General features: G+C 42.9%; 7 protein-coding genes across 31 annotated transcripts; 4 read left to right on the forward strand and 3 right to left on the reverse strand.

Annotated features, from left to right (window-relative positions):
• The first annotated feature begins 7,039 nt into the window (after window positions 1-7,039).
• SDAD1 (SDA1 domain containing 1) lies at window positions 7,040-23,945 on the forward strand. Its single transcript, XM_037392417.1, has 22 exons — window positions 7,040-7,253; window positions 7,431-7,535; window positions 7,652-7,750; window positions 7,873-7,983; window positions 8,747-8,818; window positions 8,910-9,010; window positions 10,679-10,736; window positions 11,606-11,680; window positions 12,464-12,565; window positions 13,049-13,118; window positions 13,878-13,981; window positions 14,716-14,773; window positions 15,343-15,401; window positions 15,785-15,861; window positions 16,914-17,011; window positions 17,415-17,491; window positions 17,887-18,019; window positions 19,436-19,533; window positions 19,997-20,187; window positions 20,712-20,796; window positions 21,232-21,393; window positions 23,623-23,945. Exons 1-22 carry the CDS (start codon window positions 7,164-7,166, stop codon window positions 23,671-23,673), a joined length of 2,076 nt encoding a protein of 691 aa, XP_037248314.1. The 5' UTR covers window positions 7,040-7,163; the 3' UTR covers window positions 23,674-23,945.
• Window positions 23,946-25,576: 1,631 nt separating this feature from the next.
• On the forward strand, window positions 25,577-38,198 carry NAAA (N-acylethanolamine acid amidase). Of its 2 annotated transcripts, XM_037392539.1 has the most exons (11): window positions 25,594-25,877; window positions 26,436-26,600; window positions 28,497-28,623; window positions 29,388-29,478; window positions 32,115-32,191; window positions 33,594-33,766; window positions 34,640-34,702; window positions 35,300-35,366; window positions 35,919-35,947; window positions 36,911-36,992; window positions 37,810-38,198. In XM_037392539.1, exons 1-10 carry the CDS (start codon window positions 25,672-25,674, stop codon window positions 36,984-36,986), a joined length of 1,074 nt encoding a protein of 357 aa, XP_037248436.1. In that variant the 5' UTR covers window positions 25,594-25,671; the 3' UTR covers window positions 36,987-36,992; window positions 37,810-38,198. The 2 variants fall into 2 exon arrangements, with proteins under 2 accessions (XP_037248447.1, XP_037248436.1); XM_037392550.1 differs by lacking the exons at window positions 35,919-35,947; window positions 37,810-38,198 and having other exon boundaries at window positions 25,577-25,877.
• Window positions 38,199-40,284: 2,086 nt separating this feature from the next.
• On the forward strand, window positions 40,285-62,019 carry PPEF2 (protein phosphatase with EF-hand domain 2). 7 transcript variants are annotated; one of them, XM_037392439.1, is made up of 18 exons: window positions 40,288-40,590; window positions 44,997-45,183; window positions 46,896-46,925; window positions 49,222-49,349; window positions 49,905-49,962; window positions 51,121-51,296; window positions 52,324-52,438; window positions 53,727-53,773; window positions 54,200-54,366; window positions 54,451-54,487; window positions 54,569-54,718; window positions 55,502-55,837; window positions 57,267-57,452; window positions 58,130-58,272; window positions 58,788-58,894; window positions 59,975-60,138; window positions 60,707-60,794; window positions 61,403-62,019. In XM_037392439.1, exons 2-18 carry the CDS (start codon window positions 45,123-45,125, stop codon window positions 61,579-61,581), a joined length of 2,172 nt encoding a protein of 723 aa, XP_037248336.1. In that variant the 5' UTR covers window positions 40,288-40,590; window positions 44,997-45,122; the 3' UTR covers window positions 61,582-62,019. The 7 variants fall into 7 exon arrangements, with proteins under 7 accessions (XP_037248329.1, XP_037248336.1, XP_037248346.1 ...); XM_037392449.1 differs by lacking the exon at window positions 46,896-46,925 and having other exon boundaries at window positions 40,290-40,590; XM_037392476.1 differs by lacking the exon at window positions 51,121-51,296 and having other exon boundaries at window positions 40,295-40,590.
• Window positions 62,020-63,225: 1,206 nt separating this feature from the next.
• Window positions 63,226-78,591, reverse strand: NUP54 (nucleoporin 54). Of its 5 annotated transcripts, none has more exons than XR_005104963.1 (13): window positions 78,456-78,591; window positions 75,972-76,133; window positions 73,553-73,636; window positions 73,289-73,423; window positions 72,471-72,700; window positions 69,527-69,714; window positions 68,450-68,646; window positions 66,647-66,701; window positions 65,963-66,056; window positions 65,361-65,468; window positions 64,854-64,986; window positions 64,399-64,509; window positions 63,226-64,063 (listed from the first exon to the last, which is right to left on the reverse strand). XR_005104963.1 is itself a non-coding variant. In XM_037392508.1 (13 exons), the coding sequence occupies exons 1-13, from the start codon at window positions 78,505-78,507 to the stop codon at window positions 63,935-63,937; spliced, it is 1,656 nt and encodes a 551-aa protein (XP_037248405.1). In that variant the 5' UTR covers window positions 78,508-78,590; the 3' UTR covers window positions 63,226-63,934. The 5 variants fall into 5 exon arrangements, 4 of the variants coding, with proteins under 4 accessions (XP_037248405.1, XP_037248396.1, XP_037248422.1 ...); XM_037392508.1 differs by having other exon boundaries at window positions 64,854-64,973; window positions 73,562-73,636; window positions 78,456-78,590; XM_037392499.1 differs by having other exon boundaries at window positions 64,854-64,973; window positions 78,456-78,590.
• A 1,221-nt stretch (window positions 78,592-79,812) lies between these two features.
• On the reverse strand, window positions 79,813-103,212 carry SCARB2 (scavenger receptor class B member 2). 2 transcript variants are annotated; one of them, XM_037392656.1, is made up of 13 exons: window positions 103,015-103,212; window positions 96,379-96,536; window positions 92,411-92,558; window positions 90,756-90,944; window positions 89,898-89,989; window positions 89,028-89,147; window positions 87,918-88,096; window positions 87,245-87,363; window positions 85,295-85,368; window positions 83,798-83,849; window positions 82,989-83,147; window positions 82,782-82,852; window positions 79,813-81,419 (listed from the first exon to the last, which is right to left on the reverse strand). In XM_037392656.1, exons 1-12 carry the CDS (start codon window positions 103,129-103,131, stop codon window positions 82,823-82,825), a joined length of 1,437 nt encoding a protein of 478 aa, XP_037248553.1. In that variant the 5' UTR covers window positions 103,132-103,212; the 3' UTR covers window positions 79,813-81,419; window positions 82,782-82,822. The 2 variants fall into 2 exon arrangements, with proteins under 2 accessions (XP_037248553.1, XP_037248543.1); XM_037392646.1 differs by lacking the exon at window positions 82,782-82,852 and having other exon boundaries at window positions 103,015-103,211.
• A 99-nt stretch (window positions 103,213-103,311) lies between these two features.
• CCDC158 (coiled-coil domain containing 158) lies at window positions 103,312-163,473 on the reverse strand. 13 transcript variants are annotated; one of them, XR_005104978.1, is made up of 30 exons: window positions 163,265-163,473; window positions 160,318-160,354; window positions 158,076-158,206; window positions 157,469-157,692; window positions 156,975-157,084; window positions 156,393-156,720; window positions 155,975-156,051; window positions 153,968-154,082; window positions 150,621-150,740; window positions 148,952-149,149; window positions 147,222-147,704; window positions 146,312-146,501; window positions 144,823-144,975; window positions 144,251-144,363; window positions 143,304-143,462; window positions 141,487-141,579; window positions 140,019-140,144; window positions 137,795-137,958; window positions 136,663-136,722; window positions 134,683-134,750; window positions 132,944-133,162; window positions 129,124-129,231; window positions 126,636-126,769; window positions 118,658-118,828; window positions 116,793-116,931; window positions 112,349-112,449; window positions 106,897-107,004; window positions 105,797-105,882; window positions 105,155-105,320; window positions 103,312-103,977 (listed from the first exon to the last, which is right to left on the reverse strand). XR_005104978.1 is itself a non-coding variant. In XM_037392584.1 (23 exons), the coding sequence occupies exons 1-22, from the start codon at window positions 163,407-163,409 to the stop codon at window positions 130,472-130,474; spliced, it is 3,369 nt and encodes a 1,122-aa protein (XP_037248481.1). In that variant the 5' UTR covers window positions 163,410-163,473; the 3' UTR covers window positions 129,054-129,231; window positions 130,427-130,471. The 13 variants fall into 13 exon arrangements, 7 of the variants coding, with proteins under 7 accessions (XP_037248481.1, XP_037248502.1, XP_037248471.1 ...); XR_005104979.1 differs by lacking the exon at window positions 112,349-112,449; XR_005104980.1 differs by lacking the exons at window positions 112,349-112,449; window positions 116,793-116,931; window positions 118,658-118,828.
• Window positions 121,835-123,497, forward strand: STBD1 (starch binding domain 1). Its single transcript, XM_037392669.1, has 2 exons — window positions 121,835-122,120; window positions 122,229-123,497. The coding sequence occupies exons 1-2, from the start codon at window positions 121,871-121,873 to the stop codon at window positions 123,026-123,028; spliced, it is 1,050 nt and encodes a 349-aa protein (XP_037248566.1). The 5' UTR covers window positions 121,835-121,870; the 3' UTR covers window positions 123,029-123,497.
• Window positions 163,474-259,431: the final 95,958 nt, after the last annotated feature.

A 259,431-nucleotide genomic window follows, 5' to 3' on the forward strand; every position in this document is an offset into this window, starting at 1 on the left:
CTGCTAGATTAAGTCAAAAGGAATTACTTGGGACAACCAGAGTACACCAGAGTAGCTCTCCCTCAAAGTTTGTGGAATACATTATGCTAATGCTTCATCTGGTTCTCATTGCACTGCTGAAGCATATCGGATAATTATGCGCACACTGGAAGCTCAAATGAAAAAGTTTACACAGGTGGTATCTGTCATGAATGAGTGGTTTAGGTCATGTAAAGAATCACCGTCAAAGGTATTAGCAAAACAGTTTTAACAGGAATTTGTAGGAGTGCGACTTCAAAGTTCAGTAGCAAGGTTCACTCTATTACTTATTACATAGCTAAACCACACAAAGAAGAATCAAAATTAAAATTAAGCTGGAAAGATTTATACAGCAACTAAACCCATGAAAGGATAAGGGAGAGCCTCCCGCTGAGTCACAAGGTTCAGAATGGACCTCCTTGCTTTCTAAACACTTAACAGAGCTTAGGTGCAACGAGATCCAATCTTAGTTTCATACTTGGTCAACAGTTTAAATCTAAAGGGTGTCTAAGGTTTGCTCACAGATTAAGGCTGATCATAGGATTTTAGCAGCACTTCATCATTGACTAATTTATGATTTACAAAGTGAATCAAATAGGATTTTCTACTATTACACCACTAACTCAACTATGGATCTGAAATGGTAATACTTACACTATACTTACTATAAGCTACCTAAATCTATTCACATACACGCACACAGGCACAAAGGAATCGAAGGAGAGAAAGAAAAAAAAAAGTACAAAGGTATACCTGTTAAAAGTTCCCCTCGAGTTCAGCGAAATACTTGTGTCAAATGCCTTTGCATTTCTCAGGAGGTGAAGGGTTGAGCCTTGAGGAGCAGGAAAATCAGCCCAGGCCTGGTCATCAGCTTTTGGCAACGGTCCCCCTAGTACGGCAAACTTGGGAGCTCGGGAGCTCCGAGAGCATCCCGCTCAGAGGGAGATGCTGTTTGCAGCTCACTGCGGTCCCAGAGAGCTGAAAGGGCCTCACTTAGGACCAGTGTTTATAGGATCAGAGATGATTTGCTTTAGTCAATGGTAATTTTCCATCCTGGCCGCAACTCAAGTTGCTAATTACTGGAATTTTTCAAAATTCCAGTGACAGCAGTACCGTACCACTCGGATCCAGGCGAAAAATATTCCCAGGCTTGCTAAGGGACGTTATGGTTCGGATGAGGAATGCTCCAAGGCTGGCAGGTGCTGTTATGGTTCAGAAAAGGGAAGTTTCTGGTACAGTCAGTGCAGTTTCTCACCTCAGCTGTGCAAGGGCTGTTGGTATGGTCAAGGGACGCTTAACTGCCCAACTCATTACACAGAGACTAAAGCCTAATGGGCATTCCTGAGGGCGCAGGGTGGCCCAGGGGAGGGGGCGAGATGCACCACCATAGTATCCCAATACCTGTAGGGGCTGATACTCTTTCTGGCATCAAAATGCGTTTGTGCAGTGTGTCATGAAAGCCCTGCCTCAGTTTTACTTTCTTCCATGCTGTCCTGGACAATAAGAAAACTGTTCAAATCAAACTCAGCAGCACTTCGAAGTAGCTCAACTCAGCCTTAGGGCGTTACTTCTTCAGTCATACGGGAAAGAATGAGCAGCCACTGAAGGAAAAGGAATGATTTTGAGGCAATCTGCTTTAAGGTGAGCCCCAACCTCAAATACTGAAGCACTAGCACACCGGAGCTGACTATATTGCTAGTCTGACAGCATGTCAGGCACTAAGGTGTCTCTGTCTTGGGGTGAAAACCAGTGAAGGCAAAGCCAAAGTGTAACCCAAATGACTTTCCCCCCAAAGCTGCAAGGGTGGAGCAATTACAAACAAGTCTAAAAAGCAAGTCTGTGAGAAAGTGTAAATGGTTAACCCTTAGATAACCAAATGATTAGTTTGGCCTCAAGAGACTAGATAAAGCAGAGTGTGTTTGTCATATTATGTATATATACACACGTGCAGGGAGTTAATGTATGTATTTACTGAGTAGGTGAGAGAAGCAATAACTCAATTCTCAGTAGTGAAATCCCAGCACGCCAGGTCCCAGTTAAATTCATATACTTACACATAGCTATATACATCTAGTTAGATATACTTGAATATTTCTCTTGCCTACTCAGTTAATACAAGATTACTTCATGCAGAGCAGGACAGTTACCCTGGATGAGACAGGAGAGTTACCTTCAAATACAGCAGAACCCCATGGCTTAGAGACTCGGGTCCCACTTTCTTTGCCTAAGCATGGCAATCTAATGCTTGCAAAGATGCTTCACAGGGCCAGCAGACACACAACAGGGACCAGGAGAGCTCTGTGCCACCCTGCCCTGGCTGCTGCGCACCAGATGGGACACCCTGAGATAGTCTGGCTGAATTAAGCTCTTGTCCTACCACTCCTTTCTTGATTTCAGACAGGAAATTCTTGCTTTATGGGATGTTTACAGAGGTATTGTGCAAATCTGTAATAAAGAAATAACTTGACTCTGTGTGTCAACTGGTTCTTGCACACCAGGTGAACAATTCCACTTTTTTGGACAGCAAAACCAGACAGGATTTACAATTCCCTGCAACAGCTGAAGGCCAGGAATTTACACAGAGTTTACATGTGATGTTAGCCACCAAATACACTATATAAATGTATATTCATATATACATGAATATATAGACATTCTGAAAACTCAAACCTCCACAACTCTTGATGGGATAGAAGAAGACTGACTGCAGCAAGGTAAGCTATATTTTTCTTCTTTTCTAGTTGTTGCAGTTCAGTAGACATGCTTTTCTCAAATCCATCTATGGGCTCACAGGCCCTGCTCCTTGCAAAAGGAGCCATGCAGCTTAAGAGCTTCTTTGAAGCAAAAACCCCAGAACAAACATTCCTTTTGTAAAATGAAATAAATGAAGAGATAACCCCTGACCTAGATAACATGGTAAATTAAGAGAGAAATCTAGGTCTGGGCAAAACAGAACCAATAACTGCTCATCCCCGAATTCCTAACTTGTAATCACATGACATTTTACTCCATCCATGAACACTGCAACCCCAAATGCTGCATAATTCATTAAAGAAGGGAGTAAGAAGTAATTTGCAGAGAAACAACTCAGTGCCCTGATAGCAAGCCAGGCAACATCTTTCCTTCTTTGCTTTGGTTTCTAATGGAATATAACTTCCTGATTTACCACAAGAGAAAACGCTGTTTGAAGTTGAAGTATTTTGGGATTTTTTTTGGGGGGAGACACTTACCCCCTACAACAACTATGCACAGTAAGAAAAACCATTCAAAATGTTATCACTGAAATTATTTTTGTAACTTTTTATATTTTAAGGAAAATATTTTAAAATAAAGATGAAAAAAACCCAAAGTTGTTCTCATGATCCCAGTAACAGCTACATTCATGTTTAGGAGCTTTACATAAAAATAAAGTATTTTTTTTTAAAAAAAACAGTTCACCTTGTATTAAATACAAGCCACAAAAGCACTTTAGCTCATAATCCTCAGAAAGAAAAGCTAAAGCTTAATAAATAAATGTACAATTCAGAAAATAAAACAAGCTGAACTTTTCACACTCTAGCATAACCATTAGTGGTTCTTTCAGCATAATTCCCTATCACATGAATTAAAAAATCTATATCACAGCAAATATATATTAAACTCCATAAATTCCTCACAAAAAAACCACAGAATGTAAAACTAATACTTCTTTCCTTATGAGAAACAATTTTACTAGAAAAAAAAAAACGAAAAAACACCAACAAGCAAGAGGAAATAGGTTTTCACCACTGAATTTAAGCATTCCTAGCTTGATTAGCTCATGCAAATCAAACCAATGAGTATGCAGGATGGAAAAGGCTTAGGTGATAAATGCTCATTGAGGGCACATTGCTAGAGAAGTGCTTTTTTAGTATTATTTTAAAGTAATCAAAATAATAGATTTTTTTTCTATTTCATAAAAATGAACAGTTTTCTTAAATTATGCTTTATTTTATACTGACTGAAAATTAATGTAAGTACATAGAATGGATTTTTGGATGCTTTCTATTATTGTGAAATGAATGAAAAAATAAAATTTTATAACAATTTAACCTCTCTATTTACTTAATAAAAATTCTTATAGAAGGCATGTAAAGCTATTTCTCATTGAAGACACTAATAAAAATTTTGTTAGGTGCTTGAGAATAGATATTTATTAAAATCAAAAGCAATTGAATTATAAAAAAAAGTTTTTCAAGCAAGATGCTTTTTAGTAACGGTAAGTCTATGTATTGGTTTCCAACTACAAAACTTACAGGTTTCTTTTTTGAGTTTCCGTAATCCTATAGAGAGCTATTGCCTCTGTAGAAACACAAGTTACAATACTGTTTCTACAGAGATATTGGGGGGGAAAACTTTATCCTGTGAATGTTTTAAGATGATCTGGGTGAAGATGGCTTCTTGCATTGCTGTTTCTAACAATGTGATAGCTTATTCAAAGAACTATATTTCAGTCAGTCAGAGACTTATTCCTGTGTTAGGGAAGCTTAGCCTTAAGTTCACCTGTTCTTCTGACTGTTAATTTAAAGAACCACCTGTGCAGTTCTACTTTGCTTTTGCAAAAATTTAATCCATGATATATGAGTTAAGAGTGCTGAGATGGGGATTCACCAGTGGAAGTGGAGGATCAAGTGAGTTATTTTATTCCAGTGCTCTGCTGAAGCTCTCAATAGAGCAAAGGTGCCTGAAAGAAGCTAAACACATGCAGATGCTAATGAAGAAACTAATTAATAAACAGTAAGGTCAATATATAAAGTACTAAAGCATTTTTTTGTGGTAGCAGAAAGCTTGCTTTTGTTCTAGTGAGGTCATAACAGCCCAGGTACAGGTCTGCTCTTATCTGTGCAGTCATTTCAGGCTCAAACTGAAGTAAAAAAAAAATCTTGGCAGCTGTGCAAGCATGTGAGGGACAATGTATTCTTTATCCTCTAATTAGCATTATTCAGGTATGGCATAACCTGCTGTCCTGGCTTAGATTGTCCCTTTTGAAATCAGCTCTATCAAAGTGTTTGGGAAGAAGAACAGGTGGCAGAAAACAGATTATTTTTCCTTACCTCTAGAGGATTAAGCTCCTAGATCCTCAGGTTCTAGACGTTGCCAGACAGGGACATCTGCATGCAGCAGCAGCAGGCAGCCATGAAAAGGAAGGTATTCATGGAGGGTTTGCTGGCACCTTGCTGGTTAAGCTGCTATCCACTGCTACCAGTGCCATTCATCCAGGCCCTCAGGCTGTGCTCTAGCAAGTGTCTCTGTACTTGATATAAGCGATAACATGTGAATTCCTCTATAAATGGGCACGGAAAAGATAGGATTCGATTTCTGTTATGTATTGTTTGTTTGCTAGAACTTGGTGGGTGAGTGAGCGAACAGAACTGTTGGACTACCATTGCAGGTTTACAGCGTTCCTGCCAGCAACAATCGAGCGTGGCTTTCCCCATCAGCTCTGTGTACCTTCTGCCTGAACGCCGAAGCTGTGCTCCATTCGCAGCACCAGGGCTCTGCTGGTGCCTGCAATGTCAGCCGTGCCTAACAGGCAGAGCACGCCTTGGCAGGCACTGTGCGTGGATATGCTTCCTATGCAGAAGCCAAACTGTTTAGGAAAGCCAGACCTGACCTGAAAGAGTAGCTTCAGGTTGCTGCTGGCAACAGGTTAGCAAATATGTGCTTAGGTGGTTACAGCTGCTGTGACGTTCTTGCTATCATAATGAAAAGCTTTTTAGTGAGGAAAGTCTTGGCTCACTTGAGAAGTAATATTAATAATTTTGGACCCCTAACAATGCTTTGTTTAATCCTTAGTTGTATTTTGATACTCATTATCTGGCTGTATGTAAGACTAATTATTGGACAGAAGTTATTTAGTAGTAATTTATGCTATAGAAAATAATAATGTAAGTCTTCTTTCTACAGTGTAAATAAGCTGTTACCTAAAGGAAAGATAATAAGCTATTCAATTGAAGAGCTAAGCCTTCTATTGCCTCATTTTAAAGGTAAACTAATAAAAGACACTGAACTAGAAAATCATTTAGTCCTTGAGGCTTCACACTTAATGCCAACCATTTCTATACACTCATCATTTGAGATATATTGTGAAATTGTTTCCCTGAAAACAGGAGGGGGAGGGAGTATGGCTTCTAGAGAGCTTTAAACCCTGTCCTCCTTTCCCCTGTGCCAAGGGCCCGAGGAAAATAACCGGCAGCTGTCAATTAGGTGGTGAACAGCGGCGAAGGAGAAGGAGTGCAAGTGTAAACTAGTAGTATTCAACTGCTCTCTTTCTTAGAGCAAGGGTGGCTGAGTGTTTTTGCCTGTGTGTTACGGGTCAGGCAGATGAAGGGTGAAAGGCAGGGTCTGTGGGGGATCAGCAGCACTTGGTAACACAACTGAATTTTTAGCTGTTTCTCATGTTGCTCTGTGATTGATTAAACTCAGCAGGGTGTGTAGCTCTCATCAGCTGTCCTTGATGTCATGTCATGGTCCTCGTGCATGCTGCTTAGGCTGCATCAGGTGAAACACTGCAGTGCTGTAAAGCACTGGGGTGGGGAACTGGGGGCGATGGGGTTCTTTGCTTTGCACACTTGGGTCTCGGCAGCTTGTCAATGGTGTGTGTTTGTGGTATGTGTCATGTGTTAAGGGCCAGATCCAATTCCTCAGCACTGCTGCAGAGCTGATGGCAGCACTTAAGTGTTTAAAAGCAGACTTTTCCCCACCACATTAGGATATGCGATCCAGCCAGGGCGACGGCAGGGTCAACTGCGCTGCAGTGACGCGATACAAGTGATCGGAAATCCATCAGAGAACTGCCGAGGAGGAAGCTACGTGCGATAAATTGGACTCGTATCGTATGTAACTTTGACGCGGTTGCCCGAAGCTTCTGTCGGGAGGAAGAGATAGTAGCAAGAACCTGTTGTTCTGGCTCCTTTCCCGTTCTGGCGGCAGGGAAAAAACAACGGCGAGCGCCCCGTAGGGGTACTGGGGGGGAGGACGTGGCGCTCGCAGGAGTTTGTCCCTTGGCGGCGCCTGTCGGTGGGGGGCGGGCCAAGATGGCGGCGGCCAGCTGGTAGCTCGCGTGTTCCGGGCAGGGGAGGCGGCGGTTTGCGGGGCCGGGGGACCGGGACTGGCTTGGTGCTGCCATGTCGGGCCGTCAGGGAAACAAGCTGCCCAGCAACCTGCCCCAGCTGCAAAACCTCATCAAGAGAGACCCAACCTCCTACACCGAAGAGGTGCGGAGCCGAGCGGCCCGAGCAGGGAGGCCCGGCCGGGAAGCAGCCGGCGGAACGGGGGGTTGGAGCGGCGGGCGGGAGGGGAGGTGTCCTGGGGGTGCTAAGGGAAGCCGAGGTGGCTTGGGCGGCACGTATTGCTCGTGCCGCTGAGCAGCCGTCACCCTGGTGTGTGTTCAGTTCCTCCAGCAGTACCACCACTACCAGTCCCATGTGGAGATCTTCACCTTCCAGCCGGACAAGCCCAGTAAGGAGCTGGCCGAGCTGGTGATGTTCCTGGCACAGGTGAGCCGCAGCCCTTCCAAAGGATGACTTTGGCTCTGGCCTCGACACTGTCATCAGCCACAAAGGCCTCACCAGGCCGTGTTTCATCTCGTTGGGCTGGGTCTGTCTCCCCCCAGGTTGCCCACTGCTACCCGGAGCACGTGGCCAGCTTCCCTCAGCAGCTGAAGGAGCTGCTCTCCTACCACCACACCGTGCTGGACGCAGACCTGCGCATGGTAAGACCCACAGCAAAAGGTGTTTGGGGCAGACCGCATCCTGTCATTAAAATAAGCCCTTTATGTGTGAGATTGGAACTTATGGTTTGCTTTGGTTCCGATTCCCTGTTTCTCTCTTACAGACCTTCTGTAAGGCTTTGATCTTGTTAAGAAACAAGAATCTAATAAGTCCAACCAGTTTGCTGGAGCTCTTCTTTCAACTGCTGCGGTGTCACGATAAGCTTCTGCGAAAAGTAAGGCGTGCTTACAAAAACCAGTCTTGATTTCTGGTTGGTTTTGACTGACTTGCCGCAAGTAATACAGCACTGGTGGGCAGCTGTTCCCCTTTCCTGGGTTACAAGTGAAGAACGCTTAAATTATCCCTGATTTTTCAGCAGCTGACAGTGCCAGAGGCAATACCCAATGTGTACGTGACTGGCAGTGAAGCACGCTGCTGTAAGCATCTTGACCACGCTTTTGCAAGCTGTAGACCTGTCCTACATTTGAAATTGAGCAGCTTGGGTGTGTCTGCAGGTGAAAACTATAAAGAGGTTGCTGTTGGAGCAGGTTTTACTGAAGTATTTGTGAGAACTTCTCAGTAAAACAATTAAACCCAAGCCAGCTGCTAGTTAAAGCTCTGTTTCAGGTTTTCTGCCCTAAAAGTGGAAATACTTGCTTTCTGCCCCCAGAATTACTAAACTGGCTGCCAGAAAGTGGCTGAAGGAAGGAGGGGTGGGGTTTTTTTAAGCAATACCTCATGCTGTTCATTCTCCTGCCTTACTGTACTATAAATTAAGTACACTTTTCAAATACATAAAAATAAAGCATGCATGAGACTTTACAGAATAATCTCTTGGGTTTCTTTTCACAACTATAACTTAAACTGAGAGTAATCTCGGGGGTGATCAGTTTGGTCTCTCATTTGAGTATGTAGAGACTTTGTGGGAATAGTAGCATATCTGCATTGTTTTCTGCCTGACTTGCATACGTTACCCCCTATTATCTGTCCATTTACAGACTTTGTATACTCACATTGTGTCGGACATCAAGAATGTCAATGCTAAACACAAAAACAATAAAGTAAACACAGTAAGTATTTTCGCCTCAGACATACTTCAATTTAACCTTTTGACGCCATGAAATAGCTCGAATAATAAATGTTTCCAAATTTTCTTCTTAGACACTGCAGAACTTCATGTATACTATGTTGAGAGACAGCAATCCCACTGCTGCCAAGATATCTCTAGACGTGATGATTGAACTTTACAGAAGGAATATTTGGTAGGTCTGGCAGGCTCTTACTGACTCCCCATTTGTCGTGGGGCAGCCATCCTGACATCACTCAAGGCATGTAGTGCAAAATGTAATGCAGGGGGCAGCGACTTTAATGTATTTAACTTATTTGTGTTCCAGTGGGGTTGTATTTTGTGGTACAGAATTTATCTGGGAAGAAATAGTCTTGTGTGATGCTTCAGAGTTATTGAGGTTGAATATTTGATGTTTTAGTTGAAAATGGTACATAAATTCTAGTGCATTTGAAACCGAAGCTGTGTGCAGCTTTTTTTTTTTTGAGCTTTTGCACATAAAAGCCACTAATATTAGCGTACAGCTTGTGCTCTACAGCGAAAAGAGGAATTTTGGTTTTTTTCTTGTTAAGTCTGTAAGTTCATTCTAGATGACTGATCTAGTGGGTTTGAGTTCTGGGGTTATTTTGTGAAGCTATAATATAGCAGATGGCAGCTTGAAAAATTGTTTAGATAAGTATTGAAAGGAGTAGAAGCACACCGAGTACTGTCAATTGCTGTCTTGTACCTAATATGTTGTTGAATCTTTATGTTGTATTACAAAATGCCAGAGCAGATATTACCTAGTGTTAAACTGCATGAGAAGATGGCAGTCTCTTCACTACCACTTTTTTTTTTGACTGTAAAAACATGTGAAAGACTTTCAATCCTTTCAGCCTGGGATTAAGAGCAACTGTTTTGCTCTTCCTGCTTCTTGAACAGAAACAAACTGTTTAAATGCAGCCCGTGATACTGCTGGCGAGCAGCGTGCCTACTGCTTCTTACATATCTGTAAAATAGAGCAGTGGCAGAGCAGTTGCAGTGCAGTTCTTGCATTTCTGACTCGGGAGAGGGTCTCTGCAATACCTGTGTGAGTTAAGCTGGGGTGTGAATGGCAACATTGCTCTTTCAATGTATTGCAGAGAAACCACCACTGGCAGAGAGGACGTGGTGCTGGTGTGTATTTGGGCATAAGAATTTTCATGTGTAGCGTTCAAAGAAATACTGCCTATTCTGTGGCACGAATTAAAAAAAATCACAGCAGCTTTGTGAAGATTTGGGTTTTTCTGGTGTAGTGAAGTGGCTTGAGAACTATTTTCCCTAAAAACCAGGGACTGCTGAAAAAAAAGTCAGTGTTGCTGTAAGGAAAAGACTTCTGCAGTTTTAAACAGTAAGTTTCTAAGTATATGAGACTTGGTATAAAATAGATTTAATTTCTGTGGCTTTATTTCATATAAATCCTTGGGTTTAGAGGATACTTTATCTCAAAACTATCTAGCTGCTTTTCTAATAGTAATTAGGATTCTGCTTGCTTGTTTGTTTTTCCAAGCAGGGTATTTATTATTTTTTTTATACCAGTGGAAAAGTGGTAATCTGTCTTCCATTACAGGAGCTTATTCTTTCTATCCTTTCAGTCACAGTGTGAACTAGATGGAACTCAAGTGTGTCTGTTCATTTAGATAAAGCTACTGCTACATTGGAAAAATAAAAGAAAATGACAGAAGCTTAGCTTTTTGGTTTGCAAATCTACTTGGAGCATTGAGAGACATGATTCTAATGAAGTTGCCTACTTCTTAGAAGTCACGTTTCATAAGACTTAATTTTCAGAGAATAACTTGAAATTGCTAAACTTGAAGTAAGAGGTAATGTGGTTTTTTTGTTCCAGGAATGATGCCAAAACAGTAAACGTCATCACAACTGCCTGCTTTTCAAAAGTGACAAAGGTGAGAACAGAAATCATTTGATAAAACTGGATGTTATTGGAGCTACCTTTTTTCTGTGGATGCAACTTTCTGTTTTGTAATTGCTAACAAGCTTCACTGATAATTTTTCTCCTGCTTGTTTTATTTTCCAAGTACCACTTGTGTTGTGGGAGGAGGCGGCATTTGGCTCTGAAGTACAAAGCAGCAGAATTGGAAGCTTAGCTTATAACAAGTGCAGGCTGGTGTGGGGAGGGTAGGTGTACTTTCTACTCAGAACAGTCAGAATATTGCCTCGTTATCATCAGCGTTGTAAGGCTTTTATTTGTTAAATGGGAAGAGAAGGGGCTTGAGTGAATCTTAGGCTTTCTGTCATCTGTGTCAGTTCTGCAGTGCTGGAGGCTTTAAAAACTTGTGTTATGGTTTGAGAGAAGTTCTTACGCTATGAAGGTCCAAAAGCTGTTCCATTCAATAAAAAGCCAACCAAACCTAACAAAAAAACTTCACCAACAAACTCATATAAACTCTTGGAGTTCTGAGCACTGGCTCAGGTATCAGCTGCCAGGAATTCCTGATAATGTGGCATAGAGCAATGACATTGAAATTGCTTTGCAGAAAGGCAGGAAGAGCATTTGCATCTTTAAACTTGCTCCAGGCATTGTGGAAGGCCAGCTGCTTTTTGACTCCTTGTGTGTCTCTGACTGTTGAGGGTGGGCAACAAAAATTGACTATGCAAAAACACCTGTGGGTTTCAGTCTGATTTCTTTTGCTTTTTGTTCATATCCATGCCTATTAAAAAAAAAAGAGTCTTGGCATAGCCTAAGATGTGGATGTAGAGCCGTTTTAAATACGCTGGTTGTTTTTTCCTGACATAAACTGACTTTGCTTTTCAGGTACTGGTTGCTAGTTTGAAGTTCTTTCTTGGAAGAGATGAAGATGAGAAACAAGACAGTGACTCAGAATCTGAGGTGACTGTTGTGATTAACTTTCTCCTCTCCATTCTTCAAACTCTTTAATAGGTCTGTCATCCTAGTGACCTGGGCTCTGCCAGTCTGTCTGCTTCTGTTACTTTGTTTTCCATCTTGTTTCCTGCAGATTTTCTCACACTTTACAAAAAAGTTCAATGTTTTTGACAGCTGGCCCCAACTGACAGCAGGATGCCTTTGCTGTCTGTCCAAAGACTAATGCTAAGAGCTCATTTGCTTTTCTTGTCTTGTAAAGGAGCAGGGACTGGTCAGTCTAGATCGTGAAGGCTTGCATTGCTAATGTGTAACATTAGAGTTGTGGGAAGAGGCTTTCACCTTGTGTATTGGAAGCTGGTGTAATTTTTTGGCTGGTTGTTTTATCTTCAGTTTTTCCTTTTGAGCTCCACTTCCCTTTTACGTACAAATAAATATAATTCAGTTACCTTGAGAAGGCTGATGACCTAACAAATTTAAATCTAGAACATCCTAATACAGGTTATCATTGTTTGTCTGTGACTGAACAATACTCTCAAATTAATCAGCTGTAAAAACCACTCTGTTCGCGTGCTGTTAACTGTTCCATGATTTCTTGTATGCAGGTGTGTGAGTGATTTTATGGAATCGGGATCTTAAATGCTAGTATTTCTGTATGAGGAAGTTTAGGAAGAGGGAGAGTTTTCTGTTGTAGTACATGATCCTGAAAAATACTGATACTTTTTGTTTCTCTAATTCCCATTTGAAGCCTAATGTCACCTGAGTCTTGTTGTCCTTGCATTCTTTCTCAAGGACGATGTTCCCACAGCCAGAGATCTGATGATGCGGTATGCAACTAACAAGAAAACCACCAAGCGCAAGAAGAAACTGGAAAAAGCAATGAAGGTTCTCAAGGTGAGGAGAGTGGTGTTGGACTTGCCAGCATTTTAGCTTAATCCTTCCAGTGCAGAAACCTTGCTGTTGCCCTTGTTGACTTAGCTACTGGTTGTCATCCCTTCTAGGTAAAGTTCCTCAAGTGTTTTAGCATCCATTGGCCAGATGTAAGCCATGTTTACCTGGAAAAGAGCTGTTTTGAAACAACTTAGACCCTAAGTTATGAATTAGTTGTCCTCTGGGTACCCTTTGTGTGGTCCCCTACTTTAAAGTATGTCTTGTCTTGATAAGTTACTACTTAATGCAGCTCCTGTGGCCTCTTAGGTCAGGTGGCAGAAAACCCTATGCAGCTGAAAAGAGTGATTGTTTACTTGTCAAAATCAAAGTGCCTCTGCTTGAAGAGAGGAATGGTAAATAGCAGCTTTTAACAGCAGCCTGAAACTGAAGCACTTACAGCTTTTTCTTGGAAAGAAAAAAATGTCTCTTACTCTTTTTGCCATGCAGAAACAGAAGAAGAAGAGCAAGCCAGAGGTGTTCAACTTCTCTGCTATTCACTTGGTTCATGATCCCCAAGGTAAGCATGCATTGTGTTTTGTCTTTTTTCAAGTTATGTGTTAACCCCAGACACTTAGACACAACTCTGCAAGGAGAATGACAGTGAATAGTAGATAGGAATGTGACAATGTGATACTTGTAGCGTGCTTTATCCTAGAGTTTCATAGCACTTCAGAAAAAGTGAGATTGATCCTGTTGTGCTTGTTGTAGTGCAACACTTGTAGATAGTCAGAAAAGGAAGGAGCAATGTTATATCATCTTCAGGTTGGTACAGATCAGGACATGGCGCTCTATCCATTTCTTGTATGTGTGAAGACCATAATTTGGTGAACGGGGAGTAGTTCACTAGTTTCTTTGGCTTATCCCCTTCAAAAATGTATTTCTATTACTAGTCTGCTCTTTGACTAATATCACTTGACTTGTTCTTAGTCCGATCTAGTGTATCTCTGGGGTTTTTGTTTGGGTTTTTTTTCAGATGAACCCAAAATGTATCTGAAAAAAATAATTAGCTTTAATACTGACCCTGTGCTATGATGTGAAACTTCTGCTTGTTTTCCTCTCTGCTAAACTTGTGCACAGCTTTAGACCTTCTAGGCATGTGAGAAGAAGAATAACCCATTGAGAGAAGTGCTCTGGCCGCCTTTTAATTTCTTCTGTGCAAGGGCACTGGGTCTTAAAAAAACCCAAACCAAACTGACTGCCTTTTTTAACCTAATCCCAGCTGAGTGCTGCATTGTGTTTTTCAAGTGTACTGCAAATCTTTTACTGTTTCTTCTAGACTTTGCAGAGAAACTGCTGAAGCAGCTGGAAAACTGTAAGGAACGATTTGAAGTGAAGATGATGCTCATGGACCTAATATCTAGGCTAGTTGGAATACATGAGGTACGTACTCTGATGATTTTATAATGGTCTGATGGTAGCTAGCCTCGTTTGGGTGATGGCATGCTGTGGCCTTGTGCCTCTGGAAAATGAAGTTTAATTTTTGTAGAAGTTGAAAAGTGCAGATGCGTGGTCAGGTAGTTCCCAGTAGTCCTTGTGGAATGGTGCAGTGGCATAGATTTGTGTGGTACTAAGTGAGCTCTCTAGAGAAAGCTCTTGGCTTGGAATAGCTGAGCTGTCTCTAACAAATAGGAGGAGAACATGTCTTTTTCGAGACCTGCATGCTCGTAGGAGGTTCATCAAAGGAGAAAGGCTTTTCAAAGGAGTCCAGCAATTGCTTATGAAGAGCGCACTCTGCAGTGCAGCCAAAATGTTATCAAAATTACTGGACTGTCTTTCTGTTTTGAGAGAGAAGATTGTGTTGCCAAGGCAAAGGGAAGTGGCACGTTGTAGGATTGTGCAGCAGTGTCCTAATTTGAATTCTGTGCAGTCTTAATAGGAACCACTCTGGATTTCATGGAGCTTGGGACTGAGCCTTACATTTCCTTTGTACAAGTCATATCCTTATCTCCATGTATTCTCCTGTCTTGAGTTTGATATGTGTCATGCAACAAAATCTAAGGCATTTGGAGAGCACACTGTATAGAAACATTGATTGTTTTACAGTGTATCAGCCTGTGAAGGTGATACCAAGTTAAAAGACAAGCAGCTAATCTGTTACAACTCCTTTCTTGCAGCTTTTTCTTTTTAATTTCTACCCCTTTGTTCAGAGATTCCTACAGCCCCATCAGAGAGGTGAGTAGCTACTAGTAGGTAACACTGCTGGTCCATCGTGTCATATATACAGCCAGTTCTTAGAACTGGTGCTGCAAATGAGTATTGGTAGCAGTAGCTTAGTAGCAAATAGGAGTAGTCCAGAGAGTGTGGCTGAAGGAAGTAAAAGGCCCTGACGGCCAGAAGTGCAAAGCGATTTGGATTATATGGAAGTTGTGTCCACTCAGTGCTCCTTACCTGAGCATTTGAGAAACTCCAGCGATTGAATAAAATGAAGCTACTGAGTCCCTAGTTCCTTTCAATCCTGGCTAGCTGAGCAAAGCATGACTGCCTTCTGCTGCTTGTTTTACTGGTGTTGCATTCTAGCTCTAGAGTGTTTCTTATTGTCTTACCTGGCTATTAAAGGCCTGCACTGCTGCTGGGGTGGAGGTCAGATGAGTTCCTAATGCTTGGTGGGAGAGGAGAAATAGTTATCCCAAATAGCTTTAGACTGAAATAGCTTTGAGACTTTGAGCAGCTTGTTGAGTTAACTGTTTCGGTAGGTAAGTTTATCACTCCAGCTTTGGATCTTTTTCCCGCTTTTCTTCCAGAAGTGACAAAGATTCTTCTGTTTGCTGCACAGGCTTCGCATCAGCTAGTACCACCTGAGGTCAGTACTATACCTATACTTGATGATGTTAAAAATGGACAGCAGGCCAGCAGGGAAATATAACTGAATGCGTTTTGGGGGAGGAATGAGAGGGAATCTGGTCAGACCCTTTGTCTTTAAAAGCTCATGGTAATTTTGGCTACTTCTGCAAATTCCAAGAGATTGTTTGGTATAAAGGGGAACTCCCCCCTACAAACTCATGGCTGATGTTTTAATTTCTGTGAGAGAATTTGTGTCTAGAAAGTATTTGCAGGCTATAAAGTGACAAGTCCTGAACTCTGTTTTTCTGTGGAAAGGGCTCTGTTGTCTGTTAATAATGTGTACTAATTTTCATTGTTTGATTAAATAGTCATTGTCTATTGAATCTTCTTTCTTATTTTCAGATTATCCAGTCAGTGTTAATGACGATTGCCAACAACTTTGTCACTGACAAGAATTCTGGGGAGGTCATGACCGTGGGGTGGGTACAGAATCTTAACAAAACTGTAAAACTCTCTGAACATGGAAAAGTACTTTTCTTTTTTAAACCATCTGAACTCAATCCTGTTGTTCATACTACGCTTTCAAGAACCTGCTTGAATAAAAAGAACTTAGGACAGTATCGCAGCATAAACTAAATTCCCCAGATGATGGGTTTCTGTGCTTAGTGCTATGACTAACTTTTCTGGATTTCATGATGGTGTGGGTTTTTTTGCTTTTTTGTTGGTCTTGCTATTGCTACTTTGAGGGCTGACCTCTTGTCTGTGAAGTAATACGTTTGTATATACTCAGTGAGAGGCTAGCATCACCATTCAGGACCCTTAACTTCGGTGTTTTATGGATGAAATTTCACTACTGTCAACAAATTTAAATGTTGTTGGTAAAGAAACTGTAATGTTACTTTCTTTGACTAGTCAGGAGAGGTATTTGTGAAAGCTCACATGTAATTGGAGAATGATCACTAAATGTAGAAGAGAGCTGAAATGTCCTTTTAGACAAAGCACTCAACAGAGGCAGACTATTGTGTGTAGACATGTTGTGAATGTTTTGTGAGATATTCCTTTTCCTCTTGGCATGGTGTTAATCCAGGTATGTAGCATACTGAGTGTCTCCATGAAGATGGTTTAAAAGGGAAATCATGTCAGCCCACAGACTTCTGTTAGACTGTCCTTAGCCTGCTCATAGTTGACTCCAGAACTGTTTCTTGATTTATTATTTTTCTAATTGTTTTTTCCCCTTGGCCTAGCAATTGTTTGACTGCTTTTCCTGTCTGCCTGGACCCAGACTTCAGTTGCAGAATCCTGAGGCCTAGGATCAGACAGAATAATAGCTGTAGAGCATGGGGCAAAGATGGAGGGTTTGGGAGACCCATGGCACAGAGAGCTCCTTGTGATGCTCTCCTCTGGCACACTAAATATTGTATAAATGCTGTATAAGGTTCTTCAAGTTCCAAATAATTCAGTCTGTTACTGGGCTAGTGGGAGTCTCTCCAACTGTGGTGTTCAGAAAATAATTCACTTCCAATATTTTTAGAATCAATGCAATAAAAGAAATCACTGCGAGATGTCCATTAGCCATGACTGAAGATCTGCTCCAAGACCTTGTTCAGTACAAGACTCATAAAAACAAAAGTAAGTGTATTACATGGATAGGACTTCTAAATCTTTTTTTTCTTCTGTATCATCTGGTCCTCCATTGTTACAGTGATGTCTTAATTGTTTGTGTGCTGAGAGGTATAATTTTCAATATGTCTGCTGCATTTCTCTGTATTTTGTGTGTGTATACACAGAGTAGTTATGGCAGGGGAACTTAATTGACAAAACTGAAGAAGGGAATCTGCTTGCTAAGATTTAGCCCTAGGGAGGAGCCGGATCCTGCACTGGAGAAATCAGAGGGAGCTATAATTTCAGAAAAGGCACAAGCAGGCTGTAAATACTGTTTATCTGAGTGGAGTTTCAGTTTGCTCATATTTCTGCTTTTTTTTTGTCATTATCCTGACTCTCCCCCCCCCCCTTTTTTTTTTTTCCTGGGTAGATGTGATGATGTCTGCAAGGACTCTGATACACCTTTTCCGTTCTCTGAATCCAGAGATGCTGCAGAAGAAATTCAGGGTAAGTGTTGTTTTATGTGCATTGCATTCACCATAAACACAGGCTCGTGGGCTCAAAAAGGACTATGAGAACTAGTCTCACAGCCCCTTGAGAATGAGGTGGAATCATGCCTGCATTCTTTCCCTGCCTGCTCCCTTGCTGCCTTCTGACATGGCGTGCTATTATTTCAAGATTTCCCTAGTTCAGATTTATCAAACTCATTAACAGAAGAATCACACTATAGAAGCATGACTGTCTTCCTAGAGTTTGTTCAGCTTAGTAATTTAAGAACTTGTCTTATTTCATCAGGCAGAATTTATCTTTTGCACCTGCAACCTCCTCTCCCCCAGATTTTTTCATGGATTTGTGGGCATTAAAATAGCAGCCTGCTTAATGTGTTTTTTGTGAACTTACAGGGTAAGCCTACTGAAGCCTCGGTGGAAGCCAGGATTCATGAATATGGAGAACTGGATGCCAAAGATTATATTCCAGGAGCAGAAGTATTGGATGTTGAGAGTGAAAAAGGAAAGGGAGGAACCCAAGAGGAAGGTTGGCCTTTTTTAATTTACCACTTCTATTCTGAGCATCATTGTTATGAAGATTTTCTTTGGACATAAAACTTAGTGTTCACATATTTAATTTGCTGCTGTTGCATGCTGCATGGCTTGCATGTGTTTGTATTTGTCCATTAAGTACTGATACTGTCCTTGAGTAAGTGCAACTTATCCAGTGAAGTCTGTTACTGTGTGTTGCTTTGCATGGTAGACACTGAGGGATGGAAAAGTAGAGGGACAAACATTGTACAGCTGTGAAATTTGATGTGTACAGCTCTTCCTAAAGCAAAGGTTTTGTTGCGTATTATAAAACACTGAAATAGTAATTTGAAATAGTATTTGGCCGCTTTAATTCACTTCTTGTGTAAATGCTCCACGCAACGTGAAACTCCTGCCTAAATCAGGAAAAAGCCAGAATAGTCTGGCAGATCAAGTTTGAGTGCATTCAAGATTGTGCAGTGGAAGTGTACTGAAGGAATAAACACCCTGATATATCGTGTTTCTTATGCATGTGAATACAACAATTAGTGTAACAGTTGTCTTTGCTTCAGTTTCTGAAGCTGGTAACTTCAGCACATCAGTCAGTTTGAACAACAGTGAAGAGCAGCAATGCATATACTGTAGAAAGTAACTTAGCTATAAATTGCTTTGCTTCCCTCCTTGGTTTAGATAGCAGGGAATACCATGACTGAACAGTGTAATAAGGATTAGTACCTGTAAACTACTCTGTTTCTTCAGAGGTTGTTCCACATGCACTTTGTTTTGAGGATCTCTAGCTTCAGGTGAGAGTTAAGCTTTGCAAAGCCTAGCATTATGGTACAGCTTGCTGCTATGCTGACTTGTTGCAGGCTGCTTTGAGTATTTTCTGTGGCTGGCTTGGTTTTGAGTGAATGAGGTGTACGTAAATGCATTTCCTCTAAAGGCTTTTATCACCACTTTTCCAGCTTTGTTGAAAGCTCGTAATAAATGCATGCATTGAGGCAACAGCAGCTCACAGTAATGACAAAATACACAAGGTCTTTTAAGCAGTCTGTTGTAGGAGGTGCCATATGCAGTTATTGCTATAAAAATTGGTGTCCATAGCTGAATGTGCATGTGATGTGGGTGTGCCAAGAAATCAAAGCTGGGGTTTTTTTTGCTCAGCTCTGAATTGGTTGCATGCCAGATGGAATTTGGTAGCTGAACTCGCCGGTGGGCAAGCATGGGAGCTGCTGGTCTGTTCAACTGTGGATGTCTTCTAAAAAATCATTAACTAAAAGGGATCAGATGTATGAAGTATCTTATGCCTTTGTAATGTCTATGTAGCTCTAAGACTGGGACGCTGAGACCCTACAGCTTGCCTGTTATTTCAAACTCAAGCAGTTAAGCCAAATCTGGTTTAGCAGCTCTGTGCCCTTCTTCCCTTGAGCAGATGGATGGGAAAGTGCTAGTCTGAGTGAGGAAGAAGATAATGAAGATGGAGAATGGATTGATGTGCATCACTCCTCCGATGAGGAGCAGCAAGAAGTAGTGAGTGTCTCTTACCCCAAAAACAAATGAGTATTGTTAATAGCAGACCAGATTCTCTTGCTCTGTACCTTGATGTGGCTGCTTATAAATAACTCTACAGGGCTGTGGAGTAGCTTGACCAGAATCAGTGAGGTTGAAGTACTATTGAGCACCTGTGCTGAAGTATGCGTCTTGTTAGAGGGAAAGGGAGAGACTGGGGAATTCCATCCCAGGGTTCAATTCCTTCAAAGCTATGATACTTACATGAGTGCTTTTATTCACTCTGAAATATGGAGTGGATGTACTACTTTATTCTAATACTACATGTTGGATATAAAACTAGGAAGAATCCTAACAGCTGGTTGTAGCATTTCCCAACAATATTGCCTCTACGTAGGTATTTGGGAGGCAAGGATCACGGATCACAACACAGGAATTGTTTGCAAAGCTATGCGTGATTCTTCTTTTGTACTTTTCTCAAAAGGCAGAGAAGGTGAAAAACATGCCCATAGAGGAACGAAAAGCCAAAGCTGCAGCAGTCAGTACAAGCAGGCTGCTCACTCAAGAAGACTTCCAGAAAATACGTCTTGCCCAGCTTTCCAAAGAACTTAATTCTGCACCTGGCAAAGCTGCAAAGAGGAAAAATATTGAAATAGATGATGAAGAGGAGTGCAGGTAGGATATGGACTATTGTGACAAGTGCTTTCTCTTCCCTGTAGTATCTGGTGATACAGCTTTTAATTGCAGCAGGGCACAGGGTGCTCTGCTGCTGCTCCGTGTTCCCTGGTGACGGCTAACAGCCGCACAGCCCAGAAAGGATCCTGGGCCCCCAGGGGATTTGTTTATATTTGGGAGAAAAGACAAGAGGAGCTGATGGAAACTGTGAGACTGTTCTGCTTGTTCAGACCAATAGGCATGTGGGGTGTTTTTTGTAGCAGTAGTTGCATGGTTATACTTCCAGAGTTTCTTAAACTTTGTGGACAAAGCAGGACTTGGGAAAACAGTAAGGAGAGACTTTTATAAAGGTTGTCCCAAGCATGAGGATTAGCCTGAGAGAGAACAAGAAGTGCTTGTGTGAAAGTTTCTAGGAAGACAGTGGTGTAAGAGATGGGTGAGGGGCAAAGGGTTGAGATGGAGCCTTGTTTTTCTTGCTAGATGAAGCTTTGTGTGTGATGGCCTTTTCTTGGATTTTTGTGTAGGGGAGAGTTGCTTTCACTCAGAGATATTGAACATCTGCATAAGAAGCCTAAATCGGACAAGGAGACCAGACTGGCAACTGCAATGGTGAGGAACTACGCTATTTCATATCCTCTGTCTTTCTCAATATGGGTTTGTGGGTGGGATTGGTTTGGATTGCTGTCTTCTGCAGGAGGGAGGAGGTGGTGGGGTTGCATCTGTAAGAGGGTGCCCAGCTGCCGTCTGTGTTGTGAGAAATGTTTTGTATTTGTTTTGCTTTATGTTTTATCTTGCTGTTGCATCTTGGCTGTAAAAAATAAGTAGCCTCTTGCTGGTCACAGGTGACAGTGAAAATATAGACACACCCAGTCTTCACTGTGACTCAAGAAATACATCCACGGTGGAAGAATGCATATAATATACACAAAGTCATACTGAACCTGGGTTTATTGTTACTGCCATAGAACCTGTCACCTTAGCAGCTGATGTTAACTGTAGGGAAAGGGACATGACCCTGTTCTTATATTACATTGTCTATTCTAGGCTGGAAAAACAGACAGAAGAGAATTTGTGAAAAAGAAAACAAGAATTAACCCATTTGCCAGCTCTTCCAACAAAGAAAAGAAAAAGCACAAGAACTTCATGATGATGAGATACAGCCATAGTGTCCGGACGAAAAATAAGCGTTCTTTCAGGGAAAAACAGGTAATATTTAATGTTGAAAATAGATGGGGCTGTTTGAGCGAGTTACCTTACAATGCAGGTGAAGTGCTCTCTGTCCTGTGCCCTAAGTCATTGCTGTTTGCTTTGATGGATTAATTGCTGGAAAGGCCTGTGGGCTGGGTGGCTTCTCTTGAATCTTACCCCTGAGGAGGGATATCGGAGACTGTGGTGGTAAAGAATGCTTTTGTCAATCTTGTATATTTTTACTATGCATCGAGGACCAAGCCCTGTTGCAAAGTCATGCGTAGGTTAGGAAGGCAACTATAATGTGGTTTGTTTTCCTTTATGTAAATTAAAGAAGGTCATATTAGAACCCTGACTGTAATCCTGTGAGAGAAAAAATGTTTGCCTGATACAGAGGACTTGTTTTTCAGGACAAGCTTTTAATGCCCTTCTTCACTCTCCATATTTGTTCTTTGACCTTTCTCCCGTTACTGTCATGTTACGGACTCCTCTGTCCTGGCGTTGAGGTCATCTAATAGCTTGTCACAAATGTACTTAAAGCACAGACATAAATGTATGCTTCCTGAGCTAAAGCTTGGCCACAGCCCTTGTGAAAGGGTGTACAAGCTACAAATATAGATTTGGCAGTCCAGTTACTGTGTTCCTGCAGGCAAGCTGTGCCAAGGGTAGCTGAAGCGATATCTAAAAGGCGAGGCAGGAACTTCAGGGGATGACTTTGCTCCTGGAGGTGCTGGGCAAGGAGCCCACAGAGCTCTACCAGGTGACTGGGGTTAGGTGAGCTGGCAGGAATGGAGTGTGGATGGGGAAGCTCCCCTGCTCCTGTGATCCACCTCAGCTGGGTGGCAGCAGGCATTATTGCCTGAGCTGTGTGTGACAGCTGTTGCCAGAGCATTGCGGTAGGCATACTGCCTTGCCCTGTTTCACCTTGCTGTGTTTCACCTTGTACCAACAACAAAAATCTGTTTAAAATCCTTTTATCTAGCCTGGCAGGTGGCCAGGGTTTTACAGGGTGTTATAAAATTAAAATCCTTTGAACAGGTTCCAAGAAAAACTTCTAGAGTAATCAGTTATGCAGGGGTCTTGTTTCTGCACAGTGTTAATTTTTGTGTTTTCTTGCTAGCTTCTGTCTTGTGCTAGAGTGCATTCAGATGCTTCTTTTACAAACCCTCCTTTGTGAGTTGTTTCCAGGATTGTATCATTTGGTTAATGTGTATTTGTCTGCAATTTGTTGCCTTAAGAGCAGCAAGACTGAAAGTGTTTATAGACCAAACAGAGAGAACGTCTTAAGTGTTCCTGTTAAACAGGAAGACTTGGAGTAATACCCTCTGTAGTCTTTTTATTTGCTGTCATTCTGCCTCACCTTAAGTAAGGCTGACCACGCTAACTCAGCTCTCAAAACACACAAAAAATGTCACAAATTAACAGTCGAGGCACTTTAAGGAAACTGCTCTTTACCATGATTCTTATACTTTGCTCACTTCTTCTAAAAAGCCATCTTAAATGGTTTCAGTTTTGACTCCTGGTTACTGTTTTGAGTTTAAATGTTATAGCTAAACAATGAAAGAATTGTTTTTTCATACTTTTTTCACTGCAGTTAGCCCACAGCATCAGTTCTGTTGACCATGATTTGAAAATAATTGTTAAAAGTGGGTTGGAGTACCATAATTGCAGGATACTCTTGATCTGCTGCTCTCTTTGGTGGTTGAATTTTAAGAGACTGTTGTCTATAGTCCAGAGCTTACCAACTAAAACATGTCTGAAATACACAACAAAATCTCTTTAGGGTGATACAGCACTTGTAAAAATTCTAGCATCCCTCCTTTCCCCTTTGAAAAGCTTTGTAATACTCTTTCAGAAAATGCCATTTAATCCTACTTACCTCTCACCTGGACTGAAGTCTTTCTCTTGATGTCTTCTAATTGAATATTAGTGAGGCAAGATCAGTTTGTTACTCTACAATCTTTTTCATTATATAGGTTTTCCTAATGAGGTACTGAAACATGTTGATTTTTTTGAAATCCAGCTCTTTCTTTAGCTCAACTTGGTAATACAATTAAATAATCGCTGCATTTCTGTCACAGTAGTCATTAGCATTTGCCAGTTACTGCTCCCAGTTTTATCTGATAAACTATTAGTGTGTTTCTCTGAGGCTGAAGAAATTGAAGAGGGTTGTTGATGTGACAGTGTTGTTGTCTCATTACTTAATATTCTCCTTACCTGAATATTCCACTCTTGTTTCATATTTAGCTGGCTCTTCGGGATGCACTTCTGAAAAAGAGAAGACGGCTGTTGAAATAACAGGAACAGAAAGGAGTACTTAATCACCCTTGAAGAAGTAGCCTTAGAAATGCGTATTTCCACCCACCACCACCCCAAAAGAAAAAAGGGACTGAAATGCCTTATGGATTTCTCGATTCTTCAGAATTATAAACTGAACACTTTGAAGCTGTTGGATATTGTATGTATAGGACAAATGGAAGAGGCCTTAGTCCTTGCAGGATTATTTTTTTTAAAGCATTCTAGGGAAGAAGGCAATTATCTTTTATTAAATATAATTTACTTACACCTGATTTTATATGTGTAATTATTAGAACATACAACCTTATGTAAAAATATTTTACATGAAGCAATTAATGAATAGGTAATTGGAAGGAAAAAATATTCTGGCTCGGTCTACAAAGTATGTGTATATGATGTCTGTGCCTGTCTTAAGGATGTGATTTTACAGACTAAGCCATTTTCCAAGTGGCTGTTTTTTACCTGTTTAATGAAACCGAATTGTTGTAATACAGATAAATTACAACAGTGTAACAGCGTACAGTTAGTACAAGTGAGCAGTTAGGAGGAAGAACAGTCTCATTATGGTTTGTGAAGAAAACAAGAATAACATTGGTATATGGGAGATGGTTTTCATGTTGCCATTTAAATAGGAAGGTAGCATCATATGCAGGAGAACTAAGGAATCTTTATGTTCCTGTATCAATGCATCTCATGGTGGGACTTGCTGGTGTTTGATTTTTGAAGTACACATGGATATACTGCCACGTGTACAGATCCACATATAAGTAACATGGATCTGTGGATTCTTTACGCCAGAGGTGGAACTCTTGCTTCAGCCTTGACTTCCGCTAGGACCATTGATGGGTTCTTACCCAGCCACCTGCTTTAATGGAATCTTGAGGGAGTTACAACACCTCTTGCCTCATTGTGTTTGAAATGGGTTTTCTTGTGTGGCCAAAACAGGTGCCACATGCACAATATAATGGAAAAGCATTTGGGAGGGTGGCTTTTTTCTTTCCTTCTTAGGAAACAGTATTAATGTTTGTATTCCACATGGGAATGCACTCAGCCTAGGTAGGTTTGTTATGTTGAATACACAATTGTATTCACTTTAATTCTGATTATTTTTGTTGGGGCTTTTTTGTTCTGTTGTCACATCTTGCTTCCTAAAGCAAAAAAAACCAACCACCTTAGAGCCTTCAGCGAGAGAGAAGAAAAAAGTAGAAACTTTATGCATCTTCAAATGCTATATTTAAATGCAGTGCTCCTGCTGAGGGAAGGGCAGGGATTGCTACTTGGGAATGACAGCCAGGAGCTGGCCCTGTGGAGGATGTGCAGGTGGGAGCTGGCGAGGTGAATGGATGCAGAGGAGCTGTGGCAGTGTGGGGGACTGAGTGTGGAGCAGGGGCTGAAGAGGCCACAGCAAGTGGAGGACATGCACTTTTACATCTAAAACCTGTTTTACTGTTTCTTTTTTGTCCTTGAACAACTGAGCCCAGTTTCCCTTGGTGTGCGTGTGTCCAAAACTGAATGACAGCTGAGGCAAAAAGGGAAATTTTTTTGTCCTCTTTGACTTTTAACACAGGTGTCTAGTCTCCTCTCCTCCCTTTTTCCCTCCTGTGAGCTACCCCCACTTGCTGCCAAGCGTCTGCCTGTCTCTCAAAAGCGAGAGTATTGGGCTGCCTTTTATAAACGATTTCACAAATGAACCGCCGATGTCAACCGCAAGTTTAAACCTGTTTTTACCGTGTTTTCATCGCTCTTGTCCCTGCCTCCAGGCGGGCGGGGCGGGCTCGGCGGCGGGGACCGGGGCCCCTGAGGGGATGGCAGCGCCTCGGCGCCCCGCGGGCCCGCTCCTTCTCTGTGCGGAGGTCGGGCCGTTCCCCCGAGGCAGGGTCGAGGGCGGCTGTCAGGCCTCGGGGCGGGCGGGCGGCCGAGGAGGGCGGCGCCCGCCATATCCCGGCCCTCCCCTCAGGCAGTCCCTGCCCGGTGCGGGGCTGCTGCCGGGCTGGCGCCATGGGGCGGGCAGCGGCGCGGTGGCCCCGGCAATGGGGGCTGCTGGTGCTGCTGTGCGGGGCGGTAGCGGCGGCCCCGGCTCCCCGCGCGGCGGCCCCGCTGCTGTGTAACGTGAGCCTGGACAGCCCCGCTGAGGAGCGCTGGCTGCCGGTGCTGAGGCGCTTCGATCCCGCCTTCCTGCGCGCCGCCGTCGCACGGGTCATCGAGTGAGTGTGAGGCGGCGGGGCGGGAGCGGGCAGCCCGGCGGGGTGCGAAATGGCCGCCGGGCCCGCCGCCCTGTGCCACTGGCAGAGCGGCGTGAGGGGTAGCCGCAGTCCCCGCCGCTCCCTCGTCAGGGCCCGTCGTGCCCTTCTCCCGTGCGCCGCCTGACCCGCCGCTGCGGGCCTGGGCGGGAGGGAGGGAGGGGGAAGCCGTGCCGCAGGGCTGCTGAACTCCCAGCTCAAAAATTCGGGGTGGTGTTGGGTTTGTGTTTGTTTTTTTAGCGTTAACTCAGTACTACCCCAGTTCTCATACGCTTAGGAACCTTGCCAGGGGATAGACCGGGGAGATCTCTGGTAAAAATAAGAAGAAATTGCACAGTAGGAACCCTGAGGGGCTTCTGTGGGGATGTGGAGAAGGCGGTGAAGGGCTGGGATGCTCAGGGGTGGCCGGCTGGGACAGCCCGATCAGAGAAACGGCAGGCTCTGTGGGTGTCTCGCTGCCAGCTGTATGTTGCAAATCTCTTGTGTCTCTTTCTTGGCTAACGCCTTGAGCATATTTTGCAGTGAAAGTGTACCAAAATGGGTCCACGAAGTCATTCGGCCGATAGCAGCAGAGTTGGAGTTCTTTATGCCGCAGCCCTTTGCAGGGGAAATTCGGGGGATGTGCAAAGCCCTGGGAATAAGTCTTGGAGATGGAGTCCTGCTAAACTTCGCCTACGAGTCTACTGCGTAAGTGGCCGGCGCTTAGAGAATCTGGTAGAAATGGGTAGAGGTTCATTTTGGTTCAGCATGGGAGAATGCACAAAGGCAGGTGAAGACATCATAGATGATTTGCACTGTTCATCTCACCCTGTTCTGTGCATTCAGCTGTAAGGTTTCATTCTCATTAGGAAGTTTATGTCCTGAATTGAACCAGAAATGCAGAGCAGTGTTTTTATTAATAAGGTAACAACGTAGCAAAGCAGTGTGTTTATTTGTTAATAAAGGTAACACATAGCTGTAATATTTTTGTGTACATATATCTGTGTAAATGTATAAAAGTACAAAAATAATTTCTGCTAATAAGGAAGGGCCACCCATTCAAAAGTAGTTGCGTTCATTTATCATCAAAGTGCATCATGTAACGCACTCTTGTCATTTAAATTGTCCTATTTCCCCAAAAAGGAAACTAGAAGAATTAGTTGCAATTTAAGTATTTCAACCATTCATCTGAGATATGGTTGCTTCCAGACCATTTTCTGAATGAATGTTCACTGTATAATGTGAATTTTATAAATGACTGTATAATGTCATTTTTTGATTTGCACAGTGTAAAATGGATGTAGTATCTTTATGACAGCAGACAACCTCGGTGGAAAAAACACTCCATTTCTTTGTCTTTTTTTGCTCTGGAAGCATGTGCAGGATAATAATAAACAATTGGCATTGCCTGTGACGATTCTAGAATTATTTTTCAGTATAATTTTAATAAAAAAACAGTTGCATACAGCCACTTGTATGCATTTTGATTATTATTTTTCTTAATGTGTGGTATTTGGTGGTTTTTTTTCTTAATAAGGATTAATATCAGATAAGATAGTAATTTAAATGCTAGCTTTCTTAGTATTTCATAGAGGGCACTTGTCAGCCCTGGTAAGGCCCATGCAATTTTAAGTTTCTCAGCAATATTAAAGAAAAATCAACTGGGAACAAACTACTTGTCTGCAGAATTTTTTTACTCTTGCAGTTTTGAAAGACAGTTCTATGCATCACTGGAATGACAAACTCATAACTTCACAGAAAATAATTTTTTAATTCCCTGCTAATTCAATATACTTCATAGAAAAGCCTGTTTCAATGAAACTGAAATTGTTAGTAAAAAAGGAACTCCATCACACTTCCTGTTCTAGAGAAGAGGTTAGCGTATTACTGAAATGGCTGATACTTTAACAACAACCGGTGTTTTCAGTTTGAAAGGACTTTGAAATTTTTATCTAGTTGTGATTAAAAATATAAACAGGGTCCAAATCGAAATAATCTATAACTGTTAAAATGAAATCCACAAAGTTTCAGACTGATGCTTTGTGGATGGTTTTAGACCACTTTTCATCTCAATTTAGAAAAGTGTTAAAATGAAATAATGAAAATTTTCCCAAGTTGAAATGCTGCTTCCTACCTGGTCTGTAATATCTGACCTGATGTGGATGGTAGTGAGGCTTTTGAGTTTCTGAGCCAGGTGAGACCTGGTAAGTTAAGTATCAGTTTTATATGTTAGACTCTGCGGGAAAGGACTTTCCCTTAGAGTTATCATGCCTAAGTCATATTGGACATTGTAGTGTTGTGCAGTTATGCAGAGCTTCAGTCAAACCATTCTGTCCCCCCCTTTTTTTTTCCAATTTGAAACTAAAACTTGCAAGAAAATTTGTCAGAAAATGTAGGGTGAGACTGTTCTCTAGGGTTGGGAAGTGTAAGTGTTAATGATGTAATGCAAGTTCCCATTTCATTTGTATGCTTACGTTACTAAAATACTTCACAGAGGATAAAGTCAGTTACTCCTCCTAAAACGCTGAGTTAGTTCAAGTATAATATTGAAAGCGTTGTCATAGCTTTTTCTTAGATCATTCTTTCTCCTTTTTGTTTTTGAAGGTTCTGTACTAGTATTGTCGCTCAGGATGACAAAGGAAACATTTACCATGGTCGGAACCTGGATTACAATTTTGTCGATATATTAAGCAAGATTACAATTGATGTGCGGTTTATAAAAAGTGGGCAGGTATCATCTCTGGTGGCTGGGTGGTTTTCTGTGAAGGAACAGGGTATGGTCGTACAGCTGTATAGGCAGCAGGATTTAATGTGGGAATGTGGTTCCTATCCCAGGTTTACTGGATTATTACAGCAGCACAGTCAATCTCTCTAGTAGCGTGGGATGAATGCTGGTTTTCTTTGCTTTCTGGACATGCAGTCTGGGGTGATAAACTGGAACAAATAGAACAGCATAATCTAATATCTCAAGATCGTTATTTGGAAGGAGATGTTGAAAGACGGAAATGCCAAAATATTAAGAAGAGAGGTACTAGACAATATAGAAAAGAGATAAGTTTTGGCAGGGACTGATTTTGAGGCTTTTTTTCCAAGGCCTTGTTAACTTTTGACCAATGTGTGTATGTTAGATGAAAATTTCTGAAAATGAACTACTTGCTAATGCAGTCCTCGTTAGTGAGATTTTCTTTATATTTATTAGTCTGTTTTGCAAATGGAGAACTTTTTGTTTGTTTCTTGCTTGGCAACTTGCTAACTTCAGCAGTACTTTTGTAGCAGTCTGTGATCATTAACAAATGAAATGCAGTGAATTTTGGTCCTCAGAGTCTTTCTTTACTTTGCAAATTTTGCTGTAATTTAAGACAAAGCATTTTCTAATAACCTCTGTATGAAAGTCACAGAAAAAAAAAGTACAGGATGCTGCTTCAGAAAGTTGCCTGTATTTTAACTAGTGTTCTGTTCCAGAATGCTAAAATACTGCATGTTTCCTGGTTTCAGATAGCGTATCAAGGCACCACGTTTCTTGGTTACGTAGGCTTATGGACTGGACAAAGTCCACACAAGTTCACAATCTCCGGTGATGAACGAGGTAAAATAAATCTGTCTGCCCCACCTGATGTTACGTACACTATTCTAGTTGATTGTTTCCTGCTTGGGACCTCCTCTCATACTCTCCTAGAGGGAAAAATGTAATTCAGGTTGCCAGGAAGAAGCTGATGTTGCATGACTTCTCTTGCCCTCAGGGAGTGAAAGCACACTGCCAGGTTTTTGGCTGCTACATGGGAGAAAGGTATTTGTCAGCCCAGCATCATCTGACCTTGAAAAGTGTCAAAGGAGACAGAGAACCTTGAGGAAAGCCATAAAAGACAAATTAACGTGTTCTGTTCAAGAGACATAATTTGAGATAGCAGAGTAGGGGCTGAGGGGAAAAAGGTGCAGTTGTGTATAGTAAATTAATGGCTGCTTTCCTAGTTCTCTGTCCCTTTCTCTGTCTTCCACAATTCTCTGTCCCCATGAGGCAGCTTCAAAGAGAGGATGGGAAGAGAAGTGTAAGACTGAGAGATCTAGGGGAAAGACAGCAGAGCCTGAGAGAATGCATGGAGGTACTGGAAAGGCAGCCGAGGACAGATCCAGTAGTAGAAGTAAGCTGAGAAATGTCAATACCGAGAAGTAAAGCTTGACAATAGGAGGGCTGGTAACTGTCAGGAGGGCAAAGGAATGGTTGTTGCCTTTTCCATCAGCCCTTCAGTTTCACAGATACTGAGTTATGTCTAACTCAGAGCTTGGGTTTGCCCCTTCCATTGCTTCACTCCTTTTTTTTCTTTTTTCATTTCTTTTTAAGAAGCATAATCCTAGCTGTTTGTTAGAACTGGAAGCAATGTAGTCTGAGTTAGAACCAACACCTAAAATAAATGTTTTTCACTTGCAATTGTGGTAAGCATTTTTTCTTTTCTTTTTAATCTTTTCTTTTAATTAAACAATCTTTTGTTTTCAATTTTTTTAATGTTATGCAACCGCTATTCACTGTATATGTTATATACATATTCATTATCTCTGTGAGTGGGGATTCTACTATGGAGCGTGCACCTTTTGATTCCTGTTCCCTTTGTTAATACTGCCTTGTTGCATTCACTAAATTATTTCCATAGTTTACACTCATGGGGTTTTTTAAGAGCCTGCTTCTGATGCTAGTGTAGTTATTTAATCCTTTCAAAACTCAGTATCCTGGGCTGATACTCAGAGATGGCAACTGATTTTGGTTCATACTAACATCAGCTTGGAAAAAAAGTCTTAAGTGTATCAAGTGTCTGCAAAAGGCTTGATATAGAAGATCTTGCAAAGTCCTATGTCTGTGAACAGGCACAATCTGGGGACAAAACCAGTGCCATCCTGCTTTCCCTGCTGTTTCTCAGCAGTGTGCTTCAACCTGCAGTACAAGGATCATCTGAGACGACAGTGAGGTCGTTTAGTCCATGCACAAACCCATTCTGTTCTCCCGATTCTGATAGAGGAATCAAGTACTGCAAACCTGCGTGTGTGGTTGGCCCCACTTGTCCATCAGCAGCTGATGTGCTGTCATCCGTGTGCCTCCACTTCAGCCACGTGTCACTCATTCAACACATGCTGCAGTCCTGTAAATCAGTTGTTGCTGACTGCTTGCTGCTTTATCCGAACTAAGAGTTCAGTCATATGACTGAACTAAAAAATTTTGGGAAACAAGCATGTGAACTACAGCTGGAAAGGGGGGTGACTTTAAATTAGGGTGAAGGTCTATCAAGTGACAAGCACATTGTTTCTGCTGGCTTTTTCTGGTTTTGGCATATGAGTATTTATAACCTTGTCCTGCTGTTTTTCTTAGTTCTCTTAATTTTCTCCAGTAATACAAAAACACCATCACTACCTCTTTTTTCAGCTGTGTAATTATTCCTGTTGTTGACATAGTTCAGGAAGATGAATAATGAGGTGATTGATGCTGCTAATATTTGAGTTGACAGACGTAGACTATTGTAGGAATGGACCAGCAATTCTTTTGGAAATACTTGTTACAAAGTGCTAGTCCTGGTTACAGTCACCTTTGACTCTTCATTACTTATAATTCAGCTATGAATAAAAACAGTTTTAAAACTGAGCAGCTAGCAAGTTATCAATACTGGAAGAAATGTGGTAGTTTTTGATAGGACTTGCCAGTGCTGGCAAGTTCTGAGAGATATTGTGTATTCTCTGTACAATGTTGAACGCTGTCTTCTTTATTGTCCACCGTACCTCAGACTCCTGCTGTTTTATGGCAGCCTGTTAGGGTTGTGGGCATATTGTACCTTTCAGAAGACACCAAAAAGATAATGATCGCTCATTGTAGGTCTGACATGCTTTCTGGAAAGCAGGGTCGTTACTTCAGCTGCTGTGGTTCAAGTTCAGCTGGGATTGTTGTCTATTTATATTTCAGCTCTAGTTTCACCTGGGTTTTATGCTTTTTGCTAGCCCTTCTTCTGGAATGTTGGTATTTTATGCTGATATGTAGCTGCCCTGTTTATAAATTTATAAAGCTGCCCTTTAAATAAACTTAAAAGAATTTATTGCACCGCTCTTTTGTAATACAGTAGAGAGAAAGACTGTAGAGCTAGAGATGGGATGTGGAGAAGAAAGGAAGGCAGGAGGCTAGATTTCACAGCATGTACGTAACATGCATACATAGTAATTTTTATTATTTTCTTTTTTTTTCCCCAGAGGGTGGTAGGTGGTGGGAAAATGCAATAGCTGCTTTTCTGAATCGGAATTACCCTGTCAGCTGGCTTGTCCGAGATGTAAGTGCACTGAGTTATTGTCTCATATTTCACAGTGATGTCATTTGTACTTACAAACTTCCTAATAAATTTGATGTTCCAACTTCTAGTTTCACAGAAAATTCAATAAATTGATAAGTAAATGCATTTTGTAAGAGGAGATGGGTGTTGTCCCCAAAAGCGATGTGTAGGAGAGAGGCAGTTCCAGCCCTTCAGGGAGGCGATCTCTAATCAATGCCAAAAGTCCTTGAGAAGCTGTGCAAAGACTTCCTTCCTAGGGACTACTTCAGCTAGTTGTGATTTGTAATTTAACAAATTGAGGCAGCTGCACTCTTAGATGGTTAGTGTCTCACCCAGTGGTTATTTCACACTACATTTGATATGTTACCATATTAAAAATGCAGAGTTCACCGGTGAGTGGAAGGAGTTAGACCGGTATTTCATATAGCATATTTTATGAGTACTGTGTTAGGGTACTACTAAGATAAAACAGATTTGCTGCTTCTCAGATTCTTGAATTACAGTAAGCATGAATGATACAATTGCAGGTATACAAACTCCCTGCAGAACTGGAATGTCTACTGGAGACTTTACTGTTCATAGTTTTTTGAGATTGAGATGTGTCTTGAGGCTGTGCCTTGAAACTACTAGCTGCAGTGTTGCTGTCAGAAATAATTGTTCTCTAGGGTTTCCCCTGTCTTTCTGAACAACGTTATTTGATGCACGTTCCCCGTATTTGTTTTTAGTTCCTGCACAGCGTTCACTTTTAAAGACGTACTTCAGTAGGTTGTGGCTCTGTGCCTGAAAATAGCTTCATTGGCTGCAGTGACTGTCAGTTTATGCTAAGTTAGTCACCTGGTTGTGGCAGGAGAACACAGGCTTGCTGTAAGCAATGCGTCTGCCTTACTCACCGTTGTTACCTAAATCCTCTGAAACCACTGGCAAGACAAAAACATTGAGTAGGTTTTCCCCCCCCCCCCGCTTTCATCCACTTTTCATCTATCCTGTTGTTCACATTGAAAGACTGAGGGTGTTCCTGAGGATTCAGGAAAATCCTTTGCTGGGGGTTGAATTTGCAGAGTAAGGATATGTCTCTGTCTTTTGAATGGCAGATTTTCCAGCTTTTTTCACTTTTCACCATATACAAATGTGTACATGTATGGGTGTGTATATGTGCATTTATATTTACTGTTTTCTTTGAATATTTGCAAAGTTGGGATTAATGAGTTAATTTACTAGTCATAGGCATTTCATGTTCATATGATTGTCTGTTTGGAAACATGTTTCAAGTAGCACTTTACAGTCAGTTGCTATTTTCAAAAAAGCTGGACCTTTTCTTCTTTTTAAGATGTCCCAGTGCTCGTTTTTGTGCTTGGCTGTGCTCTGTGATCTTTGTTTCACTGTGATCTCCTTTTTGCATTAGACCCTGAGCAGAGCAGAGGACTTTCAGTCAGCTGTTCTCAGACTAGCTGGCATTCCCATCATTGCTGAAGTTTACTATATTGTAGGAGGTGTATCACCCAAAGAAGGCATGGTCATAACGAGGAATAGAAGAGGGCCAGCCGATCTCTGGCCTCTTGATCCTTTAGGTGGAGCGTAAGTATTAAAAACCAGTTTATTTCGCTTTTTCATATTCCCTTCTGAGTGAGAGGTAGGCTTAGTGACCCAACATTCTTGAGAGATCCAGGGCATCTCTTACTAATGCTTACAGCTGGACAGGGAAAGCTTGAAAGTCTCTGAAAGGAACCCCAGTTTCTCCTCTTTGAGAAGGAATCACACCACCTTGTCAGGTTGGGGCAGTCCAGAGGGTTGAGGGTGGAAGGAACACCTGTATGTGTTTATTTTTTAGCCAGATTCCAAAGGAGACAAGACTTGAGGGCCTCTCCTGTCTGGCTCCCAAATATTCTACCGGTAAATTCAGCAATTCAAAATTAATTTTGACCCAATTTGGTAGAAGGGTTGGTAGCTCAAAAATAATTGTTCCTGTCAATTAATATTGACAGCTTAATATATGAAGGAGATAATAAGATAGTTGCCCTGCGGTGAAAAAGGGCACTTAATGCGTACAGTCAGCCAGCGGGTACTGGCTTGGCAACAGCCAGGTGGCCTGTTGGCTCTGTGTACTCCAACCGGAATGCTGCAGGCTGCATCACATGCCTATCTTTTCTCCGATCATCTCTTTAAAGATCTGATCTTCCTTTTATTGTAGTCAGTAGTAGCTTTGTCACGGACACCAGCAGGACTTCAGAGGTTTCTTCTTTTTGATTTGTGTTCATTAGTTTACGGTAAAGGCTGCTATTTTTATCAACATAGGACCCCCTGGGCTTGCAAGAGACATGGGAAAGAGGCTTTTGAGGGATTTTTTTTTCCTTTTGGCAATACAGAGATACTGTATTCTTTGTCTTTGTTAATTACCTACCAATTCGCCTTTTTGCTTGTGTTTATGTTTGTGTGTTGTGTTACATATAGGTGGTTTCGTGTGGAGACAAACTATGACCATTGGACTACCCCTCCTCCTTTTGACGATCGAAGGTAAATTTAGTTTGGAGCTCTGTGGTGATATAACACTTTTATTTTGAAAAAGCTTAAGAGACTTGGGTGTTTTCTTCTCCAAATGGGTGTTAGCTCATTGAGCAGGCAGCTTATTCAGTTTCTGTAATGCCACTCAAAAGGGAACAGATGAGGTAAGGAGCAATATTCATGCATGCCAGAGGAAAGTCTATGTGGCACTGAGTGGCATAAAAGATGAAAAATTGCAAGGCTAAGGCATGTACCCAAAATTTCTTTATAAAGCAGTTTAGTAAAAGCTAAAGGATTTAGATTCACAATGACAAAACTATTTGATGGCACTAGGAAGGTGCTTGCAGATGACATTTTTTAGGTTTTAGGCTGTGTGGTATATAAAAAGCTGTTGACAGATTCCTGTTGGTCTGTACTCAGTGTTGTAGTTAGTTACAGAGTAGCTTCAGCAGTGTGAGACTAGATTCAGTCGTGCAGAACTCTGGATTATTTTAGGCCAAGGCAAGCATTTCAGTGTGAAGGCGTTTAGTGAGACGTTTTTCACATTGGTGCTTTGTAGCCTTTGGAACAGTAAGCTGTGTTTAATGATACTACATTGTTTTCCTGCAGAACTGCAGCCATCAAAGCTCTCAACGCTACTGGACAGCAGAACATCAATTTTGATACGCTTTTTAAGGTAAGCTTTTAAATTCTGCATTGTGACTTAATGTTCTTTTTCAAAGCAGAAGTGCAGTTGCATTTTTGTCAGGGATTTAAAAGCTGTGCAAGGAAGGCATGGTGAAAAAGGTGTACTTTACAACCATCTCTGGAGAGTTTAAGACTGCTAAGTTTGTTAAATGTTTCTGAACATGCTTGCATAGATAGTCATTTTGTAATAGTGTACCAATCCAAGTGGAAGGTGCACAAGGTGAATCCCATCGCCATCATCTTTGTGCAGTTCCTTATTTCAAGCACAATTACAAATATTATGGCAGGCAGATAAAGTGTTAGGCATGAGTGTTATTTACCAGTTAGTTTTGAGAACTTAAATGTTCTGTGTTTCAGAGGGCTTTTAAAAAATATTTTTTGTGAAATTATCTGATATTTAAAAAACCGCAAACAAACAGCAAGAGAAATTCTTGACTTTGCATTATTCCTTTTCATAACTTCATTCTACTACTGCTTCTAAATAGCCTTTTAATTCTCTCTTCATTTACCAAAATGACAACTCTTCAAACTTTCTGTACAGGTGTTGTCAGTGAAGCCAGTCTTAAACAAGTAAGTATTAGATTCAGAGATGTTAATCAATGCCTCTGGCCATGCCTTGCACCACTTAGAAGTCAATCACAAACTTCCTTAGGATCTTCCTATGTGTCTGTCTGAAGATCTTGCAGTTTCCCAACTTAGATTTCTGCTTGTGCACGTGGCATGCTTTTTTCGCTTCCACAGTGCTCTTCCTCTTTGGTCTGTCACTCTAGCCAAGAAAGTACACTTTGTTAGGCTCGGACTGGTAATGGGAAGTTCCTTTGTAGTAGTGAAACAAGTGACTGCTTAGAGGAGGAGCTGGACTTTATCCTGAGTCATTTGTGCCTTTCATTTTTGGAACCTTTGTATTTGCATTAACACTGAAAATGGCTTTCTTGGGAGCTTCTGATGTAGCTCTGCTTGATGTGTAAAAAGGGAAAAAAAGAAAAGGCAGTAAGTGGGAACATAGCTTTTAGGTACCATTTATAGGATTTCTAAGAGAGATTTATTTCAGTGTGCCATTATTGTTCTGCATTATTCCACAAATTGCACCTTTGCAGGTTATCCTGTTTTGTTTTACTTCTGTATCAAGCTCAGCGTATTCTCTGGATCAGCCATTCGCATTAGAGCTTGGCAATGGCTTCTTCAAAGTTAATACCAGGACTTCCTCTACTCTGTTATAAATGTGAGGAAATTTGGAAAGGAGAAGGTTGTGTCTGTGTAACTGCTAAGATTAGCAATACTAATTTTTTAATACAGTGATAAAATAGATGTAGAAATATAGTTCCTTTGCTGTACTGAGTGGGGGGAAAAATACTAAAATTTTGTGCCACCAGCCTTCATTTTTATCAGTCTCCCACTCTTTCTAACCCTTGTGTACCTAAGCAGAACGTTTGTTTTCACTAAGATTTGTTCTGCTGCTTTGCTAGTTTTAGAAATTAATTTTCTTGCCTTTGGAGTGTCACTTAACTCTTTGCCTCTTTCCTTCCCTACCAGTAACACAGTGTATACCACGCTAATGAGCGCTGCACTTCCAGATAAGTACCAGACATGGATCAGAACTGTGAAGTGAAGAGGTGTAAGTAGCATGCTGGTGCTCCTAGCTAGTGTAATTAAATAAAAATGCCAGCTGAAGAGTCATTGAGGGACAAAGCACTGCAGTGGCACTCAAGTGATCTAGTCTGAATTCCTGATTCTCCTTTGCTTTGCTTATTGACCTTGGATAAATACCTTCCCCTGTTGTTTTAGAGGTAGTTAAATATTGACATTCTTTGCAAAACTCTTGGAGGTTAGCTTAGGAAAAGTGCTTTATCAGAGAGGAAGGGGTGGATGTTGTTGCAACGTAAAAGGTAGAGGTTCACTTTGTGAACGTTTTAGCTGTTATTTTTACCAGTCCTACTACAGTCATGTCTCCTGGTGGTTGACCAGGACAGGAAGCCCTGCCAGAGTGAACTGAATCCCAGAAAGAGGGGTTGGTGCGCTTGGCATGGAGAAAGATCAAGCTTAATTTGCGACAGCCACTCACAGGCGACTGAGTATTAGCATCCTTTGAGGGCTTTTGTCCTGTGAACTTGAAGAAAAAGTCAAAGTGCTTGAACTCACAAGCTGCCTCACATGGTAGCTTTATTGTGTTTGGAGAAAGATATTAAGTGGCGTTTATTTCTATTCTGAGAAACTCTGGTTGCATTGTCTTTGCAGGAGCACAAGAAACTGCGTTGCAGCTTGAATAGTTTTTTAAACTATTATTAGTATTGTGTTTGTAGAAGTTATATTGTACATTTGATTTTAGCAAGAGTAATTCCTTTCTTTTAGAGATTCTGCACCATTTGTTTCTTTGTTAACTTGATACAAACCTGTGCTCTTTTTTTTTGTTTTCTTTTTTTTCTTTTTTTTAGCTCAACAGACAAAATGAGTAAAAAGCTGAAGCTTTCCAGGACTGGCATATGCTTTTAAAATCACTCTCACAAGCAGGACAGTTCTTTTGGCTTATTGATTATAGTATCATAGAATTATTTAGGTTGAAGTGTGAGCCATTCAGGAAGTAATGACTTGTTAATTTTAGGTGTTGCAGATGATACTGTTAATGGACTGTAATGGAAGTTTGATTTTATTGTAATCGATGTTCTAGCAGATGTTGATGGCTAAAAATGCTTTTACTATTTTTGGAAAGAGTTGTGCAACCTGAATGTACTTATGCGCTGACTAATAAATAAAAAACTCATATATTTTGCCTGGCCTGTAGGTCTGAATATAATTAAATAAACATATGCAGCTGATCACTTGATTTATGAAGACCTGTGGTGTTACTCCTAATGTCATCATCCTTTTCACTGATCTTGTGATCATGAGCCTAGCAGGGTCAGACGCAGCAGTCAGCTGCATGCATACCTCTAGAAGGTCGTGATTTTATTCATCAGAAACCAGGACCCGTTTGAGGAGTCTTTTTAAAACAGTCTTTCCCCCCCCCAGTAGATGACAGAAGCTTGTGATGGGATAGCAGTGAGGTTGGAAAAGGTTTTCCTTTTCTGTAGTTGAAAGTTGCCTTCAACAGAAAGTTCACACCTAATTTCTGTGGTACAGAGATGTCAGGGTTTTTTGTTTGTCAGGTTGTGCCGTGACTGCATATTGAATTCAGGCGCTTCTTGGGAGCACCCCAGCAATACTGAAGGATGTGATGAGTCAAAACCAGTGGATACTTTCATGTAAAGCTTAGAGGTCCCATTCATGGACTGGACAAAATTCCTGCTAATGCCAGTGAGAATTTTACCAGAGAGAAGAAGGTGTGCTCAGAGTGTTGGGTCAGAGCACCGTTTCTAGATACATGCAATGTCACCTGTGGTATTTGTGCACCAGTTATGCAAACTGTTCCTGAGAGAGCTTTCTGGAGATGTGGGCCCTTTATCTCCTTGTGCTGAGTTTGGCTCTGGCATAACCTACTTAACTTGCATCCTCTACTTCTGCCTGGATAAATGCGCTGCAAGCTTTGCCTTGACCCAGTTTGTACAATGATGTTAGCAGTCATATGCCAGAGCAATAAATTTGAAAAAAGAGTTCCTGGAGGAAGATGGAAATAGCAGTGACAATATCTCTGAGATTTCAGAACGGTGTTGCTTTAATTCACAGAGGAAGCACTGACTCAAGATACCAGCAGGTTTTCTTTATGTAACAGCCGCCCACACCTAAAGACAAAAGGTTCCCTACAGGTGTGACTTGTCTTCTTGACCTCAGCACCGTTAGGCTGATTATCTTCTGGCAGCCTTGTGCCCAGATTCTCAGTGGTATGTAAATCTAATCAAATGTAGTTGTTTCAATGTGTACAAACAGACCTGGAGTGTATAAGTATTTAGTATCCATGAATATTCAGGAAACAATTGCCTGCTCCTGTTGTGTTTATGTCTCATCAGCTGTTCGGAACTTGCTCAGGCCCAGCCACAGAACGGATCATGGAAACGTGGGGGTTTTGAGATTTAAACAAGAAAGGAAACTAGATTTCAAGAAGTCTTAATATGATTTTCTTTTGCTTTTTTCTTTTAAATTATTTTCTTAAAGAAAGCCTTGCACTTCATCCATTTATAAAAGTTCAGACTTCCTGATTGCCAGCAAAATAAAGCCTTTATGCCAACTTGAATAGATTTTTTGCTAACCAAAAGGACACCTATCTTTCTGGTCTTCGTTTAATGACAAGCTAAAAATATAAACACTAAGAAAATGGCAAATGACACATCTTACACACTAGATGATTTAACCCGTGAAACGTGTTGAGCTGCTTTTGTGTAAGAGTTGAAATTTGATAGAAATGCAGAGAGACAGGATTGTTAATGCCTTAAATAAAACTGTCTTAACAGTGCTGGAAATGTGAAAACGTAGAGCTCATTGGTTTTGGAGGATTTGGGTGGTTTGTGGTGTCCTGTTTGTTTTTAAAAGAAGGAGGATCATTTCTCCTTGCGTGAATTGTTTGCTGATTGTCCTTCTGTTTGAGATTTCATCTGCTTTGTGCATTCGCTTTTTGGAGTCTGGGAAGTAAACCAGCTTTTCTGCTTTCTCAAGCCAGTCAGATTCATGACTTAGTTCTATTTAATTACTTAACAATTCTAAGTTAAATACATTATCCTTGCTTCTTCCACCCTTTCATTTCTGTAGTACAGATTCCCTAGCTACAAAGCCCAGAAGATTTTTCAGCTCAACATAGGGAGCAGGTGAAACCTTTTAGTTCTTTTGCCTGCAGGAGTTTTGCATTTGGCAGAAGGCAACTTGAAAGTGTGTAAGAGCTGACTTAAGATGAGAGAGGCCAACATGCCGTATTTCTCATTCATAATCCTTTTCAGTAATCCTAATCCATTTCAGATCTGTAGCCTTTCTTAAGTGTCACATGGGAGAGGATTCTTAAGGCTGCTCAAAACAACTGCAGTAAATAAATCGAAGAGTCTGTGCTTGTTGCAGAACAGCGCACACATTCTGTACTGTGGGTGCTGAAAGACCACGGCACTTTCTGCTGCGTGCCCAAGGGAACAGCTTACTTGATGATTTAGATTTTGAAGAGGGGTTTCTGAATCAGTCATCAAGCAAATCACTTCAGGGATCAGTTTGGGTACTGAACAGAAAAAAAATATTGTTAAAGTGGAGACCTTCTGTTGTGTCTACCTTAATAAGTCCATGAGTTAGAAATCAGTGGCAAGGTAAGTTGCTTTTTTATTTCTCTGTAATGATGTTTTGTGTTCAGAACTAGTTACTTGGCACCCATAATTTGAGGTGAAATATCCTTTTTGTACGTTAAGCTGTATAAAACTGCAGTGACGAGTTTTCTATCTGAAATTCCCCTTTTTGGCCCTGCAGTAACTGTGCAGGTGCAGAGGTCAGTGCATGTGTAAAATAAAACAAGCTTCACCACCTTGTTTCCAGCTGCAAGACATGCCGAGTCTAATGTACACGTGGGTCATACATAGGTATTTGCTCTAGGAGAGCAAGGCAGGATCATCAGTTCCCTTAGTGCTAGCTAGCATTTTTATTCTTGGGAGAAGTATTTAATTTTCTTTCTTTTTTTAAATTAATCTGTAGCTTTTAAACAGCTCTTTTTCTTTTAGCAGAAATTCAAATTTCTGTTTCCTTCTGGCATCTCTTCCAGTTATTTTCCTTAGTAAACTTTCGGTGAGTCTGTTGTATCCTATTGTGCCTTCCATGTTCTGCTCATGTCTTCCCTCAGTTGTTCAAATGTCCATAAAATTGTCAAGTTAGTGGGGGCTTGGCTGTGCAGGTGATATGCGAAGCGTGTCATCTTCCCTGGGAGCCCCGCTGTTCCGGAGTTAGCTTCGTGTTCACTTTGGCATTCCATGCAGGAAGCCTTTGATTCGTGGGCGTGGAGCACCAAACTGCACAGATCTATAATGTGGACAAGCTCAGTGATGCGACGCAGTGTGTGGGGTTTGATTCAAAATGCTGTCACCTGCTTTGGTTTTGACAGAGCTAAAGTAATACTTACAGTAAGTCAGGAGATTTACTTAGGCTTTTGTTGTTTTGGGGTGGTTGACACAAATGGATTTGTGCAAGTTTTCCTTTAATGAGTTTTATGTCTATTATATGGTATTATTAAACGAGTCGGCAGCTTGTGTTTTAAAAGCTGCAAAACCAAGTATGTTATCTGTTGGCTTGGGAAGTGTATGTGGAATCTGGCTTTTCTGTGTTTCTCCTGCCTTCAGTAACGCTACCTCGGGTGAACAGGGAATGTGCGTCTTTTCTATGTCTGTGTTCTTCTGCTGAGGCACCGAACTTTCTTGTTCCGTTAGTTGTCTGTGTCTACGTGTAGCTCTTGTGCCCATGCTTTTATTGTGGTGGTAGTTCTGCTCTGGTGTAAGTGAATGCAGCAGGTTTTATCGCCTCGCTTTGATGAGCGCGTGTGTGTGCTAGCAGATGCTCTATGCAGTGGCACGTACCAGGGGAGAGCCTCGTATGAATGTATTACAGCTTCTCAGGTGTGAGGAAAGTCTCTTTCAGAGGAGTTTTTTGCTGCACCAGAGAAAATGTAAATATCTCTGCAGGAGGGGAATGGTGGCCAAGAGCACGGTGAGAAAGGAGCAGTTTAGCCGGCTGTTTTCTAGATGCATTGTTTTGTCTTGGTTGTGTAATGCAGCCTGTGTTTGAGGTTCAGCTTCATCACTGTTCAACTTCATCATGTCTTCCAGGCTGTGTCTTTATGGGCCTCTGTTCATCTTTTTCTTGGGTACAAGGTTTTAGGAAGGGGAGCGGTGCACATTGCTGTTGGGTGGATGAGGAGGGATCAGAGGTGCTGAGCAGCTGGACTGCCTCTCTTTCCTCCTTGCTCTTCCCACCCTTGAAACAGGTTTGATTCCATCTGGAGTCCCTGGTTTACTGCTGTGCGCTCCTTTGCTCAGGCTGTGGCGCTCAGAAAAATAGCAAAGTGAAAAAGTTCACAGGTCCAGGAATTGCTTGGGAGAGATCTGTTGACAAGACAGTTCACGGTAACGTAAATAGGTAGGTGCCTCTGCTTGCTCTCTGGGACCCTAATACTAGACCATTCCTCTCAGCAAGGATGGCCAAAATGTATGTTTAAAGTAGGGCCATCCAAATAACAAATGTTTGTTTTGGAGGGAAAAGAGGAAAAGTTCTATTCTGTGTTTCCAAAGGCGATCTCAAATCCAAGGTCCCATTTTATCACAACAGATAGGCAGTACCCCTGAACACATCCTAAACCAGCAAAGTACCCAACTCTGTACTTAAGTGTTTGCTTCAGATTTGTTCTCCATTTTTAAAAAGTGATCTGGAAGTTTTCTAGTTCCTGCAAAAAGTACTTTTTACAGATATCTTAAAAGGCACCCGACTCTTCCAAAAAGCTGAAGCACCCGTCTGCCTCAAGCTGGTGCTGCCAGGCTCCTGAGCGGCGCTGAAGATACATCCAGGTGCGCCAGGCTGTATTGAGCTCCAGCGGTCAGCCCTTCAGGGATTTCTCTTGGGACTGGCTTGAATTGGGTCCTGTGGACTGAGCTCCCATCAGGAGCTGGAGTGTGTCTTCTGGTGTCATTTCATCTGAAAGGAATCCGTGTCGGGCTGTTTCAGACTGCCCTGCTGGGTTATACTAGCACGCAGTAAGGGGAGGTGCTTGGGGGTGGCTGTTTCCAAAGCAAGATCCTGATACAGAGCGAATCCTTCGTGCTGTTGCTTCTCTGCTTAGCTGCTACTTGCTGAAATCTTCAGATCTGTGTCTTTGAAAAGAAATTTTTGTTTGGATAGTCGGATGGGAGTTACAGTTCTACACTCAGAAATTCTGAGCTTGAAAATTAGTTTTTCCTGAAATGGGATTTGCCTTGTATAGGAGGTTACAAATAAGTGCTTTAAGTGCTAGGGATTCCGATTTTTGTGTGCAGTTTCCATTTGAGTATTTAATGGTCTGAAAGGTTGTCAGAGTACCTGCATTATTTAAGCACAAAGGCCATAAAACACCAGATTTAATTGGGTGTAATCCTGCAGTGATTTCAGGCCGTTTCTTGACACTGATATAAAACAACATTGTTAGAATAAAACCGGAGTGATTGGTATTTTGTTGAGAGCATTGCTATGGAACCTCCTGTGGCATCACTCGTTATTGTGAAGATGCCGTCATGCTGTTGAGCATCCTGGGCAAGGTAGGGAGTTTTGGCATTTCATCTGCCTTAGAAACTCCCCATGCTGAAATGTTGCGTAGCAGGGCTCATCCTCCTGAGCAAAGCCTGCGTGTACGCACCTTAGCCAGCACCGGACACCTTCCCTCAATTAGCGTGTGTGCAGCTCTGTGGCTGTTTTGAGAAGAAAGACGTGGGTTAGGTGGAAAGAGATTGAAGGAGGCAAAGGGATGGCGGGGAGTAAAGGAGAAGGGCTTTTCCCTCTGCTGGGGAGAAGTGCCTCTGTGGTCACGCTGTCCTGTGTGACCTTTCAAAGTCCTTTGAGCTGTGGTCACCTGCTAGCACCGGGCTTAACGGTTTTACAGGTGTTTATTATCTTCCCTCCCTCTCTCAGCTTTCTCCTCCCCCAGTTCTGGGTTAGAATAAAAATCCGTGTAACTCTTAAGCGATACAGCCTGGGACCGCTTCAGCTGCAGTATGTGACTGGGTTTACATCCCAGAAGAAACATGTCTGACTGTGGATGACATTCTGGTTGTCCTCAAAGTGAGAGATTTCTGAATTTGACCTCATCTCAAAACAGGATCCATTTGCTCTGACCAGAGCTTTCCACAGTAGTAAAGTGACAAAAGTTTGGCTGTCCTGGCCTTTTATACTGGCCAGGATTGGAGCAACTAGTGGTATAATAATAAGCTCCCACACTCCAGCAGATCCATGAGGTGAGGAAAGCAGTGTTTAACAAAGCTGATTATTTTCTTATGATAGCCAATTGTTATTTTAGACTTACCTCCCCTCTACCTGTTGTACTGCAAATAGATTTAAATACCATCTGTGTGTTCATCTCTCATAATGAGTTATCCTTCAGATGGCTACATGCGTGATGATTTGTCTACATATACCAATTGTTAATGAAGCAACTTAATGACTTTTATAGTTCCTGATCAGTACTAAATTTTTTTTTCCTCCTATACAGCCTATGACTGCCTCCCATGAGCGGTCACGTGCAGTATTTTAGCACCTTTGTCCAGTTGCTTCAGCTATGCATGAGGAGCGGGGAGAAAGCACGAGGGTTCGGACGTGCAGTCTGCTCTCAGAGCTCAAGATTATTTTATTGTAGCATCTGAAATGAAGGCTCTGGTCAAAGACTGCCATATTGCTAAGCAATGGGATCCCAAAATCAGGCATGTGAAGCACTGTAAGGGTACACAAATGCCCGATCTATACATCTTCTGTACAGTTACAGTACCTGGCTATGCAATCTCTGCTTTTTTTTTTTTTTTTTTTTTTTTTTTTTTTAGGAAAGGTGCTGAAATGATTCCTATTTATGTAGCTGACTTGAAATTTGAAATAGTGGGACAGAAATCCTCACCTCAGATTGTCTAAAAGATATCAAAGTAGCTGGAAAAACCTGGTAGTGGAAGATACAGTTGGTCATCTGCTCATTGGTCTTAAGTGTTACTATCTTTAATTATAGATTCTTGGCACTGTGGGACATTGCAGCTGATTTGATTGGTGACCGGATGGTCTTTCCTGCATCTCTTCCGTGGTTTTGATGATACTGGATCAGCCTGCAATGTCCTAGGAGCATCGGTCGTAGAACATGGGATCTGGTAGTTCTGTAAATGTCAACTACAAGTACTCCCTGCAGAAGTCTGAAAATGGTGAGTGATTCTTTGAAAGGTAATCTTTTCCTGTCTGCTCCTGCACATGCTGCTGGGAGGCTGCAGTGGATATGTTTCTTTCCCGAGTTACCTGGTTTTCTTGATAGTATTGAGGCGAGGTTTTGTCTTGCAGTATCCTGTGACAAGGAGTCTCAGCTGTCAGACAGAAGACCAACAGGCTTGAGAAAAAAACGGGTGTTTAGACCAGGGTTAGATTAAAATCAAGCAAAACCTGACCAGAAATGAAGCAGCAAATAGCAGTTCTCTTTGAACTAACATCCAATGGATTAATCAGTTGCTGGCTGACGTGTGTGTCGCCATGTGCTGACAGCAAGACAGACGGTATCACCCTGCTGCTGCTGCAGGGCTCCTTTTTTAAAGACTGTTACTGGCGTAGGACTGATAAAGCAGAAGCATTAGCAAAGCCAGAATAAATCTGGCTCTGAAGAAGGTAAGATGGTGTGGCTAAGAAAAGCTGAAAAGCAAAAAGTGTGCTTTTTCCTAATTACATCAGCGAAATGCTCTTAATCTTTGCTAATCTGTTGTTTATGGCTCTCTGTATGTATGCAACGACTTGTATTTATGAAACCCTCAGTATGATAGTATCCATTTTCTGGGGGTGTGTTTAGGTCTGCTGTGGAACAAAGGGAGTTTATGAGTGAGACTTTACACATAAGGAAGTGTAAAAAAGTAAAGAGATTACTGTGGTGTTTGAATCATTCAGTCATCAGCACTGGCATAACAGCAGTATGGTGCAACCTGCAAGTGCTTTGAAAAGAAAAATAGTGATGGCATGGAGAAATAAAGCAAGCAGGGATACTGTTGTGACTTAGTCTTTTTTTGTTTGTGATTTTTCTTTGCTGAAAAACTCCACCTTTTATTTAAGTAAGCTAGGTATGTCTGTTGTCTATAGCACCAGAGTACCATGGATTTAGATTAAATGGAACGAAGACGTTCTTTACCGTGAGGGTGGCGAGGTGCTGCCACAAGGTTGCCCCTGCAGTCTGGGCGCTGCCACAGGGTGCCCCATCCCTGGCAGTGCTCAAGGCCAGGCTGGACAGGGCTTGGAGCCACCTGCTCTGGTGGAAGGTGTCCCTACCCATGGCAGGGAGTGGGAACTGGAGGGTCTTGAAGGTCCCTTCCAGCCCAAACCGTTCTGTGAGTCTGTGATTCTAAGTTCAGGGCTATTTTATGATAATGGCTTGCCTATAACAAACAAAGTGTACCATAAAACTAGTTACTTATTTAAAATTCTGCATTAGATCTGATACCTCACCTACAGTTTCCCATGGCAGTAAAACCTCTCTGAATTTCTTGCATCTGATTCTCAAAATCCTTCAGATCTGGTGATCTGCAGATGTGGAGCCACTTAGGACTTTCCACCCAAGTGTAACATGCCAGGTGTCATCCTGTCCCCCTTGTAGAAGGCCCAGAGGCTGTTCCCAATGGAAAACGTAGCCAGCAGAACTCTATTGAACTGGCCCTGCACTTGAGTGAAAAAGGGGATGGGGAACCCAAGAGAGGGCGCAGGCTCCTTTTCCATAAGCTGACGCATGAGCTACGCTGAACTGGCGTATTTTGGTTAGAGTGCTGCCTTTGGCATGCTTTCAGTAGCTTATATGATGATGTATGATTCAGTTTACTGCTTGGATCCTCATAAAATGTGGATAAATCTCTTTCTTTTCCTTTTTTATTATTTTTTTCTAAACTAGTACAAACACTGCCAGATGAAACTCACCCAGGTAAGCTGGTCAATTAGAATACCTGGCTTTTTCAGTTGCAGGGTCAGACTCTGTAAAAAGTAGTGTAAAAATCCAATGCCTCACCCATCTGGAGCTTAAAATGCTGTGAATGGTGGTATATATGCTCACTGCGCGCTTGATAACAAGTCTTTCATAGACTTTATTTTTATTGTTTTACGGGATCTAGTTTTCATTGGTATATGTGGATTCATAACTCTGAATTTCTGCTTGGCATTCATTTGAAATGCATCTGACATACCACAGTAAATGGGCATTTATCCACTCTTAGAGGAATGCAAGATATTCTAAAATTGTTTATTTTGGAGAGTGATTGTGACTGTGATTCTGGTTACATGCCAGCCAAATTACTGTACAGGGAGTAAAGCAGCTGGTGTTGGGTCTTTTATAACGGAGGCTTGAAGAGATACTGTCAGGAGAACCAAACTGCTGAAAAAAAAGCCAGCCTTTTTTAGTTTTGCATAGCTCAGCAGATCAGTAAGCATTTGCTCAACAAGATATGGGGCTCGGGCAAAGAATATCTAAGTTATTCTTGAATTAAGGCTGGCCTGGTCTTACCTGCTTGCCCATGACTTCAACATGACTCGGTTTCCCAGCTGCACAATAGCAGCAGCTCTTCCCTTTTTGTGCTCTCCAGCTCCCAGCACTGTAACAGTAGCATAATTTAGAAGGAGTATTATTTTCAATACATAAGCCATCAGGATATCTTATTTAGATAAAGGTCAGTGTTTCCTGCTGAAGTGCATGGAGGATGGTTTACGTTTTATAATTATTGCAAGCTAATTGAATTAATGTGACCTTTTTGTCTCTTGCCAGTACTTAGCAGCTCTTGGGGTAGGGGTGGGGGATTTCCTTCTTTTTCCTAAAGTTTCTCCTCCACCACCACCACCACCACCACCACTGCACCCCATTACTCTCCCTGCTTTGGTGAAAGCGGCAGTGCGCTCCTGCAAACCAGATGCCAAGGGAATACCAGCTATCGTTAGAAAGTATTTTAAATGTAGGTCTCTAGGGTAGAGCTCCAGAAATGATCAGGAAGGAACACAGAGCGTAATCAAAAGAGAGATGCCAAGTAGCAGAGCTGGTTGGCAAGGTGTTGTAAAGTAACCAGGTGGTCCAAATGGGGTCAAGACCAGCTAAGGAGGATGGAAGAGGTTCTAGAGCAGGGGTCCTCAAACTTTTTAACCAGGGGGCCGGTGCACGGATGAAGCGGCAGGCAGCCATCTGCGGCTGCTTGGTTTCCCCCCCCAACCCCCGGCAGGGAGGGGGGGTCAGGGGGTGTCTGTAAATACCAGGGGCCGGATTGAGGACCCTGGGGGGCCGTATCCAGCCCGCGGGCCATAGTTTGAGGACCCCTGCTCTAGAGGTACCTAGAGTTCTATGGCAGAACTTGGAAAAGGAAATGGGAAACTGCACCAACGTACTTCGCTTTAAATATGCACACACCCCATAAATATGCATTTTTAATGAAAAACACTGGAATTGGGGAAATGCAGAGGAATGGTTATGTTTTAAAGATCAGGGCAAATAGGCATCATTTGGAGGGAAGAGCGTGGTACCAGTGCTGGCTGTGGATTGAACCACGAGCAGGCATCTGCAAATTCCTGGCATTTCATTCCTTCTGTGTCATTCAGTGGCCAAAGATCTATCTCCCTCTTCACTGTGGGTGTTCATTTTGTCTTTATTTTGTTCCAGGGTAATGGTATGTTAACACTTATGCTAGAACAGATTCCTTCTGAAATTTGTCCAGAACCACAGAAACTGAGGTATTATTTGGCTTAAAGGCAGGCAGGCAAACCCTGTATTTTTAAGGCTCTGAAAGGGGACTCAGTGTCTTGTTTTCCCCCAACTCCTTGTGTGGCCTCAGTCAAATCTCTGGTCTCCTGAAGCCCCAGTACCTAGACTGTAAGAGAGGCATGAAAATGATCAAGGTAGATAGAAAGGGAGGAAATTGTCTATTAATTCTGAAGAACGTGTTTGATATTTACACCCTAGTAAGCTGTCGGTAACGCTGGTGCTGAGGAGCCAGCAGTGATGTTTAGAAGCGCTTCAGTGGTCTCTGCTCAAGCAGGGTCAGATCAGCCTCTTGTCATGTGGTGAAAAGGAGTGGGTGTTTTGTTATCCTCAGTATTTAGGCATCAGAACACCTTTCCTAAAAATTAGCTCCTGAACAAGAAAGGTCCCTCTTCAGTTTTCAGGGTCAGGAAAGGAACGGTAGCCGGGTCCCTCGGCTGCAGCCACCGGTGCTCAGCACGTTGGTTCTGTTTCTGTCCCCTAGCTTTCAAGGCAGCTGTCTTGATCCAACGGTGGTACCGGCGCCATGTTGCTCGGCTGGAAATGCGCCGGCGTTGCACCTGGAGAATCTTTCAATCCATTGAGTACGCTTGTGAGCAGGATCAGATCAAGGTAAAGCACCAAGGAAAAGAGTATGTAGGAAAATACATAGCAGGGTGGTTTCTTGTGCCACAGTCTCAGTCGTTTCTGGCTACTGGCTGGTAACCCCACAAGTGCTTCAGTGGGCCAAGGACTGGGCTTCCTGCCCCTTTTTAGCCTGTTGTTTTCCTGCTTATGTCTGATGAAACCCTACTAATGAGTCTTGAAAGCAAGCCATAAGGACCATTTACCATTGTTTTTCCTGAGTCCAAACACAATAGGCAAGCCTAGTTAGCTTGTTATACTTTAACTTTGATTAATATTCTCTTACACGGTTGCTTTGCTGTCAGGCGGGGAGAGGGCGGGCTTGTAGGTGTACTTCTCTCTGTATGGCTGAAGGTAAAGCTGCTGCTTTGACTTCATCACAAGATACTCAGAACTGGAGTTGGTATGCTGTGATTTGTGGTATGTACCAAACAACACGAGAAGGGCATAGATAATACTTCCAGAAAGAAGGTCATGTTAAGTTGCCACTCTGCAGAATTTCGTTCCAGGCTGAATGACGATGGGCTCTCTCTCTTCTCACAGCTTCACAACTTCTTCAGTTACCTCGTGGACCACTTCACGCCAAGCAGCAGTAAAGAGAGTAAGTTTCTATGTGCCATTGATAGATACGGCGCCAGCAGCTCAGACGGTTGCCCCCTGTATGCTTCGTTGCCCCATGCTGGCCCTTCAGGATGGCAAAGGGGGCCAAAAGTGTCTGGCATCGGGAATTTGGATAGGGAGTGAATTGTCTGGAGACTGTCCGAGCTGTGTGAGGGATGTGAGGCAATTCCTGCTCCTTAGGAGCTGGAAGGGGGAATAAAGCTCAGTATGTTTTCTACAAGCAGTATTAGAAATGTGCCTTTTTTCAGTGATCCCTGGTAACCAGGGCTTTGCAGTCCATTTCTGAAGCAACAGAATCCATCTTCAGGGAACTGTGCTCTAGGGTGTCTGCTTTATATTTAGTCTCTCACTTAAACTGGGGCATTGGCGGGGAGAAGTGCTGTAGGAACCAATACGGTACCTTCCTGAGCCTGCAGAGAGCATTGTAAGTTATTTGTTAGTGCTGGGAACGTGCTAATACGCTTAGCTCTGAAATCTGATGGGAGTAAGTCAAAATTAACTGTTTGCTTTGCTGATCATAACCTGCTGAAGTGCTTGCTTCTTTCTTTCAAACTGGCACCTTTTTTCTCACACCCACCCCACGCATTTTACAGCAAAGCTCTGCTGAGGAAAATATTTCTTTTCAGTGTCTGTATAAAACAGAACAGTGATGTCCTGTTCCTTGAGTTAGGCTCTGAGGTGCTAAAGCGATAAAATATGACGTGTTTTATACAAATTTTGTGCAACACTGAGAATGTTGGTGCAAGCTTAGAAAAAACAGTGGGACTTAGAAGATAGTTCCTTATTATACAATTTGCTTTTGCATGTCATTGGAAATAAGATTTCAATTAGCCATGGCAACTGGTGTCCATCTGGCTTTACCAGAGTTTTGCAGAGATGAGCATAGCTGCCAGTACTGCTGGACACAGAGCACGTGGAAACTTCTCCCTGCAGCCTTGTCCCCACTGCAAATTCTGTACTGGTGTCAGACCAGGAACTAGCCTCCGCCACTGCTGTGGCTCATGGGCTCTAGCCTAACCAAACACACCTTGCCTTTAGCAAATTATAAGAGTGGTGTTTTGAGCCAACTTAACTTTTTCTTCTCTTTCTTTTCTTAAAAAAAACCACACACAACCAAACCGACCAATTTGCCACCCAGGGGATTTTATCAGTCGCATGTTCATAAGCGGGGAAAGCTTCAAAGAGGCAGAGCTGGAAAAATACTGTGACTATGAATCCATGGAAGTGCCAGACTCCTACACTGGACCCCGTCTTTCTTTCCCACTCCTTCCTGACCAGGCGACTGCCTTGCTGGAAGCTTTCAAACAGAAACAAGTAAGGATCCCAAAAGGAACCACGCTTTCCCCTTTTCTAGGCAGGCGTGTAGGACAGATAATTTGCTTTTAGCCTTCCTAACAAGCTAAGCTGCTTGGAGTATAACGAGCTGGCAGGCTGTTTTAAGCAAAGGGGGATGGAAATGATACGATATTTCTACCTGCCACAGGAACTTTTTTCCCTTCTGAAAATGCAGTTCTCAGAAAATGGAAAACTTTTTGGAGGTGTGCATTGATATTAACCAGAATTTCATTTTAAAAGAAAAAAAACAACACAACAGTCCATGTTGAACCATTCTGTCATTTTCTTGTTGCAATTCCTCAATTTGTTAAAAAACTAGAGGATGGTCTAGATGGAAGCAGCTGATTAAATGTATGTTTTGTGCCATGCAACTTTGACTCATCTAAAATGTAAAGCCCAGAACAAATTCAGCAGCACTAAGACAAGTCCTTGCACCATTGCAGCATTCTGCTGCCATCCCTCAGTCAAGGCGCTGAACTGCAAAATAGGCCAAAACATCCCTTCTCCAAACAAAAAAACTTCTAAAGCAGAGGTCTCTATCGTCTCGACTAACATTAAATACCTACTCCCTGGCTTTGAGCGAACATATTCCTACGGGACACGTGGCTGCTCACAGGCTGGTTTAATGTGGAAAAGCCAAAGATAAAGATCTAGAGGAGCAGCTTCTTACCTGTGATACTGGGCTGGAAGTTCTGCTGCTCTAGCAGGTGGTGTTGCCTGGCAGATATCGCCTTGTCCACAGGGTACTAGGGCTTTTGGGTTCTCCTGCCTGCCCTACCAGTGCTGAGGCTGGGCTGCTTTGGGTGAATATCTTCTGTCCTGCTGTCTCCCAGTATTTGCCTCATCTAGTTTGTAAGCCCGTAGGTCAGCACCGAGTGTCATCCCAGCGAGAGTTTCTGCCATCCCGGCTACCGTGGTGGGTCCTTGGGGCCTTTGCAGACAAAGCTGTGCTGCTGCTCCGAGGTCACTGATTTCCTGCTTTAATCCCTTCGCTTTCTCCTAGTAGCAGCTCCATCCTCGCTATGTCTTAAACCTTCTGCATGAGACCAGGAAGCATCTCAAGCAGTTGCCAAACATCAGTCACGTCTCCACCTGCTACAGTGAGGAGGTCACCGTGTGCGGTACGTCTGGGTGGGAGGGCACCGTGCGGTCTCTGGGGCAGAAAACCCACCTGGAAGGGTGGGAAAGATACAAAATGGTAGCATCTGCATGATGCCCTGCTCTGCACCAAATGCAGAACACAAATGCAGTCTGTCAGCAAAATGCATGTCGTGTTGAGAGGCGAGTGGGGCTGCCTAAAATATCGGGGTTACGCTGGGATGCGGTATGTGAGCTGCTACAAAGACCAGCCTGGAGAGAGGAGGGAGCACACTTGCATCGTGACCCTATTTCTGCTTGATCTAGAATGGGTGGGGGTGTTGAGGGAAGGTGGTTTGTCTGTCTGTAGTCTATTTGGGATACGTCATTTACAAACCCTGCCCCTGGATGGTAACATTCAGCTTGCACAGCCTGCTGTAGCAGTGGTGCTGGCATGGTGATCATACAAATGCAAGGAGAGGAGGAGGTATGAATGGAAGAGGATGTACATTCGTCTACGGGAAGGTGAAAGGTGCTAATGATGGCCTGCGGCTCTTAGATTTGTTACACATTACAGCAAAGATTTAAAGCATTACTCAACTGGATTCCAAGTTGTCTCTGTCCTGTTGCCCCAAACTTGGAGTTGTTTTACCAAACCACAGAAACTGCACCCAGTCGACCTCAAAACTCAAGTAATTTTCTGTTCTGTCCTGTGGCCTGGGATTATTCAAACAACAAAGTCCTGAAGCTGTTTTGGCTGAGCCTTCATTAGCAGCAGTGTATGCCTGCAGATCCAGATTGCTAATATGTCTTTGCATCCTGTCAAGTAAATTTGAAAGAGACAAAGCTTTTCACCAGTATTTTCCTACTCTAGGATTAACGTTTAAACTTTGAGATATTTCTGAAATGAGGTACTTAGCACAGACTTTTGCATGCAGTCAGCTTCTGGAAAACAAACCTCTCTGTCCAATATCATGTGAGATGAGAATTTAGTTTAGTATTTTGTATGCACAGCTTTCTCCCACGTAATGATTGAAGGCAGTTTCTTGTGCCATGTTGCGTTATCGTTACAGATAAATGAACAAAGCTTCTGAATCAGAGTCTTCAGAAGCTGTTGTAGGTTTTTTGCTGTCCTTCCCAGGCTTCAGCTCAAGCCTTTACATCATGTCCTTTTCCTTCAGGCACACTGCCTCGATGTAAGGAAACCTGTACCTTGAACTTCTCAAAGTATTTCAGTGGTCATTAATTTCTAGAGGAGATAGTTCCTAGGAAATTATTTTTGGTGTCTTCTTAAGTTAAACATACCGTGACTTTTCTTTTTGTGCCTGTTAGGAGACTTGCATGGCCAGCTGGATGACTTGTTCCTCATATTTTATAAGGTAGGCACTGTATTTGGAGAGGGAGGCTGTCCAGGTGTTGTGAGAGGTATCGCATGGATAATGCTGAGAACTGTTTGCAGAATTGGGCCCCTACATGTGATTCTCCAGCTGTTTGGTTAGTTTAAAACGGCTTCACAAAGCAGCAGCTTATTCCTGACTTTGATATCTGATATATGTGTACGTTTGGGAAGTGCCAGTGGACATTTTTTTTTAAGTGCTGATACCAATGGCAACCCTTCCTGACTGCCAGCTTTCACTTTTCAGTGCCTTTGCCACTGGGAGCCTACAGGATAAAAATAAGAGTCAGGATCTATTGTACAAGGTAACCTGGGACAAGAGTGAGCAAGCGTGTGGCTGGCGGAAGGGAGGTTTGTGGACATCATGGGCAGGGCTCTTGTAACCCCCACCTGTTCCTTGCTTTTACAGAATGGCCTTCCTTCCCCTTCCAAGTCCTACGTGTTCAACGGGGACTTCGTAGACAGAGGCAAACAGTCCCTTGAGATCCTCATCATCCTCTTTACCTTCCTTTTGATCTATCCAAACGAGGTTCATCTCAACCGCGGGAACCATGAGGACCACATGGTCAACTTACGGTACGGGTTCTGTGTGGGGCCGATAGCGATGTCAAGTGTGTCGCTGCAAAGTCCCACTGAACTTGCTTTCTCCTCTTCCTTTAGCTATGGGTTCACCAAGGAAGTAATGCAGAAATACAAGGTAGGTGTATGTTTCTGTCTCCTTTACTGCGTAAGAGGTGGACTTAGGCTTGATGCTTCATCTTTTCTCCTGTCCTCCTAGGTGCACGGGAAGAAAATCTTGAAGATGATTCAGAATGTCTTCTGCTGGCTGCCCCTGGCCACCCTGATTGATCAGAAAGTCCTCATCATACACGGGGGCATCTCTGACACCACCGACCTGGACGTGCTTGAGAAAATTCAAAGGAACAAAGTAGGTTTTATTTCCTAGATATTGCAAGAGACAACAGTGTTGCTGATTTGTGGTGAGGAGCTTATTTTCCTACATGTCAACCTGGCTGATAATGAGACAAACCTAAAGGATGGTCTTCCCTAGATAAGCTGTGTTTAGGTAGACTTGGAGCGGATCACTTTGCTTTAATAGTGTGTGTGCAGGGGGTGTGAAGGGAGAAAGCATTCTTGGCTTCTGGAAGGTGTAAGGATCATAGCCAGGGAAGTGGTAGGTAACAGCACAGGTAAATCAATGTGCCGGTGCCGACTGTAAAAACACAGTGATGAAGAGACTTTGTCCCACAGTTCCTTACCCTGTTTTCCCCCCACTTTTCCAGAAGGATTTTGATAAGTCATTTAACTTGTCTCTGCCTCACCTTCTAGTGGAGAAATGCTGCTTCCCTTCTCCAAATGGAACGACAAGCACTAAGCTTAGTCACGAGTCCTTCCCTTGTTCTGCCACCTGGTTCCCATTGCACATTAAATCCATGTACGCTGCCTTTTGTGAAGCATAAAGTCCATGAAGGGGAGAGAGACAGATGTGTAGTCAGGATGGATGTGGGGCCTCAGCTGTAAACCTGGAACAGCACATCCGAGAGGATAGCACTAGTTAGTAATCTCCCACAATTAATCGGCATTTGATGGCAGCGAAGGGAATTGAGGCGGGGGTCACTTGGCAGCCTGCCAATGGAAGGTGCTCGAGCTGGAGATGTAGCTTTCCAAGCCCCAAGTGGTGCGATCAGCTCTCTTCTCTTACCTCTTTCAGTTCATTTCTGTATTAAGAGGGAAGAAAAGAAAGGATTCGAATAGAAATGTGGAAATACAGGAAATAAACAGGGAGAGCAAAACAGAGGCCGACCCAGCAGAGAAGGAGGCAGCCCCCAGCTTGTTTCCGCAGCCCCGGCCAGCCCCCGCGCCCAGCATGAGCAACAGGCAGGAGTTCTCTCGGTGGGTCCGGCAGACGGTGCAGGAGCAAATCGAGTGGTGCCGCCGGCTGGTGGACATCAGCGAGTCAGAGGAGGAGGAGCCCACCTATTCCAGCATGGTCTCTTTGACGGATCTGGACGGGTCGTGCAGGACTCGCGAGGAGGACTGGAAGCAGGCGAGTAGTCCCAGCAAGGCCCCGAGCGGTGGGCTGGGGGTGCCTCTGGTGTTCTCTGAGATGAGGAATCTCAGTACAAAATCCATGGGTCAGTGTCTGCAGGGGGGCTTTTGTGCTTTATAGAGCGGAGTTACAGAGCAACTCAGTGCTGAAGTGCCAGTGGGCAAGGTGCTGGGGTTTGTGCTGGTTCGTACCTGCTGCTTGGTATGCCAAGGCGGGCTGGTGTTCGTCGCTCAGCGGTAAGCGGCCAGGAGGGGCTGCACGGTGCGCATCTGAGATCTGCTGCTCGGGGGTGTTCTGTTGGATACCCGCACTGCATCCAGCCGTCCTGTGGCATGGTTCCCGAGCGACTGGAGAGCTGTGTACGAGAGTCACATAGGCCGCGTGCAAGACTGGTGCCAGCTGCTGCTCTGCTGGCGCCTTTCTCCTACCCTTGCAAGCCAGCCTCTTCACCGGGCTTTTGGCTCTCTGTGCTCAAGGCTTCGTCCCAGCATTTGCTCCTAGCACAATCCTCATCTGCTGTCGTATAAATAAAACTGCTGCTCAGGCACTGAGTGAGGCAACAGGCTTCCGTGATCCACTGCAGGGGAGAGAAAAGAACAGACAAGACTGGTTGTAGAGCCCAGCGGTTCTATCGCTTGCTGCGTACATGGGGTGCGTGAAGCCAGCTCTGTCTGTAAGGAACGAGCACATCTCCTTTGTTGCTGACGGAGTCGCAACCTTGGGCACAAGGAGCAGCCTGAATATGTGGTTTTACCTGGGCTGCACCGCGAGGCAGGTCAGAGCCTGGCAACTTGGTTTCTGTTTGTTAGAGCAGTCTGTCTGTAAGCCCTTTCTGGGCGCTCTGAAACCATCGTTACTTACTTCACGTTACACATGGCACACCAGATCGGTATAAAGCTATATATCGAGGTCAGGGTTAAAGAGATTAAACTCTAATCCAAAGAGTGGTTACTGAATCAGCACTTACTTGCATTTCTGGAGGCTGCAGAATGTCCTGGTGAGAGAGCAAAGGAGTTTAATGCTAAGCCTGCTCACAGCCTCAGGATCTGCTGGGTGTTCTTGCCCTGGGACCTGCATTTTGGGATGAAGGAGGACAGGCAAGACTCTGAGATCTTAGAGGCAGCAAAGGGAGAGCACGTATCAGGCCTGATTTTACAGACACCCCTCTTCCCCCAGGTGCTTTGGGTGTGCTTGTAGCTCCAGGCCATCAATATTGTCACTCCTATGGTGGCCAGGTCTGTGCCAGTCCTGTGGAGCAGCACAGTGGCTCAGCTGGGATGCAGGAGATATCTCTGCTTCCCTGCACTATGGTAATAGCAGCAGTCCAGGGAGGGAGTCAGAGACAGAGCTGTATTTGCTTAGTAAAATTTGAGGGATAATGTCTGCTGGGTGCACTTTATTCAGTGAATTTTTCTAATCCTTTCAGGTTTTAGACATCCTCTGGAGCGACCCCATGCCTCAGGAAGGCTGCAGAGCAAATACAGTGCGAGGTGGCGGCTGCTACTTCGGGCCTGACGTGACACAGAAGATCCTCGAGAAGCACAACTTGCAGTTCCTCATCCGCTCCCACGAGTGCAAGCAAGAGGGCTACGAGTTCTGTCACAGCCGGAAGGTCAGTGAGGGTGAAGGATGCCTGGGTTCCCCTCCTGCCAGGGTGGGGGTTCTCTGGTGGCTTGTACAGCTCAGCAACAGGACTTTGTTAAGTACACATAGAACGGTGGAACAGCCTTGTTGGGAGTTACTAAGTGTGTTCCTGGCTGAGGTCTTAAGTCAGGACAGTCTGGAGCCACCTACCTCATTGGGGGCAGCTGTTGTGCAGGCAAAGCGTGTCCTGGCGCGTGGGAGCTGAGGAAAGATCCGAACCCATTTGTGCCATCGCCCCTGCTTAATGCGGCTGTTTCTGCAGGTGGCGGACAGGAGGGTGTTGCTAAGCTGCTGCAGCAACATTTTGCTCTCAGAAGATTCAGAGTCACTTCGGTGACTTCAACAGGAGCACTTCTGACTCCGCTCACTGCAGCGGAGAGCAGAAATCTGTCGGGCGAGTACAGTGAAATCGCAGGAGCCCAGCGTATGGCCAGATCCGTGTCAGACCAGCGCTGCCCTCCAGAAACTCCCGCCTGCAAGGCTGCTGGGCCAGTCGCCACCTTGCTCTTCCTTTTCCCCATAAAACGTGGTGCTTTCACAGTCTGTTGACTCCAGATGGGATTGGTTGTGTTGCTTTCACTGATACGTGTATATCTAATACAGGGTGTATTTACTGACTGTAATGCCTCTCTTTTTGGGGGTTAGGTGCTGACCATATTTTCAGCCTCGAACTACTATGAGATTGGCAGCAACAGAGGAGCCTACGTGAAGCTGGGACCGGACCTGGTTCCCCATTTTGTTCAATACCAAGCCAACAAGACGGCCCACACTCTCACCATGACCCAAAGGCAAGGCTTTCCGCTTCCTCTGTATTTACCCAGGGAAAATTCTGGAAGGGAAAACTACGGGAGCTTTGAGAAAGTTTGACTGCGGAGCTGAACTCTCACAGGTTGCTTTACTAAAGAGTAGGGCTGGAGGAGGATTCAAGCTGTGTGCAGAAATTACTGAGGGAGGCTCAAGGGGTGAGATGTGAGCTTTACAAGATTGGAAAGGGGCTCTCTTTTACAGACTGCTCATTTTCCAGCTTCTCTTTTCAGTGTCAAGTTCTAACTTTTGACCCTTGCCAAGGTTCCTTTCTGCTTTGTTACTTCGCACTCATGCAGGGATTCGCTGCGTCAGCTGTGGGGAACCGTGCTCCAGGCGTGCAGCGCCTTGTCACGAACACCGAGACGCAGCCGTAGCTGTGCAGAGCAGTTGTCGGGTCCGGGCAGTTCGTGGACAGGCCAGAAGACTGGGAAGGTGTAGCTTCTCTTGCACTTGTGGCAAGTCCTTCACACGCTCCTCTCTTTTCTGCATCCTCCAGAATCAGCAGAGTGGAGGAGTCAGCCTTTCGAGCCTTGCGGGAAAAGCTCTTTGCTCACACCTCAGCCCTCATCAGCGCGTTCAAGGCCTACGATAAGGACAATACGGGTAAATCTGATCCACGGGACACTCAGGTTAATGCCCTGGTAGGACAGGGTGGGAGCGGCTAAGCTGAGTGTGTGGCTGGTTGGGACACTCCTCCCCGATAGCTGTCAGTGACTGTCACACAGGGGGGCTGTGTCACACCTTGCCAGAGCGTTGGTTGGTCCCCTTTGCTGTTACTCAGCGTCCCTGTTGGGAACCTGCTAATGCCTCAGAGTGGCGTTATAGTGAAGGGGTGTTGGAGAAGGAAGAGGTGATTAGCCTAATGTATAGCTATTTAGGCTTGGTACTAGTAGAACCCTTTGGAACAGGAGTGTCAATGCAGAGTTGGAAAGGACAATCTGGAACACATCTGTCACGTGTCACTTGGGAAAGGCTGCGTGGTCTCTAGGGCCCCTTCATCCCTGGAGTCCAAAATCACTGGGAAGAGGAAAGCGAGGGATGTGCTCTGTGGCAGCCGCCTCTGTCAGAGCCTTAAGGAAGGAGCTGAGAGTTGGTAATGCTCTGGCTGGCAGGAGTGCTCTGCATTGCTGAGATCTGTCCATTTGTGGGCTTGGGGAGAGAAGGGACACGGTGGTGGGCAGAACTGCTTGCTTGTGGGTGGGACTGCTTTCTTGCTTTCTTCCTTGGCGGCAAAATTGTTCACATAAGTCCCATTCAGCTGCTACAGCGGCTGCTAAACTAGCGGCTTTTCTACATTCCTGGGTCACTGAGGATGTACTAGTGCAGTCGTGTAGGTCACAATCTGCAGGGTGACCCTGGCTGTAAGCCACAAAGATATAATCAAACATCCAAAGTTAAGGGTCTCCCCATTGTTATTTGCAGTCCCACAGCCCTGATTCGTGGCAGTGACGGAAAGCTCGCTGAGGCTGGGGGGACCAGCAAGTGCGCTTGTGCCTGCAGTGGCTGATGTCGCTATGGCCACGTAGGGTTTTTTCCTGTACCAAAGTACTCAAGTCAGTACAAAGTACTGTCAGCAGCACAGCAGACTGGCCGTGCGTACTGCTCTAGGCTTTTTACTTGCCTTCACATGCTTTCAGCTGCCCATCTCTCGGAGGTCTCCATGGCTCTCCCTTTTCCTTACAGGAAGGATCACGCTGAGCAACTGGGCGACGGCAGTGGAGTCAGTCTTGCGCCTGGGATTGCCCTGGCGAATGCTGAGACCGCAGCTGGTGCGCAGCACGGTGGACGGCATGCTGGAATACAAGTCCTGGCTGGATGACCTGGCCATGGAGCAGCGGAGCCAAGAGGTAAGGATTCACCCCCTTCCATCAGAGCGGCTCGCCAGAACCCCAGCACGTGGAACCAAGTATGGTACGAAAGGAGAGTGGATGGATCCTGTATAATCCAAAATCCTGCTGAAGTCAATGGAAAAACTTGCATGAATTCAAGTAGTCCAGAGGCATTCAGGCCACTGTAGAAACAGATGATGCACGTGAAATCAAAACCTGGAGGTATTTTTGAATGCGAGCTTTTGAGTAGGAAAACTATATTCCATTCTGAGCCGCAGTTTCTTAACTACACCCAGCAAAACCAACTCTGCAATAGTTTAAAACCAGCCCAAGTCACTGCCTTCCCTGTTAGCTCAGAAAAGCTGTTTGGAATTGACAGTGTTGTAATGATGTGCTGTAATGCAGAGCTGCACAGAGGGCCCAGTCATCACAGTCCTGTGTCATAAAGCATGCGTGATGCAAAGGGCATTGCTGGCAAACTCTTGAGAGCAGCAAACATTTTTTATTTTGGGAAGGTCTGCAGTAACTGCTCAGGGAAAGCAGAGAGTTGTCAGAAGGGCGGGACTGTGACCATGTTGTCTTTCAGCACATCCAGTCAAGCTTGCTGGAAGTCATTTATCGAAACAGATCCAACTTGGAGACCATATTCAGGATCATAGACAGAGATCATTCAGGTAAGCAGGTGTGCAGAGGGTGTCAGTCACGGCGTTGTATTCCATTCTACTATGTACATATGTGTCAGCATGTCAGCGATAAAAGTGTTCATTTAATAGTTTAAGGCTTGGGTCTTTCTCCTCCCTCAAGAGCTTTGGAAATGTCATTGCACGTTTCCACGAACGTGATGAATTTGAAGGCCTGTGTGCAGTCCAGGTAGACAATCAGTAATTAGTTGTTCTGGGGGAGCTCAGTGGAAAAAAAATAGTGATGACAGTAATGCAGCATACTCAGGATCTTCAGTGTTAACCCACTTTCAAGCAGTCATCGCCACCAAATTACTACAGGAAAGAGAAAAATACAACAGTCTTTGCCTTCTTTTCTTCTCCCAAATTGTATTATGTCTCTTTACTGCTTTCAGTTGTATCTTAGTCAGTGTTCTCCATGCTAGCAAATTTAGTTGCAGCACGTGAAACATAGATTATGAGGGATTCCTTCGCTGCCTTTAGGATATGCAGGCAGCAAGGGTGGGACGAGGTCAAACCTGAGCAGGGGTCCCTCCTGGCGTGCTGAATGCAGCAGTGCCCGTGGTGACCTCGCACTGAGGTGGCTGTGTCTTCCTTCGCAGGTCTCATCTCATTTGAGGAATTCCACCAAACGTGGAAGCTGTTCAGCTCCCACATGAACATTGAACTCACGGATGACGGCATCAACGACTTAGTTCGCAGTATTGATTTCAATAAGGACGGAAACATCGACTTCAATGAGTTCCTAGAAGCCTTCCGCCTTGTCAAGCAGTCACAGTAGTGAGGACCTGCTGCCTGTTGCCACATCCAATGCCTTCACTGCCTGTGAAGCCAGGGGTACGGCTTCCGACCTAACCGCAGAGCCTGCCTGCAGATGTGAAGCAGGGAAAGGGAAGGCAGGTACCTGTAGCACTTACTGGCTGAAAACAGTCAGCGCTGTAGCCAGCTGCTGTGATCCATTTGAGGAAGGTAACGGGTAAAATAGAGAAGCTGCGCTTCAATTCTAACCATTTTTAAAAAGGAGCTGTGTTTTAAGTAGAAATTCCTGCTCGAAGAGAAGATGCAACTTATCTTGTCAGTGCACACGCTGGAATGTTACAGGGCTACTCAAGTGTAGTAAAATGGAGGTAGTTATTCTCTGCAGGCAGTTTTTTAACAAGGTAGCAACTGCTAGAGCACAGCTTTCATTTTAATAAAGTTTTTTTTCTAGATTGCTGGCTCTGGGCTGTTCATGCCTTCTCTCGTTGTCAACTCTGTTCACAGCAGCGCCGTGGTAGCGATAACACCTGCTGCCCCCTCCGTTGTTCCTTTGCTGCAGTAAGTTTGTTCCACAAGTGCAGTGGAGCAACACCTCGAACAAACGATCAGTCTGTCACCAGCCGGGGGGCTTTTTTAAGAAATCTATGGAGCCCAGTTCTTCTACAGAGACCAGTTCTACAGAGACCAGAGTAGTAGAGCAAGCAGCCCCCTGCTCGAGTGCCTGTTGCTTGCACGTTCAAGGTATTTTCAAAGCTAAAAAGTGGCGTGTGTGTGTGTGAAGTGTTGGCAAAGAAAAACCCCGGCATATTTATCTCAAACATGCAGCATAGTGACTCTAGCAGGGGTGCTATGGTAGAACACTTCATGCAACGGTGTGGGTTGGAAGGGACTTTAAAGACCCAACACCCCTGCCACGGGCAGCGACACCTTCCGCTACACCAGGTTGCTCCACGCCACACCCAGTCTGGACTTCACAGAGGCTGCTACCCCAGCCCTTCAAAAAAATTCTAGCTTCAATTGATTTGTCAGAAGAGCCCCTCTGCTAGAGACTGTATCGCACATTTGAGATACCTTATTACTTGGCACTACGCTTCCAAAAATTGATCCTTTTCCCCCTTTATGAGAGTTCCACATATGCTTTTTTTCAACTGTAATGGAGGAATCATGCTTCCAAAACTACTCTCTCAAATGCACAATACAGGCTCCAGCATGCTGCGGTTGCATTTCTATTTTTCTATCTTCCAAATTTTATGATCAGAAATATTTTTATTTTTTTTGTGGCTAATGAACAAAATGATTCTGCCTCTATTGTGTTTGAGTTGTTTCTGCTGTACAACCTCCTACTGCAGCAAATTTTTCTTCCAGTCATTTTCAGTGACTTTTGTAATGAGGAAAAAAGGCAACTTGGGGTGGGGGTGGGGAAATGTTTCTCCACATAGCACCTACCAGCTCTGCAGTACTTGGTACCAGGTAGGATCAAAGGGACATGACCTTGTGTTTTAGTTTGGGGACCGAGGCTGCCACGCGGCTCTGGGGCATTGGTTGTCATAGCCCATTCCCTGCCTGCAGTGCCTGGAGGAGAGTGAAGTGCAGACCCTGGAGTTGTTAGCAGCTTCACTGCTTTGCTGATATAACTGAGAAAGAAAGAGCCAACACCATGCACAAGTTATTACAAAGTCAGACTGAATTTATTACTTTCCGGCAATTAAAAAAAGGCAGAAGACAATGGTCTAGGCATTCTGTTGTTACTTATAAGGGGCAGCAAAGCTTTGTATAATTCACATACATAAAGTGGTAAAAACCTTTAGATCCTTGCAGTCTAAAGGAAGGACAGAAACTGGAAACAGAAACTTCCCAGCAGCTTGCGCCAGTAAACTACTGATGTTGCAAAGACTGACATAGTTACAGCAACATACATATCTGCAACGATTTAAGTTAGCTGTTTACATAATAATGTTGCTTGATTGTTTTGACAAAAACATGGAAGCAGGCTAAGCTTTCCACAAACCAAGTCACAAGTGGAACAGTTCCCTCGGCACTGCATTTCTAGGACAATGCTGTCGTAAAAAAAGGAAGGGAAAAAAAAAGAAAAAAATGTACAATAGTACATATAGTTTTATAGTAAACCAGTATCTGAACAGATTCAGTTTTCCTTCTTTTATTAAAGCATATACAGCTTTATAAAATATAATATAAACCTTCCAAAGGTCAAGTTCAAAAGCTTAGAAGAGGCTTTGCTAATTCTAAAGATAACAGCCAAAATACCATTGCTCCTAGAAGATACGTGTTTTATTTTACCTCAACAGTTTTAGCCTTGGAAGGTGAACCATGAACTCAAGTGACATGTTCTGTGTGAGCCCAGAGCATTCACCACGTCAACTGAAGACTCCTCCTCTGATGGGAATGCTCTCATTCAGCCCATGTTCTATAAGTTTGATGTCCTCCAAGTCATCTTTTATAATGCTAATTAGGTGACTCAGACCTTCTTGCTGCTGCTTCAGATGCTGTAGATGGATAGTTTAAAAACTGGCATGAGCATAGGTCGCTTGACAGATTTTAAGTAACATCTCTTACAAGTGCCACGGCTGGTGGCCTTGGCACATTGAAAAGCCAGGCATAATGTCTTTGGAAGATGGAAAACCAGCATTTTCTGCACTTGTAGCATAAACTGCATAGAGTGGTTTTGTACAACACTGAGGCATGGTCACTGAGAACAACAAAAACTACTTCGGCATCAATTACAAAAACATGACATTCTACATACATCTCCCAGCAAGCATAGCTGGCTTTAATTTTGAAGTTCAAAGAGTATCCCAGGATTCTACCCAGTAATACTTACTTGCTTGATTTCCCTTAAGAGGTCTGCATCTATGTAATAGCGCTCTTCCGCCCGCACCGCTCCGAAGTGGTTTTGCATCCTGATTTGGGACATGAGCTCATTCAGTCTGCCCTGGGAAGAGAAACAGGCTTAAATCAAATGTAACTCATTTACATCTGTCAGAGCTCCAGCATGTAACACTCCTCAAGTCACCAGGGCAGGAAGCACTGCCATTCTTTCCATTTTTTATTTTTTTTCAATGACATGCAAAGGGCAAGAAACTCCAATATTTCGAAGAACTCAAAAATACTTAAATACCTATCAGTCATGCAGCAAACAGCATGATGCTACAGCCTAGTAACACCGCTGGACTTCTGAAAGCTTTTCACAATAAATACATATGCACAGTTTAGAAAACTTACGTTCTTTTGCGAGGAAGAAACAGAGTTGTTGGCAAAGTTCTATTAACAACTCACCTTGAACTGTGTAGGTGCATTAAGTTCACACTGAATTGTATCTAACTGTACACGAAGCTGCTCTTCATCTGCTTGAATGGCATAACCGCTCTTCCTTTGGATCTCCTGCTTTATCAACACCTACAAAAGAAGCCTTTGAGGTTCGTTAGAGAAGACTTTGCCCATCTCTTTCCTCACTAGCCCATCCATATGTCTTTTTGCCCTTCCTCCAGCATGTCTCTCATCAGATTTGTTCTGTCATTTAGTCTGCTGCTCCAAGACCTTAAGGCACTCCCATGGCTTCCGAGTAAGTGAGAGAGAAGGTTCCCAAAATGGTAGGACATGCTGCACACCTGAAGCTTTCTCTGCCAGCTCTGCCTGTTACTAATACCATTTAAATAAACTTCTAATTTAATTTTCAACACTGGCCACACAAGATCACATGGGTCATCCTAACCCCTCCTCCTCAGTTTGTCTTCTGGCACAAGGCTGTGCATCAGAACGAGTTATTTACACTATCCGTGTTACCTGTAATGTTCTGTGAGAAAGCGCCATCAGTTTCCTTTTGTACTGTGCAATTTTTGCCATAGTTGTCGTTTGGTTCTTCTGTAGCTCGCTGATATCTTCTGATATGATCTGCAGAGGAGATGGAGTCAGTTGGAAGTCGCAAGAGTTTCTGATAACAGAAAACATTAGTCCTGATGGTTTCAAAACAACACTCGGTCCAGCAACTTAGCATCCTCACCAAAGATGCTTTCAGAAAGCTTTTTGCTAGACCTCTACTGTTCTGGTTTCTATTTATTTTCACATGCAACTGGGATTTTCAGAAGGCATCAGAAAACTGGGTGCCCAAATCAGCATCCACACCACTGCGACTTAATTCAGCTGGTTTGACTTGGCCTGTAACAACACAGCAAGCTTGAACCCGAAAAAAAACAAAGCTAAACCACACTGCTCAGTTTCTCCTCAAATGATATAATTACGGAATATATTAAGAAATAGTGATAAGGAGTCACAGGCCCATGCACATGGTTCCAGTTTTCAACACACAGGAGGCAAGGGGGGAGGCTCATTTAATAGCACATCCATCATCAACAGCAAGCAGTCACGACAGAGATGAGACACCTTACATCTAATCGAGTTTGATGCTGTTTGGTCATCTGATCTTGGACCTTCAATCTTCTTAACAGTTCCTTGAAACCCACCATTGGCACAGGAATAAGCCTACAAGAATACAAATATTTCTTACAACGCATTTTTATATTAGACAGGTGGTAGGGATTAATAATTATGAATATAATCTTATATAAAGTTACGGATAATCTTGGCCTATTATAAATTAAGGTAACACATAAACATATCTTGTTTTTCTAAGCTCTAGAGTCCTCGCTATTCCTAACAACCCGGGGTTTTTTGTTTGTTTGTTTGTTTTTTCCACAAAAAAAAAATCAGCCTAAGTGATCTGTAGCCACTGGAGGGTACAAGGGTAAATTGCTTCCACTTGCAGGAATAAAGAGAAACAACCATAACAGCTGCAAAAAGTCACAAAAGCTGGTCCCCATGATGGAGTACACCACAACTCCAAGTAATGCAAGAAAGTAAAGCTCTTGATCCTGACAACCCTTAAGTGCCTAAATGGGTAAAGGGATTAGACAAGCATTCCTAGTAATCCTCACTGCTTCAAATGAGATCAGCACTTGACAAAGTTATTCTCTAATAAGTTTCTTACAAGTTACCTGAAGGGTATTACACAATATTGTATATTTCTCCCCTTTCCAGTTCTTTATGTAATACTTGGACACTGTTAGACTTACTTGTCAGGATCAGGATTATCGACTTTAGCTTGTTCCCATATAATAGGATCAACACCTTAAAAAAAAAACCACAAAACAAAACAGTGAGTTTCTAGTATGCCTAGATCTGAATCAAGATCACATCTCACAACTGTTAAGCAGGAAAAATACTAGGAAATACACAGAACTTATGAACTATGCTAACCTGAATGACTATTATTCAAATTAAGGTTAATTAAACACAGGTAGTTCTTAAAAGTCTTGTTCCTGGACTATGGCACAGTAAGTTCAGTCCAAAAGGCTGTCATGCACTTCTGCTGGTTTGGAAGCATGGGAAAGGAACAACCCACTGGTGATCAAATTTGACAATCCATTCTTCAAGGCGAAGAATTCCTACTGTTTCCACTGTCTGCTACACTCGCATCATCTCTCCTCTTCAGGTTGCTTATTGTATAAAAAAAACCCGTAAAAAGTCAATAATTAAGTGATCAAAGCACCAAACCAAAGTTGGTACAAAAGTCAGCAAAATAATCCCAGTAGACATTATTATCCTTCCTAACAAGATTTGTCTAAGGATTTCATCTGTTGACAGAACAGTTGCTTGTTTTGCTGTGAACTGCTTCATCAGGTAATGACATAAAATTAAAGCAGTCTAATTGTACACGTACATCAGCTTCATGCAAGTTGTTATACTCTCCAAACCTTACTGCAAATCTTAAATGCACATACCTACGTCTTAAATGCACATACCTACGTCTGCGAGGAAAGAATGGGAAGCAATCGACTTTCTGACCAGAGACACACATGTCAAAAAGAAAAAAGTGCTGGTAATTTGACATTTCAGGCCAGCTTAAAAAGGAGACCAGGACAGTCAGCTACCACAACGTTCTTCGCTGCCCAGCAACTCCAGGTCATTCCTCATAACAGCTATTGTCTTCATCCCAAAACTCATCTCGGGGTGTGACTGCTGCTCTAGTGCTCAGCGCTGACACCTCTTCTTGCACACCCGACCGCTAGGTTAGCCAGCCTGCAAGCTCAGTTGCCTTCTCAGTCACGGACTAACAAGCTGCACCCAACCATCGTTACACAGGCCTTGCAATACACCTCCAGTACTAGAGCAAGCCAACTTGCTCGTGCACAGAGCAACTACTTCTCCCCAGTGCTGCGGCGGCTGGAAAACACCGCTGCTTGCCTCTGACTTTTCTGCAACAGCAGGCTGAGTTCTTTTTGCAATCCAGATACTGTAACTTCTGCTGTGTCTTTAAATGGTCTTCTTGAAATGTGCTACATACTGTCTGCTGGAAACCACAGGCTGCTTTCCCTGACCCACTGCAGGATGTTCACTGCAAGTACTACGTGGGATACTGTACGGACACAGAGAATAAGCTACCATTATCCTACGAAATGGAATGAACAGCACTTAACTACTCTGAAACAAAGCTGTATACGTACTGCCTGCGGCCACATAGGCTAAGCGACCCCTCTGAAAACTAGGAAGTGAGTATAGGACATGATTATTCTGATATTTCACTTTTTTTTTTAAATTGGGCCAGTTGAAGTGATTGATGATGGCCAAATTATATAGTTTAGTGTTGTCTGTCATATTACTGATAAATCATAACTGTCTTGGTAGACTACACTGCACTTCAGTGGGAAAGCCGGCTGTAATTACATCACTACGTCAGCCTATCAGAGTGCCTTGGGAACTCTTGTAGTTTTAAAAGGTGTCTTCCAGTGGGCTGACACCCACTTTTTTCCCCCTGCCACCCAAAAAAGCCCCAGCAAAGGCCCAACTGTGCCCCTGCGCAGCCCCAGCCCACGTACCAGCAGGAGGGTTCTGCAGGAGCTGTTTGACCTGTGCCGGGGAAAGCTCTGTCCTGGCCATGGAGAGGCTGACCCCCAGCTGCTGCAGGGACGATTTGATGTTGGCTTGTTCAAAGTGGGTGTAGAGGGTCGTTGCAGGAACTCTCCTCGAAGTGCCGTTGGGCGAGCGCTCCACAACGTAAATGATCACTTCGGTCCTGAGCAAGACAAGATGCTTATTGTCAGAAAAAGGTCAGCAAGGGTATAGAAACTAAACACAATAAAGAACAACCTTAAATCAAAGTTACTGCCTGTCCCAACTGACTGTTCAGTTCCTTTAGCTAACAGAGTTGTAAGTACCAGTAAAGGCAGGGTTTAACACAACAAGGCAGAAAGGGAAAAGCTGTAAACAGCCTACAAAACTACGTTCTCCACACCCCACCCCCAGTTTTAACAACCATATTATACGGTGATACTAGTACCACATTAAGAATAACTTAAAACCTTGGGCTTTAAAACAGAATGAAAAAACTGCGGGAAAGAAAGAAGCAGAATGTCAGCGTGCTGAAGTACTTCAGGCAGACTAGCCTGAGGCCCCCAGAAAAGTCAAAGCAGACAGCACACTGACATAACACACTGAGAACGAGCCAGCTCAACTAGCCGTGGGAGAGCCTTCCCACCGAAACAACCGTCTGAAATGGGACACTGCAAAGACACTGTTACCGTACACCCCAGCGCTCTTCCACTTTATGCATGACCAAGTGAGGAATACCTCATTGCTCCTAAAATATGAAGTATGTATCCCACCCTCATGGCTAACTTCCTCATCTCCAATTTTTGCAGCTAAGCAGGGTCTGGAGAAGCCCATTTCCTGACCTGAGCTGAGGTCCTCAGCTGTGCACTCCACCAAAAGCAAGGAATATACACAGGAAAGATACGGGACTTAACGCCTTAAGAAAAAGCAACAGGAAGGAACAAGACACGAAATCAAACTCGGGAGGAACAGATCTAAAATCAAGGAGAAAGGGAGACAAGAGTAGAGCAAGCGCCAACATGCAATACCAGATAGAAAGGCAAAACCGCATAAAGTTCACATACTGGTCATCCGGCATCGTTTTAACACCTTCTACGTTGACAGTGAGGGTCTGGTTTCCTCCCAGAATTTTGTGTAGCGATTCTACAAGCTGCTGCTGCTGGCTTCGAATATCTATTTCTTTTCTGTTAAAGACCAAGACCACGAGGCCATCTTCATCTTTGTTGTTGGGCATTAAACTGTAACCCACAGCCTGCAAATGAACAAACAAAAACCGGGGATCTATTACTTAGCAAAAGCATATCTATGTGGCCTGAAGGGGAGGGGCTAATCCCCTCCATTTTTAGAGCAACGGGTTCAACATTAAGTTACAACATAGTCTGAGATGCAGACACATAAAATCAGTCCCCCTTTAAAAATATTCTCTCAAAAGGCCACCAGTACAGTAGCTTTTGAAACAGTTCAGACTTTTACAAAAGGTTCGTTAAGTATCCATTCCCCATCTCAAACCAAGAAAAGCTATGGACTGGGAGATGCTGACTCAGTAGGGGATTTATGCTGCTTCGGAGCTGATATCCATCGGGAACAGTGTACAAAGTCACACTGTTCCTAAGTTGCAAAAGGAACCAGAGGACCAGACATAAATACAGAAAAATTACCAGAGTTCCAGAAGAGTTTTACAACATTATTTCCAGGTGTCTGAATGAAAAGTTACCGACAGAACCTAACTGAAAGATAAGCCAACCATAAATCTTTATGGATTTCTTAGCATTTTCCTACTGTAGATCTGGACGGTTTTCTTGGAAGTACAAGTCAAAACATGGGACATGGAGTATTTCTACTAGCTAAGACATGCATCAGGTGAGGTTCTCACACAAGAATTCAGGACAGCCAATTTCCCTCCTGTTATCAGGGGTCACGGATTTTCTTGTACGATTGCTTATAAAGTTTAATGTTATCTTTATCCTTGCTGTGATAAAGCTATAGTAAGTTCAAGATGTTTAATTCAACATCATGATCTAATACAGGAACAAACCCTGCCAGCTCCGGTGTAAACTCCGTGTGACTTGTAAGAAAGATCTAAACGGTTAACTCATTATAAGCAAAAGCAGAGCGGCTGTTTTCATCTCATCTTGCCTATGAACTGTCAGTGGACGTATCCCTGGTGAAACGGCTGGCCAGCAGGTGCTTTTTAAGGCATGTGGGTGGGTGGGTGACCTGTACCTTTTCCCTTGTGTAAGTACAGCTGAAGAAAGAAACGGGCTGGGGATGTGCCCAAGAGCCTGGTCTTTGTCAGCAGAGAGTAATTCCCTGCCATGGTGAGCCTCGCAGAATCGGCCTCCTTCCGTTGGGCCGTCCTGCCAGGGAGCACAACGGTGACAGCTGAGGAAGAATCTGGGTTTAAGCACACGCCTTTCATCGTTGTGAAAGGCCCATACTGTGGGGAAACACCGGCCAGCACACGGAAGACTAAATCTCATTATGTGCAAACTGGTAGTAAGACCACACATACGTGACTCCTCTGCTATTTGTTTAAAAAAAAAAAATCTATCTTTCACATTTTATACAATTAAGCATTTTCAAACCGTAACAGATTTTTTTACTTTGTTGTGGTCCTTCAAATGACTGCCTGCATCACACACCTCAGAGGCACACTCTTCTTAGTCAAGAGCTGCATGCTTCTCGTTTGTTCTAGAGCTGGAGCTGCATACAAGTGGATTCCTTGAACCCCTGTGACACCCTTCGAGTAATGCTTCACTCTTATCGGGTATCTGATGCTTACAGCGGCGATAAACCCAACTAGCACATGACGCTTCGCTCTGATACCTGTGCTACCAACTTGTCTGCTATTTTTCTTAGGCATATGCCATTGCCAGCACACATGGAACTTTTCAGTCCTTCACTTAAGGTACGGGAATTCATAATGGCATTAGTAATGCTCAAGCCATAGGGCCAAAAGTAAACCTAGTATGTGGCACTGTGTAACTTGAAAGAAAAACTGAAACTCTTCAAAATAACCAATTTTGCATCACACAACTTATACTTCGCAATTTTTCAAAGCCCAGAAAACTCTAAAGCCCTTTCAGGCAACAACTTAGAAGCAAGTAAGCCTGCAGGTGCTTTACCAATTAAATATTCAAGGTAACACCTAAAAAAGGTAATACAACGGAAGCCAAACATTTGCTATGCAGGCACTCGTTTTCTGCAAATATTTTATAAAAGTGTCATGATACACACAATCAAAACTAGTCTTATTTAAATATTAACCTACATTCAGGTTAGAAAGCTTGCACTTCAAAGAATCAGCTCGGGAAAGGAGGGTATGGCCGTGCCTGACCCAAATCCACTGACAAGTCTGAAGCTTAGCAAGAAAGTCAGCGGGCAAGAGATCTGCAGTGCCTGAAGACCTACATGTTCTTTGTTGACAGGAGAAGCAAGATCTGGAACTGCTGATGATATCAGACAAGGAACGGAGTCAGCTTTAGCACTGGCAAGGATAAAGGCAGAAGAAATCCAAAGGCTGGTGTATTTAAACCGGCATGCATGGGCCAGGTTCACGGAGGGTTTTTCTAATGTAGACAAAGCAACAAAGTCCCTGAAGTTCTTACCCACACGTTAAAGAGTTTCTTTCAGATGTGAAGGGTACTTGAAACAGTTTTTGTAATATTGTAACCTAAACAAATGCACATGAAAATTCATTTCCAGAGATCTGGCTCAAACTAGACACACACACTAATCTGAATGCTGTCATAGAAGAACATTAGTTTCAGAATCCACATACGTACTCGTTATCTAGTACCTCAACACCACCTGGATTTCCAGCATCTATAAACCTTCAAACCTTTTAATGAGCACGTAACAGAATCGTGTACATTACCTGGAAAAATACCGTTGCAGAATACTCTTAACAGTAACAAAATCTGATGTGAACACTCCTAAGACAGCAGACACTCAGCAAGCAGAGTAACTGCTTCAGAGCTGTTTGTGGGCAGATGAACAATTCCATACCTTAAACCGGCAAAAGGGGTTTTCCTGCGTGAACTCCACCGGAGCAATGTTATTGTTGAAGTACCCTTTGCCTGTTCCCCAGAAGGCCTGAAGCTGGTTCCATTTTGCCAAAATAGCATCTCTCTCATCTCCCAAGAGTGTTGGAGCCGAGAGGGCGCTGGCGGTATTGATGAGCTGGTTCGACTGGGCAGGTGTCTGAGCAGGCTGGCTGAACAAGCCGCCTCCTAATGCTGTGTTGGATGAAGAAAAACAAATTAACTCCTTTACCCATGACAGACTTGCTTGCTAACACGGACCATCTGCCTATCATTGGCATCACTTCTTTTCACATTTTGAGAAGCGAACAAATGCACAGAATAAATAAATAAATAAATCCAAACCAGATAATCTTTTTAAAGTGTCTTTTTACACCCAATCTTCATCGGCAACAGAAGTTCCCGAATGCTGAGTTAGAAGATAAATGGTCATTATCCAACTCACTTAAACTCAACACCATTTTCCTCCCCTTTCTAGTAATGCCATGACTGCCAACATCAATGCTATAACTACTCTTCCCACCACTGCCAAACCAAAGGGGTAAATGTTGTCAGAAACTCACGGGTGAAGCTCAGAAACTTGCTCGAGCTCTAGTTTAAGAAAAAGATGAGGGCTGCAAATTGAGGCATTTCAAAAGCCACATTTCTGAGAAGGTTCCATCAAATCCAGAGGTTAACTGTAACAGCCCCCTTTTATAATACATTTCCGTCTCACTACGTATGTGCCTGTTGCATTCATGTTTTTGTTGCTAAGGGAGTAAGTCAACAGAAGGCCATACTTACTGGTCTGCTGCTGCTGGGTACCGAAGCTTCCAAAGCCTAGCCCAGTTCCCAAACCACTACCCAAGCCAGTTCCAGTTCCTGTGCCAAAACTAGTACCAAATCCAAAGCCTTTGTTCTGGGTAGCACCAAAGAGTCCTGGGGAAATAAGCAAATAATTATTGAGAAAAAGAGAACAGTACCTGTGCAATCCAAAACATTACTGTGAAGGGCTGATGCCCCAAGGTTCATTCTAAAGCAAACACTTTCAGGCTTGTACTCTCTTACCGCTGGTACCTGTATTGGTGGGAGCCGAAAAACTAAACGTTGGTCCCGCAGTGGTGGCAGTTGTCCCGAATCCTCCAAACGCACCTAACAAACAAAGTTTGCAAGTCAGGCAGGCAGCACGCTGTGAGCGGCAGCTGTGCATAACACAACAATAAACTGCACGCTTCAAGGGGTGTTATGAGAAGAGATGTTGACGGATGGATGTATTATGTTACAAGCATGTAGTTCACATTGATCATGGGTGTCGAGTTCACTGTCCAAGGAAATGGGGGAGGAAACATGAATCAGAAAGCAAATACATCTCTGGTGTGTCAGGAAAGCAAAGAGAAAAGCAGCAGTTAAGTCCTGTTCCTTTACCAGCAGGATGTGCTTTCCTTAGTGACAGACACAACTAATAATATTATTACTTAGATTAATTCTTGGGAATACTTCTAGGCCATGTTGTTGCTAGGTGTTTAATGAACGATCTGATGTTTTGTGAGCTTTTTAAACATTCCTAACCTCTTCAGAACAAAACCAGAAACAAATCAAGTGAAGCCTGAGGCCAGGGTGCAGACAATTGCTGTGTTTGCGTGGGAATGCTGTCACAGCAACAATTTCTTTCTACACACAGGTAAAATTCTACAAGGTCTTTTTTCTTTTTTTTTTTTTAAGCCTAGTTCCTTATCATCCTTCCCATTACATCTCATATTGAGGTTCAACCACTATCAGAGGAAGACAGATGCAAAAGCAATCAGCCTTCCAAAGGTTTTCAGGACAACTAGTCACTGGCTAGCTGGAGAAGACCTAAGTGAGGGCCTGCACTCCGCGGTACCAGAGAAAGCCCCAAGAGATCCCTGTTCCCATTTGCCCCCTTAGAAGAGACACCCGACTCAGGGTGGCTGTGCCAAGACAAGTACTGCTGGCCCCAACATCAAGCTGTCAGGTGCTGGATGCCACCACCCCATCTTTTTGCTATGGTGGTGACAACGGACCATTGGCCCAAGGTGCAGCCTGGGCACTTCTGATTAGCCCTGGAAAACCAAGCTGTCTGTGTTTCAAGCCATTTTTACACTGTATTCAAGTGAAGAAAGACAGTCTTGATACATAGGATTTGTCAAAAAGATGCTGCCACTGCTAACACGCCCCCACCCCCCAAAATGTCTCTTTAGACCTACTACACTTACCATCCTCTTGTGTCCATACAAAATAAAAAGGTTAAACCATAGCTGACATGCAATCACATTTTATTTTCATTCAGCAAACATCTTAATGCAAGGGGATAGAAGAAGTTGTTCCCTGTAACGTTCAAGTTTTGGTCCTACCAGCAAGTGAGAAACCCTAGGGGAGTACCATCAGATGACACACTTTTTAGGCAGCTTGGTACTCACAGCAAATTTAATCATCCTTCCATCAAAAAGGATCTGAGAGTGCAAATTGCTGAATAAAATCAAGCATCCAAATTCTCTCATGGAGTAGTTCCAATTCAGCTAAAGAAATACAGCCCAGTAGTGTTCATACCAAATAAAACCAGAATCAGGTACCTCAAGTGCACAAAACAGGGAAGAGTACGCTAACACAGGGAGCGATGACACTGTGGAATGAATAGAATTCCTATACGAGCAGCGGCAAAAGACCCCAACTGGCTAATTCTACATGAGCAACAGCATTAGAAATCCATGCAGTTCTGCATTTTTATACGAAATGGAAAAGATTTAACTCGAATTGTATCAGCTGATGGCTCAGAACTGATGGATCCACATGGGGCCATGAACTTAAGGCAATACCCAGCGCAGACATCGTGCCCAAGAGCCTCCCAGAAGCACAGAGAGTCTCTTAGCGAGCACTGGGACACGTGCTATCTCAGGGTGCCGCACAGCATTTAGGAAACTGAGATCACAGTGAGGGCTGCTCATTTCGTGCTGATCGTATAAAATTTGTTTCTCCACAGAAACTGTTGAGGTGTAGTGCATTCATGACAGCCAACAGAAGGCCAATGAGGAGACACAGGGGAAGATGAAAAACATGACTGCAGTAGTCCAAGAATCTCATGTCGGAAAATGTGGCGTTAGGGGCCAGCTCGGCAATTGTGTGTCATTACCTGGATCCAAACAGAGAATCGATGTTGCCGTTTGCTGGGTAATCAAGGCTCAATTTTAGACTGGGTCAGGCTGGTAGGTTACCGCAATTCATTTCCATTTCAGAGACTGAGTATTTGGTACATGGTTATATTTCATTAATAGCTATTTCTGGAGAATTTAGTAGGCAAAGCCCCCTACAAGCCTATGGCTCTCAAACCCATTCCACCTTCAGAGCTTTCACCTCCAGCCTTCACTGGATACGAAGGTTAGTACTAAACACAGATTAGCAGTTCAGAATGTAATTCTTGGACCCCTGCTATTAACATTTATTACAGAACAAGTATTTATGCATTATCTACCTGCACTTGCCAGACTGTTACCAAAATTGAATGGTGGAGTTGAGGTAGTGGAAACACCGAAATTCCCAATATTAAAATTCACTGCAGGATTAGCAGTTAATCCGAAACCCCCAAAATTAAACCCACTGGCAGTGGAGTTTGTAGTTTCAAGCCCACCAAATCCTGACAAGCGGGAAGCAGAAAAAGAGCAAGGTAACATTAGTTCTGAGTAAAAGGTAGGTTCAGGAAAGAAAAGTGAACATATTTTTCCATCACCACGGACAAGACAAACACAGTTAAAAGCAAGAGTAAGATATTAACTGGCATTAAACATTATTTATTGAACACAAGGAGAACAGTCAAAAGCTTTCTGTTTAACCCACTCTCCCTACATCACTGCTGTAAGCATGTTATTTTTCAGCTATACTGCATATGATACAGCTAATGTTTTTCCCGTTTTATTTCAAAGCTATACATGAAAATATCCAAGTGATTCAACATTCCCCTTAAGAGTGAGCTTGAACCCCCCAAGACTGCTCGATACAGCTGCATCTGTGCTAGCGTCACGGACAGTAGCATAATTATTTCATAAGCTATCAGGAAGGCAAGAATAACCTATCCTCATGCTAACAGCATACCCACATATGAACAGCAACAGCAGAATAATCACAAAATACAACTCCAGCAGCTGAGGCACGACACCTGTCAAATACTCCTACGTGGACTTATTCAAGTTATATTTGCAAAAATCTGTCCACTCCAGCGCTTGCTGGTGACTTACCTGATGCATCCAGGTTTTTCAGCACTAAGAAAAATGCTAACACAGCAGCTCCCCGATTCCCTCCCCTGGAGTAGCTGCGAACAGGTTCACACCAGACAGACGAGAAGTCCTGTGGTGTGATCCCCGAATTCCTTCTAACGAGCACAACAGACCTTGTAACAGTGCACAAGCAGCGCAAGATTATCTTTAAGATGGGGCCAGAAAGTCTGCATCTAAATCAGCCAAGTCAGAGCTGAAGATCACATAGTATAGCCCAGGCTAACTGCAGCGAAGATGAGCCCTGTCGAAGAGCATGTACTCTTAAGAGGCAACAAAGAATTATTTTACTAAGTGAGAGTAAGGAACGCTCTGGCTTACATTTCACCTAGACTGCCTGTCTTGCAGCAAACAAGTAAGAAGGAAAAAGCCTTTCTTCCTTTACAAGTTAAACATGTTTACATTGCTCAAAACTTAACTTCCAAGACCACCGCATCCAAACAGGAACACTGCTGCGATCAGAAGTGATGACCCAAGTGACCTGGCAGCATTAACCATGCACCACTGTGCACCACCACATCACAAGCGCCCCAAGAGCAACACACACTTTTCTTTTGGCAGGACCAAGCCCTGGACACCTCACTGCCATGGACCCATCACCACTACAGAGGAGTTGATCGTGCAGGAGAAAGAAAGCAAACAGAGAAATCCCAGCTGGTACAGTGGGGACAGTGTCCGACGGCAGAGAAGCGGGAGAAAACACCTGGGGAGCTCGCGTCTCACCGGCTTCACCGAGAGGTGAGAGGAGATGGCTGCACACCAGCATGGGTTTATGGAAGGCAGGTCCTGCCTGATGAACCCGATCTCCTTCTGTGACAAGATGATGAGGGAAAGGCTGTGCATGTTGCGTATGTGAACCTTAGTAAAGCCCCGACACTGTGTCCCACAGCATTGCCCTGGAGAAACGGGCTGCTCATGGCTTGGATGGGTGTGCTCTGTGCTGGGTGAAAAGCTGCCTGGATGGCTGAGCCCAAGGAGTGGTAGGGAACTGAGTTATGTCCAGCTGGTGACCGGTCACAGGTGGTGTTCCCCAGGGCTCAGGATCAGGGCCAGCGCTGACAACTCTATCAACAATCTGGATGAGTGGATCGAGTGCACCCTCACGTCAGTTTGCAGGCAACACCAAACCGGGGGGGAGTGTTGATGTGCTGGGGGGCAGGGGGCTCTGCTGAGGGCTCTGGCCAGGCCGGGCTGATGGGCCGAAGCCAGCTGTATGTGGTTCAACAGGGCTCCGTGCTGGGAGCGCTGCGCTCGCGGCACCGCAGCCCCACGCCGCGCTGCGGGCCGGGGGCCGGGGAGCTGCCCGGCGGGACGGGACCGGGGGCGCGGCTGATGCCGGCTGGGCGTGAGCCAGCGGCGTGCCCGGGTGGCCGGCAGCGGCCTGGCTTGTGCCAGAGCCAGCGTGGCCAGCAGGGCCGGGACAGGGACCGTGCCCTGTGCTCGGCACCGGGGGCTGCACCTCGCACCCTGCGCTCGGCCCCTCGCTGCACGGGGGACACTGAGGGGCTGCAGCGTGCCCAGACTGCCGCTGCCAAAGCCCCGCCGAGCGCAGCCCCGAGCCCGGGGGGCCGGTCCCCGCCGCCGCCGAGGAGCCGCGCCTCACGAGCGGGGCGGCGGGCAGCGAGCCCGGGCCGCGGCGGGTGGAAAAGGCGGCTCGTTCCCCCCCGCCCGGGACCCCCCACGCTCACCGGTCGGATTGGTGGCCCCGGCGCCCGCCGTCGCCCCGAAGTTGAAGGCCATGAGCTGCTCGGTGGGGGCCGCGGCAGGCGCGTGCAGCCCCGGCGGGTCCGGCCGGAAACAGACCGGGGCCGCTTCCGGGCGCTGCCGCCAACTACTTCCGGGTGGCGCACGCGCAGTGACGCTCGGCCGCCACCGCAGCGGGCTGTACCACTGCGAGCTGGGGGGGGGGTGCGGGAGGGGCCGGCCAGCAGCGAGTGCCCCCCCGCGGGGGGACAGTTCAAAAAGGGCTGAGAGGCCTCAGCAGGTTTCCTCTTGAGCCGGGAGAAGCGAATGCCCTGCTTTGCCTTAGCAGGGGTGTAAGAAAGCTTGTGGGGGAAAAGTATTGTCAGAAATGGGAAGGAGGCACGGCAGCGGCTCGGTGAGGAAAGCGTGAAGGGGCATGTTGGAGAAATACTGCCAGTGCTTCCGCAGGCCAAAAAGGCTTCAGGAGGCCAAAAAACCTTCAGGCCGCCAAAAAACCTTCCCCAAAAGCTTTAGGAGGCCAGAAGCCTTCAGCAGGCCAAAAGAGCTTCTGCAAGCCAAAAACCTTCAGGAGGCCAAAACACTTTCAAAAGGCCAAAAAAAGCTCCAGCAGGCTAAAAAACTTCAGGACGCCAAAACAGCTCAAGCAGACCAAAAATGCCTTCAGAAAGCCCAAAAACTTCAGCCAGAGCAGTGCCGCAGGGCGCGGGCTGTGAGGGTGCGGGGGCGCGGGCTGTGAGGGTGCAGGGCGCGGGCTGTGAGGGTGCAGGGCGCGGGCTGTGAGGGTGCAGGGCGCGGGCTGTGAGGGTGCAGGGCGCGGGCTGTGAGGGTGCAGGGGCGCGGCCCCCGCCAGGGCAGGCGGGCAGCCGGCTGTGCAGGAGCGCGGCGCAGCTCCTGCAGCTCCAGGCAGAGGGGAGCCGCCCCAGCCCCCAGCAGAAGGCAGGGCGTGCTGGCTCCAGAAAGAGATGGATGGGCTGTACCGTGCTGGTTATGGGACCCACCCAGCCTGGGGTCTCCTGACACCCCTGGGGTCTCCCGACACCTGCAGGCTGAGAAAGGGCACTTCGTGGGGATCTGCCTTATCAGCAGTTTTCCCTTGTCCCTGTCCCGACACCATGAATTTGGGGTCAGGCTTTCCCCGCTGTAGGACGTGGCAGGCAGCTAGGAAAGAAAATTCACTCGACTTTCCCTATACGACAGGTTCTTTGCAGCAACTGGCTGAGGAAGATTGTGACTAGCACAAAAGTGCTGAGGTGGCTTAACTCCGGACAGAGTGTCTGGCATCCAAAACGTGGCAAGGAGAGCAGCCTCTGGGTAAAAGCAGAGCAAAGAAAGTTCCCAAAGTGTTTTCACAGAGTGTTATTTTTAGCCTAGCTATCCAGGAAGCAACGTGGGGTTTTTTGGGGGGGAGGGACAGACACACATGGAGAAGAGGTGACAGTTTCAGCCCACGATGTCAACTAGAGATGTTGCTCCAGAACAACTCCTTTGAGACAGCTGGCTGTAGTAAGGCGCGATGAGTTTCTCATTCCCTGGGCGCATGCTTGCAGTTTGCTAGGTGACAGGTAGCTGAATGTCCGACCGGAGTCCCGCTCCTTGGCTGAGGTTTAGGATCGCAGCTCTGGCCTTCTGCTGAGGCACGTACATGGAAGAGACAAAGCAGCACCTGCAGTACTGTGAGGACCCTAGGCTGTGCCAACTGCTTTTAGCTAATACAGATAATAAATAATTGCAGTCACCATGAAACTTCCTGGTTGGAACTGCCTCCAGATGAACAAAACTGTTGAACAAATCACCAGCTAGGAAAAAAAACCCAGACCAAAGCAATGCAAAAACCAATGCCTCTATTTAGAAGACAATAATACATTTTCAAAATATGTTTCGCTATCTAGATCTAATGGAAATACTTCTCAATGAGAATATTATTTTAACTGGGGAAAAATACTTTTGTGATTTTTAAAACAAGTTTCCACTTGACAAGTAAAAAAAATGTTATGACTTCTCAAGGCCCTACATATACCTTAATATGAAGGCGTGCTTTTGTCCTAAACAGTAAAAGTAACTGCCAAGTCTGCATTCACATTAAACCACGCAGCTGATAACTGTGACACAAATACCAGAGAAGAAAATAACACCATTTTGGTACCCTCCACCATCAAGAACAACGTTGTGTTGTCTTTTGGTTTATAAGTTGAAGAAAAAAACCCCAAACCTTAAGGATAAATGCATTGCTAACATGCAATGGGATCCTGTGCAGAGTTAGAACGGTTAAGAGGTCCGTACGGAAAAGCATTTCAGATCATCGGCTTGTTTTTACCTGGTAACTACAGATGCTTAACAAAGTTTCGCTTGGTGTTTCAAGTTAGTTGTACAAATAATTTTTGTGAAAGGCCCAATGACATTAATGATGAACAGTCAGTGCATACTGGTAGTAAATAGTGCGCAACACTTTACAGAAAAGACAACGCTAGGCCTACAGCAAAATTGTTCTTTGTTTCTGGGCGATACCAAAGCCTGCTGTGCTTCCAGAAGGGTACTTCGCAGCCCACACTCTTAAGGCCATTTGCAAATTTTACCCGTGTCATTTCTGTAATGAATCAGGCCATTTTATTTTTGCTGATATAGTGGTTACGATCGTCTGTGGCTGTCAGTGCAGGTACAAAGAGAGCGCAGTGTTGAAAAAAGCAGGATCTCAAGCAGTTTTAAAATGTAGTTTTAAAAGTTGTAACTTAGCTGGTAAGAAAAGTCTCCTCCCTTGATGACAGCGCAGATTCCCTTCCGTCTCTATACCACAAAAATTATACTTGACACGACCATTTCTCCACAGTAGACAACGTTGGGCAGTGGTAGTTGGTATTAGGTCAGCTCTAATAGTTTATTCTCCAAGCTCACATGTTAAAGAAAATCTACTAAGACGTCCTGATCAGTGGGGACCTTTCATCTTCAGTACTCTGAAAGAAAAAAAATGGCAACCCAGCAAGTTAAATGTGGCACACTGGAGAGCTTCCACAGTGGGGAAGCTGGATTGCCGAGACTCCAAACAGGAAAGGAAAAAGCTCTTGGCTACTACGTCTAAGTACAGTTTCCTGTAAGAGAACAGCAGTACACTAAAAAAGCGCCAGAGGGTGGATGGCAGCGTGGGCAGCGGGCTCACTGTAGCCCCTTACAGAGGATGGAAGGCTGTAACCACTCTGGTGGGAGTGGGGACCACAAGAAGACCTATAACTAGCTGCGTTACTTTTGTTTGCAGGAAAAGCAACAAAAGCCATGTAGAGAAAACATGGCCTTCAGGTATCCCTTTGCCATTTTAATCCCTGTGCAGTGTTCAAGAACATCCAAGAGAGCTGGTGTGAAGCTATCCACCTAGCGTGGGGCAGGAATGCCTGGGACAGGGGCCTCAGGTAATGGGGCAATTTTGACTCTCTAGCTGAGCCTGCTAGTAACACAGGCAGGCTCAAAAGCTCAAAGGAAGAAGTACCAGTCTCTCTTGTAAAGGAACCTGGAGTACAGTTCTGAGAGCATCTGCTCATGAAAAGCGCCCTGGGTACCCAGAGAGAAGAAAAAGAATGAAGCCAAGAGCCCAAAAGCAGCTGCTCAAAGCCACTGCTTGAGGAAAGGAGGCTGCAGACCTCACTGCCAAAGCGCTGCCACTACTGCCACTACCATCACACCCCCAGTCCCGCCAGAGGCATGATGGTAGTGGGTCCCACTAAGATAAAGCATACACATGGTGTGGCTGGGTGCTCAGGAGGTAGGCGTGAGGGTGCTGTCTTACACTGTTGTGAGACAGTATTTAGAAAACACCGCACAAGCAAGACCACACCAAGAACACAGCAACTATTAGGAGAAAACAGCCTACTAGAGTACCCAGTTTATTTCTCCAGGCAAAGGATCCGTAGTTTGTCTCAGCTGAACCAACTGCCTTGCCTATTAGGGTGGAATTCTGCCATCAGCTTTCAATGTGACTAACAACCTTAATGCCAGCATGCCATTTTGGAACAGAACTTCTCATCAACAGACGTACAAACTAGTACTGCCTGGATAAAACTTTCTGCATGCTGTTGTCTATAAAATTCATCTGTTCTTTGGTCAGAAATCTGCATTATGATTCTGAAAAATAATCAACTGGCACAACACAACTGTTTCTACTGAGAATACTGTCAGACTGTCGCTGACTAAACCTGCCCATCAAATAGGGTGGACTTTTTGCATCTTATCCTTCACGGTCCTCTAGACAGGCTGATTTTTTTATTTTATTTTTTTTTACTACTGTTGGGAAGGGAATTAGGCACAGGAGACACAACCTGCCTTACCACGTTTCTTATATTAGCTCCATTCCTTTGCTTTGGTGCATTTATTCTGAGTCTATTAAAACTTCCCTTCCCTAGAAAAGTCATTATAAACAAAAACAACATATAAAAATGTTTGTGTGCAGAAAGACACTGAATCAGTAAAATCAACCAAAAGAAAATCAAATACAGGCAGACGTACAGTAAATGTCAAATTCAAATGCTACTTACCTCTTCACTTATTCCCCGGGACCTGCACACGAGCACAATAAAAACAATCCCAAAAACAATTCCTAGAGCCATGATTACGAAGGGGATTGCAGTTACAACATTGGCTTCCAGCAGGACATGCTTGAGTTTGCTGGCAGATGCTTCATCAATCAGAACACTCTGGAGCAGAGAGGGATGAAGAGGGAAAAAGATTTATTTCTGTTCTTCCTTTATATTAGCCCGCATTACTTTTTTGAAGGGTAGGGAACCAACATTCTCACAACTCTACACCTCTGCTTCACTGCTTCTTGATATACTTTCCCTCTAAGAATTTTTAGCTCTCTTCACGTGGTTGGAGAGATTGTCTAGTCTGCATTTCAAAAGAAAGCAGTGATTTTTAACTGTCAGTTTAGGAATAAAATAATATTGGCCTGGAATAGTGGTGTACATCACCGAAACTAGTTCCCTAGAGTCCTCTCTGCATCCAATTAATTCAGTGATCCAGCTGCAGCACAGGAATATTCACAAAAGACGGTTCAAAAATAGACGTGATCTTGTGAACTCCCACCTCCTCATCCAAGCATCCCTTTTCCTTGTGGCAAATACCTTTGAAATTAAAAGGACTGTCTGACTGAGAGTGTTTTGCAGAGCTGAACTTAATACTATGGTCAACAAGCATTAGGAGAATGTTAGTTAAGAAACAGCAACAGCTTCCTACCTATCACTGTATAAACCAAGAAAAACAGCATTTTCTTTTCTGGTTAGCTCAAAGACAGTATTTTTGCAGGCATAAACATACCACAGTGCTGCAAAGAAGTAACAGTATTTACCTCGTTTATATACATCACTGGAAAAATTAGCGTTCGGATGTTGCCTGTTTCACTGTGTAAAAAAAGCAATAATAAGTTATAGTTTTGCAACTTGAGGGCTGTGAAGACAGCTTATAATAGAATAATGATCAAGGAAACTGTCCCTAAAAAACCTATGGGCTGTTCCTTCTTATTCTTGATTTTCACCTCCCTACTGGAGCAGAACAATCTCGATCTCCAAGATGGGTAATAAATCCTGTTTTGGGAGCAATGGCATGTTTTGGGACTTGGTGGGGAGAAAGAGAGAGAGATCTGTAAGAGGCTCATTAATAACCAACTGAATGACAGATTTGTGCCAGTCAGCAGGAATGCTAAGCTAAGCTAATGTTGAAGGTTACTCATATTTGTAAAACACAGAAACTATTGTCCAAGCAACATGCGCACAGCAGCAACCCCCCCCGCAACATTTGGCACACATGAAATAACAGCTTATGCCTAAGTTGGGTTCATGTGCAGCTCCTGGGCACTAGAAAACAAGGTGGTGCTTTTCTATAGAAACATTATCAACTCTCCCAAGAGGAATGGGCAGATAGAATACTTCTTTTTTAGTTATAATATATAGCAAAGCTGTGCCAATAAACATCAGTTCAGAAGCTAAGTAAGAAGAACAGCTACTACACAGCTTCAGCGACAAGTAAATCAACATGCCAGAAAGACACAAGATGAGGGGAATGGTATTTTTGTGCAACTGAGCTGCAGTTTGGGGACATGCCCCTCAAACTGGAATGCCCAGAAAACCAGGCAGAATCCACTTGCAACACCAAAGGAATGAGGCGTTTCACTCATGGGTTACCTGTGCCCATTCGCAGGGTAGTACTGAGTGCCAAAGTTGCAGTACAAAGATTTCTCTTCATCATACCAGTGCAGTCCCAGGCAAAATACTTCTCTCTACCTGATCAAATGAGCCCTCCCTCCTGAGTTTTGGACAGGACTTGCCGGCTGTGATAAGACATACCACTTGGTCTACATTTTGTGCTTGTTGGGGAAAGGCACAGGCAGCCCTGTCTGGGGTCATGCCTTCTCATTTGGTTTTCACGTGACCGCTGCTGAGAAATGATAGTAAACTGCGATATTTTTGACTCCTAAAAGCTGTGAAGAATAGGACAGCATGTCCTCGCTGCAGTGAGTAGCCACTCTCTGAGTTCTAGCCACGCTCCACTGTGGCAGACCCTCTCTCTGAGCAAGCCAACCAGTGTGATATGACTGGTGCTACCACAAGCATCACATGGAACCTGTGCGTAACATCTTGCTTTTCTTGAGCACTGTCTCTACTCTGCACATGGAACTGCAAAATCTACTTGCTCTGTGAGAAGATACTGCCACTTGTAACTGAGATTTGACTGGATTTCTCTCTCACTTGCTCTCTCCAACCAATATTCCATCTAAACACTGCAGACAAATTCATTTGGAATATCAAATCAGCTGTAAGATATCCACCTGGCAGCAGAGAACACTTACAAAAATTCAGGTAATTTTCTGACGTGAACATTGATTTGCATCCGCTTGGCTGCTTGCAGGACAAGCCCTGTCAGCTGGGGAATAAAAGAAATCAATGTTAAAAAAAGAAAAAAAGAAAGGAAATGGGAGAACACAACCTAATATTTACACAGGTGTGGACTTGACAAGGCAAGACAAGACCTGCTTAGGGTTATTACTTATTTTCCTTCACCAAGATATTATTGTAACTCATATACCTACATTCCAGTTTGCCTCTTAAGGATACGTGAAGAGGCTGCAACGCAGAGAAGGGTGCCATTGTGCTGTGCAAACTTACACTTGTAAGGCTACAGAGAGATATCCCCTTTCTTCCAGATCCAGCTGCAGTTCTGGAAAAGGCTACCACCTACAGCGTTTTATTCTGGTTTCTGAGTACTGCTGCAGAGACTCTGCAATCTCAGCCACAAGGCAAACCTTCCTTCCTCAAGTGTGAAAAACAGATGCTGACCACAGTCAGCGGGAGCGTATGAGCACAGAGTGAAGTGAAACACTTCTCGCAGTAGTGCCACCACTACGTAAGAGTATGCACTTGCATGCACGTGAATATTTTCCTCATTCGAGCAAGAAAATTTAGGCTGCAGAGCGGGTGGCAGGGGGGGAGACGCAGAGCTCATTTTGTGGTAGCACGAAAAAGCTGAGTAGCTAGAAGCAGGGTAACAGGAAGAACCTGGCACCAAACCAGGTATGAAGCAGCATCTGCACTAGACCTTAAAGAGAGGAACTATGCAATTGCTTCCTGCTTTAGCTACACATAACACCTTGATGAGTCAGAGCATGATTTTGCCCTTTCCCTCTACCGACATTCGTATGCGTGGATGTAGAGATCAGTGTTGCAGTGGTTTTAGCTGGGATAGAATTTTCTTCACATAGCTGGTATTGGGCTATGTTTTGGAATTGTGATGAAAACAGTGTTGATAACACATGGGTGTCTTAGTTATTGCTGAACAGCGCTCACAGAGCCTTAGGCCTTTTCTGTTTCTCACGCTGCCCTGCCAGTGAGTAGGCTGGGGGTAGGCAGGAAGCTGGGAGGGGACACAGACAGGACAGCTGACCCAAACTGGCCAAAGGCATATCCCATACCATACAACATCGTGCTCAGCAATGAAAAACTGGGAGAGGAAGTTTGCCAGGGCTGCCATTGCTCCAGGACTAGCTGGTGGTGACCAGCTGGGATTTTTTTGCATCACTTGTTTGTCTTACTTTCATTTCTCTCTCCCTCTCCCTCAGTAAAGCATCTTTATCTCAGCCTGAGTTTTCTCACCTTTACCCTTCTGATTATTTCCCCCGTCCTGCTCACGGGGAGAGAGTGAGCAGCTGTGTGGTGCTTAGCTGCCTACTGCGGTTAACCACAAGTGTAAAACCATGGACCATCAGTCAGTTGCAAGCTCCCTTTATTTCTGACATTTCACAGCAAGAATACCAACAACTCTGTAAGCTGTCATGAAAGACATTATCACCACGCTTCTGTATCTCCCCTCTCGTGATTCCATGCTATCTAAACTGAGTCCAACATCCACAGAATTTTTATTAATTTGCTCTCTTGGACCACATATCCTAGCTTCTTCAACTTGGGGAAAACACATTCAACATAATACTCAAAAGGTTGGGATGGCATGGTGAATGGGAAAAGTAGCCTCATCTGCTGCTAAGAAATATTTTAACCCCTTAATCTCATCATTACCAGTCTGATGGCATCCCTAATTGCACAGGCAGAATGGGAAAAGTATTTTAACTTTGGCTATCCAGCACAATTTGCTCTATACAGCAAATACAAATAGATCAGTTCCAAATAATCTAGTATAGCTTCCTTGAGGTCAATGGGACTATGTCGATACACACCATCCAAGAAGGTGACCTGAACCCATGTGCTTGGATTCACCTACATAACCCTTTAAAAAAAGCTGCACTTACAGGATTGATGTCCAGAAACGTCTCATGATAAGCCTTTTTGGGATGCATGCCCTCTATGTCCTCTATAAACTTTTGATCTGCTTGGTAAAAATGTGGAGCTGATAGAAATATTGGAGCACCTGGAATGTGAAAACATATAAAGTCACCACCTAAGAAAGGCAGAGCAGGATTCAAATTAGTCTTTGAGGACCTCAAAACTCTTGCCACTGTGCCATTGACAATAAAAGGAAATGTCCGTTCTGGAGCTACAGAATCAGCACTCTGACTCCCTGTCTCCAGAACAAGCCAAATTTTCCTTGTGCAGCATCAGCATGGCTTCATGTCTCCAGCTTGCATGCTGGTCTTTTGCACAATTTTCATTCAACTACTCAGGCATGACAGCTACCCGGATAAGAGCAGAGGATAAATGCCCAAGCTGTTCAGTACGGATCCTGGTACTTCCTTCTGATTCCTTGATTTAAATAATTGCTGGAGCAGATAGCATCTGACAGGAAGATCCCCTCAGATCACTACTGCATTTTACAACCAATCAATCTCTTGCTGGTGGCCAATTTCACGGAGCACACTCAGAACACTACATGCCTCAAAACGTCCTCATGTATTTCAGATAGAAAGGAGAAATATGTTCCCCACTGATGTCCCTCCAACCTGCTTCCACCACCTAGTAACATACCTTGCTTGCAGATGCTGACATTGAGGACACCAGTGCCCGGGCAGTTTCCTGGTGGCACACAGAATCCAGCATTGTCTGGGTTAACTGTTGTGTTGGCAAATACCATTGCAGAGGGCACAAAACGGTAGGTTGGGATGCCTGCAACAGTTCCTGAGCTGTCGTACACCAGGTAAAAAGATCTGCAAGGAAGAAAAGCCAGACTCAGATTTGTTAGGTCTTGTGCACACACTGACACCTGCTGCAGAAGTCTGCTGATGCCTGTGTACTGCCTGCAGTAAATGACAGACTTGGTTTAAGCCCATTTCAACAATCTTCTATATTACATTTAATAGCTTTAGATCAGCAAGCACACATCTCGTCATTCTGCTGCTGCACAAAATGGACACTCCTGCACCCAGCTGTGCTGCTCCAGGAACACCAGCGCCCACCTTCAGCATTTCAGGATCTTGCTCTGGGCCCCACATTGCTACTGCGCGTTGTGTGAGACAGTGCTGGTATTCGCTACTGAGGGGGAAAAGGAAAGGAACACAGTCGTGGAACACAGAACAATTTGGCAAGTCCTGAATTTAGCATAACACACACCTATATTGATTTAAATAGAGAATTTCTGGTTGGTTTTGTTCTTCACAGACAGGGCAGTGGGCAAGGGAGGAGACAAGGTGGAACACAAAGAAGGAAGCATCAAGATTTTCTGCATCTTGTTGCATTTCAAACAGCATTACGTCAAGTCATGAATCTCTGAAGAAGGCAGACTGGGTTCTCTAAAAAAGCAAGACACAGAGGAGGGGGTCTGGAGGAAAGAAGCTTCAGGCAAGGTTCATATAATTCCTTCCATTCGCCTCATTACTAGCCTTGCAAGACAGTCCAGTCCACCTTTGCAGTCATCTTCCAAATTTTCACTTTATTTTGAGATAGCACATCCTCAACTTGATGCAGATTGGGGGTTTTTTTGGTTTAATTCTCTCATCCTTCATACCACGAATAGATGCAGAACACTTACACTGTTAAATAAAGTCACAGGAGGAAAAACAACGGCCTAACATGAAACCTCAAGAGGAATGGATGTAAATGTTCTGCTTTAAGGTCTGAGCAACATTTTCTTCTCCTTACCTGCAGAAATCAGAAGAAAAGATGTAAATGTTCTCGTCTTTGCTAATCAGTGGGTGAAAGGACGTCCCATCTGTTCCATTGATCATGTTACATGACTTTGTTGTCCACCAGCTCAATGACCTGAAGAAAACAAAGCAAAGAGAGTAAGGGTTAAAGGATCCTTGAGCGGTGTTCAGGCAATGACAGCTCATGGTCTAATAATTAGACCTGTACCTGTACAGGGCTAAGTCCTATCACCTCAGCTCCGCTAACAAAAAAGGGGATTAAAATGGGTTTAAATTGCATGTGTAGTCTCTTTACACTGGTGCCAGGCAAGCAAGAACACATCTGCAAGCGTTCCTGCCATATATGCAATTGCTGGCAGATGTTTTGTTTAATGGGAGGCGGATGTTTTAGGCAGTTCATCTTTGGCTTCTCTGTAACACACGCTGCCCACTGAAGAGGCGTTAGATACCTGGGTACAAGTTGGCCCAGCCTTGACTCTAGGTACAGAGCAGTGAGGAAGCGTGGTGTCTGGGAACACTGGCTGTGTACATGCAGGAAGCCACCCACAGGTGGCTGGGATGGGTGTCCTAGAGGAGGGAATGGAGAGGGGGTCACCTCTGCCAAGAGGCGATCAGGGCTCTGGAGGAGAGTATCCACAGCAGTCTGCTCGCCAAGGGCCAGGGCTGCCTTCCTGTCACAGTTATATGACACATACCAAAATACTGGGGGGCTGGTCTGAAGCTACAGTCGCTAAGAGCTACTGCCATCCTCAGAATAAAATGACTTTTTTTTTTTTTTTCCCTTTTTGTGAACAATGCTTACGTTCATCCAGAATGTGAAAAGGGGCAGATTTGGACAGAGGCCACACCACGCTGAAAAACTTACTCTTTTCCTTTCCATTCCACAATCCTTGAGAAGTTCAGGTAGTTTGTTTCCCCGCTTAGGAAAACATACTCTCCATCATCGGTTCCATTCATCTGCAAACAGATACGTGAGCTTTTAATCACTCTGCTCATTCTGTAACACCTGGCTGGTAACTACAACAGAGTGGCAGGAGCTGATGATGTCATTATGTCAAATCCACCCTAGGAGTGATGGACTTCCCCTGTGGTAAGTGCAATTCATTAAGCCCCACCTTGAATATAAATGCGGTGGAAGTGACTGGGCTCAATTCTTACATCTCCCAAGTGAAGGAAATATAACACTAGAAGAGCTTTTTTTTTTCCTTCAAAATTTGCCACTAAAAAACAGCCCTTAGCAAAAAAATAAACCCACAGCAAATGACCTGAGCACTGCAGATGATTTCCAAGAAACAAGGAGCCCCCATAGCCCAAAACATGCAACCAGAAACTCTGTGGAAGCCCGTAATGGCTCCAGCACAGAAATAACATACAATTTCAATCAATTACTAAGGAAATTGGTCAGGAAAATTTTCTAGGAGTTTGCACAACCAGCCCCACAGAGCTCGTGTTATGCAAGCGAGCACAGGCAATACTGGTTAGTCCTTGGGAAGCTTATCCACACCTGATAAAGAGAAGTCAGATAAAAACACTCACAGCTGTGCTACCAGCCAGTACCTAGACACAGCCAAACTGAAGAGGGAACATCCTCTTGCTATCCCTGCAGCCTACGTCCTGGCCTCAGCCCAGGCACATCCTTCTCAAGTGGTGATGAGAGTCCAAACTCTGCAGCAAGGAAATCATTCCCCATGTAAAACATCAGAAAGTCTCACATCCCAGTTACCTTATTAAACAAACCAAATACTGGATCGATCTCAGGATGCAGAAGATGAATGGTGGACAGGAGCCTGTCTTTGTAGCCCCACAGTAATTCATGAACTGTGTGAACTGTAAACAGGGATTCTTGGTACAGAAGCAGCAGCACTTCTGTGGCAAACTGAAGAGGAGTTGACCTGGTCCACTCCATCGCTGTCTGCCAGGGAATTGGAATAAGGGAGCAATGGTCAGATTTATTGTAGAATAAATAATACTGGCTGAGGCACACACAGACACATTTCAGCACTGCACATGTTTCAACTGTATTTTCAGTTTCATTATTTCTACTCGCAGCAAGTAATGTGCTGCCTAACAGGTTCTTCAGCTCTTCTCCCACAGGGATGTGCTCTGGCAGATTCCCGTTCAGCCTGGCACTGGCACACAACCAGCTCAGTTCCATGCCATTATCTGCCACAGTCTTAAGATTTTAAGTGAAATGTGCAAAACCGCTTTCTAAACAGCCTGAACTTCACACGTAAGTTACAGCTGGAGACATGCTTTGAATTTCACTGTTAGGAAGTCACTGTTTACATTTTTAAAAGCCATTTTTCGAAGATAGCCATTTCTCCAAAATGCAAACACCACCAAAATTTCTAGCCGACGAGTGATTTTACAACATGTCCTTAAAAAGGCAAAACCAAAAGAAGGCAATATTACTTGAGTGAATCAACCTGTAGTTCTAGTACTGCCTCTTACAGCACATCACAGTCAAAAATCTGAACAAGAGGTAATCCTTACCACTGCTCAAATGCCTGGGAGGAATTGTAAATACAGTGACTGTATTGTTTGCAAGTTTTAGTAAGCTGAGTCCTATCTACTACTATATACAGTGCATTTATGTATTAATCCATAAAATCAAACAAGTTATTTTTGGAAATGCTGGGGGAAAAGTAGAAATTAAGGTATCCTGTAATTGAAGTCAGTTAAACTACTACAGGGATTAGTTACACAACCAACCAGTATTCTAGTACAGTCTAATTTCCTTTGGAAGGTATAACAGCTTTAAATTTGCATGTTGGCGTATACGCCTGTACGAGACCAAAAGTAATGGTCTGCCTCTGATCACCAAAATGAGCATTTGTTTGCAGAGTACCTTCATCTAACATATCTTGGGGTACATGTTTTAACTTTAATTTTATTCTGACAGCACCCTTTCATTCAGCTGTATCTGAAACTCCTCTGCTATAATTTTCTGTTTGAGATGCAGACTTGCAGGCAATTTTTGCGATTTTGACAAAAACAACCTCAAGCATTCCAAACTTTCTCATTCAAAAGTCAGAGTTCCTCCTATACATTTGACATGACTAATTCCCTAGTTTCACTTACTCATGGAAACTCAACAATCCTGATTTCTGCTCATCTCCAAATTGTGTGTGTCAGCTCTCAGCGCAAGGGTGAGGCACTAACACTACAGAGGCGTATGGAGAGGGAGGAACATTAAAAAAACCCACCCCACAACAGTCCAAACTAAAACTAAATGCAGTAACTGCCCCAGACATAGACTGACTCTCTCGTTCTTCAATCACATTTTCTACCACAAAGGGAGAGACAATATGAAGCAACAAGCTGCTAGTTATAAAGCATATTAAGATGATTTCTAAGCATAAATGAAAGAGAACTCACCACTGCAGGAATGTTAACTGTTCTAATCAGGTCCACTTCAGGGTCTCCAACTGACTTCTGAGGTTCAAATATATACGTCTTTGGATTCAGAGCAGATACTTTGGTACCGTTGTCCAAAAACTGAACATGCACTCTTGGCCTGTATTCTCTGAAAAACAAGAGAATTGGTTCTCTAATTGAGTTAAACAAGTACACATAACATTAATTGCAATTAACTTATGGCTAGTCTACTGCTTTAAGCACATAAAGGGCTGGATTTTCAGCTCATTGGGAGTAGACTCATTTTTGCTACTGTTGCTGTCAGCAACAAAACTCCCCTTGGTGTCAGTGTAAGCTGAATGAGACCTCACGGGGTGCTTCCAAAAATGCCACCCCACATGTTAATTGCACTTCATATTTTTGCTTTGTCTTTAAAAACCTCCAAGGAAAGAGAACGATTTCAGACCATACAGAAGGATTTAGAGGCACTATATATGAGACTGTCCTTGAATTCTCTTAAATTGGAAAATGAAACTTTTGCCTCTTTGCTGCAGGCAAAATTCACTTCCAGGCCGAACAAGATGTAGGTTTCACATTAAGTCTCATTAACCTGACCTAAGAATCTACCAGAATCTTTCTGCTGGCTTCAAAGTACTTTGCACTAGGAATTCTGGGCTTACATGTGACAGGACCACAGAACAAGCCTCATTTAAGGCTCTTCTCCTTCAATTCTCAGGCAGGAATCCGGGACACAACAGAAGTCCAACTGAATTTTTGCTGTGAACTACTCATGGCCTGGGAGGTTGCTTCTGTTACTGTCTATGTACTCTGACGAGCAGCATAAGACTCAGGATTGCTGACAACCAAATGCAATTGGCAAGAAACATCAAACGCTACCTGCTGGTCTGATGAGGAAGTCAGTTCTTAATTACTCTGAAACACATGTCATTACCATAATTCAGTCCCTTGCCACTACAATTTTACTAACAAAAAACATACAATTCTGCAGAACTGGCTGGCTCAGGCTCAAAATGAGTTTTCCATGTGGCTTCAGCAAACCTGAAAAGGGAAATGGCAGGCTGTCTGCTCACGGCACCATCTTTTTGGCGTACACATGAAGTGCACTGTATTTCAGAAGTCTACATTGACTCCAGAGTTTGTTGACTTTTACCTTGCTTTGCTTCCTGTGTAAATTTTAAGTCTCAAGACGTGAAGGTGAATTATCCTGCAAGACCCTGTGCTATGATGTTTTTCATTCATTTCAGATCCTGGCTGCACTAGATCCATCAATGCAGCTTCATGACAGGCTGTATTTCTCTGGTTCAGTCTTTCACATTTAAAGCAAACTGGAAAGGCCTGTGAACCTGTTCTTATTAAAAACCAACCATTTCCCATCTTCCCTACACAAACAGCGTTATCTACCACTCTTCAGCATCCCTGCCACATTTTGGCTTGATTTCGCAAGAGCCTCTTGTACAGCAACCTGCTTCATGTCCTAGGGCTTGAACTGAGGGGATGGAAATTGACAACTGTGAAGTGCCTTCCCTAAAATAGGCCAGAGTTAACCTGAGAAGCCTCTCCAACTCTGAAAGGGCCGGAGAGGAAAATAATACTCCCTGATTAGAGATACAAGTACAAGGCTCTCCGATGTTAAGGACCAAAATCTGTAAATGTGTGCAAGACCAGACAACATTCAAGCATTCTTTGGGACTCGGCAGGCTTGAGCAAATAAACAGCTTGGCCTTTTATTATTTTATATGCTGCAAATTCAACTTTCAGGATTTAAAAACACAAGCATTACTACATTTTTGTTACAGAAACTACCTCTGTACTCTGTAAACTGGGTTTACAATGTATGTTGGTCAAAACAATGAACTGCAGGAAGGATCTGCAGGAAGAGATTTGATTTAGCTGTCCCACCTCCTCTTTCTCACTCAGATTTTTTTCCTCTGCTTGTCTGGGCCAGTTTACTTCCAGCTTTTCTCCCCAATACTCTGTTTAACAAAAACACTGGGCCACGCACTTCATGTTAGGGCATTTTAGGTGTTCTGCCACATGCTAAATCTAATGAGTCTTTAATGCTTTGCTACATGGGGCCTGTGAGACAAACTTGGTATCTATTCTCTGGCTCGAGCAGGCAGTATGTCTGCAACATCCCTCCCTTCTCCTTGTCCTCCCCCTCCCACATGCCTCCTCTTTTCCCCCACGTGCTGCTGACAGTTTGGTAGGGTTGGCAGTGACAGCTAGGCAAGGATTAAAGAATCTCCTGGAAAAAAAGCACTCCACTTTCGAACTTTCCTCTTTATTCTATCAGATGGAACACAGCACAATCGAATCCTGTTCAGACATGTCAAAATCAGGCTCACCAAACAAGCCAGAAGCAACTGAAACACACAGTGCTGGAACCTGCAGCCTCCCTCCCTCACCCACAACAAACAATTCAGCCTGTGGCATGTATTAAAGGGGAAGGCTCTGCCAGCTAGCCTCGAACCAGCAGCCCAGGCTGGGCCCCTCCTTGGGCACACACCAACCCAGCCAGCTACATCACCAGCTCTGTTCATCCCACTGAACTCTTTCATGGATAAGCTGCAGCTTCACAAACTGGACTACACGTGGTACCCAGAAGACACTCGGAGCTAAGGAAAGGGCAAAAAAAGAGGCTAGCAAAGGGTGCAAAAGAGCATGAGCCATGTGGTTTCATGTAGCTGTATTACATCTAGAGCTGGCCCTATTTATCTTCCTGGCAGAGAGAAAGCACTGCTGACTAATTATCAGCACTACACTACAAAGGCCTGAAGAAAAGCTTGGGAACTTGAAAGCTTTATATATCTTTTCTCCAGCTCTACTGGTTTATCTAATACAAGGTGTTTTGCCAAAGCACCACACGTAGTTTTGCCAAGGCTGAGGAGACACAGTACTAAAATACAGAGGAGACAGGGAAAGATTGATGGCAGAGAGTGAAGCAAAGCCAAGGTATGGGAAGAAAGAAAGGCAAGACACACCACAGAGAGCTTACTACAAAGGCTCTCCCTATTCTACAGTGCGTTTTCCAAATCCTAACAAGCAGATTCTGATCATTTTACAGCTTAGGTAAAGACAACTCCTTCTGGCACTAAGCTGGTACCCGGTCTGAATGAACATGTGTGACCAGAAGTGAGACTGACAATGAGACATCAACCTTTTTGCCATGGTTCTCATACCTCCATGACTCCAAAGACGGTAACACTTCCTGCCACAGGTCTGCTCCTGGTTTATGCTGCTACGTGCAGCAGAGCAGAGTGAAGCTCTAAAGGAAATCTCATTTGTAAGGTGACTTTAAACTTTAAAATCTCTCCATGTGCAGCAGAGTCCTACTGTTCAGTGTGCAGCCCTACCACACAGAAGGAGAGTTCAAGAAGCTAGATAAGCTCCAACACTGCACATGGCCTTAGTAAGTTTGTCTGTCTGTAAAAACAGTAGACATGTCTAACTATAAAGTAGGTTTTATAGTGAGGGCTGGCCGAGAAAGATCCCTGTGTAGTACCACACTCTAACTGGTTTTCTGGCCGCATTTTTACCAACGTGAATTATGCAACTTCAGCTAGGAACTGAGTTCTGAGAGAACACATGAATCATGCTTTTATGCAACCCTCCTCTCTCCACTCTCAAACATCACCCAACTGTTTTTTCTCTCATAAGACAGGAGGCCAGGATGCAAACAACTTCCTCTGTGTTCAGCAACTGAGGAACAGCAGCACACAAGCAAATCTTGCCCAAAATCTGATGGAAGTCACTGCCTTAAACTGAAACTGATTGCAGGTTCTCCAAGTGTCAGCCTAGTTGTACTGTCTGGGTGGGGTATGACCATCGTCCCTTCAATAAACTTCTGCTCACACATTAACAGGTAGGTTTTCTCCTACAACGGGACCCCGAGCGTTCTGGAACCCACTTTTCAGCTTCCTTCCACACAACAGGTTTAATGAAACATGCAAATAGTGAAATGGTCCTACCGGTAGGTGTATGGCCCTATTTCCTCTACAAGAGGAGTATCGCCTTGAAGCACTTCCAAGGGATTTGTCACATTAAAAAAGTAGAACTGCATGTAGACTGGTGGAGGAGGATCCTCCCAGGCTTCAAAGGTTTCCGTGCCATTTTTCAATACTGTTCCCTGAAACAAAAGAAAGACAGATTAGCTGTTAACAGTAGATGCTGTATAATATGTATAGGCAACAGAGGAATTGTTGTCCTCAGAACAAGTGCAGGCAATAGGATTTGAGACCCCAATTCTATGAAGGCTTATAGATATGTTTTAGTTTGAAACATCTCACTAAGTACAGACAAGATAAGGCACACGCTACAATGGCTTGCAGGCTAGGGGCATGCATTTGTTGTGTTGCCTGACATTTTTCAGAATGAAGGTTTATCAGCTATTACACAGCAATCCTGTTCCATTTCCCATGTCAGCAAAAACCTAACTTAGTGTAAGATACCACAAGATGTGCCAACATTACAAATAAAACTGGAACTCAACAGTGCAAGGCCAAGGGGTCCTAAGAGAGGCCTCTTAGGAGGAACAAGGCCAGAAAAGAAGCTTAGATTCCATGTGTTTTGGTTTTGTTTTCTTTGCCTAAGAATGCCAGATTCCAGTACAGCTGCAAGATTCTGTCTCTAAAGCAATGAGACTTTGTTTTTCAGTGGGCTGTGAGGAAAACTTACAAGTGACAGGAACTGCTTTCACGTAGGCATATTAGGATTTGTGCCTTTCTGAGGTCTCTGAAGAGGGCAAAGATTCTTCGCCCTCTGTCTTTAATCACTTTCCTACAGCAATGACAGCGCATGCATCTCCAGACCCATGGACTGTCAGTCTATTTTATAAACAATAAAACCTGGACCTACGAAAGAAAAGCTATAAATCATAATTGTATCACAGAAGCACTTAATTAATGAATCAGTAATTCCATTCCCTACTAGCATACACACTATAAGGTAAGTCACAGCTGTACCTGTATGTAGCTCCTTTAGAAACACATAATAGAGGTCTCAACACCTCATTTTTCTACCATTCCATTTTAGATAAAATTCACCCAACTACAAAAGCATCATCACCAACACCACCAAAATCAAGGCTTGTCATATAGCTGTAACATTGGTACTGCTACTGTGGTAATAAAGAGAAATTTGGCTTGCAGAGTGGAATTTTCAGGAATTAGCACAAAGAAAACTGTATCTTTGAAAACCGTATCATCTGTAGGCGGAAGAAGGGGAGGGGGGAAATAATTTGCAATTAAATGGGTCTTATCAACACTTGCTCCTTTTATTCTTCTGAGAAAACAAGTCAAATATTCTAAGTGCAAGCTCAAAAGCAGGGCAGTCTGACTGGACAGCTGCCACTTCTGGGTTACTGTTTATGGGGTCTCATCAGCCACAGTTGCCTCAGGACTCATTCTTGGCTTTCACACTTCAGGAGCTGTTTTCTCTCCATGTAGATTTTAATTTAAAGAGAAGACTGTTTCAAAGAAAAACTTACTGGCAGGAGCTTGGCGTGGCAGCAGTCTTGCTGAATGGCAATGAAAGCCAGCCCAGCTGGTAGCACTTCGCAGTTTCAGACTGCTTTCCTCTTTCAAACCATGTTTTCTGTGCACAGCACAAAAAATAATATTTAAGACATGCTTCAGGAGCTTCGAGCATTTCTTTGGAGCTACCAGCACCTCATATATACCATCTATACCATATACATACAGCCCAATGCTTTTTGATCCCATTTTCTTGCCATCTATGCCAAGAAGACTCCTCCTTGTATTCCCACAGAGCCCTCCTGAGGTTGGTGTGTAGGATCAGGAACAGAAAATCTCCCCAAATCAGGCATGCTGCTTTCATGATGTCACCACAAAGGGCTGGGAGCAAGGCAGAAATGTATTTAAGACACCTATAGATGACCGTGATAGTTTTTCTCCACACACACAGAAGCACAGTACAAAGCCATTATTTCAGAGGTGGTGGTGTACTGAACTAGGGATGTCTGCTCCCTTCCTAAGTTGTATAAATCTCACATCTCTCACGTGCATGAAACGCAATGACTATAAGCTTGACACTGATAAACAGAGCAACTATTGCCTGTCTTGACCGTAACCATCCGTATCTAGGAATTTGAACTGTTCTCTAACAACTACTAAGCATATTCAGGACACCTATCTATTGCTCAAATGTCTGACATACGAGGCAACTAAAATGAGAGATTACTACTCGGTCTAAATGTGCAATGTTTAAAAAAACAAGTTCACCCTGGTCATATTCATTCCAGTTTGAGGCTCCAGTCTATCCTTTATGATGGAGGGATCGCATTTACAATGTGCAGGGAGGCTGTGTCCCCTGCCCTCCTCTCCTGAATTAGGCTGAAAACAAGAAGCTCCCCAACTCCATGTAGCATCCCTATGTGCAGGGTTTCCACCACACTCTCTCGATTTGCACAGAAGCATGAGATTACACACAAAGAGCATTAGTAAGAAGGAAATGAAGGAGCTTTTATCTAGCAGGTTGGTTTAAATACAGGCTCCTGAGATTCTGAAATGGTAAGTGAACCCCTGGGAGATGGGCTGTAGAGCAAAAGGGTAGTGAAACAGAAGTCATCTGGTGATTTATCTCCTGGATTCTGCAAGACACCATTTGGCTCTCCCACAGAAATGACATGTCTATTTATAGCTCTGTACAGTGACAGCCCCAGTTGTAAACCCAGGTTCACAAACTTCTGAGCTGGATTCAGATAGACTCCTGTAAAACTCTCCAACAATAAAATATGATAAGCTCTTTTCTTCTGTTTTTTTTGCCAAATGTTACAGGGATATTTGGGTCTACCACATGCTATTACACAGCCTAGATCTGAGAGAAAAGGATGAGGGCATATTTTTGAGCAAAACATATGTCCACATCCCTCAGCTGGTGGTATTCAAGTTTAGCTCTGCTGATTTCCTTCCACACCAGAGTAGGATCTGATGTTACACGACTGGGATTGCTTGGGTTTTGTCAGAGCTTGTGTTCACTACTAGGTTGGGCAGGCTGCAAGACACTAGAACAGAGCACTTTAAAATATATAAATATTTTTTATATTTATTTTATATTTATAAATATAAATAAAAATATATAAAAATAAAAATAAATGTATAAAAGATAGAGCTCCAGTGTAGATATTGCTGCTGTACCATTTAAGGCCAGAGAATCGGATCTTTCCTCCTTCCACATTTATGTGCAAGAACAGGAGACACAACTGCCTCATCCGCTGATGTCTCCTTGTCTTGACAGTGCTTCACACAAAGGAAATAAAAAGCAAGCTTTCCCTCCCAAATATAGCTGTTACTGCTAGTGACAGTGCAGGTGGGAAATGGTACTGAACATTTTTGGAATCTACACAGAAAATTAAATTTCATTTTTCTTCCCTGGAACTACAAAATGTTCTAATTCCAAGACATGTTTTTATGCATTCACCTGCGACAGAATTTAATTGCAACTTTTTAAGACAAGTATAGGGACAAGCTTTCAGAGCAATATGAACAGACTTCTCTAACCCTGCACCTTAGGAATGGTCTGCTCAAAAGCAGCATCTCAACAGATCCTTCATCTAAGCCTCCAAACTAACTGTGCCAAGAGCATAAACCAATATAAAACAACATAAAACAACAGCAGCAAAAAAGGATCAATACATAAACTACACCAAGGGACAAAGTATCTTCCCTGTCCTTCTGGGCCCTAAACACTCCAGACAAACCAGCTCTAGAGAAGGCTGGCAACAAAAGTCCAGTGAAATTTCAAGGGGTCAGAAGACTAAGCACCTTCTAAAATGATCAGTGTAAGGTATGTGGCATAAAGCAAACACTTGAGGTAAAGGACTGATTGCCCACATTTGGAATTAGGTGCATAGATCAGAGGCTGTTATAAACTGCAGGTTATGGCAGTAAAATACATAACCATATAACCAACACAGAGCACAAGGCAAACACTGCGAGCAGCTAGGAAGGCCTTTCTCCTGTAGGCAGCTAATTTATTCTTGTTCATTACAGGTTTTTCCCCCCATTATTCACCGGAGTTTCAGGTGCTAGCCCCTGATAATAAACAGGTATTGGCCAAGCTGGACATTTGATGCGGCGTGGCACTCGAATTCACAAAAACCCAGAAGACTGGCAAATGCTACAGAAGTAAGTTGACAGGATTTGAATGCCTTCTGGGAAAGGTGCTCCCACTGTCCTTGTCACTACGCCTCCGCCTGCTGATTTTTAAGGGGATGTGAGGTCTGACAGCAGGCTGGATTCCCCACTCTTCCCACATCCCCTCTGTATCCAAGAGCCCTGCCTTCGGCTGGAAAGGATGCAGCACACAAACTGAAAGCTGACCCACCCTCAGCGGTTCACAGGTCCTAGGTTTGGACACACAGGTGCTTCAGCTGCTCCAAAATGTGGTCTTGTGTTTCAGCTGTAGTTGAGGCTGCAAAGACAGCTCTTCACGATGAGTCAGCTCTGTTTCAGGACCACTGGAAAGCCCTCAAAGGAACATGAACTACCTGTCAAAAGGGCAACCTCTTGCCCCTTCTGCAACTCCTCCAGTGACAGACAAGTTGAGGAGGCTAAGGGCCAGAGCTCAGAGATAACGTTTCATGTCCAATGCCCTGGACTGCAGGGAGCTGGAAAAGCTCAAGTCTTGCCACATTTCAAAGGCAAATTGAGATTTGTCTATTTGCCCAAGGTTTTCTAAGCTGTATACATGATTACACAAGAGACAGCAACTTTCTAGACTACGCACAAATGAGAAAAAGCTCACATGGAATAAGACACATATGGAAAGTAGCCGAATCAGCAGAGTGATTGGGAGCACACTGCTTTGGGGCTGAAAGCTGTACTTCTGCAGCTTGTGTGTGTGGCTCCTGGAGAAGGCCAGGAAGGAGTCCATAGCTAGCGCAGGGAGCAGGACGCTTGATTCTGTGCATCCAGACATATGGTAGCACAAGCTGAAGAGCAGGAAGCAGGAAAATACTGAGCTCTGGAAACTTTATCCTGCATTACTGAAAGCTCTGCTGAGCGAATACCAACTTACTCTTACATAATCAACCACTAAGGGTAAGGAGCATGCAGCTAAGAGATAATACGCGTAAGGAGGATCACGCCTAATTCCTAACAGTCTTATGCTCTACCACCAAACTATTTTTTTTACCCCATTGCTCTTTTGACAGGAGCATGAAATAGACTTGAAACTAGACCTTCTGCTGTGATGCGGAGGATGACAGACTCCTTTCCGAGGAGACCCAAGGTCTCGGAGATGGACCTGCAAATAAAAGCCTATGCAAAACGCTACTGATTTGGCTTGGTTTGCATACAATCTGCATACATTAACATTCACATCACACCTGGCTTTCAGACTGGCTAGAAAAGGTATGGGCTGACGATCAAATGACTGCAGGATAAACCACCCATTATTACCCATGCTACGCTCCAGCATGGCAGAGGCACATACCTGAGAACAAATGCTGTAGGAGTAGCTGTACGAGCAGTTCCTGAAGAGCAGCTGGTGTGCTGGCAAGCTGCAGGACTGCTTAGCCTATGGCAGCCTTTTGGGTTCTTTTTTGCTACCCCCTGAAGTTTACAGGCACACAACCTGCTTTAAGCTGACTGCCAATCTAAAATTGCATTTGCTAAACCAAACTGCTCTAAGTTAAGACAAAACAGCTTCCATGTTAGGAAATGCTCCCTGTCAATAGCCCAAAGAAAAGAACAGTAGAGTGGTTAGGACATCACAGGGGATCAGCAGACTTTGGTCACTAGTTAGACAACAGCACTGGTCAAACCCCTTCATTTGTTAGCACTCTTGGCTTCTGTGTCAAAATAACAAGAGGATAATATATCTCGGACTAGGTTAATAAATAATTGTTCATTTACATGCATCACAGGTATTTTAAGGGAGTTACTAACACGGTTGACCCTTCTCACTGGACCACCAGATAAATGTAGCGCCAGTATGAAAGAGGAACAAAAGCTCAGACCGCGAACAGTGACAGGCTCTGCATTCGTAACAACACTAGGACGGGTGTCCCTGACCTGTGCTACAAGCAGCCTTTAACAACAGGGTGACATACCTCGCTGTCATCACCCAGCCTGGGAACCTACCACGTGCTTCAGCCCACAGCACCTCTGGCCGTGCTCCAGAGGCAGCGCTAAATGGAGCAGCAGAACAACCTACTGTACAAAAGCTGCAACAAATCTGCCACAGGGATGGCAAAACAGGAGGGGTGCTTTAGATGTCCCCTGCTCGCCTCGTGAGAGGGCTCCTCACCGCGGCTGCTGCCCCACCGCCAGCGCAGCTGCCCCAGGAGAACTGGTTTTTGCTCCCACTGACCCGGTTTTACCCGGCCCGGCCCGGGCCCAGCGCAGCCCCAGCCCCACCCCGCGCCCCAGCCCCGCCGGGCGGTGCGGCCAGGGGGCTCCCTGCCCAGGGATGCTCCTGCCCTCGCCCAAGCACAGCTGGGGCAAGGGGGGAGCCAGGCAGCGCCTCCCGCCAGCCCCATCCCTCCCTCCCTCCCTCCCTCCCTCCCTCTCCTCCCAGGGTGATTCTGGAAGGGAATAAACCGCTCCGGAGGGACCGGGGTGGGAATCGGGCCGTGCTCTCACCTGCTTCACCTGCAGGTCCACCACCGTCTGGAAGACGTGCGCGACCAGCAGCGAGATGCTGGCGATCAGCAGCGTCATGGCCAGGACCCCCACGGTGACGAGGCACAGCGACTTCATGGCTGCTGCCGAGAAAGGACCAGGGGCCGGGCCGCCGCCGCCGCCGCCCGCAGGCTCCGGGCCGGGCGCAGGGGGCGGGCGGCCGCCTCGCTCCGCCCGACGGGCCGGGAGGGGCCGGGACCGGCCGCCGCCGCCGCTGCCTCCCGCCCCCCCGCCCCGCCCGCAGGGGCCGGCGGGGATCCCCGGGTGGCGGGGCCCGGGGTGCTGCCCCAGCGTGGTCCCCGCAGCCTGCTGACCGGGAGAGGGGAGAATCTGTCCGAGAATCCCGGGGGGTGGCGGTGGCAGTGCCGCTGGCGGGGAGCCCGATCCCCCTGGCTGCTGGCGGTGGAGCTGCCGGTGCGTGGCACCATGCAGCGGGCATCTTTAGAAGGATTTCTGGAAAACAAGCAGAAACCCAGCTTCCTTCAGCAAGATGATGAGGGGAAAACTTGTAGGGAACACAGAGTGCCTCTTGACCGAATTAAGCTTCATAGGGATCAGATTATACCCGTCATTCAGTACAGTTCAGCTTCCGCTAACACAGTTAAGCCATCCTGAGAAATAAATTGATGTACCCATTTCTCTAAAAGGCTCCGCAGTCGCGGCCCGGTGCAATGCCAGCAGGAGGGAAAGATACCTGCAACAGGAGCTTTCCCAGCGCTGGACCCTGTGCTAATTGCTTTCCGTTGCGGCCTTCATATTGCACAAAAGGAAGGAAAGGCTTTGCCATACAGGGCTCCCGTTCCGTAACTGTGATCGAGCTGCCAGCAGCGCTAGCGTTTCCAAAGTCTTGAGGCATCCTCTTGCCCTTCCAAAGCAGGAGGCTGGCAGCTTGCCATCATCAGCCTGATCCAAATAATGCCCTCCCTAGGAAAGAGCAAGTAGACCATCAGGTGGATTTCCTGCTTAGAGGGACTGAAGCATTTTCCTTTACAGTCACTGTTTCCCGTAATTGTAATTACAATAACAGTATTTTGTTCCTATGTGCCTTTTTTTTTCTTTTTTTTTTTCTCTTCTTTTTGTTATGAAAGGTTATGAGGTCACATTTCGCAGTGGCCTGGAAAACTAGAATTTTCATGGTTCCACCCATGCGGTAAAAAAAAACAACAACATTGTTCTGGCAGCTTGTTTTCATTTAGATTCCCACTCCAAAGTGGTTTTCTTAGCTCTGTTTCATCATCATCCCTCCAAAAAAGCAAGCAACAGGGTAAATAACTACAGTCTGGTTTTGAAGGCTAATTAAAGTACAGAATTCTCCCCCCGGAAAAAATCTTCCATGGGAATTCTCTCTCTGAAACCATAAACCTTCCCTCACACCGTAAAATACTGGCCTTTGGTGGGGACCAAAGTGACAAGTTTTACAAGCAGATGCCTCCTCCTGCAGCACATTGAATATATGTTCCATGGCTGCTGAAGCAGTGGAATGGAGCCTTTTTTCTTGTCTCATCTAAAGTAGTTTAACTGCTCTGTGACTTCTGTTTTTTAGTAAGAATATCCTGATGCATGCACTCCAGTGTAAGTAAGAAGCCGACCAAGCCCACTGTCTCTAAATCAGAGATAAATACAGAAGAATAAAAATAGACAACAATCCTCTAGTTATGAAAAGCCATTTAAACCATAACCACTTTTCACAACCATGAAGCAATTTTTATTAACGATGTTAGAGAACATGCTGTTTTATCTGAGCACTGAAACCCTGGGAAATCAAAAGAAAGGCAGGAATATTTAAGGAATTCCAGCAATCAGATATCTTAATCAGGAGATATTTTTTTTTTCCTCAAGGCTAAATTTGGTTTGCTACTGCAACAGATAAAGGATTCTTGTAGCCCACGGGACCACTGAAATTCTTTTAGCTGAACCCTGGCTTGAGTATTTATAGATAAAGCAATGATTTCTGCAGAATTTTGGGTTTGCTTCCTTCAGTCTATTCGTTTATTTTATCACAAAAATCTACCTTTGCGACACACAGAACCACATCATTTCTCCATACAGATTTTCTAGAGTCTCAGTGTGAATTATATTCTTTTTTGGCAAATTATTTTACCTTTGGAAATCAAGAAACTGCTTAGTAGCAATGATGCATTTAAAACATTCCTGTGAAGACTCCACCTCTGAAGTGCAGCATGGGAATGCAGTGGGTGCACTGCTGGCTCAAGGCACAATACTGTGTCATAACTGCAAATCCCTGAAGCAAGCAGAGGCGTATCTTCCTATTCCAAAATCACGATATTACAAGGGGGAAAAGCAGATAAGGCCCACGTTCAGTAAAACATGTAAATATGCTTACCCAAAGAAGACCTCACATCCTCATTTTCCTTTCTTACCCCCTCCCATTAATCTTCCCTCTCCCCACTCTTTTCACTTTTTTACTATTTAATTTGCTATTCCCAAGAATCTCTGCCACTTAGAATGACAGCATTTACAGAAGTCCATGACAGTTACTCTGTTTACATGCTACGCCATTGTCTTATCTCCATTGTGAACTCTTGGCACAGTTTTTTTTCCTTTTCCTGTTCTGGTCCCATCACAACTGGGATCTCAGCTGTGGTGGCCACCTTGCACTAACATTATAAATATGGTGAAAATAATAGGCAAATCCTATTCGGTAAAACATACCAGGTGCCAGCTCCCACACTGTGGCCTCACTGACAATTGCTTAGTGATAAAACAAAAGGCAAACTGATACCTGGGACAGACTGCCCCTTCCCCGTTGGACGCCATTCCTCACGCTCGCTGGTAGATGCAACAGGCCTACAGGCATGATGTCGGGAGCTGTAGGAGAGAAGCTCATCAAAATGGATGCATGCTGCCAGCAGGATCCCTTTGGAAATGTAAAGTTGCAGAGGGTGTGGAGGGCAGGTAAATCAGAGAGCATCATGTTGTTAGGGTCTGGAGAAACCCAGCTGCAGAACGCACCAAGAAAGCAGTCATGGAGTCTGCCACAGAAAGTGCTGTCTCTTGTTCTATCCCCGTCACCCACATATATACCTGGGCTACCCTCGATTTCGCAGTGCCTTGTGATGAAATGGGCAAGCTTCATGCTCCCAGGGAGATAGTTCAGGGCCTCTCCTGATCCTTTCCATGTGATAAAATGTTTTGAGAACCCTTTTTAAAAATTCAAACCATGAATGAAATAGTCCTGTCCCATGCGCTGGGAAAATCTTTAAAAAATACAAAAAGTCATTATTTACTGGGTTGTCCACATGGCTTCTTCAGCCTAACACCAGTGACTTGGCTCCTTGGGGTCTATGTAAGGAAGGAAAAGGCTTGTCAAGGAAGGGATTAGGAAATCATACAGCACAGTATCAGCCAAAGCAGAACAGATCCCAGAAAACCTTAATCCTACTCCTGTGATTTAGTAACTGTTAGACATTTCTTTAGTGAATGTCTTATGTTGGCCACAACAGAGGGGTGGAAACAGCAGGTAAGAGGGGCAGGATATTTTTTGTTGTCTCTGTGTGTGCATCCGCGTCTCTTCATGGATCTCTGGCCCTCGCCACCCAAGATAGGAATCATGCTTGTCCTTACTTCAGACTTCAGTGCTATAATCATCTGTCACTGTTGACAGACCTGCTTACACCAGGTCTAACTGGATCCAAATCTTGCACTGCTTCCTTCAGGAGCTGTGACTTGAAGGCATACAGAGACATGAAACAGCTTTACCAGAACCAAGTGTAGTTTCATCTCAACAGTGAGAATGCAATTGTAACTAGAAAAGTGTTTTACTTGACAAATACTCTACCAGTTTCTGCCTTATCTAAAATTTTGGTAGACTTGTCCACTCACCTCCTTCTGCCACATGACTTTTGCAGTCTGCTTTCATCTATGTATCTGTGGTGTTCGGTTTACTTCCATCTCCATCACCATGTTTCTGAATCCTAGCTGTATTTTCCTCTGGAATATACAGTAGAAGAAATTTGGAGGTAACTATTACAGACTGGCATCTTGTAGTTATCAAGAATAGTGCTTTTATGAAGGTGGGGCATCCCTCTCTTTTGCATACTGTCAGGAATTTAACCCCTGGTTGCCATTTAACTCAGCCCAACTCATCAACAGAACATTAAACATATTACAGGTGACTTGCAGGTCCTTAACACTTCAAGTTTCCTGATGGCTCACCGCAAAGAGCCTCTGCTGTCTGGATGTTCCACAGCATGGGCCGAGGAGGATGGCAGAAGCAGCTTTACATGCAGTATGCTGCCAGTCTTAGAGGAGGTGGCTCTTGGGAAACACCCAAGTGCATCAGTAACATACAAAGAAAGGTTTTCAGAGACTTTGCTCTTCTGCCTGCCACACGCAGCTAATAAACATACTTGTCATCAATGAATTTACACATACTAGTTTCTAGTACTGTATGCATAATAGACCGATAACCTAATTATGAGATAGTGATTTCAGCTGAGAGTTGAGACATTTCTGAAAGGTTTTTAAGTGGGGAGTGATCAAATTTCACTGTACTCATGCTTCAATTTATTCTTCCCACACAGCATAAATTAACTGCTGGCAGGTAAGCAGTTCACTATAGGGCAGAGCTACCCTGCGACTATGAGGTTCAACAGCAACCTCAGCAAGGTCTGTGAACATAGCTGCTGTTTGTGTAACAGCAGCCTTTGCTCTTGGCTTAGCTGCATAGGGATGCACATGAAGTAAGTGCATCAGACAGGCCAGGCTGGGATTTGCATTTAGAACACTGTTTGACTTCAAGATTTGGGACAATGACTTTTTAGGAGATGAGAGATTTGTCTGCAGCACTGGGGCTTGCTTCTGAGGAAATAAATACTTTCAACTGTTACGAAAACAGCAGCAAAAATGTTCTTCCTTCTGCAGTTTGGTCCTGCTTGACTCTCATGTTTTTGACACTCCAGCTAAATAACCAGTCCTCATGAACTGTAAGCCACACATACATACACATACCTCTACAAGCGTGTCATAATTGTGATATTGATCATGTAGTACATTTTAAAAACACACATTCCTCATAATCTGAGCTATACCAAAATTAAGTGTGGCAATTCACACCCATCAGCTGCTTCTGGTTTGGTTTGCTGCTTCCCTGAATCATCAGCTGCTTCTGTATACACAGCCTCATGACTCAGAGGTGGCAAAGTGTGCCACCCGCGTAGGAGGATAGAGGGTTGCTTCAGGCCACATTTCCTTACTGTTCTTTTCACCCAGATTTCTCTCCTCACTCAACTCTGCTCTCTTCCAAACTTCACCTTAAACCAAATCAGCCCCCGTCCTCTTCTCCTGACCGCATCGACCACTGACCCACACTATGTCCCCCTTACTCAGTTGCACGTCTGGTTCTCACCACTGCCACAGAGCGATGCTAGAGCCCTTGCTGCTGAGCTAGGGCACTAGGAAGCTGGATGTGGCCAGGGAAGCATGCTAGGGGATGGGGGAAATACCTTGTGGGGTGGCTGCATAAGACAGGCTGTGACTTGCACTAAGCTGTGAAACAGAGATCTTGCTAGGAAAGGAAGGAGAGAAAGCTGCAGGGCATGCACTGGGATGTATGGGAGACTGGCAAGTGGCATTGTCTGGATAACCTAAACAGCCTAAGAAGTTTGCTGAGGACCTGGCTTGCAGTGCCAAACCCATCTAATCAGTAAATCTCCTATGGTCGAAGTTTTACTACCTTAAATCAAGTTAAAGCTGCATATTCCTCCAATGCAGACTGCAGCAGGCAAGAACACTATCTTTTCAAGGGCTTGATCTTATACCCTTGCGCATTAAGTCTTACTCTCCACCAGCTTTCTTCTCCAAGGACACTTCAGGTCATGGAAGGACCATGATGGGTTAGACAGCTAGAGCCCAGGGAGACTGACAGAAATTCTCCAAGCCCTCAGTATTCTATACAGCCCTGAAACAACTCCAGGACCAGCCAGGTTTTCTTGTTCTGTTGCTGATGAGTGCTGCAAACAGCACTGGACTACCCCCTCTGCATGCCAAGGGACAAGCACGAGTGCAGGAGCACCCAGCGAGGAATCGAGAGTACACAACTGAGATACGCCCATGCTGGTCACAGCAGCAGAGCAAAGGAAAAAAACCCTGGCTGTGCTAACACAGAAGAGGCTAGCCATACATAATTCAGCTCAGTTTTCTTATCTGCAACAGCAGTGAAGGCAGTAAATTACCTGGCAGGGCTCCTGGTAAACCGGGCAAGCATGGGGACAGGCAAGAGGAGCATGTGGGGCACATGTCCCAAGGACACAGCAGAAAAAGCAGAGAGCACCTGGGGATAAGTTGCATGACCAAGAGATTCTTTTGGCCCTGCAGGCACTTCTGGACACAGTCTCTTAGCTCATTGTCTGTGGCCCAAAGGGGCTTTCACCCATCCTGCTACAGAGTAGATCCCACCTGGCTCAACAAAAGGCACAGAAAACATTGGCTAAACCCAGCTGCAAGCTCAGGTCAAAGCAGGAAGCCAGGAAGAATTTCACAAAGGAGACGGACCACCACCTAAGCCACCACCCTGAATTATTTCACTCTCATTTGAAAGACAGCATCTTTCCAGAGGTAAAGACAATATAGCTGTTGCTATTCTTCCTTGAAGTGAGCATCCATCCAGCACCTGAAATGCAAAACCAGTCCAGGATTGTGTTCCCTCTTGCCTTACACACTCCCTGCACCTCATGAGTACTTACAATCAGGAAGCTAACAAAGCCTGAATCACCATAAAAATATATCTCTGATCTTGTTGTAGGGAAAGCTATAAGGAGTTGGCAGGTTTCTGAAACACCTTGCTAATATGGTCAGATGAGGCATGTGGGTCAGTTACTGAACCGGCCTCACACTTTCTCATCAATATAAGACACTGGAGAGCAGAGCCTTTACTGTCCAGCCTTGAAAACATCTTGTAATAACCCTGAACATGCCAGAAATAGTAAAGAATCTCTCATTCAAACAGAATAAATGGTGATCATATACTTTTTCCTAGATTATGACTCATATGCCTCATAAAAAATTGAGGATTACAGCCTACAACTGTCAGTGGGACTTCAAGGCGCAGATCCCACAGCAGTGGATGAAACTCTGGCCCCTGATCCACACCCTCTGATTTGACAGGAGCTTTGTACATAAAGAGTGCCGAAGTGCAAAGCAAATCACAAGTCAGTTTATTCTGTAGTGCTGCCAAGTGCATGTTTCCTTCAGCATTTGCTGGCATGGGGGGAGGGGACAGAGGGAGAGACCTGTTATGTTTATTTGCCTCATTTGGGATTTAGTCTGAGTGAGTACAGTTTCAACAACCTGTAGCTAGTTTTTAGTGAACTGTACTACAGAGGGCACATGTAAAATTAGCAAACCGATGGCACACATTTCCCTGACCTGTGTCAGGACATCGAATTTCACATGAATGTGACTCTGACATTACAAAGATGAAGGATGCTCCACTGGAATATGCTAGGAGAGACTCTGGGGAAGCATAGCCAAGATGTTGCTACATCCATGCTCAGCACTCCACACCATTCTTTTGAAGTCAAAGACAAACTTTCTACATACTCCCAAGGTGTATACTACATACGCCAAGGTGACTCAGTACTTTTGAAAATCCCACTGCAATGCTGCAGGAGTCTTGTTTTTTTCTTTTGTTAGCCTATGCTCAATTTCTTATTGATCTGAAAGAATTCAAGAGTAGATTCTGGAGCTTAAAATGTATGCTGCTGCATTAAAACGTAGATGCTCACTAATTCTACATATTTTATTGAGGAAAAGTGGAGATCTTGCATACTAAGTAAGTGATTTTTACAGTCTCTGTTAACTGCAGTTGACTGTGCCTGTACAGTTGAGCAAGACCACAGACTTAAAACCAGTGTCTGATTTATTTTGAACCAGTCTTATGTCACAGACTGGTATCTCCCCTTGTTCCTGAAATAAACATAGGTATTGAGGGCTGCAATTGGATGATTCTGCTAGCCCGCATTACATTATTATTTATTCGGGTGATCAACTAACTAATTAAAATTCTGAAATGTAGGTATCTTTTAGCAGGCAGTATCAGCGGAGCGAGCGCAGCACAGCTGAGCTCTCTGGAGTCTTCCCACGCACAAATCCTGCAGTCTCAGTCCTTAAGTGCCCCATACTTACTGGCACAGATGAGGAAAGAGACCAAAATGGCTCACATCGGGAGTCTCTTCCTGATTCCCAATGTCTATTGCACTTAAATGCACACTTGGTAGGCCCAGAAGTAAGGTCAGAATGCATCATTCTTACTCCGTAGCCTTACTCCCGACTAGTCAGTGGCAGCTGTTCGTAAACAAATGCTTTATATGTCAGCCTTGATACAAATAGCTTGTGTCTACCAGCTTATACAAAGAGGCTGTGTGTGTGACAGCCCTCAGCTCCTGTCCCAGGGCAGAGCAACACTAGCTAAAGGCACGACAGGCACTGGCTTCCCGGGAAATATGCCAGACAGTGGAGGTTTTAACTGACTGGTGCAGGAGAAGGATGGAGGAAACGATATTCAAGGAGCCCAGACTGGGGAGTTAAAGAAACAAGGGGGCCTAATCCTGGCAGGAAGCCTATGGCATCTCCTTTCTTTAGATCTGTGCACATGCACGATCTGGACAAACCATTCCCTTCAGTGGATGTAGTCCACCTCCGAGCCCCACCTGAGGAGATGCAGAGACATGCTGCAGAAGGTCAGTGGCTCAGAATCGCTGCCCCTCAGTCTGCCTGCTGAATGCAAAGCTTTGGCACTACGACGTGATGAGCATCTGTGTTTAGTGGGATTTTATTCGGGTACAGTAAACAAAGTTCACCAACTGTCTGGTGGGGCAGGTCACCAGCCTCCCTCTGGGAGTACAACTGCTCACAGCTGTTGAGGGCAATGCTACCTTCAACTATTTGCACCATTTTTTTCAACACAAAAGTGACAACACTAAGAAAAAAACATTGTTGGGGAAAGGGAGGGTGAATGCTGCCTGAGAACGACCCAGCACCCTTTTGCTATTTCTAGGCCTGTGCACCTTGCAGAATCTAGCTCATCTGTCCCTGTTCCTTGTCAGACACAGTGCACCAGCCCCAGCACAATGTTGTACTTCGTTGTGCCTGTCAGCCTCAATTTTGAGTATTTAATATCTTGTGGCCAAAAGCAGTGCTGGTCCCTGGGATGGGAAGCATTAAGCTAGACCTTCAGTGCAGTCTGCGATACCTTGTATAGGTTAGCTGTATCCCTTGACACCACAGTAATGGCAAAGCAGGGAATACTTTGGGGAAGAAAAAAAAAATTACACACCTGCTTGGTTCTAGCTTGTGATCTGGGTCTCAGGATGGAGTCACTCATGTCTTGCCTTTTCCTCCTGCATGACTGGGTGGGAAAGGACTTCATGCTTTCTCCTGTCATCAGACCAAAGCAGCACATGACTAAGTGACCAACAACATCCTCCTCCAAACATTCTTAACTCAGGAAAGAGGAACTTGTGGGAACAGTTTCAGAATAGGGCATGCAGATTTGGTATCAGCAAAACTGTATTTCAAGGCACATGAAAGATTCCTGTGGCTGCCTCATTTATATCCCTGGCTTCTTATTTCTGGGAGGAGAAATATGTAACATCAATGAAGATACCCCCCTGCAACTCTGTGATACCAGACCTGTTATCAAACCTGTTTGGGTTGTGATGATAAACACTCTACAACCACAGCTTATAGACCATTTGGGAGAATCCTTTCGCAAGAGAGTTGTAAAGAGTCCCCATATGGTAAGCAGCCAGGAAACAGAAAAAAAGGCAAATTCAGGGAATTGAGAGCTTCATTTTGAATTTGCCCATGTGATTTATGCAACGACCTAATCACTTTCAGCTTTCAGGAAAGCATCATCTAAACAAAGGGAGCATGAACACCCATATTCAGAAATTCTGCAAGGGTTTGGCCTAAGTCATCTGCTGAAGATTAGGAGTATCTTGTCCTCCTGAGAATGAAATACTTGCACTCAGTGATACATGAAGAAATGTGAAAGAATAGACAGCCAGGCTGGGCGTGAGAAAAGTGCTTGTCAAAATAAAGCAAGCTCACTTAGGGGCCTCTGTGACTTAGAGCTGTTTTACTCCTCTACAGGTCATTGGCTCATGTGATACTTCATTTCGATAAACTTCAGACACAGGTCAGCAAAATGTTTACTCAGAAATGCAGGTTATTATGCCTGGCACTGAATCCAAAGGAATATTTAAGGTGGTGTAATAGCCATATTTCTATGAGCCTGGTGATGACACCAGAGACATGGCGCTAAAGCCCCCTTCAAGTGTGACAAAAAGCTTCATTTCACAGTAAATAAACATCACAGCTAGGCTAAGAGAATACATGTGGGATGATCCAGCTGAAAGAAGACATTTGCCTGTAAAGCTTGCCAACACAGGTAATACGCTGTAAGAGAGTGCAAAATGATACCACACTGTACACCAACTCCCTGCTGAGTGTCCTCTCAGAAGGTGTTCTTTCCACGAGGTACAAACGCGGTTCAGGTACTTTCTCAGAATCAACTGTTTTCTGTCTCCAGCTTAGAAGATCATACCTGCCAGCTACAAACACAGATGTCCTTTTTTTTTTTTTTTTATCACAAAACTCAAGCCTGTGTCTGTTTTTTCAGCGCTCTTTAGACTTTGGACTTTGATAACTTCTGTGTTAAAAGTTATATGAAAATAAGTATTTGGCTGTCTTTTTTCTATAAGCCTGACAACGTACAGAATCTACATGGAAGTCGAAGCATAATGTCTCTAGGATGTTAGACAGCCACAAGAGTCTATCAGCATGAATTTGCTGGAACATTTTATTTATGACTCTGTTTCTAAAGGCTACTGGGTACTACACTGGGTACCACAACTTCAGTGAACCTGAGATGAGCTTGAGACACTTACCATTTCACAGAAATTAGCCAAATATATTATACTGTGTTTTATGCTTTGGGGTCTCTGCTGCTCCCCATCACTGGCAAAGTAACATACTATAACAGAATGATGTCTTCTTATTGTTTTAGTCTATTCCTGTATGGTTGACCCTGCCACTCTGTTGCACATAGAACTTCCACTGAAGAACAAAGACATTTTTGGAGCATATCTCATTATGTCTCTAAAGAGCATAGAGATTAAAATACTGTGCACATGGAAATACTTAATTGAGCAAGATCTATAGATCTGCAACTTTAACCTCTTTCTACTGGGCTCCAAGGAGAGATTTTCACTGGTTTCTTTTCCTCTGCCTTGCAGTGTCTTGTATTTTCTCCCTCCTCCTTCAAATCCTTAGAAGGTATTTGATTCTCACCTGGGAGGAGGTAAAAAGCATCAGGCACCAATCATGAAATAGCATATGAAGTGTAACTGTACCAGCTAGGGAAAAGGAGAATGGAGAAAAACAAAACAGAGAGCATGACTTGTGGAGACAGTGACTGATAAACTTTTTCAAGCTGGCAAATAATGGCTCATGGAAAACAAATCTACAAGGGAAAGAGATTTAGGGAAAGCTGTCATTCCTTGATATTACTGGCACAGTACTCAAGTTCAGAGAAAGCACAGGAAATGCAGTAAGATACTGGCCTGGGTAAGCAATAAGTTCTACCTCAAACCCAAGAAGGAATTCCAAATCAGATTACTATGGGTAAGTAGGAAAGAATGGCATTAGACCTGTTAGATATTTTGAGTCAGCTAAGTGAGGATGAAATGCATTATAATAAGGAAATATAGTAGACCAAAGTCAGAATGACAAGCTGTTTCCTTCAAAATCCTTGAAAAACTGGTGTATTTCCAAAGATTCTGCTCAATTTGCAGATGAACCCCAGTTAGAAAACACTACAAAGATGTTAAAGGACTTCAAATGGATTCAAAGTGATCCCAACATATTGGACAAAACCTGGAAAATAAGGGAGTGTGAAAACAGGGCCAAATAACTTCTCCCAAGCAGAACTTCTCAGCTGAAATTTCTGAATGAGGAACAAATGGCTAGGTAGGAGTTCAGCAAGGGAAAGATACAGGGATTTTGGTACATTGTAAATGTCAGCAACATCCTGGTTGTGCAAAAACCCGAAGCATCCTATCACGAAAACAAAGATGAACATGAGAATAACCTCAGCCTGGGTAAGACCACCTCTGGGGGTGATGTCTGTGTCCAGGTTTGGTTGCTGTTCTTTAAGAAGGATATAAACAAATTCCAAGGAAAACAGGGAGAGCTACAGGAATGATAATACACCTATGATCAATGTGCCAAGATGGAGCAAACTGAGTTTCTAATACAGCTAAGAGATAACTGAGAACATGCATGAGAAGCTCCAACTAAGTACAAGGGTGATAAAAAAAACTGGAAATACTTTGCTTCCCATGTTTCTTTGGGACAGAGTAAGTGAGTTCAGGGGGAGTGGACAGATTTAGATTAAAAACTAGCAATGATTTTGTAACAGAAAGGACAGTTAAACAGTGAAATACATCATCCTGAAGGCTCTGGTTTATCCCTCTTTCAGGATTAGCTTACATACCCATTGGCAAGTTGATGTCTTACAGCAGAAGGGTAAAACAGACCAGCACTTCTTGATGGTTAAGATAAAAAGATTTTTTGAAAAGAGTCCATGGACCTCTTGTATTTTACAATTATTTTGGTGGCTATGAGGAATAAAGCCCTTAAGATATATCTAAGCTTTACTGTCTTACAATATTTGAATTTTGCTAATAGCAATATAAACATTCAAATTTGTAACTGGCAGTAGTTGGGAACCTGTGCCTGTTGACAGGCAGAAACATATCTGCCATCCATGTGGGTGTTGGGGGAGAGCAGGTTAAAAAAAAAACATTCATGGATGACGTCCAGGCCACCAGCAGCCTACAGATGCCCTGGACTCCTGACGTCCCTTTCAGCCTATTGCCTTTGATTCTTTGGACACAAGGAAAGGCTCTGATGGCACCTGGCTTTCCTTCACCATGACTGTAAGCGCTACAGGCACACATTCACTGATAGCTGATTCACTACGAGAAACAGCTTTTCCCTCCTCTTCACTGGCTGCCTTCCAGATTTGAGTGGCTGATAATGTAAAGTAGGTCTGGATCTGGGGTACCCTCATTACTAACCACTCTGAAGGGCAGTTCTGAGGAGGCACTCCCACAAGGTCTAATCTGCCTGCTTCTCTTCTCTCCCTACATTCCTCAGTGTCTTAGTGCAGAAAGCAACTTCTTGGTCAGCAATCTAGGACAGAAGGTATGGAAAACATTGCTTTTCAAAGGCTAGGAGAAATTGAGAGGAACCACGTCTTCGTTGTCTGGAAGCGAAGGGCTTTTACTGTCAGACATGCTCCTCGTGCCACCTGCAGGCTACTGTGAAATGGTGCACAGAAAAGAGCATCCAGTGTTCATAGTCGACGATACTCGCAACTAATATGGGAAAAAGATGGTACAGAAAGACAGTCAGGGTTACAGTTTCTTCCCGGAGTGTGAGATCCAAAGCATATGATTACTTTGCCCTTCCCATTTTTCTGCCTGGGTGGGTGGGGACCCAACGCAGAAAGTGTCAAGCCAAGAAAATCTCCATGGCAGCAGAGTCTTGAATTTTAGATTTTAACCTGGCTTCTAGGCAAAGCTACTTTAGATTGAGCTTTGTGAGCTATGGTTAAGATATCTATGAGATGATGTTGTTGCTTTTCCCATCTCCTTTTAGCTCTGTCTTTGGACACATCTTCTCACTGGGGACAGAAGAAATGAACAAAATACCTTCCGTAGTTGTTTCCGCAGCTCCATCTGTGTATCCCCTACTTGCCTTCTTTCACTCTAACGCGCTTCGTCTTTCACTGAAGAGGTATATTCCCAAGCAAATCTGACCATTTCCACTTAAACTGCCTACGCTTTTTGGCTGTAAAGAAAAAACAAATCACTAGCAAATGGCTGGGTTAGAAAACTTAACAAGAATAGTAGACAGGACATAAGTCTTCTGTATAATATTCTTCACACTGAAAGAATCAGCATGATTATACCTTACGGCCACTGCAAGTGGTAACTACCAAAGCACACCTATGCAGCACTAGTACTTGGTATCTGCTCTATCAGTAGGAAATATGAATAAGGGAGTTACTATTCTATACTTTTAGGAATCGTGCCAGCCTGAAGTTGTTAAGGGTAGATATGCTGCTTGGTACCTTGACCCTAAAACATGGAAAAAGCAAAATGTGGGTGAACCTATAACAGATCTGAAAGAAACAGACAATGGTGTTCACAGTTTTATGACACCACCTGTTAAGAAGGTACTGTGAGCACTGTGTACCACTGACACGGAGCCCACTGGAGTTAATGACTACAGGGCATGTAGGTTATGGGAACATGCCTGTGCACCACTTGCAGCGAGAATAAGAGGCATAATATCTCTTACTATTCACCTGACTGGTGACAATGACTGCTTGGGTTTTCACTCTGTGGCAGTGAGCATCCATGGTGTAAGGCTTGGCACTGAGAAAACACTAACAGCTCCTATTATCAGAAAGCTGCTATCTGCTTCCAACCTCACCTGTGACCTGTTGTCCTTCCCCTCGTCAACAGAGTTTCATAAAAGCACCACTGGGTTTTTTACATATGCTGCCCTTATGCTCAGGAAGAGCTCTCTGCAAACCCCTATAAAGCTTCCCCTGCCAAACTCATTCTTGAGTTGTCTGTGGAATTTCCAGAGGCTCCGACAGTATTGCCACAGGGAATACCAGGGCTCCTTAATTTGTATTTCTTCTGTACTTGTTCATGTTTCCATTTTGTTCTATTATAAAAGTAAAACTGGAAGAAGCACTGTGCACACACAAGGCTTGTTTAAGATCAGTACTCTCCACCATTCTTAATACAGCAGCTGTGGATCAGACACTGGCCAGGCTTAAAAGCGCTCCCTAAATAGCATCTCCTAGTGCCACCGCCAGAGCCAGAACAGTGGGATAAATTCACCACGGGTCTGGTTCACCACGGCATTTCTCACTCGCTTTTAAGCCACAGCTGAGATTCCCTGTCACCACACTAGATGGCACAGCTTACAGGATAAAATTCAGAAAGTTCATTTGAGACTGCATGTGGGCCAGGACTTCCTAGCAACAGCTATGGCTGTAGAGTTGTCTAATACAACTGTAATAGTAAATATCTGCCCTACTATTTTCGTTTTGAAATACAAAAAGGTGGCAGGTTTGAAGGTCCTGAACTTAGGCCAGTCAGCTGGCTAGTAATTCTGCAGTCACGTGGAGCTTTTCAAAATATGGTCCAGCAACTTTACTGAATAAACAATGGTGCAATGAAGCCTCAGTATTCACAGAACACTAACTTCCATACTAATGCCACATCAGAAATGACTGCATGAACAAACTAAAATCTTGAATTAATTAGAAACAGAACTGTGTCCTGAGATTTTAAGAAACTATCTCCTTGCCCCTTTATTGCACTGTTGCTTTGTTTCCAATTAAAGCTTTAAAAAAATGCAAAATACATTTTGGAGCACTTCTGTTAATCTGCTTTGGAAATTCCCTTAGGAGGCAGAGGTCTCTGTGTTCTATGGGATGTGAGCATTTCAAGAATTCCTAGAGAGGAAGGGCTACCAAAACCCAGGGGTAAGTCACCATCTGCAATGATCTGTGTGTTTGCTTCAGAACAGGAACCACAGTCCTCAGCATGCTGTGAGCTCTTGGGCTGTGACTCTTCTCACTTCTCTTCTGTCCAGCATCCTTCCTTCTAACACTCAATAAGTGATCAGTGACTCAGGAATTTCAGCCTTAGTATTTGCCAAGAACCTTGTTTTAAAAAAAAGGAAACAGAAAATAAATTATAGACAACCTAAGAGGAGTTCCAAAGCACAGATTCGCTGCTACCTGGACAGGGTATCATTCTTACAGCCATGACTGAAGCACCTAAACCTAGTTATATCCAGCATAAATGCACATTACTTCTGAAAGGGAAAGGCCTGCCTTTCCTCTAGCCACCCGTTCTTGTTTTCTGTTGGCACAAGTATTTGTCTGGATGAAAAGAAACATTTTCTAAATTTCCTGTGTTAATTTTCAGCTGGATCAATTACCTAATCTGACCCACTTCAATGGGCACATAAAAGCAAAGACCTGCACAAAACAGGAGGACAGGAGAGCTGAAGGGTCAGATAACTCTTTTCTGCAACAGTGTGGACTTACGCTGGACTAAAGTGCAATTCAGCCAGGAGGTTTGCAAATTATGAAGCCTTTTCAGGTCCTGTCACCCACTGCAGCCACTGCAAACAAGCAATCATTGATAAAGCGGAATGCCTTGCTCACAAAAACCTCCCTCACCTCTGAACTGTGGCTGTTCCACAGCAGATTACAAGGATGGCCCTGGTCTAGGAGACCACACCACTCAAAGTACGTTCGCATCAGCGGATGCTTGGATGCTGATGGCACCTGGAAGCAACTGAGCAAAAATTGCACATGCCCTCTGGGGACTACGCAGGACTTGTGTGGGAATCCAGGATCTGGGTTACAGAACTGCCCTTCCCTGCCTGGCTGGGCAGCAAGCTGGTCTCTGGTGGCACCTAGGTCCTCTGCCTTTGCGACTGCCTCTTTCTGTAATCATTCAAATTCATTTCTAGTAACAGCAATTACTCTCTGAGCACTCAAAGCAATATGTGTGCTTCACTTTAGTTTCTTCCGTAGATACTGGCTAAAAAAAAAAAGTCTGGCAACAGAAGAGACTTGTATGAGCATGGAAGATGAATAGAAGCAGAGGAGACCTTTGCTCTTTTCTTGCTCATTAAAGCAGCACACTGTCTTTCATCACATGCATTTTTCTGTCTTCAAAATAAACTGCTCCTTAAGTATTTCTTTAGTAGTCACTTCTAAGCTGTGTTAGTTTAGTGTCTCTTCCTTCCTAAGCTGTTTCATCAAATATATTGAAGAAAAGAAATACTGAGGTAAGCAGCTCCAAAGGCTACCTCTTCATCTGTGCTGAGGGCTGGCAGAAGGATGCTTTTTTAGTGTAATGATAAAATAATAAATGATTTTTGTCTGCTCTGTTTCAGGGAGACGACTAGGAATTTTAAATTGCAGTACACCACATAGTACCTAAAGAACAGTAGTACGTAGGTGCCCTAACTGATCATCCCAACTGAGCAAGGTGGTGTACAAATACAGACCATGGGACTGTCTCCATTTTAAAGGCTAGGAAAAAGGAATGTAAGTGAACTGTGAAAATGTCACCTACTGTGCAGAGTTTCAGTAGTTAGCACAACTCATTACAGTCAAGTGTGTGTTTTAAGTAGCAAGGCTAAGATGCACCTTGAAGTGGTGAAAAGTAAAAGAGAGTGCAGCCAAAACCACATTCACTGAGAAAGTGCCCAGGCAGGTCCTAGCTTCTCAGCTCTTTTTTTTCATTGTATCATCCAGCAGAAGATTGTTTAGCACATGCCTGAACACGTCCCACACATCAAAGTACCAAAATAGATACTTTTTACTTAAGCACAAGCTCAGCACTTCGTTGGAGGAGGGCTTCAGAGAAGGTGGCTTTGCTACTGTGGTAAGCAAAGAAAGCAAAAATATTTAGATCATTAATACAGTGTATTTGCACAGGCCTCCATATTCTGTATCAGCCAAGGAACTTCACCGCAAACCCTGCACACTTGTGCTTCTATAAATTCCAATGACATTTACTGTCCTGTTAAGCTGAGGTAGCACTGCTCTAAATGACACTGAAAGATTAAGAAGTTCACACACTGGAAATAGATTTATTGGGACATCTACTTAGCCATTCTCTTTTCTAATGAGATAGCAGATGGAATCTCATCAGCGGGCTTTAGAAATCAAGTAATGACAATGCCTTTGTTCAGATAAAGAGAATGGATTTTAAAAAGGCAGCAGTCAAAAGTGAATGGAACTGCCTCCCCTAACGCCTTCTCTCTTCTTTGGTATTAATAGTCTACACTGATAAACATTTTCACAGTTTATCACTTCAAAATTAACAATTCAAAACAGAGAGTCTTGAGTTGTGTTTAGTAGATTTCTTGGGTTCCTAGTAAGATTTATCTGTTTTGAAATAAAATTTTACATCATCACTTCAAGAGGAAAACTAGGTAGGTAAAATGAAGGTAAATTAAAAAAACCCCATCAAATATCCTCTGCACTAATGGACTCTGAAGTGCTGGTAGGCCAAAAAAGCATCCTGAGCATAATATGGAAGACAGGAGAGCAGGACAAAGTTAAGAAATCCAGTTGTAGTCATTCGAGTATGGTGCAGAAGTTCCAAATTAGTCGTTAATTCACTTCTCAGGGATACCAGAGAAAGCCTGCATTTTCACGAGCTCAAACATCGAAAGCACAGGCGGATCAGACACCCTCCGTGCACCCTGTTAGAGCACACAGACCTGAGGCCACGGTACTGCTAGGGTTAAACTCCACAAGGTTCCGCAGCTGACAGCTCCAGTGCTTGCTTCCATACAAAACCGGGACAAACCTCAGGCAGCGGCCCCCGACCCTCGCGTGCAGCCCCCGCCGCTTGCGCGTTACCCGTGCTGTACGACACTGGCAGCACGGCTCCCCCGAGCAGAGTGCCGGGCTACGGGGCCAAAATGTGGGAAGATACGGGGCGGGGGGGGGGAAGGGAGAGATGGTAGAAAAGGGAGGGGGGGGAGAAAGCAAGCTTTCCAACTTTTGCCCCCCTGACTTCCTACTTTCTCCCTTCTGAGCCGCCTTTCCCCTGCCGCCCCCGCCCTCCCGGCGCCAAGGGCAGCCCCTCCCGCCGCGGGCCGGCTCCTCCCCGGGGCCCAGCCCGGCTATAAGCGGCGCCGGGGGCGGCCACCCCGCCGCCCGCGCTCGGCCATGGCCCGGGACCGCGGCCCGCCCGTGCTGCAGCCGCCCGCCGCCGCGCCGCGCCCCGCCGCCCTGCCCGCCGAGGGCCGCGCCTCGGGCTGGCTGGGAGCGGGGCTGTGGCCGGCGCTGCTGGTGGGGCTGCTGGCCGCCCTCGTCGCCTGGTTCTGGTACGGCGGCCGCGACGGGCGAGGCGAGGAGGGCGGCCGGGCGGCGGCCGGCGAGGGGCCCCGGGGGGCGAGGAGCCAGGCGGCGGCCGCAGGTACCGGGGCGGGGGCGCTGCTCGGGGCCGGCCGGGGGCTCGCGGCTGCGGGGCTGGGCAGGGCTGCGCCGCTCGACCCCCGCCTGGTTAACGCGGTGCCGTTCGCAGGGGAGCCGCCGGGGAGCGGGGAGCCGGAGCTGCGGGGCGCCGAGGCTGCTGCCCTGGCCTTGCCGCGGGGGCCAGGAGAGGATCCAGCGGCTGTAGCCGGGAAGGAGCATAACCACGTCCGCAGCAGCGAGCTTCTGGAGGTGGAGCGGCAGCTCCCGAAGCGGGGTGCCACCGACCCCAGGGAGCACCCGCCGGCTGGCACCCACGGCGGCCCGGCAGGCGAGCAGAGAGCCCAGGTGGGATCCGCAAGTGACGGATGGTGCACGAACTCAGCCGGAGCCTCTGATGATGTTTGTAAGGATGCGAGTGAGGAGCGGCCGGGTCAGCCAGCTGAGAGCAGGGACCTGGACCAGGAAGAGTGGGAAGTTGTTTCCGAGCACCTGGCCTGGGGGGAGGCTGGCAAGAACAGCAGCGTGGAAGACTCTGACAGCAAGGAATGGGATCAAGGAGACTGCCCTGATGGGGACTTGAAAGCCAAGAGAGTTGCAGCCGTGCCCCCCATGTTCCAAAATATCCACGTGACTTTCCGTGTGCACTACTTCACACACTCTGATGCTCAGCTGATAGGTGTTACTGGTGACCATGAGTGTCTGGGCCAGTGGCACAGCTATGTTCCCCTCAAGTATGACAAGGATGGCTTCTGGTCTGAATCCATTAGTTTGCCAGTAGACACCAAAGTAGAGTGGAAATTTATCTTGGTGGAGAATGGGAAGGTCCGACGTTGGGAAGAATGTGGTAACAGGACCCTAGTGACTGAACATGAAGATCAAATGGTTCATCAGTGGTGGGGATACCATTAATGGGGGTTGGGAAGGTGCTTATCTAATGGCAAACCTGCATAGACTAATTACAGAGCCCCTAAACTTCAACCCTCCTTCAGTAGCAAGCCTCAAGTGCAGAGCTGTGTAAAATCCCCTATCAAACCTGGTAAAAATGCGAGCATCAGATCTCTGCCCCCCTCTTTAGGAAATCATTTAGCAACCTGAAAAATCAACTTCAAACACATTCTGAAGATGTGCAAGGTAGGCTACGAAGGCATGAGCAGCATTCCAAGCAGCTGCCTGTCCAGGTAAATCTGGACCCTGGACTTGAGTTTGTGTTGCTTTGAGTGGGGCTGTGGGATGCATCTTTGTACTAACTGCTTACGGCTTTTGAAGCATACTAGGAAGTGTGGTTACCTACACTGTAATAGTAACTTAAGTGTTTTAACTTATGTAATGTATTGAGCAACAATAAACATTTTCAGACTGACAGTCTGTTACAACTTGACCAGTGAACTGACTCATTTTAATAACTTTGATAGCAGTGAGTTACTTGACCTGAAATCTTAGTGCTAAAGAATTCCTGAAAAGTAGCTGGCACTCTTGGGAGTAACAAAGGTTTAACCCCAAAGGACTTAATTCTCTACTCCCTACTTTCCAGGAAGCACCTCTGCTCCAATGAAGGCTTGGCAGGTAAGTCCCTTTTAGTCAGATCATCCTGCTGAGAGTAAAGGTCAGAAAGGACTGTCTGGGCTTAATGAATTACTTTGTCAGGGTGGGAGCAAGCTTTTTAAAAAAAAACACACACAAAAAAAACCAAAACAAAAAAAACCCCAAACAGCAACTGGACTGCTGTGATGGCTAGGGAGTAAGATTCTTTCTGAAAGAATTAGGTGGCATAGTCTGCTTACCTAGTAACAATACCCCACAGTATTGTTAGCAACTACTTGGCTTAAACTCTTACGTTGTTTGGTTTTGGGGTTTGTTTTTTTCCTGAAGACTAAGATTTTCAACACCAATTTTAAGTTGTGGCCTTCTATTATGCCAGATAAAGTAAAATACTTCCAGCTTCAACCAGTTGATATTTTTTTATATGACAGAAGCAGAAAGCTGCTCTGCTTGCCTGCTTTTTGTATTTCTGGTTACAAAGACCTGATGACACTTCAAGCTCCTCTTTCCATAACGAGGAGCCTGGCTCTAGCTTGCACCTATCACCTCCCTAGAGTGAATTTAGTCTGAAAAGCAGTTTTGTAGGAATTCTGGAAGTGCATAAATTACCACTTTGGTCTGGAACATTCACTTCAAAAGCGCAATGCTGATCTAATTAATTGTGCGAATTCCTTCCTGCTTTGCATGCTGCAGCAGTCTGAGTATGTGAAATAGAATGGATTTTGGTGATAGACTGGAAGATGAGTTTCAGAGGCTTACTTCCTGCATGTAATGGTTAATGGACATCCAGCTGGGGGGACAATATTAGAGCTGTTATGAAGAACCAGTGTCTGAATTGTTGTTATGGGGACTTCAGATCAGCTGCTTCATGAAACAAATCCTTGGGTGTGGGCTGGCATAGCCACAAAACAGCTAAAGAAAATTTTGTAGGGGTGTTGAAGGGAGAGTGAGGAGTGAGAGAGACTAAGGCATATGAACAACTGCATCGACAAGTTGGAGCTTTCTCTTTCTCATGTAAAACAAGCCAGCCCAGCTGTTGCTACATGACAAAGCAAATTGTTCTGTGGGTCAGTTATTCTGTAGATGCTAGCTTTGTTTTCTGGTTGTCTTGAGCAACCTGAAGATTCAGTTGAACACACTTCATTTCCTTCAAGACACCTTTTACAAAAAGAGAACAAGGTAGCAAATGTGGGTGGGAGCTAAACTCAAGACTGACTGTTAGCTTTTTGTTAACTGTGCTTCCAGGCTGAAAAGCACCCCTGTAACTACTTCCGTATGAGAAGTACTGCAGCTCTGGAAGGAATGTGGTATCATTTCTGGCAACTGACTCAAAAGGGAGGACAGAGCTGACAATTCAGCCTGTGATTGATGCTGCTTCAGTGGTCTTTCAACAGGTGCATATACACACACTAGTCCTCAACTCTCTCAACAGGAAACTCATAGGGTACTTGAGTTACTTACTACATAAACTCAAAAGGAAAAATAGGATATAGTTACATGTGGGTTAAAAAATGAGTATTAACATGAAGCTCTTTTCATTTTAGGGGCTACTGCTTTACTGTAACAGGTATTTCTACTGTTTAATTATGACTATGCTCACTGTGTATAAACAGAAAGCTCTTAAGTTCTGACCTTGTGCACCACAACTGAGTACACAAAACCTTTGTGTGGGTTTCAGTCAGTAACTTACAGCTTTAACTGAACAGGTGAAATTGTGCTGGAACTCATGGCTTGGTACCTTAACTGCATTTCTTGCACTTAGCTTTTCTGTCAATAAATGTAAGTGAACAATATACCTAATATACAAAGGTACAGTTGAAATAGAAGTTGATCTTCAGAAATCACTGAAGTCAAAGCTAAACATTATTTCAAGACATTTACAATTTTTTCCCATTGATGCAGGCTCTTCAAAGAACAAGCTACTGTCAACTTAAAAATCACTTGTCCAACAGCCACTGCCATTTGAGAGTATTTATATGCACTGGAGGCTTGTCTGAGAAGATTAACTGTGGTATTAGATTAAGAGATTTACTAGAAAGCCACTTAACCTACACTAGAATAGATTCTCTAATGGAATGATGAACATGTTTCAAACAGACTAGCCCTGAGAAGTCTCTCAAATTAAGAATTTTTTTTCATTAAACACCCTGTACTTTGATCCCACAGATAATGCATATAGTTCTCATGATTGCATCATCTTGCTGGATGATCAAGCAAGGTTTATGCTAAGACCTGCATTGCACTTTTGCTGTAACCTCTTAAATTACAATGCCATTCACATCACTGCTTGCCCAGCAGGGCCTATGCTAAGTAAATTAAATGTTATTTGCATGGTGAAAGAACACACTAATCTGCTTGTCCAATCTAGAGTATTTTCTCCAAGTTTACAGAGGTGATTTCTCATTATTGAACAATCTATTCACTCAAGCATGAAGGCAGATTTAAACAACGTTGCCCTCCTGCATAAAAATGATTATGCTAGAATGGGCTGGTATCTATCTACTACTGTGTCCTGGCTGTGAGACCAGTGACGCTACATGTGAGAAACAAATGCTTGCTGACATTCCTATGTGGCTGTAACACCCTAGCAGCCAGCAGCTCAGGATACCTAAAAGCAAATAATAAACTGTCTCACTCACAGCATGGCAAAGCCAGAAAGACTGCAGCCAACAATCTACCTTTTAAGTTCACCTGCTCATACTGCTGACAATGAACTTCTGACAAATTAGACATTTTATTACTTTTAGGTGAAATGCAATCTACTCCTATTTGTGAAGTAGTTGGTATACAAATGCTAAACCTGTACCTGGATGGTAAACTGAGCAGACAGCCTGAGGCTGGAATGGGTCCTGGGCATACATCAGTTCAAAGTCACATACAAAAAATTGCATTGCAACTTGTTTACTTCCTATTCACTCTACAGGTGTCTTTGCAAAAACTGTGCCCATCCCACGTCTTCTTTGGGAGATAAACTTACTGTTTGGAGTGTCTCCACATGATCCATTAAAAAATATTAGATTCGTATTAGGTTTTCGCTCCAGGGGTCTGGTTGCCATCTGTGGTGTCCTGCTGTGGTCAAGATTTGCCTAACAGTCCTCCTATGTTATCCACCTGTATGACATGGAATAATAAAGTGCTATTTGTGCTGCACAGTTCAGGACATATACAGCTGCTCTAGGGCCCACAAGTCTATGACCCTTTTTTCACCTCCCCAGGCCAATTCTTTGCCTTCTGCTGGTGGCACGGAGGAAGCCCAGATCTGTTTCCAACTCCACCGAGTTCCAGCGCAAGGATGTCAATGCTGCCTTTCTGCTTGGCAGATCTGCCTTCTCTCTGGCTACCTGTACCTCTCCACCTGCTCCCTTCCATTCTCACAGAGCTGCAGTCTGAAACTCTTTTTGGCTTGGTTCCTTGCACACAGCTGAGGTCTGTTCTCATTGCACTTTTGCAGCCTGCTGGGCTACAGGGTGAATATGTGCTCTCATTCTCTACACCCCACCCTTTCCTACAAAAACTTTGGTAGATCCCTCAAATAAGTATAACAAGTCCAAACTGTGACACACAGCCATCTAAAATGATACTTTCATTTTCAATACAACCAAAAGGGGAGATGCCTTTATTGCAACACTGTTGCAAAAAATTGCAGAATCAGTGGAAAAAAATTATCTGAATTAAATCAAAATATGTTGACAAACAGAGGACAGTTTAGGAACAGCTCACTATTCTCTCCTTCCCACACAAGAAGACCTCCAGAGATTTGACCTGCTCTTAATTTAGCTTTGTAGCTTTAAAGACAACAAAACCAGCTTGTACCTGCATGGCTTGTGCTCATGAAGCTACTTTTGCCGAGTGGTGGTTACGTATCATTGGTTTAGGCAAAATTCACAGGGTAAGCCCCTTGAATTCAAGCATGGCATTCCATGCTGCCACAAATCCAAGGCAGTAATTGTTTTTCAGAAAGCAGATGAGGAAAAACACAAATGCTTGCCCCTTGTTTTGTTAGCACTGTTTGCAGCAAGGACGCCCCTGCTACCAGCCCAGCAGTGACCAACTTCTCAGACAGGCTTGCTAAACTCTGAAGGGACAGAACTATTAATCTGCTCTTCATGAAGAGTCCCCAGACAAAAATCAAATGGCAAATTCTGGAAAAGTACTCAATTTGGGATGAGTTCTTCCTCCCCTGTCTTTCTTTCAAAACCTTGTTTCCTGAGATATTGTCAAACACTAATGAGGCTTTAAATATCAATCTGATACTTCGGTGACTCTGCTCATCTTATTATTTTGGAATTGGTTTTAGCATTGGATAGTCTTTTAATTCTTTTAAGTGCAGTAAGTCATTTGCCCACCGCTGCAAAATCCTCAAATGTCAAAAGACATAGGAGGTTTTAAAATAAATTACTATATGTGCCAGGTGTGCTCAATATACCTTCCTGTTTATTACCAGATCTTAAACTAGGAACAGCCTTTGAAAACGTTATTCTTAGGCATTCATATTAAGAGAAGGTTGTCTGTGCTGGTGACTCAAGTGAAGAGCATTTTGGAGACCAGCTGAAAATAGTATGTCCAGCTATTTTAGCAAATTTAATATGGGTGGTGGAGCCTGATATTTAAGACCAGTTAAGTAAGTCTATAACTAGACTGTTATAAGGAAAAAAGTCAGTATAGATTCAAAATGCATTTTTTGCTGCCTAAACATCATCTATTTTAGTTTTTATAGAGGGATATGGATTGAAGAAGGACAAAAAGTCCCAAACGAGGAACACACACCCCCTCAGCTGTAAGTCAAAATATGAGGGCTGTGCTTACAAAGCTAATCCCAAGGCAGACTGTGGACTTTCCATCTTTACTATGAATCAAGCCAAATAACCCAACAAACAGTGAAAATTACATTACAAATACCACTTGATTAGTCTATTCTGCTTAAAGGAATCACGGTAAAAGATAAAATCTGTGCAGTCTTGCGGTTCTAGGTGTGAGGTTCAATACTTTATCTTAACATTAACAGGAAGTATAGGCAAGTTTCCTGCTTTTATTGGAAACACTTGGCAGTTCTGGGACATCTAAATCAATCAGAATTTATTGAAGGAATCACATGAATATGGAGGGAGGGGAAAACCAATTTATTTTACAAGGAGAAAAAACCCAAAGAACCATTTCAAAACTAACTTTATAAAAACCAGGACCTGAAATGGTGTGCAAGATCCAGAAGACATGGAAGAAAACCTGGAACTTGAAGCAGTAAGCAATGCCCTGTGGCCAAGTGCTCCTCACAGCACACACCTACTGAAAATGTGTGCCAGTGAAAAAGTCTATTTAGGATGTATTTCTACTCCTCTGTACTCCCCCCTCATTTAAAAATAAAAACTGTAAAGAGTGGCATGGTTCCAGGCAAGAATTACAAAATTGTAAGAAATTTTATTCTTAATCTTTAAAAATAGAACATAGTTTAAACACAATGTACATACGTGAATGTAATCAGTAATGTATACAGCATCTTCACTTTGATAGTTTTTTCTCTTTTTAATTTGCTTTCTTTATCTTCATTTCCTGAGCTCTGATCATTGGCGACATGGCTGAAAAAAGCAGCAAGAACGGATTATCTGAAACACCACCTAATGTTAAAATGATTGAAGCCTCTGATGCAGACACCTGAAGCTTTGTAATGTCCTCCTACACATTACACTGTACTTAGCAAGCCCTTATAAATGCAACTTCAGTTTGCAATTCTTTATATGCAGGGCCTTAACAGAAAAGATAAACCTAGTTATAAACAGGCACCATCTCATCTGCCTTGTGAAGCCAAAGCACCAAATGCTGGAGTCGTGGTGAAATGCTATTCATTTCAGAATCTCTCTTACGGGATGGAGTGAAGTCAATCCCTTTGCCCCAGCGCTCATGGAAATGGGTTTAATTAGTGTGTACACAAAAGGCTTCCCCCCCCACTTTTCTATAGTAATTCTTGACACATTACAGATATGAATATATTTTTTTATGTGGATATAAAAACCAGGCAAACTGATGATGTTAATGGATGGCAAAGAATAAAAATAAGAACACTTACTTTGTAACTTATATAAACAATTTGATGGAGTTTTACCTAAATTGGGTCACTTGTATGTCTCTGACACGTGTGCACCGCATGATGTGGGGAAACTATAATAACAAATCTATGCAGTGAGACTTAAAGGGGCAAAGGGGAATCAACAGCAACATGCAATAAGAAAGAGTGCAAAGAAAAGAAATTCCCTCTCACTTGGCATCCTGCCATCACAGGAGCTCATGAGCATTTTCTCAGTGACTTCAAAGGGAGCCAGAAGATAACCTGAAAAAATTCTCCGTCGTCACTGTGGTCATCTCAGATTTTAAAAAATGTTGGGGAGGAAAGGTTATGCTTCTGAGGCCACTGCTTTTGGAGTCTACTGCTGTTGAAGTATCTTTCAGTTTCCATGAGAGTCATCAGCTTGATAAAAATCTCATTTAATTGGACATGACAGCACACAAGGGCATCCCTGACCAGCTGCCATGTTTGAAATGTCAAAGATCTTGAAGCTTATTGGAATTAAGGGTCTGAGCAACAGTGCATTGCGGAATTAATCTACTCTCCTAGGAGCAGGATAATGTAGAAGTGGGTACTGCTAGTAAAACAGGCACATCTCAACTGAACTCACACAAAAGCACGGGTAGTGCTTTGGCAGGTAACAAGAAGAGTTTCTGGAAAGCATTAGTATTTTAAATAAAAATAGGAATATTTTTGGTAAATTATGGCACCTTGGTTTTTTATCTGCAATGATTGCACCAGGTTTTGCAGGCCTTTCATCTTGTTCTTAGCCTCCTAGGTGTATTCTCACTAGTTTCCAGGGGCTGAGAGGCTAATGAGAAAATTATTCATCAGTATGTTATCACAGATTAAAAAAATTATAAAGGTCATTATAAATTATGTAAACATTCCACCTAAAGTAAAGTTCTTAGAAAATAAAATTTAAAACAACAAAACTTCCAGTAGCAAAGAAAATTAGTAAGAAGACAAGGTTATTAATAGAAATTTATATTTAGCGGTATCTAAGTGAAAACACAACCACATTTCTACTTTGCCTGTAAGTTTTCTCCATTCCCCAAATGGGGAAAAGTGCTTTTTGTTACTAAAATATTATTTATGCCTACAATATCCAAGTCCCTCCTTGCCAGTAAAACTGCAAGCGTTGTACAAACGTTGTACAAAGGAAAACAGAAAACGAAGGTACAGAATGATGTAATTTACTAAGGCCAAGAATAAATCCAGAAATTCTAAGTCTTTGAATATCCAGAGCAGTGCAGAATTCAACAGGCATTGTGCCTGTCTGACTGAACACTAACACCCACAGGCAGCCATGGTCACACCAGTACTTTACAAACTACAGTCTCTCACCCTGGAGCCTCTTCTGACCAGAACTTGGATCATTTCATCTTTGTGGTAGTCATCAATTCTCAAATAAAAAGAGGCAAAAAAAAAATAATAGTAAAAGCAGCCTGAGATGGACGTAACTGGCTGATCAGATTAACAAACAAAACAAAAGCCCCAAAACACAACCAAAAAAAAGTGATGCCACTTATCTTCCTCTTTGAACTGAACAATGACTGGTGATTGACTGAATGTTACGTTTGTGACCTGCTAGATCTCCTGTGGTCTACACGCAAAACAATTTGTGGTTTACATCCAATTGCAGAGATATCCACACCACAACGCCTGCGTGTTTCCTGAAACAGGTTGCTCTACAGGTACAGAAACATGCATGTACTCACATAGCAAATTCAGCGCTTTGACAGGGAAAAGCCATGCATATTTGCACTTTGCTCATGAACAGGTATTTCTCAGTTGTTAAACATGCACTGAAAATACAGATGAACTAAAAAATACGCACTTCCTCCTTGCATATCCAGACAGCTAGGGGAAGCAAAGGTCAATGAGCAACAACATTAATGGTCCAGTCAGAGTGACTGCTCAGCCCAGCAGTTTTAGATACCACTCTGCATAAAGAGAAGGTCCTGATGCTTCCAAAATGCAAAAGATAAAGTGACCGAGGAGAAGTCTGCATTAATAAAAACAAAAACACAATACAGACATGCTAATGTTAGGCTGAAACTATACAACAAATCCCACCTGAGAAGCAGGAAACGTTAGTCCTTTTGAGCTCCCTGGAGCTAGGGTTAGATTTCTGCCTGTACTAGCTTAGTGACAGGTTTGCAGCACCTCTATTACACTCATACCTGCAGTGCTTATGTACCCTCTAAGAGAAATGGTGTTTTCAGACCTTGCAAAATAGAGAAATGTAATGTTTTAAAATGGTATTTGGTAGGTATTATTTGAAAATGTGGTTGGTTACCTGTTTTTCCTATCACAGCTACTCATTTTGAGGTCTTTCTGCCACTTAAATGTAATAAAAGCAGTCCTGACAGCCTGGCTCGCTTGCAAGTAATTAATAGCCTACCTTGAAAATGTTCATCATCCTCATATGTATTTTGTAATGCAGGAAAGCTTATTTTTATCACTTAGAAGCTACACAGAAACAGCCTTACATCAATATTATCAATAAACCCCAGAACTTTTCTAAATGTGTTACAAGAACCACAATATCTATTACAAATATTAATATCAGGCAATTGTGTTGCCTGTTACTGCAAATACTGATGTTAAGCATCCCTATGGTCTATTTACCTGAATAAAGCAATGTACCAGTTCTTAAATTTAGTGGTGTATGGAATTAATCTTCCCTTCCCCTTTGTATAATACATTAATTAGCTGCTACATTTTACTCAATTCATTTATCACAGAAAAAAACCTTCTACTTGAACAGAACTGTAACAGGGTGAAGCCAGTTTGACGTAAGCAAGAACAGGTCACTTTTAGGTAAGTGGGCCAGAGCTGCTAAAGCAGTGCTTTAATATGAACCATCAGTAAATTATGTTTCAATAAATTTGCATAACGTAATTGCACTTGCTGGAACCAAAAATGGAAGATCAATCCTGCGTCAGCCCTGTACATTTGAGAATTGCTAGTGTTTACATTCAGCAACGTGAATGGATTCCATAAGCAATGTATTACAACGGTACATAAAAAATAAATGTGGTATGAAGTACAGCTACCACAAACTGTGAAAGACTCTATCAGTGAACAATGGTGGGACTCCACTGGATTTTACAGAATTGCTGAATGGCTGAATTTAACCCACAGTTTATAACTCACTCACTGTACTGGCTGGGAAGAGACCCAGCCAAGCTCTGTGAATCAGTAAAGGGGAGCAGACTTACGTATCTGGGGGACTGTGGCTGCACCCTCTGGAGAGCCAACCTTCCTTGCAGATGGGGATGGTCCGTGCTGTGGTGAGGTGCTGGGGCCAGCTGCAAGGTCATCAGGTGGAGTAGTTAATAGTAAGTGTACTGGAGACTTTTCTCGGCATCTCTCCTCCTGAGAGACCTTCTTGGGAGAGGATGTATAACATGGAGCTGCTGAGGAGATGGATGCACCTCCTAGGAGATATCCAAGCAAAAAGCAGTGGGCACACACCTGAAAAGAAACCTGCACACAAGCTTTGACTTTATCTCTGTAACAGTTACAGGACTGGGTTCCCTTCATGGCACTCTTTCACCCTTTTCATTCCTTATCAGCAGCCAAGGTCGCAGGAGACTATAGCCTTTTTGCAAAACATGCTTGTTTCTGTTAAAGTGATTGTTTACAAAGGCCATTGTAAAGTGTGAAGAATGGCCAGGAAACCTACCTAGGAGAAAGCAGGGCCTGCTTTTTTCAACAGGCTACTTGCTCCACGTTTACCTTCAAAACAGCCTGATGGGAATATCCTAGCTGCTAACAACTCAAGATTCCCCATATGTTACAGCTGATTTGGATCTCATTTCTTAGGTATAAGAAGCAGAAAAAACAATGTTGCTTACACAGGTCTGCCATTTCCCTCCTTTCCAGTAACTTTTTTGAATAAAGCAAATCATAAAGAAAAGAGACAAGATATGCATACAAATATGCAATCAATGGATTATGTAACACATTTTCATATGTATGTCAGACTATGTGTAAAAGAATGAAAAAGTTCGCATGCAACTAATGAGAGGAAGAATTTACTACAATGTTTCTTTTTCTTCCCATTGCCCATTTCCTTATTAACACCCCTCCTGGGATGTCCTGAAAATAATGTGCAGGGTTTCTAACAAACTCCCCTTGTTTAACTACTTCTCAAGTCTTCCATGTGAAAAATGCTACTTGTAGCTATTTTGAAAGCTAAGAAAACTTCCTGGATGTTGCAGTAGGTCTGCTAGAAGGCTGACAGCAACTGCCCACGAGCTTTTCTTAATGCTCAGAAATATAAAATGAGGACCCATAGCAGTCACTCCTCAGGACACAGGAATTCTAGTCTATCTCTGAAGCACGGGCGCTTAAATACTAATTGAGAACGATTAAATATATATCAGCATCTGCAGGCAATTTTCATAGAAAATTCACAGAATGGATAATCTACGGGTAAGGAAACAGAAGGCAGCTATGACTAGTATCTTCAAACCTGATGCTCAAAGCCATATCCTTACATTTCTGTATAGGTTACTAAATTCATGTTACCACATTTTAAAAGGTACTGAGCACACAGTACTTGGAAGAAAACCAAGAGAATTTGCAATGACCCAATTCCTCTCAAAGCCCATCCATATTCAGATACCTGAATACAGAATTCAAGAGCCTAAAATTTGGCAATTATTTTCCACACCAATTATGCAAGACTATCGCTATTCATGAATAACTACCACAGAAGGTATCCATTTTAGGTGTGCTGGTATCAGCTGCCATGGAGCTGGTTTGCAACAAGATACAGATTTTGCAATAAGTGCAACAGAGACTTTGTAATAGCACCTGCTAAGAGGTATTTGACTAAATGACCTAAGAAAATGTATTATATTTGAACTATATTTTCTGTAATATTCTGTAATGTTCCAGTTTGACATTGGTATGGCACATTCATCCTCAAATGCGGCCAGTGAAAACTTACCAAGGGCTGTAAAGGGCTGGGTAACGTCTTGGGAGTGAAGATCTGCAGTATGTAAGCATGAAGGAACCCTGCAAGCAAAACCATGGCAAAACTTGCATTCTGGAAGTATTATGCTAAGTTTTACTAATGCTACCACAGTGAGAACGTGAAGCTCTCCTGTGTAATCTCCAGGTCTTATACATGTAAATTAAAAGCAGACAATGTAAATAAGTTCCAGAGTTCCCTCTTAAAAGGGATCAAAGTAACATCACAGCTTTGTTTTGTAATTCCCAGGAAGCTTTTAGCATTATGAATAAAACAATACAAACAAGCTCAGGACTGATGCTGTATTAAAAAAGCTTTAGGAAACTGAATCTCAAATGAGTACTTTAAGAAGCAGGTTACTCAGCTAAGTGAAAGCTAGAAGTATCCTTTTCCACGATGCTTTCAGTAGCTTAATCTCTAGCTGCAGTCTCCCTGCACAGAAGAAACATACCACTGTTTAAAACCAGCAAAAGCCTGCCAGTGGGATTGCTGCATTTCACATTTTCAGAAGACGAGCTTGTTTTTTAAGCAGGATGCAATGGCAGCCATATTGTAATAGTGAAGAAAAGACATCCTAAAATTTTTGTACAAATTCACTAAAAAGATTCTTACTAGAGTTGGAGTGACTTTAGACTACCGAAGTAATGGGTACCTTTGGGAAATAAAAGGGCTAGATCTGTTATGAATACCTGGTAGTCATAAAGATGGAAAAAAGACAATAAACTGCTTTAGACAACTAATGCTGTTGTGACCTTCCTTCTTATTACTCACACAACAGTGCTTCTATTTAGCTTCTTCAGACCAGCTTCTGGTTATTAGGTGCCTTTTAGCCTGTATTTCACCTAATAGCGTCAGATGACTGCCATAACATAAATTCTTGCCTTTTCCAGGTTTGGACCTTTGTCTTTTCTCAGAGACTATGAATTCTTAGAGTACAGTGGTATTTGCTGAGGGAATGGAAATGGATCATTGATTAATTTCAAAAACACAGCTAGGCTCATTTTAAATATAAGCACCAAGAGACACTGGAAGTGTCCCAGACAAGAAAAATCTTGCAGATTGTAATGCTGACCTTTAGTAGAAATGCTCCATTTTCCACCAGCAGCTCTGCTATTCCATCTGTATCTATCGTCACCCCACCCTGCCCCAGCTAAGCATGCTCAAAGCATACAAAGTGCTACCTTTCTTTATCATACAAAACCTTCTTGCTCTATGTCAGGCTTTTGTGACAACCTCAGCTTTGGCACAGACAAAAATTAAAAAACACAAGTAAGATTTTATAGCAAATGGGACTTGCCATCTGGCATCTTATATTCTATTACAGTAACTTTGGATACAGCGCAATTTTTAACCAAGGCACTGAGAACAAAACAAAAAAAAAAATTATAATTGAGCTTCATCTCATTTTTCATAGGAGACCATCAACAAAATCTTAGCTCTACTGAAGCTACCTGGAAGCACGTTGTTCTAGCTTTCCATATACCACTTCTGTATCTTTTGGCAAAGATTCTCTATTCAATTAATAAAGTACTCATTTAAAAGGAAATTAATTAACTTCTATGGATCTCAGCAACATCCTGTGGATGTCATTACCACATTTTTCTTCACAGAAAATGCCAAGGTGCTGAATGCCTTTTGGTAAAACTTGTTTAACACCAATTTCTCACTTGTTTAACACCAATTATGTGGTACATAGAAACATGGGCTTTGGAGGTTAAGGAGACAAGCCTGGCCAACGAATTTTATATGTCGCTATTTTATTGAGCTATCTCAGAATTCTGATCTACAAGGAACTTCTTGTCTTTACTATAACAATTATTTTCTTTCCAATTTAAAAATCCATTTTGTACAACTCTTTTTATTTCTCAAAATATTGACTGTATCATCCTATTGTATTCACTCAGTCAACATCTATATCTGTGTTGTCAGCAACCTTTCCAGAGGTTGATTTCTCACCTCTTGCAAGGATCCGATCGTAGACTGAAGAGAGCAGCGCACCCTCTACTTGCACCACCTCTGTGTAGAGGGATGTAAAAAGACATCAGAACTAGCACTACCAACAGCACTGAGACAGTCTGACAGACAGCTTTGTGTATTGAGAGATTAGGTGTGGGATTCTCCCATCCTCATTTCAGCTCTGCAAGAGAACACTGTTGCAGGGGAGAAAATTTCTCATAAAATCCACGTGGTCTGAACCATAAAAGCTTGTAACAGTATGTAGGGAAGAAAAGTTTCTCTTACCACTGCCATAAACAAAGAACATATGCAATAATTATACAGTACAGGCTGGCAAAGGACACTGTTGATTGTCATGTCTCCAAAGGATTCTACGGTAGGCAAAGCCAAGGTAAAGGTAGTATATTTACTAGTTAAGAAAAACAGACAGACAGACCAACTTCAGCACATGATTCCTTTTCCTCATTGTGAAACAGAAGCTTCTATATTCAAGTTAACAAAAATTTGCATGCTGGTAACAGGCAGACCCGTTGTTCAATAAAAATACTCAGGAAAAGCAGAAAAACCCAGCATAAACAGGATATTGAGACTGATGTGATTTTGTTCCACCAGCATGTATTATGGGAGAAGTGTCATGGTTCAAATAAATTTGATCCTAATCAAAGGCCAAGAATTGTATTCTTTTTTATGAAGTGTATCCTCATGCTCTGGACTAGAAACATCAGAATTCGTGCTGTATTCACTTTTCAACTTCATGTACCACTGTCATTATCATTATTTCTGTAAAAAAACGAATTGCCTCCTTTAACAATGAGAGAAGGCATTTTTACATAAGGCAGAAAAAGAAGAAAGGAGTTCTAAATTAAAATAAAAGCGGCAATGCCAAAAAGCAAGCAATAAAGGTAAATGGTGTGGTCATCTTCCGTTTCCCTACCACCTAAAGCATCTGAGGAACCTGGCAAACAACAGAAGCTTTCGAAGCTTTCAGATTATCTCAAGCTTACTCATAAACCCAACTTTCTTGCAAAAAGGCATCCTATATTTCTCCTAAAGTACATCAATAGTCACATCCTAGTTTTACAAGGCAATACAAGTACAGCACACAACAGAAATAACAGTATATTACTCTTACACTGTATTCCTCATGGTTGCTAAAGGTGATTTTCTCTCACCCTTGCTGTCATCCCCACCAAGATCCACAGAGGGAATGTCATTGTCTGAGCCTGCTAATTCTTGAAGAATCCTCTTTAGACCCTGCAATGGTTCTTCCTTCAAAATGCCTGGCTTGGAAGGCACCTGAAATAAAATCATTCAGTTACAAAGTATTTATATGAAGACACTCTCTTTTTCAATTCTTACCTATACTCATCCAAATTCACACGTTTCCCCCCACCTCTACTCTTGTCTTACCAGTTAGAAATAGGGCGAATTGTTTGTAATTTTAGTTAAGAGGTGTTGGAGGCTAAATTATGGTAACTTGAAGACTCTCTGCATATAATCGTGCTTTTATCTGGAAGTTATCTGACAGAAACGTGTAAAGCAACTAAATATAATTGCGGGAGAACATGGCTAACATCTGTGTTTTGAATAGATGTTGTAAAAAGATGATGACTACTGTTTCAACATCAAAAACATTAAAATAAGCCTTTAATTATGAAAGCTTCCTCCCCACCCAATACAACTATTACCTTTTTCAGTACTCAGAACCAATAGTCTTCGCTTATGTGACAACTCTGCTTTCTCCTTTTTAACCTGTGATGCCAGGTATTACTGTATAGTACAAAAACACAGCTCTGAAGACAGAAATACTAGTATACCAGGGTGTTTACTATAGGCACTCATTTCTGTAACAGCTGAGTTGTCTGCAAATATAAACTACTTTATTGCCCAGCCAAACTCTGAGATGAAGTGCAGTATTACTCTCATTTTACTGATCAGGACTGGAGGCAGAGGCCTGGTTCAAAGAATCCTTTCTGTGAAGAACTGGATTTTTCAGACTGTTCAGTGCTTCACACATTCAGAGCACTGCTCCCACTGACTTACACTTCAACTGTAGAAGGAACTGGCTAGAAACATTTTGCTAACATGTTTTCGTTGCAAAAAATGCCATTTCCAATGAGAACACACTAGTTTCAGCAGAGCTTATATGGAGGACAAATCCTTCGCTTCTTAACACGTCAACGTGATACTGAGTCAGACCAAACCCTTCTTTCCCACATTCCAGCTAAGAAACCAGGCTACCGAGCAGGTAGGGTCGCTGTCTCAAGTGCTGGAGCTGCTTCAGTTTGTACTATCACATGAGGGAACCAAGGAGATTCAAGTAGATCTTGAATCAAGTTCTCCTACAATCTCTTAGGTCCTCACCATGGTACTACATTAAAAATTGGTCCTTTTTCCTTCTTCATCCTCAGAAGTATAAATTTATTAACTCAAAGAAATGAGAAAGGGAGTGCCTGATGCTGCAGGGATTTCTCAGAATGAACTACCCTTTGTTCCTTGTAAATGTTTGTCACCACATCAGAAAGTAAAGCTGAAAACATTAATATTTGCACTAACTTGTAGTCTCCTACAGATTTTGAGGTAAAAATTAATGAAAAGACCTCTAACAATTTCTGTGGGAGGTACATCAGGTCTATTTCAGACAATTATACAAAATCCATACAGAAAATGCCGAAGTGTTTTGTTGTTTTTTTTTCCATGAGAGATTCCAGTTTATGTTTTCTATAATGAAAAATCAGAATAACACTAGCATCTCTTTTATATCTAAATGTAGATGCACAAAAAAAAAAAAAAAGAGGAAGGAAGGACAATAGTGTATCTTCTTGAATAATACTGGTCAAAATCAGGGAACACCAGCTTGGAGAAAGTTTTAAGTATTAAAAGCTACTACAGGTAATCAGATGATGAAATTTATCAAGAACTATGTACAAGTCTATTTTCACTGCCAAATACGATTTACAGCAAGTAAAGTACTAGCAAATAAAAAACCTGAAATCCAAACTGCTTACAGATTGGTACCTTCAATTGTAACAGTTTATAGATGATATTGGTGATAGAGGTAAGATAAACTTGCTATTACAATCTGTTGAATTTTTTATTGCCCAGTTGGTTTTTACATATATTTTTCAAACAGACAAAAAGAAAATCCAAAAGGCCGTAATGTATGAGAAGCTACAAAAAATCATTTAAGCTTTGATGTTAAGAATCTGCTCTTGGACACTCCTACAGATGCTCTCCCATTTAGAAATTCCATTTTTTTATGTTAGAAATTCCATTTTTCTATGTTTCTAGAGTTATTCTGACTCTTTGGAATGCCCGTTTCCCATGCAGTGCCCCATTTTGAGGCAGGTACTCACATGAGAGGCACAGCTGGCCAAGTTCAGGGAAGGTGGCACAACAGCAGAGTGCAGCTGAGAAAGAGGCACTATGTGCCGCAGCCTGCCTGAAGCAAAAGCTGATGAGTAGCCTGGGCCCTGCAACTCCTGCAGAGGAATGTTAGCCAAGCAGAATAAGGAAGTGTAGCCAAGCAGAATAAACTGGTACAGACAGCATGCACTCTGTAACAGGGCATATCTCCTAGTGAAATCTTTTATAATATGCAGCACTCAATTCTCAAAACACTTCCTAATATTTATTAGGTGTGCTCAGACATATGTGTGTCAGAACCCTTTTAGTGACTGAACTGGCTCCAAGAGTGGAAGTTTCACTTATTTTCAGAATTTTAACGTATGCACTGGAACATCAAGTGGAGAATGTCTCAGGGCCACCACAAAATTAAACAGTCCCACAGTACTTATACCTTTATTTCCCCACTTGGGTGAGAATTTCTTTTGTTGGAGTACGAGACTCCCCACCTTTGCTGTGCTTCATATGAAGTACTTTTTGTATCACTTATATAGATTTGTATTTTGAATGTAACATGTAATTTCTCACTCAAAATAGGAACTGGGGTGGGTCACTAACACTGACAGTAATTTCTTTTGAGAAAACTACTGTTCCAAGTGTACCATTCATTTATAGTAGTATTTTCACTGCAGCCTTAATAGTTTACAGTTATAAATAAGGCAAAGGTAAATAATATTCTTTATTAAACTCATTACTAAAGATAAGAGTTTGGACTAAATCTCTTGGGCAATAAAAATTTTCCCTATACCCTACCTTTCACTAATGACACCTGTTGAGCTACATAGCAATCACATCCTTCTTTCTCTAACCCTGATGCCTCATGACAATATTTCCTTTCCCCTTGCTAACATTTCTCTTTGCTTCTTAAAAATGATTCATTATTTTTTTGTGCTGCCTAACTAACTAACATAAGGAAATTAAACTCAGAGCCCTTGCTTCCAGCCTGTATGTAGCTTTGAGGTTGCTGGGTTTATTTCAGGCCTGAAGAAGGATGTGGGTGCCCAAAAGTTTGTTAGTGCTTTCTGTCTCAAACAGTCACAGTAGTAAAAGGCATCCTCTACAGACCTTGTCTTTCTAATTCATTTTCTATAATAAAGCCATGAACATTTCTAGCTTTTATTTGCCGAGCACCACAAGAAAATGCTGCAGTGTCACTGAAACCAAAGCTTAGCAGCTGAAGCATATGGTCCAATAGTCCTGTAGCTGTTTAATTTTTTTGTTGTCCTTACTGTAAATAGCACTTCAAGTAATTGAAATTAGGGACATGACTTGTGCAGCAATGAGGTATTCCATGTAAAAAGCACTTCAGAACACAAACTGAATTTAGAGTACTTTGCAATAAATGGGGTAAAACCTAAAGTTAGGACACAAAGAAAATGCATCTAACTTTATACCCATGCTTCTTAGTAGTGTGCTTACTTTTACATCTGAAGTATGCTGCAGTCTGAAGCGTATAGCTTCTTGTTCCTGACACTGGATTATGCACTGACATTCTGCAAATTGCATGGATACCTGTAAGAGAGGATAGAAGAGACATAAATTATTTTGCTACCTTTTTGTGGATTACACTCTTTCCTGTTCTTTTTCTGATAAAGAAAGAGCAAGGTACATGTACAGATGCTGTATGTATCTACTGCTATCAGTACAGAAATATTGCAGTATGAACAGATGTCTTTCCTGATAGGCTTACAAAAGCAACTGACCGGTTATGTGATCCTAGGAGCTATAATATGCACACCATAGTACCACAGAAGGGAGTTGAACCTGTCAGAGACAATCCTAGACCTACTGAACACCTCTGGGATTACCAAATTCAATTGTGCTAATGAGGCAAAACTACACTGAAAGTTTTAAAATGGATGGCTGATAACTTTGTTGATCTGTCTTCGTTAAGTTGCTATGCAGTCTTTTAAAATTTTACTCTGAAAAGACCTAATAATATAGTTATTTTTCATTGAGTGCTTATCAAGATAGCAAGAGATGAAGCTCTAAGCCAAAGCACAAAAAGAGAAATATCTTTATGGACCATACTGCTTTTATCACTCCAGCAGAGTTTTGTCTCCGATTTTAAAATAACACCTGGCTCTCTTTCTGTGCTTCTTTATGACTGCCACTGAGGCACGGGCAGGCTCCCCAAGACATTGTGGATGCATCGTTAGAAGCAGCAGCTTTTTGAACATTTAACTGAATTGTTAATAATGAGCAAGACAGCCAATTACATTTTATGATGTTTATACAATGGGTGCTCTGCAATGGTATATACTAACATCCTGTCAGACAACAGTACAACCTTTACTAATTTCTAAGAATTGTTACTCTGTGTATCATGTGTAAGTTTTCAGTGAGCACCTGCCTCCACTGTGTCTCAGCTTCTCTGTCAGGTGGCTAGTGCTGTGCACAATAATACATACTATAAAGAAAGTCAAGTTTCCAGCATTTAAAGGAAGAAATGCCACACTTGGGAGGAGGTATCAGAATTACTTTTACTATTTTTTTTCAAGTAATAAAGCAACTTGAGCGCAACACCTCACATGAACATTTACATGCCAAAAAGCTAGAATTCTGAGCAGCTAAAAAAGAAATCTTCCTTCTGGAAGACAGCACCTCACCTGTAGGGCACCTGGGATTTATGGGCTCGTCAGACCAAAATGTAGAACCTAGCCTTAAGAGTCAGGTAGGTCAGCAACAGAAACCTCAACTAAAAAAAAGGCAAAAGAAACAACACAATGTTCTTTAAAATTTCTCTTGCCTTGAGGGATTCACGGCTGGTTGACTAAGGCCCCAGAAAGGGCTGAGCATGGACAACAGTGTTGAGTCAGGGCATGCCAACACTCAATTCCAGTGGAGCTCCTGTTTTACTGAATAATAGTCTCTCTCATCAGAGACAGGAGCCGTGCCAAGAGCCAGTGGAAGGTATGGACGGTTGATCTACTGCCTGTAAGGTCAACCTGCTTTAAATTCCCTGCAGTTTATATTTCCCTGAGCTAGTAAGGAGTAAATCAAAAGCTCTCAAAGAAAATAGTAGCCTTTTACCATTCAAAAAACCAGAAGGCAGTCTTAACTATAGACACCTCTTCAAGTAAGTAACTTAAGTACCTGTGAATAGTACTAAATGTACATGTGAACAGGACATACTAAATACAACCTATGTAAGGGGTCAGACATCTTCTGTTCCCAAGTGACTGCAGAGGAAGACACCCAGAAGTCTCACTAAACTGAAAGTTGCCTCAAATTACCTTATCAAGGGCTGTCTCCATCTTAGATATTTTTTCATTCAGACGTTTGTCTTGTGATCTCAGGATCTCCAGTTCCCCGGCAATCTTGGTATTTTCTGCTGTAATATAGCTCAATTCTTGACTTAGTTTACTATTTTTTTGTCTGAGGTAATGCTTCTCCTGAATTTAAGATGAGGACAATGAAGTACGAGTCAAAAACTTAGAGCTACCTACATTATACGGGGTTTTTTTCCTGCAAATTTTTTTCTCTTTGAAAGATTTGAATTAACCCTTTCAGAAGCTTAGCTATTGCATCTTGCAGAAAGATGAGTTTTTGCAACAAGGAGATAGGTCTTATGAAGAAAAGCAAAATTGGACTGGTCTTGATGAAATAACATCTCAGATTTTAGATCCATGCTGAAACTGGAATCTAAAGCTTCAGGATCCACAGGATCCAAAGCCAGTAAAGGAGGAGGACAGGTTACGGTGAACAGATATAAATGATCATTTAGTAAACTCCAGCTGTTGGTAACTTAATGATTTCTTTGTCACAGAAAATGCTAGCAAGATCTCAATAGGCTAGACAGACCCAGGTATACAGAGTTTACACCCAGAACTGCAAAGAACCACCTCAAAAGAACAGAGGAGAAGCACTGCGGGCCAAATTCAGAAGCATTAGTCGACATTTTTAAAACAAACCAATATGGAAGAGCATGATTCTCATTGAAACTAGTACTGTTCTTTCAGAGAACAAATATAAATAAAAACTTGCCTCTACGCAAAAGGCTAATTTATGTGGTGGAGGTATCTCCTGATATACGTTAGTGGGAAGACAGAGAAGATGCCCATTGCATCAAGTAAAATTCTTTTTGATCCTTTGTGGGCCAGTTGTGCTTTTGGCCATGCATTTCTCCAAAGAAAAAGTTACCTAAATACAGTTAAATACTTTTACACAGAGCTCTCGTGACCTTAGCTGAATTTGTCATTGCCTCTTCCAAGAATTTAATCTTGCTCTGTAATGCATCTATCTGTCCTCTCTTGGCTGTGATCTGCTTCTGCATTCCCACTGCAGCTTTCATAGCTGTAAAAGACAAGGTTAATTCTCAACAAACAACATTGATTGTGCATTCTGAGTTCTGACAAAAGACTCTGGAAGTCAGTTATCAGCAACATGTTAGAATAAGTAAGTTCACCTAGGATCCCATAATCACTTATCTATGCAAACTACCCATTGGGATCAGCCAGAGTTTCATCCAAGGTAGTGGCACCAGACCCATCACACACGCAACACAAGAAGACAGCATTCCCTGGAAATTTGCATATAGATCATATATAGTGAGAAAACTTAACTCATGGTTTAAGTTTTACAATATGTAGTGAATGGTAAAGTAAAAATATATTTTCATCTGCAATACTGTTTATTTATTTCACAAAATATCTGGAATGTTATTAAAGCATCTATTGAGGGATCAATACTTTAAAAAATCCTTGTTAAAAAGACAAACGTGTGTGATTTTTGGGAAGCTTAATCCATAGTTACCATTGCCATGAGATTCCTCCATAGTCCTTAGAGCAGTTCTGGTCTGTTCCAGTTCAGCTTGGGCAGATTTCAACTGCATTTTCAGTCTGTTTGCAGTACTTTCCATCGCCTCCATTTTATCCTGGTAATACTCCTTCAAATCTTCAAACCCCTCTGGTGAAATTAAGTAAAGATTGAAATTATAGTGACAAAAAGTTATCATCCTTCTAGACTAAGATTACTGATCTGTCACCTACTCTCTAAAGGAGTATTAGATTCACAGAGAAGTAAGACATAAAGCAAATAACCATTCACTGCTAACAAATACACAACTAGTAGTTCATTGTCCTGCATGTCAGCTAAAGCTTTGTTTCACCAGAAAGAAACGTGTTCTTTGGTTGCTCACCAAAGCCACAGTCCAAGAAAGTCATATAAATCCATATTTCTGAGTTCCTGCTGCTAGAACCAAATGCATATTGTGACAGGTAAGGGTATCAGTGACAGACAGCATTTTGCCCTGGTCATTCTTCTCTTCAGCCGCACTTAGAACTAGACTTAGGTCTGAACTGATCTAATTTGTTAAGCATTCCCCTGCAACCCTGCTTCTCAGCTCTGTTTCTTATATCTCTCTTCAACTCCTCTTATGTCACTCACACTGCTACAAGCCAGTCAGCTGGGTGCTCAGACTCTGTCAACAGCTTGGCCCTAATTCCTCTGTGGTCGTTCACTCCAATAAACCTTTCTTAAAGCTCATGCACCTTGACGGTACCATACAAACCTAAGGCAGATCTTACATGTGAAATCATGGTATATATTTAATTCTTACAGTACTTAATGAGTTTAGACGTATAGTCAAGTTGTGAAGAAATAAATGTTGCCAATGGGTATTTTATGAGAGTACGTGGGTGTGCAGAGAGCAAAGCATGTGAACAGTATCAGCTAGCTGGCTGCAGTGCAGATTTAACAGAGGAACTCCCTGAATTTCAGGGGTTGCCTTGGGTCTGGCCCCTAGTAATTTTTTAATATATTTTTAAAATATTATCTTGATTGGCTTCCCCACACATTAGTTGTGAAAATAGTGGAGTTAAAAACCACAACTTTTATTTAAAATTGTGGCAAAACTACTGTAACACAGAAACAAAGTTCCGCTGTAATATGACCATAGATGGTTAATGGGATCCACTAGGGCTCTTAAACTCAGGAAAAAGCGGTCAGGTTTCTATTCTGTGATTTACTAGATCTGCTTCTTTGCTCTCCAGAGTCAGGCAGGTTTAAGTATTTTTGTTCAGGGTAGTGAGAGACTGCCATAAAGATTGTATTCCCATCATCCTGTGCCAGAATCTCAAACCATGACATAGCTCTCTGAAGCAATCTGACCACCCTGTGCTGGCAGGGAACCTTCTGCTGTACCAGCGGCCATATTTGGATTCAGCAAGCAAGCTGCCCTTTTATTTTTAACATCAGCCCGATTTAGCAGCTATCAGAGCTAAGCTAAGTTGAGGCTCCCTACCTGCAAGGCCAGCTAGCTCACTCTGACAGGTGTGGAGTTCATTTATTAGCTGGTCTTTTTCCAGTTTCATATCATTAAGTTCATGGAGCCTCTCGGTGCATGTGTTAACTAATTTAACTTTTTCCAGTTCCAGCTCGCTCAGTCTGGCCTCCATTTCATGTATTCTGGCTTCTTTCTCATCCTCTGCAATCTACTTACATAAAAAACAACAGTAACTATGTGTAATATACATAATTATATAAAATAACCACAGAGATGTGCAGACATCATCATTACTTTAAATCTCAGTCACCAGAGAAGTTTGAGGCAAGAAAGAAAAACAGGAAAAGAGACAAATTTCAGATCTGATGTCTTTACAGCACGTTTAACCTTACCAGGTGTATGATATGAGAACAATTTCCATCCTCTTGTAGCAGTACCTGCATATTCACTCCTAATGCTCAGCTGTCTTCTCACAGAAGAGGATGAAATTCCCTAACCTGCAGTGAATTTTTTCTGGAGATGCTGACCTGCATAGGACTATCATCCTGTAATTCCTGCCTGAGAAATAACCAGCTATAAAGAGTATCCTCAGTTTGGAATTCTGAGTGCTCACTGCCTAGTATTTCTCAGTAACACTTTGTATTTCTGGTTCTGTAACTGGTGTGGACAATCGTATCACCGAGGACAGCATGCTATATTCCAGCTTTCCCAAGCCTTTTGGCAACTGCTTTTCACCAGTGAATTATTCATTTTTGGTGGAAATGTGATAATATTATTCTCTGCCCACTAACTCTTTTAGTGCTGTTAGGATTCAAGGTACACTGTCTGACCTGCTTTAAAACCACAGCATTAGCACATTAAGATACAGATTTAAAACCAGGAAACATTACTGTCTTACAGAGACATAAATGCAGCATCATTTGCACACCTTAAGTTTTTCTGCTTTGAGTTTCCAGTCATTTATTTCTTCTATAAGCTGAGATTTCTCAACTTCCATTGCTCCAGCAGTTTGACTGTGCTGGCCCACAATCTGGGTCACATTATCAATTTGCTTTTGGAAGACCTCAATAATCCTTTCCTTCTCTAACACCTGCAGTTTCAGTACTTCACACTCCGACTGCACGTTGTGAAAATGGTCCTCTTCATTCTTCAGCAGCTGGAGCTCCTGCATCCTGCTACCAAGTTGTGAATGTAGCTTCTTGATTTCCTTACTGGTAACCTCAAGGGCACTCTCTTTTTCCTGCAGGCAGGCTGTCAGATTTGACACTGTCTTCTCAGCTGTCTCCAAATCGGTCTGTTTGGCTGTCAGGTCTTCTTTAACTTTACAGAGTGTTTCCTTGGTTGACTCCAGCTGGGTAGTCAAAGAGGAGATCCTTCCAATGCTTTCATTTTTTTCCTTAATTGCAGCCATCTGAATAATAGCAATTTAAGGATTAACCAAGATAGATGTTTATTTCTACCTTTAGAATTTCCTGTCACATTTCTAGTTTTCTATAGTTCACCTTAAACATCTGAGATTTACAGGAAAATTAAGTCAGCATGGTCTAGTCTACAATGACTGTGTGATTCTTCTGGTTTTCTTTCCTCTTTCTCCATTTTAATAAAGCAAGTATTGCTTAGCATATTGGTTTTTAGTCATTGAAAATGAAAAATGTTAAACTGATGTAAAAAAATGTGAATGTACTAGCAATGATGGTATAAAATTTAGAGCAGTTGAGGCTAAAGAACTTCAAGTGTTAAAACTTGACTGACTGCACTGTAAGTTGGGAAAAAAAGGTATGTACATGAACAATTTATTACTGATTTTATTCCTGCAGGCAGTAATGTGTACAATTTAAAGCACAAAGTACCGTGACTCAGGAACTGCTAAAAGTACAAAATAGAAGAAAAAAATAAACTTCCTGGTAGTAGGATTTTAAAGAAAAAATAATGGATTGAGAAAATGCAGAACAATGTGTGAGGTAGCACAAGTCTGTGGTTTGGTAGTAATAAAGGAAATAACTTGATCTTTAATCATAATGTAAAGTGGGTTACCTAATTACAGCTTATTTTTGAGGGGCTGAAGTCTTGAAGAAAGGGGATTGTCAAGTCAGTGTCTAGGAATCTACTTTGTCAAAAGTATTTCTTTCTGACATAGCCACTGCATTCAGCTTAGGGTTACAAACACAAACATCATTATATTTTCATTAAGCACTACATAAAGTAAGGCATTACGAAGGCCTTTAATTTACTAATTATTTTTACAGAAGTACTCACTACCAAAAATACTACCTTCAGTAGATTGTTTGTTAGGTCTGGCAGCATCAAGCTTTCTGGAAACTTACAAAATATTTTGAAGGTTTACAGTCAAAATCAAACATGCTATCAGAAAAACATTCATTTTTTTCTAAGGCTTGTATGTCAAAAATTAAAATTAAAAGTAACACTCCTACTTCCTCATTCAGTAAAGAGAAAGGAAGGCCGGACAGGTCAGATTAATAGAAAAAAAATGCAAATTCTGACTGTCATGTATCTGTTTTTGGAAGGGAAATTTAGCATATGAGCTCCAGAGGCCTCTCAAGCACAGTAACCACAGTTACAGTATTTCTATCTGAAGTACAGCCCCCAGTGGGTGCACTTTCTGTCCCCAACACTATCACACTGCAGTTGGTCACCAACCTGGCACTCCATTTGTCTATGACACTCAGTCCTCATTTCCTTCACGGTGTTTTCCATGCGCTGCAATTGCATGGTTTTGCTGTCTAGTCGTCTTCTCAGGCGGTCAATCGCGACGCTGTTCTCTGTGTTCCGATCCCAAAATCGCTTGTTCTGCTCTTTTTCTAGACTTAGTTCTATCTCTTTTTTATGAAGTTCAGTCTACAAGAAATTGAACCACATTTAACATTTTTTTTGTTCTTTCTCATAAAATTAGCAACACTCAATTACACGATTACATATCCAAATAAGGACTACTGCATGGATTTACACTTGGCAGAAGACAGGAATATTGACTAAACTAGTTTGATACCTTCTACACGTCTTCTTCCAACAACACAGTAACTTTCAACTTCATATTTTGCTGCTATATTTATTCTGAAGCATGTTACATCTCAGCATGGAAGTCTTTCATATATATCTATCCCAAAACCAGTATAAGCTACAAAATGCAAAAAAGGTTATATTGTGTCAACATCAAATGAAAAGCAATGAAGCACTACATTACACACCAAGGAAGGCTGTTCTTGATAAATATCCATCTTTAATACTAATAAGAGTTGTTCATTGCTTGTTTCATTCCATGCAGTAATTTGTCGTGTTCTCCAGAGCTTAAATATTTTCCACCTCATAATCCTAACATACATAAACCTAACAGTACATAATTGAGATTATAAATGAAAATATTAAAAATACTGACATACACATTTCAGAGCTACTCATTCCAAAAATATGCATTTAAAACGTGCCAAAACTGAATTATCAATAGGCATTCTGCTAACCGTAACTTTTGCTGTTGTTAACTATCTGCATATGGTTAAAACTGAAGAACTAAGTAGGAAGCTCAGGGAATGCAGAATGAAAACCTGAGCTGAAGACACAGAAACAAAAGGAATCCTAAAATTAGATTCTTAACCTTCAGTTATGCAATGATTATTCTGGCTCCAGTCTCCTCTGTAGCTAGGTACAATCTGTAGGAAAAGATTTACACTAACATATTCTTGAACAGAACACCATATGTAATGGAATAATTCCAACATCTCCTTCAGAAGCACTGTGACACTAACTGGGCAATCCAGCCTAATGAAACCACAAACTAATACCCCAAAATTCAGTCATCAAGGAAAATCTTATCCAAGAAGAAAAGCAAGGCTAATTATACTACATGAAGCTGTGTGGGATGAAACCAACCTCAAGTGGCAAACTCTTTTTATACTGTACATTCAATTTGTGAATATTGTCAGTCAGTTTCAAAGGAATGTTTACTGCTGTTAGGAAAATCCCTGACATGTCTTGCAAAATATGCATTAAAGGACCAAGGTTCCTTAACAGAGGGATTTAAACTGTGAGGTTAAAGTGAAGGTGACTCAGGATCTTTAATATGATTTGCATAGGATTCAAGGATTTTGAATTTATGACAAAGTTCATCTTAATTCTGAATGTCCTGCGTTGCTAATGGCAAAAGCCTTTAGGAAACATAGCTAATCAAATTTCTAGTAAAAAATAATCTTCGAACTTAATTTTAAGGGGACTGCCGCACTTTGGAAACAAGCAAAGTACAGATCTGAACACCAGCCGTAAGGAGAACCTTTTCGAAAGCAAGCTTTTTTTCAATACTATCACTTGTTTTTACCAACAACTGATGAAGCCTGTCATTCAGATTTCCAGTTTCTTGGCTGCATTGATCTCGTTCTGTCTGAGCTTCTGCTATCTCAGAACGAGCTAGATGCAACCGCTTCGCAAGATCTTCAATCTAGAATAAAGACAAATATTGATTAAGAATTATCTTAATGTATTCTATTTTAAATAGTACGTTGGATTTCTTCTAGGTTTTCTTCTAGATTTTACTCAAAAGAAGTCTAAATGCCATCTTTTGCCTCAGCAGAGCTATTCCCTAGGTGTTCTCTGAATTGTGTTGTCTTCTTTCAGTGATTAAGCTCAATTTCATTGCAGAGTTAACTGAGGTTCCCAAGAATGAATTGGCTTCCACCTTGATCCACAGCTCTTCAAAAATTCCTTACCTACACTGTAAACATTGAATGGAATGGGAAAAGAGCCACTTTAGAAAAAAGAAAAAAGTTCAAGGTTCTTGCTTGGTTTGCAGTACTACTATTTAGAAAAGCCAATATAATGCAAGTATAATTAAAATGCAATTTACATGGAATCATCAATGAGAAAATACACAAAATCTTCTAAAGTCCTCTTCTAATAAACACTTAGGATCTGCAAGTTCTCTTTTGGCTAACATTGACTAGTAATGGACCATTTATGCAGGGCTAGACCCAAAACCTCGTGCCCTTCACCAAACGGGGGCTTGGGAACATCAGAATGATATGGGACAACACTGTCAAGGAAAAAGTTTTTTTTCACCAAAATCAGGTAAAATCACAAATCTTCTCTTCCTAGAGCTCCAATGCCTAAGCAGCAGCAGGACATTATCAGGACCTTTTCTTCCTGTAATTGCCTGAGGTAATTTTCAAAAGGGGTTTCTCTCATCTTGTGGAGCCCTCCATCAGGAGAAATCTCAGTAAATCCTAGATTAGTTCTCCCTAAAACCCACCTTACACAACTACTCCATATTTCCACAGAAAATCTCAGCCTGAAGTACACCCTCTGCAGAGCTCAACAGCTGTGTACAACATTACCAACAGGGCTTCCACAAACAGTGACAGAAAAAGCTGTCCGCACACAGGGCCTTTCCTATACAATTAAGTTAATTTATGGATTATTTGGTCCCAAGCATATATTCAGTCATATTCACTTTCTGTTTAATGATACAGGGAAGTTCTTCAGACACACCTAGGCCTAACAGCAGGTTTTATATAGCTAAGGCAGGGAGGTATATTCCTTCACTATGAATACATCAAGAACTCTACAGGCAAACACATTTTGCTCCCATTGGTAGTCACTTTCAATGAAAGGATGCAGCTTCTGGCAGTGTATGAGATGATGGACCAGTCTACACCACTTTGTAATAAATATATTGACATAGGCATATTCAAACAGAACACTTACATATTTACATTTATATCCACTGAGTACCAGATTTTCTGACTGCTGAAACTATTTGGTATCAACAACTTAAACTGGCTTTAGGCCCTTGAAAATTTTTAGTGTTGAGGTGTTTTCCTACCAGAGAAGCTGCAGAGGAACGCTTGTTGTAAAAGAGAGACGTACAGTAAAAGCTTTATTTAGATCCTCTCTTGCACCTTCCCAGGAATGACAGTCTAAGATCAAATGATCTCCAGCTATCAGCTTGTCTCTCACTAAGTTCTACCTCTGCAATTCAGTGTATTACACTTGCTATTCAAAAGCAATTTTTATTGGACCAAGTATTATATTCTTTTATAGATATATAAACCCAATGTGGAGTTGGTAGACTGTGAAAAATAGTCTTAAATTGATTCCCAGTTTCCAATTTTACATCTGTTACGAGGTAAACATTATGAAAGGGAACATGCCCAAGGAATATACACTACAGTTGTAGCTATATATGTGACACAACTCTATGCTGTGTGCTGCATGATTTAAATCAAAAGAACTCGGGTAAGTAGACCTAACATGAAAAGCATACCGTACATTGTACTCCTCCTTGAGGATGAAATACAGTAATGGAGATTAATTTACAAATTTTCCATAGTTTGGTCACGACACTGTGAAAAGTCACTTTTGGAACTGACTAGTGTAAGTTTTGATACATGTGAATCAATGGAATTGATAGAAGTGGAAACCTACAAAAACAATAAAAACCAATGTCCCTCCTGCTCTGCTTTATAGTGCAAGCACACATACACCATGGGTCCACAGTCTTGACCTGCACATACCTGCCATTCCATTCCCAGACCTTTTTGGATCAGAGACTACCAGCTCTGCCCAACTTCATGGCACTCCTGTGACCTGAACTTTCCCTTTCCAATAGTATGTAGGAGAAGGATGCCTAAATCCTCATGACTTGTAATCTAAGCTGGATTTGGATCCATTAAGCATTTCTGCGTGGGTCAGCTCCACTGATTTTTAAAGGGACTGGACAGCAACTGTTTTCAGGTAATTTTCTAAAAAACCCATAGATTATCTTTCACCAAAAGTAAGAAAGAACTTAAAGATACTGAAATGGTTTATAAAACTGGAATCCAAAGCAGTGAAATAAGTGAAAGACACAATGGATGAGATACAGAAACTGGATATAAAATCCTGCAGTTAGTGACATGGCAGAGATTCTGTGGTGGGACTGTTAAGAAGTTCCCTCCATTTGTCTGCAGTAATTCCCAGCTGTACTACCTGGAAAAAAGTTGTTGTTTGGGGAAAAGCATGGTTAAAAACAGTTTGTCAAGACTAATGTTTTCTAATAGGATTAAGAAATGGTCTGAACACACAGGTGCTGTCCAACCTCCCTTTTTTACCTATTTATATCCTACTGAAAAGAAGCCTTTGGATTTCAATGAATGATAAAGATTCCTAACTCTCAATGGGGCATCCCCGGGCACCTGAATTCTTCTCAGGAGCTGCTGTAATCTCTATGATCATCCTTGCATTTATCAAAACAAAGTTACCAAATATTTTTTCTGGGCAGTACAACTTAAATGAGGAGCTACTTTTACTGCCTGTTTTTTGCTCATATATTCTCTAGTAGTATGGTGGAACAATGTTCTTGTCATGCATGTCCAACTGATGTTTGTAGAGCAGAATCATTTTAAGTATTTTCAGAAGGCACCATTTATGGTATCCTCTCAATACATTCGGCTAAGTTATTTTGTGTTCAGTAAGGTTTGCAAAGCGATTTTGTGTTAGAGAAAGAGAACTTGTTCTTAAAGAATAATACAGAGAAGCACAGTTAAGGATAATGTAATTTATCTTCTTGTTCACACAATTTTTCTGAAGCAATCCCTTATCAAAAGACTTTCCTTATTTATCTGGAACATTTTAGATATCTATATATACAGTTTCATTAGCACTAATGTTAACACAGAAATTCATACACACCTTGTCTTCATATATCCTCTTAGCTTCTTGTAATTCAGAATGCAGCTGAGAAACTGTAGATTCCAGGTGACTCACTTGATGTGCATGCACTGAATTTTGTTTTCTTGTTTGTTCCCTAAGAAAAGTTTCAGGTGCAGCAATTAGAAACTGTAAGAACCATGAAAGCATGAAACATTTGTGATTGCTTTCACTGCAATCAGTATGATCACTGAAATTTACTGTTTTAAAGTATGATTATCATTCACAGTGGGATCACATAAAATTTATGACTTCTGGTTAGATTTGCTCTCTGATATGTGTATCACATAAAATTACATAAACTGAAACATCGATGCATTTATTCCTGATAATAACTCATTCATTCTCAAGCAAGTTTTAAGAAAGCTAAACCTGCTTTCAAACCTACTCCAACTATTCTATGAGCAGAACAGAGAAGCATTTTGCTATCAGCTATTCAGTCTCAACTATGTAAGTCATACATTAATGCATACCGATATTTAATCTCATCTTAAGTTTGTAACACTGCATGGCATGTCCTCATTTTTTTAACTGACACACTCAACACTGATTTCTGACTCATCAAGTGGTCGGTGAGAATTAAGTGTCCTTTAATTCTCACTCTATTGTTAACGAAGTCAACGATACCAACACAGCTATTTATCCAAAATGAGTATTACCCCTTCTTTAAAATTACTATTCATTACTATTTGTACATATACGCAAACAACGTAAATGTTTAGCCATTCTTGTGATTCAACTGATAATGCAACTGGAAATTAATTTTGTATCTGAATCTACAAAACATTTAGAAAGAAAGAAGAAAAAATGCAGTCACCTAAAACTGCACTCAGCCACAGCTCTTCTATTACATACTCTTTCATCCCTTAACGCAAGCCATGTACTCTGCAAAAACTGTTCACAACTCAGACAGCAGAGATTCATCATTCCAAAAACTGGTGGCAAGAACAGAGCTGTCAGCTCAAGCCAGTTTGAACTTCCACTGACTTTGCTGGCCTTACTCTCCTGAACCACAGCAGTCTGAGAAGAGAACCAGCCCTAGTCTCCCAATTCTCAGTCTGCTTAATGCATGGCTATTTTGCCTCCCCTCTATACAGCATGGTTTAATATTTTTTTCCCCCTTTTTGTCTTCATTCCGTAACTTAGGCGAAGAGTGCTTAACTCTTTAAATAAAGGCAATACAAAACAAAAGCACAGGGCAGAGAGTAGAATATACTAGCAGCATGAGGCTTCTCCCAAATTAAGGTCAGTCTTAACATTTTCTATACTATAACCAAAAAACATACTATCTCCATCTGGCTTTGGATACTATCTGCATAGCTGCGTACACCGTGTGCTTTATCGGTTAGTGCTGCCACCTCCTGTTCACACTCACTTATAAACTGCTTGATCCCATCTCATAAAGAACACAGTGGTTATAATTTTAATCTTGGCAAAAAGTAACTTCACCACTGAGAAGGTAATGGGATTTTTCAGTAGTCAGAAATATAATATTTTTTATGTTCTATTCTGAATGAAATACCATGTTTTGAATTACCAACCTTTTTGAACAGCTTACTGTATAATTCAGGTGGATAGCTGGGGAAATCAGGACTTCTTGAACAAGGAAGGACAACGCTCTTGGTGGAATTAGGAAGAAAAAGCTGATGTAACTGCTCTAGTGGTTACTTTCAATCTTTTTCCTTTAACGGTGGAACTAGGCTGCCAACAAATTCTACATGTCAACCTAAGTGACCAGTGACACTTACAAAAGTGAGGTGTACAGATTCTTCCAAAATGGTATTTTTTGAGGCAGTACGTAAAAGAAGAAATTGTCAGCACAAGATCAAATAAACATCTGGAATGGGAGAAAATTTATTAGGTCCTCAAAAACATTGCTTGCTGCCCCTCAGCCACTCCCCATCGCACCTTCATCAGAAAAGAATTATTTGTGGAACATGCGAAAACACATCTATTTGTTTTATGAATAAATAAATGAAGAACAGGTACCTATTTTGATGTTGCTGAAGCAAAAGTTGTTTTTGGGTCTGTGAATCTTTTTTCAATGACTCAAGTTCTTCTTCCACCTATTGTAAACAGATGACAATGCTAAATCCTAAAGAAAAGATGGTCTAAACAGTAGTTTTCAAAGCGTAATTTCCTTCCTTTTCGTTCCACATTGAACTGTGAAAACGTGTACAATACAGGTTAAATTCCAGCGATAAACCCGATCTCAAGTTGGGGACTGCGCAGAAGACTGGCATACCAGCACCTGCCACCTTAACTGTGAAGCAGCATTTGTACCCCTTTATGCCATAACCATTTCCTCAGGCCTGTTTAGATGGCAGCTCACGCAGTTTTCAAAAACATTTTCTAAAAAACAGAACACACGAGTGTTGGAAGGAAAAGCAGCACTTTCTTCACATACCAGGACAACCTTTTCTTTGAGATAGGACACCTCTGAGTCTAAATCTCGCAGGATGTCAGCAAATGCTGTGCTCAGGTTGTGGATGTGTAGGCTAGTAACGTTCTCATGCTCATAATGTTTCATGCCTGTGCTGCCTTCGTAGTCTGTTAGGTTGTCACGTAGTTCCAAAAGTACTTCCTCATGGCTGTGGACCATCTTTTTCAGATGCTCAGTTTGGCTGTCAGCCTCCCTCAGCATCTCCTCCTGCAGCTGGTTGGCAGCTTCCAGCTCTTCAATAGTACTTTTTAACTCTATTTTTACATTCTCTTGGCTCTGGGATTCCTTTTGTCTGAATTGGGAAACCAAAGAAATAGTTTAGAAAATAGGATTCCCAACATGGATTTTTATCCTGAGTAACAGGTATAACACTTATGTAGATTAACTGCTGCTTTTACAACTACATAATAAGCTGTCTTCTAAACCAAGATGCCATAGTCTCATTGCCTTCCTTCCTGAGGGCAAGTTTCTCACTTAGGAAATCTGGTGTGCCTCTTGAAGCCCATATATACATTCTCCATAACACATCTCTCTTGGCCTTCATACCTAGCATCCTGAAGCGCATCTCTTTCCAGCTGCACTTCCATCAGTTTGGTCTGCAAATCAGCAATTATCAGTCTTAAACTGATTTTCTGTTGCTCATGAAGCTCAGTGGCCTAAAGGAGAAAAAAAAAAACAAACCACCAAGCTAAACCAACCCAAACACTGAACACACAACCTAAAAATATGAGGTTGAGAGGAAGCAGCGTGGGTATGGGAATTATTAAGAGGTTGGTTTTGTTTTTTTAAAAAATATTTCTTAATTAACCAGCTAGTCACAAGTGTGCTGTGGTGGACTGATGGTGCACGGAACGTGATTACAAGGATCGTGCCCACATTACTGCCCGTTCTCTATTTCTGCCTGTCAAATGGCATGTGGGAATCACGATGGCCAAGTACAATTTACAGCAACCAAGGGGCTGCTCAAAATAGCACTGGCAACACCACCACCACCACCAACTCATCTATACTTAAGAAGCTGCCCCAGATTTGCAACTCACTTCATTCAGCCTCTTCGGCACATCTCTACCTTTCTGTGAGTATTCTTCCAGAACGTTTTCCATCTTGGTTTTTTTCTCAGAATCAGTATGCATTTCATATTTGGAACAGAAGACACTACTGGGTGAACTGCTACCAATACTAGAAGAGGCTGAGTTTTCCATCACTGTGCTAAGAATGCAAGAAGCTAAAACATTCTGGTTTCCGAGAAATGAGCTAGCAGCACCTGAAAGGCAGATTAAGTGTTGAAACAAAAGAGTTGTTAGATAAGAATAAACCGTCACCTGTACAAACTGGGCATTAGTGCCTCTCAGTGCCTATCTATTGACAGTCAAACCTAAGAACTGCCTTTTCTAAGGACAACAAACCCAGGCAATTCTAGGGTTGCACATGGGGTGGGGAATGCCACAGTGTTCAGAGGACATTTTAAAACTGCTCTGCCTTTAACTTTGGCTTGTGTCAACAAGAGCTTTACAAGATGCGAGGCCTAAAGAGGATTCAACTTGAAATATGAAACAGGAACTTATGAGCACTCTTCTAAATCACATAACAAGTCTGCAAATAGTGATTTACTCCCAAATCTTGTTCTGGAATCCATTTAATACTTGCCCACATTAGGCACATTGCCACTCGGTAAAGATTCCTCACAACTTAAAGAAGGTATCACTGATTCCACTGGGAATTTGGCGATTTCTTCATGGAGTTTCAGAGCCTCTTTTGTTTGTCTTTCCAGTGCCTCCCTGCAGAACAGCACATAAAACGTTTGCTGAAAAGGCAAGATGGAATACAGAAAAGTATCCAACAGCACTGTGTCACAAATGCAACCTGAAACGAGTAACTGAAAAGAGAAGTGAAACCAAAGAATTTGTTTGGTAATGCTGTTGAATTTTCCTGGTTTGCACTTACATTTGGCAACACAGTGCCAAATCTTCAACTGCTGTAGCTCCACTGTAGTCCAGTACACTACCGTGTTTTGCCACTAGCAGGCATAATGTATAAAAGTCCAAGCAAGTAAAATAACACTTCATCAAACAAACAGAACAAAACTGGCTTATGAGAAGGGATCTCCTTTTCTTACCACGTTTTTCACCCTTGCTGGCTAGTAAAATGTTACCTTACTGACACAAAACTGTAACTTTATGGTCAAACCCACACAAATCTGTCAAATACTTCATTTGCAGGCATAACAAGAAACATCTCAGAAAACCTGTAGAATCAGAGAAGCATTTGGTTATATAAAACCTTGAGCACAGAAGGAAGGACACCTGTGCCAATTCACACCATCTTATTTTATTGAAATTGATCAGGCAACAGGTCATTCACTACATTCCTGGGGTGGGGGGGAATGTGTGTGTGTGCAAAGAAAGTAGAAAGATAAGGGTGTGGGGGTGGGGGGAAGACAAAACAAATTGTTCTGTCCAAAAGAGAAAGAAATCCAATCTAAGTAAGAATAATGGGCAAGTTTTGGCAACTCATCTATAAGCTGTAAACAGAAAAAAACTAAGAAGAAAAATGAAGAAAAAATAGCTGAGGGACAAAAAGGAATCTGAAATAATGGGAAAATATTTTAAGTGACAATTCTATAGGTGAGGGAGGAATATGAGATCAGCAGTGAGATCAGCTCCTTGTCATTTAGCATCAGTACTGTTGTGTGTACATTGCAGGACCGTGACATTGGCAAATGACCCAATTACAACACACACAGTTGATTTCTGTCCATGCAGCACTTTTTTTCACAACGCAACAAGTCCCTGTGTCTGCGCACTGCACTTGTTATGCCCCCTCTCTGCATTTGTATTAACACATCCCGATAAACCTGGATTTTCATTCTACAACATCACTGATAAAAAAGATTAGAGGATACAAATGCAAGGAGACTGCAGAGCATGGGGAAAAGCATCCTGAAGAGTCTGTTACCCTTGAAGTAGGAAGAAGGGGCATCAGCTACAGGCAAGGGTGGCAGTTCTACCAACAGTGCCCTGTTATCGCAGAGTATAACCTAAATGCATAAACAGGTTAAAAGAATGACTAGACAAATCCCCAGGACTAATAAATGTCACAGTTGGGATAGACATTCAGATTCACTAAGTCTTTACATTCTAATTCCATGGACACTGGGATACTGAGGCAGACTAAGCAAAAATACCACTTTTTCCTGACCATTTTTCTATGCGTCTGCCACTACACACTGTTGCAATAAGCATGATGGTGAGATGACACTTCATTTTGATCCATCAAAGTCTGAGTGAATCAATAAATCAAAGCTTTAGAATGAAAAATACCATCCCCATTCTTCTCAGTTGGCCACTAATTTTCATACTCAGTAATGATCCTTCTTTGGGAGAAACTTTCAAATATTTGATACACAATTGGATATAAAAATCACTAAATTCAAGCATCACCTTCTGGGCAGGGAAAAAAAGTATCACCCAAAACTGTAAAATCACTGAATTTCACAAGTGTTACTTTTCCAATGCTGAATGATTCTGAATCTAATAGTAGGCAGAATCCTGGAGCCATGCAAACTCATTATCAAAGCGCAGTACTATATCCTGCTGTTTGTGCAGAAATCCCATTGCCAGCAGGAAGAATGCATTCCACTGTGGACAGAAAGTAAGCTATTATCCTGGCACACAAATTACAATGATCAGTGTAATTCATCTTTCACTGCAGAGTGCCTTGGACACCCATACCCTTAAATTTTGTGTTCTTATCTTTCCTGTCACATTAGTGTAACAAACTACACCTTAGGAATCTGCTGGCTTTCATTTTCAGTGAGTGTACTCTTTACTGTAATGACAGATAGCAGGCACAGGAATTTCTCTGATAACAAACAAAACCCACGTACTACCTTAATTCCTGGATATTCTCATTCATTGTAACAGCGCCTGTGAAGAAAAAGATGTGCCTTTATTTCCCAATATATCAAAAATCAACTTTATGTAATAAGAAATTAATATTGCCCACCTAATTTTAATACTGTAGGAGGAATTAAAGGATACTGAGTGACACAGTTCCTCTCCGTTTTAAAGCCTTATGCTTTGTTTTGGCAGGGTAACACAGATGCAGGCTTCTGTAAGTACTTGTTAGCATCACCTGTTAAGTTTTGCAACAATTAAGTGGCAAATCCTATAAACTACCAGCCTTCTATGATGTTTCCAGACACAGAATTTCTCTACAAAACCCCCCAGAGATGAGATTTCTATAAATGTCTGCCATGACCTCATCTACAATTGTTGCCTATCTCAATCTGCTTGATTAAAGCCAAATGACCTTTTTCCTCACAAAAACACTTTTGGAGGTGCCCAAAAGAAAAGAAAAACTGAAGTCTGGGGCAAGCCCAAGTCGGCAAGTCTAGACTTGTATGCCTTGAGTTTTGGGAGTGTGATTGCTATTAACAGCACTTTGGGGACAAGTCTGTGAACCTTTTTCTCAGGCAATTAAACCCCAAAAAAAGGAAACAACGAAAAAAAAATTATTACCCAGGGCTAGCTTTGATCTGGATGGTATCTGATGGGATTTTATTTACACTATTTGGATTTTCCCAAGTGACTGGTCCTCTGGAAGACACAGGACTAAACTGGAAGTCAAGAGGTAGCTGCAACAGCAGTTTCTGTACTGTGGATAATTTGACACCTTCAATATACCCTTTTGGTTGAAGAAGGGCACCATGGGTGCTTCCTAAGGTCACATAATGAAGAGAAGCTGAGCCCTTTATCCCACCCCCAAGCACCAGAAATGCTTCCTTAAAATCAAAACATTGCCTCCAATCCTCACATAGTTCAACTGCCCCACAAGGCCAGGACCATGCCGGGCTGGTGCCTGCGGGGCTCCCCAGCGGTGACACATGCAGGCCTGGCCTGTCACCCAAATGCGGAGTAAGAAAACTCCTTAACACCAAAGTAGCATTAAGAAGCAAACATTCTTTATTGCAGCACTGGATGCATGGGGGATTCTTCCACCTAATATGCGTGCCCTGTGTTACATTCAGGCAAGATTATATAGATCGTTCATATGTTTATGCATTACGTTTCTCAGAAAAATCATACATATTCATTCAGCAAGCAGTATTCTGTTAATTAAGCATCACAAATGCTCCCTGCAGTATTTTAAAGAGTCTTATCAGGGTTTCAAACAGTCGACCCTGTAGTAATCGGCTCACAGAGAACAACTGAACCTCCATTTGCTTTCCCTACATGAACTTGTCTTGACCACAGTTCAACTTCTTTTAGTCCATCTGGTTTCAACTCTGGCTTCGCCAGAAGATCTTTTGTCTTAGTTCCTTCTTGGACTGATTAACCTTCCCTTAACAGTATGAAGTTGCACAACAAACGTTTGATGGTAATCATCCATAGTAATTACACTTAAACAAACAATACAGGGTAACAGACCAAAGGTCCACAGCATGCAGGCACCCTGCCTTTCCCAGGTCCCTCCAGCCTCTATAAAACACCTCAGCTCTGAGGGGCTTTACCTCACCGGGCCGTGTGCCCGCTGCTGTCTCCCCAGAAAGGCCGCTCCCTCATGGGGAGGGGAACCATCTTGCCCCATCTCCGGCCTCCTCACGAGGAAAGGGCCGTCCCACGGCTGCGACCCGATCCTCTGGGATCTCAGCGGGGCCTCGGGGAAGCCGTGGGGGAGAGCGCAGCCCAGGCACCAGCCCCCAGCCACAAAATGGCGGCTCACGCGTGCCCCCCTCAGGCTGCGTACGCTGGAGTTAAGCCGCCCTGAGGGGCGCTGGGGTGTTACGGCAGGTGAGATGGCGTTGCTTAAAGCTAGCGATAAAAATCCTCTCATAGGGGTGCTGGGGAGGGTCTGGGTTATCTTTCTCATGGTGTTTGGGGGAAGTGTGTGTGAGCAGACTGAAGGCAGAAGTTGGGGTGGGGAGGCTTCCTCCTGCCAGAGAGGCCTTTTCTTCCCCACAATACAGTTCAGAAAGAAAAATTAAGACCTTGTAATTTTTACACCAGTCTCTTCAGAGGTGAAATGTTTTTTGAATTCCCAAAGATGACTGCCTCACTGGTATTTTCAATTTTCAGTGAGAGAATGCGTGCAGAGACAAGAGACAGTCTCTTTACTTCAGCAAAGAAAATGATATGGCTGACTGTCGCATTTTGCATCTTTATTTAAGGAGTGAACACGCAAGTGTCAACATGCTGTCCCTATTTTCAAGTTATTCAGAAAAACAGCTAACAGCTTATACCAGGCTCACCATGTTACAAGTTTCCAGGGACAGGTGTATGAACCAGGCCCAAAACAAAATCATCAGAGAGCTGGAGGTCTGAACAAACCAAACCGAGATCCTGAGCAAATTCAGGAGACAAGACATATCTATTTAAATACCTGACTAAGAAGAAAACCACATAACTATTCCTCAATGGAGAGCACACCATTTTAATTTAGAAAAGATGCAAAACCATTCATCTAGTTCTTAAAGACAAAGGATAGAAAGTGAATTTTATGTGCACTACTTCAGACTAAGGGAAGAAAAGGAAGAATTAACCAGTTGAAAAAAGACCTCTCCTAACTGCTCCATGCTGCAGAGTTGTCAGTGCATCGACAGCAAAAAAACACACACAGAGCATGAAAAACAGCTTGAGGAAAGAAGGACTTTATATTGCACTACCCAGAAAAAGAGGCAGCACCGAAAAGCAGTATTTTTCTTCTGTCCGCAGAGAAAAGAGGCAAAGGACTTTACAGGTAAATATGCTATACAATATCTTAAAGCCAGGTTTCAATGCTCAGTCTCAGGTGCTAAGGAAGCATGAAAACTCCCGTGGGAGGCAGCCCACGCCTACCTGTGACAGACAGCGGTGAGGTTTGTCTCCCCTGGGTTTTGGACGGCGCGCTGAGGTTTTGCTCCTTGCTGCAGGGCTGGCAGTGGAGGGGAGCACTGATCATCTCGTATTCCTTCCTGGGTCCACCGAGCTGCGGGCTGCACATTCAGCTCCCGAACCTGCCCCCCGAGCGGTGGGGAGCCACCAGCCCCTGACCCCTAGCCCCTTTACCCGACTCGGTAGCCTTGGGAACAAACTCCTCCCTGTGGAGCTGATCATGTGCATGAGGTGGGAGCCAATAAATGCTGCATCCAGCGTTTGATTTCTCCGCAAATTGTCATTCAAAGTCGGCTACAGGGGGGGAAACTTGATAGCTTTTCCCCATCAGGGCCCGGGCGCGTCGTCGCTTTGTGCGGAGCATTACCTTTCTTGGAAAAAGGTGCCCGTTTTGTCTAGTGTTTTTTGGGAGTTTAGGTCCTGAGCACCCCAGCCTCTTTGTTGCTTCGACCTGCTAATCCTGAAACGGCAGTTACAACCTGGGGACAGAATAACTCTTGTGGGATGTAATTCCTGAATAACTTTTCTTCTATTTGGGGAGTATCTTTGAGAAGAAAAACCTAGGAATCACTACAGGTTTGCCAGAAAGAGGCAAATATAAAGTTCTTAAGTTTAAAATGATCCATTACTCCCACAGAGAGGACTATGCGCGGTGCAAGGGTAATACAGCTTTTGAGGAAGGTAATGGAGTAATTTGTGCCAGCAGAGGCGCTGCTTCTAAAATACCAGGGCCATATCCACCAGCCATTTCAGATTTGGTTAAAGGAATTAATAGTGGCTTTAACTGTTAAATATTCAATTATTTTTGGGGACACCCCACCCCTCCAGAAACTAATCTGTGTGAACCTCCCATGTTTCTGCATATGCCACATATCAAAAATAAAGGTCTACAGAATTTGACCTGCTCTTTACAAGATGAGCTCAGACACGGGGCTGTGTCATCACAGCTTGCTGTGGTCTCCAGCCTTACAGTAACAGCATCTGGCCATGGTGTCTCAGGTGACTTCAGCTGTAATGCATCTTGCACAAAACAATTACAAGAAATAACTAGTCACGGAAGCCTCTGATCTCAGCAGATGGGTATATCTAAAAGCTGTCTAGTCATCTACACAGCCTGCTAAGACAGAGGTAAATACTACAATTCATTTAAATGAGGTGATGGCTGCCCTAAGCATTTTGTGCTTCTTCTTTTTCTAAAGTATATAACTGAGCCTAAACAAGGAAAACCCTTTTAGCATAACAATACTGGATAACTCCATGGAATCGTGGAATCTTTTATCTTTGATGCCCCTGCTTTTGTGCATCTTGTTAAGTTAGTCCATTCAGAGTGCAAAATGGCCTGTTTCTCTGGAAGGTCTTATGGTAATATATAGAAAACCAGGGATTGTTACAGCTCAAGTGGCCTCGGTATTATTACAGTTATAATGCTTGTATAACAACAACAACGTAGCTGATGTAAGTTTTTGGTGTTGTCCTGTCACAGCTCTTTTTTGATTCCTGGTTCCTGATTCAAACTCATTTCAGCAGGGTGATTCTCTTTGCATTATGTCAGATAGGTGGAAATTCAGATGAAGAGAGAAAATCTGCAATTCTGAATTCAGATACCCTGAATTCACCGCCTTCAGCTGTAACAGCACTTGTGCACTCCTTAGAGGGGTGGATCTCTCACCTTTGCTTGTTGCTTTTCCATTTGCTTTGAGTGACTGAGGGACCCACAGCTAGTTTGTGCCAGAGGTAATATTAAATGGAGAGACTTTATCTTCACCAAAGAAAATTCTTTCTTTTCAGACTTCAAAGACAAGTGCCATTTCCAATGCAAAAAGGATGCAGATTCATGAATTTTGCAGCTTGCTTCTGTTTCTCAGCTTTGTTCTTTCCTTTCACTCTCAGATCTCTGTCTTTCCCTTTCTCTGATTTTTTCATATTTCACCTCAGGCCTGTCCAGAAAAGCAGGCTTATACTGTGTCCTGGAAGGATGATGAACTCAAATCCAACCTGGAATCTGAGCAGAGCTTCCTTGTGTATCCCTAGGAATGTCTCTTTAGAAGCAGATTTTGAACATTGGTAGTTGATTGCAATCTCTTTGAGGCCATACAGAATCTTAACATGTGTTCCTTCCTGTAATTTCTTCTTTCAGACGCAAGACTGACATTTTACAGAGTTGAGTGGATGGATATGTTATAGTCAGCTCAAGCTGATTGGAGGTAAATATAGAAAAGACGTATTTTCTATTTACTTGTTTCTAATTCCTCATATAATAAACCTTCAGGGAATTGTCACCCCAACAAGCAATGATTCACTTCTTAAGGGATCCTGGGCTGATTGAGGCGAGTTGTGTCGTTTGATACTTGTGTTTTGTTCAGTCCTACTGCATGTGTAGGTGAATGGCTTCAGGCCTTGGGGAGGGGGGTGGGGGGTGGCTGGGGGTGGAAATGAAGAAGCTGGGGCCACTGGGGCTTGAAGGCTGTCCATTATTATTTAACATTCCTGAAGCTCTTCAGCTTATACAGAGCCCTGTCTGGGGGCGGGGGAGGGGGAGGGGGGGGGGAAGTTGTTCTTGATGAAACCAGTAAGCTAGGACAGCAAAGCACTACTTTCATTTTTCAGCCTTTTCATGCTTTATATATGACCATGAGCAAGTCACCCATTCCCTCTGTTTCTATCTGTGAAAGGTACGAAGACTCACATTTCTACCCCCTTTTGTCCACCTTGCCAATTTAAAATATAAATTCTTTCAAACAGGGCTGTTGCGAGCCTTTTCCTCACTCAGAAGCAGTTTGTGTGCAACTAGAAATACAAAAGACTGCAAAAGGAGGAGCGGCTGCAAGTTGATCACATCCGCTTCCTCATCCTGAGCTTTTTGTCAACCTGCTTGTAAGAACAAATTTCTGCCAAACTGGATGTATTGGGTAATCAGTTAACTTCTGCTCCTCTGATATCCAACTCTGAGCCATTTTGGCATGCTACTCCTCCTTAGAAGTCTTTTCTGTACAGGTGAGGGCTGCTTTATTTTGTAGTTTTCTCTTTAGAGATAAATTGTGAATTTGCTTCCTCTGAACTTACAGGATATAACTGAACAGCAGGTAGATTTCAACTAAGCATAATGTTTAATTCCCCAGCCAAAAAAGCAGTAACAGATGTGTACAACATTTAGGAGATCAATTTTCTTTCTTTGATATCTAGGTTTACCTTTAATATGACCTGATGATTTACCAGTTCAGAGACCCAGGTAAGATCAATAACACCACTGAGAATACTAAGTAAAGATTCTGCTTCCTTTCTGAAAAGGAAACATATAGCAAATGCCTATGAACTAAATTGTGCAATGTTTGCATTTAGATCTATCTTAAACAGTGACGACTGATGCTGACAGCAGATGGGGGCAGTGTTGCCCTGATGAACTTCATTTGCAAAAGAAACTTGGGATATTTGAAGTAATTTAGGAAAAGTCAGAGCAGCTGCTGGCAAGGAGGCAGTGCCTTAATGATAAATGTAGGGTTTGATTGTGATCTCTGAAAAGTGAAATCAATGGTTATTTCTCTGGCTTTAGCAGTATAGTACTTGATAACTGAGGGTGAGGGTTCTGATATTACTCTATTCCCAATTTATTTTTTCTTACACTGAAACTGCAAAATTTTAATTCAAATATATTATTCTGTGTGACCAGAAATTTTCTGAACCCAGGTTTCTTCTATTATACCCCAGCATAGTGTGTTTAAGCTCTGTCCTGAGAGGAATTCCTCACAGAAGAATTCCTTTCTTATAGCAAGTAGTGCTAAAATACTTGTGCTATTTGTGGGTCTTGCCAGAGACAAGATGAGAAAAAAAGATTTGTATTTAATACTTTGAAATGTTTATATGTAGGTGAATGGTGACTGTTGCTTTAATTGTATTCAGCACTGAAATTATTTCTCGGAAGAACTAGTTTTCAGCTAAAGCACAGCAATGCTACTCTCCATGTTGTTAATCCCCCCTTCTTCATCAATGGTTGCTGTATGTTATTAAGTTATCTTGCACTGGTTTTGTTTGCATTGTGTCTGGCAGGAAGTTAAATCCCATGTGTGCAGGCTGGAGTTGCTGCTATCTCTAGTGTTCAAAAAATGCTTTGGCTTATTTGGGTATTACCAAGAAGTTAGTATTGTGAGGGTGGCCCAGACAGTTTTCTTGGATGAGAAATGTACAAGTAACACAGATGGGAATGGGGTTCTGTGAGCACCTGACAGATTTTTAACTACTGTGTAGAATAAGAGCCTGCTGAGAAAGCAGCACAGTATCTGGCATCCTGCTTTGGGTGACTGATCAAACCTTTTTCCTTATCTCATCATGGGTCTCTGATATAGGCAAGCACTTGTATGTAGCCTTCTTAGAGCTGGATTGATAGTATGAAGGATGAGCAAATCTGGATGTAGTTAAGGGGAAAAAATTATGTGCTTGCAAAGGTGAAAAATTTAATGGCATTATTGGCAAAAATGATGTTGTATTCACTGAAACAAATTGCAGTACTGAAGAAAAACTGTACCTTGGAAATTGTGTTGATAACTGTTAATCATCAGCCACTGTAGGCACCATGAGAAATACAGCTCTTATTGAAATTCTGGTGTCTGCAGACAAGGTGTAGTAACCAACATTTTGTATTGAAAGTTGACATAATCTGAAGTATCTTAGCTTGTTAACAGGCTGGCACATTCTTACACAGTCTTAAATAGTCCTGATGGCTATGGACAGGAGGATGTATGGCCCCAAGAGACAGCTCCCGGAGCCTTGGTCTGTCTTTAGAAGGCCTGTGGAGGGACAGAAATGAATTGCTCTTTGTGGTACTTGGAATGAGGGTTTTTACAGTGAAACACTAGGAGTGTAAAACTACAGAAATCTGATTTGAGTCAGACTGAAGGGTGAGTTCTGGATAAAAGCAATCTGTGAGCCTGACAAGGATGTGAAGCTAATGAAAACTCAGCCCCTGCGAGGGAAGAAGAGGGGACAAAGCTCAATATAAGCAAGGATTGAGGATCATCTACCATGAAAAATAAAGGGAGGAGCCTCTTTTCTGCATTCCTCTTCCTGGCTATTGGGAGAGCATTTTTTGCACATGGAGCAAAAAGAAGGCTCTAGGGAAACTGTAACATCTTAAAGGGGATGGGAATAGAGCAGCCTGAGGGGCATGAACAAATGCAAAGATTTCTCGTTTTAGTCGCAGCTTCAAAGTTTTTCCCTCACAGTTCACTATGGGTTTGTTAACACAAGATATTCACAGCTTTCAAAGCCCATAGGAGAAATAATGCATGTCCCAGGCACTATAAGATCAAAAGCGTGAGCGCCTTAGAGGCATAGGCACTGCTATTTGTTTACTCAGCTGTTCCAGCAGTCAAGGTAGTGGTCTGCGGGCTACCCTCTCTATCATCCAGTTCAAGGGCCAATAAAAGAAAATTTTTTTGAACATCTTCAGTATATATACTGTCAACACCCATTTAAGTGATGAGTCAAATGCCTAAGCCTATATGCATATATGCCAGAACAGATGCACCCGCATCAGTAAGTTCTCCAGTAGTCATTGGTGATTGCCTGCATTAATAAAAGTATCCTAAGTTTGTAGTGTTATTTCTTGTTCCATATACTGGGAAAGCATTGGCCTTTTATGGCAATGTAAATGAGGGAAAGAAATATGCCCAGGGAAGTTGGTAGGCTGCATGTGGAGGAAAAGCACTTTATGAGAGCAAAATTATTAGCAGTGCTTTGCTGTGTTCATTTGGAACAGGTCCATTGTATTTTCAGCAGCTGGCAGTTTGGATTGTTACAATTCCTTGGCAAGTACAATAGAAAGATGGTGGTTTCCGGGGGCATAATAAAAGGGTGAGCCCCAGCTTTTGCACACTGCATTTTATAATTGCGTGCTTGATGTGCACAATTGGGCAGCACAGCCTTACTTGCCTTAATCCATCTCTCTCCCTTTCTCTCTCACTTCCTCACCCTCCCTCATAGCAGCGGTAGCTGCTGCAGCTTTGGCAGATCATCGGGGAGAGCACAGAAAATGAAAAGAGCTCAGCTATCAACTTAACATTTTTCCCAAAGGATTAATTTCACCTGCTTCTTCAGTTTTTGTGATAGACTTTTTTGCATTTTGTAATGCAATAAGTATGGAGTTATTTAACATTTTAAACCTCTCTAAATAGTTTTAGGAATGGACTGTGTCTCTTCTCCTCCCCCAGCCTTTTTTTTTTTTTTTTTTTTGACAAGTCAGAAAATTGTGAAGTAAGCGGACAGAGTAACTGAGAGCGTGAGAGGGAGAAGACGCTTCCATTCTTTTAGTGCAGTGGGCTGAGGCAAAAAGGCCATTGTAATGGTAAATCACATGCAGAAAGGAAGAAAAGACTGATAATCAATCACAAATGAAGCATTCGTTTGGATTTTGGCAATTTGCTGGCCAGGGGCTTTTAAATCTATAAACTTTTTTTTTCCATTTTTTTGCCCACATCTTTAAAAGCACAAGTTTGATATACTGAAGACAGGAAGAGAAGTCTTTACAAAGCTAGCATGGCCAGAATACCTGAGAATGGGGAAAGCACAGTGCTGAAACACTAGTAAAACGTTGCAGTTCTGAAGGAGAAACAGCATGCTGAAATGTTGATGGGAAACATTTTTAACCCATCACCTTGGACTTTAGTTCCGAAGAATTTTCCATCTCAGACTCTTCTTGTTTGATGTATTCAGGGATGACTTGTGGTGGGCTTCTGGGGAGTTTAATTTCCAATTTGGTTGCTCTGTGATTGCCTGAGTGGGTTTTGTATTTGACTGAGTATGTGATAGGACAGATGAAGATGTTAGACAATATTAACACCAGCATATCATCTTCAGAGTCCAGCATCGCCCATAAAGGAAGATACATCTACCTGGAGGCACTGCTTCAAGGAGGCGCTCCATGGGGATTCACACTGAAAGGTGGACTGGAGCATGGGGAGCCATTAATCATCTCAAAGGTATTTTTCTTATTTTAAATGAAATGCAGACAAATTAGGAGTGGTGCCCAATTTAAAGGGAAAGAGTTGTAAAGTAACACTGAAATGTTATATTTGATGATGTGTTTGGCTTGGTCTTGAAAACTCTTGAGCATCTCTTCAAGTTGGTAGGTTTGCTCAGGAGCTACGTATTTGAGAAACACATGAGAGCTCTTGGCATTGTTTAACTACGAAAGTGCAGGTTTTGTCCCCCAGGAAGTATCTTGGCTTGTAGAAATTTGCTCTATTTCACTGCTATGAACGGGACTGAGTGGGGGACTCTCATGAGGTGATCTTGTGTTGTGAAGTCATAGCATATCTGAGCATATTCAGTAATCCATTGCAACCTCTTCTGAAGAGGAAAGTAAGTGCTTTAAGTCACAGTATGTGGTGTTGGCTAATTAGAAGTGTGTGTGTGTGTGTGTGGAAACAGTAATAAATACTTGCAGCTAGTTGGTATGTGTATATATTATGGTATTTAATGGTTTTCTCACCCTATGTACTCTCTACTTACAAAATACCTATTAGATATGGTACGCCTTCAAGATTTTTATTACTTTAATTATTCACAATTGAGTATCGTCAACAGGCAACTAGTAGCGTAGCTCATAAGGATATTCTGAGGGGAAAAAAATGAGTGGAGAAGTTCCTCGTTCTCATCAGAACTGGGCTATTAGAAGTACACAGGTACCTCAAGGTGCAGATACTGAAGCCAACAGATTTTCAAAAGCAGCAAATTGAATCTATTAGTATCTTAGATATGTTTGACCTATGGCCCCAAAACTGATCCTGAAATTAATTAACTAATTCCCCTAAAAATTCTGAAATTTTATCTGTAGTGGCTCCTAACCATAGTTCTCTTCTGTGGGTGCATTCTGCTTGTTTATAGTATGCATTTATATAGCAAGCTGCTAGGTGCATGTATGTAATTATGTCTAATCTTAGTCCCTCCTGTAAACTGGGACATATGTGGGGAATTCAAAGGATCAGAACCGTTGTCGGCCAAAAGAAAATGCTGATACTCAGAATCAATGTTATTCAAATCCTGCATCTCACTGTGCAAATGCATTCACATGAAGACTGTCAGTTACTGGAATAGTTCACCTGAAATAAATTATTTGTAATTAGTGCATCTACATGTTGAAAGTAAAAAAAGGGACTTCCATAGAAGTTCTTTTATCATAAAGGAATTTGAGAAATTTCACATAATCATCTTTCTTGCAGGACCTTCTTGGAGATAGTTTGGCATAGCCACATAAAGCAAAACTAGCCTCACTGAAATGGTGCTATATTTTTTAATTTTAAAAACACGAGGTACTAACACTTCATTCAGATTGCTAACTTTCATTGGTAGTGTTCTGCATTTAGGAGGAAAAAGTTTCCTTTTGCTTTGACATTCTTCTGTGATGTAAAAAGCACCACCCCCCTCCTTTTTTTTTTTTTTTTTTTTTTTTTAATTGGGGGCAGGGAGGCAGAGAGGAAGAGAGATGGCTCTGGCTGCTGAACATTAATTAATCTATGGGATTTGGTTTCCACAACAACCAAGCGCCTTAATGTCAGACATGCCTGGAGTGTGCATAGTGCCACTGGGAGCTGTATGACTTGTGCCTGCCTTCTGTGAAACAACACTACAAAAATGTGGTGGGTTTTTTTGGTTGGGGGTTTGTTGTTTTTTTTTTTAAACTTGTAGCTAATGCTTGGTTTGTGCTGTCAGCGTTAGCATTTCGTTGTTTTGCTTGTGCATCGGTGATGCAGAGCTAGAGAATGGCTTATATGTGAAAGCTGTGCTTTCTGGAATTCATGCAGCACCTATAGCTGTTTCCTGGTTTCCAGTTGCAGCTGAGAAATTCCTCATGTTTGAATTCACTATGTGCTCATCAGAATTAATTGAATATTAGTCATTTAGCTAATTCAGTATTCTTCTTCTGATTGTCCTGTGAAGTAATGAGGAACTGTGGAGAAATAATACATTGAATCATGTTACAGGTTGAATTCTGTACTCGTACAAGAGTACTTACAAAATCATAGAATAGTTTGGGTTGGAAGGGGCCATTAAAGATTGCACTATTCATGCAAGTACACACTAGGAATGATCCAATAACAGTTCTAAATAATATTGCCTATAAGTGCCAGAAAATGTGGATGTCAGTTCTTCATTTCTGATTATTCATAATTAAGATAGGTGTTTTATTTCTGCGCTGGCTCCCTATTTTGTTTTGGCAAATACATTATATTTATGTCCACTTAATTGTCTGTTTGCGTTGACAGAGTGGTGTTAAATGGCCTTAGTGTAAATAATGTAGATTTCAGCAAATGTTTAACCTGGTACCCATGAAAGCTTGGAGCATGACTTAAAACAGTCAAAGTAACATTGATGTATTGTTATAGAATACTAGTCATATAGCACATCTCTTTAAATGCAATATTCTTCTCTAGCCACCAGGAACTGATGCTTATTTGGGACCTACAAGTCTTGGCCTGTCTCAGCTTCAGATGAAAGGCTGTGATAGAAGTTAAAAACCAAGAGGAGTGAACTTGCAAAAGGCCCAGATGCAGGAAAATTGGTTCTCACAGCCCTGTGCAGTTCTTTGGAAAGACAGATTTTTCCATCAATAATATGCCAAAAAATTACCACAAAGCAACAGGAGCGATAATTGGGAGTGTAATTTGCAAAAAACAGGCCTGTATTCTCAGCTGGTAGAAGGTGCTGTTTTAGAGATCTGATGGCCATAGTTTTTGTATTGCTTTCAAAACAACGAGTTATCTACCACCTTTAAGTAAAAGTCCCTTTGCTGTATAGATGTGTTGCTGTGCTTCTGTGTAACAAGACAGGCTGAGTTCTCAGTGTGTGTGGGTGAGCGTGCAGATAGGCAAACTTACAGTTGAACACACTAGGAAATGCTTTGCTGAATCAGCCATGATGTTCAGCACATCATGCAACCAAGTCTAAATCAACTTGTCAGAAATGTTGGTTGTGCAGTTGACATGAATTCAGGTAGTTAAAACAGATGACCTTTTAATGCTAATGCTGTTCTTTTTTTCCCTGTGGAAAGACAAACCTATACTGAAGCAGTTTCATGACAGCTAATTCAAAGTCCTCAACACAGGTCTCTTTGTGATGTATATTGCTGGAGGCAAGGGCAGACCATAAACAATTTTTTTACATCCGACCCACATTTTCCTCTCTCCATAGGAAGTTGCTTTGACATTCTCTCTAGTCAACTTTTTTCTGTCTTGTTTCTGGACTGACTATATACAACTCATCACATGAAGGCTGTCATAATATGTTATGATTGGGGCTGTATAGGACATTTAAAAGAACATACTGATTTTCAATGAAAAGACATTTGGAAATGCTAACAGTGCATCAGCAAAATGGAAATTCAGGGTGTTGAGTGTCCTAGAGCAGCACTTGGCTGTCTTGGGAAGTTCCCCTTGTCTTCTGGAGCTGACTGTTAGGCCCCAGCACATTAGGACTGTGTGTGGTATTCCTGGTCTGACACTAAGCACAAGTTTTTGAGGGAGCCTCAGAAATAAATTTTGCAGAATCTTCCCAACATTCATTTTTGTTGTACCAGAAAGGAAGGAATGGATGAACAGGCAAAAGGTAGTCAGTTGCATGTTCCTTTTCTGCTGTGCCTCAAGGGAACATTCAAAAATCAATACCTAAATTAACACCGGAATATCCCTGGTTATCAATGGGACAGTGTCCAGAAGGATGAATCATAGGCTGCAAATTAACAAAATGTATCTTCCCTTTTGTATTGGTTCTGTGTCAATGAAGAGTGTAGGTGAATGTGAAAGGGAGCTATAGTTTTAACAGTCCTCCTGGGGAAGAATTTCTCATTTAGATGAGCGTTATATGAACTTGGAGAATAGCTGTCAATCAGATTCTTTGCTTGGAACTGTTCACAGTTTCTCCCTCTCTTTTCAAATAAATAAATGTCTTGCGGAGGTGAAGAGGAACAAGAGATTGGTGGCAGTACTAAAGTGCCTTTCTAGAATGAGCAGGTTATGCTGATTTTTTCCCAGCTGAGGGAACTTTGCAAGTTTTTTAATTGCTTTCCTTTTCTCAAGCATTGCTGTTTTCATCTTCTGCCCATTAGTGTTTAAAAGGTAACCGGGTATCGTAAATGTGTCACTAATACTTCAATCCCCTGTAGTGACCTCTGCTCCTCTGTTTTCAGATCTTGGTTCATGTAGTCCAACTTCTGGGGTTTTATTATACCTGTTTAGTAATTTAAGAACCATGTAATTTTGGCCCAGATTTGGGAAGATTTGCTCACAGTGGAAATCGTATTAAGCAAGTGGTTTCTTCAGCTGGAACTAGAAATTTCATGAGAAATGCAAAAGTGAGTGCAGGTGATACTGAATGTTTCATTGGAATCTGATTTCCTTTGTTCTCAGAACTATGATAATACCCAGAAGCAAACCCAGATTTCCATTTCCATATTACTTTTTTTGGCTCATCCTGAGCTGTAAGGTCAATATTGCAAAATGAAAGTAATGTTCTAAGCAGTAAAGGCAAACCAGTAACAGAAGTGTTCATTCCCTCTCAATTTCCTGCAAGAATTTTAATTTAAGGTAATTGACATTAATCAGTCTCAACTATTCTGGAGCCAGACAATCTACTTCTGCATTCTGTTTCTCATTGCTACCCATAAACCTTTGGAATAGTTTTAGCTGTTGTAGGCCTCTGAAATGCCCTTTTATTTCGAGCTCTACGTTGATGATGTTAACAAAAGAGTTGTTTCTCTTGCCTAGGAATTAAAGCATCGAAAGCGTTCTTTCTCAGATAGTGGCTATATGGGAACACTTTTCACATGCTGTGCTGTAGTTCATCGGTTCCCTTAATTCAAAAGGGTAGGTCATTTACAGGGACCTCGTGCCAGAAGCATGACACAAACTCTGAGGTTTACCTCTCAGCAGGGATGTAGGAAGCAATAAAAGTTTAATAATAATAGAAATAGCTTGGGACAGAGCCTGTGAAATAATCCTGAATTCTTGTAAGGTGTTTAAACCTCGTTAGGAGCCTGATCCAACTTCTGATGAAATGAATAGCCCTCTAGCAATTGGTCCTTACAGGAGCTGGATCAGACTGTCTTCCAGGAGGCTCCCATGCCTGTGCTGCCTCCGTAATACTTTTGGCTATGATGCCTTGTTCATCTTACTTGAGTGAGCTCATAAAGCAGTTAGTGACATGTAATGAGAGTCATTCCACCATTCTTGACAAAACAAAACCCAAAAGGCCATTCTGGTTCCAGCTGGTACACAGACACTTATCCCTGTCTCTGCCTTTGATCAAAACACTCAAAGTCAGTGTTCTACTGTTAGATCAGTACCAGGAGCACATTGCTTTTCCCCATTCGAATGCCCGCAGTCCCCATAAACAAAATTGAATTATCTTATGCACTGACAGGCAAAGTTTCTTCGCATCCATTTCCCACATCCCTGTCTGTGACAAATGGCAATTCAGAAACTGTTAACCTTTTTGTAGGGCTACAAGCACAAAAAAAGACAGCCAACGCTCGCATTAGGCTTGTCTGAAGTTGGCAGTCACAATAGACTTATTGGCCCAGGCATGAGGACCTGAAAGTGAGCCAGAGGCATGGTGACTTGTTCTGTGATTATCATTTTTTAAAATTATTTTTCCTTTGAAAATTTCTACATTTGTTCTTGTCTGGTTTGATAGGAACTTTTATTTTTCTCCTCACTGCTGAAGAATAGCTTGAGGCCTCTGTGTTCTTAATGTTTAAAAAAATTACACCTTTTCACTGCCTTCTCATATACTGCAAGCGGGCTGATGAAGGTTTCCATTTCAAAGCCATTGTTATGCTCATGACTTCTTGCAGAGCATTTTCTGCACTGGGCCATAGATATGGATGTTGTGTATAATGTGGCAAGTTCTTAGAAATGTGTTTTTTCTTGTGTAAAACCAGTAAGAATGGTGTATTAGAATTGCCTGAGTGCTGATCTCTTACTGTTTTAACTATATCAGTTTACAGGGCATGGAGGATTGGAATATTGGTTATTCCTTCACTATGTGTATTCACGGGGGAAAGCAGTAAATGGACAGTGAGTGGGCAATAATTCATTTAGGACTAAACCATAATGTAATTGCTTGTGCTTTGTCTTAGTCCAAAGGCAGGTGAAAAGGTGCTTCTGTGAGCAAAAAGAAGTACAGACGTGCAGTGTCTGGCATCCTGTCTGGGTTGTAGTAAAAAGATCAAGTGCTAAACCAGCCTGGTCAACAGAAATTATTACTTCCTGATTCCCCTTTCCCTGCCCCCCAGGACTTCTTTAAGGTTTGGCAATGGAGAAAGTTGTGCTCTGTCTGCTGATGAGCTAAGGGGTTCATTGTGCAAAATACCTGCCTGCACATCTGACTCTTGTTGCTAGACTGTGGCAATACACAAGGCAAATGCCTAATCGCAGACAACAAGGAAATCTGGATGATGCAGACCTTTGCTTTCAGAGAAGCAGAAGGGAACTGATGCTGTAATTGTTTCGGAAAGCAGAGGGGCAGTTCCTCACCACTCTTCCTTGTTTCTCAGGGCTCAGATTAGGGCCTCACGAAAGACTGCTGATGCCAGCACAAGGGACAGGATCGTCTACCTTTTCTTAAAGCTGGGGAGTTGCTTGATGAACAGGCTTCTATTGTCAGCCCCTTCTATTAGGCTGCTGATCATTCTGTAGCACAAAAAGACTTCTGTTCACTTCCACAGCACTGAATTAGCAATTGCAGACAAACTGACTGACTGACGTGAGCAGTGGCTTGCTGGGCATTGCTGCTGCACCAGCAAAGTCAGTAGGAGCTTTTCAGACTGTCTGAAGGGGTAGTGCCAGTTGGCCTGAGGTGCGTCATGATGAACCCATCTATCGGGAACACCTTGCTTGTCCTTATTAACAGAGATCAGCACAGATCAATTCCGAGGTGCACAGACAACTCAGTGACATGACTTCTATGGATGTGCATGTGGAAGGAAATTACCCTTGAAAGAAGTCATACCTCTGTGCTGACAAGGGGTGGGGAGGACAACGGACTGGTGTCTGTCTCCATTTGACCAGCCATGCTTTCAAGTTACCACCTTAGTAGAAATCAACCCAAGCTGCAAAGTTTTGGTCCAAATCCACAGGGATGGGTGATCTGAAATATCAGGTCTCCACCACTGCATTGCAATCACATGAGTTACAGAGGATGATATGCAGCTTAATGTCCTTCAAAGACAAAAAAAGGTGTAATAAAAGAAATATTTTCTTCTCAGGTTCTTGAACAGAGATGAATCCTGTGTGATCAAACACAGTATGTAATCCTTAGTCATTAAATGGAGTCTTCATATATCCTGCCCTTCTTTAGCTTACATGGCAGAGGTTAGACAGAAAAATGCCATGTTCACTTGGCTCTAGCAGGTATAATCAGAGTTAAGATTTACCCTGATCCTAGAATGGAAACCAGAGAATGCACTCTTGAAATCAGTGTTTGTGCAGAATAGGTGATTGCTTGTGAAAGGCTCTACTACATTCAACCTTTCCCACACCTCTTGGGAGCCCAAGGCATAAGAAGGAAAACCATCATCGGTAATAGAGCTGGAGCTGAGCTAATCTTATCTCAAATTTCATCGGTGTTTGCCTTCAGGATCTTTTGATGAAGCTCAAGGCTGTGGAGCATGAATCCAGCATGGATCTATTGTGCGTGAACTACTCAGACTTTGGGAGGAATCTTTGAAAGTGAAAATGAGATGAACTGTAATTTTCTTGCCAAGAAACATCAGTAGTCAAAGAAAAAATGTCCAGAGGCCTTGGAAAATTGTCTGCTAAACCACAAAACCTTTGTCATTCGTGCATTTCCAAAGCCCTGAGTGGATCACCTGGTGGCAGCAGAGAGCATCCAAGACCAATGTCAGAAACCACTGAAACGGGTTGGTATCCATCAGCCCGGAGGCAAACCTCTCCCCGACTTGAGAGTTGAGACAGTAGATACTGCCTTTGAGCATGAAGAGCAGATACTGACGGGCATTCTGCCATCATTCTGGAGTCTTCACGCTGCATTTCTGATCCTGCCTAGGAGGGGCTTTCCTTTCCTGTCTGACACAAACCTGCCTTTGTGCTTGGAACAGGGAATATCCAGTTAATAGAAAAATACAATTCATCATCAGGACTAGCTTGTCTGCTGGAAGATTTGGCATCCTCTAGCTGCCTAGCATGCAGCCACATCAACCTCATGCTTTTGGATTTCTTCCTGTGAAGTCAACAGTGTGGTCTGCATTATGAATGCCTGCCAAGGTGGGTGCTGAAAAGGACCAAGCCTGCTTAGTATATATGAGATGTGGAAGTCAGACCCTTGGGTAGTGCTGATTATCACACAGAAGTAATGGAGCAAGGGTTGCTAGATATTTGGAAGCTGAAAACTTGTCATGGCTGGAGCAGGATAATGGTCATTGCTGTGTGTGAGATGAATATAATTCAGCAAGTGTAGATTTTTAAGTGCATTAAATATGGCTTCCCCTTTTCCTTGTAAACTCATGTCACATAGGCTGCCGTATCTCACCCAAAGGGTTCCTGCCTTCTTTGTAGGTCCACTTAAAACTCTCAGCTTTGGATCACTTGCTAGATCCTTGTTTCTTAGGGAGATCTGGACTGTATACTTCAGTATATGGACTTGCCAGAACCCTAGCTCATTGAAGAGACTCAGGTCAGAAATTGTTAAATGCCAGGAAGCATCTTTCCTCTGTGGAAATCCAGTCTGTGTCTGTGTATCACACTTAGCACTCCTAGTGAAAAAACATCTTCCTAAATGTTGTAAGTTTGTTTTAAGTAAGAGAGGGCTTGTGTACGTTCATTCACATGGCTGAGCTGGAAAGAGTTCTGGTCTTCCCATTTTCCACCAGACACTGCCTAAATCTATTTCCATAGCTCTTGTTACTTTACCGTGAACGTAAAATCCAAACAAATAAAAGTTTCCAGCTTTCTTGGTCAGTTGAAATTAGGAAAAGGACGATAGGAACAGACAAGACCAGCTTATCCAGGACACAGCCTGTTAACATCCTAACGGGTATTCAAGTATAATATTAATTTTTCACACTTGTATTAAAAAATCCCACCAAAAAAAAAATCAAACCCCAGTGAAGAATGATTCCTGCTGATAAGAAAATCGCGGTGCTTAAATTCATTAATAGAATAGGCTGTGGGATACATTTCAAAGCATGGGGTGAGAAATAAGCTCCCAAATCCCATTAAGAAATAACAGGATTTATGTGCATTCCTCCCATATATTAACTTTCCCCTCTGGAAACGTCTTGTGCTGAGTTGGTGCCATTTTTCAGGCAGGTGCAGTGTTTTGCAGTTCCCACAGACCTCTTCAGATAATCTGCCAGCCTGAAAGCCATTCCCTATTCTCACTCAAGAATGGGGATTTTCCAATGCACGGATGAATGACAAGTTTGGCTGACAAATGTCATAGCTCCATGTTCTACTGGGATTCAGTCGCACACCCTGCAATGATGCTGTAAGCAGTTTTGTCCTGTCCATATCAGCAGTTAAAATGTTTTAAACACCAGCCAACAGAGATAGAAGAGATACCGGTTTTTAATAGCCATTATTAGTAGTGGGTCATTTTCTGAACATGACTTGACATATAGAAGTACAATTTGTGATGCTGAAGTCTTTGGGGAATTTGTATTGTCAGCAGGGTCAGTATTCTTGGCACTGTTAGGGTTTCTTCACCTTTTTAATGGAGGCAAGTTTTTGAAAATATACCCAATCTTCACATTTGCCATTACATGTTAAGAGTTTTCATGACTTTTCCTTTTAAAGGCATGGATAAATGTCATATGTTAATTCACATAAAAATTAAGATAAAAGTATTCTGGAAATATTTGCCAAAGAAAGGGCAAACAGACCCGTTTCAAAAAGTGGAAACAGTTTCATGGAGCAGGAGGCCAGAAAGGTCTCCAGGATCCCTGAAGAAGATACATGTGGCAAGAGCTGTTTTCAGAAGAATTGAAAGAGCATACAGTCCACTACATGTTGCAGAAGATTTCCTAACACCTATAGAGAACTACTGATTTCCTGATAAAAAGTGTTAACTATAGTAATGCAGAAGTATTTTTCTGGGTTTTCTGTTCAGCTTGTAAGCAGTATTTATTTTTTCTGTCATGGTAGTGCCAGCACGTCACATTTGAAAACTGTAACCCCTTTATGCTATTTATGAGTGTAATAAAAATACCTGCTTCCAGGCATTCAGCATTTATAGTTGTGATGTAGTCACAACATGTAAATATAAAAAACCAAATATGGCAATGGGTGAAGAGTGAAGCAGGGGTGAGTCTGCAAATGCACCAGTGAATTTTGTACCTTCTATAATAATGTTGTTGCTTGGAGTTTATGCATTATTTAATTTTGGATTTTAAGATGTTTACAATACAGCATAATTGCTAGCAGAATTGTGTTCTTGAAAACTTGCAGTAGTGCTGGATCCATTATTGTTTCTTTTTTTATTTTTCTGTAAAAATATGCATTATCTAAATGAACACTTGATTTAGAAAAGTGGATTGATTCCTAATGTCAGACCTTATGTTTTTATACATTGATTGATAACCAATCCTGCCAGTGGACAGAGAGATATCCATATTTCTCAAATGCAGTCTCATAGAAACTGGGAAATGAGCTGATGAAATTCAGACCAAAGATCTGGCTGTTTTCCAGGAGCAAATACATGGCAGGATGCATTTCCAGTTTCAAGAGAGAGGCTTGAAATGGAGAAAGAAATGTGAAACATTTGGACAGAGAGGGGTGGGGTCGTGAGGGAAATCTTCATTTTATCAATGATCCCGCTCCCCTCCCTCCTGCCCTGCTCCATTTCATGTTTGCTTAAAAGCAGTTGCCAGTGTTTGTTGAATAGTGTCAGCACAGAAGGGATGCAGCCACTGACCTGACTATAAGGCAACAGCAAAAGGTTAGCAGAATTAGTCTTGTACTGCAGACTTGTATTAATAGTTGTATTGTGGTGTTGTTGGCACAAACTCTGCAATTAAATAAGTTGTTGGCACTCTTCCCTAGGTTAAATTACTACTGCTGTTCCCCCTGCTTGCAAGTCAATGAATACAACACTTTTGGGGAGGCAAGTTCAAACATTTTTGTTCTTTTGCAATTCTGCACATTTCTGATTTCAAGCTAAGAGGTTTCTGCTGGCTTTCCAAGTAGACGTCTGTTGTTCTCTCTCTACAAACAGCCCATGCAAACTAATGCTGGAATAACCAAGCAGGGAAGGAGGTGGGTGAGGGGGAAAGACACAACAGAAGACTGATGTAGAAACAAATACCCTTAGAAGGGGTCCTTGCTTTCTCTCATGCTCGGGCCCATGGATGTTTCTTAGCACTGGACTATTGTTGTAGAGGATTAGTTTTCCATCACAGTTTCATCAGGGGCACCTTACCCTTTTTATCAGCCCAGAAAGACAGCCACAAACATGGGGGGTGGGGGTATCCCCACCTAGCCTCGCCCAAAAGAGCAAAGCAGCCACTTTTTCCAGCCCAAGGCCCTCTTCCCACTTCTGCTTTAGTCAATGACAATTGGGTTTGGCCCAGGGGCCATGCACCCCTCTGTGCTGCTCTGCAGGACCACTGACAGCAATACACCTCTCCAGTCCTGCTTACAGAAAACTTTGCATTTCCAATTTATTAAGAATTCCTTCTGCTTTGGGAAAAGGAGTCCTTGTGCTTCTTCCCAGGTCTGTCTCTGATTTAGCAACAGATGTTGGCCTACCAGGCAGCACCTATGTCTTCACCTGTTCGCTAGCGGGTAGGTCGAAAAATCCCTCTTCCCTGGTGTATCATAACTTTGCTTTTCTACAGTGTTTTCAGTAAAGCTAGCGAGTCAACCACAGTCTGACTTCTCTTCATGACCTAAATTAAGACTAAGTCTAAGGCACAGTCCAGTCCTCTGGGGTAACAAGCTGTAAACATCAGGCACAAGAACTGGAAGTGTTTCAGTCTCTTATTTCCCTGCAGTCAGTGTTGAAATGCAGAAAGACTGTAGCAAGGCTGTGCTACTTACTGTACAACCTGAGAAACTTGTACATACAATGGTTTTGTAAGAAACTGGTTGTATACAGAAAAATGTCTAGGGAGAACCTTAATCAATGCTTTCCTTAAGACTGGCTGTTATTTAAGCAATCATAGGATGTTAATAGCAAACCGCATTTAGAGGCTTCCCTGTTTGCCAATGACATGATCTTTCTGTGGCTTATATCAGTGTTTAATGGAGATTGATAGAGAGTGAGCCACTAGCACACCAATAGAAGTTGGAGGTTAGGAGAAAGGAGTAAGCAGAAACAATAGTAAGTGCGCTTGAGTGACTCTCTGTCTCTACAACTTCTTATGTATCTCATCAGCTGCTAAAACAAAAGGTTCCTCTGCTGAAGAGAACCAGGACGAGCATCTATTGTTCTGTGTGTTTTATTATTCTCAGTCTGTGATCTTGTCAGCTCGCATTAGCTTAACAGGTTGGACTGTGTCACTCCTTGGGTGGGAGACTTTGAAATGCCATGAGAAATGACATAAAGTGGTTCAGTCCATAGCCCTGCTCCCGCCGAGTCAGTGCTGAATCACTGACCCATCAGAGTTTGAGGTGGAGAGGGTGTGATAGCACCGCTCTATGAGATGTTCTGGCCTTGGTGATGAGATATTATAGAAGGTCAGTTGGTGGCATATTTTACTAGAATAAAAATGTGATCCCATGAACCAGATTCTGTTTGGGATAAATTGCATACCGACACCAGCACCATCATCTAGACGGTGCTAGATGCAGCTAAGGGTTGAGGGTAGCTGTTGTGAGGTACTTTGGTAGCACATAGCAGAGCCTGCAGGAAAGTGGTTGCATGTGTGTGTGTGTGTGTGTGAGCTGAGAAAAACACACTTTTGAGCTGAGTCGGAACGTAGCCTGGAATATAGAACTGAAAGGTAATACATAACTGGATTTGGAGGGGTCCCTGAACACCAATTTCATACTCTACTCTTGGCTTAAATCAGTGTTTTATAGGCAGTGAGAGCGAGCTAGCCATTAGTACTAAAAATAGAGATGTAATAGGGAGAAAGGAGTAAATATGAAAATTCAGTGCTTGTGTAATATGCTTGTGACATTTTGATGGTGACAACATACAGCTGGTGCTAGTTAAGGGGTCTGATCTATGCATCCAGTCATCTCAGTTTTAAGCCCTTTTTATAATTCGCAGGGGGTTGTAATCTGTCCTTGTACTTTTGGTGACCAGTTCTAGACCAAGCACAATACTCAGTCAAATGTCTTTGGTTAGTTGCTGAGTCTTCAGCACTCAGGAGTGAGTCTGGTTTTCTTTAGGGTAGTTTGAAAATGGTGGTAGTATCCTGCCATTTCCAACAAAAGCAGTATCTTCCATCACACCCGTGGCTGTGGCATTCACAAATAACCTAAAGGGCACAGATTACTCCAATGGCAGTTGAGTCCGAGTGCCAATGTTGCAAGGCTCCCTACAACTGTGGGATATCATTGCCCATCTTCAGTAGCAACACCTAGAAATCTGCAAGGCAAGTTTATTGTGTAGGGGTTTGAAGTATTTCCTAACAAAGTAGTTCAAGGTCTGAACAAATACATGTTCTAAAAGTTGGTAATGTGGGAGCTAAGTAAGGAAGCCAAAGTTATAAAGACACCTTTCTGTACATGAGAGACTATGCCTTTCCAGACTCTGCATATATCCCTGCAAACTCCCTATCCAAAAAAACCCCCATCAAAACCAGGAAAGAAAAAAAAAAAAAAGATGGATAAAAGGAAAGTGTGGTTGTCTCATAGCTGCTCAACAGGCAACTCTGAGATCCTTCTGGCAAGATCAACTGAAGCTGAATTTGTCATTGTTTGGCTTGTGTCACCCAGCTGGTCGGGTCAGAGAGCTTCTCTGACCTGAGTCCACCAGTGATGGACAGGTCTGTAGAGGGCATTATCACAACATAATCACATGGAATGAAAGGAAAACTCTGTGCGCCTTTCTTAACTTCCCCCCGGGCCCTGCCCCCCGTTCTACAAATCTTTAGGAGAATACATCTTTTCTTGTTTTACTCTGAATCTGTTAATGCTTCTGTTATGTAATAAGGTTTTCACAGCAAAATATGGCCTGGAGAGTAGTAAGTGGAGCTCTTCCAAGGATCCGCAAAGGTCAGCAAATATTCTGTTGTGCTGCTAAAGGGAGCATTAATCATGGTCAGAAATATTTCCTGCTGGATTGTAGTGTGCTCTCTGGTTTCCTCTGTCCCTCAGGCACGAGTGGAAATTCCAAATGACAAGGAGGTAGCAGGTTTCTGCTGGTTTAAGTTAGCTAAATTGGTTTGGAATAGAACAGAGGGTCTGTTAAGTTCTTAGCAGTATTACTGCTCTTGCCAAAACCAGCAGTAGCCGGGAAGAAAAACGCTGGAAATCCAAAGACTGTGGTCAGGAGGAGACCAGAGGAAGAATTCTGTTGGCCTGGGGACTTGAAAATCCCTTTTATCTTTTTATATATCTGTATAGATGCATGCTGGTGGGGTGAGGGGAGTGCAGGAGGAGAGTACATTTGGAGCAGGTGGTGTCAGGAGTTTGGTTGTTCACTTGGATTTACAGGATTTATTTAGTCACAGCATGTTGATCACAGCATGAAAAATAAATTTTCATATATTGAAAACTTGAAGAACATAGAACTATGAAATAGTCTTGGTTTGGTGGCCCATATAATGAGACTAGTTCTTGTGGGTCCTGAACCAAAATTGCTGCACAAGAAGACAAAAAGAATAGAAAAAAATTAGGGGTTTGTGTTGAACTGAAAAGTTTTGTTCAAACCTGTAAAATAAATGCAGGTGAACTTTGAAATGAAAATAATAACCAAAAGCAAAACTAAAATATTCTGCTTTAAAAATGTTAAAGTTTAAAGTTTCAACCCTTTTAAATTATTCTTTCTTCACTGTCTTTTAGGGATGAACACCATTTACTGCATTTAACCTGCATGTGGAAGCAGTCTTGTTCTTGCCGCTCAGAATCACACTATAGCTAAATAATGATGCCTTACTCTTGTCCACGTATGTCTTTCAAAATGCTCTGCTTGAACGTGGAGCAATTTAGACTTCATACAACCTATGAATGACATTCCTTATCTTTGTGACTTATTTTGACCTTTTGTCTTTCGGTTAAATAGATCTGAAACTTGCCAGAATCCTCCTTTTAAGACCTTTTCATAATAGTGCAGGGAAGGTATTAAGCTCCTAGGAAAGTTTAGGTAGTGAGGAAGAATTTTCATGAAGGAGTGGATATGGTAATATCCCTGGATATTATTCCTATGCATTTCATATTTCTAATGCAATTGTGATGCTTAAAACCACATCTTTTATAGGGGTATGCAATGATATCCACCAATTTGCACTGTTATTCTTTTTCCTCTTGTGTAGAGGAGCAATAAGGATGGATCGGAACCACCCTGTGCTGTATAGGCTGAACAATAGCAGCTGCTGAGACATGAACTAGGGAAAGTGTGTCTCAGATCAGCAGTTCTCAAACATAATTCATAAATCCATCAAGAGCTGTCACAGTGCATCAGCATGCAACAGTATTCTGCTCCTCTTACAGCTCTCCATGTGTCCTCTGAGCACAGCATCACAATGAGGCCATAATGAGCACTCGGGTACTGGCAGGTGATAAGAACAGGGCCTGTGGCTAAAGGCTGTATAAAATTAATAATAAGAGAGGGAGCGGCAGTCAGGAAAAGCAATAGTGGCTGACAAATACAGACTTGGTTTTGTTATGCAGCATTGCTAGCATTATTCCAGCGTGAGAGGTGTCAGCAGAAGAATCCCAAAACACAGTTCATTCGGAACTGTGGGTTACTTACATACAAAGAGTTGGTTTTTTGTCTAAGAACTTCATATTTCTGCTTGCAAGAAATGCCAATTCATTTCATCCTTAGCTACCAAGTGTTTTACAATGGATAGCAAAAAAATGTTTTATGGGCCCCTTGATCCACTGCAGTTTATGGAGTAATGTGCATCACGCAATAGTTGCTCAGCAGCTCAGGGGTGCAGGTGAGTGAATCCATTGTTATTCTTGCACTTGTGAGGCTGAGGGACTACTCACATTAAGGAGAAACTAATTTTTAATGTTTTTCAATTAGCATTGACTGAAAAAGGCAGTCTGAGCTCTTCTGCATGGTGCATTATTTGAAAGAAAAGACATCTCCTCGGTAGTACTGTCCTCATGATCAGGTGTTATTATAAACAACAATATCCACAAGATAAATATTTATTGATCTACATTTGGGCTGTATGTGCTACGTGCTGCTTAGGAAAACATTCTAGTCTCATAGACATTATCCTCTCTGGTTGATGGAAACATTGCAAACTGTGGACTGGATATAGCTTGTTTGATGTCAAACAGGCAGTGTCACCATCTCTAATCCTTAGACATGTTTGCAATTGAATAGCTGCTGGCAGAGATCCATGCACCAAACTCCTGTTTAGAGACCCAACACTTAATGCAGGAGATACTTATTTTTGTCTTTTACCAAGCACCAGTGGTTTTCAGTTTTCCCTTCAAGTCTACCAAGGAAAACATCTCTGAAAATAACACTGAGCAATGGCACAAATGAGTAAATCCATTTTTGGAGACTATGACAATCTCTGATGGAGAGGGGTGCGATAGGTAGCAAGATATACAAAATGATGTTACACATCCCAAAAGTGCATTGTCACCTAAATACCAGATTGATGTGCTTTCGGTCTTTGTGTGTTGGGCATTTTTGGCTGCTTGGTGAGTTGAATAGAGTTGAATAGAGGTGATGTTACTGTATAATCTCTTATTCTGATCCAAACTGATGAATCTAGTCAACGTTCTCTGTGATTTGTTACGCTTCTTGCTGGCATAGTATCTATTGTGTGGTCTTAGATGAACCACAGGTGTGAAAAAAGGAAAATAACTTAGGAAAATAATTCTTCCATGTTCCCTCACCTATTTGGAGTCAGAGATTTTGTTGCTGTATGGGGAAATAAAATGTTAGCAAAGGCCTACAGTCTTTGTACCTTAGTGTTATCATAGCTACAGGTGGTTGCTTTTTCCATTTCTGTCTCCTCAGACTGTATCTCCTGGGCAGATACTGGAGTAAAGATATGTGTGTCCTGTTTTCTTTTCTTCCTATTTCTTAAGGAAGATAAACATACACCCAGCAAACTGTATCATTTAGCTTTAAATGGTGTGGCATTGTCAAGACATGTGTGGGAAAGACTAAGCAAACACAAGACTACAAAACAACTGTGCTTTAATTCCACTTCCTTGTGTATGAAAGGCATTTTTAACAGCCCTTCCTTATCTGATACACATCAATGAAATTATTTCTGTAGCGTAGTCATCTGAGGCTGTCCTTGGCTGTCTGTAAAATGCTGGCCAGATGTGATGCCTATTCTGTTCCTATATTGCGTTGCCAGTAAATAGCACTGCCAAAATCTTCAGAGAAGGTAGTGGAGAAAGATATTTCTCTTTATTATTATTGGTAACTGGAGCTGAGTGAAAAATGGATTTTCAGGTCACTGGATGTTAAAAAAAAAAATATTTACACTTGATCCAGATGGTTTGATTTCAATAACAGTTTTAGATTTGACAATTCCCAGAAATAACTTCAACTACTATAATCAAATCATATAATGAAATTTTAATTTAAACTGAAACTTTGAAACTTTATGGTTTAAAAATAGTGAACTTCAGGCAGTTTTCTTTATCATGAATATCTTATCAGAACCGGTATGTGTTTGGAAAATGTTCCCACTACTAACGTGTCACCAGTTGGACTAAGTCACATAGGCATTAGAAAAGTTGATGAGCGGTCTTTAAAGCAAAGTAGCTGATAACTGGATTTGCAAGAACACTTTGTGTCCATTGAGGTTTCCCTAGTTCTACAGCTAAGTAGGATTGAGTACTCTTAAAAAATCTGACTTTCTGACTCCATTTCCCTGTTGGCCACTGCTCTTATTTATTGCTACTCAGAAGCTCTTACCCATGGTGGTGTTCCACCCAGAGGGGAGGCTATGGCCCTTTGCCCATGAATAAATACTGCAGTGGAGAGAGGCAGGGTAAAAGAATGCTGTGAGGTTACTCTCCTATGATGGCCATCATCCCCAGGATGGGAAAGAGGACCTCCAGAGGAAAACAGATGTTTCTGCTGCCTGAGCTAAAAAGCTCAGCTCTAAGCAGAAGGTTGTGAAGAACTGGATAAGGCCAAGAAGTAAATACTGTGTGCTCAACATCAGTGCTTAACCTCCCCCCACAGCCCCAGCTGCTAAAACCTTATTTCAGCTATTCCAAATAACTTCTCAGATTTGTCTCTACATCTCTAGGGGTAGCACTAATCCAGGGAAGGAGGTTTTGGTAGTGTAAGGTCTTGTCAGTAGAGCAGCTTGTGCGAGTGATGCAACTTTCCTTAAAGCTGGCACACATACTACAGTCGAGTATTTCTATGCCTGTGTAAGCTGTTGACTTTGTGCTGGATTGACCCATGTAGGCTCCATTGGCACTGGCACCATACGCATGTGTTAGTGCCCGTAGCCCTAGCCCAAAGAGGTCTGTAGCTCTCCCACGCTGAGACTGAAGGTTAGACGACTGGCACTTTGTTACGTGCTTCGCCATTCTTTGCTCAGTGTCGCCCGGCCCACACCTCAACTGCTTATTTCTGTCTCTGACTGCGCTGTGCTCTCTGTGTTTGGCATCTAACTACATGTTGCTGGTTTGTATCAGCCTGGTGGAGCATGCTGTGGGAGTGGGAGCTACCTGGGTGCTGGTGCTCAGCATAACCCTCTAGCATCCCACAGCAATGATGGAAGGTCATGAGACTGGGTGTTTCTGTCCAACCTTGTTCTCAGTTAAGTATTGAGATGGCTGTAATTCCCGGCACATGAGTTATCACCCTCGAGGGCTGCCTAACTCAGCTCGCCTTGGCTGAGGAGTCGTGGTGTTTAACCGACTCAGCCAGCTCTAAGGTTAACTGAGGACAGCTGCTGTATGCAGGGTGCTGGCTTGCTCCGCAGCGGCCTCATGCATCTCCTCCCCACACGAAACATGGGAACAGTCAGAACAGTATTTGAGAGGAGGATGGGAGCGCAAGCCAGCCCTCTCTGGGATCTGTGCGTGTGTGTGCTAATGAGGCCCAGAGGTGATGCCAGCCAGCTATCTCAAAGTGTAGTTTGCACATGAGTGCACCAAGAATGTACCAGCTATTCAACGATAATAAGTTTTTATAAGCACACGTTTCTGACCATGTCAAATTTTGTACCCATTCAGCTGCTAAAATCCATGGAATTTGACACTGGGGAAACAATCACATTTGAGAAGAGCTTGTACAAAGGGAGACTCACATTGCTTCCCAGCTAGAGCCTGAGCAGTTGATTGGCTTTTCTAACACAATATCACACGTTTATTCCTTAAGCAAGATTGGAACTTAGAAGAAGGAAGACTAGTCAGCAAGATTAGAATAGAAAACATTCTTAGAGAGTTATATTAGCCATAAAGAACCATCTGCTGGCCATAACTGCAAAAGTAAAAGGAGATTTTTCTTCCACTGTTTAGTATGGTAGGGTTCTACAAACACAGAAATGGGGCCTCGTCTGTTCTCAGCTCAGAAATCCCAATATTTTATCTAACATTACTTATGTAAAACATGCTTAAGGGTATGAATAAGATGAGCAAACAGAAAAGAATGATGTTCCTAGAGATCTTGGTGTCCAAATACCCAGACAACACCAGAAGATGCTGATGTGCCCAAGGGGTGCTCACAGTGAAATGAGGGGAATGAAGTAGCTCCTCCTTTAGAAAAAAAAATGCTGGAGTCTAAATCATTCCTGCTATAGAAAATCACTGGTGAGAGAGACTCAATAAGCATCAAGGAGGGACAATGGAAAGAAATGGGGCCTGGGAATGAAGAGAAAATAGGGATCAGGATGATCCTAAAAAAGACAAGAAAACAAAAATCAAAACTGCTCAGACTTCCATCCCCCTCAGGTGGGATGGACAGGGTGTGTCAGGTTTGATCTGGTGTAAATCGGTATCATCTCATTGATGTCAGGACGTTCACCTTCAAGTGTGTCACCTCTTCCTACTTTTTAAGACTGCCTTACAAATCACATTGCCTCTCAGCACTGTCCATTCCTTAGTTTAGATCAAAATGCTGCTGGGGTTTAGTAGTTCCCTGATTCTGGGGACGTCATCACTGCGCTAGCAACAAGGTGTCATCCTTCTTAAAAAGAAAAAAGCTCTTAGACTGACTCTTTTTTTTGTCCACATTGCCTTCCTGAATGAAGTGTTGAAGTACAGGAGATGAATGCACTGAAATCTCATTTCCCACACTGCTGGTCTGATATCAGTTTACCACAATAACCACTCTCTGGAAAAATAAACATTAGCTCAGGAGGCAAACTGCAAAATACAAAGAGATGAAATATTAAGGAAATTGTGAGCAGTCACTTGAGCTTGTACAGTAACACTTAACTTTCTCACCCCAAGGGCTCAAGTGAGGTGAACGGAGTTACTGAAACTTATTAACCATGAATCCATTGTTCGTTTTAAGCTTTTTCTACGGGGTGATCGATACTTAAAAAACTGCGTGGGAACTGAAGAGAGATTAGGAACAAATAATAAAAGTGAAACCAGATTACAGGCCTGATCCTTTCTCTGCAGTGGTTTTGTGCAGTTTAATTCCTGGGAAGTGAGGAAAGCAGTATGGTTCAAGAGAAGGGGCCCTGTGGGTGGACCAAGGAGCTTCTGCTTGGCATCTGATTCCACCTCTGTCCCCACTCACACCATCTTTTGTCTCACTTTTGTTTTGGGGCTGGAAGAGACTCGGCATACTGTTGAGGGTGAAATAAAATTTTCAATTCTGCCATGACAAACTTGCTGCCTTTGACAATAGCTTTGTACAGTGCCTGCAGAAGTAAGGCATGGTTTTTCAATAACCTGTGGTTCATATAGAGTTATTTTTTTGTGATGCAAAACACTGCTGAACCCTTCCCAAATATACCACCAGAGCAACCTGCTGTGGGACAGCACATGGTTTTCAAGATGAGGATTTGGATCAGCAACATGTATATTAACAGTTCAAGACAAAAACGCAATAGGAAAATACTCATGCTTGAGGTCTACCCACTGACACATGGGAGATGCTTGGCAAGAGTAAACACTTCCAGTGGTAGCAGGTAACAAAGTAATAGTTGTAGGTGATGGCCATGCGACTTTTGAAGTATTGCACAGCAAGGGCTTTAAAAGCAAGACTGCTGAGTGCATCTGTGAGGGGCATGATGAACCCTCAGGACAGAAATCTGCTCTTGAAATTGTCCTGTGGTAAACCTGGAAGGAGTCAGTGAAATGTCAGTAGTATTACTTCGGCTGTGCACTGGTGTAACTGAAGCAGAATTTGGTTCTAGCTATTTAAGTGTGATGGATGAGCATTATTATCTGTGTGGAGAAACTCAGAGAAGACGGCAAAGTCATCCAAGGACAGCCCTTGGGAGTTGGCCAACATCCCAGATCTGCTCTGTGGCATCAGAAAATGGCCTTTTTTTGTCTGAGCTGCTTCTCTCCCAGCAGCAGAGGAAATAGCCTCTTTCCTGTCTGATACACCTTTGCTTCATGTGTCCCCTGTCTTTTCCAGGCCACAACTGGACTTTAAATTGCTGTTGATGGGAAAAAGAGAAGTGGGAGATGTGTCTGAGCTATGAAGAGGGCACCTTTCATAGGACAGAGAGGCCAGACCTTGGGAAAAGGTCTGTCTCACTCTGGGATGGGGTTTAAATGACCCTGATCCCTCTTTAAGTAAAAAGTTAAGCTGGCTTGGGCTTATTTTAGCAGGCTGAAACTTCTCTTTCCCCTAGATGAAGACAGTGGCCGAGGCCTGAATGGGCAGGTAGGGACTTGAGCAAAGTGATTAGGGCTGGAAACAGGGAAAATTAAGGAGTACTGCTGTCAGCTGGGCTGGGCTGGTTCACAGCCAGTAAAATGGCATGCTCACAGGATCATGCTGTCTGGGGAAAAATAAAAAAAAGGGAGGAATTGTGTGAATAAAGTAGAATTCATTACTACTATAGAAATAAAATATGATGGCCTTTTCCTCTGAGTTCTGAGGAAAGATGTATATCATGCTGAATAGCCATGTGACCTTTTTCTTAGATCCTGGGTCAATTTTGCCTCCTCCATCACTCCCATGAAGCTATCTGATTTATCGATTTCCAGAGGCCAGTGCTTTAGCTGATGTCAATCAACACATTGATCCAACTGGAATGACACCAGGATCTCAGCTGAGAAATTGGTCTGTGTGTTTCTTTCACTCTTTCTTTTACTGGAGTGAATAATGCATCCCTAAGGTACAAAACTAATTAGTGCAGGCATATTGCTCTCTCACACAGGAAAGACTCAGGAATTCAAGTAGGCAATGTTAAGCATAAAGCTCAGGCACAACGATCAGCAACATTTTAAGAGAAAATAATTTTCCAGCTGTCTTTCAGACTAGGTCTTTTGGAAAATTCACTTGCAGTAGTTGCAGTGGGGTTTTCCTTCCTTGCTCTGCTCTTTGAGGAAGGATGCCAGCAAGACCAGAGTAGGATGCCCTGTTATACTATTTCTTAGAAAGCTGGATTTTGGAATAGAAATTCAGCAGAAGGAAAGCAACAGTGGAAGTGAAACCATCCTGTAACAGAATTCCATGTACTGCTTCAGCAGTACATTCAGCTTCTGAACTGACATTTCAAAGAGAGGAGCCAGGAAAGAAATGCAGGGAAACATAGTAAATGCATCAGGTCATTCACTTGACTGAGTTCTTTTGCTACCCAAATAAAGAGCCACACCGGTTTTGTTCAGAGGAGTCTTGTCTTCCAAAAGGCCGGTTTGGCAAGGAGCACTTCTCAGCATCGTCCCAAGTGAGAAAGAAGAAATATATGTTGGCTGACATTTGCTTAAATGTCAGCCACTTCCATGTTTGCTTGTGAGATTGGAAGGGATCGCAAAAAGAATTTGATTAAGCAACAGCATGGGTACTTAAAATGTTGAAAAAACAGTTCCTAAGCTGAAAGTTTCTTAGACTGTACTATGGATGGGGTGTCAATGCAATACAAAAAAGCTGCTGTAATGAATGGTATTGGACAAGAATATTTTATAAGATCCAGTGCTAACAAAGCGCTGAGATTCTGGTGTGCATAATGAGATGTGGTAATTAAACTAAAGTAAATGTTTGTGATTTTCAGCTCTTGCTGTTTCATGCGCTTTTTATTCTTAATGTTAAGGGTAGAAAATGATAGGTTATGTATTTCAATTCTATCCTCTTTTCTGTTGTATTGATTTTGAATGTCTACATAATTTAAAGGGCCTCTTGGCCTCTTGTTTCTGCTTGCATCTGATTTATTCTTAACAAAAGACAATTTAACCATATAAATCTCACAGTTGTGTATGCTTGTGTGTCTTAAGTCATTCCTCTCAGGGTCTGTGTATATGTAAACTTGCAGGATGCTTAATAGAGTATTTGAAACCTGACTGTAATAACAGTTCATGGTCTGCTTTATTAGCAGACAATATTCCTCTGTGATTCTTTCTCCTCCTTGTGAGAAAGTGAACAGGCATTGTCAAGTATCAGTGTTACCATTTATCATATCTACCTTACATCTTAGCCTGACACTTCAGATAAAAACATGGAATTGCCAAATGTGTCAGCCTTCTCCCAAGGCCACTGGTAGGGCTGGTGGTGGAGACGTGCAGAGAACAGATAGTTGGGGAAAAGGGTGAGTGTGGGGGTGAAATGGCAGTTGCAGGATGTTCCTTAGCACTTAGTCTTTGTCCTTGAGCATTTGTGAAAGCTACTGAGTAAATATCATCTGGGAGAAGCAGAATCCAGGCTCCATAAAAGCTGTAAGTCGTGATCTCATGGTGCTCAGAGAAGAACAGTGGGAGAATGAAGCCAGCGGGAGCTTGTGCTTTCTGATGAGAGAAGGAGGTGGTTTGCTGGGTAACTAAGGTCACTGGAAGTGGCAAATTCTCTTTAGGTTCTTTTTCTTAGCTTTGTACCAACTTGGCTGGTATTGGATTTCTTCTTTGCTGATCGCAAGCTGTAAATCGTCAAGGATGTAAAATGCTGCTGTGATGTTAGCTGTTCTGGCATAGTCTTTGGTCTCTGTGGGCATGGAAGAACCTAATCTGCTGAAAGTGCTTGCGGTTTCTTTTTATGTGTGAGGTTCAAAAATGCCAAGAAAAGGATTTGGGTGGTCATATACAGGTACATTTCCAGCCTAAGGGAACCAGAATAACTCCAATGCCTTTGAAGTCCAGTTAACATGACCTGGGGAGCTCAGCTCTACATGCTACATGGCTTTAGTTCCCTGAACCCAGTAAACCATCTGAATACAGTGAATCCTATGGCCAACTTTCTAAACCTTCTGCTGAGGTAATGGAGCTAGACAGTGGAAGAACCACTACGTTTTAAAATGTGGTTTATGTTTTTGGACCGATAAGGAAAATAATGTGTTAACCGGTTTGAATGCATGTGTCTATCACATTGGGTGACCTGGATGCATTTATTTCTTCATCGTCAATCAGATAGTCAAATTCTGATTTTAGAACTGTGCTTTGTTCTCAAAATACTTTAAAATCTGCAAGAAATTATATGTACATGTAGTATTATGATGCCTACCTCCAAACTGATTTCACCTGTGTGCATTTGGGGACCTGAGCCTTTATATTGCTCTGCACTGATTTCTTCTCTGTACTTCCAGAATGAAAAAAGCATTTATGAGATATGAGATACTATAGTGTCTCAAAAGGCAGCAGACACCTAAACATATTGTGAGCATTTGGGCAAAAGCCATTGTTTTAAACAATACTTTTTAATCCAAAGCAGTTTTGCAGGGTTGCAGTTTTGCCAGAGTGGGCCAGGGAAGAGCTGTATTTGAAGTTGTAATAAACCGGCAGCTTATCTGGCTGTATTTCAGTCTGCCTTATCAGTCAAGCTGACATTTGTCTTCCAGTTCCAGAAATGTTATTGTGATATGATGTGTGAAATGGAAACAAGACAATTAGTGTTTCAGACACGCTGAGCTGGCACGTGAACCCACTTACTCTGACTCAAAAGGAACAAATCTGACGTGGAGACCATTCAGTGTAAATAGCAGCTACAAAATAGCAGTATGGCTTTATTTTCTGATCACGGTAGGTTAACAACTGCTTGTTAGTCCCAAGGTGTTCTTTCCTTCCCCAAGTCCATTACTTTGGAAAAGAAATGGGGTTTGCCCTTATTACTCAAATTAAGAACTTTGATCATGAATCTCAGTAAGGGATGAAGCATGTATTATGAGCTATTACAACTTTATTGGCAAGTGTCAGGGCAAAATTGTTTAGGGACTGAGCACAGGAATGGATGTTAAGAGCCTTTTCATTTATTAATCACTTCAGTTCACATCTGAAACTCAGTCAGCTGAAAAGTAATCAGCTCTGGAGAATGGGCACATAAAGCAGAACACGGTCAGCTCATAGCTTGGTCTGATATCTGTGTTTCACTACTTGCACTTTAGGAGGATATGCCAGGTTTAATGGCTCCAGACAATGCTGAGAAAATGTTCAGTTTATATAAAAGTTTATTAGATTAACTGACTAGGAGACATTATGTGGAGAACTGTGTGAGACTGCCAATCCTGATACTTCATGTTTTAAATTGCATATTGAGTATTTTCAGTTTAACTACAAAAAATACACCACCAGTGGCTGGATGCTGAAGCCAGAAGATGTGTTTAGAAACAAGGGGTAGCCTTTTGTTTGTGAAGGACCATTTATCAGTGGAACAATTGACCAATGATCTACCACAGCAGTTTCTTAATCCTTGGAATTTTTAAGCTGAAGATGGGTTCCCCACCCACCCCCACTAAATGTTTCAGGTTGGTTTATGCAGGAATTAATTAATCATGAACCTGTATTACTATGCTGAATGTTCACAACCTCATTTTCTGGCACTAGAATCTAGAAATTTATCCCATAGGGTTTATGTGGTTTACAAACTTGACTAACAAACTACAGGAAAATTGTAGGAGTCATTCATAAGTCCTTGCAGAAGTCATTACCAGCTCACAAAGCATATGGGATAAACCTGTAACTACTTCCACAGGGTGACAGATTTTAAAATCTTAGAAAGATGATACTTCAAAGACTTTTTCACATTTTCATTTTCATCACATTTTCAAGTGATTTGTGCTTGCAAGATTTTCTAAGAATTGATAAGTGCACACCTTACTAGTACTTCTGGGCAGGAAGGTGATTAGTTGTGAGAATTCAGCACCGGGATTCAGTGTGAGCACTGCAGGATACAGTTGGACTTCTTCTGGCAAACCCTCTTGTAAAGTATTTGTTCGTAGAAACTGAGTAAGATTCTTTTCTGGCTTCCTACCATTCTTCTAGCTATCTTGGGACTGATAATGTCTGCTCTCAGTGTTTTGCAGAGAAGTGAAGGTAAGATCAGGAATCAAACTGTTTATCCGTTTGAGAGGTGAAATCAGGACTATTTAGGAAAATTCTTATTGCACACTCACATTTGAATTATAAAACTACCAGTGGTGTGTCAAGGCAACTGTATTTGGTACTATGACTGTGTTAGTGCTAAGAGAGTGTTAGGTCTCAGGAGAGCAGAAGGGAGCATGATTTGCTGTCAGAAGCATCTTGCTCTAGGCATAACCAAAGCACACAGCAAGAGACAATCCTTGATCACAAAGAAGTTATCACTTAACCAAAGGGATGGAAGAGAGAAGCAGACACAAGAAGTAATGCTGTTTGGTTTGTAACAGAGCTCATTTGATAACAATTCCATAGTGTTAGCCTCTAGATGATTCAGTTTCTTACAAAAGGTGTGTGTATTCAGGGGTCTGAGCTAGACAAAGTTGCTGGAGTTTTTAACAGCTGGACTGTACTTTTGATTTGCTGATATCTGAGAGTTACTTTTTTGTTTGAGGGCTAATAGAAATAGCTATTATTGTTTAAACATGTTTTTAGCTGTCAGAGCCTGAGTTCTAGAAGTCTTCAAGACTCAAATCCCCTGTAGCCCATGGAGGTGGAAGTGGCAATAGATATCTCCTAGCTGATGCTATGAAGCATGTAAAATCTCACAGCCTAATAGGAGATGTGTGTGGGGAACAGGAGTGCATTGGCCATCACAACCAAGAAAGCAGTTGACAGGTACTGATTAGCTACATAGAGCTGTCCTTGTACCAGGGTTACCTTTTTGCTGCTGCTTGGAGTGGAGGGAGAAGGAGAGGATTTAAAACATTTTTGTTCATTGAAGTATGACAAAAGACCTTATTCTGCCCAGGCATACAGCCCACAAAGCTGTTTAGGGAGTGAAAGAATCAATTGAGGCGATCCAGCAGTAGCAGAACAAAAGATCTTGGCCAGTGTAATTAGCTAAGTACTACATGCTGTTCCTTCAGCCCCCACTTAGTTAATCAATCAGGACAGAGTGTCGATACGTATTTCAGGCAGACAGCTGAGTGAAAAACATCTCTTCCTCTGATAAGCAGGCTGAGATCATACACTGGCCAGAATCACCTGGGCTCCTCTGAAAGCCATGTCTGGGTTGTGTTTATATGCATACATTTTATCGATAATTGAAACGCACTTCCCAACAGAAGGATATCCAAAATGAAGGCAGTTCTTGTGACAAATGGTGACAATACAAGTGGCAAGTACAGAGGACTGGTTTTGCAAGTGAATGCCCTGTGAAGTGAAGGGTGTCTCAGTGGTTTATGCCAGCTGAGGTGCTGCCTGGGGGAGACTGATGGCAGCATGGTCAGTGCTTAAATGTAAAGGACTCTTGTAAAAGGAGCAGGGGAAAAGGAAGCATTTCCTAAAAGGTAAGTTGGAATGAGCTAGCAGGAACAGATTTGGTCCCTAGGATGCATCAAAAGCACTCAAAATGTGGGCTCCTTCAGTACTTAGGTAGACAGCACAAAGTTGAGCGCTGTGGCACACATTTTCACGTGCCTCTGTTAGGCATTTAGGTAGGTAAATGTCGCTGTGCAGCTGCACCAACTACCCCATTGCAGCAATTGTGAGCTAGTGGCAGTAGAGAGCACAAGCACTATAGGAAACTTAATTCCTTCTCCCCAGAGCTGCTAGTTAAGCAAGCCTGAGTCTGAAGGCCTGTGTTTCTCTTTGTCTTACAGATTTTGGGAGGAATTCTAGTAAGGAAAAGAGTGGGGCATCTTTATTATATCTAGCTTCTGCTTCACCAAGACTGGGCTTCCGGAGTGAATTTCTGGCATGAAGGAAAGATGAGCAGAAGGACAACCTGGAAGCTAAACATTGGGCTAGGACTAAGGAATGTCTTGGTTTGGTTTTGGGGTCAGTTGCAAGCTGGTTTATGCAGTCAGCAAATCCCCCAATATGCTACGCTTTCACGTGTGAAATGGATAGCATAGCACTCCATCCCTATCTATGCTTTGCATGTTTTTTAGCTCTGTGAAGGCATCACAAGCATACTGTTGCAGCTCTAATCTTGGTAGGGATCTCTGAGATCCACTCTTGTGCTGAAAGTAATGGTCAAGAGGCCACCACCAACACAGTGCTGTTTTCATACACAGTGAGAAACTCCATATTTTAGCTATCCATGTGATTAAGGCATTAATCCTTGCCCCAGTAAGGGCCAAAATGGTGGAGAGAATCAAACTGCTAAGCCGCTGTTCAAATCTGGGGGTCTGTCCTGTCAGCAAAAAGGAGATTCAAAAAAAGAGGGTCAGCTGGCTCTGGTCCTAATTCAGCTTGAGGAACAGATGCTGAGATTTTTACTGTAACTGTTGCTCTGTGCAGCTTTTCAAAGGGGCAGCACTGTAAATTTTTAATTATTATGTTGGCGAGGGGGAGAGTAAACAGCAGCAGTTCAATATTAGCGTTCACAAAAGTCTCTGCTGGGACAGCTAGAAAGTCAGACTTGCAGCCCTAAGGTTTGTTGTCCCACTTCCCTGTGGCTTTGCTCTTCTCCTACCAGGCCCTTTGAATGTGATCTGAAGTCTTTAAAGCTCATCCAGGTTTTTCACATGTTCAACACAGTCTGCTTTGATACAGACTAGACAGCGCCTGTTTTAACTTACTCATCCTCTGAGAGAGAGGACGTCTTTAAAAATTATCCCTTCCAAGAGCTACCCTGCTTTCAACCTGTGGATATGGGTCCAGGGTCATGTCACACACAGCCCTTGCTGCTCTCAGTCTGCACAGTACCTTGCTCTCTGGCCAGTGCTGGTGGAGGAAACGTTGAAGGGCTGTGGTGGTGTTTGGTGTGAAGAAAGCAGGGGAAAATTTTGCCCAAGATTTAGATCATAATTTAGGTTCTGGGGGTTTTTAATGTGTAGGGTCAGTGGCAAAGCTGATGGCAACACAGCTAGTCTTGTGAATCACTGCTTACTACTTCTTGGATTAAGCCTGGCACGCACAGGGATTGCTTTTTGAGGTAGTGGATTGGGCTGTTAAAGAGAAGAGGCTGCAGATTTCAGGGTTCAAAGTGTGGGTTTGCTTTGGATTTGGAGGCCTTGAGGAAGGGTTGCTACTGGCCATCTTTAGTCATAGCAGAGTGAAATGCCCATTCCGAGCCCTCTTACAGTGGGAGGACTTTCTCTCTGAAAAATAATTTTGTGTAGATATATATATACACACACATATATAATATTTATACACACAAACACATATATATACACATATATAATCATCCAAACCCCATTAAATGGGAAACACATATACTGAATTTAGCAATGCTTGGTCAAGTCCCCAGAATGCTATCAGTTAAACTAATAGTTAAAACCCGAGCAGTGTCTGCCACAATATTTCTGCTTTGAGGTTTTGAGTGTACTTTTTGTTCTTTCCTCCTAGAACTTTTACGCAATCTTAAAGTTTTCTGCAGCTTGTTTGACTCAAAGCTGTTGTTGCAAATTTGTTTGCCAAAGGGAATTTTTCATCATTCACAGGAACTATTCTTAAATTCTGCAAAGATTCCTTAGGTGAGAGTGATATCCCAGAGAACTGTACAGATGCTGTGGGTATGGCAGCTGATCTCAGGGACACTGCGGAGCAACTCAGAGCTGAAACAATTGACCATATTCATTGAAGTGGTGGGCAGACCATAGGGAGACAGAATGTAGTTACCTTCACCGGAATTTGGCCAGCGTCCCAGCTACTGCTAATGCCTCTGCTCTTACAGAAATGTCCTGGGATTTTCATTAATGTATGATTCAGCTTATAAAAACATGTGCCTACTGCCCTAGCCCCTGGAGCTATGGCAATTAAAGAAATGCTCTTTAGCCAATGTGTAATGACTGGCTTTAGCAGGCACATTCCCTTCCTTTCTAGTTATTTATGCTCCCCTCCCCTTCTTTCTCCTCCTCATTCCCAAGATGCAAGAGTAAAGTTTCCAGTGCATTGTGTAAAAAACACATGTGGTGAGTCCCTGTGCCCCATTCAGGTAACGTTACAGTCTTCATGTAGCTGCATGGTCACAAAAGCGTGCTCTGTAAAATCAATCAAATGGGTGTCGGAGGGTAACCATCTCTAAGAAGGCCTGATTCTGGCTGTCAGACTAACTTACCTTCTGCCAGGGGATGAGGGCCCCATGAGTGCTTGCTCCCATTGTGTGTGAAGCAGGAGTATGATTTTTCAGTGCTTAAGACTGAAGCTAAGAAATAGAAAAGGTTGTGCAGTACTCAGATATAGAGTGCTCCATGTACCCAGCTAAGCCCATCTGCATTCATACATCAACTTGTGTCTTTAATGCTGCTGTCTCTGGGACCCAGCACTACATGCAAGAAGAGAGGAGGCTAGCAAGTCAAATGGGCCTTTTCATCATGCGGGAGCCAGGTCACTTTTTTGTGTGCTGCCCTAGTTTAGGTATAAAACTGGCGTAAGCCTAGCAGCAGTCATGGAAAACGTGCCTTTGTAATCCAATTCTTTCCTGCGATCAAGGGCCTTTCGCTGCCGATAGCCAAACAGGTCATTTCACATTGCCCTTGTTAGTGGGAATCTTGTAGTTGTTTGTCCTATCAGTTTATTTTCAATGACATTTTTGGAAACAGAAAAGCAGCAAAAGAATATTGAGAGAACTGTGAGAAACCAGGAAATGGTACCATGTGTAGGAGAAGGCAGGAAGGGAATGTACATTTTCAGTTTGTATTTGAGATGCTTGCAGTGGACTTTTCCCTGACACACATGGCAGGGTAAGAATTTGAAACCCTTACTCTAGAAAGGTGTTTACGTGTCATACTCATGGGTCTTTTTATTTTAGATGCAGGGCAAGGTGTAGATATAAGCTTCCACAAAGTTACCAGCCATCTGAACTGAATACTGAGGTTTGTCTTCACACAGAAAACAGTTTCAAAAGACAAGCTTAAGAGCAAGAGCCCTCTGGTATGCAGGAAAGAGGAAGACAGTGGGCAGTGTGTCTGGTGTTTTTATAGGTATGTTTACCTCATCCATCTCCATGGCACCTGACAGCAGCACTGGCTCTGAAAACTTGGACCTGCCTCAACCTGAACTGCAGCTAAATTCATTTATGTGTCTACTGCAGCTAAAAATAGTTTTGCCACAAAATATTTGGCTTGATAAATGAATAAACTTGGAAATGCAGCTATAAATCCCCTTCCCTAAAAGAAGATAAGTTCCAGAAAAGATGGGGCTGCTTCAGAGGATTCAAGCAGGGAGAGGGATAGGTGCTGTGCACATAGCTTAATGAACTTCAGTGGTGCTAGTACAGCTGGGACAGGACAAAACAGAGCACAGCCTTACTGCCTGAGCTGTTAATTTGATTTTCTGAGGCATATTCTGGAATCTGAGCTCCATGCACAGCTCTACTGCTGGTGGTCCCAAACCAGCTAAGTTCAGAGTCACCCCTACACATCCATACGAGCTGCAGCGTTTTGGGAAACTTGTGTCTGCCAACAGGACGGTTGAGCTGGGGTAAAAACTGCTGCCCTCATGAGAGGATAAAGGCTGGACCTTAGGGAAACAGGCATTGTACTTTGTGAGGACTAGGAGCAATTCCCATGCGTCATCTGCCAGGATACCTGTAAAAAAACCACAGAGAGCAGGCACTAACATCTTTGCTCTTACTATTGTGAGAGTGGCTTTAGGGAGTACCTTTCCCGGTCGCCCACATCTGAAGGGATTTTTTGAAGGTAGAACAAATATGCTTCTGTGCATGCTCTACCAGCTTTTACATTATTAGTGTCCACATCTGCAGCATAAAATTGACAAGAAAGTTCCTGATTACTATGAAATGCCTTGCTAATCACTAGCTAAGTCTGCTCTTACTGTCTTCCTTGCAAAATTGCTCCAGCATTTTCTTGCGCTGGCAAAAAACACTCCCTATGCAGGTTGAAGTCATTTAGGCTGACCTGTGGGCAGGGAATTTGGGGGTGCTCTTGGCCTCTTGGGCACTAGTTAGAGAATTGACACAGAGCACAAACAAAATGCATTCAGTGTTTATTAATGTGAATGTTATCCAATGTTTAGTAACCTAAGGTCCTTTCAGGGCAAACCGATAGGGAGCATGCTCAGAACCACAAGGTTAATGGTACTGTCATCAAAAACCTTAGCAGCAGAGCAGAGAGACCACAGAGATTGTGCTGGCAATGGGAGGGATTGGAACGTATCAGCCAGACAGGATGAAGAGGTCAGGACCCCTTCTCTCTCATTTTGTAATCAGAGGACTGCAGCATTCCCTGGTGAGTCCGGGTTTTCAATATCTAAATTAAGAAATAAGGTAATGCCACTGTTAAACAGTTTATTCTCACTTTTCCACACCATAAAACTTATTCATGCATCTGCCTTTAAACCTTTGAGATATTTACTCTGGCTTAAGTGCAGCAACTGCTCTATATTCACAACAATAGTAATTGAACAGCCTTTCAGATTAATTTGCCACTTGTGCATAACTCATGTTACTGAAAACAGAACTACCCATAGTTTTGAAGGGTGAAATTCAGACTTAGAACTGAGCTGACAGGGTTTCATTCCTTTTCTCATTAACACTACACGATCTGCTCTTTTGCCCCATCACTAGAAAAGCATCCCCTCACGGCTGACTCCCACCAGCTACAAATGAGTGGTGCAGAGAGCAGCAGTTGTCCCTTGAATTTCCAGCTGCCGCGGGGTGGCAGCAGGGGACAAGGATAGTGACTGCAGGGTCTTTGAACAAACCGACCACAGCTGCTGTCTCCCTCGCAGAATTTACTGCTCTATCTCCTTGCTGCTCCCAGTAAGACCACGAAGTCCTGCAAGACATCCACAAGGTCTGAGCAAGAACAGGCTTTTCAGTTCCTGTGTTCTTTTCTATTTGGGTAGCCTGGTAGGACCCTGTTTAGGAAAACGCTTATGCACAGCTAAAACTGCATGCTTTCACGTGGGTTCATGGTGAGCAGCTTCTCAAGTGCTCGGCCAGCCTATCCTGTCACGAAGTCACGGTATCATGTGTGTGTGCAAGTAGGTGTGCACGGCAGTAGGTGGATGGTGGTCAGAAGTACATGGACACTTTGATCTTTAAGATATTAATTCTTCCTGTGTGAAATTGATAGCTTCACTGCTTCCTGTGCTTTAGATCATTTCAGAGTACTTGATTGTGATTCTTTACTCTTTGGGGGTTATGGTAGCGGCACAGAAAATGCTGCCAGGGAGTTCTTTCCATGGGTCGATTTCAAGCAAGAAGGCTCATAGATGGTGACATGACATGGGCACCAGTCCTGCCGATAGCCATGCCTTTGTACGATGTGCTGTCATGCTCCAGTACATGGGGGACCAGAAGCAATGCATTTTGTTGCACAAATGCCAATTTTTTTAAAATAGCTGCTGCACTTGGATCTGTGGAGCTGACGATCTCAGCAGCAGCACTGAGGATCTCAGAGAAATAGTCTTCCTTTTGTCTCCAGGAGGCTCTTCCTTCAAGAAAGTACTAAAGCACACTGGAGGTACAGTGGGGAGAGAGGTCAGGGAGGAAGGGTGACAAGCTGATCTGTAGGCAAGGAAAATGTATCTCCAGGGCTGTAAGTCTGGCATCTTTCATGGGCACTAAATTCACTTGAGAAGACTTTTTAGTAATTATAGAAGGCTGGGGGAATAAAGAAGGGGTTTGCCAAGTGTGATGTGATGACAATGGCTTAGACCATAAAATTCCTCTTTTGTACTGGCACCGTCACTCTAAGCCGTGTGCTGTTGCCATTATCTGGTCCAAGGGGAGTTCTCGCTGCGTTATTGTGGAGTGTGTGTGACCTGGCAGCAAGTAAAAAAGCATTGAGCCACCATGCTGTGATGAACCGGCCCAGCTACTTCTGGAGAGTCCGTTAGCATTTCCTTCTCATTACCTAGGGATGCCAGCAGTACTCTCTTGCCCTGAAGGACACGTCTCTCGATGCTGAGCTGTGTTTTAATTGCTGTTGGCTGCTCTAAGCTTTGCTCTTCAAAGGGTCCCTAAAAATTTTGTTGTCTGATTCTCATTAAAATGAGTGAGAAGTGAATACCTAAATCCCTTAGGCAGCTATTGAATGTCTGGCAAGAGCTCCAGTCAGTTCATCAAGCATGGCTCTTATGCATCATCTGGTTTTTTTCCTCTCAGATGTAGACCATTTAGTGATTATTTGTTTCTATTAGTAGGCTCAGGGAGAAAGGAGGAGCATGATGAAGAAGGGAATATAGGGCAAAAGAAAGAAAGGGAAATGATAGCACAGTGAGGGAGGGGACAACTACAGCAAACACAGAAGAACGAAAACTATGGAGACAAGTAGGGAACCAGCAATATAGATGGAAGGACGTCCAAGGGCAGTTCCTCTTGGTTGTAGAAAAGGGAAAATTGCCATAAGAGAAAATGGCTGAGAAAGTACCATCCCCCAGTGCTGGGGATGTGGTAGAAATATTGAGGGGGGGAGTCTCGTTTGGCATCAGTACAGCGTGACCTGGCAGTCAGAGAAGAGAGTGAGACTCCAGCACTAATGTGTGATTGTTTCTGTGACCCTGGAAAAGTTACATAAACATTGCTTCTGTTTTTATTCCTTTCTGATTTAGGAACAATACTTCCTGCTGTCTTCCCATGGTGTTGAAAGGTCAAACTAGTTAATGGAAGGAAAGTTCTTGAGGATCATTACTATGTTGTCATTACTATTATTATTGCTGTTTATAACAGGTATAATGGAAGTGTTAATATTGGGGAAGGGAAATAAGGGAAAGAGAAGTGACAAACATCAAAAGCAGTAACTGGCCATGCTGGAGCCAAGTATCTGTCTCCAGGAGAAATGAGTACTACGTGTTCCAGTAGCCAGAAAATCCCATAATTTTAGGTTTACCTAATTTATGGAATTACCTGATCGCAGGACAGATTTTCTTGACGTTTTTGTTTTGAATTCATGTGAGCAATATGCCAAGACAGGAAGTTCACTGTCTAATCATGTGGTGAAAAAAACCCTCAACAGGTGTGCTTTCAGAGTCTGCTGGTTGTCTTCTTTTTTCTCCAAACTGATCACAGGTGTATATCTCAGCTGTATTTTCTTACAGGGAAATATTGTCCAGTTACCCCAAGAAGAGACAATCCAAAGGAAGTGTAGTGGCAGCTGGTCACCCTGTCAAGCTACAGCCTCTAGGTGTTATGGCAATATAGGCCATAACGGCAAGTATAGAAAAGTAATACAAATGTCTGGGAAGATGTGTAAAGCATCCTGTGAAAAAGGGCTTAAAGTAGTGCTATGTAACAAGGATTGAAAGGCAAGTTCCAAATGTCATTCACTCCTTGTTTTTAGAACAGGCAGGAGGGAGATTAAAGAAATAACTAGATTTCCTACTATGGCAGTTCCTGTGATGCTAGGTTTGGCTTTCCCCAGGCTTGAAAAAAAATTGTCCTTGGAGTAGGTAACAAACATTATTTTGCAGACACGTCTCCAACTGGTTTGTTTTCCTAGATGGCAAGGACAGGAGGAGGGAGGGTACATAAGGTCATGCTGTGAGAAGAGAGTATGCAAAGTAAAAGGAAACTGCCAACAGCAAAAATTAATATGTTCCTATGCCTATCCCTTTGCACTCAGTGGAAAGGGTGATATTACCTGAGGTGGGACAGTCTTTGCACATTTTACATCTTGGTTTGTGAGTGAATGTTGGCTTGTGACATCCCAGTTTGAGGGATACACTGCAACCACCAAGGAGGGCTGTTTGGACATGGTATGGGGGGTCCATACAGGTGCCTGTGGAAAGGATTAGGGATCAGTTGATGTCACTGACTGAAAATACCAGGGTTTGTAGGGTTCAGGTGGTCCCTTAATAGTGCCTTACACTGTTTTAATAATTGGAACTGTTACTACAGACCCATCAGCTTTCTCTGGGGCATGGCCCTGGGTGAGAAACATCAAGCACCAGGCTCAGTTCACCTTTGTGGGTAAAGCTGGTATATGCTGCGTTGGCTTCTGCCACAATGATCAGGATAGAGATGGTGACAGTGATGTGGAGTGTCACCCTGCACACTTGGAACACAATAGGAAGAGGAGTGGCTGGGGAATGGGAGTGTGTGAGGAGACCTGGATTTACCAGTGATCCTCAGCTGCCATGCTCTTCCAAGCTGCACTGCTGCGATGGACTCAGTAGCCATGCAGTAGCTTTGAGGCAGTACTCTCTCATATGTTGGGTAGAGCCACATGTTTGATAGCCCCCCACTTAGACTGTAATGGGCTCACTGTTTAAATGCCATAGGAACTGGGGTTTTAATTATTGAAACTTTGTGAGAAATGTGAGAAAGGACTGTGAAGTTGGGGGCAGGATGGCAAAGCAGGGTGAAAAAAAGGAGTCCTGAGTGTGGAAACCACAGGTGTGTTTAGGGCAGAGCAGAAGATCTTTCCAGTAGACTCTTGGACAAACAGCTATTTTTAACCTTCACATTGCAAAGCAAATATTAACTCTCAGACATGTGCAATCACTGGCTTTGTGCCTCTGGAGAGGGGCGAGCTGTATCAGATACAACAAAGTAACAGGGAATGAGTTCTTGTAGCCCCTTGAGCTGATATCACCCTGATAATTGCTGCAGACCAAACAGGATCAAGTTAACACCCTCCAGGCCCCAGTATTTGTATCACCTGGTAATATACCCTCTGTGGCATCCATGGAATGGATTGTTCACAAAAAACAAACAGCCAACAAAGAAGTAATGCTCTCAGATTCCCACGTGCCCGGGTAGGGTGTGTTTTGCAGGCAAGACTGCTGGGATAAAAGCTGGCCTGATGCAGGAAACAGAGAAAGCATTCCCTCAAGTTTTAATGCTACAAAAGGGCGAGCGTTACTCCATCTGCACAGGTATCGCTTTTCTGTAGTTGCTCTGTCTGTGACTCAGGTGTATATTGGTGGTTTTTTTCCTTGCCTTGCCTGGTTGCTGTGTGCTGTGAACAACAGGAGGGAAAGGTAGGAAGAAACATTAATGACGTTAGAGATATTTGCTCCCTGAACACCTTGACACGGAGCAGCAGGCAGCTGAGTGCTGAGAGAGCTAGGGGAAGAAGCCATCCCCTGTCCTTTAGCCACCTTTTTCCTGTCTCTCTAGGCTAGCAGAAGGACTGTTTGCTGCCACTGTTAAGCATGTCAGGATGTTTTGCAGTCAGTTCCTGGGCACATCACAGGTGGCTTTATGCTGGCTGAAAACAAGCTGATTTTCCCCCTGTCCCGCAGGTTCTCTTGTTTCTCCTTGCCTCTGTGTTTTGTTCACACATTGCACACGTCTGCCGAGACAGACATTGTAGCTCCAAATGCAGCTGAGAGCAGGCTTTGCTGTCTTTCTGCTTGCTGTTGTCACAGCTTTTCCACATCTCTTGTTTCCTGTCCCTCTGTTTGTCTAACCTGTCCATTCAGACTGTAAGGCTTGGGGCAGAAACTGTCCGTGATAATGTGTTTGTACTGTGCCTCTAAAAAAGGGACCTGATATGGCTCTAGGCATTACTGTAGAGCAAACAGAGATTAGTTCCTTGTCTTGTATATATGAAGAGGGGTGGAGAAAATTTATTGTTAGGTTTGCTTCTTGTTGCAGAAAAGATCCTGGAGGCTTCTTGAAGGCCCGAATCAAAGCTGTAGCATAGATCCACCTTTCTATATGCATTAGTTGAAAGAAGACTTGATTTTCCCTGCCCCTGCCACTTTTAAATGTAAAAATCTCTGTGGGAGCCTAACAGTTCTGTGCTTAAGAAGGTGGAAAATTATCTTAAGAGCTAAGCCTTCTTTCCTCTTCTGGCTTAGGAATTTAGAGTCACCAAGAGGAGTCAGACTCAAACTCATCCAAGCACGTCTTCTTATCTCTTGTAGCCAGCAATCTGTTTTCCATTCACTTCTTGCCACTTTTTGCTGAGGGGCTGACTGCTGAGGTTAACCTTGCTCACAGGACAGGAAGCAATCACACAAGAAATGGAAAGGTGTGGAAGTGTTTGAGCCTGCAGAGTAGTCCTAGGAATGACCTTGAATCCTCACCACTTGTCAGTAACTTGCATCAATCCTGTATGGATCACAGTGGCATTTCTGCAGCTGGATTGCTGCTTTGGTGCCCACAGCCACTTTGCTTTGGCACCTGCCCTTGGTAAATTATGCTGGAAAAGAACTTGGTCCTTCAGGGAGCCTCTTATCTGCACTGGCAAAGGGGCACTTCAGTGTATTGCCTGCACTCCCGGTTTCCAGATCATCCAGGTTTGGAGACTATGGGAAAACAGTCTGGTTACTCCTGAGCTGGGTTTTCCCCTGAAGTGGGGATAGCCAGGGGTGCAGCCAGGCACTGTAAATGGCACAGGGTTGGCGATGGCCCCTGCTGTCCTGGGGTAGCGCAGGTGCAGGTGGGGAGAGAAGGGGCGGTGCTCAGTCATCAAGGGGTAGCAGGTTTCCATCTGGATCTGTAGCACTTCACGGGGGACAGGCAACACTTTGCTATTGCTTCATGTGCTTCGTTTTGGCTTTTGGGAATACCCATAAAAGGTGAGGTCCTGGTCCCCTTTGTGTCAGAGGCTCTGTGCCATTTTCACTCAGCATCCTGGACAGATTCCAGTTTGAGTAAATACCACTGGCTTGCCTGAAATCCCTTGTCTGAAAAACACATGAGCAGTTCCTGCTCATTTCAGCTTTCATCAGGTCCAGCTTCAGGCACAGACAACATACGGATTGCCTCAGGCAGCAGCTCAGGGAAACAGGAGAGGAGCAAATGATGGGGACTAGGAGTGATTTCTGCAGATGTGTCTTGAAGGAAGCCCCTCTGCCCCAGTGAGGGGTGGATGGCCTTTCTCTCTGAGTAGTGCCTACCTTTGGGCACCTGAAAGTGGGAAAAGCAGCTTTACAGCAGAAGCAAATCCCAGCAGTAGGGAGGGGAGAGGAAAGGGGCTGGGAGCTGGCTGTGCTCCTTGGTACCCCACTTTCTTCAGGCTAGCTGCACCACTTTATCTGAAGCCAAGTGCACCTGATGCTGGCAAAAGAGATGAGAGAGGGTGCTGAGCTCTGGCTGTCTTGGTCTCCTCAACTACCTGAGGAGGGCACAGCACTGGGGGAAGCTCTCTGCCGCAGCCCTGACATTCAATTTTGCCACTTCTGAGAATCGAGGTAGCATATTGTGTGTATATATATATCCTTAAAGCATGAACTGATGATTCAGTGGAGGGGCTGGTGAGCTGATTTTGTCCTGACAGATAGGAAATGAGTCTGCCTGTTCCCGGAGACACATATATACACACATGCTGCAAGGGAGCTGTAAGCTGTCTGTGACAGTCTGGTGCAGCCCTGAGCTTGTGACTCTTCTCTGTATGGGGTCAAACACTGCTGAGTTTCTCTGATGTCAGCCACAATGCTAAAATCAGAGCTGGTGACTGTCACTGCGGACACGGCGACTAGATGTCCCTCTGGGTTTACAGTGGTGCCTCTCTGATGTAGTATCTGGAAAATAAGCCTGGGGATGCCAGAAGTGTTAGTTGTGAATGGTAGGGGCTGGAGTTCTTGCTAGGTGTCTTGCTCCAAGCCAAGTAAGTATATTCATCAATATGTTTCAGGCTATATGTGGGAGAAAATATGTTGCCTTGCCTGTGTTAAAAAACAGATTGTTTTTTTTGGAAGTGTCAGAAAGGTCTCGTAGCACTGCTAACCGTTCAAAATGGTGTAGTTTAGCTTGTTCTTCTACTGAATCAAGTTCAGCTTCTCAAGATGAATTCAGTCTATGTGAACCTTGTATGACTACCTGGAATACATTAGTCTCTCCGGTACTATATGCTTTGTACTTGGGAGCAGAAATGTTACTGTACAACAACCCAGAGCACTATGAGAAAAAATCCCTTCCTTGCTTCCCTGCAGAATAAAACAATAACTAATTTGGAAATGCTTTCTTCAGCTTGGAGTAAATGTCAATAGCTAAGTTCTCTTGAGATGCATGTCTGCATCAGGAGTGGAGAAATCCAGCAGAGACATGGCTCCAGGGGGAGACCTTTGACTTAACTAGTTTTTGATTGAATTGTCTTAACTGCTCTGTCATGCTGACACAGAGGTTGGGGACAATAGGGAAGAATTTCTGTCTGCTGTATGGGAAACACTTGCTGCCCCCAAGTTGTGACATGGCATTAAGTCTGAATGAGGGGAGCAGCATATTCTCTGGAGTCATTCAGCAGCTCTGCAATTTTGTTTTTAGGTTTGAGAACCATCTCTGAACTCCACAGGGACTTAAAAATCTCCACCTCTAATGTGAAGCCTGAATCAGTCAGCTACTCAACGAGTTTACTGAGCAAGCCAGATTTGGCCCAGTGGGCCTCTGTGTGCACTGCTCTGTACTGGGTACAACATGCAACTGGTCTGGTGTGGCTGTATTATACCTATTAGTGGACAGGTAAATGAAAGACCCCAGTCTTGCCTGTTTGGTGATCCAGTCTGGGCACTGAGAAGTCATTAAAGCCTTGACTGTTGAATCTGGAAACAGGTACAATCAGGTTTTCTGTTGTTTTCTCTCAAATACAGCTGGTCTAACTCCTTCCCTCAAGTTATACCAGTGCTAATGACTTTGTGAGGGACTAGGAAGAGATGAACCCCAGATTCACTGGAAATGCATCATTCCACTGGAAAGAATGAAAATTATTCCCGTAAAATATTTGAAAGCAAGAGATCTAAAGCAGAGAACATTTTTTTTGTAATGCTTCTCCTGGGTGAGTCACGGATTCCCTGCAGCAGAGGAAGCTACCTCTCTCAATGCCCTTGTGGAGCAAAATTTCTTCCTCTCTCACCCTGTCGGTTCCTATAAAATCTTTTTCAGCAGCTCAGGAATTCTGGACAGCCATCTCCAGCAGTTCATTTGTGATGCTTCCCTTCCCATCGTTACAATATCTGACATGAAAAGGGCAGTAGTTTGTCACTGCAATTGCTGCTGCTTCTGTCAACACCCAGCTATGCTGGTTTACTGTTTTTCCCAGAGCATCTCCCAGTGTCAGTCAGGAGTTGTACTAACCTGCTGTGTGGCACAGCTCTCACTTGTGCAACTGCATACAATGTGCATACATATTTGCTTGCTTGCTTTTCTTTTTTATTGAGAAACTTCAGCAAGTAAGTTTACAGTTTAGGAATCACATGCACCGTTCATAATATAAAGGACACAAAGATGGAATAATCCATCTTAAAAGCTACAGAGAATTTGTTGTTACAAAAGCTCCTCAAAGAAAGGGAAAAGAGGAATAAATAAAGAAAACTTCTTTAAAATAATCAAGAAAGGATCTCAGTTAGACAGCATTCTCTGAACCTACAGTAACCATAGCGAACCAACAAAAGACAGTAGTAATAAGTCTTATGTATCCTTGGTGATCTGCTTAAGCAACTTCTTGCTTTTACAGTAAGCCAAAAAAAAGGGAGAACAGATGGGTTCAAAGTCTGCTGCAGGATCTATTGAATGACAAGAAGCCTCTTCTAATGCAAGAAAACGGACTGGAGTGTTAATGCAAAGCAGGACCAGGGGTGGCCTTTGGGATTTTCAGGAAAGGGCAGTGCGCATGGAAGGCTTTACTGGAGTAAAGACAACTGAAGGGACTTGAGTTTGCGTCAGCCCAAGGAGACTATTGAGGCGTATTGAAGTGGGTGTATTTCAGGAGAGGCCAGCTTGGCAGGGAAGTTCTTATTCTCGCCTTCTGAAAGAACCTGAAAGAATCAGCTAGAAATGTTTGTGGAAAACAGGAGAAAGAGGTGTGGGGGAGATGCTGAATTCACAGAAGTTTGGTGGGATTTCACAGGAAGTAGGAACCATCTTGTAGGTGGTTGGTGGAACAACCTCTGGAAGGGGAGGCTTTACTGTTGAATGGTTCTAATTGACATGGACTCTGCCAGGGTCAAGGCCTGTGAGCTAGGGATTTGCAGAAGCCCTGGAATGAGAGCCAAGGTTTGGATCATCGCCACCCACAGAGGGCTCACACATTAAATAGACAGGATGGGCAAATTTAGTAACAATTGTGTCTGTTTTATAGGTGGGAAACTGAGGCATGGAAACTAAGAGTTTTTATGTTATTGTTGAATGTTTTGCTGTACAGATGATCCTGTTGATTTCAAGGAGAGGGGTTCTTCTCCCCACGTGGCAGTGCCTGGGCAGCTGGCTCTACTCACAGCACCTGCACTAAGACCAGCTATTAAATCCAGCCCCCTAAGGTTTAGTCCAGAGCATGAAGTTCAAAACCAGCCTCTTTTTTAGGTATTCGTCCACCCTGTGCTTGTCAGAGTCACCTCTTATAACTCAGCTTGGCAGAGTAGTTGGCTCAATCTGACCAAAAGGAAAAAGACTTCAATCCCTGGCCAGCTCCTGCTGGCTTCTTCTGCTTCTGATGGATGAATGACAATCCTACAGCCAGAAGGTTTGCTGGCTGCATATCACCTGGTTTTTCTCAGCTTAAATAAACCATAAGTAGTTATTATTATTATTGTTGTTGTTATTATTAATGTTATTGTTGTTATTATTATTATACCATAAGACCAGTGGTGTCCTGGAGCGCATTAAGAGGAGCATGGCCAAGCAGGTCTGAGGGAGGTAATCCTCCCCCTCTACTCTGCTCTGGTGAGGCCACATCTGGAGTGCTGTATCCAGTTCTGGGCTCCCCAGTTCAAGAGGCACAGGGAACTACTGGAAAGGATCCAGTGGAGGCTATCAAGATGATCAGGGGACTGGATCATCTCCCGTATGAGGAAAGGCTGAGAGAGCTGGGCCTGTTTAGCCTGGAGAAGAGACAACTGAGAGGGGATCTTACCAATGTCTGCAAATATCTTAAGGGCGACTGTCAAGGGGATGGAGCAGGCTCTTTTCAGTGGTGCCCGGTGACAGGATGGGCACAAACTGCAACACAGAGAGCTCCATCTGAATGTGAGGAAAAACTTATTTACCTTGAGAGTGACAGAGCACTGGAACAGGCTGCGAGTCTCCTTCTCTGGAGACATTCAAAACCCACCTGGATGTGGATTCTGTGCAGCCTACTCTAGAGGAGAACCTGCTTTAGCAAAGGGTTGGACTAATGATCTCCAGAGGTCCCTTCAAATCCTGACCATTCTGTGATTCTGTGATAAGAAGTCATCCTGGATATTGATTGCCCTCTTATGCTAGGTGCTGTAGCTCACGGCGATTACATTTATGGCACAAGTGACTGTTGCGGGTGATTTTGACGATGCTGGGGCCACTCAAACTACTCCAGTACAACTTGCACGCTTAAAATGGACTGTATCGCTGGCTCTGCCCTTACTGACTGACAGCAAGCACTTAGAACCACTTCAGGTTTAGGGAACAGCTGAAGACTTGCCTTCTCATTTCCTCTCACTTGGGACCTGGTATACAGGGTGAGATGGGTTGTTCAGAGAAGGTAACCACATGCAGAAGTGGCCTGCCTGCATATTATTTGTCTGCTGTGGCATGCCTATCTCTGCAAGCATCTTCCATCTGTTAAGTGCTGAGTGCATCACAGACCCAACAGGGTTCCATCCTTGACTTTGTTCAGCCTTGGCTGGTGAGGCAGGTGTTCATTTCAATAGGTTACATGTGCACTGAGGTTTGTTTGCTTTGTTGATAATTGTTGCATTGGGTAGAGAGAGAGTTTTGTGTTTATAGTGCAGCTTGTTTTCTTTGAATCATTCAGTCCTTTCCTTGAAATATCACCACTCCTTAAACACAAATATTTTCAGAGGCATTCAGAGAGAAGAAATGAATGTGGAGCATCTGAGCCTTGCTTTGGGAGACAGTGCCTTGTTTCTAGACATTTGGTGAAAACTTGGGAGTCTTTTTGCCTCTTTTGACTCTCTGAGTGGTAGTGCCACGTTGTAACGTGGCCTGTTGTGAATGCTTTCCTTCAGGAACTATAAGGAATTTGCATCCAGGGAACCCCAGTAGAATAGATGGTACGACTGTACCTAAGCAACAGGCAAATGAGAAGACTAGCAGATTATTAATGGATGACATAACTATGTAAACAACAAAAGATCAATCCGTATCTCCATTTATATTCTCTCTAGGTACGTGAGTAATACCGTTTCAATGCTGCCATCAGAAGCTTCTAATCACAAATAGTAGGTCTTGTGTTAGGTCTTGCTCATGGATAGTTTAAGTATACCGGAGCCAAGCACATCATTCTCAGCCTCTGAGTACAGGTGACTCGGTGCTCCTGCTAGCAAGCTTTCCTTCAAGGCTTTCTTTATTATGGTGCTGCAGCTGCCTACATGGCCTTGTAAGCTGCAGTTTAAGAGCCTGGACATAGGAATAAGCTGGAACACATCAGGATTTGAAGAAAGATTTCTTTCAGAGCTGTTTATAATGTTAGCAACAATATAAAAAATATTGCAGGGTTTAGTCTTTCCATAAAGCCTTCAAGTTTACATGATTTGTAAAGGCAATTATGGAAGAATCCAAGTTTCTATTTTCACTAAAAAAGAGGAGAAAAAGAAATATCTATCTCATGTGGTTGCAAAGAGAACCTTAAACCAATGATTCTATGGAATGGAAAAAGCTAGAATATATAATTACAATTTGGATTATTAGAGGATAAAGCACAGATCATGATTTTGTTGATTTTTTGAGGTCAGGGTTCAAGGCAGGTGTTAATTCAAATGCTTCTGATGAGTATCTCAGCCTTTGAAGTAATTGGTCTTTGTTACAGGAAATATTTTTCCAAGAATGCCTTTTCTCCATTATATGTGATCTAACATAACAAAACAAAAACAAACAACAAAAATCCTTTCTGTTGATTATATCACAAGTTAATCTAACTCATAGTATCCCACTCTATTGTATTTCATTGAAATGATACCCACCTGTTTTCCTTTACAGCAGCAACAAACTGGAGCAATACTTCATTTTTAGTTTGTTATTTATTATGCTGGCAGCAAGGTCTAATGTTTCATCTCACCCTTCCTGGTAATTGTGATACAAGGCTCTTTATATGAAGTTTCATTCCTGTGGTTTTATCCATTCTTAAGAAGAAAAGAAAAAACTCATTCATCAGTGGAATGACTTCCTGGTAGGATGAATGACAATGATTTTTACCTAGCTTTGTAGGGGGTTCATAGAAATTGTTAGCTAATGTTTGTGGAAATCAGATTTTAAGTTTTAGAAGGTATGCAAGCTGCAATTTTATTGTTCAGAAGAACAGATGGGCTTCACCTGTGAGAAATCACCATTCAACACTGAAACTAATGTTCTGCTAAAAATCAGAGTGGTATGTCTACATGTGCTGATGGGTTATGGCTCAATTACACTTTGCCTGGCATGACCTGAAATAAAAGTAACTTCCAGAAGCGTGCATGCAGTTTCACTGCTCAGAGAATGGTACCCATGCAAATAGCAGCCCTTCCCCGGCTGGATCAGAGCCTTAATCCAATTGAGGTACATTTCTTTGTCTCAGAGATGATGTCTGGGAAAGTGAAGGCCTGAAGGAAGAGGTTATACTTCTGATGTGCCATGTGATGTTATACTTAAGTGTGCGTCACACAGCAATTGCTAACACAGGTCACAGCTTCTGTTGAACAGGGTCTGCCAAGTGCTTTGAATATCAGATTTTGTGGTGGCAAGTTTTGTAATGAAAGCTGTATCAGTTGCACTCTGAACCGGTGGCACTCCTGCAGCTCCAGAAACTCAGGATTTCCAGGGCATTAACCTGTATATAACCTTGCCTTCTGCTATGCTAGCATGCCTTTGCAGAGCGGTACTACATTAGTGAACAAGGCTGAGCTTCAGAGATTCTGGGCCAGATTTTCATGTCCTCTGCCTTGTCATTTACTTCTTTGCAGAACTGGCATATTTCTGTTGGCACACTGATGGAGAATCAGTGTGCATGAAGGACTACACAATGTACATGATGGACCATACAAAACAGAAGGAAGTGCCCTAAGATTCACCTAGCTTTGCCGCTACTTGCCGCAGACTGCTTACTTTCTCATAAAATCAAAATAATTGTCTACTTTCTTTAAATCCCTAGCTGAAAAACCCTACAGAGGTGCTGCATGTCACTAACTACAAACACCTATGTGCATCTGCTTTGTTGCTGGCCAGTAAGTAAGAAGCTGTTGTTAATCAGCCAGCTTGATCACAGAGAGAAGCTTGGACAAAAAAAATCACATCCAAGCTCTTCTAATCCTGGCTTTGCCCTTGGGCTTGTGCCTGGGTGCTTTTATCAGGAGGTGTTCCATGGACGTTTTGCTGGCGTTTGCTGCTTCCAAATATCAAAGACTTTTCAGGCTTTTTCAAAACAATGCTTCTTGGCAGAATTAATTTGGTTGTTAATCCCCAGCTTCCATTTATATGAAATGTAGGGGAGGCAAGCACAGACCTTTGAGGAAGCTGGCTGGCAAAGGGAGACAATGTTTCTTAGTCACATTGCTCAGTCTGGAGCTGGGTAGACCTAATTCCTTCAACAGAAATGTTTGCTCAGCTCTGCATGTGATAGCCAGACTGTGGCGGGAATGTCTTACTATTTCTTTCTCCTCTCTTTCCGGCGCAGATCGAAGAGGGAGGTAAAGCGGACTCCCTGCCTGCCAAGCTGCAGGCTGGTGATGAAGTGGTGAACATCAATGAGGTGGAACTGAGCAGCTCCAGGAGAGAGGCCATCTCCCTGGTTAAAGGGTCTTACAAGAAACTGAAGCTAGTCGTTCGCAGGTAGGCAATCTTCAACACTCCTTCCCTCCCTTTCTCCTGCCTGCAGGGTGTCACAGTCATTCTCCTTACATCTCCAGCTGGAAGCCTGTGGCTTGGCTTGATCTTGGCAAAAGCCTTGTTTTAAGCACATAGGCATGAGTCCAAGGGCAAATGTTTGTTCTTTTCAGCCAACTTTTCTATGACTCCTTTGTCACTGATACATCCAAGCATGTGTAATATTTATCCGAATCTCTTTTACTGCTCCCCTGCCACGTGACAATCCAGGATTCCTGTTCAGTGATTTACAAGCAGTCCTGTCTTCCTTCAAAGTGCTTAGGGCTCTCTGTAAAAGGGTGGCAGTTCTGTACATAGCTTTTGCCTCACTTGCTGCATGTTATCACTGTTGCTGTCACAGCAGAAAGATTTCCACCGGCCTGACCAAGATTTGGAGCTGCTTCATGTTCTGCAGGTGAGTGATAGAGCGGCTGTGCTGACCAAGGGCAGTCTGACCAATATTGTATTCAAGATGTGATCTAGGGGGAAGAGCCACTTCATCTGCATCTTTTGAGAAACAGCCCCTGTGCCACCACCAAATGAGTGACTTCTCACATGTTCTATGTGAGCCATTTTCCTGACTTTCAAAGGTCTTGTAGATGGTAGTGAGTAGTGATGCCAGCGTGCTGTTTGATGGTGTGCTGAGCATAACTCAGTGAAGCAAATTGTGCTAATCCTCTTTGGTGACGTGAATAATAAATATGTTTGTCTTAGGGTGAGGACGCAGGACTTGAATCTTGATGCGCATTTTGAATCAGAGTTGTTAGGGTCTGCAATCTGGGGTGGAGGTTTAAGACCTTAATAGAGGTTCTTCCTGTATTTTTACTGTGGGCATATGCAGTTTTTTCTGTGCCAGTTAGGTGATAGCTGGTATCACTTTATGGTGTGCTCTATCCTGAATTTCCACACTTAGCCAGAAAGCAATCTGGGTCAAGATCAGCACAGACCTGAGGAGTTGTCATTAGCCAAACAGATGGTGTCAGCTTGGGTCGCTAAGTTGAAACAACTAACATCTGAGCAATGATGTCCAGGTAGGGCAGGTATGATCAGCTCAGACACCCTCCTGCTCTCTGCAGTATATCTCGTGCTTTTGCTGGCCGTACTCTGTTGTTTACCTAAAGCACCTTTGGGTACTGGCAATGACCTTATGACAGATTCTGAATATTCATATACAGAACTATTAGATGGTTTGGGTAGCCAGTGGGAGGATATTTGCAGAAGTAGTTTGTTGCAATTTGGGTGTTTTCCAGAAATAAATGGTTTTAAGGCCCATGTAGATTGTAGTCCACCTGTATTGACTATACAAAATGTTTAAATCAAACTAACTCAGCAAAATTGTGAAAATAGAATCCTTTGTCACAGTTTAATTTCATTTTGCCAAGATGAACTATTTGGTTCTATTTGGTGTAAGTTGAGAATTGGTTCTGGTGTTTGATCTGTCTACCTAAGAGGTAAAAAGAAAGGAAGGAGAAACAACGCCTGGAGCCCCATTACTGTTGTCTCATCCCAGACTTCTTCCTCTCCACTTCACTGAAGTATTTTCATTAGCATCATTTCTCTGGTGGAGACTAAAACCTGCCTGTATTTTGAAAGGCCCCTTTGCAGCCTGCAAACTGGGAGAAGTACATTGGGAAGGTCAGTGCCTGTGTGTCTCAAACAGGACACCGACAGTGAATAAGCAGTCATGCTCTGCCTGGATATGTATGCACTCACACATACACATATGTGCACACATGCATGTATATGTACCTATGTATGCATATATGTCTTTATACATAGAGAAGTGATGTACTCAACATCAGCAGTGTCATAACCAGGCCTAAATTCAGCAGTTCTTAATATTTCCTTGGGAGATGCCTGAATCACAGGACCACATCTCTTAGAAAGCTTTAAGGCTTTCTTCAAACTAAAAGAGAAAATGAGCAACTTTTAAATTTCCTTAACTTTTCACATGCAGTAGGAATCATGAAAGACAGAGCAATCCCAATGGGCATTGATCACATGGTTGTCATTATAGTTGGTGAGTTACTGAAATAGGAGGTGTCCACCTCTGAAAAAATCAACAATCAGCAGTGCTTTCTGTTCTGAAATGACACTTCAGAGTGTAAAGTAATAGTATCTCTCTCCATTATTTTTAAGTTCCCAAGACCTTTTCACCTTTTCTTCTCCTTTTTAATGAGTATGCAAGGGTATTTGATGTTTTCCTGTTTTGGAATACCATAGTGAACTTGAAGAAAATTTGGTTTGGAGCCTTTCATGGTTTCATTTCATCACCACTAGAGAGATCAAGCACGTTAACTTCAAGAGGTATTACATTCACATATTATTCCTTTGCCAAGGTACTTCAAGCCCTTTGTGCACATTTAAAGCTCAGTGAGAATCCATAAAGTTAGAACTGAAAAATTGCAATTAAGAGCTAAGAGCCCAGCCTTCAGTTCAGGTAATCTGACACAGTCCCAGCTGACTCTGCAGTGCTGGCATGAAAGCAGCAAAAGAACAAAAATGTGAGGTCCTGACTGCTTTGTGGGAAGTGAGTCACAAGTTTTTCTGAATTCTCCCTGCCACCAAAAGTGGCAAGACTCAGCACTCTGCCTAGCTGTTGGCAAGGTAGAAGACAAAGATTTTGTCTCCAGTGCTAGAGGGAAATTGGATGAGAAGGGATAAAAGAAGGATCCCAGAGGAGAATGGTGAGGCAGAGAAAAGCAGTGAGGGGAAAGTGAGTTTCTGCATTAAATAAACCCTTCCAATAGCATAAAATGAAATGAGGCAAGATGTGAAAGAAACAAATTAAGGAAATCAGCTCAGTACAGAACCTGAGCCACATAGAGCCTTCATCTCACGTAGGGGGATGCTGCTGGGCAAGCAGCATATCCATGTGATAAAATGTGAACAAAGGTTTGCAAGACAGACTTGAGGTGAAGCCACAGCACTGAGGATGTGCAGATTATCTTTACCCTGAATGTTAATTAAGACTGGTAAAGGAAGCACTTGTGTGCTTCCCTTTTGGGATTGGTGTTTGTTGTGTTGGCAAGAAGGTGATGTTTTGCAGTACTACATCATCTGAAAATAAATTATTTTTGGAGTGCTTGAGATGTTGATCTTTGTAAATTGGTCATAATGGTCTAATTGAGGTGGATTAAGGTTGCTTGCTGCAAATACCAGCAGTCTGAAAACTGACTGACCAGTCATTTGTGACCTGCATTTTTAGTCTCTGATTTCAGTATTTCATGATAGGTCTTGCTTAAGGAGTGACACAAACTTACACTGACACAGACTTTACCCCTTAAAAGCCACAGGCAAACAATAGCAAAGTCTGCTTGGTGTATGTGGTTTTGGTCCTTTCCAAAGCATATTCAAGGTCAGCATGTTTTTGAGGTGTGGTTCACTGTTTTTCAAATTAAAACCTCAGAAGCTTTCTATAGCAGTGTGATGGTGACACCAGACATCACAATGGACTGAAAGTGCAGATTTTTTTATTCAGATGTATTGCAGTGAGACCATCAAACAGAGGACCAACAAAATACATTTGACCCCTCTCCACACACTTGTGTAGCCCACACAGCATACTCAGATTGCTATTTAGTCTTGGGTTTTATTTTAGGACAAAGGTAAGCTTTTAGTACCAGTGGCAGCAGAGTGAGCCTCTAATTGTGTTACTAAGCAAAAATCAGTGTTACAACACCTTGCTAGGTCTGTAAACACACTGATGCAATGATGTGTTATTTCCTTTGAAATGTCATCTGCAAAGCTCCTGATGCATCATTGTCACTCTTCATCAGCCTGTTATTGATCAGTTTAACAGAGGAAAAGAGTGGGAACAGTTTTAATGAAAGGATAATGAAGGGAAAATTGGGTAAAAGTCAATATAAGAGGAAAGACTGAAATAAGCAGAGATGAGAAAAAGTACCTTTCTCACAAGGATACTTAATAAATATCAATGGTTATAAACAAATAAACAGTACCAGAGTAGTTAGTACATGAAGACTATAGTCTGCCTTTCATTCCTGTGCAAATGTCCTGGGGAGTTCAGGGAAGAACTTGTAGTAGGAGAGACACGTAAAGTAGTGAATTTATATGCTTTCAGCTTCCTTGTTTGTAGACTTAGAGTAGGGCAGAGACATAATGACCAAATGAACCCTAGTGTTAATTAAATACTCTGTCTGTTGCCTAAGATAATGCTTATTTGGGAGATAACTGTTAAATGATATTTCATAGATGCTCTCTAGCTGCATTTGCTTTGTCTCATCCTCACCTCAGGAGGCCTGAGTGGCAGTTTTCAGATGTTCAGCTTTTTCTGCTTCTTTAGCAGGGCTGCTCATGCTAAACTTGTTTAAAAGGCTGTTCTTAAAGCGAGTCCCTTTCTTCCTGCCCATTCCTTGCTACCTCCCTGCACTTGTTTTGCCTGTTCATTTCCAGGACAATAGACTGAGCCACGTGTGTATTTGTTCATTGCTGTAGACCTCAGGTCTGCAACTGGTGTGCTATGAGGAGGCTTGCTGATACTTCACACTTCTTTGTGCTGAAGCCAGAATAAGCTGGAGTAAGAGCTACTCTGCATCTCAGGGAATTACAAAGCCTTACTGAGTGTACCTTAGGTGCACTTTCCAGTCCCTGCTGAGTTACGATTTCCTGCCTCATATACCTTGCTGCTTGTATCTTTTGTATGCTTGCCACTGGCAAGGTGGATTTAGCTTGGTGGTCTGTTCCAGTCCTTTTTCTGTCCCCTGATTCTGAAGACATTTAGAATTGTGCAACAAAATACCTGTTTTCTCCTTGCCTGCTTTTAAATACAGGGTTTTTCAGGACACTTTTGTCTGCTGGCACAGAAGAAAGCACATTCATTTTGTTCTGATATATTTCATACTTGAGCAATCAGGCAAAAAAGCATACCACTGCTTGAGCATTCAGTCCTGCTAGCCAGATCAAATTGCCACAGGTAAACAGAGTGAGGGGAACAACCTTTAAAATTATCACTGTGTATAGAGACAAACAAATATCGCTTCGCTGGCGACAGACTATGGGAGTGAGCCAAGAAGTTAGGTCCTTGGAAGAGAGGTCTCCATAAGTATTTCCTGTGATAGTCTTCAGCATGTCTCTGTCACTGCTGGTGACAAACATCTCTGACTGAGTATGAGCAAAACCAGTTCCATCAAGCCATAGGCTGATGCTGGGGAGGTCTTTTTGCTCAGGGTTTGCCAATTTGGGAACAGTAGGTGTGAATCACTATGAGGAACTGGAGAGACCAGTTTGTTTAATGGTGTAGCAGGGGCTTGCCTGCAGTCCTCAGCAAACTACCTTAGATAGTTTTTGATACTCAGTTGATCTTTAACCAGCTGGAGGAGACTCAGTGTTTAAAAGCTAAAGCTACAAGCCACAGAAATAAAGCTTAGTTGTTTAATTGTGAAAGACGGGTTATTTTTTCCAACTTGTTTTTTTCTTTCACTTCCTCTCCACTTTCAGTATCTAAGCAGTGTTGGGTGCAATTAAAAAAAGACCCAGGCCTTTTCAGTGGTATCATTTCAATCAAATTGTGTTGTGCATGCTTGTATCGGCTGAAGATAACGCTCAAAATGTGGGCATTGCCTTGTCTGCTTTACAGCGACCACAGTGGCCTATAGCAGTTGCCAAAAATAGACTTCCACAGGTCAGTAAGCAAGAATGGCTAGAATGGCTGTCAGAGCGTCACACTGTTTACATAGTTTTTACATTCAACGTGTTCGTAACAGCAGCAATTAGATCACTGAGGCATGATGGCAAATGTAGCTGTTCTGCGAATATCATGCTGAAGGGAACGACAGTCAACAGGGACAACAGCTCTCAGACGCCCTTTCTAACACAAACACTGTTTGAACTAAGGCCTTCTACAAGCCATTCCCTTAGAGTTGCTGTGGCATTCACTGTTGCCTGGTGCAGAGAGGGCAGAGGTGAAAACATGAAGTCATTCTTGTTGAGACGACAGCATGTTGTGAAGTGAGCTTGCCATGGGCAGTTTGGTCCACGTTCTTGCTGGGTGTAAAGCAGCTCCGTTAACTTGAATGGAGTTCAGATGAGTTACCTCAGGTCAGAATTTGGTCCTTTGATTCTTGAAACTCTTGGATCCAGTGTCACTCTTGGTTAATGAATGCAAAGCTCTATTAAAATTTGCTAGTGGAACAACAAGCAAAAATTTTATGCCTAGAACTACCAGGGCTTTAGGACCTTACTCTGTACATGCTGACATGCAGGAGTCCTGCAGAGCACTTCTTCTGCAGTGTTGTTTTTAGGGTTCAGGCCAGCACATAGGTTCTGGCTTGGGATGTGAGGTGCTCTGATGGTGACGTTTGCCTTTGCAGAGCCAGTGAGATTGCATGAAGTATGAATCTTGTAAGAGCTGTGGTTTACAGAAAAACTGCATGCCTCCAAAACGCGAAACGTGTGTTCTTAGCATGTGTCAAATCACACAGATACAACCAACCACAGAAAGCCTGTTCAAGTATTATTTATGTAGCTATATACAATATTACATCAAAGATAAAGTACATTCAGTTTCTATAGCATATAGCTGCCCTAACATCTTCTTGCACTCTTGAGGCTCAAGGCACACAAGCTTAGTGCTTCTCAGACCACCTCACCCCTCAGCCTCGTTCTTCTCCGAAGCTGCCCATGAGCGAATCCTCTGCTCATACAAATAAGCAGTAGTTTGAATGAGGATCTAATGTTTTGGGCTTGGTGCTTGTTATCACCATCAAGATAGATACTGCAATTAAAGTACGTGGCTGACACGGCTCCTGATGCCTACTAACAACTTTACGAACAGCTTTACCTGTCCCAAGGGTGTGAGTTTGTCCAGTTCTCATAGTATGTTTTATGCAGAGTGGAGGACATGTGACTGTATCATCTCTCTTTCTGGGGCAGCTCTGTAGTGAGGCATAATTAAACAAAGAGATACAAACATAGCAAGGATCAGTATTCACAGCCGTTGATTTTCTGTTTTCAGTGTTAGTGGTTGGTGGTGGTTTGTGTCTGCCTCAAGCTTAGCAGTGCCTTCGATTCTTTTCCATCTCAAAGAACCTTAGGCTAAAAATACAAGTCAAATAAAGAAGGAGCAGGGGTAGAAAACATTATCCTCATTTTCCTGTTGTGCTAAAAACTGTGCAAGAAGAAAGGATTAAGCTTATCCTTGGCTATAACCTGTGTGTTTGTTTTCATGCTTCCCTACAGATTCCCTACATTACTTGGGCTATTCGGCTTATTCTCTTGGCACATCCCTGTCCCTGGGCCCCCTTGCCTGAACGATAAGACCTGGGGGAGATGCTGGGATAAGTATGATACAGCCCTGAGACTGGGAGTGTCAAAGGGAAGCTGGATAATCCAGGTGCTGAACAAACTGAGAATTCACCCAAAGATACACCTTCTGAAAACACCAGTCCTGTGGCAGACAAAAACCTGCTGCTAAGTGCCAGAGGCTGTCTCATGCTTATGTAGTCACTGCACTGCAAAATGCTGGGGCTGGGAGGACATTGGACATGTGGGTATATTTGTTCTGCTCTTATCCTCTTCTTGACATGTCTGCGTTCAGGTGCTACAGGGCTACTTGGGTCTCTGTTCTGCCACAGCATGGCCAGTGTTATGTTTTCCAACAAATCTGGTTCTAATCAACTCATTAAAAGACCTCTGTGGCAAGATCAGGAATTAAACCCAGATATCCTGAATACTTAAACCTATGCCATAGCTACAAAGCTGTTCTTATTTTGGCACCAAATTGCTATAACTAAGGCTTTAACAAAAAAAAAAAAGAAAAAGGTCTTTTACTTTCCACTCTACCTGATAAATGACCCTATCGAAGTGTTGAAGTGTGGGAGGAAGATGTCAGTCGTACTGACATCTGACACTCAGAGCCGATTCAGACCCATGGAAATTGGTGGAAAAATTCCCACAGACTCAAAAAGGCTTTGGCTTAGACCCTCACTGAGCAGTGATTTCCCTCATTGATGAGGAGAAAATGGGCCATTCCTAGAGAGAGGGGAAGCTGCTGGCATTTTTACAAAAAGACAAGTGCCAACACAATTCTTCAAAGAACTCTGTGGACTAATCCTTTCCTCTTATGACACTAATGTAATTTTGTGTCGTATTTGACAGTGTGCCAAAAAATTGCATCAAATAAATCCAAGTTTTGTGAATGAAATTAATTAGGATAGGCATTGGCTCATACCCCACTCTGTAGCAGTGCAGGAGCATGTTTCCAAAGAGCTGCTATGTGGTGGAGTTATTTTTTGTTCAGTGATGATGACTGGGGGAATGGGAGAAAGGAAGGTTTCGTGCTTATGGAATTTTTAAGACTGACAGCTTGAGAGGCCAAAGCTGGCATTAATGCTGGTAGAGGACTGGCAGGGTGGTCTTGTGACTTAGCGCTGTTGTACATTTGGTTGTGAACTCCTCCACAGCTTTCCAGTGTGTCCTTGGTCATATGTCCTTGTTACCGAGCTCTCCGTCTGCCAGGTGTCACTGATGTTCTGTTGTGTGAGACCTTGGGACAGGGAGAGGGTCTTTTAAAGGACATCTTTTTAACACTAAAAAAATGAGCCTTCTGTTGGAGTCTTGCATGAGGAGACAGCTCCTCAGCTGATGCAAATAGGTGCAACTGGCCAAACCCCACCAGGGTCCTGACCTGTTGTTTGTACAGTATTTCCGAGGTCTGCACAGCCTGTTCCCAGGTAAGTAAAGGCTTTTTTTTCTGTTGTGTGTTTGTTAAGTCTTTAACTGTCTCAAGTATCAGTATTTTCATTAGAGGAGTTTTCTGTGCATTCATCAAAATGTTTGCAGTTCCTATCTCATTAGGAAGGGTCAATGAGAAACATGGGGCAGACAGCTAAGAGGTGAACAGAATTCAATTTTGAAATCACTGGCAACAGGCTTGCTGTGTAGGATTTAATTAGCTACAGGTTAGGACTGCCAGGCTTTTAGGAAATTTCCCACAGTGAGTAATAAATGTGAAGAAGATCTAGATACGGTTTTTGAAAAAAAGGTTTAGGCCACTGATGAAGACAGTGGGAAAATGCCTTGGAAAAAAAAAATGCCAGCCATGTTAAATGTGTCGTTTTGTGGGACATTAAAGACTGACCCCTCACCTGAAACTGCATTAGAAACACAGCAATTTTTAGCCACCGCCACTGCATTAGCTGCTTCTTTCACTGGGTGCATTTGGATTAGTTTGCCTTCTTCAGGCAATAATCAAACTGGGGTTTGATTTGTCAGAAAGTGACACTGAAAAAGCTGAGAAATCACTGCCAGCACTGTACAAAGTGCTTTTTAGGGTGTGAATCTCCTTCTTTTGGAATTTCCTGAGGATTAAGTTGGAGCTGGATCAGATCACGATAGTATGAAAACTTGAACAAACAAGCATGTGTTCTCTGACTGATCTGTGCCTCATTTCTCTCTCTGTGATTGTGTCTAGGCTGACCTTTAGTCGATAGGGCAAATACCTGGACTTGCGTGAGATTCTGGTTGCCTGCACAGGTGCAAAGGACTGCAGGATGACAGCTTCACAGGGTGACTGACTGCAGGTGGAGAACTGAGAATAACTGAATTTCATCACCTTTTTTGTAAGAAGCTGCAGTTGCATAGCTTTAATTTCAAGAGCTGACTATAAATATTGATTCATAAGGCATTTGTTAGTTGTGTGGCATTGATACATGCTGATGTATGCATATCCGTAGCCGGGTTAAATATTTATTTTGCTCAGCTACACCAGTTACCCAGGAATATAAAACAATTTCCCAAAAACTTTTCAGTTTTTCCTTCTTGATCCAAGGTTTCCTCTGAAAGGGTGGTGAGGTCAGATAAGGCTAATAAACACAAACCTAATCCTACTGATAAAACCGAGTTTGCCTGGATTTACTTCAGTAAAACAGATGTTAGTGTGTAGTGGTAGCTGTAACTACTTTACATTTTTTCATTAATGGACTTGTATGGGTCACCCAAATCCCTTGGCATTATTTCTCCCTTGTGGCTAAATAAATGGAATATCTCAGTCAAAAGAATAATGAAGAGCAGAAACTGCACAGACAGTATCAAATTGTCTTTTATATGCACAAATCTTCCTGTTTGTAGCAAAAGGCAGCCTAACTCACTCTCACAAATGCGGGTGGACAAAGAGTATTCACATGTATGCACCTGGCTAAAACACTGGCTATACCAATAGCTCCAGAACATAGAACTTTTTTTTTCCAATACCCCTTTCTTCAGCTTTCTGTCTGCTTTGACCTTTGCATTAGGAGGGAGGTAAGGTTGGTTTTCAGTACATGTATGTAAAATATTTTCAAAGTACACCATAACTTCTTATTTTTTTCTACTGAAGAATGTCTAAACTAATTAAAATCAGAAATAATGGTAAATAATACATCTTTCAGAAGCTGAAAAGAGCCAGTTAGCTCAGACTTAACCCTTAGTCTTCTGTGTTTACCAGGCTTTTAAAAATTACTGCTGTTCTGAAGCGAAATTGCAAGAGATGAATGGAGGCAGTCAGTGCCATTCTTTGTCTTGGGCAGACTGGAAACTCCTCCCGTGTGCTGGTGTTTGGCCTGGGGCATTGGGTTCAGTTCGTCCTGCTGACAGGTATTTTTATGTGGCATTGCTCCTTATACTCACCTCCCTTATAAAAGGGAGGTAACAGCTTTCCTGCCTGTAGGGTATCCGGAAGTTAACTGCATTGAAGAAGATGATGCTTTCATACTCTTGAAGTAAAGGGGATATTGAAGTGGAGAAAGTATGGTAAAAATTATGGGTGAAATTGTGAATGATGTATGTTTTGGCCAAACAGCCTGACTGGGGAAAAAAAATATTTATGGTAAAATAGATGTGAAATTGAGTGTTCAGTTTGGCCTGTAATGTAACAATTTGTTCCCCATAGGAAAAGCATGTTAATTGAATATATGCAACTTATATTTAATGTCTGTTTTCAGCATTCTTTTGGATGTTAAAGCAGCCTGGCTGGATAGAGGGTACCTGAACCTCCCTGGCTGCATCAGGCTGACGTCCTCTGTATCAGGATGTGTCCAATGTGTTGAGGGCCATGTACTTCTCTGTGGTATTTCTATGGACTTTCGACAGAGCCATGTGTCCACAGCCTTCTGGTGTCTCAGGGCTCAGGCCTGGTGCCTTGACGCAGGAGAAGAGGCAATGGGACTCGCAGAGACGATGGCTGACAGAAGGGAATTGTTGTGGGCATGTTTTTCAAACCTGAACCTGCAGTCAGATTGCTATCCCTAGCTTACGGGCCAGTGAGCAATAGAGACCAACGTCCCTGCCGTACCTCTCCTCCAGTGTTGGTTTGTATTCCCCGCCCTTTCTCGCAATTACATTTTTCAAATGAAATTTGAGTGGTGAATTTTGACAGAAAGAGTAAATAATTCCTGGCTGGCTGAAAACACTTATTTATTGAAGATGGTTTCTTTTCTCTCCCCCCAAAGCCCAGTGTTAATTACAGGAGGGGGCCAACCCCTAGCCTGCGGGGAGCCAGGACAGAGCTGACTGGCACTTTCACTCCGCAGATTTCCCCTTAGCTCACGGTCTCTGCTCCCGTCTGTCAGGCCTGCTGACGACTGCTTGGGAGGAGGGCAGTAATCTGAGCTGCCTCTGCTGAGCAAACCTCCTGCTTTTTACTGCGGGATTAGTCCCGAGGTGCCTCTGTGCACAGCACCTGTATCCGCAACTTGTTATCTTAATTGCTATGCTCCTGTTTCTCCACTTTCCAAGGCAGTAGTGCCGTTCCCTCCTGTGAGGACTGCACTCACCAAATGGCAGGCTGCCTCCGTCGCAAGGATGGGAATACCTGAGACTTGGGCTGGTGTCTCAGAAGGTAAGCAGCCTCTCAACAGCTACAGCAAAGCAGGCTGGGCAGGGCTTCGTGCCTGTGGAGGCACCAGGACCTCGCGGTAGGGCTTTGGGAGAGGGAGAACAGGAGTCTAAAGGACCCTGTTGGTCCTGAACGTCACGAGCATCATAAACTTCAGAGCAAATGACTGTTCAGGCAGTGCATGGTGGATTTTTCAGCTGCTGTTGTAAGCAAGCTTGCAGCAAACGGGGAGCCAGTGCTGTGCTGCTGTTCAAGTTCTGTCACTGTGAAGCTGTTGAGCAGTGTAAGCAAATCTATTAGGCTTTAAGCTAGAAAAGTGCCAGAAGTTCATAGGAGAGGTGAACTTCAGAGACCCTCCGGAGCTGTACAACATGTTAAGGCCGTTCCCTCCCTTGGTGTCAAAGGGTGCTAATAATGCCATGCACTTGGGATGCTGAGTCTTGTGAGTGGAGAATCTTACTCACGTACACATAATGATCTGTCGACTGCATTTTACAATTTTATACTCTGGAAGAGTCTCTCTCTGCTCAAGTTAAGTGGCACTTTTTTTGGTCTTTACCTTTTTAAAGTCAAGAGTTGTTAAAAGTGGGTGTCAAATCAAGCCAACACTTTGTGTCAATGTTTAATACAGATGGGCTAGCCGTACAGTCTGGGATATATTCTTGTTTGATTAACACGGTAATATTGCAGATACCAGGAAGAGAAGATGAAAGAGGCTGATTCTTAAGAGATGGCAGTCAGTATAGCTCCAGTATGAGCCAGCACAAATTTATATTCGTTGAAGACCTGTCGTATATTATACACACACCTATATGCCCTTTCGGATTGGTTGTGAATCATAAAACTAAGTTCGTTGAACTTTGATTTTGATTATTTCCTGAGGGATTAACTCCTTTAGTAAACCCGTTAACTAATCGTTAAACTCATTACCTGCTTCATTGCTATTAGGATATCTTTAACTCCAGGTTTGTTTGGGGAGCTGTCAGCTACAGTCCTTGAAGCACCCCACTGGTTTCTCACAAGCCAGCTGTCCCATATGAGGAAGACATGCGCACAGTGGGTGTTTGTATGTTCCTGCCTGCATACGTTTGCCTGCTGTCAGGAGCATACATTTGCTTGAGTACATGCCATCAAGGGCAAAACTAGTTGGTATGTGAGTAGCCATAGAGATTCCTGAGGCAGTGGAGCTGACAGAGGTCCACAGCACGTAGGAAGAGGCTGGTTTACAGCACAGATCCCACCACCCTGAGGCATGCCCTGATGCCTGCACAGGTAGGCATGTTCCCAGGCTGCAGTAATGAGAGGAACCTGTTGTCCTTTGCTGGAGGATCCATGTATGTAGACTGCAAGGCGGCAGGGAGCTCTGCAAAGGATGGGTCAGTTTTTCCCCACTTTCATCTCTTGCGTGCTGTGACTCTCTCCTGAGGGGAACTGCAGGCAGGCAGTATCACAAACAAAGTGTTCAGCTATAAATTAGTGTGGACAGTCATGCAGGGGCAAAGGATTAGCTTGGGTCCTAATCCACTACCTGCTTGAGTGATTTGACGTCTCCTGTGGTCTTCATATCAGGTTGTAGGTGAGCCAGACGTATATTTCTTCTCTGTTCCTGGGATCAATTTAAGCAGAGATTCAATGCTCTGTAGTATATAATGTGGGAAAGGTGATTGTACGGTAGTATCTGAAATTTGAACAGATGCCTGAATTAAAAACATATGGTAGTCACCTCTCCTTCAAGTGAATTGAAAAAATCATCTAGGGGTGATGTAACTGCTTTCTCTGGTCTGTTTTACAGTATCTTAAAGATAAGTCTTTCTGAAGCCTTCAAATGGTTAAAGGCATACGTCACAGAACCCAGTGGCTGAAGAAATACCATATATTAACATTTACCTCAATTGCCAAAGCTTGGACGTTTCTTTCTGCTTTTTAGAAATCACAGCCTGCGGGGACCATTTAACAATAAATCGTAGCAACTTGGCTGTTATAGGGCAACCCATGTGCATAGGCCCTTCAGGGCTGTGCCAGCATCTCCTTTGTTCAATAAAAGTAACAGCAGGAATTTGATTAAAGACAGATAGAAAAGAGGGGGAGAGAGAGGGCAAAGCATAGGAAAGCTTAAAGAAAGAAAGAGCCACCTGGAAACTTCATTCCTCCTTTATTTCTAACTTAAGCTCATAAATACCAAATCTAAACCATTGTGTGTGTGAGAGGGAGGGAAAATTTCCTGCATGCCTGCACAGAAAAGCCTGCACATGCAGTCGCATGAACCGACTTTTAGCAAAAGTCATACTCTTCTCAAACTTAGTGCTTGTGCCTTGTCTGCATCAGAAGAAAAATGAACCATAAAAAAAACTTTATCCCCTGGTGCTTTGGAAGAACAACATTTGGGAGGGTCAGGCAAGTCACAGCCATAAAGGAGAGTGGCAAAGGATTTTGGATGAACCTGCTGATGAGCAGTGAGCACATTTCCCAGGCTGCCTTAGAGCAGCCCTGCAGCTCAGCACAATGCAAATGGCCAGCTGCACACGTCCAGTACTGCTCTTCATGGTTAGCCTACAGCATCTGCCGCTTTGTATCCATCGTTGTAACACACTCCCTGCCACCCACCCCACGCCCCCCACCAAAAAAGAAAAAAACAGTGACTCCAGCAGCCAAATGCAAATAAGCCCCAAAGAGCCCTCTTATGCATGATCAGTAAGAAACAGGCAAAGCACATTCAAATTCCTTGCTGCAGAGCCAACATGTCAGTTGTTTGGGTTTAGGAGACCGGAATGGTATGATTGAGTGTTGGGAGTGATGATGGATTGACTTTTCCTTAGCATGGCTGTGCCCTGGGAGTGGGAAGGCTTTGCTGTGCAGTCGAAGGCACACTTTGGTTCTCAGGCAGGATTTTGTAAAGCACGGAGAGGAAGGCTGAGCCTGTGAACTCCTCCCCAGTGGGGACATCTCAACAGGGTTTTACGTGTTCCGGGAGCTCTTGCAGGTAATCTTGCCCTGCATTAGACTAGATGGAGCAGCAAAGCAGAATGCTGTACCTGCAGCTCATCGCTGCTTCTGCTGTCTCTCTTCTATGCACCTGGACATCTCTGTGACTTGAATCATGCCTCTCCCCACTTGGTACTTTTCTTGCTCCATCTATACGTTGTTTTCCCTCTCCACACTTTCTCTCACACTTGCCAGCTGTTAATAGCACCTGTGAGACAGTGAATCCCTTCTGGCAGTGACCTCGGCTCTGGACTGTGCTCCCTAAGCTGTTTTGGGGTGTGGTGATGTCCTTTGCAGCAAAAAAAGATGTCTCTGCCTCAGTCCAGCCTTCCTCACCTCAAGCTGTTATTCTGAAGGCTGCTGCCTCCTCCATCCAGGGAGCAGGAAGATGTGCAGCCCTGGTCTGGATCAGGCCCTAAGGGGCTGTTTTCTCTCTCCGTCTGATTCAGACCAGTGCAAGGATGCAGAAATGGGCAGTGTCCAAGACTGAGCCTCTGGTTAACAAACTGCTTTCTCCCAGTGATTCAAACTCTCAGAAAATAAAGTATTGCCATTGTATATCACAACTCAGTTGTGGGAAAATGCAGGGACAGAGAGGGACGGCAGAAGGCGGAGGGGGTGGGAGGACCGAATGTGGGGCTGCTGCTGGCATCCCAGCCCGCAGCTTGGCACCTCGAGGAGAGAGGTCGGGGGCGGGGGGGGGGGGGGGGGGGGGGCCCACGACACGACGACACGCCGCCCTGTGCCGAAGGGGGCCGGAGGTATGTGGGGAATGCGAACGGTATGCTTGAGTGGACAGCTTCAGAGCAAGGCGCTGGGATGGCTCTCCTGCCATCTGTTGTGAACCCCGCAGGCCCATAGCAACAGCGTCTCAGGAATGGGGCTGCTTTTTTTTTTTTTTTTCAGAAAGAAATTCTTCCTTGCCCTCTTCCCTGCTCCTGCATACGCATACTCATGAATAAGCGGTAATGGGGCTGGTATTCCTGCTACAGTGATGAGTGCTAAAGGAGAAAAGGATCTTTTAGAGTTCAGCTTGTATTTGATTTGAGGGAAGTGTTTTTCCTTTCTGAACTGTGACGTTCTAGGAATGTGAGCCGATGTGTATTATTTATTGTTAATTGCCAAATCTCGTTCTATTCAAATCAATAGTGGATCTGTATTTATCATGAGATACTTCAGTAAAGTCTCCAGTGGATATGTAGCCACCAGAGTGTCCTTCTTGGTAAAACAAGGACCACTTCTGCCTTATTACAGATGCCAATGTTATAACTGATGTAAATAACCCCAATGTAATGATATGTTGTGCCTGTCATTTTCCTCAGGCCCTAGAGCACTTCTGTTCTAGCTAAGGGGCTTTGCTGCATAGTGAAGTGGTGGGACTGGATTCTCAGAGGTTATAGATAGCTCAGCATCACTGGTCTTACTGAGAGATGCAGATTTTTATGCCAGGGACGATGTTGCCACATAAGAACTCTGTCTCCTAAAGACAACGGTGTTGAGATGGCGTGCTGCCAGGGGGGGCTAATACTGAAAGAGCCTTTATTCAGGCAGCAGGGGTAGGAACTGTCTGTCTGTCTGTCTGAGTGAATGGTTTTATTCCTTCCTTTCCCCTGGAAATTCACTTTTGAAAAGCAGACTTCTTTTCTCCCCACACCTTCACTTTTTTTCCCACTGTCAGGTAACTGTGGCCTCATTCCTGCAAATTGCTTAACCTCTTGCTGTGACTCAGCAAAGCAGATTGTTTTCAAGCAAGTGCTTTATGTTTTCAAGCAAGTGCTTTAATTCCTTTAAGACCAGGAATTACATGTTGTAATTTTATGTGAGAGTTTCAAGAGGTTTGAGGTGAAACATTCAGAAGTTTGGGCTATTTAACTTTTCTAAACAGTATATTGATTTCTTTAGTATTTCTATGCCTAACAGCCTGCAATAAATACAGAAATGTGCAGAGAAGCCTCCATAGACAAGAGGGAGTCAGGGAACTGGCAGACTGAAACAAACCTCTCAGATGTTTCATGCCATTTGTGAAGAGATGTCATGCAAGAAGAGAGGGAAGGAAAAACAGCAGACACCCCCCACCCCAGTGCTCAAGGCTGCATTTGAAGCTGGATACACAGCTATAGTGGCTTGATCACAGGGAGGAGGGTATAATTTCAGTGAAAGCTGATAGGTACGTGGCAGGGATGAAACTCTCCCTATTAAAGGTATTTATTGTCAGTTGACAGCTGTCAGTTTGCAGTAGGTGATTTGCCTTCCTGTCAGCTCTCTGAGAACTAGGTATATTTGCCTAAGGTTGTAGAGAAGGGTAAAAATCCTGCTTTCAAGTGCAGGTATCATTTAACCATGATAAGAAGGCAGGTAAAGCATTTCTTCTGCAAGACGGCTGTGGAGAACAGGGAAGTAAAGTCTTTCTGGTCCTACCAAGATGGGAAAAATCAAGTCATTAAAATCTGATACCTACCTGCTTTTAATGACAGAAACGTTGTTTGAAGAAATAATCTCAGCCCTATCACCACCAAACTATTTTCAGGACCCATTAGCCTTTCACCTCCTCACATGTTTTTTTTTCTTTTCCTTTTGGTCTCATTCAAGGAAAATGGCAATGCTTCTGCAACAAGAGATTTGGGCTTTAGCTTTAATCAGGAGCTTACTCAGTCATAACCATGCTCTTACCGCCTTCCCTTCCAGTAAGTGATCTGCAGAAGAACGAGGGGAGTAAAGTGTAGAAAACAACACAAAATCAAGCACTTGGTGTCTTCAGTCATGCTTGTTTCTTCAGTGAGCTTATTTCTTCAGTATGGGTATTTTTATGGTTCTGCAGTGCTCTCTTCATCTTTAGTCTCTTTCCTCCCACTTTGTAGCAGTTGGGGACTGTGGACTGCAGCTGGAACTACAGACATGAGGCTGCTAGTATTTCTGGCCTAGCTGGAAAAAGCAATGAGCAAAGGCAAGCTGCAAATGGATGTTATGAGCTGCACTACGCAGACACAAAATCTGACTCAATTTAATTTTACTTTAGCATCAAGTTATAAGTTTCATTTCTTTGGTTTGCTGTATTCTCTATCTGAAAGTTGTAATGTAGAATAAGTGCCTTCATCCATGCACACACGCTCCCACAATCTCCCAGCTGTAAGGAAAAACAGCAATGTTGGGTTGTTTTATTTTTGAACAGTGGGCTCAGTGGAGGAAGGTTGTAGGTGACCGAGCATTATTAAGGTTCAATTTCATTCTCTCTCTTGAATGTTTATTAGAGTTTTTTACTTTGCACCATTCTGAAGAATGTTTTATAAATGAAAACAGAACTGCAGGCTTGATTCTTTACTGAGTCAGAGTGCTATTGCCTGTGTATGTGACATACAATACTTGCTTTAAAGCTCCAGCTCCTGAACCAGGAGATTTGTGAGGCTATCTGCTTTTCAAGTTTCTAGCTCTCATGATTCAAAGCCTAGAAGACAAGTCAAAATTCTGCCTATACTAATTGTGACAAGTATATGACTTTTAACCTGCTCATGTGATTTTGGGGGCTTATTCATGCTTTTACACAGTTGGAGCGTAATGCCTCAGCACAATGCAAGGAGCAGAGATGCTGTGTGATATTCAGGTTTCTCCTTCCTGTAAAGATCACTTGCTCCCATCACAGCTCCTGGCACCGTGTTAGCCCTGAAAATCCAGCCCATGGCATCAAGACAGCCTCCATTCAGCTCACAGTTTTGTGGGAGGCTGCTCCAGCAGAAATCTCTCTTTTTGCAACAGTACAGCAACAATTATTATTGCATTATAGTAACTTCTTTGGGCGTGGGTAAGAATGAAAATGAGTAATTTCCTTTGCCATCATTTTGTTACAAGTTTCCAGCCTGAAAAGCATCAAAGTTTCAAGAGTGGAGATGAGAATTGCCTACACCAGAAAAACTGTGTAATGAAGCCTCCTGCTGAAGAGGGAGTACTGCCTCATTGTCAGTCTGTCTTTCTTCATACCACAAGAAGCTGGCTAAAAAAGTTGTTAAATCTTGAGAAAATTTAAAGCCTTCGATCTGCTTAGTTCTAGGATCAGCTACTGGTTGGTTCAAGGAAAAGGCTATGGAAGTTGCCTGTTCCTTGTGTCAGAGCTCCCCAGAAGTGTTTCCCAGTTGCTAGCTTCATAAGGCATCATGTAGTACTGGACTATCCTACTGATTCACCCAGTTTGAGATCTTGCTTCAGGTGGTGGCTGGTAGAGGAGGTTCAGAAAACATCCCCTTCACACACCTTCTTGGATAAAACCCTTGTGACAGGAAACGTCATGGATTCTGCCAAACTTCCAAGTCTTTCCTAGCTATGCAGCTGGAGATGCTGGGGACCATGACAATCACCAGGTTAGTGTTCCTCTAGCAGCCTGGTCACATCCAAGAGTTTACCCACCATCTGTATTTAAATGCAGACGTTGTGCCTCTAGACTGAGATGTGAAGACGCGCTGTCTCTATCCCTTGTCCCCTGTTGCCCAGGAGTCCATTTCTCTATAAAAAATGTAGCTGCTGTTGTTGCTGCTCCCGCACCACAGCAGCCCTCCAGAATCCTTAATGTTCTTGAATATTTTCCGCCTCAGCCCTAACATGTATCATTAGATGGTCTTTGATGCTGTTGTTTATTCCCTGACTTTTGTTTCATTTAGACTGGAATCTGTTTTAATCCCAACCCAGTTTTATTTTAAAAGTTACCAATCATCAGTACGCGAGGAAAGTTTCTTTGCTAAAGACAAATGAGCTAAAAAGAATGTGAATTATAAATGGAACAAAATATATACATGCTTATTTCAGTGCTGCTTGTCCATATTTCTTTATTTCTTTTCCTTCCTTCTATCTGTGGATATCAAAAAGCAAAAAGAATGCCAAGAATGTCACATTGCATTGAAGTTATACTGACAGTATATTCAGAGCAATCCACAGCAACAGCTGTATTGCCCATATATCTTCAAGCAGAAAATTGTACATCATCTCAGACAATGCATCGCATTACAGACCTACACAAGGGCCACATTGCAGTCACGGTGGGAACCATCACTCGCGTCCCCTGGTTTGTTTGTGTGCACAAGAATCATGCTTATAATATTGCTGTAACATAGCACTTTGCATCTAATTTAAGCAATACTGGGGCTTTTGTTTGTCTTACAAGGTCTAACCTAAAGACAAAAGACATAGTCCAGCCTGAAGTTTGTGAGACGTTACCAGACATTCATGTTCACACATACACGCTCCGTCAGAGGAATTTATGGCCATTACGATGTTTTCTAATGAGTACAAAATGAGACCATTACATATTCACTTAATTAGTTTGACAGATTTTCATTTAAATATAAAAAGACTTCTAGTCTTTAGAGAACAAAAGGAGGGCTTTGTTTCCAGTGCGGTTTTTGACTCTGCTTTGCTGGAGCAGGAGGTTGGGGGTGACAACTGAAGGGAGACGATTTAGTGTGAATAATTCTCATCTTTTGATTTCATGTTGCCATTTCTTTGCTGCTTTTCCAGTTCCCCTGGAGCACCTTGAGGGGAGCTGTGTGTTGTGGCCCTTTCAGTTGCAGCCAGGAAAACCTGAGTGAGATCTGGGCTTTTCCAAAGCATGATGGACGCTTTGAGATTTGGGGGGTGGCAGGTGGGGTGGGTGTACTCTAAGAATATTAGAGAGCTGCTGTGAGCCCCGAGTGAACTGTAGTCTCCAAACCCATTAGCTCACTGGGTCTCACTATTGGTCTTGTTCTTCCGTCTAACTTACATCCCATAGTACCAATGTAGCCAATTCCTGCTTTAATAAAAGTTGGTAACTGGCATTACCAGCTTGCCTGCAGTTTTATTATGCTCCATGCATTACAAAGAGTTCCAGAGTACAGCACAAGCCTTGACACACAGCAGACGAGTAATGCTGGGACTTGATCTTTGTGGGACCCCATTCATTTGTGCTCTTTGAAAATGTCTTCTGAAATGCCTGCTCTTGCAGATTGACTGTGATTCCATGTCTCAGGATGAAGTGAGAAAGAGCACCATACTCTGATTTCTTTATAGCCTGGAGCACGCGGTGTATTGGTGTGGGCTCTGGAGCTCATAAGCACTTTTCTTATCTTTGTAGCTGTCCCCTGGGAGCATAAAAAACAAGGTGAAGTTGCTGTGGGCTCACAGCTGTCACTGTAACGTATGCTAACCTGGACTCTTCTTGAGCCTTTCTGAAAAAAATAATGCTAGTACAGCTATCCCTACAGCTGTACAGTTTCCCTGCTCTAAGCGTAGTGGTGTGGAGTAGCCTCTAATGTCTTGATCTGTGCATCTAGGCATCTCCTAGGCAGGATCAGACAAGCACTGGTAAATAAATGTCATTATCTGAAGGTGTGTCAGTGATCCAAACTCTGTCACACTTGGAGTTACCCACATGTCATTGGAGCAGGAAACATTTGCTGTAAAAACAGCTACTATCCATGTGGAAAAATGCTGATGTTTCAGCAGAAGTCTCATTTTTAATGTATTTTGGAAAGAGAGGTATATTTGTTCATGGTTATCATTGTGAAGGGGGAGAGACTGTAGGCAGGCAAATGACATGACTTCCTTCCCTCTCTGCCGGTCTTTTCTACTTATTTCGCTCCACACAGATGGATCATGTGCAGCCTGGGGCAGTACCATGCTCTGAATGCTCAGCACCTATTTTTTCTGTTCTGGATTTAGCAAAGAAAGCGTCTAATCCTTGCACTGTGGACTTGCAGATTTCCCCTTTGTGTCTCACTTACATGCAGGCATGATAGCATGAAAAGAGGCAAATAGCTGCCCAGACACACCCAGCTTTCTGCTTTTTATGGTATTTCTTTAATAGGACAGCTCTGGTAGTCCAAATTCTTCTGCAGGGGGGAAAGTGCCTTCAATCATATGACTGTGGAGATTTTGGTAGGCTGTGTGAGCAGTTCTGGCTGGCAAAACCTGCTTGCAGAAATATCTGCTCAAATTTCAGAGACACAGAAGTTGCACAGTGGTGTCTTTAAGCCTCCTTAGTGTGATTACACTCGGTATGGTATTTTTCTGTAAGGGTCAATAGGACCATGTGGAGTAAGAACCACAACAAGTTCTGCCCTAGCAGTGTGTCTTCTGCAAAGGAAGTGTGTTTGGGCCAGAGAGAAAATATCATGGTGCATACATGCAAACATGAGTGAGAGCAAGCTCAAGGTAGCTCACAAAAACTGCTGCTCTGGAAGCCTCATCTTTCCTATGCACTGAGGCAGACATCAGCAGAGGAAGTTACTCTCAGAACTCCAAGGAATCATTTGAGGTTGGTGTAGGCTAAGAGTAAAAGGTCTCTTTTCATTGTGCCACATTTCTGTGTGGAAAGAGGGAAAAATTTGTTTGTGGAATTACTTCATTAAAGAGCCTCAGGAAATTACAAAGTTTGTGGCACATTATTTAGCAAAAATATAAAGTGTGATCCTAGGTACCATCTCTTCTTTGTCTGGAAGGGAGCTGAAGGAATGTGTCCTTGCTCCTTAATCTGTCAGTCTGTGTCAGATACTGCAGTAGCTGTTGATGGGAATACAATGACATTGATTAGAGATTTTTTCACCTTAGTAACTTTAACCACATGGAACAACATCAACTTTGCCACTGAAGCCATGCAGTGTATGACCCCAGCTCTCCAGAGCACCAACCACACTAATGCTTGTCACAGTCATTCCCCCAGTGTGCTCACCGCAGGTATTGGCACCCTAAGGCATGTTCTCCATTTGCACCGAACTTCGCCTATCTCCATAGGAGAGCCGAGGTGGTGAGTAACAGGTTTTGTGATACCTTGGATGTTATCATGGGGCACCTTCAGATAACACTTAGTCCCTCCTTTCCCAAGTCCCTTACTGGCTTTGTTTCTTCCCGACATAACAACTAGTAATCTTAAACAACCTGGGGTTGGGCCTGGCCCTGGCCCTGAAAAATGTCTTCCCGGAATCTGCGTAACAGAGACCATTTAAAACATAAATAATTTTGAAGGTGAATGGTATTTTAGCAACATATAAATGACCCCTTCTAAAAAGATCAGTGCTCCTTTTAACTGGTGTGTTGTCTCTAGTGTCATTTAACAAAGGGAGCTTCAGAGTACATAGAATTGGCTCCTTTCAGTAATGTACCTGGCAAAGAGTACCCCCTGGAGACTGACTCTTTGAGTCTTATTTCAGTTTTGCATTTTTTAGGATCTTTTTTCCCAATATCATCCTGCAGGAGCAAGTTCTGTTTCTCAAATACTTGAGCATCAGAGAAAAAGAGGTGGGGGTTTTGTGATTTATTTCAGCTATAGTGATTTCTCTTTGGAAAGGTTAGCAACAGCTACCAGCTTGCTCTTTACATTTTTCCATGCCTTTTTCACATCTGTCTGTGGTCATTTTTCCTTCAGTTTATTCATCTTTTGGTATTCCGTATGCTCTATTGGCATCACTTCTGCTGTGAGTTTTGTTCCTAAATTGGTTGGGATATGCAGCATTTTCAGTGATTCATAAAGAAATACGTGCTTAATTTAATTTCCATTTTTTAGATGCTACATGTTGGCCTGGTCACCTCTACATGATGAGCACTAAATATAACAATTTCCAAGGACATTTCTGTACTGACTAGCAGGAATTCTTAAAAGTCAACATGAAGTATCCCCCAAAGACCCATGTGTGCGTCCACCATATCTAAACCAAAACTCCTTGGAGTATGGTAGATGTGCATTACTTTAGGCTTGGATTACCCACCTTAGATCTGCCCTCTAGTACAACAGGTTAGTCCCCTTAAACCATTCAGAGTGTTTCTTTGGTTCATAACATGCCATCTGTGGGGCCACTCACCTTTGTGTAACCAGCCTGTATCCTTATCGGAGCTGACAAAGTTTGTTCCTGCACAGGGGTTACACACTGGGAGCCAGGACTAAGCACACAGCTACTTTATTTGCACATCTAAGTGCCTCTTGGATGATGCTGGTAATTTCATGGACACTTGAGGTTCCCTGTGACATTATAAAAACCAGCTTTCACGCTAGAAGATGTTGCACAAAATACATATTGGCTTAGCTGTTGTGACACTTCCCATGCCTCCCTTTAACCATTTAGAGCTTGTGGCCCATTTGTCCTTTGGTTTACTATAAATGTTCCATCCCTGGATGTGCCTCCTATATATTGTGTCCAACTGAGAGCAGGAAAAATTTTATTCACGGGTTACGCATGCCCACACTTTGGAAACAGAGCTGTGTAATTTATAGACAGCACAAGGTATTTTGCCACTTGCGTGTGCTAAAACCTCAGAAGTGCCTCATGTTTAGCCTCAGCTGCTAGCATACCTGAGAAGTCACCCTGCCTTGTTGTTCCTGGAGATAGTCAGGTTGGCTGCTAATGTCAGGTAAGAACTGACCTTTTCCTCAACCAAATGCAAACACAGCTCTTTTTGTGTTTCATTGGGGATCCAAGTGCTTTTATTCCATGTTGTTTGGTTCTGTCTTCCTTGCCTGGGATGGGCTTTTTAAAATGATCTAATGAAAAGGAGTTTGGGCTTAATGATGAATTAGTGCTATTGGAATTTGAACTGCTTTTGTTTTTTCAAGTTATTCTTATCAGAGAGGCCATGCTTCTGGAAGAGGAACAGAGGCTGCACCTTTCAGCAAAGCTGACAAAGCAGGAAATGATCAGCCAGCCCTTAACAAAATCATAACCAAGCATTTACTTTGAGCCACAGTGGGAGAGACCCAGACTCATAAATCAACCTATTAAGCCTTCAGACAGGAGTTTTTGGAACCTCCTAGCTGTTTCTTTTTTCTGCTGCTGATAAGAAGTCTTTTAAGGGTGCAAGCTTCATGATATCATTAAGGACAAGAGCAAGTGATACTGCTCCAGGCCTGGAATCAAGGCACTGAGTGACCTTACACCTCTAGAAACAAACACCATCAACTTCAGCTCTGGATATTTATTACACATTAGCACAAACTGACGTGAGGTACCAGTTTATCAGGAAGGAGAGGTGATCATGTCTGTGTGGAAGAGGTAGAATTCCCTGAATTATTTTAAGAAGGCATGTTGAAGGAATCAGACCCTGTCCGAGCCAAAAAAGTGATTTCAGAGCAAATAAATATATTCAAATAATGTAGCCTTTGCCCCCTGTCTTTAACAACATGGAAGCAGATGATGATACTTCATAAAGTTATCTCTTTTTATTATCTGTATTTTGACTGATACCCTGGAGTAGCCTTTTTCAGACCATGACTGTTTTCTAGGAGCAGAGGTGGCAGTGTGCAGCATAAGTAGCCAGAGGTGCTGGCTGCGATGTGTGTCTCAGGAGCTTAGCTTTAGTGGTAGTGTAGGACACAGCCTCTTAGATCCCTGCATGCTGCTGCTTCAGCTTCTCGGAGAGATATGGGGACTGTGACTTTATCCCATTTTGCTTCCTGGATTACTAGCAAGGTGCATACAGAGATGTCAGGCAATGTCCCCCCTCTCCCAGTCTCTTTGAAGAGGTTTCCAAGGGCTAGGTGTCTCTGTGACCTAGCTGTCCCTGCTGCTGCTCATGTGGATGGGAGCTCCACACTGCCTTTTATTGCAGAGTCTGAAGTTTAAGCTTAGCCAGAGTGAGTGGCTGAGGGGGAAGCATCTATCATCTTTTCGCAGTTTGATTCTGCACCATGGAGGACAGGAAGCGTTCTGGTGTGTCTGAAATCAAGCCCTTCAATAAGACCTGTGTGCAGTCTTAATACATGTACGTATCTTGTGCTCTGCAAGGAGGTGGCAAGCCTTCATGTGAATGGGTAGGGGCAAAGAAAAATACAAATCGTCAGCACTTAACATCATTTAAATTTGGAAGTAAGGCGGCTAGTATTATTCTTCACTGTTTACCCAGCCCTAATCCCCTTGGAAGCTTAAGGAAAGAATAATTAACCAATACCTACTTGTAAAAAATCAGCAGTATACCTCTTTCCTCATAGGAAACATTAAAATAAAGGCTTGTAGTTACATTGTGTAAAGTCTGATTACTAGGTGTACAATTTCAGACTCTTGTTGCATTGCTGTAATGATGGGTAACTGCTTCCTCTTGGAGCAGTTTTGTGCAACTTGGTGTTTTGCTTTGTGCAGTCATTGGATAGAAGCAAAGAGAAGGTGCACAGGCAGCTTGGCAATGCAAAGGTATGCCACTGGGCTGGTCCTATAACAAGTGGGATGGAAATCCTGTAACTTTGCTGAAGCAATGTCCATTTACTGTAGAGTAAAATGCTAGTCAGCATTCTTCCTTTTGTCCCACATTTTTCATCAAAATAACATAGGACCCTAGCAGTCAGGGACAGCACTAGCCTGTCGGTCTTTGTCAGGTTGTGTGGAACTGCCTAGGGAAAAATACAAATGGTGGCTCCGCAAGAAAGAGGGAGATCTGTAAAAAATCCCATCACTCCCTAGCCAACTTCCATTACTCTGAAAAGGAATCCACTGCGCAGAAAAGTAATTGCTTAGTACATAAACGGGCCTTCGATGATAAATGGGCCCTAGAGTCGCAGAGAAACCTGTATCTTGCTCAGCAAGCTGGCCAGCCTGCAAACTGACAGTCGCTTTCTCCCCACGAAACATTACCCTGACTTTTTTGGCAATGTGTTACTGGCTCCTCGCTGTTTAGGCTGGAGCACCTGCAGAGCTGAAGGGACAGTCTGGTCCCTGTGCATTCCGCTCGCAGCCTCTATGCTTGCAGGGCTAGCTGGCAGGAGAGCAGTAGAATAGGAACCAGATTGTCACTGCTGAGCAGAAAAGAGTTTTCTCCTTCATTTGGAGGTGTCAAGGAGATATAAGTTCAAATATTAGAGGGCCAGGATGCCAGGGTTTCATTTCAGCCTGTGCCACATATTCACTGTGAGATGATAGGCAAGATGTTTGCTTTTGTGTATTTGCATTTCTCTGTCCAGGCAGTGTGTGTGACAGTCCATCCTAAGGTGAAGAATATTATGAGGCTTAATTACCATGTGCAAAGCACTTTGCAAAATACATTTCACTGCTGAAGGTATGAAATGGCAATTAAAAGAAAAAAAATAGGCTCTGTCTCTCTAATTTTCAGAGGAATGCCTTTGTACTTTGACTTGGTTGCTGTAACCGCAGCCCAGGAGATTTTCCTGCTAAGTAGATAGTGAGGGGTGCTTTGTAGTGAAAGAAAAATATCGCCTTCCTCAGCTGCAGTCACCCAAGAATGAGTCTTTTGAAACTAAAAAGAGAAGCAGACTCTTCATCGTTCTCCCTCCCATCCAGCTTATGGGAGCCCCCAGGCCTATTCAGCCCAGCATGCCCAGGAGTGGGAAGCTGCCAGTTCTAGGGAAGGACACACAGGACGTTGCTGCTGGTGGAGAGAGGTAGTGTTCAAACTTCATGTAGCTGGAAGGTTGCCACGATTGCACTGCTAGGTAGTTAGTTATGGTGTCTCTCCACGGCTTGGAAGATGGGGACTCTGGTCACAGGGCCAGTGTATGACCTTCGCCTTTCTGCTTCACCTCTTCTCCACTGCCTAACTGGTCATTCTGTCTTTGTGGTGGGGCTGGCACCGTGAGCACTACAAATTTGGCTTGTACTTCCAGTACCTCTGCAAGCATGTGTAATAAACGGAGCACCCCAGGTACCTGTAGCTCTCCATAAGTGTTAGAATCTTTAGGATTTCAAAAGTGAAGCTGACACTGTTTGTAGTCTGCTCACTGCCATCCCAGTAGGCCATGATAATGGCTGAAAATTACTTTTATGCTTAGAGTTCTGGCATGTCCCTGCACCTGAGGATTCTGCACTGCTTTGGCTCCTGTAAGGTTTGCCAGAAATAAAGAACACAAGACAAGGCACAGGAGCTACCATAAAGCAGTTCTGCTGCAGAGGAGAACCCAGAGAAACGCAGCTTTGTAACTTCTGTACCTTCCCTTACGTGTATCTTTGTTTGTTTGAAGTTGAAGATAAATCATAAGCCACAGGCCTGGAAGCCATTTTACAGCTCATGGTGTGGGAATGGGTGTGTGTGGGTGTGGGTGCGTGCATTGCTTCAGAGTAAACTGAAAGTAAGCCATATTTGTTTTGTGCTCTTGTTTAAGAGAACTGGGCAAAAAATGGAGAGGAACCGCACAGAGTTTGGGTTTACTCTGCAAATTGTCCATATGTCTTTTGAGGGTATTTTGTTCATTATGTGGTTTACATACACAAGTGCAGCTGGTCACTAAAAGCAGATCGCAGGTAAGACCTGTCCTTCGATGGAAGTGGTGAAGCAAGAGCCTCTTCTCCTACACATGCTGTTTAAGGAGGCAGCAGTAAGTGCTGGACTGACCCCGTGAGTTGTGCAGACTGAACAGAACTGAACAGCCTGAGAAGCTAATGGATCTGTAACAAGGAGTTGCAACAGTTCTTGTAAACAGGTTTTCCTGTAATATATTTATTACTCCAAGCCTCTCCTGGGGGTGTTTCTGTGCCTTTACATCCCCTGTATGCACCTATGATGTGATGCAATGCCACACAATGACGTTGGTGCACAGCACATCCAGCGTGCGATGTGTGTGGGCCACAAGGAAACCACTGCAGTTCTTTCCAAGGGCTTTTGCCTTGCTGACAAGGATAAATACTAGAAGAAAAGAAAGGAAAAACAAAGGGATGGACTGGGAATTGTGGAAAAGCCACAACAGACCCTTCGTCTCTTGCTGCAAAAATACCGCTATGTATGTCTCAGCACAGTTGCCATTGCTAAGGCCTCTTCTCCTCCTTCTGCAGGTTTACATGGGCACCCCCTCCCCTCATGACTGCAGTGGGACTAATCAGACAATAAGGATTACTCATGTGAGTAAAAGCTGAGCTGCCAAGTGTTGCCCACACTCATGTTTGTTCTTCCCAGCACTGACCCACCCTGGGAGATGTGCGGAGGAGTATTTTCCAGGGCCCTGAACTTTTTAGCCACAGTCACAAGGTTAATTTGAGCTGTCTTACGACCTTCTGACCCACAACATGCTCTGGGGTGAAAGGTGCTTTGTTCCTTGTCCCAGTTTTGTCTGAGCCTTGAGGAACGGACACTCTGAGAAGCTAATGTGCTGTCCAGATAATGGAGAAAGGTCCAGCAATGTCAGCTTTACTTGGCATTAATGACTGATCCTGAATTTCTGTTTTAGCAGATGGTAGGGTGGAGCAACTCCTTTGCAATGTCCTATATCTTTTTTTTATAAATAGCTTGGTCAACTTCATGACCTGGTTCCTATCCAGTGGATGCTTTGGATCAAGTCTAGTCCTAAAGTGCTTTGTTGAAAAGAAATAGCTGAAATGAGGGGATTAAGACAAAACATTTTTCAAATAACCAAATAATCCTCTGCAAGTGAGCTGGAGGCAGTAAGGTGTGCTGGATACAGCACTGGCTTTGAAATCAGGACACTGGCTTCTAATTATTCCTAGTCGTTACCTACGTGGTTGTATCTCATATGAGCCCTGCTCATGGGTTAGGAGCCAACAGTGCTTGCTGACATAAAATCAGAGCAAAAGGCAGAGGCAGGCCCTCAGGCAGCAAAAATCTCCAAGTATGCCCTGTGGTATCGGGTAGTCCTCATCAGCCCAAAGGGTGTTACGGCCATCATTGTGGCACTGCAACCTGATTCAGCAGGTCACGTGTGTTTGTGACAGAGGTGTATTGCCCGTGGAGTTACAGCATGGAGTTATTTGGCCCAAATACGTTTATTTTATTAGTGACGTGGTGTGAATGTTTTGTGCTTGAAAAGCACTGAGTGGCGTAGCAGCACGGCTGGTCTGAGAGCTGCTTTGAAAGAGGCCATTGCAGTCTTGAACTGTTCAAGAGATTTGTCCTGTGAAATAGATGAGCTTCACCAGATGCTTTCCATCCTCGGTAAGACCTTCTTGTTTCTTTTTCATGACAAGAAGCAAATGTGATGTTTGAATGGTTTTTTTGATGATTGTACTTTTCATGTCATTTCCAGAGCTAATTCACAAACAAATGAAGAGATGCCATTTTAATAACCTCGTTAAGTAGGAATGCAGCTCTTTTTGAATGCATGGTATAGCTTGTGCCTATTAGGTATGTAAGTTTTGTTCTCAAAGCAACACTCAGTAGCAGAAAGTCATGTGGTTTCTTTCTTATGCTAAACCTTTTTAATAACAGTACAAATAATAAGGGTCAAATTCAAAAAGTGTTTGCAAGATGCAGTTTGCTCTTGCTTTATCAGAAGATGCAACGTGTAGGAGTAAACACAGAGTTACTTAATTTTGGCCAGTGCTGCTGCTCTCCTTTCTGTGGTCTGGAACAAGGCTCGGATCAGACTCTTCACTGAGTTGCATTCTCTTAATCCTATCTGCAACAGATTGGTGTTATGGAAAAACGGTAATTTCTTTTGAGAAACCTTTCCTGGCAGCAGGACATGAAACAGCACTAGCTATTACTGAGAACAGTTCTGAAAATTGAAATTTTGCAAAGTGTTTTGTTTGGTGACAAGACATCAGTAGCTACAGTTCTGTACTCAGCAGAGGTGGTATAACTGATCCTTGCAGCCTTCCTCTGCTCTGAAGTGATCATTCATCTTTCCATTAGATTCAGACATGTGAGACCCCATTCCACTCCCAGCTCTGCCACTCATCTCCAGGGTGGCAATGGATTTGTGCTTTACCTTTTCCTAAAGAAAAGACCTAAGAGCTAAGCATTTTTTTTTCATAGTTGAGATGTACGTAAGAGGATCTCACTTTAATTTCAAAGTCATTAAAATATTTTCTGTAATGGAACTTGATGGGCAGACATCTTTCATCTGACTTACCCCTGGGGTGGGGTGGGGTGACTTATGAGAGTTTGTATCAAATGGCTTTTTTAAAGACTGAATAAGGTTTCATAGTTACCATAAGCTGCCTAAGAATTCTGAAGGATCTTATCTTTTTAATGAAAATTACTCCAGTGTAAATCTTATGCCAGCTCTGAGCTCATGCTGTCACATTTCAGGTTCCTTACCCATGTTTGCTCTTAGGGGCTACCATTCAAAGGTGGATTTAACAAGGATAAAATTTGCTTGATGAGAATATTTTTATGTTTCAGTGTTGCTGCCATTTCAGCTTCCCTCCAGGGAAGTGAAGAGTACAATATAATAGCTGCTGCGATTGCTTGCTGGCTGAACAAAGCAATCACCATTCATGCTGGAGGGAGATGGTACATTGCTATGTTTCTGTAAGGCAGGAATGAGTAAAGTTTATAAGAGTATTCCAGGAAAAACATTCAGTGATTACTTTTAGGAAGTTTTCACCGGGATGGCGCGCAGCCATGGTGCCCTTCCTGGTTCCTGAGCTCTGCCACTGGCTTTAGTGACTCCTCCTCCTTTAAGAAGATACACAACGTCTTGTTCATTCCTCCATCTGAAGAAACAGAGGAATGGGGTAGATGCTGGGAAGAGGAACCTCAGGAACTATCCCCGCATCTTATGCCCATGTCTGGGGGAGGGGGAAGAAAAAAAAAAATAGAAGAAAAAAAAAGTGCAGTTACTTGACTGCTAGCTTGTGCGTTTTAAGGTTAAGCCAGGCAGGATTCCTGATGTCTCAGGCCTTAATCTCTAAGAGCCATACATATTGGTCACCTACATTTATTACCTGACACATTGGTAGGACCAGAGGACAGTTGTGATGTCTGTTCCCTAAAAGTAAGGGCAGGATTTATTCTTGAGGTCAAGGGACCAGCTTGCCTCTTTGCCAGATTAGAAGCACAACCTTTCCAACCAGTTTGTCAGCTCAATTATTTAGCAACCTGCTTTGTTTATGCTATAAAACCTGGCTCCTGTATTGAATGCGGACTGCCAGAGGGCACAGGAACAACAGAGTGAGTTGCTTTAAATCCTGTGCATAAACTACATCAGGCCTTAGAGATGTAAAGAGAAGGTTTCTCTCTAGCTGATAGATTTATTCTTGGTCACATTCCTGTGACCCCAGCAGAGGAAACAGGCTGAGCAAATGGGGCAGAATATAGCTCATGCAATGTGGTTAGAACAGCGAGAGCTCCAGAGCAAAGACCAAAACACATTCTGCACAGCTGGGGGATTAAAGCCAGACCGACAGACAATAGGGGCTTTAACTCCCTGCAGATCTTTCACCTGACATTGTCTTTAAACCCATTTGGGCTCAAAGAAGGTGAATTAGAGAGAGATTTTCCTTGAAACCTGAGCTAAAGAGTCTTGAAGATGTTAATACTCACCTTGGGCTCAGACCTGCAACATGCCTTTCATGGTGAGTCCCTAAGTTCAGTGAGCTGCTCCAGGCCTGGAGGTCATGAGGTTTTCTTTATTCACTTCACTCACAAATACAGACATAGTTATAGGCAAGCTGAAAATGCATGATTTACACTTCAGTCTGGCTCTGACCTGTCCCAGAGTTTGGAAATTGCTCCACTCATAATTTCATTGCCTTTGTCACTTACTGGGGATGTTTGTTGGACTGCTCAAGCAAAAGGGCATGTTGCCTGAGATCAGGAGTTTATAGTGCAATGCAAAGTGCAAGCAAATCACTTCAGAAATGCCTTTTGCACATGCTGCTGCCATGAAGGTGATCAGCAGACTTGATAGGAAGGCTCACCAAAATAAGTGGTTCCTGAGTGGCTCAGTCCTGTGCACTGCCAAATATTCTGGTTTGATCCAGCAAAGCTTTTAAGATCATGATCAGCTTTAAGAATGTGAGTAGTTCCACTGAAATGATCTGGATTAGCCCCATGCTGGTGTGGGGACAGCACACGCAGCCTTGCAGGATCAAGCCCTTGGACAGAGAGGCCATGTGCCGGAGGAAGGGAGCAAGGTGACTGCCGGCACTCCTGTCACAGAGTAGCACCCTGGAATTTAGGGCAAAAGCACATTGCACTTTTTTGTTTAATGCCAATCTGCCTGAAGCCCTCAAACTGTGCAAGCCAAGATCAACAAAGGAGGCTAAAACCTCTAACACCAGTTTCTCTTATTTGCTGACAGCAATGTCAGGCACAAAATCAAATTCTTTCTGGGTGTCAGGTAAGTCAAAGACTGCCGAGTGCCCCATAAGGGGATTCTTGGGGATTTATGTTCCATCAACAAGACGAGTGATAATTAAAGCCTGAATATTTCTGCTAGGCTGGGAAACAAAAAAAGAACCGTCTTAATTCCTTAAATTCCTCATGCCAGGCTGTAAAATATATTCCATTCATGCCTGTGTCTTGCTGCTTGTTCTCTCTGTGTCTCTTTCTTTAGTATTCAGCCACCTGTTTGTAACCAGTGTCCTGCAGGTTCTCAGGGTGGCTTTCTTCTGCGCTCTCTCTGCCCTTGGTCTTGTTGCTTTGACACTGAGGCCTTGTTGTCTGTGAGAGACAGTACATTAGAGCTCCCTGGCTTGCCCAGCTCCCATAACTTCATTCTTGGAAAGTTTCTGAGTTTCCCGGGTGATAAAACATGAGCAACATTTGCTCTGACCTGAATCATTTCTGAAGGCATTCAGCCCTGTTTTGTTATGAAGGTTACTCAGGGTGGGTGGTGGGGCATGAGAATTCCCAGTAATGGCAGTTCCTGAAAAGTGGCAGAAAGTTGCTGCCTGCACCTTTTACGCTGCAGAATTGTTTTGAGTAGTTTTTTAGTGTATGCTGAAAAATACATCTGACAAGCTGGAGGGTAAGAGACACCAGCAGAACAAATCAGCACATGACGAGATTGACTGTCACTGCCTTCCCCCGGCTCTCACTAAAAAGGCGGGGGGGGGGAGGAGAGGAAAAAAATCCAAGCCCCAGCTCTGTATATATAGCAGCTATCCAACTGTCAGAAATCACTACTATTATACTATTATAGCTGGAGTTAGAATAATATAATAGTGAAGTGTTTGCTAGGCTTGTAAAAACCTCCAGTCATTGACTGGAGACCAAACTAATGAATCAAGCAGGACAGTGTTTAAAACTGTTAAAAACCCTATAAAATGACAAAAAAACCCACCCAGTAAATAGCTGTGGAATGTTGTGGATTGACTGCTTGGGATTTTTTTTTCTTTGCTCTGCATTATTTATCCCAAATTAATACCGTATGCATGATGGGTGGCTCAGGGTTTTACAGAGACTTACGGAGAAAGTTCACTAGCAGTTCTCAAGCAATTACTTTGAAGTCCAATTCTGTTCTCATTTATTCCAGAGTAAATGGGAAATAATTGTGTGCATCACATGTCTGTTTCCTTTGATATAGTATATGCTAGGGGATAATAAGACCTTGAATATCTGGCCTTTGCAAAGAGAGATCCAGGCCACTGCAAATACTCACATTTTATCTAGTTTTTACTACATTTCTTGTGCAGAAGGATCTTCTGCTAGTATTGATGTGTCAGTGATGACATGCTGCATTTCTGCTCCCAGCACCAGCTCACAAGACCAGCATCACTTCTGGTAGAAATTCAAAAGCTTCAGTTTTGAACTTTGGAAATATTCAGTCACAGGTCCAAATGTAAAATAAATAAGTAAATAAATAAATTTCCTTAATGGCTTAAATAAAATACCAGAACTGAACCAAAACCCTAGTTCTGAAAAACTTCAGACTTGGAAGTGGGCTGTTTTCCTTGGTGAGGCTCTGAGAACTTGCATTTTCACATTGTTATATTTGTAAACATTATTTATCTATTATCAACAGTAAATAAGTAGTAACACTGGTTGGTCTGGCAGGCCAGCACCCAGCCAGCAAAACAAGACACCACGGCTGGATATCTGTGAAAGGTGCAGTAAAAACTGTCCCCTCAATCCCTGTGGAAGGGGGGGGCAGGGGAAGACATGGAAATTTGGAGACTAAAAGCCAAAATATTTCCTTTCTAGGTGAGTCACTCTTCCACTCTCTTTAGAAGCCTGGGTTTCATGATGGGACGTTATGTCACACATTTCGCCACAGTTTAGCTGCCTGGGGAGAAGGGGTAGGCCATCATGAGAGATGTGACCTGACCAAACCTGGTAGCTGAATAGCAATCTTCAGCATGGTGTCATTTCCCAGTCCCATGGCAGTGCTTGGATGGCACTGGCTTTCTTCATGAAAACAATCATCATCTTCTGTTCAAAACAAAGCATCTACTTTTTAGCTTGAAACGTCCTCTTAGAACACATGAAAACTTTGGAACAGGATCATTTAGCAGCCAGATCCCCATCATACACATTGACTTTGCCTTTCATGAACCTTACCAGCACATTGGCAGCTCCTGCCAGCATGGCCGAAGGTCATTCTGCAGCATCTCTGCTGTCAGGAAACAGGAGGGTTCATGGCTAATATTATGCCAAATTAACAGACAGGAGTTTAATGCAACATCAGTTATGTATGAATACTTGCAGAAGGAATCACAGTCCTGCTTTAAGCAAAGCTCTTAGGCATGCACTTCAGGTTAATGTAAGTGCTTTCCTGTTGCGTCTTGGAAACGATGAATACAAACTTGCCTTCATTTTCCCCCAGATTTGCTTTAAACATAAAAAACTTGGCAGTGACAGGTAACATGGAACCTTTTCCTGCATAAATTTTGTCATAATGACAATAAGGCAGACTGAAGAAAGCTACCAAAGAGATCTTAGTAGGAGTTTTAGAGTATGATATCAAATGAACTTGTGAAGAACTTACTTGATGTGACATTGTGAAGCTTCACATTTCATTATTAAACCTCTGCAAGAGGTGAAGGAGCTTGCAGAGATCTATCAGTATCACTGTTCTAAACAAAATACAACATCCAAGTAGACAGTTCTATGGGAGAAAGATTTATGTGAGATCTAGTGACTAAAGAAAACTGATTTTGATCTTTGGAAGAAACAAGTTGCTTGCCACCGAGATACCATCATTTCAGAAGTCATTTTGCCTCCAAAGAATCAGAATTTTACTGTACCAGCGGTGGAAGGAGGTAGAATATTAGAGGGGAACCTTTGTGCCCTCTCAGCAAACATTTGATTTTCTTTTAGAAGGAAAAATACAATTTTCCACCTGGTTATGATTTGTGAAGCTGCCAAACCCAGTTTGCTGAGTGGATCTCTGTACAAAGAAAGTGGGGTCACAGTCCTTTCCAGTCAGACAGACACCTCAGCCACCTACATTCAGGAAAGCACGTAAGCCTCCCCATCACGCCAAGCCTGTGTGTGAGTCTTATTACAGTGGACTTCAGCTCATACTGCAAATTAAGCATGTGCACAGAAGGTAGGAACGTGCTCAACAGCCAGTGCCAGCTTCAAGCACTATCCCAAATTAGGGTTGAAAAGTAGAAGCTGATCATTCTTTCCATGTTCAGGGTGACAGGGTGTTGGAGGAGGTTGATAAGAAAGATCATGCTTCTGTTCTGTGCTGCATCAGAATTAGAAGTGGGGCGTAGCTACACAAGGATCCTGAGTGCTGGACAAGAGTGAACTACTTTGCATGTGGGATAACTGAGTGAAAAGTTGTGCTATAAGTATGTCCCTTTTTCTTTAGAAATACGGAGGATCTCAACTATCACAAATTGCATCATTTGAGTTTCCCTCAATCTTTTCTGTTTATCAGGCCATTGAATCAGTAGCTTTTTTCAGGTGAAATCTGCCAAGAGGAGCTCTTTCTGCAGTGAGTTCTTTACATGAAAACCCAGTGACCAAGGTGAAAGGAGTTTTCGAGGGGCTTCGATCCAGCTGGAAGCTGGTCACCCAAGACCTGCAGGCAGTCATCTGCCCTTTATTCAGAATCTTTTTGCTTTAGGATTAAAAGGAAGAGGGTGGCTGAAAGTTTTTTAACTAATGCAGCTTTCCTTCGTAGCTAGCCAGAGTTTCTGGACAATTTGTGTCTTCTGTTTGGTCAGGTAACTCAACTGCTATCAGTATTTATAATAACCCATGCTTTATCCGTTAAGCAATAGAAAGATTTTAGCTGCATGTAAAATACTGATGAAAGTGCTCCCTGATATGTTTGCCTAACTAGGATATGCTTCTGAAAAAGAGATGTCACAACATTTATAAGAGATCGTAGTCAATTTTTCTTACCATGAGAAGTGTCTGAATCAGACTCTGACTGTATTTTATGCAGGCAGAATAATTCAGATTAAGAAGCTAAGGACAGCTTTTATGTTGCAATAAAAGGAAGTTTACATTGCCTCAAAATGTTTAGCCATCTTCCCTGTGATCAGAGTGCTTTTGCTTCGATCATTGTTAACTGGCTTTATTTAATTCCTTGGAGTCACACAATGTATTTCTTTGTCCTGTCACATGTGTGAAGATCCACACTTCATTTTCAGCATCACAGTTGCCTTTGCAACTGCTTCTTACTTGACATCATAAGAGTTTCTCTACAATAATAGAAATGATGGCTTGATGAACTTTGAAGAATGGCATGTGCTCAGAAATGCCCAGTGTTAGCATCAGCCTGCCCACTTACCTGAACTGAAGCCAGTGGCCAGGGTCAGATCCTGCTTTTCCTCCCACATTTTATGGGAGCTCGCAAATTTTGACCATGGAGCAAGAATTACAGGACATTTCATTTCCCTTCTGGGAGTACCTTTGACAAGGGTTTATATTTGAGATATGAGATGTGAATGGATACCCCATCATTTCTGCCCTATCGTGTCTTACTGTTTAATTACAGTGTTACACAGAGCCCCTGTGGGGTCTCACAATGTGTGGACAAATGATGTTAGTCCAATCAAGACAAATTCTAAAGGAAAATCTTTTAATACCCACAGTGTTTGAGGAGAGTCCATGCAGAAAACCATCTTGCTGTGAAGTATTAGCAAGGCTGTGGTTGGCATCCACAGTCATCTTTAATCCAGGGTGTAGCTGCTTTCAGTGTTAGCAGCTTCACAGATGTACACGGTGGGAAGGGAGGAACCATACTTGGATGATTTTACAGAGCAGTTGGCTACCTGGCAGTCCAGTGACCAAATGTTAATAAAAACATTCCTGTCTCCAGCACAAGACTTGTGAGTCTGGCCTGGCTGTCTGTAATTAGAGATGTTGAGTGGATATATTGTTTTCGGAGTGGGATTATTGGTACATTCCTTGCTTCTGGTCCTCCTGGTGGCATGTTCTTTGGGACGTCCAGAGGAGTTCAGTATCAGAAGTGATCAGGGAAGGAGCAGGACAGGAAGCGGTGTGAGCAGGCTGAAGATCAAAGGAGAGCACTGTCCTGCTGCTTGTGTAGTCTTTAATGAAAACATTTTAAATTTCAGCACGTCATTAATGAAGCTCAAGGTAGACTGATCTCCTGTTACTGACAGAGTGAGAAGACATAGACCCCTTGCATGGGGAGGGGAAAATAACCATAAATTTAGCAAACACACACTACTAGGCCAGCAAGAGGGAGGGCAGAGCTCACTTGGGAAAATGAGGACGTTCCCCATAGAGGAAGCACAGTGGATTACGGTAAACTGGTGGATTACAGTGAGCTCCTGCACCAAACCTGTAACATGCTTGCACCTTCATTTTGCTCAGCCTTGTTTCCCATCCCAACCCTGACCTACAGGCCAAGCTTTCAATCAGAAGGGATCCTTATCTTTTTTCCTTCTTTTCCAAAACTGTGTGAATGGCTGGGCAGGACTCTTTGAAGTCAGTGGGGTCTGCAAACTGCTCTGTGCTTTTGAAACTCAGGCCATGAATTTGGGCACCTGCTTTTTAAAGCTCTTTATCTATAAATTTAACAGTGTTTCAGCTTCCCTATCTATATGACAGGTCAAACGATTCCTGCTTTCTTCAGGATCTGAAACAGGAGAAGTGGGGCAAAAATGCCTTTATCTTATAGGAAAATCTTATTTAACTTAATGTGGATGGATCCTGCATGATGGACCTAACTGAGACACTATCTTTCACAATATAATAAGGAATGAAACCCTTTTCATAAAAGTTTTATAGTACCCTCTATGAGAAAACTATTTAATTTGAGAGGATGGCACAAAATACGCACAGAAAAGTTATCATGTATGATTCAACAAGGTGACCTTTTCTCCTAAGGATTCCCTAGGTTTCTCTGTGGTTTCTCTGTCATTTCTTTTGGGATTCCCATATTAATTTCATCATAGTGCTCCCCGCCTTTTTCATCTCTTTCTTTTCCCCTCCGGGGCAGGTGAAGAAGCAGCAGCAGAGGAGGAGGAGAGGCACCCATGTGACAACAGCTTTTCCCCAGCTGTCAGCCCTGAAGTATCACTCCATACAGCAGGAAGCAAAGGACTTTCCCAGGACTGGTTCTCATTGCTAGAGGAAAAGAGGCAGTATCTGAGGAAGCTGTATCTGAGCCAGGAAAGACCAGGCTATTGCCCAACTGCGGCCTTTAGTTGCCAACGTAAGGGCTGGGCTGAGAGCACCTGTAGGTGTGGTTGTGAAACTGGCAGTAAAATTTGTTTCCAATCTCTCTTCAGGAGTATTAAAGATCACACAGGGTAATTGATCAAAACCAGAAAAGATGTGAGAACTGCTGTTTATTATCATTTCCCAAGGAGCATGACTCCACTGTGAAACTGAAATAGGAGCTTTTATAGTTATTTGTAAGCACATTTCAGGCTCTGAAGGAAGTGTCCATATAGGGCTGGGATAAATCATCGCTCCTTTGTGCAAGTCCGTGGGGCATCACTGATCTGTTTGAGCTTTGGTAGCTCAGGATCACTAAAACGGGGGGCTTGCCATTAGCTTCATAGTGGATGGCAACGCTTTTCTAAGGGGTAACAAACAAGTCAGACTCTCCCTCTTGCATCTCTTCTGCTTTTCCTTCCCTGTTTTAGCCACCTTGCTCTCCTTTACACTTGTCTCATCAGCTCAGCGCCTGCAGCAATGGCAATTATTGCAGTGTGAACATACAACAAGCTATGGCTGTCTGACTGCTGGCGAGTAGAGCTCTGTCATTATTACTGCCTGCCTGTTAAAAGGGTGAGCAAGGCTGGCCCCTTCTCTCTTCCTGCCCTTGGCCTGCCTTCCCATGTGCTGCCTCACCTTCCCCGTCACAATCTGCAGCACTGATGGTGAAGGTACTTCACCCTTCTCGTTGAGAACAGCCTCCTGGCAGAGCTCACGATGCAGTCAAATCTGCATGCACTTAAGAAGATCCTGGCCTTCTGGACCACTTTGCGACGGTGCGTACCTCAGCTCCACGGGTTTGATTGACCTTATGCAATTTTTATAGTCAGTTTGGTGTTTTATGCTCTACTTGGGCACAGCAGATCTTTTGCAAAGCGTTCCCTGGTAGCCCTTTTGCTGTGGCTTGCTCATCTGTCATCACAATTTTTGCTCCCTTTGGTGACAGTTGAAGGCAATTCACTGCTACTTATTTTGTCTCTTTTGTTTTGTGAGGGACTGGACAATCAGAGACATGGTGAGCAGGGACTCTGCATTTTGCTATCACCTCTCATTCTGTTTTGTGTCATATTCTTCTTTTAAGCATGAACCTGTATAGGTCAACACAGTTGGAACTGTTATGCTGATACAACCAGCTGTGCGTAGGAGATGACATTTTTCTATGAAGCAGTTCTAGCCTACCCCAGGCCCACTAAGCAGCAAGCTGTGAATGGTGCCGTCAGTGGGCTGGTTTGCTTTCTTCATCTGTCTCATGCTCAGTCCCTGCAAAGACTCTATACAGTTTCTGTATTGTGACAATGTATGTTTCTGTTGTTGAATGTATTGTTATAGATGATACGTTGATCAGAACAGCATCGTATCACACTGGGAGCTTAATCACAGGTAGGCACTGGGTCATTCAGACAAGTCCTGTGCTCACTTGGTTTGCATGTTTGATCATCAGTCATATGGAGTGCGTAATATTTGCTCCTTTTCTGTTGGTTTGTTTATTCAGGGGCTGGGTATGAGATTCAGTAGTTAGTTGAAGTGCTAGAGACTGCAGAGAGATCTGTTTTCCAGACCCAAGACTGAATTTGCAATCTTCTGTATTTGATTCTAGAAAACAATCTGCTTTGCCTTTGCACAGATGCAGAAATGACCGTGGTGGCACCGAGTATTTTTGCCCAACAGGAATTAGGATTTAACGATAGCAGGTGTGGAGCAGCCTTGCTTTATAGCAACAACATAGCTTATAATTTAGTCTTGACCTTATAAAATTACAGGGCACCTTCCTTTTGTACCAGGGCACTTGCCTGCTAGTGTCACCGTATTTGGTGCAAATTGCTCTGAGGTATTTTGTAGGGTGGACTCTCTTCTTGAGAGCAGATTGAGGGCACAGACTTGTCAGTAGCTACTGATCAGCTGTTAAATGGTCACTCTTTAGAGCTCTGTTGCCATATAGTTTTGAATTACTATGTAATTCTTGAAGTTGTCACTGTTCACGTGATTATTTTTCTTGGGGTCCAGGTGTTTGGGAGTTAAAATATAACTGGCTTGGCTTTTCAGAAATACTTGATATCTGTGACACTCCCAAGGAAATCACCGTGAGCTGCAGCTTAGACATACTTAAATCTAGATGTTTTTATTTAAATATCTAAGTGTTTAGATGTTTTACCCAATTCTAGATGAAGTCATTCTCTACCGCTTAGAGATTCAAGTGTTTCTTTTTTGTTATTTACTTTTAAGTGTTAAGTGTGAATTCCTGTACTTGGCCTCTTCCCATGTAAATCAACCACAATTTCTTTCAGTGATGGAAGCTAACAAGAGTTTAATTGTGTGATAGCACAAGGCGACTGATGTCGTGGTGTCATGGCATAGGTGTTGTGATGCTGAGCGGCTGCCTGGGCGGCCGCAGCAAAGGGCTTTTCCCTCTGTCAGAGCTGTCAGAGCACAGGGATAAATAACAGGTGGGAAATGGCAGGGGAGGTTCTGAAAGTGCCATTGCAAAACATCTGAAAAAATCCATCAGCACAAAGTGGCAAGACCTGTAACTGCTCCTTAGAGACTGATGCTAAAGGAAGCAGTTTCTTTCTAACTGAGCCTTCGCCTTTTTTTTGCAGGGTGTTGGCCACATCCTTATTATTTTCCTTTGGCATTCTTGAGCTCACGCCTCCAGCCTGTGGATGAGACAGCCTAGGAAGGATAGTGGCTCAGTGGAAACCATGTAATGCTGAACACCTCCACAGTGCTCAGAGCATGGGCCCAGCTCTCCCATGGGATGCCTGGGAAGAACAGAAGGAAATTGTTGCCAGCCATGCCTTGCTGTACCACCTGGGACAGTGCTGGGGGGAAGAAAGCCTCCAAGCCAGACTTCACCAAGTAATGCTGACCTAATTAGGAGCAGAAATAGATCCTTGCATATACATGTTGCAAGTAGTGCTTGCCAAAT

This window comes from Falco rusticolus, chromosome 1, assembly GCF_015220075.1.
Source record: "Falco rusticolus isolate bFalRus1 chromosome 1, bFalRus1.pri, whole genome shotgun sequence".
Lineage (NCBI taxonomy): Eukaryota > Metazoa > Chordata > Aves > Falconiformes > Falconidae > Falco > Falco rusticolus.

Coding starts and splice junctions, on each gene's coding strand:
- SDAD1 (XM_037392417.1), top strand. CDS start 7,164: ATGTCGGGCCGTCAGGGAAACAAGCTGCCCAGCAACCTGCCCCAGCTG. Junction 11,681..12,463: donor ACAGTGACTCAGAATCTGAG/GTGACTGTTGTG, acceptor TTCTTTCTCAAG/GACGATGTTCCCACAGCCAG. Junction 14,774..15,342: donor CCTACAGCCCCATCAGAGAG/GTGAGTAGCTAC, acceptor CTTTTCTTCCAG/AAGTGACAAAGATTCTTCTG.
- NAAA (XM_037392539.1), top strand. CDS start 25,672: ATGGGGCGGGCAGCGGCGCGGTGGCCCCGGCAATGGGGGCTGCTGGTG. Junction 25,878..26,435: donor GCCGTCGCACGGGTCATCGA/GTGAGTGTGAGG, acceptor CATATTTTGCAG/TGAAAGTGTACCAAAATGGG. Junction 29,479..32,114: donor AATCTCCGGTGATGAACGAG/GTAAAATAAATC, acceptor TTTTTTCCCCAG/AGGGTGGTAGGTGGTGGGAA.
- PPEF2 (XM_037392432.1), top strand. CDS start 45,123: ATGGGATCTGGTAGTTCTGTAAATGTCAACTACAAGTACTCCCTGCAG. Junction 57,453..58,129: donor AGTTCTGTCACAGCCGGAAG/GTCAGTGAGGGT, acceptor TTTGGGGGTTAG/GTGCTGACCATATTTTCAGC. Junction 58,273..58,787: donor ACTCTCACCATGACCCAAAG/GCAAGGCTTTCC, acceptor TGCATCCTCCAG/AATCAGCAGAGTGGAGGAGT.
- NUP54 (XM_037392499.1), bottom strand. CDS start 78,507: ATGGCCTTCAACTTCGGGGCGACGGCGGGCGCCGGGGCCACCAATCCG. Junction 73,637..75,971: donor TAACAGTCTGGCAAGTGCAG/GTAGATAATGCA, acceptor TTTGTTTGTTAG/GTGCGTTTGGAGGATTCGGG. Junction 73,424..73,552: donor CACCAATACAGGTACCAGCG/GTAAGAGAGTAC, acceptor TTATTTCCCCAG/GACTCTTTGGTGCTACCCAG.
- SCARB2 (XM_037392646.1), bottom strand. CDS start 103,131: ATGAAGTCGCTGTGCCTCGTCACCGTGGGGGTCCTGGCCATGACGCTG. Junction 96,537..103,014: donor TGGACCTGCAGGTGAAGCAG/GTGAGAGCACGG, acceptor CTTTTGTTTCAG/GGAACAGTATTGAAAAATGG. Junction 85,369..87,244: donor CGTTTCTGGACATCAATCCT/GTAAGTGCAGCT, acceptor TTTATTCCCCAG/CTGACAGGGCTTGTCCTGCA.
- STBD1 (XM_037392669.1), top strand. CDS start 121,871: ATGGCCCGGGACCGCGGCCCGCCCGTGCTGCAGCCGCCCGCCGCCGCG. Junction 122,121..122,228: donor GAGCCAGGCGGCGGCCGCAG/GTACCGGGGCGG, acceptor TGCCGTTCGCAG/GGGAGCCGCCGGGGAGCGGG.
- CCDC158 (XM_037392559.1), bottom strand. CDS start 163,409: ATGTGCAGCCCGCAGCTCGGTGGACCCAGGAAGGAATACGAGATGATC. Junction 156,721..156,974: donor GATGCGCTTCAGGATGCTAG/GTATGAAGGCCA, acceptor TTCCCAATTCAG/ACAAAAGGAATCCCAGAGCC. Junction 154,083..155,974: donor CTTCAGCAACATCAAAATAG/GTACCTGTTCTT, acceptor AACTTTTCTTAG/GGAACAAACAAGAAAACAAA.